The sequence below is a fragment of the Herpailurus yagouaroundi genome, unplaced genomic scaffold (assembly GCF_014898765.1).
Source record: "Herpailurus yagouaroundi ecotype Mexico unplaced genomic scaffold, PumYag 162, whole genome shotgun sequence".
Lineage (NCBI taxonomy): Eukaryota > Metazoa > Chordata > Mammalia > Carnivora > Felidae > Herpailurus > Herpailurus yagouaroundi.
Window position 1 is genome coordinate 48072847 of NW_024412403.1, and position 247939 is coordinate 48320785.

The 247939-nt window shown below is 38.8% G+C and overlaps 3 protein-coding genes across 8 annotated transcripts in view; 2 read left to right on the top strand and 1 right to left on the bottom strand.

The window, feature by feature from the left end:
- The first annotated feature begins 10717 nt into the window (after positions 1-10717).
- On the top strand, positions 10718-164871 carry COL8A1 (collagen type VIII alpha 1 chain). Of its 3 annotated transcripts, none has more exons than XM_040484296.1 (4): positions 10720-10917; positions 108527-108646; positions 157110-157440; positions 160220-164871. In XM_040484296.1, exons 3-4 carry the CDS (start codon positions 157113-157115, stop codon positions 162124-162126), a joined length of 2235 nt encoding a protein of 744 aa, XP_040340230.1. In that variant the 5' UTR covers positions 10720-10917; positions 108527-108646; positions 157110-157112; the 3' UTR covers positions 162127-164871. The 3 variants fall into 3 exon arrangements, with proteins under 3 accessions (XP_040340232.1, XP_040340230.1, XP_040340231.1); XM_040484297.1 differs by lacking the exon at positions 10720-10917 and adding an exon at positions 53689-53794; XM_040484298.1 differs by lacking the exon at positions 108527-108646 and having other exon boundaries at positions 10718-10917.
- Positions 164872-184118: 19247 nt separating this feature from the next.
- CMSS1 (cms1 ribosomal small subunit homolog) overlaps positions 184119-247939 on the top strand; it is a 383830-nt gene continuing 320009 nt past the window's right edge. For all 3 annotated transcript variants that reach the window (XM_040484304.1, XM_040484305.1, XM_040484306.1), the window contains exon 1: positions 184119-184316. In XM_040484304.1, coding sequence (XP_040340238.1) covers positions 184253-184316 — 64 coding nt within the window. In that variant the 5' untranslated portion in view covers positions 184119-184252. The remainder of the gene's footprint in view (positions 184317-247939) is intronic.
- The window catches only part of FILIP1L (filamin A interacting protein 1 like), a 302611-nt gene continuing 247878 nt past the window's right edge, over positions 193207-247939 (bottom strand). The window contains exons 1-3 of one of the 2 annotated variants that reach the window (XM_040484301.1): positions 243792-243917; positions 212374-215149; positions 193209-194738 (exon numbers count right to left, since the gene is read on the bottom strand). In XM_040484301.1, the coding sequence (XP_040340235.1) occupies positions 194547-194738; positions 212374-215034 (2853 nt within the window). In that variant the 5' untranslated portion in view covers positions 215035-215149; positions 243792-243917 and the 3' untranslated portion in view covers positions 193209-194546. Of the gene's footprint in view, positions 194739-212373; positions 215150-243791; positions 243918-247939 lie in introns of those variants that run through there. The other variant, XM_040484300.1, reaches the window with a different exon arrangement.

Genomic DNA, 247939 nt, shown 5'->3' on the forward strand with positions numbered 1-247939 from the left:
GCAAGCATACCAACCAAGCTGCCCCTGAGCCTTCAATGGGGGCATAGAGAAAATCTATACAATGTTAGACCTCTGCCCTATGTTGGCACTTCAACGTCCCATGCTATATTGTCTCTTTTTGGTGCCAAGGCAGATGCTACAAAGCATTTGTAGTCACTCACCCTGCAATTTCTCAAAGGTCAATGCCTAAACTATGTTGAAGAACTCCATTGCACTTACTTATTTTTTACATTAGTTATTTTTAAATTTCTGTCTTTAGTAGCTTTGCGTAAATCTGTGCTATTCTGGGGTATCAGGCGATGAATCTCTTTGGTACTACTCACTCCCTTTACACAATACCACTGCCTTCTGTTTCTGGGATGTACATGGAAAAAATGGATTAGGTGGGTAGAAAGGAATGTATTTTTAGATAAATGCTGTCTAGAAGACTCGCAAGCCGTTTCCTCGCTGTCTTTACAAATGTCCCTTCAAGAGGAAACAAAAACAAAAACTCTGGTTACTAAACTAAGTATACAGATAGATAATTGCTGTTTAACTTTTGCTTGCCCACAACATGTTATTTATACCCACCCAGAGAAAGTAGCCTCATGTTAGTATTAAATGAAAAACAAATCATAAACATTAATGGAAATTTAGCACAAACTATACACATCAAAAATATATGGATATCCAAATACAAATTAGGGACAGAGGGAAGTTTCTAAACCATCCCAATGAGTTGTCTATGTTAAGAATTTCTAACAAATCTGCACAAAATTTCCTGTCATAAATAAAATGCTTTTGTCAAATTTCAAACTTTTTCTCCAATTTTCTCCCAATTATATTATGGTCTAATATTGAATCAGTCTGTTTTACACAGACAAATGGATTTGGCATATTGACACTGAGTCATATCTCCCTCCACATGGGACAGTATCTGAAATTATGCATCACCACACACAGTAGAACAGTTTTCTCTAGGAATAGTGTTTAAAGGGAACAAAATGTTTGCAAAATAAAAAAAGAGAAAACTCTATCCTTTACAATTCCAAGAATTCTCTAGCCATGGACCTGTGTTCTCTTTACTTCTACCCAACTCAATAATTTTCTGACACACTAACGCAACAACTATTAGAATAATGTCTCTCTTTTCTCATCTACTAAGGTGCCCTACATTAATCACAGCTAATGAAAATGAAATGAGATTATATATGTGGAAATGTTTCGAAAAGCTTCCAGTGCCATCCATACTTATGAGGGAGGAGTGACAGTGGTGGTCCCAGTGGTGGGGATGTGGCAATTTCTTTGACAGTGTTTCCCCATTTAGGGCATACAGAGAACTAGTTCTGTGAAAAGTCCCTTGAAGAGTCAACTCAGTGTGGGCTTGGCTCTGTAACTCGAATAATCTTAGAAAACACTATGTATAATACGTCTACCTTTCAGAATTTGAAAGAGCACATTAGCCACTGAAGGCTTAGAATAGCCCTACAATGAGGAAATTTTATTAATAATAAAATAATTAATTTTAATAATCCAGAATTTCTGAAACATAAATGCTTTGAACATATCCTTTCTATACAACAGCTATTAATATTCCTAGGCACTGGAGTCCCACAGAGTGTTGTTGTTATTGTTATTATTATTATTATTATTCAGAAGGAACTTCTGAACAGCCAATTTCTTTCCCTCGTGAGACCCCAACCTCTTGCCTATACTAACAACATGACAGGTGAAATTCTTAATTTATAAGTAAAACTAGTGATATGGACATCCCCTTCAAAAATTAAGCCCCAGATTGGAACCTAAAAAGGATGTTCCAAATACCCATAATTTATCATTTTTTATGTGTATGCCTATACATACTTTTGTCATAAAGAGGAATATTCAGATGAAAATATATCCATAGATTTTAAAGATGGCAGTCTTCATAGTCTCAAAATGGAGATAAAGCAACAAGAGTTTACTAGTGCAGTCAGGCCTACACCAGTGCTTTGAGCAACATGACTTCCTGCTTTGAAGGAGCTTGCAGTCTTTTTGACTTCTCAATTTGAGGAGTTTATAATCCAGAAGGCAGAAGTTAGCACAAGATAACACAAATTAAAATAGCAAATAATATTCATTTGTGTTGCTACAAACACGCATTATCATCAGAAATGTCCAGTAAGAAATAGTCTTGGTTTAGTTGTTGAAAGTGGGAAAGGAGGAAATCCATCTGATCCTGAGCAACGCTCTTCCTTGCCACATAGCCAGATGCGATACCAGTATCCCCCTGGAACTCTCTGACAGTAGGTCTAACACAGAAAGTCTGATAAAAACCAAGGTTCCAGAAAGGATGCAACATATACACAAGATAAAAGTAAATTTAAAAACTAAGAGAATAAAGAATTAGAACACGGGAGAAATGAGGATGTGAAAAACAATATGAGACTAAAAGAGGGTGGCACAGACTCTTCTCTAAAGTCCAATGGAAACAAAGCCATAAGTAACAACTTACAAGAGTTTCAAGAGATCTGGCCACTTTTTGTATAGAAATTTAAGTCTCACTTCTTAACAGGTCATTTCTCTTCCTACCCCCTTATATAGTAATCTAAAGCCCATTTAACCACATGTCGATAGCAGTGATGTTTTTAAGGTTTCTTGCAGATAGACTTAACTATTCCCTTATGCATGGAGTGAAACTCCAGGACTGTGACTCTCCTTCTAGGAAAACAAGTAGGCTGCCAGAGATGAAAAGATCTGGTATTGGCACACTGAGTATATTCACAAAACCATATGGCGGCTCTAAGCAGAAGTGACAAGGGCTAACCATTATACATCCACATTTAAGAAAGAAATTCATGAATAACATAGAAGCCAAGGTATGTAGAACTCTAAATTGTTCCCCTTTTTGTCATGGAAGCTCTATAAGGACATCTTGTAAAATGTTTCCCTTAAAAGGAAATAGATGGGAACGAGACACCATGAGATGGTATCCAGCCATCACGGAGGGTCCAAAAATAAGTGGCCACAGTTCTTAAGGGCATTCAGCATTAGCTGCAGACTGTTGTTTACTCATTCAGTCAATCAAAAGTCTTAGATTGTGAGGGTGTATACCAGGAGAGTGCACTGGGACCCTTTTTATTTCAAAGCAATATTGAAACACATCTGCTCAAATAACCTTTGTACTTCAGCGGACTTACTTACCAAGCAGGAAGACTCGGTTTGCAGGCCAAATGCAGACTGACCCTCCTGATCCCCAACCAAAAACCATAAAGTATATTATTATATTTTCACCCAAACAAATACCAAGAACTAAGCTCTTCTTTTTTGTATGTTTCTTGATTCCATCTTCTGACTTACATTTAGCATTCTGAGTAACCATTTCAAAACTCTCCTAAATGAGCAAAGGCCTCCTCTGAGCCCTGTCATAGACCCCAGTACTTATTTCACCCGTAGAATTGGCCCTGTTGAATAAAAATGGTGTATTTATCTGTATCCCCTACAAGACTGTTTAAATCCTCAAAAATGGGAACCAAACCATATTGGTCTCTGGAACTTCAGCTTCTATAATGCTGCCAGAAATATACCAGCAGCTCTAAATGTTTTGTTGTTGTTGTTGTTGTTGTTGTTGTTGGTTGGTTGGTTGGTTGGTTTTTGAGCTAAATGTAAGGGGTACAAATAGAGAAAGATAGGGAAGATTTAATTTTTTTTATAGTTCTACAATCCACAATACATATTGACCACCTATTCTATGCTGGGCCTAGCTTCAAGAAAAGGGGTTAAACCTTCAGGGAGAAAGCAGTGAAGTTAAGGAGAAAAGAGGTGAGCATATGTATAAACCAGTAGATAGTGGAAAATGTCATAAGAGATGTACCAACCTCCCTTGGAGCTTCAGTAAAAGAGAAAACATTTCCTGAAGAAGGTGGTATTGAAGTAAATGGATAAAGGAGGTGAGCACGTGTTCATGGGCGAATCTGGCTATAGGAGCTACCACCATATAAAAGATGAAGAGTCGACGGCACAGACATTGTAAAAAGCAAATGGTCTCCTCTGACAGAATCACAGGGTATGTGAGTGAGATTAGAAATGAAAACTGGGCTTGAATCATGGAGGAGAGACTTAAATACTAGAATACGAATTCAGATTTTTTTTTTTTTTTTTTTTTTTTACAAATCGGGTAATGTGCTGCCATCAAAGGTGTCTGCAAGAAAAAAAGAAAAAAGAAAAAAAATATTTTTAAAAAGGTTGGGGGGGCACCTGGGTGGCTCAGTTGGTTAAACATCTGACTTCGGCTCAGGTCACGACCTCATGGTTTATGAGTTCAAGCCCCACATCGGGCTCTGTGCTGACAACTCAGAGCCTGGAGCCTGCTTCGGATTCTGTGTCTCCCTCTCTCTCTGCCCCTCCCCAACTTGCACTCTGTCTCTCAAAAATAAATAAACACTAAAAAATTTTTTTTAAAAAAAAAGGTGTCTGCAAGAAGGCATGATGTAATCACTGCTGGACGTAGGGAGACTCCTTTTGGGGCAACATGCAAGGTGATCTGTGGATAGGATGTGGTAGTCTAAGGTCAGGACAAGTGTTAGATCTCTCATCTCAGATAAATATTTTTGTCGGTCAAACTAGAGTTTCTCATGAAAATCTTAAGTTGTGTAAGACATAACTCAGAGCAGGAAATATAGGATTTATTGCAACTGAACAGGAGGTAAATATTAACAAGGACCTAAGAGAGTAAACCACAATGAGAAAGAACGGAGGGTAGAAGACAAAGCAGAGTTAAGAATTATTTAGTGAGGGAATCCTGGGATCAAGACAATTCCCAGACTGTAGACAGAGTCTAAGGTGCATAAGTAAGGGTGAACTATATTTTACTAGCATCCTGGAAGGCCTTTACTTTTCCACTCCTGAGTAAGAAAAAAGTCCCTTGACTATATTACCCCTTCTTCATTGCACTGCCCCTATGAGAGAATTCCTACAGTGGATTTTTTTTTAATTTTTCAATTTTTATTTATTTTTGAGAGAGGGAGAGAGTCACAAGCTGATGTCAGACGCTTAACCAACTGAACCACCCAGGTGCCCCCAAATTTTTTAAAGTATAAAAAAAGAACAGAATGGGCCGTCTGGGTGCTCAGTCTGTTAAGCGCCTGACTCTTGATTTCGGCTCAGGTCATGATCTCCTGGTTTGTGGGTTTGAGCCCCTCATCGGGCTTGCTACTGTCAGCGCGGAGCCTGCTTCTGATCCTCTGTCTCCCTCTCCCTCTGTCCCTCCCCTGCTTGCTCTCTCTCTCTCTCTCTCTCTTTCTCCCTTTCTCAAAAATAAACACTTAAAAATTAATAATTTAAAAGAGCAGACTCTAGTTGTCACTGGTTATGGGGAAGGTGAGGGTCAGAAAAAGGCTCAGAGATGCTAGAAAAATCTAATAGTTTGGGAAACTAAAGGAGCTATAACAATTTAGACTATATTGAAAAGGGCATTCAAACTTTTCCTCATTAAAGTAATAAAGGGGTGAGACACTGGGGAGATGAAGGAATTTACAATGGGAGAAGATAGAGAGCCTCTTAGGAAATGAAATTGATCAATTTGGATATCAAGTAAATCTGGCACCATGGGTAGAATTCTCAGAAGCTAGGAATAGGTGTGGTGTGGTCCCACTTCCACCAGGCAAAACGAGGATTCCTACTCGATTCAGAGAAAGAGAGTTAAAAGGCTTCCAGGTTTAGACGCTGACAGCTAAACCCAGGGGACTTCTGGGTGACTTAAGGTCACTGTAAGTAGTGCTTATAGTTAAGAGCCAGCTGAGTGACAGAAGTACACCCCACTTCAGGATTCTATACCTAGAACACAGACAAGGTTTGATATTGGGGTGTAATCCCCTTGTAGCAAACACTGGACTAATGCGTTCTGAGCTCTTAGTCCCATGCCCAAAGTTGAGCATGTGCATCTCTGAATGTTGAGTTGACATCATGGGGGAAGAGTAGGAGAATCATCTACTGACTGGCACAAAGTAGACATCGGAAGGGTAGAAAGAAGTTTAGAGAATGTCTGGTTAAGCCTTCTTATTTTATGCACGGACACTAAATCCTAAAAGGATAAAACATCAGCCCCGAGTCTTCACAGGTAGTTAGTGACCTAGCTGGGACTAAACCCCAGATTTCCTGACTCTCTGTGCAGTGCTCTTTATAAAGCCAGCGGGAGCTATGAGGCAGTTGTCTGTAGGATCACCCAAGTCAGCTCTCTACCATCTGGGCCAACAAGGAAAACGGTGACTCACAGAATCCAGCCTTCCTTTGGAATGCAGGAGAGGTGTGCCTTTCTCCTGTGCTATAAGCCTTTTCAATTTTTGTAAATAAAACCCTATTTTAAATTCCCTGGGAGAGCTGGCAATTGTGAGTGCCTTGCAGCCCAAGATCATATCTAGTGATACTTAGAACAAGCTTAGGCTGACTGACCGATGGATCATTTGGTAGATAGAGAGCAAACGTCTATACATCAAACTTACTTCGTGTTGTCAATGATTATTGCTTAGACTAAAAGTCATGTTCATTTGCATTCTAAAGTACTTGGGAGTGTCAGAAAGAATCAGGCTGAAATTTGCCACGGGTAACACATATAAAACAATTGAAAGTTAGCTGTTTAAAAGCATACATGTGAAGGTACAGCTTTTAATGCCAGGTTCCATCGCTTTCTAATCCAGGAGCCCTTGAAAACTCAGTGATCTCGTTCACCAGACCTACTCAATCTGGGAGTAGATACTTTTTGAGAACCTCAAAGCTACCACAGGGAAAGAAGAGTCAGGCTTCCTTGACACAGAGCAGACACCACCCTTCACATGAATCCCATCTGTCATCTGGGCCATACCCTGGGAGGGCGGGGGGTGGAGGGGTCCTGTCTTTCTCTCTCCTTACAACCACATAGGGCACCGACAGAGACAATGTCACCACTCTTTCTGCCACCTCGCAAAGACAGGCCTCCAAGTCCGCAGGACAAAGACACTCCCTTTTCTCTAAGTATGCTAATGGCCTTAGACATACCATACACATTTATCTGCAAAGCTACCAGAAAGATCCTTTTCAAAGAAAAGTGAAATCTTAGTAATATGCCATTTCCATCATGCCATTGTACTGCTCAGAAGTGTTCAATGACTTCTCACGGCCCACAGCTATGACAACAACAACGACGACTGCTATTACTATTACTACAGTTCAGACTACTGAGGTGATGTAGAAGGCCTTCCATAGGCAGGTCTCACCTCTCCTGCCCTGTTTCTTAGCCTCATTATTTTCCTACATAGACCCTTCCCTTTAGTCATGCTGGCCAATTCACTATCCTCCAAATATCCCTGTGTCTTCCTCAGCTGAACACATTCCCTTCCTTGCCCTCCTGTTCATCACGCATGTATCCAAACACTACTTTCCATGGCCGAGCTCAATGCCAGCTCCTCCTCAAAGTCTCTCTGCTACCCAGCTAACAGGATTTCATGCTTTTTTTTTTCCTTCTATGAGAACAGATCTACATTCTTATTTTCCTCTGCTTTGAATACTCAACACTGTCTGGTATCCATTCTTAATAAATATTTGTTAATTATTATTTCTAAATGAGCAAAAAGAAAAAGGGGGGCGTTCCATATTCAAAGCTGTTTAAAATAAGGTAATAATCTGGAGCTGTTATTGTATTATCCCCACAATGGAAACTTCAGAGCATCTAGTGTGTTGTCATTGGATTCCTTTCTTTCCACAGAAGACCAAACTAGGTCATTTCAAACCTCAGTCACCTTCAGAGAGATTCTAGAAGGGCACACTAAGAACCAGCAAAGGAATCACATTCCTGGATTCCTTACTTGTTGTCCAGATCTGCTACTGAATCAGATTCAGGCAAGTGTGAACTAGAGAAATGAACTAACCATTAGCACCATCCAAACAAAATGAAAGAAGCTCTTTTGTTATCTTGGCTGCATATTCAGGTTTGAAAGGAGGGAGGAAAGGAAGAGAAAGGAGAAGAAAAATACAACCATCAGTTGCCTTCCCTTCCAACGTGCTTTTCTTGCCTTTTGTTTCTATTTTTCACAACTCTGTGATGAAACTGGAATATTTGGAAGGCATAAAATTGGGACTGAAAGGATGATTTGCTGTAACCTAATGAGGATGTTTACTAATGTGTTAACCACACAGATGCTCCTCTAACTGGGTCCTGTGCAGTTTGTGCAGAAAACATTTCTTTCCTAAGTTAGAAAGTGCCAGAAGTGGTACCCTGCCTATAAAATCACATCTGATTTCAGGGGTCTGCCCAGCAGCATCAGGCAGTTCTCTTTCTAGGACCAGTAACAAGGGTTATTCATTTCATAGACTTAATTTAATGGGTTTGGCCACATCCTCAAAAGACAAACGTACTCTTTGGAAAGAGGAAAACTGAATTATGGAGGATGAGAAAACAGTAAAACCAAACAGCAAGTGGGCATGAAAGTTAATGTGAAAATTCTACCTTTCTAAGTATTCATTCTTTTTTTCAATCATTAAGCCAATAAATATTGTCCACTCTCTATGGGTCAGTGCTCCATAGTGTCATTTATTCAATTACATGATATGTATCCAGTGAGTACTTATTTTCTGCTAGCTAGTTAACCACTAGATACAATTTCTTTGCAGCCAAAAATTTACTGACTATAATGTAAAATAGCAGGGATACACAGATATGAAAAATTATAAATATTAAAACAAATAAGCAATGCCTAAAAAATCATAATATTTGGAATAATTATTCCAATGTCAAATTTGTTTATGATAAACTTTAAATTTTTCATCTAATCCTCCAGGCACATGGCGTTCTACTTTGTTGATTTTCACATGTATCCAACGGAGAATAAGCTTCGTTACAAATAAAGCAATCAAAGCTTTGGGCTCTAGAGACAGACAGATGGGAGTATGAATATGTAAAAAAACTAAGTCTAGTATAAACTTAAGACATGTGACAACTAGTATTATTGTTACCCAAATGCCACTATTGGGTATTTTCCTAATGGATTTCTTTCAATCCTTTTTTATAGGTGTGACCTTTAGACCAATGTTTCTTACAGGGAGGAGAGAATTTTGCACAAACACACACCCCCCACCACCACCACAGGGACATTTAACTAAGTATAGGGATATTTTTGGTATTCACCCCTTAGGAAGGAGAGTGATACTGGCATCTGGTGGGTAGAGACCAGAGAGGCTGCTCAATATTGTGCAGTGCACAGAAGAGGTCCCCACCACAAAGAATTACCCTGCCTGAGATGTCATAGAACCTAGTTTAAGAAACCCAGCTCTTGGCCGTATTTTTCCTTCTCTCAGAGCCTGGGAATCCACAGACATCAGGATCTAATCTGAGACCAGGCTAGGTGTTTTACAGGACAGCCTCCTGCACAGAGTGCACGAGTTTTGCAAGCTCACTAGCTGTGACTCTCCATTCATCTTGTTGGTTTGAGCTAATTCCTTCACCCCTGTAAGATTAACTTCTTTAAAAACAAACAAACAACCAAAACTACACAATACTTAACTTCATAAGGTTGTGGTGAACCTTGAATCACATTGTATCTCTCTCTCTCTATATAGATACATTCATGTAGAGAGCTGTTCAGTGAAAGTCCTTTTATTCTTCCCAGCCCACTTACCCCACTCCTCCCTTTTTCCCCTCAGTGACCCCCCCCCCCCCGCCCATTCTTCAGGTTCAGGTTCTCTCTTTTTAAATGTTTTAGTTCCTTTGGTGCAAAAATCGAGCTTGGACTGGGAAGTGAGTCACCACTCAGCAGCTAAAGGAGCTTGTTTTTCTTTCTCTGAATGTATTTCTTAAGAATTTCAGCCTGATCCTTCTGCCGTTTGCTGGTTGAATCCTCTCTGAATGTTTAAGACACACAGAGAGTGAGCTGTGGCACCAAGACGTTTTCCAATTGTTAGGAATGAGAGTTTTTTAAATACCGAAAATAACCAGAGGGCAGAGTCCTGAAATCCTGTTACATAAGCAGATGTTGGAGGACCGAGGCTGGGTTTGAGGTTCCTTTCCCCATAAGCCAATCTCAGCTGATCCTCCCGAACCTTTGCTGGATTTACCTTAATGCTGCAGAAGTCTCAAGAGGGGCCTCGGGATGCTGCACAGTACCGGCAGCACAGGGAGACCTTTCTTGTCAAATAAGCACTGGTGGGAGTGAGGAGTGGAGGGCGGGTTTCACCCGCGGGCAGACGGGACGCACGGGGGCTGCGGGCGCCGGGGGCGCGGGGGGCGCCTGCTGCGCGCACTGCGCTCCGCTCCGCGCCCGCCGCTGCCGGGTGGGTGTCCGCCAGCGCTCGGGCCGTGCTCCTCGGACGCCCCGCTTCCCCTCCGTGGCTCGCTCAGGAACCCTTCCGTTTCCCTGAACCGTTATTTAGTGTTTCAAATTCACAGAAAACACCTTTAGTCATCACAGTCACCTACAACTCCCCTCTCAAAAAAAAAAAAAAAAAAAAAAAAAGGCATACAAAAACAAAATAATTCAATTCCCTCTTCCTTCCAGATCTTGCTGGTCTCTCTGTCTTCTGTTCATTTTCTCCCCAACCTTTTGTCCCTCTGTGATCTACATCCTTTCTCTATTTCTCTTCGTTCTCTCTCTCTCTCTCTCTCTCTCTCTCTCTCTCTCTTTCTTTCTGTTTCTCCCTCCCTCTCCCGTTTCCATTCCTTCCACCGCTTCTACACACCCCCCCCCCCCCTCCGTCTCTCCTCCCTCCTTCGGGCTCCTGCTCTGCCCTCTCCGCCCCTCCCCAGAGAAGAGTGTCCAGCTCCACCCAGGGCTGCCCGCCCGCCGCTCCTTTCCTGCCCACCTACTATGAGGAGCAGCCCCTCCCACCTGCCCATAAAAGCCAAGTGCATGTTACCAGCCGAGGATCAGAGCACTCTCCCGGTCCTCTCCTGTGGGAGCCCCCAGCCTCTCTCCCGGATCTTACGTGCTCAAGGTAAGAGAACACTTCTGCAGGCATCTGACCTAATGGGGGTTGCTGCGGGGGTGGGAAATACGTCTCCTCTGGTCAACATGCTTACCGTTGGGTTCGACCTGATTCTTATGGATGCCAGATCAGCTGCTCCTTTAACTAGCAACTGGTTGGAAAACAAACTTCTGTTTGAACGGTAAAATAAAAGTTCATTTTGGGCAAGAAACAGCAGCATAAATACTGCAAAAAAGCTTCTCTCTTTTTAAATCACTTTTCCCCATTTGCTGACTGTTGCTGAAGTTAAAATGTATCTGTTTGGGGTGTTTTACGCTTTTCATTGTAACTATCTCATATATCAGTGGGGGCAAGGAAAACTTTGTCCCATTGTCAAAAACGTACTTTAGAAGAACACAATTAGTTTCCTAAAAATAGCAGTCAAAAGGTCTGCTAACAATTTTGCGATGTTTTCCAAACCCCCTAAGACAGCTTCTGTGAGTCCTTTAAAAAGTATCTTTCCAGGTTTAAGTGCTTGGAAAAAATGATGTGAACGGGTGCCCTTTGCACAGGGACAGTAATCAGGTGGCTGGTAGATAGGAAAGAACAAACCCAAATTTACAAGCTGGGGCAAAATGTGCTCTCACAAAGCTATCTTTTCAAGACTTTCTAAAATGAGAACGGTGTCAGAACCCAGAAAGTGTATAAAGGAACTTCATGAATTTCTATACATACACCTAAACATAAAGCGTTTCAATATGTTTCACAGCAAGAGAAAAATACAGGCCAGATTATACAATTCTTCTGTGTACACCAGACGGTTGTAAAAAAAAAAAAAAAAAAGAAAAAGAAAAAGATCAGCTTGAAGGCTTTGGAAGTTTGAACCCTGCTTGCCACCCTCCTTTCCCTCATCTAGTAATTAACATCGACCTGATTAGGACTGGATTCTAGAGCTACGCAGTAGTTAAGCTACCATCATATTTAAAGACTGCCATACCTTCCTGTTTCTGAGGTCGGAGAATGAGTACCGTGCACCTGTGAGAGCTTCTGTGAGTAGCTCCACGGCTACTCCTGTAAAACCAGACGCTTGGTCCATGAAGTTTGCCATCAAAATCTGTGGGCTGTGTGGGATGAAACTCTCTCATGTGGGAGAAAAACCCTCTTCAAATATTTCCTCTGGGGAATTAATTGCACAAGACTGCTTAGAGACGGCAAACCAAAGGTTTGGTCAGGAAACCAACCCACTATTTCAGCCCTTAAGATTCTTAAAGTAAAAGAGGAAAAGCTTCATTTTTTTTCTTTTTTGGTTTGTGTATATTGTTTCACTTAAAAAGGGAAAAGTCACCAGAGCTGTAAATAATTCTTCACTATTAAAGAAAGTAGAATCAACAGAAGTTTAACTGAGGGTCTTTCAAAGCTTTTCTCCGTATCATTTGCATATCAAAGGAAATAATAAAGATGTATTAAAACTCTGCTTGGCAGGGAAGGAATTCAATGCTGTGATTCAAATGAAAGAGTTACATATAAAGGTTTCTGTCATGTAAAATTTTGCTTCATTGGAAAAAATTATTGCAAGGAGTGTGGTTTCCTTTAAGAAAATGATATAAAATTACTATTGGCTGAGATAGTATGTGACCTGAGCATATTAAAATACCTTTCATCTTCAGCCACAGTGCAGTCTGCTTGCTTCGTATCTGATGTAAGTGGGTAATCAACCATGACAAGAGCACAGGTATGGGACAAGGCCAAACCAAGTGTGTGGTATGTCCAAGTTAATTCTTTTTTATGGTTATGCCGGACTCAAACCCATCATCGCAAGAGTGAAAATGCACTTCATTCACCAGATTTCCCTTGAGGGAAGTTATCTTTTCTGGGAGAAGAAAAAAAAAAAGTGTTTCCAATGTAAAAGAGCTCCTGTTATTCCTAAATTTGGGGATGAAAAGTGTTCTCCCAGAGTTTGCTTCTGCTTTTCCTGGCAGCTAATCCACTCTACCAGCTACGAACCATTTAATAGTAACTGCCTTCCCCCTGTGCCATCAAGTTCAACACCCTAAATAACTGGGTGAGATCATGTAGATGGCTCATGACCTAACTTTCCCAGGGCCCTTTACTGGACTCCTAAAGTGAGTCTTTCCCTAGAGGGCACATATCAGGCAAGACGAGACTTCTTAAGTCTTTAGAAAAATCAGTGCTGGGTTTCACGTAGTAGCCATCCCAATGTCTCTCCTTTGCACACAATGTGGAGACTTCACATGAGTCTTTGCTCTCTGCCGTTATATAGCTGCCCCTGAATTGGGTTCATGACCATACCTATCTAACACCAATCGAGCTGGCTTGACCAACTCCTTTAATGTTTCTCAAAAAAGAAAAAATGGGCAGCTTCCTTTCACTAGAGACACAGAGAAGGTGTTCTGCTCACTTCAAGGGCCTGCTAAACCTAGGGAAACACACATTTGGATTGTTTTCCTATTGTCACAGTTACAAAACAGTATTAGTCTTCCAATGACCAGAAAGTGTATCCCACTTTATGTCCATTGATACCCATGAAAATCAAAGAGGAGAATGGGGATGAAACCAAGTGGGAAGCCGAGAGGAATGTCTCCTAGGAAGTGCCCCGGGAGAAGAGAAAGAGCAGAATCTGTTACAAAAGCAACTTCTTTTTGCCTTTATTTGTATGAAATATGAAGAGGTGCAGAAGAGCAAATAGTCATATCTGCTCTTGGTTTTTGTCTTAAATCAATAAGAATAGTTCCACCAATACGCTAAGGTCCATCTCTTCTGTGCCCTACTCTAACAGAGGATAGCCCAGTTCTAAAGACCAAAACGATTTCAGGTCTACCTCACATTAAAACCCCTAGGACTTTGCCACTTACAGCTTTTTTAAAACTATATTATGAGTATAAAAACCCTCAGAACATTAATGGGTGGTTCACATCAACAAACCCACCCCTAACCTTCCGAAAGGGCCCAAAGTTGGGTGATTATTTGCAAGTGAGAAGTTAGAAGCAGCAAATTACTCCTTCTTATCTATGGTCACCCTCTTTGGTATGGCAACTTGCAGAGTGATTGAGATAAACACTTATTTCCCAACCTCTGGTCCTCCCAGTAATCCTCTGAAAACCAAGCCTTTTTTCATGCCTTGACTTCCTTCTCATCCATCAAGTCTTCATAAACACACATATGCATAATTTAAAGAAGGTACAGATCTTGAGACTAGAATCCAGTCTTCTGAGAGGTGCCTTGTTCTAATTATGAGTGAAAAGAAAAAAAAAAAAAAAAAAGGAGAGGAGAGGAGAGGAGAAGGTTAAGGGGAGAATGAATGCTCTTTGGAATTTAGAGAATGTTTTACTTTAGCATTTTGTGAAATGGACCTTTTGCTACCCAAAGCATGTAGAACTTAAAAAATAATAATAATAAAAAGATCAGCTCACAAATGGTTACAAAATGCTAAGGATATAATGAAAAAGATCTTCCAATGACCTGGCAGTCATTAACACCAGTTTATACCCCACAATACTAAATGAGAGCTCTGCTAAACTTGCCCTTTCCAGAGAGGCAAGGAGTGAAGAGTGGGAGAGAAAATTAACCACACTTCAGCACCAACCAACAGAGAAGGCACTAATCAGACATTCCACTATCACTTTGGCAACGGTGTTCCCCGTTTGAGGAAGGAGGTTCTTTAGAATCTATCCTTAAGCAAATAGATTTGTGGGAGGGGGGTTAAAGGGAGTCACACAAGGTCAGAATGTCTATAATCTGGGGGCCCTGTGTATGCAAATCCACAAAGCCATTGAAATTGCATGGAATCAAACTGAGGTGACTGAAACAAAAATGTTTCCCAAAACTGATTATAGAGTAATCAGCTAAAATAATAATGAATTCTAACTGCTCAGTGTAGCATAATGGCAAAAGCAACTCACAGCACCTATAGCTGATTATATAAAATATTTAAAGACATCTGATGGTTCACCTTCAATCTCCCCTATTAATTTTGGGTCCACTTCCATGGTTCTTCCTAGAAAACGAAAACTGCCCTTTACTCCTTCATCATGGGATTTGCAAATGCATACGTGTCCCCTCCCCACCCCCACCCGCCCCGTGCTACCCCATTTTTCTTTCAGTGGAAGAAATCTCTTTTCAATGATTACAGATCAAGTTTCTAGAGTACCACTCATATTTGTGGCTTTTCTCATTACCCAAAGTCTCATACTTCTCTTAAACAGACTGTAAATTTTTACTCCGACAAATAAAAAGGCTTTACATTTTTGTCAATCTTCATTCATCTATCTAGAAGAAATCTAATTTAAAATTGCTACTTGCCTCCAACAGGCCCTCTGCAGTGACGTTTCTAAACACTTTATCTAGTCCTTATTCCCCTTTCTTGGGTATTAAACTTATTGAGAGAAACACAGAATATAAATGCTGGAAGGATCTTTGGGGCTAATTTTAACTAATGTTAATTTTACAGCAAAAGTCAGAGAGGTCGATGTCATGCCCAGGGTCACCCAGACGTGTGTAGCAGAAACCAGGAATACATTTTGTGCAGTCAAACTCTTCAAACAATGGTCTGTCTTAGATAACTATAGTGTGTCTTTCCCACACAGTATGTATCTAAGATGTCTTAAAATCTGGTTCCAACATTTATGTGACAGAACAAATGTTTTCTTGTATAATAACCTTCTTCTTCTCCCACTCAATAGACAATGTGTTGCCAATATAACCACCTTACACCTTCCCAGGTCTTTAATGAGAAAAAAGACAAAATATGCGTAAAGAACAATCAGAGGAGACTTTGAGGGACATATGGTTGGAGGGGTATAGGCATGAAATGTGTCACGTCAGAGGAGAGGCATTAAGGGGCCAAGAGTGTAGAGACAGGATGCTGTAGCTAAGAGGGCTCATTCCCTTAGACAGAGGAGAGAGAAACTCCATAGAGTTGAGGTGCTAAAGAAGCGATTTTTAATGTGTCTGATCCAAGAGCCTGTCAAATGTTTGGGAGATAAAATCCTATTTGGGTCAGCCTCCTTTCAGTATAACGCCAGTTGAGGACTGACTCACATGGGTAAAAGCTTTACAAGTATTACATCTTATTAAAACTCTTCTGAACCCTTGACTGAACTTCTGCTGGGAAAAAGAGCCTTATCTGACCCCTGACTTGACTGACCCAGCACTACTAACTCCATGGAAGTCATGCCATCACAATGCTCTCTGCTAAGATACAAATACAGTTTTTGGTGATACACAAAGTTAATCCAACATAGAAAATGATGAAGGTAAAAGGAATATTCTTGTATCATTTCTGGAAACAATTTGCCCTGAATAAGTAGACAGATGTTACCCCAGATGCTTCTTCACTTTCCCCTAAAGCCTGACAATTGTTTGCGTATCTTTGAAATAGTACTTTTGTTTCTGAAATTGATTTATTGTATGTTAAAATTTACATAGTCTATGACTAAGCATCATCGTGAAAACATTCTTTTAAGTAAATTTCTTGAAGAATGCGTCTCTTAAGCTCTCTATTGATGTGTTTACATCACAGGATATTTAGGCATTGGCATCACTTGATGTGCTGAGATTAAAGACAGTCACTTCATGTGCTACTTTTCCAACTCAAACTGAATAGGCCTGGGTGTGGGTGTCAGCTGTTGGCTTCTCTGGGAAATAAAATGTGTCCAGCCTGTTGGGGCGCCTCTCCAGTCCTCTCTGTTAGCTAGATAAAGCAGCTGTTTTTCTGAAAGACTGAGCCAATGACCTCCGTAATTCAGGTTTCATGTACTAGGGCAACTATGGCTGGCTTATGCAGAAATTATGCTACCCTGCAGCCGAGTGGGTAAGTCACAACTGCCTTCAGTTCCATAGGAGGACACTGAATCCTAAAATCTGGCTCAAGAGCATTGTCCTGGGGCAGCAGGAAGACAGCTTGGCAGCAGCTGATCCACTTCATATGTGCCTCCAACTATCATGCCATGTGAACTCTAAAAAGATAAATCTAAACTTGGTTCATAAATTGAAAGTGATGACTGTACACCATTATATTTCTTTAATGATCTTTACTTAGCGATTAACTAGTCTTCAAATCCAGAGGTCATGGTGTTCATCAGTGCTATGAATCCAAACAAGCGGCCTCTTGTTAAAAGGCAGATGAAAGATAAGGCCAAGACCTACATGAAGGGAGATGCTAGGTAGAGCTAAGACTTTGTGGCTTAGGTGGCCAAAATTGAGGTTGGAAGAAGAAGAGATAAAAGGAGATCTTTAGCAAAAATATGCTATTGGATCCATAATTCCTAATTTAACGACATGTCTAGTTCCCTTCTAGCTCCCAGTTTATTCCAATCCCCTCAGGTTCGAAAGAGTGGGGAGAGAAGTCATTGACGAGTAGAGGGAGCCACGGGGCTGAGTGTCTCAAAATAAAAACTGACTTGTTCCTAGAGGGGGCCTTTTAGATTTGAATTCTTCTGATAAAAGACAGAGCCAGGTGTCCTTTGTTACCAGTGGCTAAAGTGTACAATAGGAGCATATCACATTGTTGGTTTTCTTTTTGAAAAAAAAAAAAAATACCAATTTAAGCCTCTAGGAATAAATCACCTGCGCTTCAACAATGCCAGAAATGTCCAGGCTTGTAGAGGTTTATTTGAAAGAAAACCAAAGCAATCTTAGAAAATGTTCTTTCCAAGGCCACCACCAGCCAAGACTAAATGCTCCAGAATAAATGCTCAACTCAATGAGAAAGAAACTCTGGAAGCTGGGGGTGGGGTCAGGGAGAGAAGAGCAGAGAGGCTCAAGCACTGAGAAGATTTCATGAGTTTTAAAGGGGAAGTCCTGGTGTCCTGCCATGACCAGACCCTCCTGTCAACAAGAGCAGGAAGGGAGCCTAGAGAAAGAAGGAGCCAGAAATGGGCCCAACGGATTTCTCTGAGATGGCCCAGAATCTGCACTCCTGGATCCGGGTCTCTCCAGGGAGCAGCCAGAGCCTTGCCTAGACTGAAGTGAATACCTTTCCGTTGAACATTTCCATTGCACAGCTGTGTTGGGGATGGCTTGTTAAGACTTGAGACACTTGCATAATTCAGAACCCTTTGGGGGATAGAGATCAATTAGGACCATAAAAGAAAAATCCCTGGCACACCAGAGAAGGGCTGCTTGCTTTTTAAAACTTATGACATCCACAGGAATACAGAGCAGTCCTCTTTCTATTTCTGAGGTCAGTGGAGACGAACCTATAAAGTTTGTGTGCACGTAGCCTAAGAAGTCCCCATTTGAGAAAATCTTGCGTTTTAATCTCAGAAACACCTTGACTCTTTCTGGGATCTTTGGAAAGCCACTGATCATCTCTGTGCCTTTTTTATTTTATTTATTTTATTTATCTTAAATAGAAGAGCAATTTTCAAATAACCACTGTCTTTGTCATTTAGAGACACTTGAGGTGTTACCAATTATTTTGCAGACTGATACTCCTTAAACATACATGGTTGCTGTTACTTATATAGTGAATGGATTATACTCACAACACCTGGTAATGGCTCATGGTATTTATGCAGAATCAGGTCAAAATGGAATAAAATTCCAAATAAGCACATAACCTTCCAAGATGTAGCAAGAGCATTTTTGTTTCTTAAAGTACGAAAGACAATTCCTCATGTGTCCAGAATCCAGACAAGGTCAAGGGTAAGTAGAAGAGGGAAAAGAAACAATTTATGGCTTAAGAATCTCAAAAGGCCTATATGTTCACTTGTCCATATTTTGACATCAATTAAAAGCTAATTCCCCACACACGGAAGAGTTTTTGTGGTTTTAAAATTCTACTTTAGCTAAAGAAAGATGATATTTTCAATAATGATGTTATATTATGTAAAACCCAAATGTTACTTCTTCAACATTTTCCAAAGTGTGCTTCAGAAACAGTAGTACCTGAGATATTACTATGTGTTTATACAGAAAAAGCTTCTATGGTCTATTACATTTCAGAAACACTCAGTAAAACAACGTGATCAGTTTTGTTCACTGCTAGACTTCACAAAGACCTTAATATGCTAATTATATTTTCATTTTTCGAAAATGTTACAGTCAGTAGTGTGCCCTAAACTTATTTGCTGACACCTTCCCACCCTGAGAGCATCTCTTGGAACCAGTATTCTATGGAAAAATTTGGGAACAGTTTAGGAATCACTGTCCCACGTCATTGTTTCAAGATCTACTGGGACATAGTAAAGTCAGTATTGCTAGTCATTATGTAATACACATTGAGTATCACAGATATAACACAAATTATGTGCTATGTCAAACCATAAAGTAAGAAACAATCCCAGTGTAATTTCCAAGCCCAGCTGAAAAAGGAACAAAAGAAGATGATGAACCTGTCTTGGTTCAATGGCTCAGTTCTTCGTAGTAAAAGCAATAGCAGAAATGCCAGAATAATTTAAGATTTTGAAAAGCTAGGAAGATAGATGATGGGAAGGAAGGCAGGAAGGGAGGGAGTGAGGGAGGGAGGAAGACTGGACAGATTGAAATGATCTCTTCCTTCCTTCTTCTTTCTCATTGTCTAGATATTGTAATGATCATCAATAAGCAACAAGTTTGGTAAACAAGGAGCCTACGTAATTTCATGAATTAGCTCAATAGTCTCTGATCTGATCATTGTTTCACCTTAACTACTATTAATGACCAAGATCATTAGCCAAACTTCTTCCTTGAGCATTTACTTTCTCACTATAAATAGGGAGCTAACTCCTATAATAAGATCACACTTACTGATATTCTAGTATATCATGCTATATCAGGGATTCTTTGGTTTATTGATAACACTCAGACCTCCGACCCCTATCAAATTCCCTGTTTCTCTTAGAGCCTTACTCTAGTAATTCTCTTTCCCCTTCACAAAGATTATACCTGGAGGCCAGTGTCCTAAAAGTGTCAGAATGGAGCATCCTCTCCTTTAAGAATATGAGTAGTTCACAGTCACTCAAAGGAGAACTGAAGTTCATCATTTGTAGTTACAGTAATAGATACTATTTATTAAGTGTCTAATAGGATCAGACCTTGTACTGGTATCTTTATCTCTATTCCTTAAATCAACCCTACAAGAGCAATATTATCATTCTCAATTTAAAGAGGAAAGAAACGGAGCCTCTACTTGGTCAAGCAACTTGCCCAGGGTCACACAGCTAGGAAGTGGCATAGCCATCAAGGTCACATTCCAAACTTCAGCCTTCCTGCTCCTCTACACTGCCTTTCATGGTGTCTTCTAGTGTTAATAAAAGGGAGAAAAAACATCAATTCCCTGTGACAATGCTTCTGACTCATAAAGAAAGTGAGAGAATTCCAGTGGCTCTGTTCCTAGACACTGCCGACTGGCTCTGTTTCTTGTTTAATACTGTGATTTTAATTTCTTTTTCTTTTCTGTATTTTTTCCTAAAAGCATGCTGTCATTTTGGAGCCAAAAAAGTAAGGGCTGTGTAACTAGAAAAACCAAAAAAAAAAAAAAAAAAAAAAAAAAAAAGCTATCATTTCTCCCTAGAGTAATTTTTAAGGGCTAAAGTTTCTCCATAAATTCTCCCCAAGTGATCCCAAGTTGCTTGGCATCAGTCTGGGAGAGAGAGTGACAACCTAGCATGTCATTCCTAAGGCAGTAGAAATTCCCATGATTATATGAGAAACAGACAGAACAAAGACATTACAGCACGTTAAACAAACTTGAATCTGGCTCATCAGATCATTCTCTTTGGCGTTACTTTTATTAGCATCCATAGCCAGCTGACGAGAGTCAAGACAACTTAAATGATTCCCTCAGCCATGTGAGTCACCTAGAAAAGTGTCTATATTGTCTACACCTGCTCCTTAACCTGCTGTGAGGGTCTATATAGAAATAAGTATACCTCAAGCCCTTCCTTTGTGTTATGCCAAAGACAAAAGAAGAAACAAGGGCTGGTTCTTTCCATATGATCACATTCTGCATACTTTTTTGCTTTTGTCCTTGATCTTCCCTCTCTGCATGTAGTATTTCCCACTAAATCTATGGAATTAATTTGTACTCCTCCTCCAAGGTTCAGATCAGGTATCTTCTACTTGGAGAAGACATGCCTACAACCTGCCTTCCCCAGGCTGCATTGCACACCTCCACCACGCTCCCTAGTACTATGTGCACAGTCCAGTCATGGCCGTGTCCACTCTGTAATAGCACGGGCTTGTTCTCTGTGCAGAGCTGTGAGCTCCTTGAAAAAGGATTCAGGTCTCATTTACCTCTGCACCCTCAATACTTAACACATAATAGGAGCATAATAAATATGAACAAGAGGAAAGAAAAAAGGGACGGGGGAATAAAATACAGTGATGGTGAATGAGAAGCCTCTTACTTTGCTTTTCTCTATCCCTGTAGATGGTTCCAAGAAAACATAGTTTTACCGAAGTTCATTAACACCAGTGCACACACATATAGTGTTACTAGTGTTACACATTGACGTACAGTGTTACTCCACCGGAGCTAACCATGGGGCACAAGATGAAGTCCCATTTGTAAGCTACTATTAAATATTGGCCTTCCGTATACAAAATTATGTAAGGAAAAATTACTTGTTAGGTGGTGCCACTGTCCCAAGACTGTCAGTACTCTGCTCAAAAATATGAGTGACATTATGAAACATAGAACAAAAACCTTAATTTGCCAGTCAAGTATCTCAGTCTCTCTCAACCTAACCCATGCTTCCATCTTCACCTGTCTCCAGTCTACAGCAGGAATTTGACCTAAGCCACAAGGGCTATTATTCGCCCAGACATTCTCTTTCCTTTTCTCTACTAAGTGTCCCCCACTTGCCCAAGGAACCATAAACTCAAGGTCTTCTTAAAGTCATCCCAAATGTTGCAGTCTGCATTGATCCTTCTCACTTCTCAACTGACAAGCACTTACTATAAATGTCACTTAATGTGTTGCCTGTACACTGTATTGAAGACATCAGAGCTGTCTGCTAGAATTTTCTGTAGTGATGAAAAAGTGCGATATCTGAGCCACCCAACACGATAGCCACCAACCACATAATGGCAACTGAGCACGTGAAGTGTGCCTAGTGGAACTGACGTACAAAATTTTAAATTTTTATTTTATTATAATCTATTTTTTTAACTTTATTTATTTTGAGAGAGAGAAAGAGCATGTGTGTGTGTGTGTGTGTGTGTACACACACACGTGGAGGATGGGCAGAGAGGGAGAGAGAGAATCCCAAGCAGGCTCCATGCTGTCAGTGCAGAGCCCAACGGGGGGCTCAGACTCACAAACTCTGAGATCATGAGCTGAGCTGAAATCAAGAATTGGACACTTAACTGATTGAGCCATCCAGGTGCCCCTTATTATAATCTCTTTAAATTTAAAATCAAATAGCCACATGTGGATAGTGCCTACTGTATTGGGCAACACAGAATATTTACATTTTGATGTGCTATGTCTTGTATCCCTTGATGAGCATATAAGCTACCAAAAAAATTGAATAAGAAGCTTTTATGTATCCCAGGGGAATGCCATGACCACAGCAGTGCTCTTTAAATTTCGTGTTCAGTGCATTGCTTGACTACATGCCTGCCTCTAATTGTTCTATTATCTTAAAGAAGTCCTCTTCCCTACATATATAATTTTAACAAAATACTACAGATGGTATTTCCTTTTTTTTTAGTGGCTTAAACTCACACAGAATGGCAGTGTACTGCTATCTGGGTCCTTTATCACTAGACAAATAAAATGAAATATAGACTGATTTCAACTGAATCTCTCCAAGAGAAATCTCCATTATTCATTTCCACCTCTTCTCTTTTCCCTTTTGTTGGAAAAACATGTTTTAAATACCTGCACGTAGAAATGCTTCAATTTTATGTGTGACTGTTCTACAGAGAAAGACTATCTCAGGTTATCTGAAACAAGTTCAGTAATAGATTTTTCTTTTATCTCCCCCCTGAAACCCCAAGACCTTCTGAAGGAAGGTAGTTCTATATTGTAGATTTTCCCAGAGAATTTTTGTCTCTATTTCTAGTGAACACCCTGAGGTTCTTTGAAGAAGGCTCAACCCTCTACTAGAAGGTCAAGGGAGGTCACATGTCTTTGGAATTTAACAATGATGTGCCCCTGGCACTTGCTGGCTTACCAATGGCCCTTCAGGAATCATCATGCCAACAGGCCAACCATGCAATAAAATCCTGTGGCTGGCAAAGCCAAGAGCAAAGTGATCAAACAGTCTGGCTGCAGATTAGATTCTAACTTATTAATAAGGCTTCAGAAAATAAACCAGATTGAGTCTTTAACAGCAACAGTTTACAGGAGATGTTTAATGATTTCGGAGGTCGGCCACACCGCATGCCTTCCTTCTGACTCAGTGAAGAGTGGGACAAGGGCAGAAGACACGCTCAAGAAGCCAGAGCAATCAGCTGTATCTTTTCCATTTACAGCTAAGTTTATTTGGAGTGACTGGAAAAACTTTCAATGAAATCTTTTTTTAAAAATAATAAAATAAAAGAATTTACCCAACTATCATGAGCCAGACAACATCGAGAAATAATTATGGGTGTGTATTTTCCCCTGCCTTGTAAAGTATTTACAAATTGTAGCATGAGCAAGCTCTAAAGTAAATGGTAAAGATAGCAATAACATTTAACTTGTAAATTTTTTATATTTAGCCATAAAAGAATCACCATGTGTTTAAATCACATTTGAATACATATAAATAAAATTCTCATCTGCAGACGTGAGCCAGTGGCTAAAGAAAGAATCCGTGACTCCTTCTCAACAGAGCAAAAACACTGGAGAGGCTTAGTACCTTGTTTCTATAAAATGGAATTCATTGTCACCACATCAGCAAAAGTGTTAGTATCTTAATTTGGGAACTTATAAAAATGAAGACATTGATAGTGACAATAATAAACTTTGTAGAGAAATTTACAGTTTATGGTGTGTTTTATATACCTTCCTTCATTTGTATTAGATAGAGGATGACTTTATCTACATTTACACATGAGACAGTGGAAGCTTAGAAAGATTAAGTAAATTTCCCATCATTCAGATAGTGAATGTTGGAGCTAGAATATGAACCTGGCTCATCCCACTCCTGAAGTCCTCTTCATTCTACTAATTCAGGCTGAGCCTTAACAGTATCACATCCAGATCATCCTGGCAGCATAAAGCAGAAACTGCAGCAAAGGAAAGCAGAATGATCTGAAAGAGTTAGTTAGCAAAAAGGATTCAATGACTGAGAATGTGCTTTTCAAGAAGATAGAATTCAAATAAGATATTATTCAACAGTAATAGCATTAATGTGTATTGAAGATTTACTCCATGCCAAACAGAATGCTAAAGCTTTATATATATATATATATATATATATATATATAGTATTGCATTTTATCCTAATCATTTTCCTTATAGACAAGAAACTATGTAGGAGAGTTAACTAATTTCCTCAAAGTCATATAGCTGTGGGTAAAGGACCAAGAATGTAAAACCAGTAGATGAGATTCCTGAGTTCTCCTCTTTAACTGCTACATCAGTGACATTTTGTCCCCAGAGAATCACTCATAGCATCCCATTACTAATCTCTAGCAAACAGATTTGCAGTGGTGATAGGACAAGGGACATAAGAAACGCCACTGATAATCAACAGGAATCATTTTATAGGTTGTCTTCTGTACAGTTTATGATTTTAAAGGACACACAATCCACTTTAAATCTGACTCTAATTTTTAAAGGGTATTTTTTAAACCCCCTTTTGATTAATACCAAAATGCGTGTCATTTATGGGGGCAAAAAACCAAAAGATCTTAAATCATCTATGAGAAGCCATTGTAGTGTCATGTATAAAAGCACTGAGTTAGGCGTAAGAAGTCATGGGGTCAAGTCCCATGATTTCTGAGGGAATTACTGAATCATGGCTGAATGTAATTATTGACATATTTAGTGGTGTCTTTTAAGAATTAAAGAAATTTCATATTTTAAGTAGATGTTATCAAAACAAACATATTTTGATCCTCACAGTTGTAAAATATCAGCTTTGGGAAATTTTTAATTAACATGTCTCATTCTCTAAAAGATTTGGGAAGGTTGAAGCTATTCTAATATATATGAGTGTGTAAACACACGCACACTTATGCATATAAATTATATGAAGTAGAATTTATGTTAAGCTAGAAAATCTCATGTCCCTAACATGCAGTATAACGGATTATTAACTTTTTGGTTGTCAGCTTCCAATAAAAGCATGATCAAAGTAGTTACCTGGGGGGCGCCTGGGTGGCTCAGTCGGTTGGGCGTCCGACTTCAGCTCAGGTCACCATCTCGCGGTTCGCGAGTTCAAGCCCCGCATCCGGCTCTGAGCTGATGGCTCAGAGCCTGGAGCCTGCTTCCGATTCTGTGTCTCCCTCTCTCTCTGCCCCTCCCCCGTTCATGCTGTGTTTCTCTCTATCTCAAAAATAAATAAACGTTAAAAAAAATTAAAATTAAAATTAAAAAAAAAAAACAACAAAGTAGTTACCTGGAATCCAAAACCTTGAGTTCATGCTTTCTTTTCATCTAATGCAGCCGAGATCAGGGAAATTACCTCACTGCTCAGTGACTCAATTTATCTATTTGTGTAATGAGAAAAACAAAGGGTCTGGGGGACTTTGTTCCTGTTTCAAAATTTGAAAATGCTTAATGTAAGTCCCAATAATAGTCTGATTTGGGGTTATTATTTTTTAAGCAAACATCCCTCAAGGAAAAGATGCAAACTAGTCTTTCCCTGCTTTTCTTTCCTTACAATCTTTCCTTTCCAAAGATCACCACAAAGAAACAAAGAGCCAAACACACTGACTCACGTCTTTTTCTAATAGTGTTGTGGTCAATTTGCTCCCGCATAAAAAAGTAGTAGTGAAGCTTTGAACTCTGGGTTTTGGAAGGCCAAGAGTGGAAAAACGTCTTTAGCAGAAAGAACAGCACATTCCAAATCTGTCCAAATCTGTCCAGTGTTAGAAAAGTCTGCTTAGGCATGCAGTTCCCATTGAAGCCCTTTTCTGTTATCAACTTTCTGACAGAAGAAGAGGCTGAACTTTGCCCCTTTCAATGATATCTTGAGTTTGCAGGGGGTTTTTTGTTGTTTTTTATTTTGCTTTGTTTTGTTGTTTGTTTTGTCAGACCTTACTCATACAAGCCTTAAGATGGTTTCTCAGTTTGAACTTGCCTTTAGGACAAATGGGAAAATGGTGTAGCTTTGCTCCTAGAAAAGCTGGTTCCATCCTTTTTTTGGGAGGAAAAGTTGTACATGGTACAGAAAGTTGAAGATACACTGAGAGTCTTCACTGAGAGATTTCTGATACTGAAGTTGGTTATTACATTCTATCATTGATCAGATGTCATGATTTTTGTTTTCTTAGATGCTGCTTTCTCAAAGTCTGTTGCTATCTAATATAGTCATACAACTTTGTAGTGTACAAAAGTACTTTCACAATCTGAAATATATATGTATGTAAGTCTTGGTACATTTCTAAGTCACTAGTGTCATTCTTTGACTACTAAGATTGAGCAGCTGGCTTATCCTACATATCACCCAATTGAAGAAATTATCTCAGTACTAAAACCCTATCACCTAAAGTGCTGGAAGGATGTTTCAAAGGTCTTCACTCTTTTCTCCCTGGGAGGAAGTTTCCATAAAACCACTCTCACCATACTGTTACTCATCACACATCTTACCTGCAGGCCATCCTGGCCTTGGCTTCTTCCCTCCTGTCAGTGGAAGAGACATTTCTCACATATTTTCTGGGTGCACCTCTCCACCCCTCCTGCCTTCTGGGGCCTTGACTCTGAATCATCTGCACCATTGGTCTATTGCAGCTGTAGTGTTCTGCAGTGCAGCCCAGGTTGTGACTCACCCCTGTTGAAAATTTTTCAGAGCTATTACTTGGCCCTCAAATTAGAGTCCAAACTCTATCACGAGATTTGTAAGGCCTCTCGTGGTCTGGGCCTGCCCAACTTTGCAGATGCCTTCCTTGTTATACCTCCTGCTGTCACCAGGCCCACTCTATAGTCACAGTTCTCTCTCTCTCTCTCTCTCTCTCTCTCTCTCTTTATATATACATCTCTTTTTTTTTAATTAATTTTTTTTAGAGAAAGAGCAGGAGCAGAGGAGGGACAGAGAAAGAGGGAAAGAGAGAATCTTAAGCAGCCCAGTGTGGAGCACCATGCGGGGGGCTTGGTCTCACAACAGTGAGATTATGACCTGAGTGGAAACCAAGAGTGGGACACTTAACCGATTGAGCCAACCAGGTGCCCCCACAGTTTTCTCTTAAAGTGTCATAGCTCTCATCTTTTAGGGCTTTTATCCACACTGTTCTTTCTCCCTGGAATACTCTACCTTCTCATCACCTCTCAGCTCCCTAATCATTCCCAGAAGCCTTCTGTGTGGCCAGGACTGGATTAGCTGACCCTGCTGTTTGCTCCTACATTGCCCCAACCTCTCTCTATGGCATCTAACACTCTCACTATGCCTATTTCATTAACTGACTGTCTCTTCTGCTGGTCTATAAATACCATTATGGCCTGAATTGAGTCTGCCTTACTAAGCAGTGTGTCCCCAGCACAGGCTCTGAAACTGGTATATATATATATATATATATATATATATATATACCCACCCAATATTTGTTGAGTGAAGGAATAAATGAAGGATACCTGAATGATAATTAGAGAAACACAGATAAGAGACAAAGCAGCAGATTCAAGGATCAACCAGAGTTTTAGAAAAGGAGAGTGGTGAAAGTCTGGCCAAAGAAGTCAGAAATCAAGAAGTCTTTAGCAACCAACAGGGTAAGGTACGAATAAAAGGTGTCTAAGACAGGCCCATAGACATAATATATTGTTTAACCGACTGAGCCACCCAGGCGCCCCTAACCATAATATATTGTAAGCAAAAACTGATCATCACAATCCCCAGCCAATCTCTCTCGTCATCATCTTGGACACAGTTTCCCAAGAGTATATCATAGCATAGACCAAGGAACACCTGCTTCATGATTGCACACCCCCCCCCCCAACCAGCCTTACTGACTCAGGATCTCATGGGCTGGGGCAGAAATGAGCATTTTTAACCAAAATCCCAGTTATACAACTTACAGCTCTAGGTGTGAAGTGGGGACAACTACAATAGCTGACCGAGTAGGGAGAACAAGAAGAGGAAGCAAGTACCCTTCCCCAGTGGTGGCCAACTCAGTATTGTGAGACCCAGTTGCTTTACGTGTGATAAATGACTCATGTAGAAGGACTACTTTGGCCTGGTTTATCCATAATGAGCTAATGCATAGCTGTCCATGGTTGGCCCTTAGACTCCCAATGGGAGTCTTATGTCTGGGGGGAGGGGTGCTTTCACACCACTTTAATCATAATTCCCACTTAACTTGTCACTGTGACCTCCATTCTCCTGTTTGAGGCATAGCCCAGCATAATCCATCTATGCCTTCTGTCTGGACTAATGCATATTTAATCAACATTCAATAAAACGATATTCCCTTATCCGTGACCTGCGCAAAGGGCTAATAATAAATAACTATGAAAAATTCATTGTAAGCTATTACTCCTGTGAGAAAAACAAAAATGTCCCCTTTATCCCCACTGAGCCTGTGGTTTTAAAGCCCTTTCCAATTTTGTGTTATTGTCAAAGAAAAATAATTAGATATGGCTGACTGGAAAAAAAAAAAAAAACATCTCGAAAGTTCTATCTGAGGAAAAGAGGCTCACCTCAAACCAACATTTCCTGTTTTGATCTTATGTTCCAAGCAGTCTCATTTTTTCCTTTGGGTTTTACATATAGTTTTGTCGTTTATGGGCATGCCTGTAATCTGTCATGCTCACAATGAGTCCAGAATAAACACTGATTTTTGTTACTGTTATATTATTTATAGCTTAAGCTTGCTCTTCACCTTTCTCCCAAGACTCTGCTCTATCACTAGCCATTTGACGTCAGTACACTGCACCTTAAGTCCATGATAAACCAGAACGTATGTGATGTGGGCAGAAAAAAATACTACATCTTGACTTTACCAAAATCGTTTGAATCAAATGTTTTAAATGTAATTGAAAACATATTTTTACAAGCAAATAGAGCCAATAAACTAGAAAAGCCGTATGGAAGCACCAGTCCCTGCTTCTCTGGTTTTTAATAAACTGCAGTAGAGGACCTTGGGAACAGTGGGACGCTTGTGTTGCATCACAGACTCATACAGGAGGACAAGTGCTCCCCCACAAGTATGGCTCATCTGTCACATATGCTCTGTAAGAAAAGTGTAGTAGGGAAAGAAGAGGAATACGTAAGGGCACCACAGCTCTCTATAACCTTCCTAATGTCAGTGTGGGAATCTCATATGGTCTTACACAGGTAGTATGATTAAAGGGGGAGAACCTCACTGCCTTTGTCCCCCTCTGATCCCTGGATGGAAAACCATTATTATCTTCCTATAATTATTATTTTTAAAAACATATCTACAAAGGAAATATCCTTCTGGGCCAGGTCCTCATCTCCATAGCAGTGACACAGCTCTCACCAAATCTATGGGACACTGTTGCCCTTCATCCCAGTGTCAGATATTTCTGTTGGCTTGGCCTTTCCAGACCCTGAAACTGGAAGTCTATGGTGCTGCAGTGGGGCTGGCAAGCAGGAAAGGATTCTGGGCTAAGAGATTAAATCCTTGGCATACACTGAATCATCTGGCATACTGGCTTCTCCTATAATTTCTCTAGCTATGAACTGGAGTGGGTTTATTTACTCAATTTTTAAATGGCACCATTCATTGAGGTAAATCACTTGACGTAAAAGAACTAATTATAGAGCTTTTAGTAAAAGGAAAGTAAAAACTTTTCAATCTAGGTTTAGGGGCAGAACAAATTTCTGAGTTTAGGTTTTTCCTGTATGTATGTGTTAAAGTTCCAAGGGACATGATTTGACCCAAATTTGTTGAATTGCTAACCATGATGCGAGCAGAGTAGCTATGTATAAAAATAAACTTTTCAATGTGTATGCCAATTTTTAAACTCTATCTCTTATACATGCTGACAAGGGAATGGATATGGGGGAATGATTCTACATTTATTGGTAAGAGTCTAACTTGGTACAACTTTTAAAAGTTGAAATAGTAATTACACCCAAGAGTCTATCCTATAGAAATATTCACATGTTTGTCTTAGGACATAAGGATGATGATGTTCACCAAAAGATGAAATCTACAGAGTGAAAAGGCAACCTGTAGAATGGGAGAAAATATTTGTAAATCGTATATTTGATGAAGGCTTAATTGCCAGAGAACTACTACACCTGAACAGCAACAAACATTTTAATGGGCAAGAGACTTGAACAGACATTTCCCTAAAGAAGATACACAAATAGGCAACAAGCACATGCATGACAAGAAGCTCAACATTACTAATCATCAAGGAAATGCAAATCAAAACCACAGTGAGATACCAGCTCACACCCATTAGCATATCTAGTTCCAAAATTGTTGGAATGCTTTTCAGATATCAGTGTGCAGAGCACGATATTTTATATGTTCACCAAGAAAAGGGCTTGTGAGTCAGTGGCAGGGTGGTCATAGCAGTGCACTAGAGGTCCAGAGAGCCAGATGGAGTTCCGTGTCAGGCACTAGCTGGCCGTGTGACCTTAGGTTCTTTGCCACACCAGCATTTGCATTTTTATCTTTAAATATCTATGTACATTTCAGATATGCAGTACCTTGTTCTGTGTTTCTTGAGATCTGGCTGATACATGTATGTTGTATACCCCTACAAAATTTGACTGGGCCTGAAAACAGCCAACCCATCACTTTTCCTAGGCAGTGATCTGAACTCGGGAGGCCATGCGTGCTTAAAGGACCGCATTTAGATGTTACATGATCAGGCATTCTGATTCTTCCACTCAGTCTCCACTGTCGCTAAAGAAAGGGCAAGTGCCACCACAGACTCATAGGACACGCAGAGCTGAACTCTTCAAACCCATGGCAGCCCTTCAGAGCTTCTCTTCATTCCTCCGTTCAATCAAGAAATAATTATTCAGTGCCTACTATAATAAGCCAGGGCTCTACCAAGCCCTGGATATTCAATGATCAGAAAAATAAACAAGGCCCTTATTCAGTTCAATTAAGGTCAAGAAAACAATGTGAAATGTGTTGTTGGTAATGGAATTACAGCGTTCCAGGTGGGGGCGGGGGGACATGGGGTGGGCAGCACTCTGAATTAGGGCTTCCTAACGCAGACTTCAAAGGTTTCCTAAAGGCTTCTCATCACAGAATGGCATCAACTCAGCTTTGAAATCATGAGTTAGGTCATTTTGCCTACTAGCCATTAGCTTTCCAAGAAGTCTGTCTTCCAGTCGTCTCTGGCTGCTGGAGAAGGGCATGCATGGCTCAGGCAGGAAGTAACCAAGCCACTGTGGTTCAGCTGCTCAAAGAGAAACAATGGCATCTCCGACTGATGTGTTGTAGCTGACTTTCACTCTAGGTAGGAGAATCCACTCTGCCGAATCCAGGTGTGAAGGGCTTCAGATATAAAACCACCAGAGCTGAGAATAATGAGGAATACTGATTCTTTCCTCACCGAAGGCAATATCTACCATAGATCACTCGTCATTTTTACTAACCATCCCATCAAGCACAGAGCATCCGTTTAAAAGTCTTCAGAGTGCATGTGTATCCATTTCTTCAGGCATAGCACAGGCCAAGCCGATAGGGCTCACATCCCTCTTCTGTTTTCTCCAAGTCCCCTCAGAATTCTTGTTTCCTGTCCTCTAATGTTTTTTTAACATTGGGTTGCAGAGCTCAAGTAAATACACAATTGTTGTTGTTTGTTGATTTTTAAAGGAGTCCTGATCAAACAGGTGGTGGCAGTATTGTGTTTTGCCTTTTCGCTGCAATAGGCTCTACAAATTTATCAAATCCCAATTAAGCCGAGTCTGAGTCTTTGACCTATAATTCTTACTTTCCAGCAATGACCATTGTTATTTTGTTTTCTATAACTGATTTCTAAACTCATGAAAAACTTATACTAGAGGAAACAAGCTTGATGAGAAAGAGATGAAGATCATTAAGATTGTTTTTTCCCACAGAAAGGGATATACCTGGATCCGTCACAGGAGCCAGGTTTCTTTGGAACTTTTAAAAATTTAGAATATGTTCAAAATTTGCCCCACACACATTTAAAAAAAATAATTAGTTTCAGCTTTTTCCTAATCTTCCTTCCATTCCGTAAATTTTTCTACCTCTGTTTTCTGCATACAGTGGAAATTACATCACAAGTCATTGATTTGGAGCCTGCACGCCCCCCTTTCTGCAGGAATTCTCAACCTTCCTATGAGGTTCTTGGAGCCCCTCACTCTCTGGCACCCACTCTGGACTTTGGGGAGTGGAAAGCATCCACCATCTCCCTCCCTGTCATAGGAAAAGCTTCTCACCAGAAACACTGACTCCCCCACAATTGATGTTCTCAGTTCCTAACTCTCCCCATCTCACACTTCCTCAGACAGAAGGGGATTAGGGCAAGGGATAATGGAGACCAGAAGAAACATTAAGTTTGATTATCCCACAGCTGGTCCTTCTGGGATCTCCTTAGTAAGGCCACATTGGGGTATGAGGAACAATTGGGGAATCTTTTTAGATTTACCACTTCTCTGTTTTCAACTGGGACCCTACACATCAATTTCAGTGCCAGAGGACAAGTTCCATCAACATCTTGTTATTTGTTATTTACAAAAAAGATTTTCTGTCTCTTACTCACATCTCTCCGGGCCTACCATAGTGGTTTTTTTTGGTTTTTTTTTTTTGTTTTTTGTTTTTTTTGTAAGCAGTGATGGAAACACTCACTAAGTACTTATTAAATTCTTAATATAGAATTAGGTACTTGAGATAGTGATCAGAAACTCTAGATTTCAATCTGAAACCTGCTGAAATAAGCTTGTGGGTATCACGTCACAAATCCTGATGAAATCATAGAGACCTCACACCCAGAATTCCTAAACTCCACTCTGAACCTTCACAGCATTCTCTAAATGCTCCAATCATCAGAAAATCTACCATATGGGCAAAGAGCAGGGACAGTGTTTTAAAAATGACATGCATTCCTGGTGAGAAATTAAAAACAGAAACATTTGATGAGACCATCTTTTATGTCTGTTTGAGAAAGCTCCTTGGGCTTCAACATGTTTCATTAGCTCCTGGAGTCTAATGTCACCAGAATCCCAAATTGGAAACATTTTGCCACAACTCACAATTCACAAGTAAGAATCCTGCTTGGGATTTGATTCATTTTGTGGGCCTCCTCACTGGGTTTTCTCCCCTTCACAACTCAGATAAATAAAGTGTGGCAGTCCATGTGGTTTTGCTTTCACATCCATAGCTTCAACTAACTTTTTTGGATCCTCACATTAGATACATCCCTCTGTAATATATGCATTCAGAGAACAAAAATTCAGATTAGTGTGGAAGGTTTGGGGGAGGCATGGCTTCATTTAATTTTGTTGGTTTCAGTTTTCTGTTGAAACTTGTTTCACATCCTTATATAAACCAGTTTCCCTCTCTGTATTTCCCTCACACTCTCACAAATAAGGGACATGTCTACTTTTCTCAAACAAGTGCTACAGCAATTGAAAAGAAAAATAGTTTTAAAACAAAACTTTGAGTTTATGGAAGAAATCCCCTTTGTGCCATCAAAAATTTTGTAATTAACCACATGTCCCTGGCATGCCTTAACCTCCAGTCTTCATTTCCCTCATCTGACAACGTAAGGCCAGGCTAATGTATTGTCCATTCATTGCTTATGCTGTACCATGTACCGTGGAGAGCATTTATCATATGTGATGATTTTGTTTTGTATTCATGATCATGCTATACAAAAGGAATCCTAATCTGCATTTTGTAGATGAAGGAAAAGATGCAGGAATGTTAGGTAACTTGCACAGCACGTGCTGTGGCTAGTCAGTGACAGAACCTGAACTCAAGCCCTCCTTCACTTAATTCCAAAGCCCTAGTTCTACCTGCTGTAATATGCTGTCACCTAGGGGCGCCTGGGTGGCGCAGTCGGTTGAGCGTCCGACTTCAGCCAGGTCACGATCTCGCGGTCCGGGAGTTCGAGCCCCGCGTCGGGCTCTGGGCTGATGGCTCAGAGCCTGGAGCCTGTTTCCGATTCTGTGTCTCCCTCTCTCTCTGCCCCTCCCCCGTTCATGCTCTGTCTCTCTCTGTCCCAAAAATAAATAAACGTTGAAAATATGCTGTCACCTAATGGAGCTCTGTACTCCCTAAACTCTTCCTTTAGGTTCCGTTCTGAGCTCATTTCATTGCAAGAGACATCATTGGTAAACTATTATTGCTGGTTTTATGCATAATAAAAATCATATACCCGATGTTGTGAATAGTGGAGAAAACAGAAATATCAGGAAGCTTCATCTCCTTTGACCTTTTCTTCCAAAACTATTCTACCTAAACGAATGGTTTTCTTCTTATTTTGTAGGTACCCCCAAATAGTGTGCAGCCTCCCTTCAGAAGACCATCCCTACTGTTGGGAGGAAGAATTTTTCTCTGTCTGTGGCTCCCTTCTATTCTAATTTACTGCCAGTACTTTAGGGTGAATTTGATCATTGTTTCCTGTCCCTCTCTTATGACAGGAAATAATGGAACAGGATGCTCTTAAGGGAAGATATAAAAATATTGTATTGGGACACCATGAGGAATGTTAATTCCTTCTTTCAATCAGTGTTTCAGGGGTTGTCTGTAAAGATTAAAAACAGAAGGAATGAAATGTCCATAGATGGACATATGAGGAACCCAAGTCTTGTATAAAAGTGTTCTTCACCATCTACTCTTCTAGTTTTTTTTTTTTTTCAATTTTTTTCTTGTAATGAGGGCTTGTGACATCAACTCTTTTTAACAACTTTCAAATATGCAGTATGGTATTAGTAATTATAGTCACCCTGATATACATTACATCCCATGACATATTTATTTTATAACTTGAAGTTTGTACCTTTCAACCTATTTAGCCCACCTCCACCTCCCACCCCCGCCTCTGGAAACCACCAATCTGTTCTCTGTAGCTTTGTCTTCTCTTCTTGTAAATAACAAAAATTCAGTATCACCTGTGCCTGCTTGGTTGTCCTTGGGAAAATAACACTTAAGGAAGAGGGTGGAGAGGAAGGAAAGGTAGCTCCAACTGAAAATTAACTGATTTAATCACAAATTATCTAATGTGTTTAATAAGAATTATCTTCTCCGTATGTGCTGGCCCAGAAAATGAAAAATGTCTTGCCCATCAGGCTTAAGGAGTGAATCATGATTTTCCTATCAGCTAAACACTCAGTGAAAGGGAAGAAACATTTGAAAAGATAATGCAGCAGCAATTTTTTAAAAAATTAAAAATGAATGAGAATTTGTAGACCTCTTTTTTAACTTTGGCAAAGCTATTATAAATAGCATTTTTTAAAACAGTCTCGCTAAAACAAAACAAATGTTTCCTGTCAGTATGGAAAAAGAAATTCCTGTCTAAAATTGTGTTATCATGTTATCTGGTTTTTAGCCCACTTAATTAAGAAAGCTGTTGAATGTTATGCTACATGTCATCAAATGCCATTTTTAAAACTGATTTCGATTTTTCATGAGTTATTTCCAGTTTTGTGTTTTCACTATTTAATCCTTTAGGTTTTTTTTTTTTTGTTTTTGTTTTTAAGTAGAGTCATCGTTTTTCAAAGTCAAAGATACACTATTCTTGGTGTCATTCAGTTTAAAAGATACCCTAATATAGAAATGCATTGAAAGCCAAGTCATCTACTAAAATATAACACAGCCTCACACACATCATTAATACTTAATTTTAAACCAAAAAACTGAGCTATGGAAAATGCTTAAACTGAGTTGAGGTACATTAAGTCTAATATACTTATAATTTTTCACATAAAAAAAAAACATGAGGCTCAGAACTTGAATGAAATGAAGTTATAAAGTTGGTGGCAGAAAGCTGAGTTCCTTTCTACAAAGTCAGTGTACTTGTTTCACAACCGCACTCTTCAAAAAATATTTATTAAGCAGCTACTATGTGCCAGGTATTGTGTTAGGGTATGAGGATACAAAAGTAAATAACACAGGGCATCCATTCTGAAGAATCTTATAATCCAATGGAAAAGTAATAAATAAATTGGTGATGTGCAAGTTTTTATGTAACAAGCAACTTACAACCTTAGCAGCTTAATACAATCTACAATATACATTTATTATCTTATAGCTCTAGTGGATCAGGGATGGGCATGGTTTGGCTAGTCCTCTGGTCCAGTATTTCTCTCACAAGGCTGCAATCAAGGTGTCAGCCAGGGCTGAGTTCTCATCTGAAAGCTCAACTGGGGAAGGATTCACTTTCAATCTCATGTGGTTGTTGGCAGGATTCAGTTCCTATGGCCTACTATACTGAGGTCCTCAGTTTCTTACTGGCTATTATCCAAAGGCTACTTTAAAAAATCTTGCTACACGCATCTCCCCAACATGGCTGCTTCTTTTATCAAAGCATTCAAGTAAAAAAGGCAATAGGGAAATTTCTGCTAACAGGATGGATTCAGGGATTATTAGGGACCATTTTAAAGTTTATCTGCTGCAGAATTCTATAGTAAAACATAATAAATGCTGTGAAAGAGAAAGGAAAGGGAGCAGTAGGAGCACAGGGGATAGGCTCTGCACCAGATTAAGGAGGCTGGGCTACCATTTGAGTTGAATTTAAAGGATGAGGAATTATCAGATCAATGAAAAAGGAATGAAAGTGATTCTGAGCAGGAGCAAGGTCTGTTAAAGCATAGTATAGACTCCAGATGGAGACTATCTTAAGGCTAGCATATGTTGAATGAATGAATAATATGCCTTTGTAGCACTAAAAGTGGGATTCCACTCTGATATGCCACATAATAACCATGTAAGTCATTCTCCATCTCTTTAAGGAAGGTAGGAGAGAGAAAATTACAAGTGTTCGGAGTTAGAAGGAAGATGTGTTTTATAATAAGAATTCTAGAGAAAGCCAGAAACGTCACTCCATTCCAAGAGGAAAAAAAGTTTCCCAGAGCCTTTTTGAGTTCACCAAAATCCTCTACAATGTCTGACTTGAAAACATATGTAATATATCACCTCTAGGACCCAAGACAAAAGATGGTTTATAGTTCACATGTTTATTTCAGACTTGGCATTTTTGCCTTGATTTGCGATATATACATATTTTGTACTTCAGCTGAAGACCTCATTTTTCAAATAAGGTAAAATAATAAAAAGTGATATCACTTGCATTAGCAGTAATTGCATAAAAGACAAATATTTTTAAGTTCTAACCATTATAGGAAGTTTGTGCCAAAAATTGAGTAATAATGACCATATCTCCTCTTGCATATCAAATATGATTATATGAAATATATTGAATGGGACTACACATTTATTACTCTTCCATTCATAGAAAGTCAGACCTAATATTAGTCAGAGTTAGTCATCCTGCTATCCAATGGTGATAGGTAATCACATTTGGTGCCAGCTTTCAGAAAGAAAGCAGAGGATTCTCACAGTCTATTAGTAAAGGCACCCTCTTTTTACTGCCTCTTGGGATGCTGGATTGTTTGTCTTCTTTCCTTCACCAGTTGTGACATATGCAATTTCTTCTGGGGTGGGTGTATGTGTATGTGGAAGAGAGAGAGGGAGGAAAGAAGAGGGAGAGAGAGAAGGAGAAATACTGTGTAAAGAGGTGTAGAGAGAAGTTTCAAAAGTATAATTCCTTTGTAACAACTTTCTACAAATCTACAACAGAACCAAAATCCTTGAAGAAAAAAATATGTTTAAGAATAGGAACATGGACCAGTGGAAAGGAAAATAATTTCAAAGGAATAGGAAAAACATTTTTTTAAATATAAAAAAGTAAAGGTAATAATTAAGATACATGTAATATCAAAACATTCTTTGAGAGTATTGTAGAAAAAGCAATTCTCCAGGGGCTCCTGGGTGGCTGAGTCTGTTAAGTGTCTGACTTCAGCTCAGGTCATGATCTCCCAGTCCGTGGGTTCGAGACTCACCTTGTTGGGGTCTGTCCTGACAACTCATAGCCTGGAGCCTGCTTCTGATTCTGTGTCTCCCTTTCTCTCTGCACCCTCCCCCACTCCCACTCACACCCTGTCTCTCTCAAATATGAATAAACATTTTTTATAATTTTTAATAAAAAAAGAAAAGACAATTCTTCAGATGATTTAAGGAACATAAACATTTTTAAATTTCATTGATGAGAGGATGTTCCAAAGTAGAAAACTTAAAGCTCTTAATTATGTACACCCAAGTTTGAAATAACTAAGTATTCAATTATCTAGACTGTCTCTCCTAAACCTGCTACAAAAGAAAGAAGCAGGACTTTGGGAACTTAGTTATTCAGTTGATTATCTATAGAACACACTAATTGAATTATATGGAACTTACCCACTTTAGAGCCTTACAACTTTTAACAGAGAAAAGACACAAGTAATCTAGAAATGGTAAAACCTAGAAGGCTCTGGATATCCCAACACAAAACTAACAAATCCACAGGGAGTCTCCACAGCTCAGAGCAGTAAAATTTAATTAGTAACTTCTGCATTTTCAAAGCTATTGAAAACCTCTTCACTATGTTAGTATCTAAATTTCCTAGACGACATCACTTGTTTCATGGAAAAATAACCATTACTTTGATTCATAAGGCAGATTTTGGTACTTCCATTAAATGTGTATGGAAACTACTCATCCCTGACTTCTATGCTTTCTTAACTTCTATTTTCCATCTCTTTATGTCTTCAGATTGCATTTTTGAGTGCTTTCCTCATGCCTTCAGTTTATCCAGTGCTTTATTTAACTCATCTCTTGGGGTCTTATTTTAATAACGTATATTCATTTTTAATGAACATGTCTTTTCTATAATTAGTATTTGATTCTTTTTTTAAAAATCTGTCCTTTTGTTCAATATGCCCTTCATTTTTCCCATGAATTTATTCAATCTTTTATCATTAATCATTTTTTACGTAGTATATGTGCTTTTTTTGTTTTAAAATGTTACTTTTAATGTTTCTGCTGCTGTGCATTCATCATTTACAATATTACCTGTGTTTTTTAAGGCTTTAATTTTATTATTTTTTTATTGGGTGCTAAATATACTTTAAAAAGCTATAACATGTGTAAGGTTTAAAGAATAACAATACCATGAACATTCATATATTAGTTTTATATCTAGTTTTAACATCTAGTTTTAACATGGACTGTTACCAGTGCACGTAACACTGCCCTGGGAAGATCTGGAGCCAAATCCATGCTGTGTGCCTCTTTGGTCTCTTCCCTCTCTTCTTCCCAAAAGTAACTGTGATCCTGAATTTTATGTTTATCATTTTCTTTTTCTTTATGATTTTATCACTCCTAATACACTTATTTTTACACTTATTTAAGCCTCTTTTAGATAGTTATACCATCAATAATTTAATTTATCTAATAGAATTCTTGCATTCGTTGCATCAACTAACTCTCTCTTAATCAATAAGTTCCTGCTTGTGCTTTGTAATTTCCAACTGCAAGCTCAACCTCAGAGAAAACTGCCTCTCACCTCCATACTGATTACACACTGATGTGTGGAGCTTCCTCTAGGAATAGCTTTGCATTTCTTCTGCTGTAGCTCTACAAGTTTCACCAGTTTTACTCCAGCTTTACCTTAAACTCTGAAGTTTTGTTTCTACGCTACTTGGGTTATTCAAATTCAGGTCTCACAGCGAGTGTAGATTGGACTTTCAGTTTCCACAAATCTCTCCACCCATGACTCAGAGCAGACGATGTTTCCATGCCACATCCCCATACCAGGCCTGTCTCTGGAGCAGAGTTTCCTAGTTCCCTTCATGAATTGGACAAACTATTCTGGATATATTTATCCATTGCACAAAGAGCTCTAGATATTAGCTTCTAAGGCCTATATCCATTCTACTACCTTTAACCTGCTTGGCATCAACCACTGCTCATTACAATGATTTAAGTTCTCTCCATTTCCTGCTACTCAGAGATTTCCCTTTCTGGCATTTGAACTCATCTATGTAGCTAATATTTTTAAATCTATTTTATAGCTGGCATTACTATGAATTTCAAGTTAGAAGATACATTTCTTACATCTACTTATCTAACCAACCTTTCCAGAAATCAATATTATAGCTGAAAAAGTAAATCTGGGGATTTTTATAGGATTTTGTTCAATGCCTTATTGAAGTAATGCTTTGTGAGTAAGACATAGACTTATTTCTTTGAAATATCAAACTTTCTCTTGACTCTTCCATTATTTGTGAAATTTTTTAACATTTAAGAAACACTTTGTTGTGAAAAATGGTACAAAATCATAAGTCTACAATACTACATGTAATTAGTAAATGGGCAACACATAGTTTAGTATCACTTTGGCAGACAAGTATGAGAGAGAAAGGCTTGGTTGCCCTCCTTGATTAAGAGTTAAAATCTTTACATTTTCTACTAAAAAGGAATCAGAGTGAGTTTTCAGACTCAGATATTAGGGACATCTTTCTTCCTTTCAAAAGCCATTGTGGAACTACCACCCATGAATTTGTCTAAATCATTTGATAGATCCTTATATATTAAAACAGTTCTTGCCTTTGGTGTGACTAACATGTTTTTCATTCACTATATTGATCAATTTCCCTATTATTAGTTCTTAACATAAATATGTGAAAGTAAATCTTGATGAACAATATTTGGAAAGAATTTTTTTCCTGTTTTTTTATTATTATTTTATTTTCCCACCTTTGTTTCACTCTGATTTTGAGGTAATTGTTGATTTGGGGGTATTTTTTCAAACCTCATTTTATAAGCCATTTTTAAAGAAGTAGCAGAACATATATGCTAAGATTCCCAGTTCTGGAGTCAGACTGCCTAAGTTTCAAATCAGACTTCACCACTTACTATGAATCATGTTACCACAGGCAAGTTTTTTACCCTCGATGTACCTCAGTTTCTACATCTGAACAATAGGGATGCTGCTGCTGACAATGGTGCCTACCACACAGGGCTGTCATAAGGACTGAATGAATTAATATATATAAAGCACTTACAAGAGCCCTTAATATATGTTATTATTATTATATTTAAATTTTCCATGAGAATTTTACACAGGCATCTCTAACAAAGCGTTCCTAGCCATAACCTAGCCTAATGATTTCATGGTTTTATGGAAAAATCTCAGGGCACAATATCTTGAAGCATATAGAAATAATCTTGTGCTATCACTTTTCATGATCTCTTGCTTTTTTCATGAATGGACATCCTAAAAGTAATGAATCCAAATAAGCCTTATTTTTTTCAATCAAAACCCTTTGTTGGGACTGTTTACAGGAAATCTCTTGGGAACTGAGGGAGTTGAGGCAACAGAAGAACCCTTCAGCTCTGTGGCCCGAGAGGGCCCTCACCCCCACTCCTGCTGGTCCTGTGGGCCAAGATAAACATGTTTGGCAAGGAGTGCCTCTCTCACTCCACCCTGTCAACTCAGAGGTGAAGGTTTTGGACTGTGGTATTGCCACTCCACCCAACTCTGTTCTATTTTTAATATACCTTTGTGATAAAATGTATTGTGTCCATTTAAAAAGAAAAGTCTGGAAGGTGTGGCTGACAAGAAGGAAAGCAATATCCTGCTACTGCCTCAGACATGAAAGCCTCAGCTCATGGCCCACCCTCTCTGTACAGCTCAGGCTCCACATTTTGTTCAATAAAAGCAACAACATTCACATACCTCACCACCAGGGAAAATGCCATAAATTGTCCCAGTCATGTGTGTCCTGGTAAACACCCAAGTATATGACTGAGCTCTCAATAGCCAATCACATAAAGAATATCGGCACACCTTGCTTTCCTTAGAAAATGTGTTGCTAAAACTGCATGAAAATAAAATGTAAGTTAAATCAATTCTTAAATGCATTAAGAATGTGCTGCTTAATAAATACTGGAGGACTGAATAATGAAATCCCTTTGTAAAGTAATAATGACCCTAGTTTATCTGTTTTCATGTCTATAATTTTGGAATCTGATTTTCCTTAAAGAATGACATACCAATAACATTAGTTTCTCCACTAAAGGTGTTGCTTAAACTTTGGGCACTCAGTTTTCTTTAGGGTAATACTAGGGCACAAGATTCAGTGACCTCTGCAAGTCCTTTCAAGCTCAAAATTCACTGTCTTCTTAGGGAAGTCTAGTAGTAATTAGAGGAATGTCCTCTTGTTTGGTTGTTCTTTCTACTTATCATTCCCTCTGTAGTCTGGGGGAATATGTACTTTCCACTATCAGTTTCTCAGATAGCCCCATGACACTTCACGAGAGGGCTGGACTGAATGCCTTGCAGATGTAGCAGAAAGAGCCAGAACTATGGTACACTGAGGTTCTGAAGCTCCCCCTGAAATCTCTTTCTATGATGATCTTTCCTGCTTTGTTTTTGACCCAGAGTGGGGGGGAAAAAAATCAAGAGTGCCTCTAACAATTTCGTGGATTAGGACCTTCTTTCTGGATGACCCCAAGAACAAAAGATACTACATACAATATTCCATTATTTGCCATGAGCACCAGAGATGCACAAAGGGAAAATTATATTAACTCCCCATCAAATACTGGGAAAAAGTACCATAAGGTAGTTAGGTTATTCGCCCAAGTTACCCATGGGTTACTAATAAAGCTAAAGATGCTGAATTCTGTGACAGAATTACTAAGTTATGCTGTTTGATGTTGAAATATCTGACACCAGAAGTATTTTAGTAAATAACATTGCCTAGCATCCTCACTGAACATCACATTCTTCATCCAGGGTGTTCATACGTTTACCAACTCACCCTTGGAATAATCTCAAGAACAAAAGGCAGCTGGAAGGTAATATTTTAAACATTAATGAGATATTGGTGGTGTACCTCAGTTCACCCAACCCCCAAGCCTCCAAACACAAACATAACTAGTTTTTGACTCCCCCTGTGGCTAAAGAAATACTTCCATTAGTGGAAATACTTGAAATCACAGAGATAAAAAGAATGTGTGATTCACATCAGTGTTATTTCGTCTCATCTAATGACATAAATAAATGTGATAATCAATATGAAATGGCTTGGCAAGCTGCAAAGAATGAAGAATCATTTTTGGCGTTACTACTGGTTGTAAGAATAATAGCATTGTAAACTATCAGCTGACATTAAAAAGATCATTAGAAGATATTACAAAACACTTTATGCCAGTAAATATGACAACTTATATGAAAGTGTTGCCAAACGGACACAGAAAAAGACAGGAAAACTGAATGGCTTAATATCATTAAAGAAATTGGACCTATTTTTATAACCTTTCCACAAAGAAAACTACATCCAGGTAGTTCACCTATAAATTACCACAGAACTTAAAGAATAAATAACTCCAATCTAATACAAACACTTCCAGGGATAGGAAAAAAAGAATAAGAGACACTTCTGTATTATTTATCAGCCCAGCATAATCTTGATGCCAAAACCTGAAAGGGATGTTACAAAAAAGAAAAATAGCAGACACATAGGTACAGAAATCATAAACAATATTAGCCTGACCTAATTGGCTTTATTTCAGAAAAGCAAGGTGGTTTCTGATTCAGAAACCAATCAATGTAATTTACCACATTACCATTAAAAAAAAGAAAGCTACATAATAAATTCAATAAATTTAGAAAAAAAGCATTTGGTAAAATTCAACACCCATTGATGATAAAAGTGCCCAGCAAACTATCTTAAGCTGATAGCATACTTAGCAAAAAGTTCTACAAATATTAACAGTACTTGTGACTTTTGGGACAAAACAAGAATGCCTACTTTCACCATTTTTTGTTCAAATTATATTGGAGGGGCGCCTGGGTGGCTCAGTCAGTAGAGCCTCCAACTTCAGCTCAGGTCATGATCTCGCTGTATGTGAGTTTGAGCCCCGCCTGGGGCTCACTGCTGTCAGCACAGAGCCTGCTTCAGGTCTTTTGTCCCTCTCTCTCTCTCTCTGCCCCTCCCCAGCTTGTTCTCTCTCCCTCAAAAATAAAGAAAACATTTAAAAATAAATAAATAAATTATATTAGGGGTCCCAGTCAGTACAATACATCAAGAAATAGGACTAAAAGGTATAATCATTGCCAAGTAAAAAGATACTATTTTCATTAGTTATTATTGGAATGAAGAGGTGCATTTATCAAACCCATTAGATGCAAGGTCTCATATTCAAAAAGCAATTCGCTTCTGTATACTATAAACATGAAACAAATAGAAAATAAAACCTTTTAAAAGATACCATTACAATAGCATTGGAAACATCAGTTTGGCAGCTATGTGCAAAGGAATTTAAGGAGTAAGCATCAAGAAATGACTATTCTAAGAGTAACAATAATGTGATCAGATTGTGCTTCAAAATAGATCCAAAATTCATGTAAACATAACCAATTTTTAATAATTATTTTCTAAAATCCATACCCAAATCTTTCCTCCTTCTCCTCCATTTTGTTATCTGCTATATTTCTTAAAAACAAGATATCACAATTATTTAGAAATTCACCAGCATTCCCTAATGACAGCAGAAAATAGAAATGTGCTTCAGGAAACTTTTCATGGAAGCCACTGGTTTTAAATTGGCTTCATGTCTTACAGGGAGAGTACCAAAAAGGACTGAATTAATACATGACAGTCACAGGTCACTGTGGATCTCTTAGAAGTATAATCCTCCATTTACTCAGATAGCTTCTTCATATAGGACATCTTATAGTATATCTCATGAAAGTATACAAGGTATCTAAAAGCAATTTTGAACTAATAAATACCTAGTAGTGCAACTGTTTGTTCATAGGGTAGGTCTATTTTTAATTTTTTGAGGAACCTCCATACTGTTTTCCAGAGTGGCTGCACCATTTCGCATTGTTCACCAACAGTGCAAAAGGGTTCCCCTTTCTGCACATGCTCGCCAACATCTGTTGTTGGCTGAGTTGTTAATTTTAGCCATTCTGACAGGTGCGAGGTGGTATCTCATTGTGGTTTTGATTTGTATTTCCCTGATGATGATGAGTGATATTGAGCATCTTTTCATGTTTCTGTTAGCTATCTGGATGTCTTCTTTGGAAAAGTGTCTGTTCATGTCTTCTGCCCATTTATTTCTTCACTGGATTATTTGCTTTTTTGGATGTTGAGTTTGACAAGTTCTTTACAGATTTTGGATACTAACGCTTTATCTGATATGTCATTTGCAAATATCTTCTCCCCCTCCATGGGTTGCCTTTTAGTTTTGCTGATTGTTTCCTTCACTGTGCAGAAGCTTTTTATTTTGATGAGGTCCAAATGGTTCATTTTTGCTTGTGTTTCCCTTGCCTCTGGAGACATGTCTAGTAAGAAGTTGCTGCAGCGGAGGTCTAAGAGGTTGTTGCCTGTTTCCTCCTCTAGGATTTTGATGGTTTCCTGTCTTACATTTAGGTCTTTCATCCATTTTGAGTGTATTTTTGTGTATGGTGTAAGGAAGTGGTCCATGTCACTGATCTATTACTTTGGCTATTCAAGGTCTTTTCTGGTTCCATACAAATTTAAATTTTTTTCTATCTCTGTGAGGAATGTTAATGTTATTTTCATAGGAATTGCATTGAATGTGTAGATTGCTTTGGGTAGTACAGACATTTTAACAATGTTTGTTCTTCCAATCCATGGGCTTGGAATGTTTTTCCATTTCTTTGTCTTTTTCAATTTCTTTCATAAGCTTTTTATAGTTTTCAGCATACAGATCTTATACCTCTTTGGTTAGGTTTATTCCTGGGTATTTTATGGTGTTGGTGCAATTGTAAATAGGATCAATTCCTTGCTTTCTCTGTTTGCTGTTTCATTATTGGTGTATAGAAATACAACTGATTTCTATACATTGATTTTATATCCTGCGACTTTGCTGAATTCATGTATCAGTTCTAGCAGTTTTTTGGTGGAGTCTTTCAGGTTTTCCACATAGAGTATCGTGTGGTCTGCGAAGAGCAGAAGTTTGACTTCTTTCTTGCCAATTTGTATGCTTTTTATTTCTTTTTGTTGTCTGATTACTGAGGCTAAGACTTCCAGTACTATGTTGAGCTAATAGAGAGCTTCTGAATACCATCCCAGGCAAGCTGTAGAGTACCCAAATATTATGTGACTTTAGGATGAATATGCTAGACACTGGGGCCCTCTGTACTTTTCCATACAGTTCCGCACTCAGAACAGCTCCAGCTGTCTATGGGAAGGTTCTGAAAGACAAAGAGCTAGGGTTTGGCTATTTACACACAGACCATAAATGAATTACCACAAGTGTGTTGGCAGAGAGATTTGAACCTAAGGACATGGGACAATCTGCACAGGTTGCCAATGGTTTGTGACTTGTGAGAAAAGAAAGGGGAAATTAAAAAAAAAAAATCTTGCTGGCATAATTTACATTGGACCACATGAGCACATTCCAATCAATCCACTTCATAGACATGATCTCACTGGTCTCCCCAACATCCCTACAAGGAAATGAGGGGGACAAATGTGACTCCACCCTTTAAGCCAAAAGCCCCATCCTTCACTCCCACTTGTGGCTAGGAGTGGGTGGAACATATTTATACAGAGGAACAAATTACCATCTTCCTTGCTTTCTGGCCCCTCAACATGTGGGTGAACAAGTTTGCCTTTCGGTGCTTGAGGCCATACAATTCCCAAAACAACCAGTCTGAAATGTTGGGGACTGAGTCACTGGCCAGTGATAATTCTCAAACAAGTGCTGGTTTGTTTCTCAATCATTGTTTGGCCTTGCTAACTTGGACTCAATAACACCATGGAATATAAGCGGCTGGGATGAAATTTTCCTCATTGGCCTTGAGGAGGCTTTTTTCCTGAAAAGTAGCTTCTTAATGGTGTTGTTGTTGTTGTTGTTGTTGTTGTTTGAGTATAGTTGATGCACAATGATACATTAGTTTCAGATATACAACATAGAGATTCAAGATCTCTATACATTATGCTATGCTCACCACAAGTGTAGCCATCATCTGTCACCATGTAAAGCTATTACAATATCATTGACTATATTCCCTGTGCTGCACCTTTTATTCCCATGACTTATTCATTCCATGGAAAAGGAAGACAATAGTGAATATGGAAGCTAAAGCATTTTACACCTTTGCACTAGAGGATATGTTGATAGGACTATGCTCTTCTAGAAGATAAGATTTGAAACCAGGAAAGTAAATACTTTGGGCATCCAGAAGTTCTCCCAAATAGTAAACTAGATCATCGTTTTTCTATTGTTGTTGTGGGGTGTTTTTGGTAATTATATTGCCATTCCAAACTTCACTCCTCCCTATGTGTGATTAAAAAAACAAAATCTGTGGCAGAATTTTTCAAATTCTCCATCAAAATAGTTACTAGTACGTATAATGTTGTTGAAAGGTCATTTAGAAAAATAACAGTATACCAACAAAAATTTATTGGATGGTATTTTTCACATTAGGAAATACAAAATAATTTATTCATAAACCTACTCCTCAGGATTCATGTTTGATTCTCCTATACTGAAAGACATGTCTGGATTTTCTTTCTCCCACTACAAATAAAAATGTCCCAAATATTGAGAGATGAAAAGCACAGAAGATCATTCTCCATATAAATGTTGACACACATACATATTCACTCTACCAGCATATGGATACATACTACAGATACAGAACTCAGCAGCTTACAGCAGTATTCTGAGATGAGCACCATATGTGACATAATAATGCATTATTTCACTAAAGCTTTCAGAGCTTAAGAAAATAGCCTGAGGAATAAGACTGCTCTTTTCTGAGCCAAGGTTGCAATCTTCTAAGTCCAAGACGTGCTTGAAAACAGTCATTAGGTAATTGTAAAAGCCAAGGGAAATCAGTTTAAGAATATTAAATAATATTACTACTGACTGCCCTTTTCCATGTTCAATCCAGATGGAAGCTGGACACATGGGAAGTGACATTTTATAATAGCAAAGAAAAGGAGAAGGAGCGAGCAACCTTCCTGCCTATGTTCTCTCTGCAGGATTTTATAACTATCTGCTTTTTCTAGTCCCCAGAAAATGGGGATATTACATCTGTTCAATATTTTATGGAAAGTCTCCCCTTGTCTTTTTATAACATAGTTTCATTTTATTGTTAGGCAATTTCATTTCATATGTCAATAATAGCCTATTAATTTATTCAAATCAACAACATGAAAAGCAGTTCTTGATATCAAATAAATATCCTTAAGGGCAGTCAGAATATTTCACTGTCGCGAACTTGGTGTATGATCTGGAGGAAGTTACTTAACCTCTCTAAGCCTTGCTTGACTGTCCGTCAAATGAGAAAGAGGAGATAAATTATCTTCGTAAGTCTTTCCAGAATTCTTCTATTCTTTTTGCAAATTGGTTTCTGCTTGCAGAAAAGGTTCAATCTGTTTCTGGCATGGCAGTGACCAAGTCACAGTCTCTATTTGGGATAATGAGAAAAATAGGCCAACACATTTACAAGATGAATTACTGTGGCCAAAAGATACATAAATATGGATTGAGTGTATTTTTAATATTCAGAGAAGTTTCCATCTCTGAGTTACTTCATTAGCAACTGTTACTTCACCTACCCCTGGCTGAGATTTTCCAGTAACACTAGGTCAGCAATTGTAGACTCCATTTTCTAAGAAAAATCTCTGTATTTTCCATCTGCAAAATTTTCACACCCAACGGCCATGTTCCTTAAGGGTCCAATGGAGACTGGAAGATTAGAGGGAAGGAAAAAAAGGTTTATGTAGAAAGAGTTTCTGACTTGGGAGTACATTTAGTTCAGAAACAAAAACTCTGAAGTGTGGCTGGCTTAATAAAAGCCATCAAGAATATAAAGGACCAGCTGCTCCATATTTCCTCAGAGACTAGAACCTGAGGAAACTGCTTTCAATTATAGCAGAAGGCGGCACTTTGAGTTAGACCCAAAGAATTTCCTGGTTAGGTCTCTGAAACAAGTCACTGAGGGAGATTTTCGCCACCCTCAAGGGTATCTTGAGACTTGGGACAGCTACAATCGAATATTAGCCCATGTGTGTTCAGGGCTTCTATATTCAGACTCTACACTAAAGACATTGCATGTGCTACCTATTTTTATCAGCAGAACAGCCCCATGAGAGAAGTGTTATTGTTATTGTCACTTTATTGATGAGAAGACTACAGGGTTTGTTTTTGTTTTCATTTTTGCTTTGGTAGCTAGCAAGCAGAGGAGCTTGGATTTGAACCCAGAGCCAGTTCTCTTCATCATTAGGCTCTAAGGCCTCTCTGCAATGGATTGACTGTCAACTAGTTAATTGCAGTTTTATAGGGAATAACACAAGGAAGCTACTGGATTTGACCAAGTGTAGGAGGACCTTTTATACAAAGAAATATAATCTGATGTTCATCTCCACCAAAGCATTGGAAAAGCATTGGAAAAGGCTTTAGTGGCTTAGAGTTGTGTAAAGACCACAGAATATATGAGAATTTACTAGCTTTGTGACCTCAGATATGTCACTTAACCTCTCTGATGTTCAGTTTCCTCTTTGACCCATTCAGCACTATTCACTGAGTACCTCCTTACATCAGAAATTCAATGGTGAATAAAATCTGGAAGATGAGAAAAATAATACCTATCTCACAACATTTTTGTGCTTACCACTCAGTCAGTGTGAGTTCCCTTCCCACTTTCCCTCCTGCACAAGGGACTTGTGTTACAGAAGGAAGAACTTTCTGACTTTAAGGGTTGTGATATATGCTTCTAAGTACATAAAGGAGAATAAAGAATTGTTATCTTCCGAATGAAAGATGCTTTTTCCAGAAAAAATCCAGAGAGAAAAGCACCAGCAAGTTTGTCACTTCCTTTCTCCTTTGTACTCTCAGAGAATTTTTTCATACCTCTATTATAATGTTTATCATATTTAAGTTATTCTTTTACATATCTTTCCCCCCATGAGACTCTGGATTAGAAGACAATGTGTATCCTTTTCTCCTTTCTGTATTGCCAAAATCATACCAAGCCCTAGGCCTGGTGCATCGTGGACACTCATAATTTGTTGAATGAATGAATGGGTAGGTAGGTTAGGTATGTGGGTGGATGGGTAGGTGGATAGATAGGTAGATAGATAGATAGAGGTTCCTGGTTGGAAAAATTAGAATAAAATCACAAGAGAGAAAACACAAATTGAAACTTACTTCACGTACTAAGACAAGTAGACCATTCAGTTTTTGCTTTATTTTGATGTAGGAAGAGCTGTAACTAGGAACAATATGTACGTATCTTTCATGAGTGTTTGAAACTTCCAGAAGTTCCTTCTCAGCAGCAGCACTTGGGGGGACAGGATAAATTCTAGTTTGTGAAAGGAGTGGGTGGTCCTGCCAGGAAGCAGGTGGATAGGACTACATGATTTCTTCCAGCCTGAGCTTCAGTGACTCAGTAATTCCAAATGAACCCTCGGGAATCCTTCCAATCGAATGATTCTTTCCAGTTACTCGGACTGGGCCTCAAACAGGCTCACATTAAAAGAACCCAAATATTTAACCCAATATTGTCATGTTGCAAAGATTATTTTCACATCAGTGAATGCCCTCAGCCAAGCAAAAGTACTGTGTATGTGGGCGGGGAGAGACTGTAACGTGGTCTCTATCAGACCAAAACAGGCTGAAAACTCAAACGTTTCATGAAAGCAGGTTTGGGGGCTTCATCTGAAATGAGCTAATTTTTTTAAGTGAATTGATGAAGTAAACTCTTCAGGAAAGTCAACTAGGTTGGGGTCCTGGGACTGCACCTCAGTGACATCAGATCTGAAATCCTACGGTGCTCCTGCATTCACGCAGGCCTTTCAGTAGCAGATGGTGCAAGCCAGCCACACCACAGGGACCACACGCAGAGTGTGAATTTATAAGAACTCTCTTCTCGAGTTGGATCACTGGGTATCGAGAGCCTCCATGGTGCCTGGAACTGTACTAGACATTTTACATCTATTGTCTATAACCCTAAAAACAGGTCTATAATCCTAGAAAACAGGGGTCATTATTCTCATTTTGTGTCTGGAGAAATGGGGCTTCAGAGAGGTTGTACAAACTGCCCAATGCTGTCCAACTACTAAGTAGAGTCAGGATTCAGATCCAATGTATCTCTCGGCTTCCCTTCCTAAAGTAAGAGGGTCAGAAGATTGCTGGATTATTTACAAGCATTTGAGCCTAAATGCTGTGACCAGGAGACACAAAGCCTTATTTCATGAGAAGTTGCTATTCTTTAATAAGAGTTTGTCATTTGGTTCAAACCAGTTGCCCATCTTTTTCCTACTGAAATGGAGAATTGTCAAACCTCAAGAACCCATTTCCTGTTGCTATTTGCAAATTGTCAGTATTATTTTATGATAGAATCATTTCTTAAGGTAGAGTTGTATGTTTGCTTTATAATGTCTGAGTTTGGCACCTTGTAGAATAATTTTCTGAACGGGAATTGTGCTTCCATTACCTAATTGCAAAAAGCTGCCAAAATTTTAAAAGGCTCTGGGAAGGGGAGGCAGTACAAGAATTCAAGTGACCTCAAGGTCTCACTCTTAAAAGAAATGGAAATATTCTTGGACTGGATCGTCATCCTATTTGTTGGTGTAACTACAGCTGGAAGGGGAGAATAAAAGGCAACACTTTACTCCCCACTTTCTCCAGTAACACATGCAACTGAATTATGCTCTTCATGAAGAAAATATTTCCGAGCAATTTGCAAGTTTTACCATCGTCTAAAAAAAATGTGCATGTACCAGTTTAATGCCTCACTCTGAGGAAAAAAGTAAATTTATTTTTAATATAACAAAGACTCTAAGGGAAAATGTCAATCTACTAAAGTGAAAGCTCAGGCAGTGAGAAGACAAATGTGAATAATGCAGAGAATGGCATCAAAAGCTGATGGAAAGGGATACTGTTTAACACAGTCGTACCATTATCCAAAGTGCTGAGAGGAAAGAATAAGAATTTGCATATTCCTGGTGTGTTCAAAACATGAATATCTTCCAACTGCCACACCTTTCAGTCTTTTATTTTGGATTTTATTTTATACATAGAGCATAACCATGAAGTAATATTAATTTAATCACACTCTAATAAAAGTTACTCTGCCGTTATTTCCATCCTTGCTTATCTTTCTTTCTCAGTTTCCTCATGAACTTAAAGCTTTGCCAAATACAAACGTATCAGTGTGAAGAAAGGATATGAAGCTAACCCTTCCCTACATGTTCTACACCACACCTTATGCCAATATTACATTTTTCTCCCCCTTTCCTCTGTGTTGTAGAATTTGAGTCTTCTTAAAAATTCCCCTACATTGGTTTTCTATTTCTAATTCTTCTGATGGCTTCCCACCTGGAATAAAAGATTTTACTTTCAATTCAAACATGGAGAATTTACCTCTGGATATGAAAAACCTATGGCCACGTCATGTTGATTTTGCTTATTTAAGTCGGCAGTATGGTAATAAATTGAATAGGTTCTGAGAGCGCTAATTCATCTACCATGGCAGTTTTCTGTGATTAAAAAAAATATGGCTCTAATAGTCAGTCTACCTTACCCACGTGAGGTACTCAACTGGGGACTTAGCAACCTTTACAACGATACAAGTGTTTTTATTTTTGTCTTTTTTGTTTTTAATATTACATAAAAGAATTTTGCCTCTAATAAACACCCTAATATCCTTCTTTATCAAATGCTGGAATGGAAATCTCCAAAAGGTAGCTACTTTTAAAAACTTCACAACCTCGCTTTATTGGAACTAACCATGTAGCCCTAAATTGATCGTACAAATTCCCAGAAAAGGCAAAATGAATTTAAAGAACATGTTGCATCTTTAAAACAATAGTAGAATGAAGGGTTACGTTTTTTTACCAAAGACCTGCATTGAGCTTTTTGTAGAATTTACCACAATACCATATAATTTTAGTGATACATATTTAGCATTTAGTATAAACCTTTTTACAATATATGAAAATGAAGCAAGAGAACAATTAAGTAGCTAATCACTTATTTCACTTCATATTGGCTTATTTAATAGATTTCAGAGAGCGTAAGTTCATAAAAGGGTCCATAAAGTAAGAACCAGAGGACCCTGGGGAGAGGGCTGTATACTAAAGCCAGAAACCAGAGAAATAACTTACTTTCCCAAGACTAAGAACTGTGAAGATCTCCAAGAGGAGATCTCCCAAGGTCCAGAGGCAGAGACAGAAAGTCTTAAAAGCAGGAGAACATTAGAGGGCAGCTGACAGGGCCACATGGTAAAACTTCCCTGCTCTAAGTTCTCAGTGTGATCACCACGATGACTGTGGCTGAGCTCTACACCTGTCACGTGTCTCAAAGTCCACATGCAGTGGGGCCACCTAACAGCAGGTGGACCCGTGATTGCTAAGTCAGAGAAAGAAAATTCAAGGCCCGCCTGCCTCCACTGCCTTTTTGACATTAGACATATCACCGGGGTTCTTTTAGTCCCATTTCCTGATCTGTGAAATATGGGTAACAACAATGTGCTAAGGATTGTAGAATGGAGGTGAAGAGCCCTTGGTGGGCTATTAGGCACTATGCAAATGTTAGTTATGCTCTAAACTGTGACATTTCACAAATGGGGAGAGGTAGATGAGGCAGTTGCACTCCATGAGCTGAGGGGTGTGGGGAGCTGTGACTGGGCAGGAGGCTGCTGCCGTGCATGCTGGCACACCAATGAATACATATACTGTGTGTTACAGTTGTAAGACTCCATGCTGCACTCTGGATGCCATCTAATTGCTTACAGACATACTTGATATGGACCAGAAAAAACCTGATACCATCATTATTCGGGATTCAAATTGAAAAGCAGCACTACAGTGAGGCTTCGGTAAGAAACTTATAATAATCATCTTAACAAGTAACTTAATATGGTTGTTGTAAAAATTAATGAAATCGTTTTAAGTGAGAGCACAGCAAAGGTTTGTCATTTTGGAGATTTCATGAATAACTGTACAGCCGCTGCCACAATAGTTCCTTGTGTTCTGCATTTTCTGACATACCTGATGAATTCTTTTGCCCAAAAACTGCCTGTGAAAGTGGCACAGAGAAAGTTAGCTTGAGTCTCTCAACCAGCCGCTAGGCCCACCGGCATCTTCATCAGTATGATCATCGATGTTCATGCAAAACCCCAAAGTGCCTACCATGCCCTTAGAGAAAAATGTTCCAAATAACTATAGGTTTAACTGCATATTGTGTTCTCATACACTAAAAATCTGAAATCTGACCTTCCCGCTTTCCTCTTATAAGAATGTTTGTAATTAATTGGGCCCATCCAGACTATCCAAGATAATCTTCCCATCTCAAGATCCTTAACTTAATCACATCTGCACAATCCTCTTTGCTATGTGAAGTAATATATTCACAGGCCCCAAGGATTAAGTCATGGACATTTTGGGGGTCCAGTATCCAGCATACCACAGATGGTTTATTGTGTTATCATTACTTTTTCTCTGAAGGAAAATAATGCATTGGGAGCATAAAGAATTTGGACAAATACATCCAAAGAGCCTGTGATGGAGTTCTGCAATCATTATGTCCAATTCTTCCTGCCCACATCAGTCTGGCATAAGGTTTCTCACCCTTGGCACTGTTGACATTTAGGGCCAGATATGTCTTTATTGTGGGTGCTGTCTTGTACATTGTGGGAATTTTAGAAACACCCATGGCCTTTTCCCACTAGATGCCAATAGCACTGCCCCCACAGTTGTGACAACCAAAAATGTGTCCATACCTAGCGATGTGTACCCTGGGTGGAAAAAAATCAACCTCAGGAGAGGAGTATTCATCTAACAGAAAGCAACCAGATTATTGTAATTAGCTCCTTAAAGGCAATAACACACAGAATGCAAAAGATCTAGTGGTATTAACCGATGGCTAATCTTAAGTGGGCCCTGATAGTCTAAAAACCTTTACTAGAGCTGATCTCCTGAAGTGCATTAACAGACAGCTGTCAAAATTCATGGAATCAGAAAACAGGCATTGTCCTTAGTGGACTCTTACTTTCTCTCCATGCACAGAACATAAACCTCCAAGGCTCGTTCTATCCGAGATTAAGGCAATGAATTGAAAATTAGTTAATCTGTCAAATTTAGTTTTTCTAGCAACTACTGCATATGATTTGACATAAAACTGTGAGAGTGAATGAGATAGTATGGCCAAAATACTGAGTCCAGAGTGGCTCCAGAGAAATGTGAAGCCACAAAATATTATCACCCAAAGTTTTAGCATTGGAAAGGATAGAAGAGACGTAGAAAGTGACATTGTCATCAAACTGCTAGTGATAATACCAGAAATTCTTATATGGGGTGAACCACTCGATTATTGTCTAAGTTTGGGAAAATCACTTTGCCTGTGTAGGACCCACTTTCATCTGTTGAATGAGAAGGCTGGGGGGTGGTGCGGGGAGAAAATCACCTAGCTCCTCACTACCGAAAGTGTGGCACATGGACCAGTAGCATCAGTATTACCTGGGATCTTATTGGAAATGTAGAAACTTGGGCCTCACCCTAGAACTACTGAGTCAGAATCTGCATTTTAACAAGATGCCCAGAGGAACTAATGCACTGGTTTTCTAAGTTTGTTCTGAGTACTTCAAACCACCTCCCTACATTCCCTTACGGCCACCCAACCACCCTTGTGGACAGGGAACCTAAGGGCAGAATTAGCAGTAAGGATTAATTTTTTAAAAGCTCTGGTAATCCAACCTTTCCTTTGACAGATAAGGAAACAAACGCCCAAAGAAGTAAAGCAGGTTTCCTGAAGCCACCCAGCCAATTAGTAGCAGAACACAGATTTTATTATTAGCTTTTCCAGTGTAGTTGACGGTACTGTTTCAGAAAAATGTTACCAAAATGGTGGGCTTAAATTGCCAAGTGTTACTCTTACAACTAATGAACAGGAATGCTTTTTGTGTCTCGGAAAAAAAAGGCTTTTTCCCCCCAAGTTTAAAAATGACTGCTTTTTAATGAAATTATGTTATTCCTGGAGGTACTTAGAGAAGAATCAAGTTACAGGGTGTCTCGCTCCTGATCCAGGCAGTAGGAAGGCCTCTATACTCAGGCCAGACACTTCCTCTCCCCTTTCCTCCCTCTCTCAACACCCACTCACTCCTCCCGCACACGCACGCTCACTCCTCCATGATGGTGTGTAATTCAATTACAAATAACTGTAGAAACCACATAAGTCCGTGATCAAGGATACTCACAAGTCCAGTTTTAGCCAATAACCCCTTTGCAAACAGCAGCCTTGACTGAGACAACGGAAGCCTTCTGTGGCTTGAAAATCAAATATATCTCAAATAACCACAAAGAAACGGATGGATGTACAGGTTAAGAGAATATTGTGGTTTACATTTAAACAAATTTCACTAATCCAACACTGGGTGTACAGTGGTCCCTCCTTACCCATGAGGGATATGTTCCAAGACCCTCAGTGCCTGCCTGAAACCACAGATAGGACTGACTCCTATATATATACTATGTTTCTACTTATACATACGCACCTATGATGAAGTCAAATCTATTAATTAGGCATAGAAAGAGATTAGCAATAATAACTAATAATAAAATAGAACAGTCATAACAATACACTATAAGAAAAGCTATGTGAATGTGGTTTCTCTCTCAAAATAGTTTATTGTACTGTCTTCCCCCTTCTTGTGAGGACATGAGATGGTAAAATGCCCATGCGATGAGATGAACGGAGGTGAATGACATAGGCATTGTGACAGAGTGTTAGGCTACTACTAATTTCTGATGACATGTCAAAAGGAGGATCATTTGCTTATGGAGGGTGGATAACTCAAAGTGCCAGAAGAGAAACCTTGGACAGGGGGGTAAGGGACTACTGTAATGGGCATTTGTATGTTCCCCAGTGACAAGTGTCTCTGCCTTGGGGCAATCTTTTCCATTTTGTTTCTACTCTTCTCCTCCCTGTTGTTATTGAGTAATGACCTAGAAACAAGAGATCTCAGTATGACCATAGCCAGGAAGAATAACAAACTATTTGAATAATTGAGCATACTGTATTTGGCCTCAGTAATACTGTCAGATACTTTCTTTAATTTGCCTCCAGACTACTCTGGGTTTTGCCTGCAATAAAAGTCCCAAGGACTATATTTAAAACAAAGGGAAAGAAATAATTGCATGGTGCCATGTTTACTCTTTGAAAATGATCTTTTTATCTCCTTCTTCCTCAAACCTTTATATCACCTGAGAAATGTCAAACCAAATGTGTCAAACCAGAAGTGCATTTCACATTTCTTTTATGCTTGATAAATCTAAACTATCTTTCTCATTCTTCAACTCTTTCCTATCTACAAATCTTTGTAAATATGGGGGGTTCTTAATCTTTTTCTCTTATACAAAATTGTGAGGCTTCTTGATAGACCAGCAGGATTGTGACAAGATTAGCTAATTTATAACATTTAGCCAAATAATACAACTGTCTAGCATATGGATAGGAAGCAAAGAATAGATCAAAATGCATACCCCCTTTTTTGAAGACATTTTTGACTACTGGCAGAAGTAAACACTGCAGTGGATTTTTATAAAAAGATGTTGGGATATAATTAACATCCTTTCCAGCCAAATTATACATTTTCTCTTTTTTTAGTAATAATTATCAAGGGTGTACATCTTAAACTACAATCCATCCAAATAATGAACAGATTTTCATACGAAGATTCTATAGCAGCCAACTCAGTAGAAATATACTGAGTCACATTTAAATTTTTCTGGCAGTCACATTTAAAAAGTCAAGTGAGGGGCGCCTGGGTGGCTCAGTCAGTTAAGCGTCTGGCTTCGGCTCAGGTCATGATCTCACAGTTCATGAGTTTGAGCTCCACATTGGGCTCTGTGCTAACAGCTCAGAGCCTGGAACTTTCTACGGATTCTGTGTCCCTGGCCCTCCCCTGCTCGTGCTCTGTCTCTCTCTCTCTCTCTCTCAGAAATAAACCTATATTAAAAAAATTTAAAAAGTCAAGTGAAACAGGTAAAATTAATTTCAGCAATATTTTATATAACCCAATATGTCTAAGATATTATCATTTAAACATGTAATCTAAATTAAAAATGACTGGGGCACCTGAGTGGCTCAGTCAGTTAGGCATCCGACTCTTGATTTTAACTCAGGTCATGATCTTATGGTTTGTGAGATCAAGTCCTGCGTCAGGCTTTGCACTGGGAATGCAGAGCCTGCTTGGAATTTTTTTTCTCACTCGCTCTCTCTGCCCGCCCCCCCCCCCCCCCCGCTCATGCTGGTACACACACACACTCTCTCTCAAAATAAATAAATAAACATTTTTTAAAAATTAAAAGTTACTAATGAGGTATTTCACATTAGTGATGGTAGCCTCCACAAAGTATATTAGTCTTAAAAGATTAGGAGGAGAAAATGGTTATAATTCAGAGAAAAGTATGAATTATTTTTAAGCAATTGAAAAAAACATTCTCAATAATAAACTAGCATAAGCCCTAAGATAATTGAATTGTAATGACCTCTTGTTTGTTTTGGGGGTTTTTGTATCGATTTCTCAAAACAAACAAACGAACAAAAAACTACTTATTCTATAAATGAGACTTGCAGTTAGTTGTCAGGTCCTCCATTAAAAAAATTAAAAATAAAACATAATTTACAATCATAAGACAACTTGGATGTTCTCTCTCTTCCTCCTTCCCCCATCTTCTCATTCTTGTGTTTGTTCCCATCAGAGCAAGACCACAATTATTAATCATTTCATGTATTCTTCGGTTTCCTTTCTCAACTGTGTCCCATAGAACGCTTTGTTAGGGTACCTGCCCTCCTGCCTGGCACATGAGAATCACTCAATATTTGTTAAAAGAATTTAAATAACAAATTAGGGAGCATCAGCTAGGTCAGTAAAAGGCAAAGGTTTTTGTTTTTTTTTTTTTTATTAATAACATACCTAGAATTCTAAATATTACTTATTCTAACACTTGAATTGAAAAAAAGCAGAGAGTCAATTTGGTATCACAATTTTCAACTTCTGTAACACATTCCTGGATATTTAAAAATAACTTCTTCCTCCAAATGTCAAGATTAATGAGAGTTAAAGCTTGTCTAGGTCTCATCCCCAGGGTTAGGAAGGATCTGCTAGGAACACCTATATGAAAAGCCTGGACCAAGGAGTAAGGTTCTGAGGGTTCAGATACTTTCACCCAGAGCAGCCAACAGCAGCCAGTCAGGGGGAAACCTTGAAACAAGGTCAAAGGTGGAACCAGAGCAGGGCTGAGTGACCCTCCGAATATCCATCTGAGGGGACAGGCAGAGGGCAGTGTCTGGAAGGACTGGGGTCCTGTTTGCATGTGGCCAGGGGCTCACCAGAGACTAGACCTGCCAGGCCCCTCTGCAGGGACACCCAGAAGTCTCCTCAGGCCCTGCACCATCATACCAGAATCTAACACCAGTCATGGTCTCCCCAGATTATGACTATCAGACCTTCAGGTGGTAACTCAGGTAGAAACAGGGGTATTTATTTTGGAATTCATGTGATGGATTTCAGCATAACACATTCAGATCTCTTTTGCCTTACTTTCCAAACCATCCTCCTCTCTGACCCACTTTCTTAAGTTGGTTTTGTGTTTTTTTTTTAATTTAAAAAACTTTCTGTGCAGTAATTTAGTCAGTTTGCTATAATCCTCCACCCAAAAAATATGAAAATGTGAAATCACACACAAAAATCTACAGGCTTATTTGAGGTATGAAATGTTTCCTGTCAACTCCATGAGAAATTAAAAGAGTAGCTGCTCTAAAAAAACTTTTGGGATGATTAGATCTGCTAATAAACTTTATAGGTTTATGACTCAGAATTAAATTCATCAGATTAGAAAGTTAAAAGGGAAGCAACCAAATTGTTTAAAATGCTGGCATTACCTAAAAAGAGCAAGGAAGCTGAGATAAAAGCATGTTTCAGGGAGTTAACTGGAAATACTTTGGCACAAGAGAAGTAGTTTGAGAATCTTTCAGCACCTAGGAGTGACTCTAGCTTGAAAAATACACAATTTTAACAATGAGGGTTATAAATTCTCACTGACAACAGACAAAGGAGCCTTGAGATACTCAAGAGTCATGCAGCTGTTTACATCTAGAAGACCAATTCCTTTGGGAAGATTTGTGAAGACACATCTGTGCATTTCTTCTTCACTTCCTAACACATGACCCTCTTCATACCAAACCTTATTTTTCCTCCATACTGATAGCACTACTGCTATCTGGCCAGCAAAGAACACAGATATTGTATAAAGGAAATACCTGAGTCGATGATAGAAAAGGATCTAGAGTAAAGCATTCAACACTCATTTATTTACTCAAAAAAGAAATTTCATAAGCTCTTACTCTGTCATCAGTAGGCTGCTCTGTGTTATGAAGGATGCCAAAGTAACATAAAACTGGCCTACCCTTGAGGAACTTACGGTCTAGTTGGATAGAGAAATAGTTATAAGCTACAGCAGTCCATTAAAAAAAATTCAGCAGTGGGGCGCCTGGGTGGCTCAGTCGGTTGAGCGTCCGACTTCAGCTCAGGTCACGATCTCACGGTCCGTGAGTTCGAGCCCCGCGTCGGGCTCTGGGATGATGGCTCAGAGCCTGGAGCCTGTTTCCGATTCTGTGTCTCCCTCTCTCTCTGCCCCTCCCCCGTTCATGCTCTGTCTCTCTCTGTCTCAAAAATTAAAAAAAAAAAAATTCAGCAGTATCTCCCAGTCTCTATCATCACTCTGTTTTATTGTCACTATCTGAAATTGCTTTGTATGTTTATTTATTGTATCTTTATTTGTCACTTATGATGTGTCTCTCCCATCAGAATCTAAGCTTCATGTAGAGAGGGATTCAGTCTGTCCTCCCAGAACCTAGAAACACAACATTAGTTGAATGAGTATATCAATAATGAATAAAACAGATCACTTGCAGCTGTATATCATCAAGGACTTGATGAGTGATAAGTGATAAGGACAGTAAGAGCTCCAAGCATTCAGTGGAAGAGCAGAGTGAGATTTTATTGTCAAGGAAAGCTCCATAAAAGAGGGAAAGCCACTGAAGATGAGTCAGATTTGAAGTAGTGGAGGACCATTGCCAAAGTGAGGTAGGAAGTTAAAGTTAAAAACAAGTACCACTTGTAGGATAGTTACAGGTAAGCTCCCAAATTTTTCCATGGGATCAGTGTTCAGTGCTAAAACTTCCCCTTGCCACATTCCTCTGATCTTTAAAAATGCTTTTCTTTCCATCACTTATGCTCACAACTCTATGGCCACCTACAACTCCTGTCCACCCTTTACTACTGTCCTAAAGGCAAGGAGTGTCCAACCTCTAAAGACTGTACTCAAGCTATTTCTCTTTCATCTCTACCCTGTCCTCCACTCACACTGCCAACATCTTGACCAAGCCCTTGTTAGCGTTTTTTGAACTAATCTTCAAAGCCCCCAATCTACTTTCCAAGATCTGATTTTTTTTTTTTGTCCTAGCTCTGCTTTTAGGTTACCTGTGTGACATTGGGAAGAGATCACAAATCTGTCTATGCCTTAGTCTTTTTATCTGTACAGAGAGGACCTGAGATGGACTAGACCATCCCCACAGTCCTTTCCTATCCTCAGACCTTAGAATCTTACAATCCTTGGATATCTGTCCTCTACAGACCTCGCACTGTACTTTGGACAGAGGGAATGTACAAAGCTTATTTAACTTAATGTAATTGTGTTGTATTTTCAAATACTGTTGAAAAATTATCTTAGAATTTCAAATAAAAAATCCTTTAAACATTTCTTTCCTAGGCTTTATTTTACGTTCTCAAATACATTTTTACTCTAAGCGTAGAACTATCTTCATTCTAAGAAAAACATAGTTAATTTTCCATTCTAAGCAAAAAAGTCAAGTTAAGTTTAAAAATCTCATTTTTGGGGCGCCTGGGTGGCTCAGTCAGTTGCGCGTCCGGCTTTGGCTCAGGTCATGATCTCGCAGTCTGTGAGTTCGAGCCCTGCGTCGGGCTCTGTGCTGACAGCTCAGAGCCTGAAGCCTGCTTCAGAGTCTGTGTCCCCGTCTCTCTCTGCCCCTCCCCCACTCATGCTCTGTCTCTCTCTGTCTCAGAAATAAACATTAAAAAAAAAAGTCTTTAAAAAATCTCATTTTTAAAAACCTGGTTAATTCTCCATTCTACCCAAAAATCTCTCCCCCATTCCATGTTACACACATATACAAACACACATTGTTTCTTACTCATTTTAAGTGTAGATTAAATACTCTAGTCATGATCAGTATGAGTCATGTTTATAATGTGTTGAAATTAATGATTGTTGGGGCACCTGGGTGGCTTGGTCAGTTAAGCATCCGACTTCGGCTCAGGTCATGATCTCCTGGTTCTTGAGTTCAAGCCCTGCATCAGGCTCTGTGCTGACAGCTCAGAGCCTGGAGCCTGCTTTAGATTTTGTGTCTCCCTCTCTCTGCCCCTCCCCGACTCATGCTGTGACTCTCTTTCTCTCAAAAATAAACATTAAGAAAACTTTTTTAAAGAAATTGATTGTTGATGAAATAATTATATGAATAAAAAAGAACATTTGAGCAATCAATGCATTTTAAACATTAAGGTGCACATGAACCATCTAGGGGTGTTGTAAAAAGACAAATTCTGATGTACTTAGTCTGCGGTGAGGCCCCAAATGGCATTTCTTTTTTTTTTTAATTTTTTAAAGTGCTTATTTTTGAGAGAGAGAGAGAGAGAGAGAGACAGAGCATGAGCAGGGGAGGGGCAGAGAGAGACAAAGACAGAATCCAAAGCAGGCTCCAGGTTACAAGCTGTCAGCACAGAGCCCCACACAGTGCTCAAACTCATGAACCACTAGACCATGACCTAAGCCAAACTCAGTCACTTAACCGACTGAGCCACCCAGCTGCCCCTCAAATCGCTCTTCTAATAAGCTCCCAAGTGATGTAGATGCTGCTGCTCTAAGAACCAAGGTGGCAGTGACAAGGTGTGAGAACACAAGGGAACCTGAGAGATTGTCATATTAAGCTTCCTCATGTCCACAGGAAAATTGAGGCCTAGATTGGGAACTAACTGTGCCCCAGTCCCTCCAACTAGTACTGGCAGAAGTGAGACCAGCACAGATGCACAGACCTCTCACTAGGGCTGGCAGTCTGCCCGGTGCCATGCTGTTGGTGCAGGGTGCAGCCCTACACCCTTCTCCCATGTGACCTACATGGTGTGAGAGGTCACACTTTTGCAAGAGCAACATGTTTCTTATCACCTTCTACTGTGAGAGGAGCTTAAGTCCTCAAATCTCATCTTCGTCACTTATTATTGTTAACCTCCAACCCACCAATGACAGAATCAGGAGGAATATTCTTAGTTCTGCCAAATCAGCTGGGCTCCCTTTTCTCTATTTTTGCCACAACATTACCAAAACCTTGAGAGAAAATATGATTTTTCATTAAACCAGTTGATTGTAAAATCTGAGAGGCCCAGACTTAGACACACTGTCACTACCAAGACGCATTGCTGAGGCATCCTTTGAGTTGTGTGTACATGTGCCTGAATACACACACACACACACACACACACACACACACACCCCTATGCACCCCTGGAAGTGTGTGTACTTGACCACATTTGGTTTACTTGGTGGAAGCTCCATGTTTACAGACAGGCAGGTTGTCTGACTTACACTTAGAAAGTTCTAACAGTTTCCCATGCATAGGCCCCCACTCTTCTCACCATAGATTCCTTTTTTTTTTTTTTTTTAAATGATTTTTTTTTTCAACGTTTATTTATTTTTGGGACAGAGAGAGACAGAGCATGAACGGGGGAGGGGCAGAGAGAGAGGGAGACACAGAATCGGAAACAGGCTCCAGGCTCCGAGCCATCAGCCCAGAGCCTGACGCGGGGCTCGAACTCACAGACCGTGAGATCGTGACCTGGCTGAAGTCGGACGCTTAACCGACTGCGCCACCCAGGCGCCCCCATAGATTCCTAATTTTGTATCTGGTTCCTAAGTGCAGAAAGAGCTTTATTATACAAAGAAAAACAAGAGGAATGTTCAGACAATAGTATAAGTTTCTTTTCCTGTGATAAGGACCAGTGGACAAGCTCACTGGAGAGGACCAGTGAGGACCTGGGTGAGGGGTCTGGGAAACAGAGTGCTCATTTTCAGTTAGTCTGGTAAGCAAAATATCAGCTTTGAATTCATTTGGTTTCAATTTACTTTCACAAAACACATATAGAGTGAAAGATCTTGTTATTTCTGCTTTCCTTTCTCCTTGCAGATTTTACCTCATTTAAAACATAAAAGGAGAAAAATAAAGGTGCTGACCAAAGCCAAACATAACATGATATGGGTGGACACACTACAAATTCTCCCTTAGAAACTTTTACCCCCAGACTTCCCGGGTAAGACTTTTTCCTAATGGGAAAAGAAAAGTATGTCCTCTGGCAGTGGAATGTTTCAGTGTCTATAGGATACAACATATACCTGAAAGGATCTTCATTCTCCTTCACTGTTGGGAACCCCATCCTCTATTGTACAGAAAAGAAAATTAGGTACACTGAAGAAGCAGTTTCACTAAGTGAGACATATCATTCTCCTAAATTTGTCCTCTTGAAAATAGAAGTTTAATGATTTTTCTTGAATTGCCAGATTCCTTCTAAGGCTGCTTCTGAATCCCCCCATGGCATTTACAAAAACTTATGCCCACTCTCTCTTACCCTCCCATTAAAAAAAATCAGCTATCCTTACCCATTTAGCCCATCCCCCCTCCCACAACCCCTCCAGAAACCCTCAGTTTGTTCTCCATATTTCTGAGTCTCTTCTGTTTTGTCCCCCTCCCTGTTTTTATATTATTTTTGTTTCCCTTCCCTTATATTCATCTGTTTTGTCTCTTAAAGTCCTCATATGAGTGAAGTCATATGATTTTTGTCTTTCTCTGACTAATTTCACTTAGCATAATACCCTCCAGTTCCATCCATGTAGTTGTAAATGGCAAGATTTCATTCTTTTTGATTGCCGAGTAATACTCCATTGTATCTACTCCTGAAATCATTGTTTCACTATATGCTAACTAATTTGGATGTAAATTTTAAAAAATAAAAAATAAAAAAATCAGCTTGTACTTAATTGCACTTAATTATGGAATTCTAGAAATCATTAATTTTAGATCTTATCTGGAAGATCATCAGCCACCATATCCCATGCATGTGTGACTGAGGCCCTTAGCAGTGAAATATTAACATTTCTTTTTTTAATTTTTTTACATTTATTTATTTATTTATTTTGAGAGAGACAGAGACAGTGCAAGTGAGGGAGGGGAAGAGAGAGAGAGGGAGAGAGAGAATCTCAAGAAGGCTCTGGGCTGCTAGCACAGAGCCTGACATGAGGCTTGAACTCACGAAACTGTGAGATCATGACCTGAGCCAAAACCAAGAGTCAGATGCTGAACTGACTGAGCCACCTAGGCACCCCAGAAATATTAATATTTATCAAGTAGACGCAGGGCCAGAACTTCTAACTCACAATTTTATGCTTTTTTCACCACATCAGTTTCAAAACAGAAAATGAAAGCATTCACTGGAGAGTTCTTAGGTGTTATTGGAGTCCATTTTTGTCCTCTGCCCTCCCATACCTGTTATTCAGAAGGAGTAAGCTTGTAAGTGAAGAATAAAGTAATCAAGGCCACCAACTATGCATAAGCCAAAGAAATCTCCCTGATTATGTCACTTAAATTGCAGTGGGAAGATTTTCCTGTCTGCCTCGCAATTCCACCATACTTCAATAGCTTCCACCATTAGGGATTCTGAGCATCAGGGTACATATTACCTTATCCCTACTGTCCTATCTTAAAACTCAAAAATTCTGAGAGAGATGATATTTTAAATCACTAACAGCTAACTTTGAAATTTGTTTATAAGACAACTTCTCTCCAGGATAGGAGAAATAACCATTGACCTAAGTGACAGAAAACTCAGAAAAGAGAGAAAAATTCAGAAAGCAGAGATGAAATATGCCAAACTTAATCTGCTTCCATCTTGCATAAGCCAGGCCTTGGCCATATTAAAAACATTGTTGACATGTCATAATATACAAGGCACAAAATCCACAGAGCTTCTATTTGTCTCTATAACTGTAGCTAAGGATTGACTAGTGCCCAAAGAGAATATAAAGACCTGTTGTCATTTCCAATTGAATCAAGATATTTTTTTTGGCAACTAACATTCCAGAGAAAATCCAGGGGTGATTGCAGCTCATGTGAGATAGAAATAAAGATGATGAGGACAACAGGCAACATCAGGTGTGGCAGATACTATTCTGAGTGTATTTATTCATGCATTCATTCATCAATAAATGCTCACTCAGTACTACTTCCTATGTGTAAGAATGCTGGGGATTCAGTGGCAAAAGAAAAAGAAAGCTGTCACCTTGATTAAACTTGCATTCTAGTGGGGAGGCAGATAACAAGTTAGCAAGTAGATGCCTAACATGTCAGGTGGTATAAAGTCCTATGGAGAAAGGAAAGGTAACAAGTGTTGTCAGGTAGAATTGCTTTATCTTTCTTTTTTAATTAATTTGTTGGATAGCTATGGGAAAGGAATTGACAAAGGGCACATATCCCAAGATCCCTAAATTTGGTTAGGTGCTCTTTTTTGGATATTTTTTACTATCAAAAAAATTTTTTATTCGACTTATTTAAACATAAGAAATTCACCCATTTCTCCCACCCCCACCTCTTACAAACCACAGTCTGTTCTCTGTATCTATGAGCTCGGTTTTTGCTTGGTTTCTGGATTCCACATTTAAGAGAGATAATATGGTATTTGTCTTTCTCTGACTTACTTCACTTAGCATAATGCCCTCAAGGTCCAATTGTGTTGTCACAAATGGATTTGTGACATTTCAACATTTTTTCACATGTATATATATGCATATGTGTATGTGTATCTATATACATGTATATAAAAATATATATGACAGGGGCGCCTGGGTGGCGCAGTCGGTTAAGCGTCCGACTTCAGCCAGGTCACGATCTCACGGTCCGTGAGTTCGAGCCCCGCGTCAGGCTCTGGGCTGATGGCTCAGAGCCTGATGGCTCAGAGCCTGGAGCCTGTTTCCGATTCTGTGTCTCCCTCTCTCTCTGCCCCTCCCCCGTTCATGCTCTGTCTCTCTCTGTCCCAAAAATAAATAAAAACGTTGAAAAATATATATATATATGACATACATACACACACACACACACACACACACACACACACCACAATTTCTTTATCCATTCATTGATGAACACTAATATTAGTTCCATATCTTGGCTATTATAAGTAATGCTGCAACAAACATGGGAGTGCACATATCTTTTTGAATTAGTGTTTTCATTTTCTTCAATAAATACTCAAAAGTGAAATTGCTGAATCATATGGTAGTTCTATTTTAAACTTTTTGTAGAAACTCCATACTCTTTTGCATAGTGATTTTACTAATTTACATTCCCATCAATAATGCAAAAATTCCCTTTCTCCACATCCTCACCAACACTTGTTATTTATTGTCTTTCCAATTATAGCCATTCTAACAGGTATGAGATGATATCACATTGTGGTTTTGATTTGCATTTCTCTGATGATTAATGATGTTGAGTGTCTTTTCATGTACTTGTTGGCCATTTGTATGTCTTGGAAAAATGTTTATTCAAATCTTCTGCCCATTTTTAAATCATATTGTTTTCTGGCTATTAAGTTATATGAATTTTTAAAATATATTTTGGATATTAGCCCCTTATCAGATATATGATTTGCAAATATTTTCTCCTGTTCAGTAGGTTGCCTTTTCATTTTATTGATGGTTTCCTTTGCTATGGAGAAGCTTTTTAGTTTGATATCCCACTTGTTAGTTTTTGCTTTTGTTCCTTTTGCTTTTTGTGTGAGATTAAAAAAATCATCACCAAGATCTGTGTCAAGGAACTTACTGCCTATGTTTTCTTCTAGGAGTTTGATGGTTTCAAGTCTTACTTTCAACTTTTTAATTTTTGTGTATGGGGTCAGATAGTGGTCCAATTTTCCCATTTATTGAAGAGACTGTCCTGTCACTATTGTGTATGCTTGGCTTTTTTTCTCATAAATTAATTGACAACATACGTGTGGGTTCATTTCTGGTCTCTCCGTTCTATTCCATCAATCTATGTCTATTTTTATACCAATACCATACTGTTTTAATTACTAGCTTTGTTAATATAGTTTGAAATCAGTGAGATGCCTCTAGTTTTGTTATTCTCTCTAAAGTTTGCTTTGGCTGTGCAGGATCTTTTGTGATTTCACACAAATTTTAGGATTGTTTGTTTTATTTCTGTGAAAAATACTGTTGGAATTTTGATAGGCATTGCATTGAATCTCTAAATTACTTTGGTAGTACAGATATTTTGACAGTGTTAATTCTTCCAGTCCATGAACACAGAATATCTTCTCATTTATGTGTGTCGTCTTCAATTTCTTTCATCAATATCTTGTAGTTTTCAATATACAGATCTTTCACATTCTTGGTTAAATTTATTCCTCAGTCTTTTGTTCATTTTGATGCAGTTGTGAATGAGATTACTTTATTAATTTCTTTTTCAAATTTCTAGTTTGTTATTAACATAAAGAACAAATTTTTGTGTACTGATTTTGTATTTTGCAACTTTACTGAATTTATTAGTTGTAATGGTTTTTTGATGGAGTCTTTAGGGTTTTCTATATATAATATCATGTCATCTGCAAATAGTGACAGTTTTACAGCTTCCTTTTCAATTTGGATGCCTTTTCTTTTTCTTGCTTAATTGATCTGGCTAGGACTTTCAATACTATGTTGAATAAAAGTGATGAGAGTGGACTTGTTCCTAATTTTAGAAGTAAAGCTTTCAGGTTTTCACCACTGAGTGTCATGTTAACTCTAGGCTTGTCATATATGGCCTTTATTATGTTGAGGTACATTCACTCTATACCCTCTTTGTTGAGAGTTTTTATCCTAAATGGACATGGAATATTGTCAAATGCTTTTTCTGCACCTATTGAGATGATCACATGATTTTTATCCTCCATTTCATTAATATGGTGTAACACATTTACTGGTTTATAGATGTTCAACCATCCTTGCATCCCTGAAATAAATTTTACTTGATTATGGTGTATGATCCTTTTAATATATTGGTGAATTGGGGTTGCTGATATTTTGTTGAAGATTTTTGCATCTATGTTCATCAGACATACTGGCTTGTAATTTCTGTGTGTATGTGTGTGTGTGATCTGTGTCTGATTTTGGTATCAGGATAATGCTAGCTTCATAAAATGTGTTTGGAAGAGTCCCCACCCCACTTTGTTCTATTTGGAAGACATTAAAAAGGATTGGTATTAATTTATTGAATGTTTGATAGAATTCACCTTTGAAGCTGTCTGGTTCTGCTCCTGTACTTTTGTTTATTGGGAAGTTTTTGATTACTGATTCAATCTCCCTGCTAGTTCAGATTTTCTGTTCATCATGACTCAGTCTTGGTAGGTTGTATGTTTCTAGAAATTTATCCATTTCTTCTAGGTTGTCCAATGTGTTGGCATACAAATGTTTATAGTAGTCTCCTGATCCTTTGTATTTGGGGGAATATCAGTTGTAATGTCTCCCTTTTTTTTATGATTTTATTTGAGTCCTCTATTTTTCTTGATGAGTCTAGCTAAGGGTTTATCAGTTGTATTTATCTTTTCAAAGAAACAGTTCTTAGTTTTATCGATATTTTCTACTGTCTTTTAGAATTTATTTCATTTATTTCTGCTCTAATCATTATTTCCTTCCTTCCAACCTTGGGCTTTGTTCTTTTTTTTAGTTCCTTGAGGTATAAAGTTTGTTAGTTTATTTGAGATTTTTCTTATATCTTGAGTTAGGCATTTGTCACTATGAACTTCCCTCTTAAAACTGCTTTTGTTACATCACATAAGTTTTGATATGTTACATTTCTATTTTTGTTTGTCTTAAGGTATTTTCTGATTTTGCCTTTGATTTCTTCTTTGACCCACTGGTTGTTTTTAGCATGTGGTTTAATCTCCACGTATTTGTGAACTTCCCTGTTTTCTCCATTTAATTAATTTCTAATTTCATAACACTGTGGTTGGAAAGATGCATAGTATGATTCCAGCCCTCTTAAATTTATTTAGACTTAATTTTGTGACCTAACATATGACCTATCTTGGAAAATGTTCCTTGTGCGCTTGAGGAAGATGTGTATTCTGTTGCTTTGGGATGGAATGTTCTGTAAATATATGTTAAGCCCATCTGGTCCAACATGGCATTTAAAGCTAATGTTTCCTTATTAATTTCTGTCTGATCTATCCATTGATATAAATGGGATATTGAAGTCCCCTACTAATATTATATTTCTGTGTATTTTTCTCTTCAGGTCTGTTAATATTTGCTTTATATATTTAGGTGGTCCTATATTAGGTGTATAAAAACTTACAAATGTTATATCCTTTTCTTGGATTGACCCCATTATCATTATGTAAAGTCCCTCTTTGTCTATTACACAGTTTTTGTCTTAAAGTCTATTTTGTCTGACATAAGTATAGCTATTCCAGCTTTATTTTTGTTTCATTTGCATGGAATATCTTTTTCCATACCTTCACTTTCCGTCTGTGCATGTCTTTACATCTAAATTGTGTTTCTTCTGGGCAGCATATAGATGGGTCTTGTTTTTTTAACCCACTCATCCATTTTATGTCTTTTGATTGGAGAATTTAGTCCATTTACATTTAAAGTAATTATTGATAGGTATGTGCTTACTTCCATTTTGTTAACTATTTTCTGGCTGTTTTTGTAGTTCCTCTGTACCTTTCTTCTTTTGCTCTTTTCCTTTGTGGTTTGATAATTTGTATTCCTTTCTCTTTCTCTTTTGTGCATTTGCTATAGGTTTCACTTTGTGGTTACCATAAGGCTTATATGTAACAACTTATATTTATAGCAATCTATTTTAAGTTGATAACAACATAAGTCTGATCCCATTCTATAATTCAGTATTTTTATTCTCCTCCACTTTCTTGTTTTATGTTTATGTTGTCACATTTACATCTTTTTATCTTGTGCATTCTGTAACTAATTATTGTAGTTATAGTTATTTTTACTATTTTTGTCTTTTAACCTTCATACTAGTTTAATAAGTAATTTTACTTATAAGTATATTTACTTTTCTATTGAGATTTACTCTTTCATCTGTATTCTTGTTACTAATTAGCACCCTTTCCTATCAGATTATTTCTTATAAGCCCAGTTTAGTGATGATAAACTCCTTTAGCTTTTGTTTGTCTGGAAAACTCTCTCTCTCCTGTAATTCTGAATGTAAACTTTTCCAGGTAGAGCATTGTTGGTTGGAAGTTTTTTCTTTTAGCACTTTGAATATATTGTACCACTCCCTTGTGACCTACAAAATTTCTGCCAAAAAAATGCTGATCATCTTATGGGAGTTCCGTTGTATGTAACAAGTTGTTTTTTTCTTGCTGCTTTTAAGTTTCTCTCCTTGTCATTAACTTTTGACATTTTACTTATAATTTGTCTTGGTATGGTTCATCTTATTTGGTTGGAACACTAACAGGATTCCTGGATCTGGATGCCTGTTTCCTTCCCCAAGTTAGATAGTTTCAACCATTATTTTTTCAAATAAGATCTCCACTGCTCTCTCTCTTCTCCTTTTGGGGGTCCTATAATGCAAACGTCAGTCTATTTGATGTTATCCCATGACTCCTTAATCTATCTTCACTTTTTTTTCTTTTTGATACTCTGATTAAGTTCTACTGCTCCGTCTTTAAGTTTACTAATTCTTTCTTTTGTTTTTCCTAAGCTGCTGTTAAAACCCTCTAGTGTATTTTTCAGTTCAGTTGTTGTGTTCTTTCCCTCTGTGACTTCTGTTTGGTACTTTCTTACGTCTTCCACCTCTTTGTTGAAGTTCTCACCATATTCAGCCATTCTTTTCCCTAGTTCTGTGATCATTTTTGTGGTGATTTTTTTCATTCAATCATTCCATTTCATTAAGATTTTTTTTCTGAAGTTTTATCTTGTTCTTTCATTTGGAACATATTCCTGTTTCTTCATTGTGCTTAATGCTCTGTTGTGTTTTTTACACACTAGATGAAACAACTTCTCTCAGTCTTGAAGGAGTGACCTCATGTAGGAGATGAACCTTTTGTTGAGCCCTGCTCCAACCTTGGTCATTTCTGAAACCTTTGTACTTTTTTAAGCAACCTAATAAATTTTTAATAGTTGCTAGTGGTTGAGAATGTGCCAAGACCTACCTATCAGGGTCCTAAAGGAGACAGGCTCAGCACATAGGTTCAGGCTGACTGGAAGCCAGACCTGCAGACAGCAGGTTTAAAGTATGCAAATATATAGTCGTGAGGGGCTGCAAGCATAAGCCCTGGCAATCTGGAGGTCTTCTGTGAGCAACATCCACAAATATTTGGAGTCTAGGTGAGTATATAAGCTCCTTTATGGGAGATACTAGAGAACTAGAGCAAAGCAGAGGGAGAGTGCCAAGGTGGCATCCACAGCCTACATTTCTTGAAAGTAACTCCACTAAATGTGTGCCAAATCTGAAGCCTGCCTCTCAATCCAAAGCCCCAGGATAAAGCCACCTCTTTCACAGAAAGACTGGAAGGTGTGCCTCAGTCCACTATCAGTGCAGTGCCCTGGAAGTGGTAGCCTGCCCTGCCAAGAACTGTCCCTCTGATTGCCACAGACTTTTGGGACCCAGGAACACAAGCCCTTCTGGTCACCAGAGCCACGTGATTAAGGAGCATCCCCCTAGGTATCAGCCACAAAAAAAAAAAAAAAAAAAAAAAAAAAGGTACCATATGCATGTAAAGATCCCTCCAGGAGACAGTGGTGCTCTGGAGCATGGTAGAGAGTGAGCATGAAGCTATCACTCACCCTTAAAGGTCTCCGGAAAGGACTGCTGTCAGCCTCTCTGTGTGTGTTTAATTAGAAGCCTGCCCCTTATCTACCACTTATCAAGAAAGATGTCAAAGGCTGAGGCAGGGAAAATTTATGCAAATATCATTGGATGGAGACCACTAGGGGTAGTCCTAAATGACAGAAAAGCTTCCTTTTGCCTCATTCCACTTCCATTATTTTATGGACTGTATTGCACTTTCTAGGCAATGAGTCAGAAATACATGCCTGTGTCACATTGTCTTTTTACAAAAAAAGTCTATTACACGTTGGGAATATAGGTGTTATTAGCAGAACCTAATAATAATTTTGTAGCAGGTACCTAACCCGTCAACTGCAAGAGTGGAAGGGGACCTTGTACATTTCTTTGCCTGCTCAGTGCAAAGTTAAGGGAAACATAGAAAGGGCTGAAATTCCTTTTCAGTGATCATTCTGTTGATATTACTCATTAGTGACTCTCAGCCCTTATTCCCAGATAACTCAGATTTCTCCAACTATTTAAAACTTACAAAGAAATTCTTTACAAAATTTGTATTGTAGCCATGTCAAGTCTCCCCTTCAATTCTTTTATTTATTTTTAAAAGGGCATTTTGTTTTAATGTTTATTTATTTTGAGAGACAGAGCACACACATGCATGTGTGCAAGGGAGAGGCAGAGAAGGAGAGAGAATCCCAAGCAGGCTCCACTGCTGTCAGCACAGAGCTGGATGCAGGGCTCAATCCCACGAACTGTGAGATCATGACCTGAGCCAAAATCAAAAGTTGGCTGATTAACCCACTGAGCCACCCAGCCACCCCTCCCCTATAATTCTTTTAAAGATTAAACACCTGATTGTCAAAAGTTTGAAGAGAAAGTTATCTGCATTAAATCTTTTAACCACCATCTTTGAACACAAAGAAACATAACTTAAATAACTCTTTCTATGATATGCCAGAATTTTAGATCTCTCAAAATTAGAATTCATAATATTAGTAAAATGCCATCTTTTTTACATAAATAATTATGTAAAAATGTTTACCTGAATAATTAGGTGGCATATAACATTAATAATTATGTAATAAATATTGTACTTCAAGAATGGTGGGGATTTTTTTCTCCTTTTTTAGACATTGCCAAGTCAATTAAATGAATTCCACCAGAGAACCGAAACTCAATTCAACTCAAAGAGAATCTGTTGAATGCCTTAACACTTTGAAGGGGAAGCTAAACAAATATTACACATGGGTTTTTTTTTTTATACTCAAGGAATTTACAACCTGGTAACAACAAAACGTTTATATATCTTATATCCAAAGGAGGGGGAAAATGCAAAGAAAGCAGTTAATAATAGTGCTGCATATGTAGGGCATCTGCCTCTGTTCTTCAGCCTCCAGGCAGTTCTGACCTGCCTCAGTATTCACTTCTTCCTTCCAGTTAGGTAATTTCCACTCTCTCCCCAAACTCTCCAGACTGCAAACAATCTGGGTCATTTTACATTGTATTATTACACTTCTGCACTACTCTCCTGAATCTTGTAAATTACTTATGCACACCTCTAGGAGTATGAAGGGGCTTTCCTCCTCTTATAGTCAGAAGGCCCCTCCACTGATAGAGTAAGAGTTTTGATTGACTTGAGAGAAGAAAGACTGAGCCAGGCAATTTTGAACATGGACACCATAAATAGGTATCCATGACGGTCTGAGACAAGGTACCCAGGAGACAGCTTAGGACAACAAGAAGGTAGGTACTAGGCATCAGGAGTTTGGGAAAGAAGATGTTAAATGGTGGAAAAGTTGCCCAGTAACCCATGTAGGGGGTTCTCTTTCAGATTTGACAGGCAGGACCATATACCTAGGAAACGTATGACAACTTTACATGTTATTCTGCTCCTGGCCCCCATAAAATAAGCTAATGATAAGAGTTATTTGATTCCCAAACCTCATTTCCTACTATAATCCTCAGGTAGTTCTAATGTACTGACTCACTGTGAGAGTTTATTTATTCATTTAACAAATTTATGGAGCCTCTGTTATGAATTAAGTGTGCCTCTGAGAACCAGATTGGAGCCCAACCTCCATCGTTTCTATAGGCAATCTATGTTCTGAATTCCCAACTACTGATTTACACCTTTGGGAGCTCTTCTCAGTAGTAAATAGAAGGTTATTTATATTCTTTCTCTATTAGAATTTGCATGCTGACTGCTCCTTAGTTTAAAAACAGTATGAAAGTCCAGAAGAAGGATACACACCACTTTATTTTATTTATTTCTCTCCCTTTCTTTGTATTTGAATTATTTGCATGCTGGGAGAAGCTCATGTGACAGCATTTTTTTAAAGTTCCCAAGAGACATATCTATCACAGTGGGGGTTGAGAAAACTATAATACAAGACAGAATATTTGATTTCTATAACAGTCTGCACATAATAAATATGGTTTATTTTTCAAAAATTGGAAGAAGTCAAAAGTTCACTTTTTCTTAAGAAGTAGGGGGACTTCATTCTGATTTGCAGGGTTGAATAAACTCCTCCCCCAGGTATATTCCTTTTAATAATTTTTATTTATTCATTTCACCCAATTTTAGCATCTTTCCAGCATAGAACAAATATTATGATAACTAAATACTTATTTAAAAATGTCAATATATTTTTTTACAGTACACATTATATTTTTGTACCTCTTTCTGTGTTTTTAGAAACATCTTAGGCATTTTAGGAAAAAGTCCAAGTTGTATGGTTCTTAATCATAATTACATTGAACTGAGTAACAGGTAAGTAAATTATTATTAGGTCAGGAAAAATCTGTGGCTGTGTACACATTGCAGAAGAGCAAAGGGCAACCTAGTCTGTCCTCTCTACAACTCCCCCCCCCCCCCCGCCAAAAACCACAAAGACATTTATGTTTGCAGTTGCAAACTGGAAAAATAGAAAATAGTGACAGCATGAACTCTTGACAGAAACATCAGAAAAGATGTTAATCTCCAGTTCAAGTCTTCTATTTTCCTGACACAATCTTATTTGGAAGAGCAAGGGAATTTTTCTCAATGAAAACAAGCTTTGTTTCCAAAGTGGTTTTCCTCTCTTCTTCTTTTTTTTTTTTTTTTCCTCCTTAGTTAGAACCCAGCTAACGAGAGTTGCAAGTTCAGGGTCATTTTCTAAAACATAGGAGCTCAACCATACTTGATATGGTCATTCTCCCAAGGAAACATGGAGAAAAATTTCTGAACTCTGGACGGAATTCCAGAGTTAGAATTGCAAAACTCTAAACACATTTTCAGACTGATGGCCTTGTGTTCTTACCAAATGACCTTTCTGTTTGATCTTGATGAACAGTTCTGACTCCTTGGCTGGTTAAGGCAGTTAAGTTTGGAATTTGTCAGCAGTCTTCTCAATAGAACACAAGTTACATCAATTCAGTCACCTAAATGTTCATATTCTCATGTCATATCTAAATAATTAACTCAGACCTAACCTTTACATCTCTGCAGTAGTAGATTCAGTAACTACTTAAGAAAAGTATATAAACTTGGCTGTTCATGAGTAATACCTGGGCTTTCTTGGAATCACTGCAAAAGGGACAAACCATATATAGGCAAACCATAAGAGACACTTAACCATAGAGAACAAACTGAGGGTAGCTGGAGGGGAGGTGGGTGCAGGACAGGCTAAATGGGGTGATGGGGATTAAGGAAGGCACTTATGATGAGAACTGGGTGTTATTTGTAAGTGATGAATCATTAAATTCTAATCCTGAAATCATTATTTCACTAACTTGACTCCAAATTTAAAAAAACTAATTGAAGTAATAAAACATAATTATAGGAAAATATATATACATAAATAAATAAATAATAGAAAAAGTTAAAAAATAAAGTGTCAAGAAAGAGAATGAAATGTATGTAAGGGAGTTACCAGGATCTGCACCAATTTCATTGAATGACCAATGCCTTGGATTGATGTACAGAATATGTGTTTTTTAAATGTTTAACTTTCCTTGCTCCTTGGGTCAGCTTATAATGATGCAGACAATGCAGTATGATTAGATTACAGATAAGTGAAAAAGATGGATCAAAGAGGAACTAAAGGTAGAAAAGTAAAATAGAGTATGGAGAAAGAAGGGACATCTAACGTGCATCGTGACAGGCTGTACAGTTGCAAGAGGCAGGCCACCTATTGGGCCCGGATCTTTCTAGCAGGCCATATGTAAATGGCAAACAGGATTGGTTATGAAAATTTACACACATGAAATTAACCCTCTGCTCACACCATGGCTGCCATGAAGGGGTAGAGCTGTGCTGGTCTGATGAGAAGGGTTACAGCACACCAGTCTGGATGGGATAACCAGGCCCTCATGCCCTGAGATGATGTCAGGTACTAGTTCAATTTCACATGCAACAGAGGGGCACCTTCCTCTTCATACTACAGGTGAAACCGAAAATCTTCAAACTTTCAGGGAGCTGAACATTATCCTCCTTATCTATCCTATAATGACCCGTTATTTCTTAGGGAGGGCAGGGGCATAACTACCTCCCCAATAAGCAAGTGTGTTCAAGAAGAGGTCACTGCCCTATCCCGTGCTTCCATTTTATTTTGGTCCTGATGCATTAGACTTGGGTGTAGGAAAGTCAGACTCTGAACTACAGGATTCAGCCCAGGCCCTGACTAACTTGGGGCACTATTCTGAGAGAGAAATTTGAAGAAAGTGCCATCAAGTAAGAAAAATATAAAATAGGGGCACCCGGGTGGCTCAGTCAGTTGAGGATCTGACTCTTGATTTCAGCTCAGGTCATGATTCCAGGGTCATGGGATTGAGCCCCATGTCAGGCTCTAACTCAGTGTGGAGCCTGCTTAAGTTTCTCTCTATCTTTCCCTCTTCCCCTCTTTTCCGCTTGTGTTCTCTCTCTCTAAAATAGAAAGAAAGAAAAATATAAAATAAATAAAAACATAATTAAATTAAATGCCTGCTAGTCTACATCAATGTATATATGTTTAATAAGTTTATAGTTAGCATCTATTAAGCACTTACTATGTGCAGATACTTGTCTAAGATCTTTACATTCATTCATTTAATCTTCCCAACAACCCTGTGAGGTGGATACTATTGCATGTATTGTAGATGTAGAAACTGAAGCACAGAGAGGTTAGGCCATCTCCACAAATCACATAGCTGGAAAGAGATGCAGTCAGGATTGGAACCCTAAGGGTCTCACTCCAGAGCTGTTCTCCCACCTGTGAACTCCAAAATCCACTTGTCATTCTTCACCCTTTAACACACATTTCTGGGACTACCACTTTGGACTTCCTTTCTCCTTGGATTAGCCTCCTGATTCCCCCTCCATTTAAAAAAGGGGGAGGGGGGTGTTAAGAGAAACCCTGGAGTATTCTCTGTGCTGCCCATACATTATCCCCATATCTCACAGATATGGCTGCTGGTGATATGTGGTGAGCAGGCATCTGAGGAAGCACTGAGCAAGTTCTGTTCTAGAATTGGAAACTGAAAAAGATGCCAGAGGCCTCAAGACAGTCTGTGGTCAGGGATATAACTCAGGATGAGTGACTATGCCTAATTCCTCATTTCTCCTTCATCCCTAGGTCTCCGTTCCTCTTTGCCTCACATCAGAAACTTAGGATATTCACTTCTCTCTTGGCCCAATGACTTACCTTGCCAGAAACTCACCAGCCTGAATTATTCTGATGATAAAACCTTCCTCCTCAGGCTAGAGCCCACTTCTTCCACCCTTCTTTGATCTCTGTAGAATTTTTCTTTTTTGGAAAAACCATGCTGGCAAACACACCAAACTCCTTCCACATACTTGAGATTTTACAGTGGCTTTTTTGGAACTCCACTGTATTTTACATGTCAGTCGATCTCTGCTGGAGAGAGACCCACAAAGACCTGTTGACACCTCGCGGCAGAATTTCACAGAATGTTCTAGGAAGAGATAATTTTCTAATTATACCACCAAATTCTGCTTATGAAGGCATTTTCCAACCACTCCATTTCCAGTGGTGGGAATGTCTGAGGGTGAGGGTGAAATTAGACCCCGGGTGCATACTTTCCTTTCCTTTCTCCCTATTTTTCCTTTTTCTTTCTTTCTTTCTTTCTTTCTTTCTTTCTTTCTTTCTTTCTTTCTTTCCTTTTCTTTTTCTTTTTTTTTTTTTCTTAGCATTTTGGTGTTAGGAAGTATTGTCTGAAAAAGTAGGCCTTGCTTTCCAAGTGCTCACCTAAGAAGGCAACCCTACAAAAATGCTTGTTTTCCTCAGACTAACACCTAGAAGCAATGGAACTGGACACACTGGGTTTAGGGTCCTCCAGGAAGGAAGCCCATCATTCTGTGTCCCTCTTTCCCATCTCTAACACATTTCTTTCTGCTCTTGTCTAACAGAATAGCTCTTCTCCAGCCACCAGTTAGAGACCATTCTTTCTCATCCTTTAGATCTTAGCTGAGCTTCAATTCTCAAAGCAGCCTTTCCTGAGCCACTTTACCAGTGTTCCCAAAGTGTGGCCCATGGACCACTACATCAGAATGACCAGGTCCCAGAAAACCAAATTGTAACAAATTCCAAAGAGATTCATATGCACATGAAAGTTTAAGAATCTCTGCTCTACCTGGAGCCTGCTTCAGATTCTGTGTCTCCCCTCTCTGTCCCTTCCATGCTCACTCTCTGTCTGTCTCTGTCTCTCAATAATAAATAAATGTTAAAAAAAAAATTTTTTTAAGAAGAATCTCTGCTCTAAACTGGGTGCATTCCTATGCTCTACCCTCCCATAATCCTTATCTACTCCCTTATCATACTAGTAATTGACTTGTTTAGCATCTGTATTTTTTTACATCAGACCATAAGTTCCATCAGGACAGGGAACACTCCTGAATTTTAATACTTGTCACTTTGTGGCTTATAGTAGATGCTTAATAAATACTTGTAGAGCTAAATTGAAGCAAATCACTTTCTTAGAACTGTTTTTTTTTTAACTAATCCTCAATTTCAGGAATTAATCTTTCATTTTTAACAAAAGTCATAAAATAAATAAAACAACTTAATAAGAATAATTTAGTCAGACACCAGAACCCACAGAGTGATCATGAATCTTTCTGTATTGAATCAAACCTCATATCCATTCTGTTTGACCTGTGCAGTCACCACCAATGTTCTGAATAGCAACAGGGGTATTATCTGGTGATTAAAAAATAACTTTTGCCCAGAAGATGAGCCTTTTGTTGTAATGTCTTTTAAAAGATATTCAAGGACAAAGCTTTAAAAAAGTATTTTTAAAATCAAAATCCAGTTAGAGAATGACAATGATACATAAGGAAATTCCTGTTGATCACACACTCAAATCCCTTCTCTTGTGTGAGGAGAGCCTGGCTATTTAACTCACTAAAAATGTATACCCAAGAAATTCTGGGTTATATGTTAAACTAGAGAGAGATGACTGAGGAATCCTGGAGCAAAGCACTGTCATCGATGAATCTGGGGTATTTCCCACATCTTGACCAGGCTACTCCGCAATTCTCTCTCCTTATCCCTCCCAAAAGAGAAATGGCATCCATGGAGGAAGAGCAGGTGGTGACAGATGGAAAGCCACACTACATATAAAATAAACCAGCTCTGTTATCTCCATATATTCTCCAAGTACCACACACTTTAATACAGATGATTATAAAATTATAACTATTTTTTAAATGCCAGTTATGTCCAAATGCAAGGGACATTGTCAAACTAAGTTTCCAGTGCCCCATAAACAAAATTCCAAAAAGCACACTGAATGAGCCAAAGTTGAAGAAATGCAAGCATAGAGGAAGAGGTTTCCACTGATCTTCCAAGAGGTTAATCCACTTGGTAGCTAATGTCAGGAAGGAATGACCAGTCTGCTGACTTATAATGCTTGTACTAGGCACAAGTATTATTATTATCATCACCATCATTATTACCATTACTATTACAATTATTATTTTATAGGTGAATTACAAATGCTAAGTAACTAGCCCACGGTCACACAAATGGAAAGTACTAAAGTTAACATCCTGGCTATATGAGTCCAGGGCCCCTGCTGCCTGCACTGTTAAAGATTTGGGAAACCTCTGCTGTTAAATCATAATTTTTTGATGAACTGGGGAAACGTGAAGTAGAAAAAAAATACAATATTCTATTGTATGATGTCTGGCCCCACTCCAAGGCCTCACTTATAGAATTCCATTCCATATAGAAATTTTATTTTGGAATTCTATCTGAGTACTAACAGGCAAACCTGTCCTCAAATCAGAAATGGGGAAGGAAGGGTCCTGAGAAACTTTGGTTGCCCAGGCAATTTATTATGACAATTCTAAGAATCTTTTCTAGACTTTTTTTTTCTAATTGCAGATCTTTGCAGGGGCTCAGGCCTTGATTGAACACTGCTTTTTCACTTCATTATTTCACATATGAAATCACTTCCTTTTCTGGTTCAGGATTAAGAAGGCAATTTGAAACTCTTCTTTCTTTTTGACTTTGAGAAACAACAACAATAAAAGAGAGAAACAAAGAAAAGAATTGTGATAGTCATTCAGTAGTTACATAAAAATAGAATTGAAGTTTTGTCTAAAAATGCAGAGAAAGTGAGTCACCTTAATAGAAACAAGGGTAATAGTCACCATATGATTAATTGTTTTGTTTTTAGCCCTCTAAAAACCCTTTGTCTTGTCTTCTCAAAAACCCTTTCCCCTTTCTTTCTTTTTTTCAAAACTCCTGGGAATTTTTTGCACATCTGCAAAACCAATGTCAGTTCCAGGTTCCTATTCTGGTGATGAACCAATCTGGCTTCCAGCCTCAGAAAAGGAAGCCAGTTCTCACCAGACAAACAAATGGAGGTGACCTAATACCTGAGGGAGGTGAGGGTGGGGCCCCTTATTGATAAATGGCAAAGTATTTAAGGCCTGTCTGGTCCTCAGACTAGTGACAAACTGAACCACACTAGGGCTTAGAGACAGTTTATGGAGTCATGTAAAAACAGGTGAATTTTATTTTCAAAGTAAAGGGAGAGAATATGGGCTAGAGAGAATTAGAAGATTAAGCTAAGGAGAATGGTTCCCTTTTTTTTCAAGTTTTTATTTAAATTCCAGTTAATTACCATACAATGTAATATTAGTTTCAGGTGTACAATATAGTGATTTAATGCTTCCAAACATCACCCAGTGCTTATCACAACAAGTGTACTCCTTAATCCCCATCACCTATTTAACCCATCCGTCCACCTGCTGCCCCTCCAGTCAGTTTGTTCTCTATAGTTAAGAGTCTGTTTTCTGGTTTGCCTCTCCTCCTCCCTCCCGCTCCCACTCTATGTTCATTGATTTTGTAAGAATCAATCTTTTTTAACAGAATTTTTTTAGGAAAAAATAAGCAAAATAGGAATAACATTTTCTATACATCTTTCTCTCTAATAATGATTTATGCCTTGAAACTAAGTCTGGCTTTAAAAAAATTAACAAAAACAGCATTTGATTCTATCAATACATAGAAGTAATGTTCTTGGTTTGTGACTTCTTTTTCCACTAATAAAAATACTTGAGCCTGTCAGGTTTTTGTTGACCTCTATTAAATTCAGGTAACTTGGAAGTGAACAAGACAGAAAATCTGTACTCTCTGGAAGGGGACAAAGTTATACTTTGGAATAAGAAATTTTAAAAGGTTAGGAGAGAATGCTCTTAGGACCATTTGGGGCAGAAACCAAAATGAGATTTTATTATCCCCACCAAGAACCATGAAGAAATACTGAGTTATTTGTGACTATTGGAGTGGTACTTTCTTTGAGGAAAAAGATTCCAAACAATTCCTGGAAACTCTACCTCTCTAAGAAGATGGCATTTTTGTGAATTGAGGGAAAAGGCGTGAGCAACATATGGAGTACATTTCCCCTTATAACACTGATCTGTTTAAAATTGAGGGAAAAACCTCTTGGCAAGGTGTACTGGCCAAGCCAATGGCAAAAGTCATTTCAGTTTATCCTGATCCCTTTCCATGGTCCACCTCCCAGCCTGCCGGACGTCCGGGCCCATGATTTATAAGCCCTGAATTGAAAAACAAGCTGCTGAAGATGCCTAGAGAACCCCGCTTTCCTTTGGCGTGTGAAACACAGCACTGTCTTTTGCCCCATGTCTGCAGAGATGATGTAAGGGAAAGATCTAAAGATTTTCCAGAAACAAGGTAGATTTCAAAGAGCATCAGAAGTGACTATTTCTTGAAGGATTGCCTAGCCTAAGGAAGACCTCACAGAACTGGGAATCTGGCATGGGACCTTTCCAAAGGTAGAGTGACTGCCCAGCCCAGTTTGCCCTGGTCTCTCCTGGTTTTGGCACTAAAGGTCTGGTGTCCATAGGAACCTCTCAGTCCCAGGCAAACTGGGACCATCAGTCACCCCAGCAGGAGACTCTGGATGACTTTGTGTCTCAGGTGTTGAGAAAGAAATTCATAGCAATACTGAGAACAACTTGTCCAACCTGAGCAAGGGAGGAAATAGAAATAAAAACTCTGATAATAGCAGTTAACATTTATAGAGTCCTTGTTTTGTGCTAGGCTTCTGCCATGTGCTTTGCAAATGTTATTTCAGTTAGTTCTGATTACATCCTTGAGAGTTACTTGTTACTATACCCATGTTGCAGATTAAGAAAACTGAGGAACAGAGAAATTCAATTAACATACCCAAGTTAACACAAACGGTAAGGATAGAGCCAGAATGAATATCATGAAGTACATTGAACTTAATAACCAAGAGTTATCCCTCCCACCTTCCAAGACTCAAAATCTCCTCACACCCACATGCAACCTGTTTAAGCTTTGAGATGGAATTAGAACAGACATTTTTTTTTTTTTTTTTTTTTTTTTTTGCTATCCCAGGAACTTGCTAAATGCCAGATGCTCCCTCAGGAACAGAATCCACAAGTTTTTATGGAAGAAAGCGGTAAACTCTTACAACAAGGTTACTTGGGTCCTGAATTAGTCAAGACCTCCAGTAACTTCTCTCTAAAGCATTCTTTCAGTCGTTGATCCTGGGCACTGGGCAACCTCTCTGAGAGCTAAGTACCCTGTCAGACAGCTGCCTGGGGGCCCTATTTAATCTCTCTTTCAAGGAGCAGTAGTATTGTTTGAATTAAGTTGCCACTATAATCCCTTGGCTTACCTTTTAAGAGTATTACAGACTCTTGGAATAGATTTGTGGAGAAAATACAATTAAAAGAAATGTTAACAGTGTTCTATTCAAATACAGAGTGTGTAGTTCCACAGGAGGAGACAGCTTGCCCCAGACTGGCCACCAGAGCATTTGTCTTATGGAGAGAAGCCGTTTTACTTAACCTGGTTTCCTGTATAAAAACAGAATGCCAAGAGCCTGTGTCTTTGATAGGAGGGAGGAGAAAAGGCAGTCTGGACGTCTTTCCAGGTTAACACTTAGAATCCAGCAAATGGAAAACACATCCAATTGGGAGTCTAACCATAGACATGTTTGAATGACAAATTCAGACTTTCACATTTTAAATGAGAGACCTTGACATATCTCTGTCTCATCGAGTCTAAAAACACATGCATTTATGACTAGTGGACTAGAGACCACCACCACACAATTATGGCTGTAATACAAGTAGCTATATTCCTTTTTGTATCCAGACCATCTGTTTTTGACTTAGTGCTCTACTTCCTAAAACTTGACCCACCTCAACGTCATGACATTCTATTTTCCCCAAGGGTACCCTCCGCTGTGAAAGTAAAGCACAAGCATTAGGACCCGCTGGCTAGAAGGAAGCACTTTCTAAAGCCAATCTCATAAAGTTTCCAGGTTCTCAAGGAAACAAATGACTCATGGAGCTCTTGGTGTAAGTATCTAGTGCTTCCCAAAGTTTCCACAGACGTAATGATGAAATGGAATCTATCTGAGGAACTGACCTTTGTTCTGGGGCTATTACAACTTAAATACACTTCTGCATCCTACTGACCACCTGTGAGCAGCTCCCTTTATGTTTGTTGGCCATAGTCCCAGGGATCTATTTCCATCCATCTGTCCATCATTCATCTCTCCATCCATCTACCCATTCATTCATTCAACAAATATTTCAGGAATGATTTTAGGCTCTGGGAGTACAACAAAGACCCAGACAGACAAAGTTTGTTCTTTAAAGTAGCTCATAGTCTAGTAGAGAGACAATAAATAAGAAGAAAACAATTAAATAAGCAAAATATCTTCAGATAACAAGTGCCATAAAGAATATATAGGTGAATGCTATAGAGAATTATGTGGGGGAGAAGGAGCCTCTTTACGTAGGGGATGCCCTTTAAGGCAGTGACATTTGGGTTCAGACCTGCATCATTTAAAATTTTGAAAGAAGAATATTCCAGGCCAAAGGAATTACAAATTCAAAGTTCTTGGGGACAGTAATAAGCTTGGTGAGTTACAGGAATAGCAAGAAAGTCGCTGTGGTTATAGGTAAATGAGCACAGTTGAGTAGGGTATAAGAAAGAGTTGGAGGTTCATATAGGGCTTTTTCAGCTAAGGGGAGTTGGTTTTTCATTCTAAGTGCATCAAAATGCCATTGGAAGGTTTGAGGGTAGAGGAGTGATATTGTCTGACTTATCATTTTAATGAATCTATACAGCTGCCAAGTGGAGAATGAGTTGTCAGGTGGGATGGGGATGAGAGAATGGTCTCAGGCAGAATATTTAAGAGACTCTTAGAGTAAACAAATAAGAAATGATAGCGGTTTGGACTACAAGTAGAGACAGTGAGAGGTGAATATATTAGTGATGTATATAAAGATAGAGCTGACAGGTCTTACCATGGTTTAGATATGGGAGATGAGGCAAGAAAGAGAATCAAGAATGACTCTGAAGTACTGAGATTATGCCATTGGGGAGGGGGTAATGCCATTTCATGGCTCTCCATGAAAAATTCTACACCAGGTAGAGATAATGAATCCTGTTAACTTTTCTCCACTTTATTCCATGTTTTCTTGAGATGCAAGAGGCTATTTATGCTTCCAGAAGTTAGTATCTGTAATGAAAGACTTCCAGTGCAACCCTTTTTCTGCGTGTGTTTCAGAACAAGCAAAAAGTTGTTGGAGCCAGGGCTGCATAAATGGTCAGCAAAAAGAAAATTCTTTCTCTTAGGATCTGAAAAAAAATGAAGGAATAAACAAAGGCAAGCATTCTGATTTTGCAGTCTCCTTTGCTCCCTGAAAGGGGCAATTTGATTGAGTCATTAGTCAGTGGGAATGCAAAAAGTGGCACTGGGTGAGGATTTGAAATGTTTACTCTCTAGAACGATCTGCAAAGCCTAAGGGACTCCTAGAGATTGTTTCTCTGAACAGTGTCTTCTTTTTCCATATTTCATGTAGTCTAAGACAGAATATAAAAGGTCTTATGTATTCACTCTGGGGCACTTCTCAGATTGCCTTATTAATATAATGACCCTTTACAGTAGTATAACCCCTTTCTTCTAAAGGCAGAAGAAGTTGTACTCAGCAAACTCCTTACTATGTGGTACCCATTTGAATCTAAATTAAAACCTAGTGTGCCACCACTCAGTTTACATACTCTGCCATACAGAGTATGTATGTCTCTACAACATAGGTTGGTGACTACAGGGCCAGAAGTAACCTGGTACAGAGTAGGGCGATAGTTCTGTTAGTAGACATAAACTGCAACCATTTGACACATGAACATATGCAAAAGACTTCTCTGAGAATTCTCATGTTGGTTGGGAGCACCCTGTTTATCTGAATTCCTTCAGCCAGCAAAAGTTCATCCATCAGACCAGCATCTTAAATAAGCACCCAGGGAGTTGCACTGGAAAAAATTACTTCTAAGACAAACATTCCATCAGAATGATTAGAACCAAAATGCAAAATCATTCACTCTATGAAGATAATACCTAGATTCATTGAATAATACTGACAGTAAAATTTTTCTATGCACACTCGAAAATGTGCCACAAAAAGAAAGCTTATTAAATAGAATTTAAATAAGCATACCTTTTCAACAATTTTGGAAAAAATAGAAACCCATATAGAAAAATGTAGTAGGTAGCCTTTCTGTCATATCAGACAATTCATGACTCCCCTCCTCAGAAGACTTCTCAATAGTGTAAGCCATAATTATAGTCAGTCCTCAGCATTGCTTTGCACGACATTTGAATTTAGGAAAAAGAGTATTTTGCTAACCCCTTAGTGCTGAGTGTTTGACCTTAAAGCTTGCTGTTGCTCCTTTTTTGTCTCAATCCTCGTGACTACAAATGCTATTAGTCATAAGATTGTTCAGTCACTTTTAAATTCCAGCCATGGTATTTGACTCTCTGGCCTAAATATAAAGGGAATTCAAACTCCTAATGATTTCTGAAAGGCCTAATTCTTTCATCTTTCCTACATACTTTGAATTTTCCCAGCTCCACGTGGAACCAGGACCTGTGTTAGCTTTTAGCAATGTATGCCCCTTAATCCTTCGCCAAGAAAAGAGACATTTCCTAGTGAAAAATGCAGAGGTTTGTGTGTGGACATCCCCGGAAATGAATCTCAGCATTGCTACTGATGAGTTAAGTTACTTTGGGAGAGTCGTCAAACCTCTACATAGTGTAATAAATAGATCATATTTATATGAAGGGATATTATATAAATGATATATATTACATGTAAAATGCTTGGCACAAAATAAGCATTCAGTATATAGAATATATTATTCATTATCACAACATCACTCCGTTTATATAAAGGTAAGAGCTGACTGAACATGGTTTTCCATTTCAACCTATGCCTGGCAAGGCTTACTTTAGCCTTAAAATCTTTGATACTATGATTTTATTTTTCACGGCCACACACAGTCCTAACACATCCAATATGTTACCTGGAACAATCAATTTAAGAGAAATTCAAGCTAGTTTTTTCATGTTTATTTATTTTGAGAGAGAGAAAGAACATAAGCAGGGGAGGGTCAGAGAGGGAGAGAGAGAATCCCAAGCAGGCTCGACGCTGTCAGCACAAAGCGTGGTGCGGGGCTTGATCTCATGAACCGTGAGATCATGACCTGAGCTGAAATCAAGAGTCAGCCACTTAACTGACTAGGCCACCCAGGTGCTCCAAGAAACTAGAGCTATTAATTGAGTTTAGTCTGAAAATCTATCCCAGTACATCCATTGTAAGTGCAAAAATGCAAAAGGAATCATAAAGTCCAAAATCTTAGAGTTCAAAGTGTCATTAGAAATAAATGCAGCAACATGGATGGAACTGGATGGAAGGTATTAAGCTGAGTGAAATAAGTCAGTCAGAGAAAGACAGATATCATGTTTTCACTCATATGTGGATCTTGAGAAACTTAACAGAAGACCACGGGGGAAGGGAAAGGGAAAAAAATAGTTACAAGCAGAGAAGGAGGGAGGCAAACCATAAGAGACTCTAAAATACAGAGAACAAACTGAGGGTAGATGGGGGGGTTGGGCGGAGGAGAAAATGGGGGATGGGCATTGAGGAGGACACTTGTTGGGATGAGCACTGGGTGTTGTGTATAAGCGATGAACCACGGAAATCTACCCCAAAAACCAAGAGCACACTTTACACACTATATGTTAGCCAATTTGACAATAAATTATATTATAAAAAAAAAGAAATCAAATGGTTCAACAACTACTATTTACAGATGTAGAAACTGAGGCCCCACTTAAATAAGTAACTTTAACAAGATCATACAACTTAGTGGTGAGCTAATATCAGAAGACCAAGTCGCAGTTAGCTTTGTAACTCAAAAACCTCTCCTAATCTTTTTTTTTTTTTACCATTTTACTTAATTTATTTTTTTTATTTTACATCCAAGTTAGTTAGCATGTAATGCAACGATGATTTCAGGAGTGGATTCCTTAATGCCCCTTACCCATTTAGTCCATCCCCCTCCCACAACCCCTCCAGTAACCCTCTGTTTGTTCTCCGTATTTAAGAGCCTCTTAGGTTTTCCTCTTCCCTGTTTTTATATTATTTTTGCTTCCTTCCCTTATGTTCATCTGTTTTGTATCTTAAAGTCCTCATATGAGTGAAGTCATGATATTTGTCTTTCTCTAATTTCACTTAGCATAATACCTTCTAGTTCCATCCTACTCTTTTAAACTAATGGTAATCTACTCTGGAAAACAGTAGGGAGGTTCATTAAAAAGTTAAAAATAAAACTACCCTACAACCAAGAAATTGTACTACTAAGTATTTATCCAAAGGATACAAAAATTCAAAGGGGAACATGCACCCCAATGTTTATAGCAGCACTATCAACAATAACCAAATTATGGAAAGAGCCCAAATGTCCATCAACTGATGGATGAAGAAGATGAAATGGAATATTACTCAGCCATTAAAAAAATGAAATTTTGCCATTTGCAACAATGTGGTTGGACCTAGAGGGTATTATGCTAAGCAAAATATATCAGTTAGACAGAGACAAATACCATATGATTTCACTCATGGGGAAGGGAAAGAAAAATAAGATAACAGAGAGGAGAGCAAACCATAAGAGACTCTTAACTATAGAGAACAAGCTGAGGATTGCTGGAGGGTTGGGCTAAATGGGTGATTGGCATTAAGAAGGGCATTTATTGTGATGAGCACAGGGTGTTATATGTAAGTAATGAATCACTGGGTTCTACTCCTGAAACCAATACTACACTATATGTTAACTAACTTGAATTTAAATAAAATATTGGGAAAAAAATAAACTAGTGGTAATCTTTCAGAGAACTTGACTTTCCCAGTATTACAAATCAATAATAAATTTGGGGCTAGATCATCTGTTATCAGTGGGATTGCCCAATTCAGATACTCTCCAAGGACTCACCTAGCTCTAAATATTTTATTTTTCATCTTCTTGTTATTCAAGGATACCCTTCACTACATGGACACATGTTGTTCATCAATCTCCAAAATATTTCTTCTCTTCTAGCCAGACCACTGTGTTTATTATCCTACAAATTTTTATTCCATTGCCAAATATTTCCCCATATGCACAATCTCCCCTTTCTTCTGTGTTTATACAACTCCTATTCACTCTACAAGACCCAATTTCCACCTCCTCCCCAATAGCTTTCCTCATTTCTGTGGCTTTCATGAATCTTCCTCTCTTCCGAGCTCCTACAGTGTTCAAGGTGAGTCCGCACAACTGAGAACACACTTATCTGCTGTGTATGATGTTCTCCCTCATTGTTTCTTGTGCACATCTTATCTTCCCAATTACATTGACAGCCCCTTGAAGACCAGCACCAGAGCTTAGACTTCTCTAAGTGCAGTGGGACAGAACACTGTGATGAATGCTCATCGTAGGTACTCAGTTAATATTCAGTGGATTGGACAAGAGGGCAGAGAGGAGAACAAACATTTTCTTGATTCTGTAACCACTCTTGATTAACTTCTGAAAATCCACAAAAGTGAATACAAAAACTTAAAACTGCTAAAGTTGATTGAGGTTTTGAAGTAATTACAATCAATGAGGGAGGACAGGGGAAGAAAGGAGATAGGCTAATTGTAATCCAATCCTACAATCTTTTCTTCGAAATGTAGAGAAAATCCCACTTGAGACTGTGCAGGAGATTTACAGTTGTATCTAAATGAGGTGTCTACTTCTGTATCATCAGTTTCTGGAAATAAGTCTTGTCTTTAGAAGTGTACTTTTTTGTGTGGGGTAAGAAAATATTTATTGAATCCATGTGATGAAAGACGAATAATATAGAGCTCTATGAGCCAAAATTAGTAAAAAAAGAAAAAATTCATACTTATTCATACCAGAATGCCACAGTTTCTTCATTATATAAGCATGAAGTAGCATCAGGCACATTTTAGGAAAAGGTTTCTTATTCCAGCTTCTTTTTATTTGGTATGTATTTATTTAGTGGCTTGTGATAATGATAATGATACTAATAGTAGAATATTAAGTATTAAATAAATATAATTAAAAATTAAGAGCCAAAGTGCAAGAATCAAACAGTCTAAGTTTGAATTTGGTTCTGTAACTCGGTAACTGTGTGGGCATGTTACTTAACATCTCTCTGTTTCATTTTCCTCACCTATTAGGTGGGGATAATAGTGGTAGCTCAGAGATTTGCTGTAAGGATTAAAGTGAGATAATACATGAAAAAAAAAAACACTTGAGTAAGTGTATAATACATAGCAAGTACTCAGTAAATTTTATTTATTATTAGTGTTAAATACACTATCAGACACTGTGCTGAGCAGCTTCTGTATACTTTAGCAGATATAAAGTTTATAAAAGTTTACCAGTGTGTTCATTGTTATATTTCAGACATCAAGAGGACTTCCTTGCTCATGGTAGGCACTGAGTAAATAATCCCTAAACGGATGAGTGGTTTCATTTACTCCTTATAACAGCCTTACAATGTGGTGGTCTCTCAAAATATAATATTGAGCAAGACAGAGTTCTAACCTTCAGGTCTTGTGCAGAGAAAGGGGGGACATGCAAGGAAGGCAGAGAAGTCAACAGACAATCCCAATACAGTATGATTGTTCTGATAAGGTAATAAAGGGCATTTGGTTGAAGGTATAAGGAATACCACACTTAAACTCAAGGGAACATACAAGGTTTTCTGGAGGAAATGACATCAATACTGATGACTAAGAGTTAGTCTGATAAATTAGAAGTTCAGTAGTGGCCCCTTATCCAAGGCGGATATGTTCCAAGACCCTCAGTGGACACCTGAAACCGCAGATAGTATTGAATCCATGTTCTTCCTACACATACATATCTATGATAAAGTTTAATGAATACATTAGGCACAGCAAGAGATTAACAATAATAGCTAATCATAAAATAGAGCAATTATAACAATATACTAAAATCAAGTACATGAATGTGGTGTATCTCTCTCAAAATAGCATATTGTATTGTACTCACCCTTCTTCTTGTGATGATGTGAGATGATGAAATGCCTGCATGATAAAACGAAGGGAGGTGAGTGATGCAGGCATTGTGACGTAGGGTTAGGCTACTCTTGACCTTCTGACAATATACGTCAGGAGGATCATCTCCTTCTGTGCCACAGTTGACCTTGGGTAAACTGAAACTGAGGCAAGTAAAACCACCGAGGGGAGGGAAACTACTGCAGCTGCGTATGGTATACCCAGAAGGTGAGAGTATGTTACTTTCTTTAACTGTATGTAGTTCAGTGTGGACAAAGTGGTAAAGAAGAGAGTAGAAATGATGCTGCAGAGGCCAGCAGAGCTCTGAGCACAGTACCAGGGACGTGGACTTGGTTCTAATGGCAATGGGCCAGTTAAATGGACTTCAGAATGGTCACCACTGATGGCTTCCTCCATCTCTCTGGGTTTTCAGAGTTCTAACAGTTGCTTTGAACTAGATTAATTGTGGTATTCCTTTACATGTTTTCACATGTGTGAGTTCATATTGCTAGAATTATAATCATTTATGGTTTTCAGATCCAGGCCTGTATTTTACCATCTTTGTGACAGAGGTCTCTAAGACCAGCACTGTCTTGAGTCTTATGGAGGTTGGCAGTTCTTGATATATCAAGAGTAGATCCAACTGTGTCACAGAACTTGTCACTTGGCTAACTCACTATTACCATGTTATGATTCAGTCAGTTGATCTTACTCTGCTAAAGTTACAGCAAGGGTGGCAAGCTAAGTTATTGTTCGTGACTGGCCGAGCCTCAGAACGAGCATGTTTTATATTATTTTGTAGTATTAAATGACAGGTGGAGAAATATCAGAGAAGACAGTGAGTGGCAAGATGTGGAACAAAAAAGCTCCAGAATCCTATATACCTTTCATTTAATGTGTTCTTGATGCCAAGTTTTAATGGGCACAAATACTATATTATTCTGGATGACTTCTCCAGCCAACCTGAATTTCTCTTTATCAACATTCAAGTAGACAACATTACACAAGGAAAACAATGATATATAGATCTTCAGCGTGGGATTTCAAGGGAATTATATTCACCTCAAAGCAGCCTTTCATGTAAATGCATCATGGAAATTAGCATAAATATCTAAGAGAACCTAAATTAAAACAATCTTTTCCATCACCCTGAGGTATGTGTCAATTGGCTTATCACTGAAGAACGAGCTGCTTACTGGTTAGTGTCTCAGGAAAATTAAAGAACAGGCCATGTGTTCAAAACTGGAAACTAGTACTAGACTATGAGCTAAGAAAAGGTAAGCTTTGTTTCTGGAATTAAAATCCGGGTGGAGGGAACATCATTTAAGTCATGACCTTAGAAGGACAATGAGGAGCTTCAGAGAAGCAAAACAAATGAGGGAAAAGACCTGCTGACGATTGTCTCCCCATTTCCCCCTCACTGCTTCATTTTGATTCCAGTGTGGGGAGAAGAATGACCGGTGGGAGATACAGGAAACAAAGGGCAGGAGAGGAGGAGTGGGGAACTGGAGGTAAAGAAAAGGATGACAAGATTAAAGGACTAGTGGAGAGCATTCTCTAAACCATCCATAATTTAAGGGGTAGTGCTGAAGATAGGGGAATGCAATATGCCATCCCCCTTGCTCACCACCAACACCAACACCAAGCCAGGAGGCATGCCTATTGGTCAAAAGTCCAAATGTCACTCGGGGCATATGCACCCCAATGTTTATAGCAGTGCTATCAACAATAGCCAAAATTTGAAAACAGCCCACATGTCCACCGACGGATGAATGGATAAAGAAAATGTACATATATACAATGGAATATTATTCAGTGATCAAAAAGAATGAAATCTTGACATTTGCAATGTGGATGGAGCTAGAATGTATTATGTGAAGCAAAATAAGTCAGTCAGAGAAAGATAAATATATGATTTCACACATAATGTGGAATTTAAGAAACAAAGCAGATGAACATAGGGAAAGGGAAGGAAAAATAAGATAAAAACAGAGAGGGAGGCAAACCATGAGAGATGATTAAATACAGAGAACAAATTGAGCGTTGCTGGAGGGGAGGTGGGGGAGATGGGCTAAATGGGTGATAAGCATTAAGGGGGGCACTTGTTGGGACGAGTAATGGGTGTTATATGTAAGTGATGAATCACTGGGTTCTACTCCTGAAACCATTATTACTCTAGATGTTAACTAACTTGGATTTAAATAAAAACTTTTTGGGGCGCCTGGGTGGTTCAGTCGGTTAAGCGTCCAACTTCAACTCAGGTCAGGATCTCGCGGTCTGTGAGTTCGAGCCCCGCGTCAGGCTCTGGGCTGATGGCTCAGAGCCTGAAACCTGCTTCTGATTCTGTGTCTCCCTCTCTCTCTGCCCCTCCCCCGTTCATGCTCTGTCTCTCTCTCTGTCTCAAAAATAAATAAACGTTAAAAAAAATTTTTTTAATAATAAATAAAAAATAAATAAATAAATAAAAACTTTTTTTAACTGTCACTCAGGGACAAGTAGCGTGACCTGTGGGGTACAAGACATGAAAAAATGTGAAAAGTACCATGAGAAATGTCAGTTGATTGCTAAGCAGACCGGTCAGCCAGCCAGTGATTCCAGAGCACTTACTTTGTGCTCAGTTGCTACAAAAGCCACCAGGCCTGAGAGAGGCCCGAGGAGAGGAGCATGGTGGCCACAGGGTGGGTGAAGGCAGTGGCTTAAACCTCAGGTAGATGTGTTGTTTGAGGCAGACAATAGAGTGTTGGCAACCTTGTAATAGAAAGAGTGGCTCAGATTCATACAATTTGATTTGATATCTGGAATATGATTAAATTCAGACTTCCCCTGTTGAATTAGCCATTAGATTTGACGAAGAACATTTTTCAAGTCACATAGAAAATGATGTGAAATAAGGTATACCTGCCAGAGAAGGGACAAGGGAAGGCCAGGCTATGCATGAAAAGACAAAAAAGCAGAAGAAAATATCCACCTTTAGTATAAAATCCCTGAGCACATTTCAGCAGACACTGGGTTCTTTAACTGAGGGAGGTGGTGTGGCTAACCTGATGTGCCTGTTGATGTTTAATTCAAAGTTCAGTAAAAGTTTAAAAGGAAATGAAGTGAAAATTGATCACTCAATATATTATAACTGGAGAAAGAGATCCACCCCGAAAATATTTCTGCCATGGAATTTTTTCAATGTCCTACTTTTGAGAATTCTTTCAATAATATAATTTTTTTAATTCCATACTACTGAAGCATTTGAAATAAATGAATTATCTTTTAAAGGGAACTCTATGTGTCATCACATTCTCAAAATGCTCATTTTGGACTTTAAAAGACCACAGGGCATACAATGTGGGGAATATAACCAGGTGGATAAAGATAGAGACAGACTCCTTTCCAGTGGACTAAAAGCTATTTAAAAAAACAAAACAAAACAAAACAAAAAAACATTCATCTATAGTATCAATGATGTTGTAAAAAATATTTAGGTCATAATAAACTGAAAAATGGTTTATCATAAGCAGAAACTTGTATCCTTTGACATTAGTGTATCATATAAGCAGAAGTAGGTACCCAAGAAGGCTTGTATTAAGATATGTAAGTAATACCTTAATCAAATTTTTTTGAATAGAACTTAGAGGTCGTTACTTGAGAGATCCATAAGAGGATGACACACACTGGCCATTGTGAGTAAAAAGAATGGTAGTTAAGAGGAAATAGCATTCTTTGTTGACAAAAGAACTACTTAGAATGTACTCAGAATTTTTTAACATTAAAAGTGATTAAAACTTTGAAATTATCTTGTTCCTGTCCTCACTTTATAGTTGTGAAAAGCAAGGGATTTCCACATTGTGATATCTAGCCGTAAATTGCTTGCCTGAGGTGGGAAGGGCTAAGACATGGCCATTAATACATTGAGACTATCATCTCACCCTTTCCAAGAAAGCATGCAACATAAATTCCAATGTTCTTTTAGATTTTTATGACCTAATACATAAGATCTTATTGGAACTTCAGAAATGAGACACCTTAACACGTCAGTACTTGTAGAACGAACCTTGCAAAATCAACAATGGAAATTCACAATGTTAAGGGATCATAGCAGATTATCTTACCTTGAGAAAAAGGCAGTAACCAATGTAAAAAAAAAAGTTATAGGTAGATGACATCTGGGACAGAACTCCTTTGTGTCCAGGAAGGAAGCCTGAGGTGTGTGTTTAACAGCTGTATTTGGAGGAATGGCTATGGGCGGGTGGGGTGGGGGTTGGGAGAGAGGTGGTACTCTCCTCCCTAATGAGGAAAGAAGAGGAGGAAATGAATTTAAATTACAACCAAAGGAACTTAAGTTAGATGGAAAGATCTTATTGGCATTGACAGTTTTATGAACCCTGGAAAAGATTCCAAGGGAAGTTTTCAAATTCCCTGTCTGGATATATTTAAGAGACGAGAGATACCTATCAGCCCAGGGTGGTTGAGGTAGAAACCTGCCTGGAATTCGCTTTCAGCTGAATTCAGTTAAGTCCAGATAAACTCCTGACAATGTTTAAGGGTTGATGGGAGGTGGGAGGGAGGGGAAAGTGAGTGATGGGCATTGAGGAGGGCACCTGTTGGGATGAGCACTGGGTGTTGTATGGAAACCAATTTGCCAATCAATTTCATATTAAAAAAAAAAAGATGTAAAAGACAGTAAATGCTAGACAATGGTAAGAAATGTGGTTCCTTAGAAAACAAAAAACTCACCCAAAGTAATCATTTCCTCAGAAAATCAATTGGCGTATGATAGTTGGTTATAAGTGGAATGTAGAATTATAATACATTCTGGCTTTTGTTTTCTTTTTGATCTGGTTTCCAGGGAAGAGAAGGCTTATGAAATCTCTCTGGCAGTCCATGCCCTGCTTAATAGATTTTTATTTTTCTTCTTTACGCTGGTCACAACCAAATCTCTTAGAAGAAACTAGGCTTAAGTAGCAATACATGTGCCCTCAGAGTAAACACCTCTGCAGGAGAAAACCTTTCCCCACACTCCAAAAGAAAACTTCTTTGCCTCCTAACTGAAAGAAACAGATGATTCTGTTCCAGATGAACAGATGATTCCATCACTGTCACCCTCTCCTTCCTTGCCCTCCCGCGGACTCCAGCACTCTCTCAGCCATTTGCAGTACTTATTTCCAGCTCACGAACAGCACTTGCACTCACAATTCATACCCAAATTCTCTAATTTTTTGTACTTCTCTGTTTATACAGCTGTGCATCTGTTTGCCCCATTGTGTTAACCACATCTATTGTCTGGTTTTTATTGTGAGCTCCTGGAGGCAAGGAATGAAGTCTGTTTAATTTGCTTCGCACAATGCTGCGTATACACACGCAGGTGGACACCGTGTGACTGTGCTTGACAGTGATGGCTCCTGGCATGACTAGACGCTCCAAAAAAAAATAATATATTTAAAACTTCATGGATTAATCGAAGTTGGAGAGAGAGGACTCAATTCAAAGAGGCTGTGTAGAGTCACCTGGGTGTCTCAGTCAGCGAAGCTCTGACTTCAGCTCAGGTCGTGATCTCAGTTTGTGAGTTCGAGGCTGGCATCAGACTCTGTGCAGACAGCTCAGAGCCTGGAGCCTGCTTTGGATTTTGTGTCTCCCTCTCTCTCTTCCTCTCTCTCTCTCTCTCTCTCTCTCTCTCTCTCTCTCTCAGAAATAAATACACATTAAAAAATAAAAATAAAGTATATTCTGTTGCTTTGGGATGCAGAGTTCTAAATATATCTGTCCAGTCCATCTGACACAATGTGTCATTCAGGGCCCTTGTTTCTTTATTGATCCTGTGTCTAGATGATCTATCCATTGTTGTAGATGGGGTATTAAAGTCCCCTGCAATTACCACATTCTTATCAATAAGGTTGCTTATGTTTGTGATTGTTTTATATATTTGGGGGCTCCCATATTCGGCACATAGACATTTATAATTGTTAGCTCTTCCTGATGGATAGACACTGTAATTATTATATAATGCCCTTCTTCATCTTCAGCCTTTAATTTAAAGTCTAGTTTGTCTGATATAAGTATGGCTACTCCAACTTTCTTTTGACTTCCAGTAGCATGATAGATAGTTCTCCATCCCCTCACTTTCAATCTGAAGGTGTCCTCAGGTCTAAAATGAGTCTCTTGTAGACAGCAAATAGATGGGTCTTGTTTTTTTATCATTCTGATACCCTATGTCTTTTGGTTGGAGCATTTAGTCCATTTATATTCAGTGTTATTATTGAAAGATATGGGTTTAGACAACAAATAGATGGGTCCTGTTTTTTTTTATCATTCTGATACCCTATGTCTTTTGGTTGGAGCATTTAGTCCATTTATATTCAGTGTTATTACTGAAAGATATGGGTTTAGAGTCATTGTGATGTCTGTAGGTTTCATGCTTGTAGTGATGTCTCTGGTACTTTGTGGTCCTTGCAACATTTCACTCATAGAATCCCCCTTAGGATCTCTTGTTTGGGAAAACTTTTAAAAATAAAAAAAAAATTCTGTGTCATCCCAATGTCCTCCCATATGCAGCACCCTAAAGTCATAATGGGTGCCAGGAACCATTAGAAACTGAGCAGTGTGGACAAAGGTCCAGTCAACAACTGGAAAATCTGATAATTCACTGTCTGAAAGGCACAGAAAGCAAGATAGCAATTATTTGGGAGATTGTCCTCCACTATGGCCTTCTTTTCTCTTGGTGTATAAGCCCAACTTTGCTGGGGCTCTCAACTCAGAGCATCATCTGTCAGTGCCCGCCGCCCCAGGAGGTTGTTATGTTTGACACTCCATGCAAGACTATCAAGTTCGTAGTGTCTTTGCCTTATTTCTTTGTTTACAGCCCAGAAAGAACCAAAGTCATATTCACCAGAATTAATAATTGTTCCTTCTTACCAATCCCTGCACAGCACCCCCAACCTTTTTTTTAAATCAGTCTTCCTTACTGACCCAAGAGGACAGAGATGAGTCAATCCACGTTTCTTAGTATTGGGTTAAAATTTTCCAATGTCTAGGGGTGGCTCAGTCAGTTAAGTGTTCGACTTTGGCTCAGGTCATTAACTCACGGTTTGTGGGTTCGAGCCCCGCATTGGGCTCTGTGCTGACAGCTCAGATTCTGGAGCCTGTTTCAGATTCTGTGTCTCCTTCTCTGTCTGTTCCTCCCTTGCTCACACTCTGTCTCTCTCTCTCTCTCAAAAATAAATACACATTAAAATTTTTTTTTTCCAATGTCTATTCATTCCTAAGAGTCTCAAAGTTACATCAAAGGACAAAATGATTGATGAAAATCCTTCCCTCAGGGGAAGCACAGGAAATGACATCTCATTTAATTCAACAAATATTTTCTAGGCACCAATTATTTTTAGACATACTTGTTGTGGGCTAGGGAGGGAGAAGAGAGCAAAACATAATCTATCTTCAAAATGTGTGTGTATGTGTGTGTGTGTGTGTGTGTGTGTAATGAGTTCATTTAAAGTTTGAACAATCTTAAATATAAGAAGATTGCTTTAATCTAGGCTCATGGTGAAGATTAAATGATGTAATATATAAGTAAAATATACTTAGCACAGAGCCTGACTCATAAGACATCCTCAATAATTAATAGCTATTACTATACTTACTGAGTTATGGCTTACTTTAGAGCAAGTTTTTGAGAGCCTCCCCCCTTGGAAACCAAATTTGACCTTAGATTATGAACAATATAGTTTGATTGTCATAGGGTTAAGGGAACCATCACATTCAAGTGCAAAAATAACCTATCATCTAGAACATTGAAGTAAGTAGCTTTCCACCAGAAATGGAGCTCAGCCATGTCCTGATGTCCTGAGAGAGTCTGGTTCTCATCCTGCTTTTCCTATGAAGGTTCTGGAGTGTTTCAGAACCTTGATCATATCCCAAACACACACAGCATGTATTTTTCCTTCCTGCTTCCTCCTACCATGATTTGGGTCATAGTTATTCCATAAGACAAGTGACTAAAAAGATACACTTGAGTTTTTTCACATATACTTAAAAGGTACATCAAATGATTATTTTAAGGCATCATTTTAATTAGTTGGCTGCTACTGAATTAGTATCATCCATTAGTCTTACATAAGAATAAATCACCTTTTAACTGGAGGTAAAGCCAAGTCAAATTTTACTCACCCAAGGCATTAAAAAAAAAAACAAACAAAAAAAAAAAAACAAAAAACTTGCCCAAAACAAATAGCTTTGTAGGTCATCTTAGATGAGGTATATTTAATTTATCAATTACTCAATTAATTGCATAGATAAGTATATGAATACATTATAATGCAAATGGAAATATGATTAAATCCAATGATGTCATAATAAAGTTAGCCCAAAGGAATCCATTTACTTTGCATTTTTTGGTTCAGTTTAAGTAGTGCTCCACAATGCCAAATATTTGAAGAGAGCTATAATCTCTGGGCAAAGATGAGGAACTTCTGGGAAATATTTGATATATTTCTATCTGTTGCAAAAGTATCAGCAAGATGCACCTAGAATGAAAATATCAGACTATTTTCTGTCAGTTATCACCTCTTAAGTTGCACGATGAGGGCCTAATTTTAGGTTTCAACGCATGAAACTTCAGCTCTCCAGTTCTCTGAACTAAAGTCACTATTTCTCAAATTTTTCACACCTTAAAGTGTTAATTTCTCACTTCTACTTTCCTGATTCCAAACTAACGGAATCCAAAGATTTCAGATATACTTTAGCTGTTTAGATCTTTCCAGTCTTTTCCTCTACCAGATCATTTAGATTTAGCATTTTTGAACTGTGTGACATAATGTGTATCTTAAAATAAAGGAAAATTAATGTCTCTACAACCATAATGTACTTAAAAGAAGGCCAGTGATCCAGCAGGCCAGACCTTTAATACTGACTTAGAACAACCTCAAGGAGATTGTATTTTCTCTCTTCTAATTTATCAGGACTTTGTTGATAATTAAGAATTGATCCTGTTTTAGGGGCCCCTGGGTGGCTCCATTGGTTAAATTTCTGACTCTTACTTTCGGCTCAGGCACGATTCCAGGGTCTTGGGATCAAGCCCTGAGTCAGGCTCAGTATGGAGCCTGCTTGGGGTTCTGTCTCTCCCTCTCTCTCTCTCTGCCCCTCCCCCACTCACGCCCTCTCTCTCAAAAAAAAAAAAAAAAAAAGAATTGATCCTGTTTTAGTAGAAATAGAATTCTCAATCCTAGTTTTATCTTAAGTTTTTGTAAAAATCAACTGAAGGATAAAGTCGTTCTTTGGATGGGGAGAGAAAAGGAAATGGGTCCTTCAGTTCTCCAAACATTATTAATGAAACCAAATCAGATGTACCACTCTGTGAGAAGATAAAAACAGCTTCCAGAAACCTCAGCTTGCCTCACCCAATTGTCTTTTTCAAAATCCCACCATTTTTAAATGACTCAGATGCTCAATTTAATAGTATTATTAATCAGTGAACATTTACCATGCTCCGTACAACTGCCTAAATGAGTAAAGTGGAATATTGTGTTGAAAAACTTGAAACTAAACCCTGGGATAATGTCAATGGGATAAGAATAGGTTGTTCCTTCATCTTGCTGATTCCTGATTCACCAATTTTGTTCCCCATTGTGTGAAAGAATAGATTCTGTCTTCTTCTTGCCTTTACTCATTTGTTACACAGTCATAAGGATTAAGTGAAACTGTACAGATAACACAATTAGCAAGACTAGCCCAAAGGACATGTTTAATAAACATGTATTTCCTTTCTCTTCAAGAATCATAAGAATGTGGCCAGCCTGCTTTGTGGAGGAAATTCAAAACTGGTGAGGACAGACTATGTTGAAACACTTCTCCAAACTTGCGCCTGAGTGTCTGAATGTTATATAATTTCTGAAATGGTATGGTGTATCTATAAATAGCAATTTAGATTTTTCTCATGGATTTTATAGAAATGGATCTCACTACTATAGAGTCTTGTGATCATCCCTGGACATTGAGGCCCAACTGCTAAGGGCTTGCAATCCCCAGAGTGACTGACAAGAGGAACAGCTTTAACTCCCATCCACCCAGCGGGGTAATTAGGACATGTCCTCATTCTAGAAGCTTGTGTTAAACCAGCCTCAAAACAGAAATCCTGTTTTCAACACTTTCAGTGCCGAAAGGGGAGTCTTTTACTAATACTTGTTCCCTATCCAATAAATAAATCACATGTTCTGCAGCAGGAAAAATACTGGTGGGAGGTGTGTATTTTTCATTTCAAAGCAAGGAGCCTGTTGAGTGGTGGTATACTTTGAAAAGCATCTGGTTTGACAGGGGAGCTCTCATCACACTCCTGAAATAATTTTACACTGTTATGATTTTATTTGTGGTTTTTTTCTTTATTCAAAATTGGAGCAATGTACTTAACTTTAATCAGAACCATCAAAGCTTTAAAAAATGCCCATATAATTTAAAATTTCTGCGTTTTTTTTAAGTGTCAAATGCTGTTTCTGTTGCACTGCTAAGCTATGTTTCAGAAGTACAGGAAGTATTTCCAGTGCATCCAATGTATGGAACACCTACCATGTGTCAGACCAGTTCTCATTGCAAGGGATGCTACAGTAAACAAATGAAACAAGTTCCCTGCTCTCAAGGAGGGGTGGGGGGAGAGGAAGCATTGGTGTGGAGGCAGATTATAAATGAATAAAATATATAATTAAGTCAGGAAGATATAGCTGCTACTGTGCAATTAAAGAGGATTAGATTAGGGATACATGAAGATGAGTGACTGACTTTGGACTGGATGGTCAAGAAAAACCTCTCTGAGGAAATGATATTCACACTGAGATTTAAATGGTGAAAACCTCAACCATGCACTATTCTTGAGAAGAGCATTCCAGGCAGAACAGAAAAGGCCTGAAGGTGGGGATCAGCATGGTGTTTTCCATTGGGGGAAGGCCAGTGTGGCTGGAGAATAAGGGGCAAGGGGAAGAAGGGGTAGAATCGGGGGAGGGAGGGTAGGCAAAGTAGGAATCATATGGGGCACAGAAACCAAAGAACAAGGTTAGGTCTGTTCTAAGTACTATGAAGAGCTATCAAGTACAAGGGATGGGGGTGGGGGGGGGGGGGGAAGGCGGGAGCATACCACAATCTGATTCACTGTTTCAAAGTTCACCCAGCTGCTGTGTGGAGAGTGGGGCAAGAGTAGATACACTTTTTTAATGTTTATTTTTGAGAGAGACAGAGCTTGAGCGGGGGAGGGGCAGATGGAGTGGGAGACACAGAATCCTAAACAGGCTCCAGGCTCTGAGCTGTCAGCACAGAGCCCAACTGGAACTCACAAACTGCCAGATCATGACCTGAGCCGAAGTCAGACGCTTAACCGACTGAGCCACCAGGTGCCCCAAAAGTAGATAGATTTTTAATGCAGTTGGAACCATTGAAGAATTGTATGCAAGAAAATGGACTCATTTGTGTTTGCTTTTGTGTTTGAGATATCTCTAAGGTGTAAGGATTGGACGATGGTACAAAGGGAAATATAGAGGGAGCTAGAGTGGAAGAGATTTCAGTGACTTTGGAAAATGATGTGAATTTGGATATGGAGCTCAGATAGTGTCCTTGGATTATAAGAAAAGTAACAACACTTATTGAGACACTATTATGCTTATTTTTATATATGTAATCTCTTTTAATTATCACTACCACCAATGGAATAGTTACTTAGCCCCATTTTTCATATATGAAAATGGAAACTCAGAGAGATAAGTAAAATTTCCAAATATCCAGCAAAAGTAAATGGCAAATCCAGGATTCAAAGCTTGGTCTATGTGACTTAAAGCCCTGGTTTTTCCTATTATACTATGGTTTCCCTATGGAAACAGAATTAACAAATTACCTTTGAAATTGTATTCTAAATTTTAAATAACATTCTGTAATATAAAATATGCATGTAGTTTATTTTATGGTACTGATTGACACTTAGCTTGTTTCTATTTTTACTCCTAAAAAATAAAACTGTGATAAACATTTTATATATTATTATACCTCATTTCTCATTACTTTGTCACCTGAATTCCTAGATTCTTAGCTGTATCAAAGAATATGATTTTTTAAATATTTGTTTATTTATTTTTAGAGAGAAAGAGTGTGTATGGGGGAGGGGCAGAGAGAGAGAGAGAGAGAGAGAGAGAGAGAGAATCCCAAGCAGGCTCTGGGCTGTCAGTGCAGATCCCAACACAGGACTCCATCTCATGAACCATGAGATCATGGAGCTAAAGAGTCAGACACTTAACCAACTGAGCTACTCAGGCACTCCAAATAATAGGATATTTTCAAAACCCTACTCTTGTAATATCAATTTATTTTCCAAAAGATTTGTGCCATCTGTACCCTCACTTAACCCAAACCAACATTAAATATAATTTTTTACCTTTGCCAATTTGATAACCAAACTTTTAACTCTATTGTTTAATTCACATTTCCTTTACTTACGAATGAGATTGAACATTTTTTGCATATGTTTTAGTCTTTTCATTTTTCTTTTGTGAATTTTATGTTCACTTAATCGCCCATTTTCCTACATGGTGTTACTACGTTTTTCTTGGTGATTTTTGAAAATTTTTTTAATGTTTATTTTTGAGAGAGAGAGGCAGGGCGTGAGTGGAGGAGGGACAAAGAGAGAGGGAGACATAGACTCCAAAGCAGGCTCCAGGCTCTGAGCTGTCAGCACAGAGCCTGACACAGGGTTTGAATCCTTGAACCATGAGATCATGAGCTGAGCCAAAGTCGGCCACTTAACTGACTGAGTCACCCAGCCACCCCTTTCTTGGTGATTTGTAAGAGCTCTGTATATAAGACAACTATTAACATGGTCTTAAAAAAAAAAAAAAGACTGTCTTTATCAATTTTTGCAAATAACTTTCCAGAATGTATTTCACTTTCAAATTTTAAATTTTCATTGTAAAAACATCATACATTCAGGAAGGTATGCTCCACTCATCTGTTGCTGCATAACAAGCCACCTCATAATGTAGTGGCTTAAAACAACAAACATTTTATTTTATCACATAATTGTATGGGTCTGGGCTGGTTGCTTTTTCTGCTCTTACTCCTCACTTGCCTGGCAGATTGGCTGCTCTAAAGGACCCCAAAAGGCTTTACTCACATGTTTAGTGAGCTGGCAAGAATAGAAGAAAGTCTAAGCTCTGCCAACATTGCCACCTGGCCCACCAACATGTGTCTGCTCCTGCACAGTGGTCTCAGGGTAATCTCACTTCTTACTTGGAGGCTCAGGACTCTAGAAGGCAGTATTTTAGAAACAAGGAAGCAACTTTGTGGCCTTTTTATGACCCAAGCTCAGAAGTTACATAGTGACATCTCTACTGTGCACCATTGGTCAAAGCAGACACAAATCCTCCCAGATTCAATGGGAGGAAACACAGAAGAGGATCAAAGAACTTGTGGCCATGTTTTCAATCCTCCATAAAGGCTGGAACTGTTCAAAGAATAAAGCAAACTCCGCTTTACCTTTTAATTTTGTTCATGATTTTTAATATGCAACTGGTTTTTCAGTATTTATATAACTTTATCTCTTTTTTTTTCTTTGTGAGTTTTGCATTGTTTTGTGAGCCATTTTTTTTAAATTATTTTCAACGTGCCTGTCCACAAAATCAGGGACATTATCAAATAATATATTTGGAGAAATGATTTTAAGGTTTTTAGATACTTTGAGTATTATGTATTGTAGTCAAATTCACTTAATTTTTTAATCCTTTTCATCCTTAAATTTCCATCAGTGACACATTTGAAAATTCATCTAAAAATGCAGGTTGAACCATACATTTAATTACATAATTGCTGTAGAGGCAAAAGAAAAAAAGAGAAGTCTAACTAAATTGTTCTCGCTTAATACTTTGCCACATTTCTGGCTCAGTTTTTCAAAATGAACAAAAATACAATGATCTACTTTAGGCCTATGGAGCTAATCGTCCTTTTCAGGTCTTGCAATCATGTTTAAATATTGAATAATTTCATTCATTTTTATTTATTATTATTTTTTTTAATGTATATTTATTTTTGAAAGAGAGAGAGAGTGCAAGCAGGGGAGGGGCAAAGAGAGAAGGAAACACAGAATCTGAAGCAGGCTCCAGGCTCCGAGCTGTCAGCACAGAGCCTGACATGGGGCTTGAACCCACAAACTGTGAGATCATGACCTGAGCTGAAGTCGGATGCTTAACCAACTGAGCCCCCAGGTCCCCCAGAATTTGATTCATTTTTAAATGGTAATTGTAGCACTCTTTCTTACAGTGTTTCAACTGGCAAAGAAAAAAGTGTCATCCCATAACAGCAACAAAAAACTAGTAAAGGACATTCTTCTGGCTAATAGGAAAGAACTCATATTAAACATATGTTGTAAACACTCAGTAAATGCTAAACGACAATACTCATCTCACGTTCTAAAAATGCCATTGAGGGGGCGCCTGGGTGGCGCAGTCGGTTGGGTGTCCGACTTCAGCCAGGTCGCGATCTTGTGGTCCGTGAGTTCGAGCCCCGCGTCAGGCTCTGGGCTGATGGCTCGGAGACTGGAGCCTGTTTCTGATTCTGTGTCTCCCTCTCTCTCTGCCCCTCCCCCGTTCATGCTCTGTCTCTCTCTGTTCCAAAAATAAATAAACGTTGAAAAAAAAAATTAAAATAATTTAAAAAAAAAATGCCATTGAGGTCTTTTGGGTTATTTTCTCTGCCTCCAGTATTGCATTTCAAAAACTGATTTTGTCATCTCACTGGGTGCAGGGCTGTGAAAGCTGCAGAGAGAAATAAAACGAGTAAGATGTATGATACACATGTAACAGTGATCAGCATTTCTATCTCTTCTGTGTATCTGTCTCCTATTTTATTTTCACCATATCCTGGAAAAAAAAATGAATTTTGGAAGAAGACCTTGGAAGAAATCTTATTATCTAATACAGTTAGCCACCATGAGGGGAGGGGGCTATGTTTTATTTTATTTTTTTCAACATTTTGTTTCCAACACAAAGCACTGTGCCCTGCACATAGCAGTGCTCAATGAATATGTATTAAAGAATACTTTGGGCAAAGGTGCAGAAGTGTGTATCAGCCTTTTCCTCCTACCCAATCTGATTGTGAAGAGTTTCATTTTCATGGAAGCCGCTGTTTGTGCAGAATCCCCCTCATATTTCTCTTTATTAACTGCCAATCACACCATACAAGGAATGAACTAGAAAAGTCAAGCCCTTGAGTCCATTTACCATCATTGAACTTTATTATTAGAGATAATTTGAGATCCCATGGCCTTCTAGAGACAAAGCATTCTCAAATCACATATGGCTAACCCAGCCTTTATTTATGTCTGAATATCCACCAGTTGAACCAAAGTTCAGAATGTTGTTATATCCAGCCATCAGGCCTATGCGCATACATCAGAGCCCAAGACTTGTGTTTTGGGGACATATGTTTTATAGACATTCAACAGCTAGAAGACACTCAGGTACTTCTTCATTTCATGTTAAATAGAGAATACAGAAAAACTCTAGATCTATATTCTTCACTAGCCACAAGTACACATTTAAATAATATTAAAGTGAAATAAAACTAAACATTCAGTTCCTCAATCATACTAGCCACGTTTCAAGAACTCAACAGCCATATGTGCCTAGTGGCTACCATCTTGAGTAGTGAAATATGTAACATTTCCATTATCACAGAAAGTTTTACTGAATATTACTACTCCAGAATATATCATTTATATCACATTGCAGAAATTTTGAATTGGATACCCAGTTCTGCTCTTATTTCTTGACGAACCAATCTTATTACTGATCTAAATGTCTGAAGTTGCTCCTGTTTAAATCTTATTTGAGCAACAAGTGTAGAGAATATTTCCTAACCAAGTCCTTATGAAATATACCAAAATAAAATAAAGAGTACCTATTATCCAAAACACAGAGTTAAATATCTGAAAATTGATTTTAAGTGGAGAGAAGTCCCACATGATTTGAAAAGTTGAAATTACAGATGATTTCTAAAGTATATTCAGCTAATTAAATTACAGCAAAAGGTCAGATGGAAACCCAAAAGTGTTGCCAAATTAAAGCTCTATCAGATCTGACTTGATAAATAACAAAGAATAATTTCTTTTTTTTTATGTTTCTTTTTTTTATTTTTATTTATATATGAAATTTATTGTCAAATTGGTTTCCATACAACACCCAGTGCTCATCCCAACAAAGAATAATTTCTAACTCAAATACTGTTCTATGCAAATTAGATAGAAATGTGTTGCTGGAAAAGTTTAATTTTCTTAAGTAAATCTAACTTTTCTCCCTCAGGCATTACTTCCTCATAAATTTTCTTCCTCTATAGCAAATGCCAAATCCTTTCTAAATTATCTCAAATGTGTATCAATGGGAATTAAATTAATGAGAACTTAACACATAATATAACCATGAAAAACAATAAAAATATACAATAGATTGCTTATCTGGACAAAAATTCTATATACTATATGTGTTAAAATAAATAAGTGCATATTTGCATACATAGAAACACAAAAAATTATTCTCTTCTAGTCTGTATACAAGGATCCCTAATATCTCCTAACAGTTCACTTACATTCTGGTAAATAACAGCAATTTTTTATTGAAGTGTGTATTTATACATCCCTATTATATAATTTCACCTTTGATCCCAAAACAATATACTTTGATAATGATTCAGCTTCTTGTTGTCTCCCATTTGAGTAAAAGCATCCTCTTTTCTCTACCTCAGAAGCTGTTCAGGAAGTGAAGCAGCATCTAGTAAAGAGACAGAAATCAGCCCCAGGAGTGCCACAGGAAGGCACAAGAAAGGACACTGGTTCTCGGTTCCTCAGGCCGGCCAAGTCTCAATGTAAGTGTGAGAAGCAATGGAGGGCAGTGCAGTGGCCCGTCCCTGGGTGGTCCATGGGCCAAGTGCAGACGGAAGGATGTTGCTGTCCGGGAACACAGGGGCGGTTGGCATAACTGGGGTGTATCCGGCCTGCCTGCAGGTCCTGTGTCCCATCCCCGTCTTCACTGCTGCAAGAGCCTTGAGACCACGGCTACTAATGCCAGCCTTTAAAATCCCCCAGGGTAAAATACATGTGCAGAGTCTGATTCTAGCTGATTTTTAAGCCCAGGCATGTTGAATACAGTCTTAAAATAATTATTTCCATAGGACCTGACTGGGTATCCAAGTGTTCACCAGATGCTAGCAGCTAGATTTTGCAGAGGAAAATTGCTAACTTAAGCTTCTTTTCATGATTCAGCAGAGGGTTTTAAGTAATAAAAGATCTGGAGATTTGTAAAATAAATAATTCCAGTGCAAATGGGAAAATTAAAATAATCTTATCATCTCCCATCATGTCTGTATGTGCTTTCCTACCATTATCGAATTACTCTTAATTGGGCCAAGTTTGTTTTTGTGTTTTTTTTTTCTGGCTGATACTTTATAGTTTTAAGTTATGAGCTGTAATGAATAAATGATTCCTTTCAGATGACTGAAGTGACATATACTAAATTTTCCTAACAACAATCTAGGATCTATGAAACAGAGCGTGATATATCAAGTACAGTTTTATTCATATTCAGTATTGATATATCCACAATTTAAAAACAACAGCATGCCAGTACTTCTTATCCCTTAATTCATCACTTAGTAGAAGCAATTAAAATATAAAGCACATCATTAGCTTTTGAACTTCAGTTGGAAAGAAAAATACCATTCATTTCTGAAGAGTAGACATTATCTCATAGTATCCCCAGCCATCCTATGCTTATTACCATTGCCTGGTCTTAAGTGTGACTTTTGGACACCCAACTCATTATTTCCTAATATTCAATAGTACAATGACTTTTCATAGTCTATTTAATTTTATTTAGTCATTTAAAGAGTAAATAGTTGAGATTCCTCAGATTCTTACATTGTGCTCAAGGTGTACTTGAACAAAAAGAAAAATCACAGCATCTGGCCTTAATGCCACATGACCACATCCTGTCTAGAATGAATTCATTCAGAATTTTTGAAGAAATGCAAGTACATTAATGATTTTCCTTAGGTATCATATTTTTACTACAGGTACCTCTAATTATTTTGGCTGGATTCCATCAAAGCCAGATGTTAATCAAATGAAATATTTATAATGCAAAACCATTGAATAAAAAATATATGTTCGTTTAAGCAACAGCTTATAGGACTGAAACCAATCGTGTATTTTGGAAAAGCTGATGAAGGAGGTATGACTCTGTTACATTCATAATGTCAGGGTAAGGCTCTGAACTCAATCCAGAGAAATTTTATAATTGTTGCAATCAACTACAGTCTCAGCTTCTGGATTTCTTGTAACAAAATCTTGCTGCCAAGGACATTGATGGGCTCACCCAGTAAAAAATTACAATAATAATGTAAAACTAAACCATAAAAATGCAGGAGGTGGTTATTATAGGGCAAAAGAGAGGAATTGCTTGTAAAGTTATAGTGGAAATATCAAAAATACACTTTATTGAACTTTTTAAAAATTAAGCTTTGTTTTTAAACTAGGGTGCAAAAGCAATAAAATGTAAAGGTTACGCAAAAAATGATTTCATTCAATCGTCAACAGCAATGATTCAGCAAATGAAAATAGAAACTACATTTATTCAGCACAGTCATCAAGTCAGCAGACTTGAAGCTTATATATGATAGTTTTCTAATAAAAATAACCAGTTGAAACTCTTTTTAAGAAGGAATTTTGACAGAAAAAACAATAAAGAACTTTGTGTCTCTTCTTAGTGAAAATGAACTTGGTTTGCGCCTAATTTCACATAGTATAAAGCTCTAAATATTTTGTGTGGTTTTAAAGTTCTATGAAGAAATTCATTTGAAAGGAATGTAGAAAATAACCAAAAAAGTGTAAATATGAAAACCACAATTGACTTCCAGTTAGAAAAATGGAAATCGTGAGAGCTAATCTGCTGTGTGCCCTTCAAAGGTAAAGAATGTCACTTTTAAAAATATTTTTGTGTCTGTTTTTTTTTTAATTTGTTTAAGTTTGCTTATTTTGAGAGAGACAGAGAGAGCACGAGCAGGGGAGGGGCGCAGAGAGAAAGAGAGAGAGTCCCAAGCAGGCTCTGCAGGGTCAGCTCAGAGCCCAGTAGAAACTGTGAGATTATGACCTGAACCAAAATCACGTTGGACGCCTAACCGACTAAGCCATCCAGGCACCCCTTAAAATTATTTTTAAGTAATCAGGATTTATCCTTCAGATCATCTTTTCACTTTCTGAAAATATAGATTACTGAATCATATGTCATAGACATTTTGGTAGGTAATTTCCATATTTTCTTCAAGTTAAATAATAAATATCTCTAAGTGACAATTATCATAGAAATAAACTCCTTTCACTCATTGAAATACCTGATGTGCCTTACACACAGTAAGCACTTTAATAGTATGAAGTGAACTGAATTATTCACACTTTTGTTTAGAGATTAATGTGTCTCTTGGATTCACACTAGCAAGGTGTCTCACACATGAGAATTAATGAGCTACATCTGTAACCAAAAATATCCATGGAAAACGTGCTGAATTGATCCATATCTGTTTTATTAATCAGGCCCACTACAGAAGGGCTTTCTTGTGGTTGTACTATATTTGGGAGATAAATCGAGTGGGGAAACCACAGTTCAATTTAGAAGTTGTTTGAAACATTGAAGAATGTGGGGGTTTATGTTATATGACAGCAATAAAGTCCAATCCTTAACGGTCGTAATTTTGATTTATAAGTATATAAATATCCTGTATGTTTAATTTTAACTTCAGAGCATTATAACAGTAGTCAATAAGACCCTATTTAATATGGATTTACTTCTTACTGACACCCTCTTCCTTTTTTTTTTTTTTTTTTTTAATAAAAAAGGCTTGGGGTTTGTTTTGTTTTGTTTTGTTTCTTAAAGTTAGCTTGGTACAAACAGCCTTTAGTTGAAGCAGATGGCTGGAAATCAGAAGCCCCAGATTCTATCCTTGATTCTCCTACCAACTGGGAATGTGGCCTTGGGCAAGTCATGAGAGTAAATCTACAATAACAGGAATAATAATGCCTTACATATGTATGGTGCTTTATGATCTAACAGAGCACTTTCACATACAATATCTTATTTAATCTCCACCCAGCCTCCTATGAGGAGTATGGCAATTATTAACAACCTCCATTACAGAAAGTAGAAATTTGAGACCCAGAGACACTAAATCACTTGTTCACAGTCACTTCAATATCCAATGTCACAGCCAGGAACAGGCACACGATTCCAAGCTGGTCTTTGTCTTTTTACCTCTGCACCACACTGCCGCCCTCTGGTGCCTCCAAAGCTGAAATTACAGGAGCAGCACTGCCCACTATGGTAGCCATGAGCCACAGGTGGTGATTGAGTGCTTGAAATGTGGCTAATCCCAGTTGGGATGTATTATGAGTGTAAGATACATGTGGGATTTCTAAGACTTTGAATGAAAAAAGAAAAAAAGAATGGAAAATCTCAATACTCTTTATATTGAGTGCACATTAAAATGATAATATTTGGGATATCTTGAGTTAAATAAAACATTAAATTAATCTCACCTGTTTCTTTTAAAATTTTTTAATGTGGCTACTAGAAAATGTGAAGTAATACATGTTTCTCATTGTTTCTGATGTTTGAATGGCTCGCATTGTTTCTGTTGGACAGAGCTGGACTAGAGAATTCCATTGTTCAGAGTTTTCACAGTACTAGGCTTGTTTTTGCACCTGTCTTGTTGTGGTTGAGACAAATTTCCAAATATTCTGCCAGAGTTAGAGCAATGCAGATTCACATCAATGATTTGATCATTTTCATATATCTTCCACATACAGGGGAAAAACCAGACTTCATTAGTTGATGCCTCAAATTGCTCATTCATTGAAAAGGGTCATGTTAGACTTGCTGGATGCTTAAAAGGCTTGGAGTAAAAGTACCATGGAAAGAACTATAAATTATATTTATGACTCTGTAACACACTTTATTTTAAAATATGTTCCCATTAAATATTATGAGTGAATGAGACATTGGAGTATTAGGTGATATAGGCAATGTAAAATAGTAATTATATATACATTTAGTATAAAATATAGTATATTTTATTCCCCCTACCAACTCTTTAAGACATTTTATATATAATCCCTAAAGAAGTAGCTTATTCCCATTTTGAAAAATCTAACAGAAAGTCCTCAGGAAAAAACGGGTTCTTATTAGGGAGAAAAGTATATATTACAGTAAAAAAATAGCCCAAATCACTGAAAGTTAACATCTACTTGGCATTGATTATGTGCACTCAGCACAATGCTGAGAGTGAAACCAAGATTATCTCATTTGGTGATTTGAAAATTAGCAAAAGGGAGCAGAAGCTAAACTCTTAACCATTGCTGCTTTTTACTGCAATGCTATTTGAAATCACAATGCAACCTATCACAAAAGTATTAAAATATTTGGAATTGATTCCATTTAATTCATTTCAACCCCACAAATGTTTATCCAGCAAACACAATGGATCAGGAACAGTTTTAGACATTGAAGGCGTATCGGATAATAAGACCAGAGCTCTGCCCTCAAAGAGTACACAAGTTGGTAGGCTTGTGAACATGTTTTTGAAAAATACATACTTATAAATAAGATGATATGAAGGAGGAGTTACTGTTCACTTTCTAAAGGCAGCAATAAAATTGTTACCTTACTTATGTTACGATATGTTCCTAACAGAAATGTTTATGGCTCTGTGGGCAGGTATTGAAGCTTGTCTATTGTTTATAATGCAAAGGTTTCATGTTAGAAACAAAAAACAGGGGCGCCTGAGTGGCTCAGTCAGTTAACGAGTTCATGAGTTCATGAGTTCATGCAGAGTCAGTCTCCACGATGGCAATGAGGAGCCTGCTTGGGATTCTCTTTCTCTCCCTCTCTCTCTCTGCCCCTCCCCCACCTGCGCTCACTCTCTTGTGCTCTCTCTCTCAAAATACATACATGCATACATACAAACATACATACATACATAAACTTTAAAAACAAAACAAAAAATAACAAAGCCTCCAAAACAATGTGATATGAATTTCAGAGGTATGCTTTCTTCTATATATTATACCCATTTAGAGGAACGTGGGTTGAAACTATCTTAAATACATTCTAGAAAAAGGAGGATGAAAACAAACAGAAAGGGATTGAAATCAAAATGGCACTGAAAATGACAAAACTGAAAACTAAAGAATTTTATAACTTTTAATACAAAGATAGTAATATGTTACCTTTGAAGGTAGAGATTAAAAATTGTGTAACTTAGCTAATTATATATTAATTTTTAAAAGAAGGTTTCAAAATATAATGTAGAACTTGTTGCCAATTTCTTAATGTTCTTGCTTATCTAGAAGAAAAGAAAAAGAAAAAAGAAATAGCCAACTGTGTGTGGCAGAATTTTAGGTGTCTCTATGTCTTTATTTACACTTTTCTGTAATAATTCCAGAATAAACACGCATTGCTTTTATAATAAGTAAAAAGAAAAACTTTTGTAATCCACTCCAAAATTGACTGCAATCAAAGACAGGCAAAAATCGTATCAGAGGAGTGAAATGCAAATTTTCTTCTCAATCACAAAATTTCAAAATAATAACACATTTCATAGGTTCTCCTTTCAGGGATTATTGCACTTCCTTTGATTCAAGGTAAAGCAAACTGTGGACTATTCAAGTTCTCTAGACAAGAAGGGTGAAAACTGAGTTAGGTTTTCTCGATTTTCTTGAGACAGTGGTTTAGCCTCCACTGTGAACGTAACTGTAAAGATCAAGGTTATAAAATGAACTCTAAGTTGTTATTGCAGCAATCAGAAAAGCAGAGCATCATATAAGATGCACCTCTTCCACCTTGAAACAAATTGGCCATCCATCATTTTCAGTGGCATCTGCTTCAAACTGGCCTTTAGTTCTTAGCCTGGAGATGTATAAAATGCCATATGGGAATATATCGTATAATCACCTCTTTGAGCTGGATAAGGTCTTAGTGATCCTAAAAAGGGAAATGTAGAGCTATTCTAAGCATCCCAATTAAAAATTCAGGGAGAAATATTTGGTTTGATAACTTCTTTCATGGAAATTTTACTATTTACTACAAAGAAAACTCAGAAATGTGCTTTGTGTGCCATTTAATCATTAAATCATAAATCCACAGACCATTAGAGCTGAAAGGAGACTTCTAGATTATCTCATCCAATACCAATATTTTGTAGATGAGAAAACTAAGGAGCAGAAAAATTAATTTCTCAGGAAAAAAGATGAAATCACTGAAAAATATCACAAAGAATCCAAGAATTTCTGGAAGCTTACCTAGGAACAGCTAGGTATTCCAAATCCTACGAGAACTTTAAAACCTGAGTTTTTGGTTTGGTGGTGGGTACTCGTATACAAGGAAGGAGAGATACTAGTATCGACTAATATCCATATAATATGTGAAAAGCACATTCATAGTGAATGCTTATACAGCAAAAATAAAAAATATAACAAAGCCAATGATAGCAGACCAGATCATTCACTCGTTACTTAGCTTCCTTTCTTCAGTGAGTCAAATAATTGAAATGAGCTTTTCTTTGCCACTTTTCTGATACAAATAATCTATTATCATGAGAAACTGGCTACTTCCACAGTTTCTGATAGACCAGAAAGTAATGTGACATTCAATCCTTGAGTTAAAAAAGACAGGCTGTCAAAAGCCTCCTGATTTTATGCATTTATGAAAAATATGCTTATAATAAAATTTTATTATTAAAAACATATTCCTCTCATCTTCAAATTATATATTTACTATACGTTATATACATTCTGGAACAAATATCAAGGCTCTTTTTCCAAGTTCAATATCTGGCCAAGAAATAGAAATAGTAACCCTTGATTTTAAGGAAAATAGAACAATACATGTGTTTCTATTGTCATCTATAAAATAGGAATAGGAGTAGATTCTCATAAAATTGTTTGATGATTAAATTAATAGTATATGAAAAATTTTTAGTGCAGTACTTGATACACAGTTAATATTCAGTAAATGTCAGCTATTGTTAATAGTAGTAATATTATTATTATTTCTGACATGACAATTCCTCCACATACATACTTCCCTCAATCAGACCAATCTCTTGTGATTCCCCAGTTTCATGGCCCCATGCCCTTGCTTATGCTGATCTCTCTTTTTGAATGTCCTTTCTTTGCTTCTTCTGCTGAACTCCAACCCATCACCCAAAGTTTAGCTCTGGAGGCTCCTCCTCTTAGGTATCTTCCCTAATCGCTTCACCTGTGTTAGTTGCACTCTTCTGATACCCAGGGTACCCTGTACATATGCCTCTCCTGGCCATTGAGAATGTGACTTTTTTTTTACTTGATCCTCCCTCACTTCCAACACACACACACACACACACACACACACACACACACATGCACGCACGCACACACACACATGCATGCACACATACGCACACACTGACACATAGAACTGAAAATGCATCACACTCCATTTTTTTTTATCCCTGTAGACATGTCAATTGAATGAACCCACTCCTGTATAAAAAGATAAGTTAGTTTTCCTTCATGAGTAGGGATTGGTCTAGAATGTGTACCTAGTGACCTTAGTTTTGAGGGGAAAATTGGGTAAGGGTGGGAATAGCTGGGAGATGCACCTTGGAAACCCTGGGACCTGGTTCTGCCACAAACCTAACCCTGTGGTCTTCAGCTCATGTAACTTCTCTGGACTCAGTTACCTTCTCGGCAAAATGAACAGGCTGTGCAAAGTATTCTCTGAGGATCCGCCCAATGCCAACATTTATATGATGATAAACATTGGTTCATCTCAGTTGTTCTCAAGCTTTAGCAGATATCAGAATCATCAGGAGGGGCTTGTTAAAACACTGATTCCTGGTCAGCAGGTCTGAGATGGGGTACTAGTTATTTGCATTTTAACAAGTTCCCAGTTGATGCTGATGCTGCAGGTGGAAGGACCACATTTTGAGAACCACTAATTAAGCTTCTAATCTTGTGACACTGTCCCATAGTCACCTTGGTGAGAGCACTCCTGATAATGCAAATTCACAGTAGGATGGAGGCAAGTGAACCCAGGCTTCTGTGAGGCTACCATCAGGAGGACTGAGAGCCTGTGGGTGAGTCCCAGGAGAGCACTCAGAAGGCAAACGTTGCTGACCGAAACAGTTTTGTTTAAGGCCCATCTTGTGGGGAAGAGGCAGCCTGAGTTCACAGTGCTGCATGCGAGGCACAGAAAATAGATTGTGGGTTTTGACCCATCCACTGAAACCTGCTGCTGCTCAAGTCACAATGGATTACAATTGCCATCTAGTGATGGTTTTGAATTACTGCATCTAGAAACAACAATGAAATGCTGCTTTCATTTGGACACTGCTTTTTTGTTATGAAACTATATTCAAGATGAGAACCCCTAAGAATAAGCTCTAATGTACTCTGGCATCATTTACATTTATATCTAGATACTACGCGAATAAACATGTATACAGCACTTACTGTGTACTAGGCACTGCTCTAATACTTTATATATGTTGTTACACACAGCAACCCAATGAGACAGATACAATTATTATCCCCATTTTTCCAGAAAGGAAATATAACTACAATGTACAAAAAAATTAAGAAACTTGCCTGAAGCTGCCCAACCAGTAACATGTACAGCTGCAATTGAACCTAGACAGCTCCTGGAGAGAGATTACTCTAGCCAGCCTCTCTTATGTTGGCAATTTAAAATAGCTACCAAAACAATTGTTACCTGTAAATAGTTATCAGGCCCAAGCCAATTATCTGGGGAAAAAACTCATAAAATACATACTGAAGCAATGAGTTTTTTCTGATTCTTCCAAATGAAATCAACTGACGTAAATAAAGAAATGCTTCTACCCACCCAAAGACATTGTCATGCAACAAAAAGAGCAACAATTTAGAATCAACTTCCAACTTGTTATGCAACCTTGGACAACTTGCTCAACCTCTCTGGGCTCCACTTTCTTCATCTATAAAGTACAAAAAAAAATGTAGTTTACATTCTTTGGGGGTTCTTTAAAATCAGATTGGATTTTAGAGTTAAGAGTTATCCAGTGTGTGTGATCACAAGAGGAAATGTGGAAGCAATGGGCAGTGATCAGTTTGGTTTTTCTTAAATGGTCCTACATGTGGGAAAGGAGCCAAGACAGAAGATTTGATCTTTTGATCTACTGTCCAGCAGTGCTAGCAGTAAATAATAACACTCATGGCATTTGCAGTGAAGTAGATCAATGCTTCACTTCTCTTCCTGGATGCACTTGCCTGTGTGCCCAAACTCTGCATCCCTGCCTGTTCCAGCCTCCCAAGAGTCCTCACCAAAGGGCAGGAAACTCACATCTTTGCTGGTGGATTGAAGTTCAACCCCCTTCACTTCAAATTCTGTGATCAGAGATTTGCTTGGATTTAAAAACCTGGTCCCTGCTAATCCTTTTAGCTTCTTATCTAACACTTCCATTACTAAACCATTTCTTACCTCAATAGGCCAAACAGTACAGAATGGTTACCAAAACAAAGTACTAACGGTTTCTTTGTATTGTGTATGTATAATATGCTAAGATAGGCTGATATAAAGATTCTTGATCATGAAGGAAAATAAACATGTAGACAGAGCTCAAGGAATAAAGGGTAATAATTAAAATATAGTAAAGTAAAATATCACTATCTCACTGTAATAGATTTTTATCGCATTCCAAGTACAGTAAAACTTGGATTGCGGTAACTTGTTCTGCGAGTGAGTGTTCTGCAAGACAAGCAAACATTTCGAATAAATTTTAACTTGATAAATGAGCAATGTCTTGCAATACAAGTAGTATGTGACGCTGAACACCACATGATCACAACTGAGCCAATGGTTCTGTCTCTCTCTCTCTCTCTCTCTCTTTCTCTCACTGCGGGATTGTGGGTGATTGTCTCCTATGTTCGGATGCTTGGTCTCAGGCCATGGTATTTGGCAGAAATCAGTGATTTTTCAGGAAGTTAGAAGATACCCACAACTAGCACTAGTGTATTTTTCATTGCTTCAAAGCACCTATGGATAGTCCTTTGCTTTTCCATTCAAGGGTAAGCTTAGGAATGCTTGCTTCATTCTAGGTCAGGCTGCCTGCAGATAGAGACCCTTTCCTCTGCTGCCTTATTGTCAGTTACATGAAATACAGTATATGATAACAGTTGTTAATACTGTATTCAACATCCGTGTGAGCATATACAATGGCCCCCATGCAGAAAAAGACTCCTTTGAGCCAATAAATAACAGTGATTCTGTTAGTGATAGTGAAAGTCATCCAACACAATAATCCTCCTCTCTCGTCTCCCTCACACCAGCCATGAAGGTTTTCAAAAGTAAGTGCAGGTTAATTTATTTTTGCTTATATTTTGTATTTTCTTCATTATTTCTATTATATTACAGTATTGTAATCATTTTTATATGAATATTTTTGAGCTGTGGAACAAATCATCTGAGTTTTCATTATTTTTTACGGGGAAATTCGCCTTGATACACAAGTGCTTTGCATTACTAGCATATTTCCGGAACGAATTATGCTTGCAAACCAAGGTTTGCAAATATATTTGCATATATTTAATGATCATAGCAAACTCAGAATTAGGCTAGGTAAGTGTTATTATCAACTTTATTTGAGCAATGAAGGAAATTGAAACAGAAATTTTAAAAAGCTTCAAAAAATAAGTAAATAATTGAGGGTCCATATATCCCAATTTTTAGTCTATGCTTGCTCCATAATTATAGTTTCTTTTAACAATAAAACCTTGACACAAAATGACTACCTTGTGATACTTTGAATTAAAAAGATTAATTAGAAGATTAATTAGATCCTAAGCATAGTAGAAAGTCTACATTAATTCACTCAACGAACATGTGTTGAGAATCTACTGTGTGCCTGGCACTGTTTTAAGTGTAGGGGATTTAAGGGTGAAGGAGGTCAGAAATGACATTCCACCTTCAGAGCTTACATTCTATCTTGTTGAAGAGAAGACAATAAACGAGAAAACAAATAAATATGTAATACTGTGTCTAGTAATAAAGAAAAACCACGACCAAGAGAGTTGAGAGCATTGCTTTAAATCAGATGATCAGGGCAGACCTCTCTGAAGAGGTGACATTTGTTCACACGTCTGAAGGAGGCCAATTCATGTAGAGATCTGAAAGGGAGTTCAAGCAAAGAGAAGTGAGTGGAAAGTCCCAGGGCTGGGAGCCAGTTGGGCTTGTTCCAGAATAGCAAGGGGACCACTGGCCTGAGCACATTGACTAACAAGATGGTGTCTGGGAAGAGGGCAAGGCCATAGTATGCATGCCTTGCAGGCTGTGGAGGCAACTCAGAGTTCATAGGAACTTCAGTAGGGAGGCACAGGAGGGTATTGACAGGATGTCTTTACTGGTCTACATCTTTAAATCATCATTCTGGTTTCTCTGGGCAGATTAGACTCAGGCCAAGAGTGGAGGCAGGAACTCTAGTTAAGCTACTGTAACAACAGTCCGGGCAAAATATGATGGTGCCTTAATAATAGTGGCTCAGGATGTATCTTTATGGAGAGGTCCTAAAATTTGTTGATATATTGGCTAAGTGAGAAAAGGATAAATCAAGAACATCTCCTAGGCATCTTAAATAGTCCAGTTCATAGAAGCAGAAACAGAATGGTGATTGCCAGGTATTGGGGGGAGAAGGAAATGGAAAGTTGCTGTCAAATGCATATAAAGTGTCAGTTATGCAAGATGAATAAATTCTAGAGATCTACTGTATCACATTGTACTCAAAAACTGCAGTAACTCTGAGAAACTATTTTCTAGGGAAATAAAATTAGTTTTCAACATTATCTTGTGAATCATGAAATGTCATTTAATCATTGATTACGTCAAAACTTAAATTTAAAATGTTATGCATTTACCAAAAACAATTTTTTTAATTTAAAAAAGGGCTACATAAACTGTCAGAATTTTTGATGGGGAAAAAAAAAAAGAATATCTCCTAAGCTTTGAGCCTGAGCAACTAGATAAGTAGTAATATCATTTTCCAAAATAGGGGAGCCTGAGGTAGAATTCGTTTCCTAAACCTTGTAACCTTCTAATTACACTAGTTAATCTGATTTCAGAATTTTAAATTCAAGAATCGTTAAGCTACGTTACCACTTTTGAAAGAATGAGCCATGTATAGCAACAATGATACTCTGCTATCACATGGAGTCCCACTCTGAGATAGAATTCTAAACTAGACAAGCAGCCTAAGCTGGTGTGATGTTTCTAAATGTTCTTTTGTAAAAGAGTTTCAAAGACCCATGACTAGAGAATTATGAAATCATGCCTTCTGTTTAGGACATGTTTTATAAATATGAGTAATGGAAGCATAGCTCTCCCCGCTCTCAAGAAGTACAAGGTACAAGTCCACGGTTCATTTCAAAGGAATGTTAAATATCGGCCTGAGATTTATACTCTAGAGAAAGAAATGTTACAGTGGAATCAGGGAAGAAATGTGCTGGGTTTGAGCCAGTGGCTCTTTTGTGGGAACCACAGTCTTGAACACGCAGGCAGCTGTGTTGTACTGAGCCTGGCCTCAAAAGTTTGGGGACAGTGTCATCACATCACCCATGCATGATTGATAAGAGCAAGAAAACACTTTTGGAGTACAAAGACTTAGCCAAAGTCACCAGTAAATCTGAGATGGAGCCAAAACTGAGTAAACAGTAGTTTTTAAATGGACACAGAAATTTTTTGATTCATATGCAGAAAAAACAAAAGGGACACCAAAGTCCAAGGAAATGTAGTTCCTTTATCAGGCCCCACTTATACAGAGAGAACAGCTCCTTTTCAACATTTTGGCTTGTCTGATGGATACTAATGAGCTCTGATCATTTGTGTAGAAGAAGAAGCAACGAAATTTAATAGTGTATAAACTATATAAAGACAGGGGCCCGTCTTCATTATTGTGTGTCCCCAGCAATTGCCACTGTACTTGGCACATACTTAGCACTGAACAAGTCCTCGCTGAATGAATGAATGAATACACAAAAGCCTGAATAAATGATCAAAGCTAAGGAAGGAAAGGAATCTCTTCTTTCTATTTGTATATATATGTATATATTTGTGTATATATATATATTTATATATATACATACATATATACATATATGTATACATATGTATATGTATTTGTATATATGTATGTATGTATATATATATGTGTGTATATATATATATATATATATATATATATATAAAACCATGTTATCAGGTGAAACGTAACCAAAATGACAAGAGGGAACCATTCTTTTTTTTTTTTTAATTTTTTTTAATGTTTATTTATTTTTGAGACAGAGAGAGACAGAGCATGAACGAGGGAGGGTCAGAGAGACAGGGAGACACAGAATCTGAAGCAGTCTCCAGGCTCTGAGCTGTCAGCACAGAGCCCAACACGGGGCTCAAACTCACGGACAGTGAGATCATGACCTGAGCCGAAGTCAGACGCTTAACTGACTGAGCCACCCAGGCACCCCAAGAGGGAACCATTCTTGTCTAACACACTCTTTTCCTCTGATGTAGCAATTCAGTTCTCACTGCTTACATAGTTATATCATTCACTGACATTGACTGAATATTAACAGATCTTTATCTCTATCTTTCAATGGTTTTTATGTGGTCTACATTTCCCACCTATTCTCTGTACTCTTTGGTGAGGGGATTACCAGCCTGAAGAGTTAAACAAAAGGTTGAATAATTGACAGGCTGCAGCTCCAGAACTTGATTTTTGTTTTGACCACCCTCTCAATTCTAAGATTCTTAGCTCCATGTCCAAGACTCAAGTTTGCCTTAAGCTTACATCAGTTTAATCACCCTTACCACTTCTGACCTCCTGCTCAAGGGCAGCCTTTTTTCCATTGTCATCATTCTATCTGGCCATAGCTGTTGAGTAGCTATGGATGGAAATGAGTAAAGGGAGAAAAATAAGAACTTAAAAAGGAATTAAATGGGATTCATCCATTCCCAGACCAAACCCTCTATAGGAGAGTATTGGAAATCTCATCTACAGCATAGACTGGCCTAGGATCCAGTCTGGGTGTTAGAGGCTATTGGCACTCCGCCTTGAGTAAATGAGCATGAACCTGTCCTTGTATCAAATTTTCTTCGAGATCCTTGCACCTAAGCTTTTTTAGAAGTGTATATAAGTCATTCTAAAGTGAGAAAATGAACAGGATACACTCTAGTAGAAATCCAATGACAGATAATAAAATAAGTCTTTCCCATCTCCCTTTTTGATGACATTACACTTTAAAAATAGGTACATGGCGGAGCCCAAGGGAGGAATTTCAGTAAGGCAAATTTACTTACAAGTAGAATTTCTTCCAGAATACAAGAGCCTTTGGCAAACATTGGTTGGCACATTCTTCCTAAAAGGTAAAAGCCATTTTTTTTGGCAGGTTTTAAGTGACACTTAAGAGTGTCAGGCAAACCTTCCAAACCGTAGCCAAAATGTAAGTTTATCCAAAACACACAGCATCCCCAGCCAGCTCAAGATCAACAAAAAAAGTTAGGCCTAACCATTACAGAATGTTAATTGTGAAACATAATTCCTTGATATTTATGGCTCCATAAACTGGGCAAAGCTACTGAGTATTAAGAAGTATTCTGCAGTGGAGCAATTGCTTACCCTTAATGCTATAACATGTGCTATATTAAAGAGAACCACAAGTTGGTCACACTCTATCCATTAGGGCATGGTTCTCTACTTTTAGTGTGCCTAAAAATCAACTGGAAGCAAGCTTGTAGAAAAATGTGGGTTTCTGATCTGGTCCCCAAGTCTATCTAGTTAGACTTTGTTGGGGGAGGGGATTGGGACAAAGGAAGGCCAGTGAGTAAGACGCACATGGTCTGTAAATCATACACGGATTGAGAATCACTCGCACCAGAGTCTGAAGTGAACACCCGAAAGTTGGGAGTCTCCATGCAACTCTTTAATCCTTGCACCCAGCACTGACACTGGAATCTGGGAGATACTCAATGAATTTTTAATGAATGAAAAGCAGTTAACATTTATGAATGCCAGGCACTGTTCTAAGTATTCTACACATATTAACTCATTTAATCCTCACAAGAAGGAACTATTATTAGCCTTGACACTTGCTTGGCACTCTGCCTGCACACTGTCCAGAGTGTCATGTGGCTGGCTCTTTTGTTACATTCAACTGCTGCCTCCTCAGAAGAGTCCCCACCCGGACTGCCTGTCTAAAGTTGTATCAATGCCACTCCCGTCCAGTCACAAGATCCTGTTCCTTTTCTCTATAGCCCTTGCCTCCATCTAAAACTATCTGGTTTGGTTTATTGCATGGGTCCCTCCACTAAGATATAAACACCATGAAAACAAGAGTCTTGCACCATGAAAACAAAATCTGTCACCGTATCTCCAATGCCTAAATCACAGTAGACACCAAAGAAATATCTGTTAAATGAATACATTTGACAAAACCATAATAAATGCAAAGTAAAGGAGTTGTGTTTGCTATATAATTTTTTAGTTCTCTCAGAGCTTCCAGAATTTATTAGGCTACATGTAAAAAGCAAACCCCAAAATGTCCTCAAAATTATTCCCTAATCCACCTTGCCCCAGGTCATAGCATGGACATGAGGGAAAGGGAAAACTAAGTAAAGGTGAAAATGGACAGTCTGGATAGATTTCTCACTCTATAGCTTCAATATTTTTTTTTAATTTTTTAATGTTTATTTCTGAGAGAGAGAGAGACAGAGCATGAGCAGGGGAGGGGCAGAGAGAAAGGGAGACACAGAATCCAAAGCAGCCTCCAGGCTCTGAGCTGTCAGCACAGAGCCTGGCACAAGGCTTGAACTCGTGAACTGTGAGATCATGACCTGAGCCGAAGTAAGATGCCCAACCAACTGAGCCACCCAGGCTCCCCTATGGCTTCAATATTTTGTTTGAAATGAACTCTTAGGACATCACACAGCCCCATTTTCAAACATAAGTAGAAAACACATTCCAAGATCAAATGTACATGATTTTCTTAGATTAATCTGTTTTTCTTGGCCACACAATGACTCTGCTTTACTAGTTCAGAAAGCTGTATCTGCATGACACCAAAAGAGCTAGTTAAATCAATGAAACTCATACCAGTCATCTCAATAGTAAAAAGAATGGATATACCAGTTCACTCCAAGTGGCAAATGTGTCAGAATCATTGATTTTACCCCGTGCCAACAGATCAAAATCAGAAACTGACTGTAGACTAAGGAGAGAGAAAGAAACTCCTTTGAAATGGGTTTCTCATACAGTATGCCTCAAACCCATTGTGCCTTTTAAAGAAGCCACTTGCCAATTGACCTCATATCAATGCTAGCCAATCAATGCAGATTCTGACCATGGAGGAGCTAAATGATCTCCTCTTTGTGTATGGTGTGGGTCTCAGACAAACAAGAGCTAGGACTGAGGGGTAGCTGCTGAATGAAGCGTTTTGTTCCAAGCAATTTTTACCATTTCTACTAAAATGCCAGACAGTGAACGTTGTCGGTAATGTTGTTGGATAGAACATACTCAAAACCAACTACAAACTTAAAAAAAAAAAAAAAGGAAAACTCTTTTTTGGGGAAAGACATTTTAGGAATATCTTTTCACTATGATCATGTACGGAGTTAGCCAGACCTGAGTTGGCTTCATTAGTCATCTCAGAGAATGTGGATAGATCTTGGGGAGATCATTCCATATCTGAAGAATTGCTGATCCCGAATCTCATTCATTTCAGTCAGTCACTGGGGGTTAGTATGAAACTTGGAAGTACCAGAGTAGATGAGGGAAGGGGTGGAGGAAGCGATGCAACCGAGAGTGAGATCCGTTCTTACTACAGGAAGGCCGAGATCCTTTGCAAAGACTTCACCTAGGCAAAGTCTTGCTGCCACAACCCTCCTCCCCCACAATCGACAAAGATTTAATCAGAATATTCTAAAAGATAAAGAGGAATTTCTTTTCATTCTAAAAATTTCCAAGTGCAATCTGGTCAAAAACAAAGATGTTCACTACCCAAGCCCTCAAAACCATCTGGGTTAACTCAAAGCCAGGTTTAGCACTTTTTGTTTTCCATTTTGTGAGGAAAACATGATTTGGATTACAAATTTCTCCGAGGTTCATACATATAGCTGAGAGACTCTGTCATTTCCTTATCAGAAGCAACAGGAGAAATTCCAAGTATGAGGAATCACAGAGATTTATTGCCTCAATTCCCAGCTTGACACTTGGCTCAGCACAAAGTCTAAGCAGCCAAAAAGAAGTCCTTTACTAAGGTACGAAAGGAGCTGGCTGCTTGTGAAGTCCAGACTTGGGAGTGACACAAACGGGGGTTTGGGTTTTTACACAGCCAGCAAAACCTAGTCTGTTTGAAGTCGGATCCATTGATTTCTTGAACATTTCAAATAAGCAAAATTCTGCAGGAAATGGAAGCCAGATGCATTTTTAACTCAGGAGATCCTTGGAAGACAGGCAGAAAATAATCAAACAACATCCTCTAGTTTCATTTTGGCCCTCCTCCTAGACTTACTCTCCAGAACTATACATCCCTACATGATGTAGAGACAATGAATGAATAAACTTGGGGAAGGGGAAGAGTAGAAGTTTACTTTTTAAATAATTTAAATTTATTTAAATAATAATTTTAAATTTAGTCACACGCTTATATTATTAAATTAAAAAAGACACAGTATGTGTTTGATATAAATGTATATCAATTTTAAAGTACTGCGTTATTTGAAAGAAGATCCGAAACATTTTAGGAAGCATCTGTTGTAAAGCAGGCACTGTGCTGGCAACTTTCACAATAACCCTCTGAGGTAAGTTTTTATTCTCACAGTACACACAAAGAAACTGAGGCTTACTGAGATTTACTGATTTGCCAGATGCCACAATGATTGTGAACAGAGAGGCTGAGGTAGATTTTTTTAATGGTTTTTTAAAATCTGTTTATTTGTTTTTGGGAGAGAGAAAGAGACAGAGTGCGAGTGGGAGAGGGGCAGAAAGCGAGGGAGACACAGAATCTGAAGCAGGCTCTGGGCTGGAGCTGTCAGCACAGAGCCCTGTGAGGGGCTTGGGGCTCGAACTCAGGAACCGCAAGATCATGACCTGAGCCGAAGTCGGACGGACGCTTAACTGACTAGCCACTCCCCTAGATGGACTTACCAAAGGAGTCCCCAGCTGATCCTCAGGATTGAAATCCACGTGGAAAGAATCTGATGTCTGAGACTAAGTTTCTTCTACACTAGCTGTTGCTAGTTTCCACCTCCTGGTGCATGGTACAGAAATAAGTTGGCAGCTGGTATTGAAGTTGGATCTGCTAGGTCAGGAGTACTTGGCAGTTGAATGCATGCCAGAAGTACCACCATGCCAAGTAGGCACATGCAACTTTCCCCCAGGAACTCTAAGGGAAGAAGGAAGGGGTACTCTCTTCTCTCCAATAAGCTTTGGCATCGGACATTTAAAGAAAATATAAGAAACAGGAGAAGAAGAAAACAGACTCCTCCTGCCACACCTAGCTGCTACCTTGTTAACACCTTGTTCTTTGTACTTGTGACTTTCACAGAAGATGAAATATTTCTTTCCTCTTGACTTCACATATGCTGTCCAGAAGCCCCCAGGTTTCCTGGAACTTTTGTTAAGAATTCCAGATATCCCAGCAATAATTTTCAGACACCAAGCTTTGGCTGACAGAGAGCAGATACAACCAATGTCTGGGGATTTTCCCCCTGCTTTCCTCTACTTTTTCTTCCAGTGAAACTGTCCCATTATTGGTTTTGATTTATTAATTATGATCATACTTTCCTTTCTAGAAATCTCATTTGCAAAACAAAGAAAGAATAAAAATAGTAATGAATAGTCATCCACGGTATTTTGTTAGTTCTTCTCGGCTCTTCCTTTTGAACTGTCTGCTGTTTCTTGGCCACTTCTTTGTCAGTAAAGAACATCATGGACATAGGATATTTTATGTGTATCTATGTTAATGAGGCCCACCTCTCATATTTGTGATAATTTGGGCAAAAGTACAAATGGAGGCCCACTTTCCATACATTTAAATCTTTAAAAGTTATGAATCAAGCCAACTGCTAGTTTATGTTTTATTCCTCTGCCTTGGCAAATATACATTTCTAATAACCCAGAAGGCCACGTCCAAATTTAGAATTCTCAGACTCCTTGAAGTGCAACACCGGAATGCAGAGGCTTAGGGAGATCAGCCTACCACCAGTTCATTTGTTCCCACCTCCAGCTCCGGTAATAGACTATGGACCATAGGCCATGCAGGTTTCACAACCATGCATGTGAACACCCTATCGTACAGCCAGCTCCATCCACAGTCCCTAACAAAAATCTACTTCCTGGCTTCATGTTGGACCCAGAGGTTGCACACCCAAGGGATAGTCCATCTTAGGAGGGTGAACCCTAAGAAAAAGCCTCTGCAGTCACTGGAAAAAGCTCAAGATCATCTGGGTAGAGAATTCTTAGGTCTTGCATATCCAGAGCAGGTCTAGAAGAGTGTGAGCTCTGGACAGCACAATCCCTTGGCTCCTTACTCGTGGCAGTTGGAGGAGGCACATTTTCAGGAAGGTCAGAGCAGAGGCACCTGTTGGCCCTATCTGATACTTAGTGTCTGCTCATTGTAATGGCTAAGTGAGAATTAACTTCATTTACTGGATGTTTTTCATCCATAGCTTCCAAGTAAGAGTGAAAGGCATCTCAGAAGAAGATTTAGAACTAGATGCTCAAGAGCCATAGTTTCACATATGGCAAAGCATTTGTACCTCAATATCACTGAAGATTATGCAATTTGCTCTTTGAATTGCAAGTGCAGTCATCTGATTTCCTGCTCCAGTTTCCATGGTCCAAGGCCAATGAAGAAACAGAATCTGTTAAATATTTGAAAGGTGACATCATTAACCATGAATTATCATCTAACATGGAAATAACTTCAATTAAGAGGAGGGAGTATACACACATATTTCATATTGTCATACATTTCTTTAGAAGATGAAACAAGCAAGAATCAGAGAAATGTACTCTGGGAAATGGGAGGGAGAGAAGAATGGGTTCCTTGGGTTTACATTTGTTCCAAGTGAGGTAGGCTATGCTCCTCCTGCCCATCTGATCCCCTGGACTGGCTCCTACCTCTATCAGTGATGATAGCAAAATAAAAACAGCTAATACTTACATCCTACTTACCCTGTGCTAGATACCTTTCTAAGCCCCTAATCAGTCTTACTTATTTAACCTGCACAAAAACCCTGTGAGGTTGGCATTTTTATTATTATTCTCACTTTATAGATGAGGAAATTGAGGCATAAGAAGATTAAGAAAAAAACAAAACCTTGCCTAAGGTCTTGCAGGAGGTTCAGAGCTTAGATCTGAACACAGAGGGATCCTAGAGTCTGCATTCAGCAACATGTTCTACTGCTCCTTGAGATGATCTACCATCCAGAGACTCACCAGCTCAGTCACTGGTCACCTTCCACTCTGCCTTGCTTCTCCAAATAAATGTGCTTTTGCCCCTAGTAGCTGAAGGTTTGACCTGGAAGATCAGTTATCTCTTTGGCTGACCTGAACTTTTCATTTCCTGAGGGATAAGGACAGTTTCCCTCTTCTAAGTTCCAATGGGCGTTACCCACCAGAGGCTACAGAAACCATAACATCCCCCAAATTCTCTCAACATCTCACTGGCCTTTTTATTTTTATTTTTTTAAATGTTTATTTATTTGTTTTGAGAGACAGATAGTACAAGTTGGGGAGGGGCAGAGAGAGAGGGAGAATCCCCAGCAGGCTCCCTACTGTCAGCACAGAGCCCCATGATGTGGGGCTCAATACCACAAACTGGGAGATCATCACCTGAGCCGAGATCGTGACCTGAGCAAAAATCAAGAGTCAGATGCTCAGCTGACCAACCCACCCAGGTGCCCCTCTAACTGGACTTTTTAAAGAGGAACTTTAGGGGCGCCTGGATGGCTCAGTCAGTTGAGTGTCTGACTTAGGCTCAGGTCATGATCTCCTGGTTTGTGAGTTCCAGCCCCACATCAGGTTCTGTGCTAACAGCTCAGAGCCTGGAGCCTGCTTCGGATTCTGTGTCTCCCTCTCTCTCGACCCCTCCTCCACTTGTGCTCTGTCTCTCTCTCTCTCTCTCTCTCAAAAATAAATAACATTTAGGGGCGCCTGGGTGGCTCAGTCAGTTGGGCATCCGACTTCAGCTCAGGTCACGATCTCACAGTCTGTGAGTTCGAGCCCCGCGTCGGGCTCTGGGCTGATGGCTCAGAGCCTGGAGCCTGCTTCCAGTTCTGTGTCTCCCTCTCTCTCTGACCCTCCCCCATTCATGCTCTGTCTCTCTCTGTCTCAAAAATAAATAAACGTTAAAAAAAATTTTTTTAAATAAATAACATTTAAAAAATAAAAAAAAATGAAAAGGAACTTATATATGAGAATTTACTTATTCTCTTGCCTTTAAGATTCCCAAATGATTAGGGGTTGTGTCTTATTTTTCTTTATTTCCAGTTCCTATTAGAGTTCTTTACATGAGAGAGGTGTTCAGAAACTTTGGGAAAAAATGAGGTTTTATTCTATTCTTCAATAACCCTGAATTTTAATCTGGCAGGCCAATGAATATATAAAGAGCAGAACAACAATTGTATAAAAATTCCTAATTCAGTCATTGCAGGTGAGAGTGAATATGGAAAGTGTATATATATATGCCAGAATCTATTCTATATTCAAAATTATGATTCAAAGAGGTGATATGGCGTAGTAGTTAAGTGCCTAGACCCTGGAGGCAACCTCCCTGAATTCAAATTCCATTCTTGCTACTTGCTGGCTATGGGACTGTTGACATGTTATTTAAACCCACTGTGCCTCAGTTTCCTCATAGGTAAATAGGAATAATTATGATAACAGCCTCCTTTTCAGGGGGGGGGTTTTCTGAAGATTAAGTAACTCAGTCAACACAAGGTGATTAAATGAATTAATCAATATAATGTGCTTTCAGTACTCCCTGGCATGTGGTAAGTCCTCCATGAATGCTAGCTGTTATACCAAGTCATTCCATAATTTAAACACAAATATATCTTTTAACAAGTAAAATAGTTATATTTTAAAGGGATTGATAAAGCAGTTAATGATATCTTCTCTTTATGGTTATTAGAGAATAGTTATTATTAATAACAATGAATAGAATTCAACCAGGAATAACAGAATCTAATTCCTGCTGCGTTACACCGAGTGTAGGCAAGTAATAAATTATGCCATGAAACTATGGCTCACAGAAGCACCTGGCTCATTATCCTCCTCTCTCCTGTGAGCAGGCTGCACCTTTATGAGAATACAAGGAGCAGGGACGTCAATCTTAGCTTCAGTCAGCTACAGGTGCTCGAACACACACCAACAAACACACTATTGCCAGACCAACATCCCATTTAGCAAAAGGTAGCTAGGGGGACAAACAATGCAATGGGAATCCACAAGCATGTACTGTTTTGTTGACATTCTCCGCAATGAAGCCAGAGGGAATTATAGCAGGGCAGTAATATCCAAGATGTTCCAAAGCATACACACCAGTTTAAATCCTTTTTGGAGCCCAAATTCCTTCCCTCTTAATTTTAACCTTTGCTGTACAAATTCTTCCTAAACTCCTTCCGAGGCCATTATTCAAGATGAAGCTTGAGCACTTATTGTACTACATCTAGTTGTTGTTTACTTCACTGGCATGTGGGTTTCTTTATTAAATAATATCATTAGCATGAGTCAGGGGGTTCCAGCTGACAAGGTAACCAGAGTAATGTACAGTTGATACTTTAAATCCTTTCGGTCATATCTATGTTCTTGGATTCCACTCTAAGAATGTTAACATTTCATAGCTTCCTCCTATTTCGTTGTATATTTCTCCACGTAGTCTCACTGGCCTATTATAGTTTTTCCTAAATTATTAACATTTCATTTTATTTCTACTAGATATCCTCAATACCTTTCTCTTCTCCAACACAACAGATTTCTCTTCTGAAGCCTACTCAAAAGCATCAAGATCAAATGTTTCTTTCAGGAGAGTGTTCCAAACATCATTCGACGCAAGAATTTATATATCAGATGCTAGTTCAGCAAACCCAGATCAGATTATTTCTTTTAAGGATGGTTTTGTTTATGAATATGTCTAAGGTACCAGAATTGGTTGGTAAAAAAATATATTAATATCCTATTGGCTCCTGGAATTATAGTAATAGCAAGAATGTAACTATATAATGTTTATTATAATAGCTACCCTTTATTGAGTTTCTGCTAGTTTTCAGTTAACTATCAGTCATTTGTTATCAAATAATATCCTGATAAAGATGATTAGTCTCATTTTCTAAGCTAGGAAATGGAGGTTCCAAAGGTTACACACCTCATAAATGGCAGAGCCAGGATCCAAATTCGGGTAGCCCGGGCTTCCCAGCCCACAGACTGTCTCTACTTCACAGGCTGCTTGTCAGCACATGTTCCCCAATTAATGCAAGTCATTTAATAAGGAAAAACTGAAACTTAAACAGCTCAACCAGTCCGTGAATTCAAGGCTAGGAAGCAAAGGATCACTAGAATTAACCTAGAAGTGAAAATTAAACTTTTTATATTCCCGGTTCATTGTATAATCCTTCAACAGTATTTCATTTTTCTCTAGTGTTTTTCTTGAGAAAGATAATGAATCTCAAGGGAAAATGTGCTGCTATTAAAATTAATACTCACCATAATAATTGGATTCAACTTTTGGAAGCCAGTGCTACTGATGATTAAAGATGATGTCCTCTAGGGGAGGAAAACCCTCTTATAGCACTGCATTGCATGTTTATGCAAACATTAACTGCTTTGGTGCTTTCAAATATTTGTGTGTGTGTGTGTGTGTGTGTGTGTGCACTAGCTTAACAATAAGTGTAGTACCACGAAGCCCTTAAAGAGATGCTGCATCCTCCAAGCCTAAAACAATCCACGGTCCATCTTTTTCCTGGGAGTTTTATCCCATAGCTCAGGATGTGACACTTAAGATACAACCTCATTCCTTTCGGAGATGTTTTTCTCTGATGATTTGGGAATTTACCTATTTTGCCACAGTTTATTAATCCTGGAGTTGTTCAGACACAAGGTTTTCATTTAATATTTGACTTTGGCACAGAGACATTTTCAAGTTTCTCCAGCCCAAAACTTGGAAAAGAGCTAAGGAAAAGTAGCCAGGAGAACTCTACAACAATATTTTTTAAACCTTCATATGTCCAGATTTAAAAATACATACATTTATCTTTTCTTTAGGAATAGCAATAACTGTGAGCTGACAAGATTTTTAATAATTCTCTTGGTAACAGTTGGTAGACCCAACATGTTTTTTTGAAAGGGAAGAAAAGGGAAAGAAAGAAAGAGAGAGAGAGAAAGAAAGAAAGAAAGAGAAAGAGAAGGAAAGAAAGACGGACCTCAGATACCCCCCACTGACCCATGATGACCTGGCTCAATCCTGGAGAGGATTAGGAGTGTTCCTTTTATAAGGTCACATTTCATTAGGATTAACATTTTGCTCCAGCCCAACTGTATTGCAGCCCATCATTGCCATTTCAGTTGATCATCACAAAGCAAATCAACACATAATGCATTCTGCCACTGGGCCTTAAATCATGATGTGCAAAGTAATAGAGTACATGATCTTTCAAAAGACAAAGGAAATGTCCCAAAATAAAGGAGTGAAAAGTAAAGATAATACTAATGGTAATCATAAGATACATTTCTCAGAATCAGTAAGCATGAGAAACCAACACTACAAAAATGATTTAAATTCTAGGACCTGTGAAAAGAATATTGCCACATTCTTCTTTTGAATGTGATGTAAGGAGATTGTCATAAACTGTAAAATGCTGTGAAACTCATTAGCACATGATGAAAATTTGGTTGAGATGGGCACATAACCAATCTCATTTCAAATGAGATAAACTATTGCAAATAGTTTAAAATCTTACTTTTTTCAAACTAAAAAAATGATTGGTGACATTAAGGTAAATTAATTGAGTTGTAAGAGCAACTTAAAGTTGCTTTTGCAAGGAATTTGAAGTTTCTTTCACCCATGCAAATTGGTGCAGCCGCTCTGGAAAGCAGTGTGGAGGTTCCTCAGAAAATTAAAAATAGACTTACCCTATGACCCAGCAATAGCACTGCTAGGAATTTATCCAAGGGACACAGGAGTACTGATGCATAGGGGCACTTGTACCCCAATGTTCATAGCAGCACTCTCAACAATAGCCAAATTATGGAAAGAGCCTAAATGTCCATCAACTGATGAATGGATAAAGAAATTGTGGTTTATATACACTATGGAATACTACGTGGCAATGAGAAAAAATGAAATATGGCCTTTTGTAGCAATGTGGATGGAACTGGAGAGTGTGATGCTAAGTGAAATAAGCCATACAGAGAAAGACAGATACCATATGGTTTCACTCTTATGTGGATCCTGAGAAACTTAACAGGAACCCATGGGGGAGGGGAAGGAAAAAAAAAAAAAGAGGTTAGAGTGGGAGAGAGCCAAAGCATAAGAGACTGTTGAGAACTGAGAGCAAACTGAGGGTTGATGGGGGGTGGGAGGGAGGAGAGGGTGGGTGATGGGTATTGAGGAGGGCACCTTTTGGGATGAGCACTGGGTGTTGTATGGAAACGAATTTGACAATTAATTTCATATATAAATAAAAAAAAATAGTGATGATGTCTAAAAAAAAAAAAAAAAATGAAGTTTCTTTCACCCAAAAAGTCCTTCAGTCCTGGATATGGGGACCTCACAAACCCAAACTACAAAAGCTGAACTTCAAAAGAGACTTTCTTTTTTTTGTGTGTAACTGTCCCCACAGTCAAGCACCATAACACCTGGTCTGATTCTACATGTTCCTAAGTGACCATATGAGACTCAGTGCTTGTAATCTGCTGATGGCAGAGGGGGACCTTCTGCTGGTTTGGGCAGTCGCTCACCAAGGGCTGACATTTACAGATCACTAGCTACCAGAAAATGCTTAGAGCACTGTACAGAGAAAAATTTCATGTACTCCTCACAACACCCAAGTGTAATACGCAGAGAGAGAAATTAACTTGCCCAAGGTCACACAGACCATGAAAGGCAGATTCTGTACAGGTAACTGCCCTGTTCCCTACCAAGATGCGCCTCACACCATCCCGCCAGTCAGCCTGCCAGTCAGATTTCCCAGTAAACTGCCTTCTGAATATCTGATACGAAATGTTAGTGTAGACCTAGCCTGGTGCAGTCTCCAGACCACTGTCCTTACCTTTCTCATTGCCTAGAGCCTCTTACTGCCCATAGGTGTTCCCCCTGAAGGGCCACACCTTCAGAAACTTTCAATCTTCCCAGCCATCCATTCCTACCCATAGTTTCCTCATGGGATAATAACTTCTTTTAGAGAATATAGCAGCACTGTCAACAATAGCCAAATTATGGAAAGAGCTCAAATGTCCATGAACTGATGAATGGATAAAGAAGATATATATATATAGATAGATAGATAGATAGATATATACACACACACATGTATGTGTGTGTGTGTGTATATATGTGTGTGTGTGTGTGTGTGTGTGTGTGTGTGTGTGTGTGTATTACTCGGCCATCAAAAAAAATGAAATCTTGCCATTTGAAACAACATGGATGAAACTAGAGTGTATTACGCTAAGCAAAATAAGTCATTCAGAGAAAGATAAATATCATATCATTTCAGGTGTATGTGGAATTTAAGAAACAAAACAGATGAACATAGGGGAAGGGAAGCAAAAATAAGATAAAAACAGAGAGGAAGACAAACCATAAAGAGACTCTTACATACAGTGAACAAACACAGGGTTGCTGGAGGGGTGTTGGGTGGGGGGATGGGCTAATAAATGGGTGAGGGTATTAAGGAGGACACTTATTGGGATGAGCACTGGGTGTTATATGTAAGTGATGAATCACTAAATTCTACTCCTGAAATCATTATTACACTATATATTAACTAACTTGGATTTAAATAAAAGTTAAAAATCTTGGGGGCGCCTGGGTGGCTCAGTCAGTTAAGCGTCCAACTTCAGCTCAGGTCATAATCTCACGGCTGGTGATTTCAAGCCCGTCGGGCTCTGTGCTGACAGTTCAGAGCCTGGAGCCTGCTTCAGATTCTGCGTCTCCCTCTCTCTCTGCCCATCTCCTGATCACACTCTCTCTCTCTCCTTCAAAAATAAAGAAGAAAATTTTAAGTTAAAAATTTTTAAAAAGAGAGAATAAATAATTTAATCTTATCAAAATTATTATTTTTTTAAGTTTATTTTGAGAGAGAGGTAGGGAGAGAGAGTAAAGGGGTGAGGGGCAGAGGGAGGGAGAGAGAGAATCCAAAGCAGTCTCTGCACTGTCAGCACAAAGCCTAGCTGGGGGCTCAATCTCATGAACCCTGAGATAATGACCTGCACTTAACCGACTGAGCCACCCAGGTGCCCCTAATCTTACCAAAACTATTAACACTAACATGTGGATGACTTAGAAGGATAACTCTGTTAGAGAGTATTTGCATTTCAGAAGAGGGTTTTATTAACCCAAATGAATCGTACTGGAGGGTATTCCATCATTTGGTTGCTTTATGGTGTCTATGGCATAAAGAACACAGGATTTGGAGTCAGAAAGAAGTTGAAATCCTAGTTCTGCCAATATCAGCTATGTAAAGTTAGGCAAGTAAATCAATCTTCTGAGTCTTTGGTTTCTTATCCACTTAAAAAAAAAAGAGGGCAATAACTCTTTACAGCAATATTGTAACAATTAAATAAGATGCTGTATGTCTAGCACCTAACGTACTACCTAGTACGTAACAGGCATTTAATCAGTGTCAGTCCTTATAATATTCTCCCAGCACTTTACAGAACATTAGAAGTGGGAGGCTAACCCATGCCATAGACTGCCATCATTTTACAGGGGAAACCAGATTAACAAGGCTTCTTGTTGTTGGTACGGGCAGACTTTCTGCTATCCGCCTTGTTGGCAGCCTGCCCTACATTCTTGAGCCTTCTGGAAAAGGAAAATGAGTCAGCAGGGACTTTGGAAGGCTGGTGAGACTACAGCTTTGCTAGAGACCAGTGTTCATGATGTTGGCATTGTGTTGGATTATATGTCAACAGGGCATAACCTGTTTTTTAAAGAGATTCATCAACATTGCCTACAAACTTATCCATGCACTCAACAACATGTGTTCACCAATGACTATGTGCTAAATGTTGTGCTAAGCCCTCAGGAATGCAGAAATAAAAGTGGTCAATGAACTGCCTTGTGCTACCTGATAGCAGAAGTGACAACAGAAGAGAGAACAGAAAAGAAGGACTTCCCTCTAGAGGTGTGTACATGCAGGCACACACACCCACAAAACAATCGTACTCGGAACATGGATTACCATCCACGGAGTCATGCATTCAATTATTCATTCTCCAAATTTTTACTGAGTGCGTACTATGTGCCAGCACCCGTGGAAACACCATGGTGAACAAGACAGGCCAGCCCCCTTCTCTGATAGAGTTTACAGTTGGGGTAACTGATTTGGGGATACTTTTAACTGAGTTGAACTGCCTTCCTTAAGCATTGATGGCATGGATTCTTCTCCTAGCTTTAATCCAGAGTAATCCTAAAGAGTGAAGACACTGAAGCTAGGCCATCAGATTTGAATACTGGTATGCTACCTACTAGCTGTGTGACAATCTCAAGCAAGTTATTTAAACTCTTTGGGTTCTCATTTCCTTGTCTCTAAAATGAATATAATAGTTGTTGGGTTGTATTAAATGATGTCATTTTGGTAAAGCACTTAATACAGTGTCTGGTACTTGTGTACACTTATTCAAAGTTTATTACTCTTAATATTGTTTTTATTAATAGGGTCAAACGGTGCTTAAAACATTCTAAGCCCCCATGGAATATGTGTTCAATGAATTAATAATAACATGACTTCAATTAACCCCCTTCAATTAGCCAGTGGCAGGGGCAAAGGATAATACCTGGTTTCCATGTCCCAGTGAGCAAGCTATTCCAGATGTTAAGGGCAGTGGTAGCCAAGAGTGAGTCAAATCCTCCTTTAACAAGATTCTGCTGCACTTTGCATGATGCTTCTGCTCTCATTGTCATCTATACCTAAATGTTTCATGAACATGACAGGACACAAAATAAATGAAAATCCAGGCTATTATAATCACTATTCACAAAAGATCTTTTTTTGAGGATCTATAAAGTAACTTTGAAGGAACTTGAGCTCCTTGAAGGAAAAGCCTTCTATAAATTGTAACACATAACCATATTTTATGTGTTTAATCCAAAAGATCCTTTAATAGATGCTAGAAATACCCATTTCCATATGCAATCGGAGCTCAGAACCAAGCAAGTAGCCAACCTTTGTGTCTCTCTATCACTATGCCCACATTGATAACTACAGGTAGATGGGAAAGGAAATGATAGACTGGAAGATAAATAGGTGGTGGAATTTTCTTCACAAGTTATGTCATAATTTGATTTTGAAGATAGAATGCGTAAAGTTCAGCAGTATGAATCTAGTATGGTTCTTCTAAAAAAATCCAGAGTGTGATTATATGCTAAATAATGTGTAGGTTTAGTCCTTCCTTGCCTGCCTCAGACTGCTTGTGTATAATTCATGTTTTAATGTGCTTCTGTATAACACCAGATGCTCACAGAGATAATTCCAAAGTTATTTATGTTTGCTATCCGATGTCTTCTATTTGCATTCTTTGCAAGTCTTGTTGAGACTGATATTAAAATAAGTTTGTTTTTTGTGGATACACATCAAGGACTAGAGTGCAGAAAAGGCCTTAATCACATGCTGGAAGATGGAGGGAAGCCAGCTTGAGATTGTAAAAATGCTGGCAATTGTCATGCAAGTGAGTCGGTCAGCCTAACACACATGAACAGGAGTTGAATGTTTCCCTGTGACTAATTTCTCAGAGATGGAAAGGAGTCTGAGCAGTCAGTTCCTCAGCTAGCCAACCCTTCTAGCCTGTAAGTCATTCCAGGACAGGGACCTCATTTTCCACTCATTGTTGTATCTGTAGCACCTGGCATTTGCTAGTACTGAACAATGTTGAGTGAATGGATCAATGAATTAATCAATTAATTGGTGAGAGTATTTCTCTTCATTCTTTATATCTTAGAACTCCAATCTCCCAGTAGAGCACTGGGTTAGGATCTGGAGGTTGTTGTGCAAAGGCAATGGTCAAGCAGTGTTTATCAGGGAAAATTTATAGAGAGAGAAGCAATAGCAGTTATGGGGTTCCCTGTTGTGCTTAGCACATTCCAGGCTAGCACCATGCACAAATATATAGCAGGCCTGGAAGTCAGACTCCAGGAGAAGGAGCTTTCCACTTGGCCTTGAGGCATTTAAACTGTATGACGAAGGAAGCACCAGCCCTTCCCCTGGCATAATCAGAGGCTAAGATAAAGGACAACTATGATATGGCAGAACATTGGCTCCATCCCTCTCCAGGCCACTCATCCATCATGGCTGAAGAGAGTGCCAGCCCTTCTCCTATCTGGGAGAGAGGGTCCAAGCTTTGGAGATGATTATGTTTGTCATCTTAAGCACAAACATAGAGCTAGGCTGCAGCCAGTTTCCATGGAGCTTTTCTGGAGGTGAATTCCTTTCCTGAGAGTCCAACCTGCAGGGGGTCCCTCTTGAATGCATAAACTCTTGCCTCTCAGTGGTAATGTGGTAGGCACAAATCAATCATGCCATCAGGATCAGCCATTCTCTTTAGGAGCTACTAGCCTGGTGACAGGTGATGGCATGGAAGCAGGTGAGGCTTCCTGCTTCCTCCTATGCCTCTGACTTCTCTAAGATACCTGTTACCTTGCATCTCCATGTTACTGTCTACCCATTCCCAGCTAGGCCAACCCACTCAGACCACCTAGACTTCCCCCGGCTGCATTCCCCTAAAATCCCTGAGTCCTAGGTCCTTGGACCCTGTTTCCCATTATCAATCACTCATTTGTCAAAAAAACAAAAAACAAAAATCGAAACAAAAAACAAACAAACAAACATTGGAATGTATTAAATTTCCCAGATTCAGAAACTTTAACAGGAAGTTCAGGCACTTAGCAGAACTGTGAAGGAGATATTTTGGTTCTAGGTAAGGATGGGTGCTTTTTAATGCCACCCTAATGATGCTACATTGACATTTCTTCTTTGCTTATAAGAAGTCTGCCCTTGAATCAAGAGAGGAAGGAAGATGATTTGACCCATGTGCCCCACTGTGGCCTTTGAGGGCATTAGCTTTTATTTGGGCTCAGGTTCAAAATGGGCTGAAGAGGTTGTAAACTCAAAGTGAGATTCAAAAACGTGGAAGAGAGCAAGGGAGTTATGGATAGAGTTGGGAAAGAACAAGGAACAGATATGAAAGAAAAGGAGAAACAAAGCCAGATTAAGAAAGGAAGCAGGACCAATGTGTCTCTTTTTCACACATTTGTCTTTGCCTTGGATTGCAATTGAGGCAGAATTAGCATCTTGAATCCTTCATAGTTGCTAGCATGGGGGTTCAAAAATTGTTTGTGAATGGGATGAATAAGAAAACTGAAGGGGTGCCTGGGTGGCTCAGTGGGTTAAGCGTCCAACTTTGGCTCAGGTCATGATCTCTGGGTTTGTGAGTTCGAGCCCCGTGTTGGGCTCTGTGCTGACAGCTCAGAGCCTGGAGCCTGCTTCAGATTCTGTGTCTCCTTCTGTCTGCCCCTCCCCTGCTCACACTCTATCTCTCTCTCTCTCAAAAAATAAATAAACATTAAAAATATATTAAAAAAAAAGAAAAGAAAACTGAAGTGGTTTGTGATAAGGAGCTCAGTGGAATCAGTAGAATGGGTCACAGTGACACTACCCCAATCCTCACTGAGTGTCATCTGGTTAGCTTCACCTTTTAAGCAAACAAAAGAGAGAACAAATGAAAATAGCTCATTCTAGTGGTAATCTCCATGACAGTAGCCGAACACTGCTCCCCCCACCCCCCCAGTCTCTGGGAATTTTTTTTTTCCCTCAATATCCAGATTCTATTGCTCTTACAGCAGAGAAGCCTGAAGCCTGGAGAAGTTGAGTGGCTTATCCAAGGCCACACAAAGGCAAGTGTCAAGCTCAGGACAGACACTCATATTTTCCAGCTCTCAGGGCTAGGACTGTGAGAAGAGAAAACTGAACCTCTTAGGATGTTCTGCTCAGAGCAGACACAGATTAAATATAAGATTCAGATGAATTAATAAAATATAAAATGTGGTGAAATTAAAAATAAATTGTAGACTACACAAAGTTGAAATGGGATCATGACACCCGATCCTTAATCTGTTTGCTATTAGGGTGGAGAACAAGATCATGTTCTGCTCTTCTGGAATTCAGACACATTTTTTATTTATTATTTATAAATTTAAAGATTTAAAGGAATACGAGGAAAGCTCACACAGGCTGGGCAGGGCCTCTTTATAATGTAAATACCTTTCCAATGGGGGAAAAATACTGAAAGATGGTAGTTTGTCTTCAGACAACATTTCCCAGACATTTTTTTATTGTTAGCAAAGCTCTCTTGGAGCGTAACTAAGAGTTTCTGAGGAATGGTAACTTTAAAGCAAAGGGAAGGAAAATTTCAATAAGAACCAAGCTGCCCAACTCCCCCTTTATTTTTAAACAGAACCATCAAAGGGCAGCTAACGGAAATATACTTAAGTGGCATTAATTCATCCCTAAGAGGACTCTCCAAGAGTTTTATTGCTGCATAAGGGAAAGCCATAAACCAGCAGGAGGAGAAAGCAAAGAAAATAAGTCTGGGGAGTCGTCTTGTGTAAGAAAGTGAGCAGGTGGTCAATAATGTGTCCTTGGCTGGCTTCCACAGCCAGGAGACAGAAACTCATGGCAAGGATGTGGCCCACAAAACAGGCAGTCACAGGGAAAGGAACCGTCGAACTTCACAAAGTGTTAATGAAGAGTTCACATGAACGTGAAATAGTACAATGCCCATCTCTCCTCCCCCTCTCCCTGCCCATCCAATTTTATGTTATACTTGACTTCAGAACCTATTGTCTGCCTCTTTCCAGTCTCTCATATGATTAGGACAGAGCAAGAAAGGACTAGGTTGGATACGCACCAGGAGAGTGAGTTTTTAGACTGAAAAGTAATATTAATGAACATTTAGTCCAACACTCTCAGTTTTACAAACAAGGAAATGGATTCTTAGAGATTGCTTTCATGGATGGATTTTTGCTTGAGGTCTATGGTCCTCAGTGTTAAGACTGGGGATTTAGAAAACACTTCCACAATGTAGCCGTTCAGCTCAAGCCAAATCTAAGACCTTCCGAGTAGCAGCAGAGAGGCTGACAAGCATCTTGCAATGAGTGAAAATTATCACCAATCTCAAGGTTATTTTACCTTCAACCAACCCTTCCTTGTTCTTGACTAGGTTGTGGGGTTTTTAAATCAAGAAGAGCATTCTTTATTAATTTCCAAAGAAGAATGGCTATTATGTAGGATTCTCTATTCTTGTGAGCTGGCAGTGGACACCAGAACACACAATCAGGAGCGTGAGAACGAAAATAGTAGACAGAGAGGAGAGTCACATTGATTTGGTGTTTGGAAACCGTGATGTTTTTCTCTCAACCTTCCCATCACCCAAGATCTAATTGCATTAGAAAAGAGGGGAGGGGGGCGCCTGGGTGGCTCAGTCGGTTGAGCGTCCAACTTCAGCTCAGGTCACGATCTCGCAGTCCGTGAGTTCGAGCCCCGCGTCAGGCTCTGGGCTGATGGCTCAGAGCCTGGAGCCTGTTTCCGATTCTGTGTCTCCCTCTGTCTCTGCCCCTCCCCCGTTCATGCTCTGTCTGTCTCTGTCTCAATAAGTAAATAAAAACGTCAAAAAAAATTTTTTAAAAAAAGAAAAGAGGGGAGGGACAGGATGGAAATATGGTACCATTCATATATTCATTTGACAAGCATTTATAAAGCCTACTTTGTACACAGTTATGAACTGGGTGCAGAAAGAATTTGCAGAGATAAGTCTGATTGGAGTTCTCCGGACCCTTGAGAGAGCTTTTATATGGAGCTTTCTTCCTCATAACCAGCTCCCAGAATTTATGACCAAAATTCATTGTTCAAAATAAAATACATTAGAGATTTGCTGCATTATCTGGTAATATTTTCTATTCTAAATAATAGAAATATTTTCTATTTCAGTAAGTTCTTGCTGCTAAACATGGTTTGGGATTTATTTGGTAGTTTGGTTTGAGGTTACCTTTGCACTAACAATAAATGAAGTGTATGTTAAACCGAATCTGTAGTCTTTTAGATACAAAACTCAATGTAGTTTTGAATTAAGCTAAGGTCTGTGGCTAACTGGGTCTCCGGTGAGGGGCTGAGTGCTCAAATCTTTCAGACACAAGTCTTGGAATATGGTAAACACTAAATAAGTGTTAACTATAGCAGTATTGTTATTATCATCATTTGAGTCTCCAAAAATACCATGGAAAAGCTTCTAAAAAAGTGATCATAAAGGGCGCCTGGGTGGCTTAGTTGGTTAAGCGTCTGACTTCAGCTCAGGTCATGATCTCACGGCTTGTGAGTTCGAGCCCCGTGTGGGGCTCTGTGCTGACAGCTCAGAGCCTGGAGCCTGCTTTGGATTCTGTGTCTGCCCCTCTCCTGCTCATGCTCTATCTCTCTCTCTCTCAAAAATAAATAAACATTAAAAAAATAGAAAAATGATCATAAGCTGCCAATTTTCTGACCTAAAAGTCCATAACAATTACACTTGCAAATTTTACTTCCTTCAGCAATAAAATATAGCTTGGTCCTGAAGCCACTTCCACAAGGCCAACCTGCAAGAAATGTCTTAGGCTCTCTGAATTTCAAAGCTAAAGCCTTTTGAGCTGCTCAGTAGTCAGTTCACTGAAAGAAGGGAAGTGGGAAGGCATCCAACATTTGAACTAGTGCCCTCATATGGGGGTGGGCAGGCTGTACTAACAGGTGGGAACGCAGACACAATACTTATTACCCACTTATGCGGAACTGTCTTTAAGTGTCTTCAGAATCTCAACTGATTTTCATAATAAGTCTGGAGAAGAATGAGGACAAAAATCATCACCTTTCAAATTCTTCAAAAACGGGACAGCAGTAAAGCAGTGTTGTGGGATATGTGCTCATGACGCCCTCTGCTATTACTACTTTTCCTCCTCCTTCTCCATTAAGTAATATCTAACACATACAAAGTGCATATAGACCTAGGCACTCTCCTAAGCATTTTATGTTAGTCCTTCCCTTAATGTCCTTAACAACCTCAGGAAACAGGTAATGTTATCAACCTCCCCAATTTAGTGTGAGGAAATAGACGCACAGAGTATTTAAGTAAAATTCCCTAACATCACAGTGCTAGGAAGTAATAGAATCTGGATTTAATTCAGACAGATTAGCTCAGAGTTGCTACTCAAGCATTTCCCCTGACAGCTGCTCTTTAACTGTTTCAGTAGCCATTGTGTATTTTTAGATAATTTTGAGGAAGGGGCACAAAATGGCCTCCACTTGTCTCCTTCCTCTGCTGGACAATTCCCATTTATTCTTCAACCCTTAGCTCTAGACAGTGTCCCTCAAGGATCCTGTGTCTGACCAACACTACCCATCCAACCACCCCATTTAGGTTAAGGTCTGTTTTGTCTTTAGTGGGACACTTATACTAGATCAAGATTTAATTTTCAACGATAGAGTAGAAACTTCTTGAGGATAGATCCTTGTTTTACTTTCACTTATGTTTATATATTTCCAGCTTCTGACACAGTAGCTTACAATTTCAATATATGTTGAATTTAAGGTGCCTGGCTGGCATAGTTGGTTAAGCGTCTGACTCTTGATTTCAGCTCAGGTCATGATTTTATGGTTGTTGGATCAAGCCCTGCTTGGAATTCTCTCTCTCTCCTTCTCTGTCTCCTGGGATCAAGTCCCATGTCAGGCTCCAAGCTGAGTGGAGCCTGCTTGAGATTCTCTCTCTCCCTCTGCCCCTCTCCCTCTCTTCTGTATGCTCTCTCTCTAAAATAAAATACAATACAATACAATAAAATTAAATTAAATTAAAAATAAATTCAAAAATAAAAACAAAAGAAAAGAAAGAATTGGGCCCAAATTTTTAAACAAAGAGGTTTTTTCCCAATGTGTGGCTTCTCCTGAAAAATTTGAAGACCTGCCCAAACTAGGTACACAATGAGTAGTTCAAAAGCTGGATGGAGCAGTGCTCCCTAGTTCACCATGAACTCTGCCCAGCCAACTCCCTCACTCCCCTATCTCCCTGCTTCTCCAGGTACTTGGGCTTCCCCCACTCCTTCTGATTCATCTTCCTCATTTTATAGTTTAGGAAGAGGAGGCCCTGAAGAGGAGGCCACACACAAGGGTATCGTGTTGGAGAAGTGACTACACCCCAAGCCTCTCATCTCCCATTCAGTTTCCTATTCACACTCTAGGCCCTCAAAAGAACATTTGTGAAACATGTTTATCAGTGAATTTCCATGTTTCTGTGAATTCTTGTGCCTTGTAGTGAATTTTGGTCATAAAAAGAAAAGTCTCTTACCCACTCTAAGCCTCCTTACCAGATGTATCTTCAGGAACTGGCGTTGATTACATAATTCTTTGTCCTTTCCTCTCTCCACTGCCATTTTCTCTGAAAAATGTTTAGTGAATTAACTGTGAAAACCTTATGATTTTTCCTCCCAGACAGCACATCCATCTCTCTCTCCTTCAAAATAAATTCCACCCTTAGAAAAAATGGAACTTTCAATACCAAGATAGCTGTGGTTTGGTTGCTTTCAGTGCTTTGCCTGTGTTCAAAGGGCAGGATGTTACCACGTGGGCTAATTACTTAGATGGAGCTGTGGTAGAAAAGTAGTGGATTTCAGAGACGGCCCTCTCTGTGGCTGACAATTTATCACAACTTGATGTTTTAGGCTGAGCCCCAGCTTGAGAACTAAAATTTTTTTTTAATTTAAATTCACTTTTGGGAACAGTCTTGTGGAATTATCTCTGCTACTCTTGAAATGTGTAACAGAGAAAGAACAAATTCACATTTACTGACCAAGAAATTGTCGAGATTTTTTTTAGTTCTTTTATAATTCGGAAATTTTCAGGGCTAAAAAGCACAACTCCAGTAGGGTTACTGTTTTGACTAGAGATTAGCTTGGAGTGGGGGCTGGAGGGGCAATTTTGGAAGAAACTGATTAATTATTTTTATTTCCAAGTGCTGTTGATTTGATTTAATGTTTTGACCATGTGGGATAGAAATTCTAGGGCTTGACTTTTAATATTAAGTCATTCAAGGTTACGTGGCTCAGAGTAATTTTAGTTAAATAAAACTTCGATAATTGAACCCCAAAAATAACCATATCAAAAGTGAAAAAAAGGTCAACAATTTGGGGCCTCATGCCCTGTACCTGTCATCTTTAAACCCACAAAGACATATATGCACCATACAGTAATTTAATTAATAAATATTTTAGTATTAATGAAATATGGGAAAGGCTTGGATGTGTTCCTTGGTTCAAGGAATTTTGTTTGTTTCACAGTTTCTTATAAAAATACCAAAATGAGCAATCTATTGCTGTAATAGCCTGCTAATAAAAAGAAAATGCTAACATGGGAAGTTCACTTCATCTTCTGGATATACTGATAGAGAAGTACTAAGTACCAATCAGAGTGGGGCAGAAAAAAAAAAGATCTTCTCATGCTTTTCAGTCCTTGCTTGCCACCATCCTAGGAAAGTATTGGGAGAAACATCTATAGTGGTTAAGGGCTCTCTCTCCTGCTTCCAGGAAATGCCCATGCTCGCTAGGAACTGAGCACAGTGTTCTTTATATTTCAATCTTCTCAATTTTCAAAACTTTCCCCAGAACTTTTAATTGTAAGAACAACCACTAACTCATTTGAGTTTCACCTGATCTCTCAATCTTTCTTGAGTAAGATGCTGGCCGATAATGAAGCATCTAAAAGGTCAGAATTGCAGAAAAGGAGAAAAGGCAAGAGCTTCTAATATGACAGACTTCCTCAGAAAGTTGGAGTCCGTAAACAAGCTATCTTCTCCTCTCTGTCTCTCCCTCCCACATCTAGAGGTTGCCCTAGAACCCTGACTTCTTAAACTTCAGGACCTAGATGAAGGCCATTCAGGGAACATGGTTACGTGCTCTTGTCTTTTTACCTAATTTGGTTTAAACTTTTTATTCTCTGTGACCTTAGATATTTTGGGAATTAGTATAATTTTATCACTTTATTCATTTGTTACTTACAAAGGACTACTTCAAACACAACTAGTGAGTTTTAACTGTCTGTGTGACAAGGATACTGCTGAATTCTGTTGGTTGAAATTCACTTGTAATCCCATTGGTCTGAATAAGAGTTCAGGGTGAGATAAAAGTGTTTACAGTAAGCAAATGTTCCATGAAATTTATATTTTACAGAACAGATTATGGCTATTTGCTCTAAATAAGTGATTTTACAACAACCAGTTCATTGGATTACATTAAATGAAACTTCTCCACACATTCTCCCTTGCAAAGGTCTAAAAACAGCTTTAGTTCACATTGTATAACTTACATTAATTGTATTAGTGAAGAGAAGGAGAAAGATGCTCTCCAGAGGACTTTCCAGTCCTTCTCTGGACACACCAGGAAATAATTGACCTTGCTACACGTCACCAGACCCATAGAACTGGGAGGACCTTACTCTTGGGATGCTCACATCAAAGTATACTTTACTATAGAACTGCCTTTAAATTTTGGATCTTTAATTTTTCTTACAAAATGAACATTATTCTTTCTAAAAAACACGACTATGTCACACCTATTCACTACCCACTTCTCCTTCCTGAGAGCCATACTCTGTATTCATTTGTCATTTCCCTGCAAGGAAGTATACATCAATACTTGCTAAATGACTCTGAGGGAATTTTTGAGCTTACATATTATGAGAAGTTTTCTTTTAATCATTTGTAGCCACTTCTTAAAGATTTCTCTAAGTACGCTTCAATTTTTATTTAATCTTTCAATATGATTTTAAAAATTATAAATGGCAATTTTTTTTTGTCCCTAAACTTTGTTTTATTATTTAGGTTCTTCCTTTTGTTTCTGGTCAGGTGCAGCTTATTTCATCAGAGGAATACTTAGGGGGAGGGAGGAGCTATTCAAACTCTTCCTGTTCCATCTCCAGCTGTAAGAAGGAAGATGTGAGATTAATTTAACTTGATGACATCCAAAAGGCTTGAACATGTACATTCATGAAATGATGTATCTATGAAGTGTGGGTATGTTATTCATGTTCACAGCTACCATAGAATTTTAGAACTGGAGGGGACCTTTGAGTCACCTAGTCAATGTCCTCATTCTGCCAATGAGAAAACTGTTGCCTTGGCAGGATAGGAGACCTGCTTAGGTCAGAACTAGAATTTAGGTGCTCTATGCTCTGAGAACAATGTGTTCATGTTATGGGGAGAAATCAAAACAAAGCAAAAACAGGATTCCACTTTAGAACTTTCTCTTTTAAGGGTCCTTTCAAGTATTTTTTTTGGGGGGGGGTCCTCTCAAGTATTTGATAAACTATTTCACAGCTGACATGCTTCTATTTATTTAAAAAAAAATTTTTTTTCAACGTTTATTTATTTTTGGGACAGAGAGAGACAGAGCATGAACGGGGGAGGGGCAGAGAGAGAGGGAGACACAGAATCAGAAACAGGCTCCAGGCTCTGAGCCATCAGCCCAGAGACCGACGCGGGGCTCGAACTCACGGACCGCGAGATCGTGACCTGGCTGAAGTCGGACGCTTAACCGACTGTGCCACCCAGGCGCCCCGACATGCTTCTATTTAGAGAGACAAAAGGAGCTAATTGTAGACCTCAAGTATGTGAACTATCATTTTAAGAAAAATATTCTCCAGATGTTTCCCACCTCCTTTGAGAATGGAAAAGGGGAAATGAGTTTAAAGTTCAGCAGGAAAGATCCAGATTAGATATTAAGAAATGTAGGTCTGTGAAATCCTGCAGTTGATTACTGGAGAATATTGTGAAATCTCCTCTTTTGGAGAACTTGTGGAATGTGGGGGTTGGTCATTTGCTTCAGAGGGGTTATGTGGGTGGCCCATTTCTAGACCTGGGGACACAACCTAATTGAGATCTCAAGTTCTGTAGGACCCGTGAGGTCATGCTCTGCTGATAGCTATTAGTGAGGTTGTTTGCTGCTCTTGGTTATAGCAGATTCATCTATGAAACATATAATTTTCAAGCTGCTTTGTACTTATATCAGTCTTGGTAGATGTAAATAAGCAGATTGATTAAAACTAATGAGTACTTATGATGATCTTGCCCACTGCCTTCATTGAAGTGATTGACCAACATCTGATAGGTTTTTTTCTTTGGGCTTCATCTCAGCATATTCACCTTGCCAGTGGCTATCTGACTTCATGAATGCCTCCCAGCTTGTGTCCCTAGTCCAAAAAGCAGAAAGTAAGGGATCCAGTCCAAGATCTCATCCTAAATAACAGAGAATTTCTTTTCTTTCAGCTAAAAAGGCAGCCTTGGTATTTGGAGGACAAGATGGAGAAAAGTGACAGTATAGTTAGATCTGTGCCTTGTAAAACAAAGTAGAAAGATTTGTTAGCTAATGTATTGGAGGTCAGCTCCTAAAAGTAATCAAAGAATAATTTAAAGATTTTAAGTTGGAATCTAAGAGTCTTGAATTTCAGTAAAATAATCAATTTTATAAATATAGGATGGGGAGATCCCATTTGAGTTTAACATTAAGTAAAACTTAGTAAGTAGATATAAGATTAATGATATAATGTATTTGAAGTATGTTCATGGTGGTGGCATAAAGTAAGTGCTCAAAAACATAGCTAATATTATTATAACTTTTATGTTCATTGCCTCTCCTTCCCCAGCCATCCTCTAGTTCTGGTTTTCTCATATACAGTCACCAATTTTGCCCCTTGCCACCCTGGAGCATTGAACCATTCTTCCATCTAACTCCCTCAAAATCAGTTCTGACAGAAGAATTAGGTTTTCTTCGGAAGGATTAGGATTTCTTCCTCTCTGAGGAGATGAAAAAGGGGATTTATAATACATTCTATAATAAACTTAAAAAGCCCATCTGAAATGAGTTTTTTTCTTTTCTTGAGTGTTCCTCCACTGGAGGTCTCCTTTTCTGGGACTCTCCTCCATGCAGCAATCAACTCTGCTCACACTTAATCTCCTCCAGAATCCCCCAGAATTTCTCTATCCTCTGATTTAGAGTTGCTTCTCTTTTCCTTTAAACCCTAGGTGCCAGCCCATCCAAGCACAGAAGGCTCAATTTTTTTTAGTAAAAGGTTTCAGAGAACATCATCTCCACAAATGATAACCATCTATCTCCTTACCTACCCTCTCCTGCTTGGTTTTTCTCCATGTTTTCCAGAACTGCCTATATTTATGTATTTGGCTATTTTTTTGTGTGTGTGTCCCCATCAAAGCATAATTCTCAAAATGCTAAAACCACAATCCTCATTCATAAGTGAACATGCCAAAGTTTTATTTAACATGGTGACAAAGTTGGTTTGAAACAAAATATTAAAAACTTGGGGCTTTAGGGATGCCTGGGTGGCTCATTCGGTTAAGTGGCTGACTTTGGCTCAGGTCATGATCTCACGGTCTGTGGGTTCAGGCCCCGCATTGGGCTCTGTGCTGACAGCTCGGAGCCTGGAGCCTGCTTCAGATTCTGTGTCTCCTTCTCTCTCTGACCCTTCCCCACACATGCTCTCTCTCTCTCTCTCTCTCTCTCTCTCTCTCTCTCTCTCTTTCTCTCAAATAAAAAAAACATTTAAAAAATTAAAAAAAAATAAACCTTGGGGTTTTTATTATAATGAGCTGATAGAAAAAAAATCCTGAGTTACATACAGTTACATACAAAACTGGTTAACATAGCAAAGAGCAATAAAACCATATCCTTTTCAACATAGTTGACTTGTTATATCTGTAAAACTAATCAATTATGCAATAAAGTTACATATCCCTAGTTAGATGATCCTAAGGTAGTTTTATTTGCATCACAGTAAAAGATCATGTAACCATCTATCTTTTGCCTTATGCAATTTTGTGATATATTTTTAATGTCCACTTCCCACCTCCCGCTAAAAGTAAGCTACATGTACCCTGCCATATGAATCAAAAAAGGTGGTCTCTCCTACTAGCTGCTCCTACCAGGTAATAAAAATAAGAATAGTTGTACAACAAGATAATAGGTTGCTTTATGAATGTTTCCATCATGATTAATATTCAAATAGGAAATATGAAGGCTTTCATATTTCAACGGGTGTAGGTAGGATTCTAAATGCAGAGTGAGGCTGAAATAGATATTTTCTAAAGCCCCATCAGCACTAAGAGTTTTGACTGTGAAGATCTATCTAGAAATAGATATTGAGAAAATGGAAAGAATATCACATAGTTGCCTTGTCCTCAGCTTACAATCATGTTGAAGTACAATGGACCAAACTAAAAACAAAAAACAAAAAAACAAAAAGCAATAGGAAAAAACATAAGGTTGATGAGCTGCATTTAACTTTGTGTTAAACTTTCAATAGGAAGAGGAAGATAATGATGGCTGAAAAGGTAGGGAAGACTGCAGAAGTAGGAATTGAGTTGGTCTAGAGGAATTGTCTAGGTGATATGAGCTGAGTTGTATCCACCAAAATTCCTGTGTTGAAGTCCTAATCCCTAGTACCTCCAAATGTGACTGTATTTGGAAAGGGTTTTTAAAAATTTTTTTTTCAACGTTTTTTTATTTATTTATGGGACAGACAGAGAAAGAGCATGAACGGGGGAGGGGCAGAGAGAGAGGGAGACACAGAATCGGAAACAGGCTCCAGGCTCCGAGCCATCAGCCCAGAGCCTGACGCGGGGCTCGAACTCATGGACCCTGAGATCGTGACCTGGCTGAAGCCGGACGCTTAACCGACTGCGCCACCCAGGCGCCCCGGAAAGGGTTTTTTAAAGAGGAAATCAAGTTAAAATGAGGTTAGTAGGATAGGCCCTTATCTAATATGACTAGCATCCTTATAAAGGACACAAACACACAGAGGAAAGCCATATGAAGACATAGAGAAAGGATGGCCTCTACAAGCCAAGGAGAGAGGTCTCAGAAGAAACCCACTGTGCCAACATCTCAATCTCTAACTTCTGGTCTTCACGATTGGGAGAAAATAAGTTTCTGTTGGTTAAACCACTTGGTCTAAGATACTTGGTTATGGCAGCCCTAGCAAACTAATACAGTAGGGTTAAAATGTGGAGGATCAAAAAGAAGAAACCCTTAGAATAAAAAGAATACAATGAAGATGTGAAAATGAAGATAGACACAGATGAGGAGTAAAGTTCTGAAACAATGGTTTACATTAGTGAAAGGCACCTATAACTACCAGTGTGATAAGAAAGACTGTGTGTGTGTGTGTGTGTGTGTGTGTGTGTATGTTGTGTCTTAAGAGAGACAAGTAAGCCTTTCAACTTTCACATCTCTATCCAAAATTTATTTCCCCAGAGATGTTTTACCCACCACTCTTTCCAGAACAGTGTCTTCTACCCCAAGGCATTCTCAAGCTCTTCACCCTGTTTGGTTTTCTTCATGGTACTCAAATCTGAAATTATAAAATTTATTTTTAACTTGTTTATTATTGCCTGCCTCCCACACTAGAAAGTGGTTCAATAAGATCTAGAACCTCATTTGTTTCACTCCTCTCACCAGTACCCAGTTTGTAACATTTAGTAGGCACTCCTTAAATAACTATACCTAATGAATGAATTTCTCTGAGAAATGTAATCAGAAGAGAACCTTCTTCGAGAGGCATGGGAAAGCCAAGAAGACAATTCTGGTAAATATCACAGGAGTAGGATTCTGCCTGACTTCCCCTTGCTTCAGGGGTGATATATCTGAGGCCTTGAGAAACTATAGCTCCTGTGGGAGGGACTACCCAGGAGCAGATGAAAGAGGCTTGACCACCACCACCACCACCACCACCACCACACACACACACACACTTGCGTGTGTTGTGTTAGCCTCATGTGAAAGTGAAAGTTGGATTTAGGGCAAGGACTGAAGGTTTAAATACTTAAACATTCTTTTGCACAGCAAGCCAAAATCTCACGGGGATAAATACAAAGAGAAAATGCTGAGGGGCATTTAAAATAATATATATCACATTATTCTGTTATATACATCACAGGTCACATGAGGAAACTGAAATTCTCTGCAGCCCTTCCCAAATATAGGGAAACATTTAGAACTATACAAAATGATTAGGATTGGCAACTCTGACACCAGAATGAATAACTGCCTTGGTTCAGCTGTTCTTTCCTTTTCTTTTTTTTTTTTTTTTTTGCCCTTTTTTAACAAGTATATTTTAATGGCCATTATTGTTTTATTCATGTTAGGTTTATCATTACTGCAGTTAACCTCACATTTATTTTGGCTAGTATCTTTCTTTGAAACTCTTTGACATTTCAGTTGGTTTTGATTTGTCTTTTTGGTCACACTCCATTAATAATAACTTAAATTTGAATGGTGCTTTTCAGCTTACAAAAAAATTCCTACTATCATTTGTGCCCTCAAACAGCTCTGTGGGAGAGGCCAAGATTATAATTTATTTTTTATAGTTGCTGTTTTATAGGTAAGGAAACTAAGACCTAGTGAAGATAAGGCACTTACCCAAAGTCATAGACATGGGGAATGGTATAGCTACAACTCAACTTGGTCTTCTACAGGGCATGAAACCCATCACTAAGTTGGTCTGACTGGCAAAGATCCACTGTCTGCACACATTATATACGTTGGTGTTCACGTATACTCGTGCACACGTGCACACACACGAACACACACATACCAGTTATCAAGTATAAATCTAAGAAAACATCAACTAGAATTCACAACATTATTGTATCTTGCGTCCTCGGTGGGGGGGGGGGGTAAAAAAAAAAGGGGGGCAAGAAAATCCATTACCACCATTTTTTTCCCAGTAGAAATTCCAAGGCTCCTTCCTCCCACCAGGTGTTTGTATAGTGTTACACAAATCTGATGTTCTTTTGAGTGATTTGGGGAGAACCACCACACCACTTTGACCACCAAAACTATCCTCAGGGACAAGAGGGAAATCAGTAAGGGTAAGTCAAGCGGTAAATTCTAACCAGGGCCCCTACATAAATATTCAAGTTAAAACTGAACAAAGTTTATTTAAAAAAAGAGCCAGAGAAATGGCAGATGGCAGACCTAAGGAGGTGGTTTTCAGGAAAGGCCAAGACTACAAGAGGAAATAATTGTAGTAAAGTAGGATCCCACTGGGCCTTTGGTATTCAACTGGTCTTCTTCCAGGCATTTTGCTTCCTTCCAGTTTTCCAATGTTTCGTTAGATTGTCCTGGTTTAAAAATTATTAAGTATAATCCAACACATTCACTGAATTGATGGAAGGGTGAAGGGCCAAGTATGCTAGCTTATTATTAAAGATATCACCACAAGTTTAGGGTTTAGTAATTAAATTCATTCATCCCCAAAGATAGAATTCAGTCCCAGCTCATACATTACCAGGTATTACCATGTATTTCTGGTATAGATTAACACTTCCAGCTCTCTGGTGACTGCCTTAAACCCTGAATGTTAAGGACTCTAGAGAACAATTGAGTCTTATTTTTAACAAATAAAGAAGCTGAAGAGATCTGTTCAGATACACAAAACTAAAATGAGAAATAAGGTCTTAAGCTCTGGTCTTCTGAGTGAACAAAGTAAGGAATGGTGGTTTGTATAGTATGTTGTAATTTGTGTCTTAAAGGAATATGTATTATATGTGCATATTCTTAGAATACCTCTGGAAACATATGAGGAAAATGGGAAAAGTTGTTGCTTCAAGGGGAAAGGATTAAAGATACTGGAGAACAGAAGAGGATGGGAAATTCACTTTTTTCTGCTGTCAATCCCTACTAAAAAAAGTATAAGCTCTGTGGGGGCAGGGCCCATTGACCATATTATATTTATCTTTATAATCCCTAGCTGGGTCTAGCATTGTGTTTGATGAGTAGTCAATAAATTATCATTGAGTACTTACAACAGATGTTCTTTTCCCGTCTAAGATAAAAATGGACCATAGGGGCACGTGGGTGGCTCAGTTAAGTGTCCCAACTCCTGATTTTGGCTCAGGTAATGATCTCACAGTGTGTTTGATCCCACATCAGGCTCTGAGCTGAGATTCTCTCTCCCTCTCTGCCACTCCCCTGTTCATGCGCACTCTCTCAAAATAAACTTTTCAAAAAAATAAATAAAATGGACTACTGGGTATAAATCAATACCAATTTTGTGGCTCTTTCCAAATGGTTTATAATAATCCTTCTTAGGAAGACAGAAAATAACAGCATTCTATCTTCTCCCATTTACCAGCACATGTACTATGTAGAATACACTTGAATCAAATAGTTCTTGAGACTATTCTGATTTATGAAATGGAGAAAGTTTTAAAAATCATTTTACTGACAGATGTTTTGGGGAAAATATGGTTAGTATATTTAGAAAAATTATAAAGCAGTGAATTTTGTGGTAGAGATTCCATTAAATATTTTCTTAGGTGCTTTTTATTAACCAATTCTCCTGTAGCCTGTTCACACTTTTGGCATCCCTCTTGAATAGGATGTCGCAAAGTCAACACATATTTTTTAAGTGGAAAACTGTGATCCAGAATTAAGGCAGAAGCAAAGAAAACAAACTCACAGGAGATTGGAAATTAAATTATTTAGAGATAGTTTATTCAAAGTTCTTCAGAATATTCTGACATTAAAAATTGTGAGAACCTTGCCACTTCTTTCTCCAGCATAATGATGACACTCCACTTAGGATTCAGATTTTCAAGCCCTTTAATAACGTGTGGGGAGCGCCTTATTATGTCCTGTCAGTACCAGGGAGAACAGACTTCAGTGTGTACCACAGTTGTCCTCTAGTGGGCTTTTGTGAGCACTGCAGTTCCCTGGGCTTCTGGGTCTTCAGCCCTGGGCATTTCCAGAGGTCTTTTTGAGTTGGTTTTTATAAACCTATAAGCCCCATTTGCATTTATTCTGTTAAATGTCAAATTGCAAAGGGTACTATTAAAGGGCTTGTACAGTTTAAGGGCTTGTACAGTTTATTCATGTCCGTAGTTACACAACCCTATTTTATGCAACTAATTTGCTTTGTAAACGCCTTTCCTTCATAATAGTACAAGATAAACTTCAATGGACTCCCGGTCCAAATGAGCAGATTCTAAACTAATGACTTTACGGTATTTAAATATTACAATGGCATTTTGGGACTGTCATATTGTACTTTCTTTCCAATTCAGAAGACTTCTGTGGTTTGCATTGTTGTCTGCTTGCTCTTCAACTTTTACATTTATTTGTGACCACACCAAAGCAGCTAAAGGGCAGATGAAAAATCTCAGTCCCTGGCATAAAGCCTATCAATTACTTACCAATTCCACTTAGAATGGAATTTTGGCACATACTAACAAAGCCTGACTGGCCACCAGGTTTGCCTCCTTTTGGACAACCTACTCAATCCATTAGGATTTAGTGCAAATGTGATACTAAAAAGAATAATGATTTAAAGAGGATAAACCTTTAGCTCTTCCTTGTGTAAACAAATTCTAAATTTAAGGATTAATATGGGACCTTCTTGTTCAGCCAAGGCTGAGGTCTGTTCTAGCTTGTTGCTCCACCATGCTCAGTGCACGGATTTCACTTCTGGTCCCAGATGTCTGCTCTGCTTCCAGGCAAATGTATCCACATTTCAGCCAGCAGGAAGGAGGAAGAGGAACAGGGCCACTCTCTTTCAGGGTCCTTCTTGGAACTTGTACCCATTACAACCACATCCATTTGTCACATGGCCACACTTGGCTGAAATGTCTTTATTCTGGGCTGTTTCGTTCCAGCTAAAAATCAAGGGTTCCAGTACCATGGAAGAAGGCAGAATTGATATTTCCCAGAGCTTATAATCCCACCAACTGCCTTCATTTGACAGTTCCTACTCTTTTCTGTTTTTTGCTTGTTTTCTCCTGAAATGGCACCATCTTCTTCCTTTTCATGTATCTTCCACTGGTGATGTTCTGCTGATAAAGACTCTTTCCTTCTTCTCCCCCTTCTTTCTCTAAATAGACGTGTCTATTGGCCTGTAAGGCTTTCACCATGTTGGTGCATTCCTTCCTTCCACAGGTGATGGCTGTGCCACCTGGCCCTCTGCAGCTGCTGGGAGTGCTGCTTACCATTTCCCTGGGCTCCATCAGGTTCATTCAGGCTGGTGCTTACTATGGGATCAAGCCACTGCCACCACAAATTCCTCCTCAGATCCCACCACAAATTCCACAATACCAGCCTCTGGGCCAGCAAGTACCTCACATGCCTTTGGGCAAAGATGGCCTCACCATGGGCAAGGAGCTGCCCCACATGCAGTATGGCAAAGAATATCCACATCTACCCCAATATATGAAGGAAATTCAGCCAGTGCCAAGAATGGGCAAGGAAGCAGCACCTAAGAAAGGCAAAGGTAACATCACATTCCTGTGCTGTTATGAAATGGCAGCTTTCCAAAATCCTCAACTATGAGATCAGGGGAAAAGCTACATTTTATAAATTTTTATTCTTGAATGTATTACTGATATTCATTAAGTGTTCACTGTGTTCTAAACTCTATCCTCAAAAAGTTCAAGACCTAAAAATACAGACAAAATTAGTTTTCTGTTGTGCTTTATTTTAATAGCATTAAATGGCACAAAACATATTTAATAACAAATAATTTATTCTCTTACTCATTATCTGTTCAAACATTTGGCAACTATTTCATGAGCATCTATTTTTGTGTCAGACTCTGGGCCAGATGCTGGGGGGATTAAAGCAATGGGGGAAAAAAAGGTGATAAGTCCAGTCTTCTGAATTGGGACACCAATGTTGTAAGGACCTACTGTGTTAAAAATACATATATTTGAAAGCATTTTGCGATCTAGGAGCTGGATAAATGCCACTGTTTTTAAGAGTGCTTGAATTAAGCTACTACACCTGTTAATAAACTGATAAAAGGAGACTATAAAAGGTAAGGACTGCATGACAGATTAACATTTTTGCCATTGCTTTCCAGCCATATTCATTAGTTATTCAGCACCTACAACATGCTTAGCACGGTGAGAGACACTTTCTTAAAACTTCAGTTGTTTTATCTGGATTCTGAGGAAACCTAGCATTTATAGGAAAGGAACTGCATCGGCATAGCAATTCCCTTTGAGAAAGTGGAGGCCATTCCTACTGGTCCCTGCAAAAGCAGGAAGCTCTACTTCTGGGGTACGACTGGATTTGGTGCTAAGAGGCCTAGAGGCCAGAAATGAGAGACCTGAAAATAATATAATATTGTATGTCAACTATACCTCAATGAAAACAAAAACAAAAACAAAAACAAAAACAAACCTCTCTGAAACTACTTTTCTTCATCTGTAAAGTAAGATTTGTTGAGAAAAATCAGTGGCATAAGGTAAGTAAAATGCTAAGTAAATACCAAAACAACATAGAAACTTCTGACTTGCTACAGTTGGTCATTCAAGAAACTCTAGATAAGAAGAGTATGTTCAGGCACTGTGCTAGACATCAAGGATTCCTGATGAGTAAGACATGACCCTGTCCCAGAAGTTCTTGATATAGTAGCTACACACTGCTTAGAAATAACATGTCTTAATAGCACTAGAATATCTACTTAGCGTATAAGAAGCATTCCCAATTTTCTTCTCTTTAGGAGCTGATAGCCCACTTAAGGGATTATCAGGATTGTTTTCCTTCCTTTCTTGAGTGGCCTGCCTGGCTTGTGGCACTTCCTGTTCTTATTCTGATGGGTACCAGATTGCAATGGGGAATTTGCTAAGAATATAAATTCTATGGTTCTATTTTGTTCCCTGACAGTAGCTCAGTGAAAAATATAATGGTCAGGATTAAGATATGACTATTTGTTAAAATAAAACTTTGAAGCCATAAATTTCATTTCTTTGTGTTTCATTTCAGTAGCATAGAAGATCCAGAGTTGTATTGCCGTGAAAGGCACAGCATAATCATCCTAACAAACATGTGCTTTGTATTTTGATAACAATCTGAGAAAGCATAACATCTTTCATTATCTATTATCTAATGTTGTAGTGTGGCTATATTATCCTTGCTGCAGAGAGGCAAGCAGAGACAGTGAAGGCTTAAATGGCCCAGTCCAGATCTCATTTCAAGTCCAAGAAGAGCTTCCTGCCCCTAATCCCAGCTCAATTCCTTCTCCACACTGCTTGTCAGCCTAAAGTACCTTACTTCTCCTGTTTGAAACCTAATTTGCAAATGAGGAATAATTTATTAAAGAATTCATATTTGAGGTTCAGGAAATCCTATAGCACATTAAAGGAATTAAGCAAATGTATTTGGCTCTAGAGACAGACGTGGAAGATGTTATTAAACCACATACAAGATAAAATGCTTCTATTCTTCCCTGAATCCACAAGATAATTACTTTCATTAAATACATATACTGCTTTTCAGCACAAGAGGAAATATTATTTAGCCACAAAATATGTATTTAATATATAAGATACATTAAAATATTATTTAGCCAAAAATATTATTTAATAGGAAATATTATTTAGCATAAAATATATATTTAAATATATATTAAATACATATAAATATATAATTATATATAAATAAGTATATAAATATATTAATATATATTTAATATATAAAATGTATTAAAAAATCAAGGACATGGAAAAATACATTAGGTAGAATAAATAATAAAAAAAATAAAAACACCAACATTGTTTAACACATACACACACCTAGAATACATGAGATGAAAATACATATAAATGTCAAGTGATTATCTCTTGAGTAGTGGGCTTATAGGCAACTTTGATTTTTCTTCATCCTTCTTTGAATTTTCCAAAATCTTCATAGCAAACACACCATCTCAAAACTTCGGAGTTTTGTACTTGGAAAAATGTTTCCTCATTACTTTTTAGCTTTTTTATATAACCAATGCTGATAAAAGCAGCTACAGATATCAGTTCTCAACAGTATTTCAAACATGACAAAACAGTTATCAGCCTGATTGTCCTTTAAGTACGGATAACACAGTCCCGGAAGATGAGCACATTATTCCTAGTCTCTCCTTTCAGTAAGTAATAGGCTAAGGTGTCAAAATTAAATAATGATCATCATGACTTCCTTAAGTAAGGAATAATAAATACTAATTTTTCTTTCTCTTTTTTTTTCCCTCCTTGTCCCCACTCCCATTCCCTCTCCCCCAATAGAAATACCATTAGCAAGTTTACGAGGGGAGCAAGGTCCGCGTGGAGAGCCTGGCCCAAGAGGACCACCTGGGCCCCCTGGCTTACCAGGTCATGGGATACCTGGAATCAAAGGAAAGCCAGGGCCACAGGGATATCCAGGAATTGGAAAACCAGGTATGCCCGGAATGCCAGGAAAGCCAGGAGCCATGGGAATGCCCGGAGCAAAAGGTGAAATTGGACCCAAAGGGGAGATCGGGCCAATGGGGATCCCAGGACCACAAGGACCTCCAGGGCCCCATGGACTTCCTGGCATTGGAAAACCAGGTGGGCCAGGATTACCAGGGCAACCAGGTGCAAAGGGTGAGCGAGGACCCAAAGGACCACCAGGACCTCCAGGCCTTCAGGGTCCTAAAGGAGAGAAGGGCTTCGGGATGCCAGGTCTGCCAGGCCTGAAGGGTCCTCCAGGGATGCATGGCCCTCCTGGCCCTGTTGGACTTCCAGGAGTCGGCAAACCAGGAGTTACAGGCTTCCCTGGGCCCCAGGGCCCCCTGGGAAAGCCAGGTCCTCCAGGCGAACCTGGTCCACAAGGCCCTATTGGAGTCCCAGGAGTTCAAGGGCCTCCTGGGATGCCTGGAGTTGGGAAACCAGGCCAGGATGGGATCCCTGGCCAGCCAGGATTTCCAGGCGGGAAAGGGGAACAAGGACTGCCAGGGCTGCCAGGACCCCCAGGCATTCCAGGGATTGGGAAACCTGGCTTCCCAGGACCCAAAGGTGACAAGGGCATAGGGGGTCTGCCTGGGGCTCTGGGACCAAGAGGGGAGAAAGGACCAGTAGGAGCCCCAGGAATGGGGGGTCCCCCAGGAGAGCCAGGCCTGCCTGGAATCCCAGGTCCTATGGGCCCTCCAGGTGCTATTGGTTTTCCCGGACCCAAAGGAGAAGGTGGGGTTGTAGGGCCACAGGGGCCACCAGGTCCCAAGGGTGAGCCAGGGCTTCAAGGCTTCCCAGGAAAGCCAGGTTTTCTTGGTGAAGTAGGGCCCCCTGGCATGAGGGGTTTGCCAGGTCCCATAGGGCCCAAGGGGGAAGCTGGGCTCAAAGGTTTACCGGGGCTCCCTGGTGCTCCTGGGCTGCTTGGACCAAAGGGAGAGCCAGGAATCCCAGGAGATCAGGGTTTACAGGGTCCTCCAGGCATCCCAGGGATTGCGGGCCCCAGTGGGCCCATTGGACCACCTGGAATGCCAGGCCCCAAAGGGGAACCAGGCATCCCAGGGCCCCCTGGGTTCCCTGGAGTAGGGAAGCCTGGAGTAGCAGGACTTCATGGCCCCCCAGGGAAGCCTGGTGCCCTTGGTCCTCAAGGGCAGCCGGGCCTTCCAGGGCCCCCAGGCCCTCCAGGACCCCCAGGTCCCCCAGCTGTGATGCCCCCTACACCACCACCCCATGGAGAGTATCTGCCAGACATGGGGCTGGGAATTGATGGAGTGAAACCCCCCCATGCCTATGGGGCTAAGAAAGGCAAGAATGGAGGGCCAGCCTACGAGATGCCTGCCTTTACAGCTGAGCTGACTGCACCCTTCCCACCTGTGGGGGCCCCAGTGAAGTTTGACAAACTGCTCTATAATGGCAGACAGAACTACAACCCACAGACGGGCATCTTCACCTGCGAGGTCCCTGGGGTCTACTACTTTGCATACCATGTTCACTGCAAGGGGGGCAACGTGTGGGTTGCTCTGTTCAAGAACAATGAGCCCATGATGTACACGTATGATGAGTACAAAAAGGGCTTTCTGGACCAGGCATCTGGAAGTGCGGTGCTGCTGCTCAGGCCCGGAGACCGAGTGTTCCTCCAGATGCCCTCAGAACAGGCCGCAGGACTGTATGCTGGGCAGTACGTCCATTCCTCCTTTTCAGGATATTTATTGTATCCCATGTAAAAAAGAAAAGAAAGAGAGATTTAACAGAAGAAAAGAAAATGATGCACCGAAAAAATCCAAATGAAAAATGTAATTGCTTCAAAACATTTATATAGTTGGAAAGTTATATTTCAGTGAAAATTTGAACCATCGTGTACAAATAAAAACTAAGATGCATGTTTAATGCTCTGCACAGCAGCCTATAATTGAAAATGATGGGATAGATTTATGTATCAAGTACTGACACTTGTGTTGTACCCACTGGAATCATATTAGCTGTTGTATTGTTATATGCTTCCATAACCTGCTTACTCAGATCATTCAGAATATTTCAGTATGAAAGATCATAGCTAATGAAAGTCATTTGCTCATACTGTTTAAAGATTTATCAATATGGCTTAAAGAAATGTCATTGATAACAATTACATACCGTATTTACTTGCATAATTTCCTCTGTATTTGTGCAGATATTTTGCCATGGAATGTGGGTGAGGGGTTCTGCTGTGTTACAGCCCCAGCGGGAGGGAATCAGGGGGGACCAGTAGGGTTTTAGTCCAAGGGATATTTCCCTTCTGTCAGAGGCTGTATCTTTTCTCAGCATGAGTCCTACTCAGAATTGTCTATCTTGTCTCTCTAAAAGAACAAGTGAACCAATCGACCACTGTGTAATTTACTCAGTGCCTCCTCTGTGCCTTGCACTGGATGAGACGTTTGAGGGACATGAGACAGTGCCACGAAAGAAGCTAAACAACCAGCTGGGAGACAGGGGCAGTAGTTAATTCACCTTTTTCTCAAGGGTTCTTTTTGTTTTATTTTCTGTAATTTTTTTTTCTTTTTTCTTCCCTCCTTCCACTATGATCCAACCAACATAAGCACGTGGAAGTCATAAGAAAAAAATAATAACTTTCCAGTTTTGTGGAATGTTCATTATCATCAGTTTTCCATTGCTTACATGCCTATAAAAATCCCCCTTCCTTGCCTACCCATACAAATGACTACAATGAGGTTTCACCCATGAAGGAGCTTTAAGTGTTTCTCAGTAGCTGTTGAATTTTGAAGAAATTTCCCAGTGTTGTATATATGCAAATTGGTATGTCTGAGGTTCCAAAATCAATTTCCAAAACCCAAGTCATTTTTTACTTGGGGAGGAAAAGAAGTTTCAGAATTCCATAGGAAAATAATTTTTTTGAAAAATTATTTCTCAAGTTTTAAACTAAAAAAAATGGATTTAGTATTTTCTAGTGTAGATACTAGGAGGAAAAGGAAAGTTGTAGGAAAAAAACTGTTTCTTTAGAAACAACCTGTGGAACAGCTATCTGAAATGTCAAACGGCAAATAAGAGCCCATGCTTCTTTTTCACCTCATACTCAGCACAAGTCAAGGGTCAATACAAGTTTAAAGAGAAAAATAAGTGTCTTTCCAGGTTTTCACTTAGGTACATATTAACTGCTTCGGGCATTCAAATCTGGTCTCAAAACGCAGACAAAATATTTCAGTCAGCTATGAGTCTGCCGCTGACACTATAAGGAATTGGGGATATAATGTGGGGTTATAGTGGTGGACTCTTGTATCTCTTCCTCAAAATTAAAAGTGAGAAGTTGAGGGGAAAGGTACAGATGGAAAAATACACAAATAAATACGGTATAAACACACATGGAAATGTGTCTATGTCAAATCTGAATCATTTTAACCATCAAGAAAATCCTCCCCAACCTAATAGGTGTCTTTTCCCGTATATGGTAAACGAGCACCATTTCTTCTCAATTTCTTAAAAAGAGAAATGAGTTCATTACCAGAGGGTTTCTTATTCACTGCTAATTATATGACAAACTTTTCCCATCGAAAGATATCCAACCCAACTTTCATTTTCAAAGCAGACAGCGTTTCTATGGCCAAATACCCTTCAGGTTGGTCTTGAGGATGCTGGTTTTGGACTGATGACTATGGAGGCAATAAGGACCCACTGGGCTCCTTCAGCTAAACAGATGCATTGAAATGGCTTGGAAGCAAGTCAAATCAGCTGATCTGTAAATCCGTATTTATCTGTACATGTATGGGCTTTTTCTTTCCACCAAGTAAGAAAGTACCTCTTTAGGTAAAACCAAATTTCACATTTTAAAATACCTTCCAACTTATTTATTGGTTGTTACTCAATTGCATATATATATATATATATTATATACGTAATATAATATATATATATATATGAAATGTGTGTGAGTGTGTATATCATCAGGCATATGCTTCTAACTTTTAGATAGGGGAGGAGCAAAATTTATGCCAAATACTGTGTATTCTACAATGGTGCTAATCTCAGAACTAAATGAATTACTCCATTTAATTTAAAAAAGAGTTTTAAATAATTATCTGTGTGTTTGTGTTTCCCTTTTAAGTGTTGCACATCCTGTTAACACATTAGTGTAAAAGCAGATGAAACAAACAACCACATGTTCGAAAATCTAGGGATAGAGCTATAATCCCTATTTAATTCAAATTCAACCAGAACTTTTCCATGTGAAATGAACAAAATTGGCATTGTTATTTAAACACAGAGTTTTAATGCAGTATGACATCCCACAGAGGAAAAGAATGTCTGTAGTGGGTGACTGTTCTCAAATATTTTGCAGAACACCATGAAAGGTGAATAGACTGGTAACTTTTTTGAGTTTCCATGATAGATTTGAGACTTGTCAATAGCAAATCAATTTTGTATTTAAATTTTTGTACTGATTTGAAAAAAAGACTTATTAAATATCTTTAAAAGTATGTTTCTCATCTTGTTCATATCACTCAGCTGACACTGAACCTCATAATTTTTTTTTATCTCCCTATGTACTAATGAGCTGCTGAAACAGAGACCTAAATCATAGCTTAAACAAGACAATTATTTCTCTTTGACACAACAGGTCTGAGCATCAGCAGTCCAGTGCTCATCTGGTAGCTCCAGTCAGGGCCCCAGATCCTTTCTATCTTTCTGCTTTTCCACCCTAAAGTTGTTGCCCTCATCCCCAAGGTCCAGGACAGGTAACCATCACAGCCACATTCCAGGCAGTGGAAAGGTGAAAACATCAGGAACGGGAGAGCATGCTCCCTAATTGCTTACATTACTCCCTCCCACATCCTATTGCTCTGAATTTAGTCACATTGCCCAAAGCTGCCAAGAGAGTGTGGGAAATTGATATTTATTCAGGGTAACCACATGCCCAGCTGAAAATCAGGGATTCTCTTAACATGGAAGAAGGGAGAACAGATATTAGGGGACAATGAATGAGCTGCTGCATCTATCACCTCCATCATAAAAAGAAAAAAAAAAACTGCCACAAACCTCTCTTCCCCCGCAAGAAACCAATCCTCAAATACTCTATTCTATTTTAGCCGGCCACACTAGAGCCAAATATTTTGAGGGGAGATAATGGTGAGTAGAGCTACAGAGCAGAAGCAGACCTGTTTCAAGAATCTAAGCGTCTTAAGTATCACTGATGAAAGAATTCTGCTGTGATGATTTATCAAGCTCAGAATGATTGTAACTTACATCTATGATATTATGAAGAGATCATTTAAACCATTCCATAAACAAGTGTGTATCACCTGTCTATGGGCTGATTAACTCACTTGCTTAAACCATAAGTCTGGAAGCTCAAGACCACAGTTTCCATTCCCAATCAGCCCAATTAGTTCTATTTCATTCCACAGCTCTTCCATAACATGAACACACTGTTGGTCACAAAGGTAAACAGAAGGGCGGATACAGGTGACACAGGCAGGGAGGAATAAATAGTTGGAATTCAGAATGCTGGACAAACAAGGCGAATCCATCATCACAATGGGTCTGTAGCATCCCCTTGCCTTAAAACAAAACACAAAGCAGGCCTACTCTGCACTCAATACTACTAGTACTACGAGGCAATGTGAAGGATACAAAAGCAACAGAAAACATGACCCTTCCCCTTAAAAAAAAAATCATCTTCTGTTTGGAGGAAATTAAGATGTCTGTTAAGCAAAAGATTAGTTTCCAGGTGATATACAAACAAATACAAACAGATGTGGTGTGGTGCTCAGAGGATGCACACTAGTTAGATTCAGGAAGAGAAAGACCATTCCATGCTGCTGCCTTGCTAGAAATGCTCTGACATGTCTCCTGCATAATTCCTCCTCACCCCTCAAAACACAGCTCAAGGATCACCTCCTCTTCTGTACTGCTCAAAGTCAGTCATCTTCTCCCCTGTGACCACCCTGCCTTGTATAGACTTCTGTCCCTTCACTTTCCCTACCTTGTAACTGACCTGTTACTGTCTCCCATATTTGACAAAGAGTAGCTTCTTGAAAGCAGGCACTATTTCATCTTTCATCCATAGCCCAACACAGAGTGCTGGTCCAGTACCAGGTCAGAAGGAAGAATGAAGAATGAATCTCTCAAGGCTGCTGTGGGAGGCAGTGATAAAGTCGGTATGAGTTGCTCTAGGATTCCAAGATTCTACAGAAGGTTATATATTCCAAGATTATTTAGAAGTTTAATGTGGGATGAACCTAATAACAGACAGTGTTTTGGAGATGATTTTTAAAGAAATCACTTTTAATGTGATGGACTTTGAATAGCATAGGGACATCCCAAGAGGAAAAGGTTCTATTCCTCTAATAGAGAGGAGGAAACTGGTATTTTTGTGAGTGAGCGAGTGACTCTGTGCGTGTGTGTGTGTGTGTGTGTGTGTGTGTGTGTGTGTGTGTGTGTTTGGGGGCAGGTGGTGAACAGGGCAATCTGGGATAATGGAAATAGCCTCACTAGATTGGAGGATCTACCCAAGCACTAGTAAAGGAAACTAATAACCAAAGAAGGGTCAAATGATATCAGGCTTTATTATCAAATATGCAGTAAGAATACATTGTAGGTCCTTAAGTGGGAAAATGGTATGAAAATAAGTATTTTAGAAAAGTTACCTTGATGATTCTATGAAGAAGGTGAATTACAAGTAGTAAAACTAATGAGGAAATCAGAACCGCTTCAATCCAGAAATGGGATGGTAGGTTGGTGGTGTATAGTCCCAAACAAGTCTCATGAGTAAAGGTCACATGTCAGGTCAGGTGTCAGGATTTAAGGAATACAAAACAATGGAGCTAGTTCAAGGGTGAGGAAATAAAACAAAGAAGAATTGAAAATTGAAGAAACAGTTGAAAGACTAAGGTGAACTTGGGGACAATCCTAGGATGGCCTTATGAAGGAAAAGGAAGCTTGTCCCAAAGGTGGTTTCTTCTCATCTATACACCTGGAAGACAGGGATGGTGCCCTATCATAGACAGACACAGGTTGTACACTAGCAAAGCCCACTCCAGGCAGGGAAGTGAGAAGACAACTCAGTTTATTTACAGGCTTGTGGGATTTCCCTGATAGTGGGATGAAAATGCACTTAGTAGGAAGATGAAAGGTAGATCCACGAGCCTGGAGAGAGACCTATGGTCTATTGTAATAATGGAGAAAAAGGCCAACTTGAAATTAGTAGCACCGTTTGCAGATTAAAAAAAAACAACAAACATTAAATTGCTTTAAAATATCTTTCTTTACTTATTGCAGGAATTTATTTAACAAATCCTTCATAATAGAGACAGCAAAGATAGATATCATCCCAATCCATATGTAATTACAATGAATTACATAAGTACACAGGGCCAAAAAAGAATGCAAATCAATCATATTTTACTATATTTCAGAAAAGTTTTCTTCTTAATGGTTTGTGACACTAAAAATACAAATGTTCATGTCATTCCCTATCATGAAGAAGAAAAATATCTATGGAGTAAGATTTAGGGTTATCCTTCTTTTAGCAAAGAGTTACACAAAATTTCTGATGGTTTCTTTCACTTTCAAAACCAGTATTTATATCAGGGTAAATTTTATCTTCAAACAAGTTATTTTTTATGATATCAAATAGCTCTTAATGATTTTTATTATCAAAAAAAATTTTTTTTGCTAATTCCTGGAGATAAATGTAATGGAATTTAAATCAAAAGTGGGGTATATCATTCCATTTTAACAAGGTATTCAGAAGTTTCTCATGTGTGTTACTGAAACACAGGACCATCTAATCAAATCTTCCATTGAGGCATCCAGAACCTTTCCAGAGATTTTTTTTTTTCTTTGCTATCTTACTGCAAGTAAAAATAGATTTTTATTAGAATCAAAAGCAGTTCTAAATTAAAGTTTATGAAGTCTGGGAGGCTTACATTTCACATGCCTTGAAAGACCTAAAAGTTAATTTTATAATGAGTATGGCCAAGTCACTTTTCATCTGACAAACTGGCAGCATGTGCACATCTGCACTTTATTCATGGGATGAGAGATACAAGAGGGAAAGCTGATGGAATGCTTACTCTACCAGTCTCCAGTTGTCTACTAGTAATAATAGTTGCCTTTTGACATCAAAGATGAATCTGTCCTTGTCATTTGCTTTACCAAACCAGAGTCATCAATATAGAACATGTTAGGAAAGGTCTCTGGGGTCAGACTCAGAGAACAAATCTCAACTCTTCTATTTACTGGATGGTCATCTTGAGTCAATTATTTAACCTCTCTAAACTTTAGCTTTTGCACCTGTAAAATAGTAAGTAATAATAATAACTATCTTTTACAATAGTTGGAAGAACGGATGAAGTAGTAGGGTATGGTACAGAGAGGTAACAATTGCTATCATTGACTGAGTGCCAAATTATGTACCAAAAACCACTTTGTTTTTATGTATTAACTTAGTTACTCCTCACAGCTAAAGAAATTGTGCCATAGTAACTTGTCTAAGAGCTAATAAATGACAATGCCAGGATTTTAACCCAAGCATCTGGCTTCATAGTCCACATTCTGAGCTATTACACCATATTGCCTCAAGGCAGAAGATAAAACTTCTCAGCTATCTAAGTAACTACCATTGAAGGTTCAGAATAGTAGCTTGCCTCAGAAGAGAAAGAGAGATAACCAAGTTCTGAAGTTATTTCTTAGTTATTGGCATTACCAGAGACAGTAGAAATAGCCAACTACCAGAGGACTATATTGACAGATTCTGGTGAATCTTAGGAGATAAGAGTGCAGATATACATGGCTTTATTTATTTATTTTTAATGTTTATTTATATATTTTGAGAGAGAGAGAGTGAGAGAGAGCACACATGCGAGCAGGGGAGCAGCGGAGAGAGAGAAGAGAAAATCCCAAGCAGGCTCCACGTTGTCAGCACAGAACTGGGCTTGGGGCTCCATCTCATGATTGTGAGATCATGACCTGAGCTGAAATCAAGAGTCAGATGCTTAGCCAACTGAGCCACCCAGGCGCCCCTATATGTGGCTTTAAAAATTAAACCGCTGATGGGAATGTAAAATTAGGCAACCACTATGAAAAACAGTATGGTGGATCCTCAAAAAATAAGTAAAACCACCATATAATTGAGCATTTCCACTTCTGGGTATATACCCGAAAGAATTAAAAGGATTCAACAGATATTTTTCCATTCATGTTCATAGCAACGTTATTCATAATACCTAAAAGGTGGAAGTTATCCAAATGTCCATTAATGGATGAATGGATAAACACAATGTGGTATACATGTGCAATGGAATATTATTCAGCATTATAAAAGAAAAAAGGAGGGGCGCCTGGGTGGCTCAGTCAGCTAAACATCTGACTCTTGCTTTAGGCTAGGTCATGACCTCATGGTTCATCAGTTCGAGCCCTGTGCAGGGCTTTGTGCTGACAGTGCAGAGCCTGCTTGGGATTCTCTTTCTGCCATCCCCCACCCAGCCATGCTCTTTCTCTCTGTCTCTCAAAATTAATAAACTTAAAAAAAAAAAAAAGAAAATAGGAACTGTGACATCTGCCACAACATGGATGAAACTAGAGGTCATTATGCTAAGAGAAATAAGCCAATCACAAAAGGACAAATATTGTATGATTCCACTTATATAAGGTACCTAGTCATATTTATAGACATAAAATAGAAGGATGGTTTCCAGGAACTGGAGGAAGGTGGGAATGGGGAGTTATTGCTTAATTGTTATAGAGATTCAATTTTGCAAGACAGAGTTCTGGTCATCAGTGGTGGTCATGGTTGCCTAACAATGTGTATGTATTTAATGCTACTAAACTGTACACTTTAAAAATGGTAAAGATGGTAAACATTATGTTATGTACATTTTACCACAATTTTAAAAATTAAAAAAAAAAAAAAAACTAGAAGGAAAACTACCTGTTAATAGGAATAGTCCATGATGTAGAAGATAACTGGAAATGACTCCAGCAGCTTCCCTTACCACTCAGTTCACCACAGTGTTTACTAAATGGGTAAGGAATCTAAGCAGCACCACTGTGGTGGTCCAGAAGCTACAAGTCCCACCTCTGCCGTGGCAGGTCTGTAGACCACTATGGGGACTGCCACTCACTGCACCTTCTCTACTTCAATGAATGTTACCTTCCCAGGACCTTCAGACCTGACTGCCAGACAGTCCACCTTCACCCAGTGGCCCCAAAATGCAAACTAGAATTGAGTTTCCTTTCTTCTTCAAGCATAAACATGAAATCTGCATGCCAATTTTATGATACCAAAGGTGAAATTAAAGGTAGGGTTTTTCATCCTATAATAAAGGGATCTTTATAGAGCCTATATATACTCAAGATATGAGAGAAACAAAAGTAAGTTTTGCTTCAGCCACCTGACTTCACCAGAAGAAAGGGAAAACTCACTGCCACCATAGGCAGATACCTGGCCTCAGTTAGAAAGGAAGTGAGCATGGTTGAGCAATTTACAGGTCACCGAGGAACAAGAGCTCCCTCTCATGGCTGAAAGAGGAAACGCAGCTCGACTCGCAGATCTTTTTCTACCATGAATTCAGTGGGTCAGGAATTTGTAGAGAACATAGTGGGGATGGTTTCTCTCTGCTCTGTGATGTCTAGGACTACAGCAGAGGGTGAATCAACAACCAGGGCCTAAAATCACCAAGAGGTACCTTCATTTACAGGTCTGGCTATTGATACTGGTTGTCAGCAGAGACCTCAGCTGCACTATAGACAGGAACCTCCATATGTTATTTTCATGTTGCTTATCTGTGTGGGCTACTTTGGGCTTTCTCAAAGCATGACATCTGGGTTCCAAGTGAACCAAGGTAGGAACCACGGTAGGAGTGTCACATTGTAAGGAAAGGTCACATTGTAAGGAAAGTACACAGGATGGGAAATATTAGTGGCTATCTCTAGAAAATACAATGTGCCATATCTACCTGGTTGTCCAGTGTCTTGACTGTGGTAGATATGCTTTGGTGGACTTATATTGGGACACAAAGACCCACACATTTTTGCCCACTCCCTTAGGTCCCTCCACCTGCCTCTTCCCAGCTCTCTGCTGCTGAACTTCAAATATTGTATATCAGGCCCTTGACCCACTCAACCACACCAATCACTATTGCTCAAGACTGTTCATCCTTGGCGCCCAGGTGGCTCAGTCAGTTGAGCATACAACTCTTGATCTCAGCTCAGGTCATGATTCCAGGGTCATGGGATCAAACCCTGCACTAGGCTCTGCGCTGAGCATGGAGCCTGCTTAAGATTTTCTCTCTCTCTCTCTCTCTCTCTCTCTCTCTCTCCCTCCCCCTCTATCCCCTCCCCATCTCATGCTCTCTCTCTCTAAAAATATAAAAAAAAAAAATAAAGACTGTTTATCCTGATCTCAGACACCTTATTTTTCTATTCAAAGGAAATGATTAAATGTACATCTTGAAGCTCTGTCCATTGTCCTTACCACTGTTCTTTATGGCCCCTCCCCAAGGAGGATGGTAGTACAGTAGCAGTGCATTTTCAGTTCTACCAACATGCCAAGCTTGAACCAGTCTTGAATATTTTCCTCTAACATCAGCTGGTCATAGGGAAAACCCCATGAGGCCATAGGTGTAAGCTGAGGAATACAACTGACATGGAGACCTGGGCCATTTGTTCATGTATTTATTGATGACTTCTGGGCCTGCTTAAATGTGATCTCATGTAAACCATTTCTATTGTTCAATGAATTACTGATGTGTGCACCCGACTTTATCAAACCCAGGTCCTGAAGGGCAGCTCTGTTCATAAAATTATTTATGTTCCATTGTCAAATGTTCAGTTTCTACTAGAGCTTCGTATCATGCCAGTAGTTGCTTTTTGAATGGTCGAGCTATAGAAGGCATGGCCTACTCTAGAACCTTAGGAGTCTGTGCTGTGATTCTCCTTTTAGGTCTAGCCAGATTCTACACAGCATCATTATCTTTCACCTAGCACCTTGGGATCAGCCACATCATTAGGAACTGAGTGGAAAAGCAGTTTGTATCACAGCTTGGAACTGCTGCTGAGCCCTCTCTTCTCAAAACTAGTAGCCTTCAGGGGTGCCTGGGTGGCTCAGTCGGTTAAGCAACCGACTTCGGCTCAGGTCATGATCAGGTCACGATCTCACGTTTGGTGAGTTCAAGCCCCGTGTTGGGCTCTGTGCTGACAGCTTGGAGCTTTGGAGCCTGCTTCAGATTCTGTGTCTCCCTCTCTCTCTACCCTTCCCCCACTCACACTCTGTCTCTCTCTCAAGAATAAATAAACATTAAAAAAAATGTTTAAAAAAACTGGTAGTCTTTTGAGTCAGTTGACTTAACTGGCATCCAATAAATGCCTTTTGAGGTCACTTGATAAATGGGTTAGAGCAGTGTTTATAAGTGGCTACCTATAAAATCCAGAAGTGCATCAAATACCATTTCTATTCTTAGTGGTAGGAGATGAAAGATGCAAGACTTTTCCTTTATCTTGAAGGAGATATCCAGGCATGGATCCAGATATCCAGATATCCATATATCATCCCTCAGGTACCCACACTCCTAAAAATGTGATTGATCAATGTTGCAGGCTCTTAAACATCTGTAACTTATCTCAGCCTTGGGCATACATGTATTTTACTAGGGCACTTAGAATACTTGCCATTTCCTGCTCCCTAGATCCAGCTAATATGATATCATCAATACAATGGATCAATGTGATACACTGAGGAAAAATAAAGTCCTTTTGAATTATATTATGACAAAGAGCAAGAGAGCTGACCAACCTTGGGAGTGTATATAGGAAAGCATTCACAGTTTTGAGTAAATATGAACTCAATCTTCCCAAGTGAATGCAAATTGCTTTTGATTTTCTTTCCTGCTGAGGATTTTTTTTAAATTTTTTAACATTTATTTATTTTTGAGAGAGCGAAAGAGAGAGAGAGAGAGAGCAAGCATGAGTGGGGGAGGGGCAGAGAGTGAGGGAGACACAGAATCAAAGCAGGCTCCAGGCTCTGAGCTAAATCACATAGCAAGTGCTAGAGGCTATGTTGATAGATTCAATCAAAGATAACAACACCTGGTATCGACTCTATGATTACATATACCGTTTAATTTTGATAGCCCATCATTTCTCATGGTCCATCTGGCTTAGGATCACCAACCCCCTGCAGCCTTTAAGTCTTCTAGGCGGACATTAATCTCTGCATTTCCACTGGTGTGAGATAGGGTTTCCAATTTACTATCTTTGCTCAGGAGTCGGGTGGAGGGAGGCAGTTTCAGGGACTTCCACTTGGTTTTTCCTACTCTAATGGTTCTTAATTCATAGATCTGAGAATCAGTGTGATGGTTCTACCAGTTGCTAAATATATCCATTTCACTTATGCACTCAGCAACTGGAGAGATGACCATAAGTTAATTGGAGTCACCATGGCACAGATTTGGGCCAGGATTTTATCACTTTGCAACTATATGCCTACTCTAATGGGAGGTTATAGGATTTCCTGCATCAATGCAGTTCACCCTGTATTCAACAGCCCTTTAAAGAGCTGGGTATTGGGGCTCCTGGGTGGCTCAGTCGGTTAAGCATCCGACTTTGGCTCAGGTCATGATCTCGCGGTCCGTGAGTTCGAGCCCCGTGTCAGGCTCTGTGCTGACAGCTCAGAGCCTGGAGCCTGTTTCAGATTCTGTGTCTCCCTCTCTCTCTGACCCTCCCCCGTTCATGCTGTCTCTCCCTGTCTCAAAAATAAATAAACGTTAAAAAAAAATTTATAAAAAAATAAAGAGCTGGGTATTTTCCATTTTTTCAATGTACCATTACTCTGAAGAAAGGCCACAGGTTACCTTGGAAAACGTATGAGTACGCAGTGCATACACTGGTGGCATTGCAGAGAACTTCTTCAGAAGGACTCATATTTCCTTTAATCAATGGGCTCTGGATTTGAGAACTGGCTCATATCTGGAAACAGGTCCAGAGACCATGTTTTTCCATTTTGGCAGTTCACATCTGCCTTGTGCTCACCAGTTCTTAATTGTGTTGTTTCTGTTGTTGTTACATAGGTCAATCAAGACCCTCATTAACTTCTTTTTTTTTTTTTTTTTTCCAACGTTTATTTATTTTTGGGACAGAGAGAGACAGAGCATGAACGGGGGAGGGGCAGAGAGAGAGGGAGACACAGAATGGGAAACAGGCTCCAGGCTCTGAGCCATCAGCCCAGAGCCTGACGTGGGGCTCGAACTCACGGACCGCGAGATCGTGACCTGGCTGAAGTCGGACGCTTAACCGACTGCGCCACCCAGGCGCCCCGACCCTCATTAACTTCTGATCTATCTTGCCCTTAGGAATATCCATGGTCTATAGAATATCATAGATCCCCTACATTTTAAGGATCCCTGACTGATAATTACATTTGCTTTTGATGGTTAAGTGCTGCCAACTACCTTTGCTGTTCTGAAACTCTATCACTCACTGACATTATGGCATCTCCTACTGTCATCTCTGGCCTGCACAGGACAGTTACCATTGAGCCCATCAACTATGTCAATACCTACTCACTACTGCAATCTTACTGCTTTAATGAAAGGATGTCCTCTAGGCTCTCTCAGGGAACAGTCAGCTGGTAGGTTCTCTGGTCATACAAAATAAAACCATTCTAAGAAGCCCACTACTCTGAGCCTCCTGACCCTATCCTTAATAATCTGCCAAAGTAATTCTGACATCTCCTTTACTATAGATTACCAGCGTGTCTAAGCTTCACGCTGCCATTCTTAAAGGGTGTTAGGACTTACTGAGACATTAAATCATTAGTCACTGCAGAGTGTCCCTATATCAATAACCTCTCTTCTACCCAGCTTTACACACTGCTAGTCTAGTACTCTCAAGATCCATTACCTTATGAAATTCTTGGTTCCTACTGACACATATATTAATCTGTAGCTTTTCTTGTAAATAAATAGAGACTACACTTTTTACTGTCTGTGCTAAAATCTAATTGTAGTTATTGGTGAAGAAGCAATGAGGGGAGGTGAGGGCTCAAACATGATCTTGTGAGGCAACTAAGATGAGACCTTAAATGATCTCTAGGTAATGGAAGGCCACTTTCTTCCAGCAAGGGGGAAAAGACCCTTCTCTGAATTCCCAGAAGGCTCAGAAATTCAGAGGCTCAGAGATCTCAAGCACATCTGCCCAAATGTCCCCATCTCAATCTCAGAGTCTCTCTCCTTCCTTTTTTGGGACTTGACATTAGCACAGGAAACATGTCAACCTGAGCATTCAATCTCTTTATAATTCTGCCACCTTTGAATCAAATTTTTGGCTGAATGGTAAGTACAGTATGGCCTCTAATTACCGGAAGAAGAATTTCTGGCTTTCTTAACATGTTCAGAGTTGATAAGAACCTATCATTCTCTTTCCCCAAAGCTGTTAGAGCAGTTAACAACACCCAGCCAACTCCACAATCTTTATAATTACAATTGCCCCATACCTTTTAAGTTCTGAAGTTATTACACACGACACAAGTTTTCCCTTCAATCTGTACCTCATCGTAATCTGCCACAGGTAAAGTGACTGTGTCTTAGTACATGTGATGCTACAGTACACCAGAGGTTTTTACCACTCTTTTTCACCACTACCAATCACATCTTTGCTGCCATCTAATCAGTGTAGTAAACAGATACCAAAATTTTGTCTTGAGGGTCTGCTTTCTAGGGTATTTCTAATTCTAACTATCTTAGTTTAGGTTGTTTCCAAAGCAGACCCTATGACAGACTTGGGTGCAGCTAGGTTATGTGGGAGATGATCTCAGGAAGCACAAGTAAGAGAGTTGGGAAGAGAGACAGGAAATACAGAAAAGGTGATAAAGTGTCCATCCTGGGACACTTTAAGAAGCTGTGTAAAGTGCATCTCAGAATTGTCCCACTGAAGGACAGAGAACCTGGAGCAATTATCTACTAGTGCCTGTTTCCCTTTAGTTGCCCTTGGGAGCCTTAAGTTCTTTAAATCTTGGGCTCAGCAAGCTCCCATGGTGCCAGAGAAGCAGACAGTAGGGATGCTCAGGGGGAGAAGCTGTCAGCATGATGGAAATGGTCTACCATAATTGCAAGGAAGATTAGACATGGGCCAAGGAAAAATGGAGCAGGGTATTCACAGTATTGCTTCAAAATAATAGTGAATAATAAAAAAAGAGTGTGGTTTGAATAAAAGGACAATGTCTCTGCCCCCCATTCCTGGTACTAACTTCTAAAACCCTAGGAATTTCCTAAGTGATAAGGGTATGAGGAGCATCTTTTGTTCTAAGATTTGGTTTTTGACCCGGGTTCCTGACACACAGAACTTCTAAATTCCTTAGAATTTCCTGCATGATAGGAGAGTCTTTCTTTCTAATAAAATGTCACTTGATGGGCTCCTGGAGTGGGGCTCGTTACCAGAAAGATCAAGTCATAATTCGAAGCTTGTAACTTTCAGCCTCACTCCCCACTCTTCCAGGAAGGGGAAAGGAGCTGGAAATTAAGTTAATGAGTCATGCCTATGTAATAAAGTCTCTGTAAATATCCCAAAAGTATGGCATTCAGAGAGATTCCGGGTTGGCGAACACATTCACACATGTGGAGGGTGGCATATCCCAACTCCTGCACTTGAGACCATTCTGGACCTTATGCATATTTTCATCTTCCTGTTTATCTGTATCCTTTATAGAATAAACTGATAACCATGAGTATTTCTCAGTTCTGTGAGCTGTTCTAGCAAATGATCAAACCCAACAAGGAGGTCATGGGAACCTCTGATTATAGCCAGTATGTCGGAAGCACAGATGACAACCTGACAATATGAGGTGGAAGGTGGGCTGTCTTACTAGACTGAGCTCTTAATCTCTGGGGTCTGTGCTAACTCTGGTTAGTGTCAGAACTGAATTGGATTATAGGATACCTCACTGGTGTGGTGTCAGAGAATTGTTTGATATGTGGAAAACCCACACACCTTGTATCAGATGCCCAGTGAGTGTGATATTAGTGTAAGAGTAAAGGAAAAATACAAGAGTGTTTTTCCCGGAATATATACAATCTATTCTGAATCTACTGGGTTTAGCACTGCATATGTTATAACTGAAGAGACAGTTAGTGAACTAGCAATTTTACCCGGAAGGTAAAAACAAAGAGATAACAGTATGGAAAATATCAAAAGGCTAATGAACACACTGTGGCATCAGAATAGAGATAGAAATGACCAGCAGAGCAGAACATGAGGTCCTAAAACTATCCCACAAACACACGGTCACTTGGGTCTATGACAGAGCTACACTGCAGGTTATGGAAGAAAGGAAAGACAGTTTAAATGAATGGTGCTAGGACTACTGCTTTTCCAGGAGAAAAAGTGAAATTGGATTCAACCCTAATACCATCTACACAAATCAAATCCAAATACCTTGGTAAAGAATAAATTTCAAGGGAACCCCTGGTTTCACACAGATGTCAAAGATGGTGTGTGGTGGGGAAGAGAGAGGGTGTGTCAGTGGTTATTTATTGTGGACAAAATCACTGTAAAGGGTCACTTGATAAGAAAAACACACTAGCAGAAAGATATCATGGCAACCTACCTGATTCATTTCTCCCCTATCATTTTTGCCATTAAAATGTCACTTAATGCCAGAGATCTGTCATTCCCCAAACTGGCAGCACATCAGATCTCCAGAGCATTCTTAAACTGAATTCTCAGGTCCCAACTAGGACTTATTCAATCAGAACCTCTGGGAGGCAGTACCTAGGAGTCTGAATTTTTAATAAATCTTTCCAGGAAATTCCACCATAGAGCCAGAATTGGGAACCACTGTCCCAGATCATTATTAGATCTCAGAATTCATTGAGAAAATAGAAGCTACAAGACAGGAATGCCATTGGGGCGCCTGGGTGGCTCAGTAGGTTAAGCATCCAACTCTTGATCTCTGCTCAGGTCATCATGATCTCATGGTCTGTGACTTTAAGTCCCAAGTCGGACTCTGAGTGGCAGTGCGGAGCCTGCTCAGGATTCTCTCTCCCATTCTCTCTAACCCTCCCCCACTCATGCTCTTGCACGCTCTCTCTCAAAATAAAAAATAAAATTACAAAAAATAAAAAACAAGACAGGAATGCCATCAAATCTGGTTGCAATCAAGTGGCCCTGCTCCCATCACATTGTATCTCTCCATTGGCTCTGGATCTCCAACTGTTTCTCTCTGTAAGAACCTGATTCCTATAATTATCCCCTCTCTTTCTGGACTCTTAGAAGCACACGTTTGTTTGGGGACCACTCTTCTTCCTTGCTTCCATGACATCACATCTGCCTGGTTCTTCTCTTCCCTCTCTAGCCATTCCCCCCTGGGCTCTTAGGTTTCCTCTATCTGATGTCAGAATAGTGGACGCTCAGTATCTTAGTCATTTCAGGCTGCCATACGCTTTACCATTGACTGGCTAGCTTTCTCACAATTCAGGAGGCTGGAAGTCCCAAGTTCCTGGTGCTGGCATGGTCAGGTTCTTGGTGAGGGCCCTCTTCCTGATTTAGAGAGGGCCATTTTCTTGCTGTCCACACATGCTAGAAAAGAACTAGCTAGCTCCCTGGCCTCTTATAAGGGCACTAAATCCACTCACGAGGGCTCCACCCTCATCATCTAACTACCTCCTAAAGGCTCCATCTCCAAATACCATCACACTAGCATTAGGATTTCAACATGAATTTGGGGGTGGGGTAGGAGGTGGGATATAGTCAGTACACTGCACGCAGGAACCCTTTCCTCTTCTCTGCATTGTCTAAGTGATTTCATCCAGTCTCACTTCTCTTCCATTCTACATCTACCATCATATTGCAAGTAACTGCTCTCTTACTTGGGTAACTGCCACAGTCTCCAACCTGGTCTTCTTGCTTCTACTGTTTCTGCACACTAGGCAGCTTTGAAAATTCAAGCACATCTCCCAGCCTAAAAGTCTCCCATGGCCTCCTCATTGAAATCCTTACCATGGCTAAGAAGCCTTTCCAGGTCTGGCCCTGCCTCCCTTTCCATCCTCCTGTCTTGCCATGTTCCTCCACTAACCTTTCCACCCAGGTCACAAGTGTAGCTTATTTCCCTTACAGTACTTCTATCATTTGAAATTTTCTATTGATTTGTTTGTTGTCTGTTTCCACGCCCTCTAAGAGCAAATTCATCATTTCACCCCTAAAATGTTCCCTCATTTTTGTTGTGCTAGTTTCATCAAAGATGATATCATACTTTCAGTTTTTAGGACTTGAAATGATTTCTCGGTTCTCTTTTCCTCACCATTTTATTTCCAAACCATAGTAACAAACTGACGGTGATGATCTTCAATTCAGTTCTTCCTTTTTTCTATACTGTTTTTTCCCTATTCCAGTGGACGCAGGTCATTTTTGTTATGAAAGCCATAGGCAGATGGGAAACCACCTACTGGATGGGTGACTAGAGCAAGTTACTTAATTCCTTGTGCCTTAGTTTCACCATCTATAAAATAGAGAGATTAACAATACAAACATGGAGCAGATGCTTTTTGTGCCCCTCAGCCCACTTTGAAATCAGCCCAGCAATGGGAGAAAGTTCTGGGAAGTTGCTAGCATTCCACCTCAAGCATGATGAGCTACGTAATTCTGCTCTTCTGCCTCAGGGCTTTCTCCAGTGGCAGCATAGCCTGGGAAGTATCTGGAAATTCAAATTCCTGGTGACAACCCTTAACCAATGGTGGATGGCAGTCAGTGGATAAAAGCCCTAGACTTCACCTTCCTGAAGATAATTCTGAGGCAGAGTCTACATTGTTTCTCAGAGGATTCTCAAGAGGATAAAAAACCAGTTATATAACCAGTTTAATATTCATCCTTCCTTCCTTATCTCCTTCTCCCTGCCTTTATTCCTGCCCCCTCCCTCCCCCTCACCCGATCACATCCCAAATAAACTACTTATATCCATGCCTGTTTTTAAGAGACCCTAAAGTAAAGTAGTAAATCTATCAGTTAGGGTCCAGGCAGGGAAAAAACAAAGGAACAAAGAAACAAGCAAAAACAAGCCCTTTAAGTTGTACAATTTTAAAAAATTTAGTAAAAGTATTTATGAAGATGAGGTAGGGTTAGGTAAACAACAGATGGCATAGAACCCAAGAACTAGTAAGAGTGGGAACTTGTTACTACCCCTAAGTCTGAGGGAGCCTTGGCCTCCAGTGGAAAGATAAGTGCCAGGACGAATATGAGGCAAGCAGGTACCTCCAGAAGAACGTTTAGGAGGCACTTGCTCTCACATTTATTCAAGTGCCAGCCTGTGAGTGAGTGCCCCTTTACATTTTGCATATTAGGCCTCTGCTTGCGGCACCCTAGTCCCAGCCTTGAAAAGAGGACAACATAGGGTGTCATTTTTCTCTCATCCTTTGATTTCTTCCTGATGCCTCCAACTTGCTGAACCTAAATCTGAAATCAGAGCTTAGGGGAGATTTACATCAGCCTTCTAGGAAATGGAAATGTAGAGAATGGTAAATGGAAAATATCCAGTCCAGCATAGTATCTCATGGAGTTAAGATGATTAGATGATTAAGATATAAAGTACTTAGAAAAGTACCTGAAACATGCTGTTGTTGCTGTTATTATCATCCATATGATGCAAAAGTTTAAATACATTATGAGGGGTTCATGGACTCCCTAAAGTACATGTATAGACTGGGTTCAAGAACAAAGAACCTCAGCCTTCAATTAAGCTCTTTTCATCATATCGTAGGCCTTCACAAGCCAGTCTTTAAACTTTTTTCTTCCCTTCTAACTCAGTCTTTCCCAGCCTTTTTACATCATGGCACCCACAGAAAGTGGCAATATTTTAAAAAAGAAGAAGAAAAGAAAAGAAAACGGCTATATTCAACACTGGAATGAAGAGATGAGCTACCCTCAACCTGAAGCAAATGGATCAGAAAGCTGACTTGGGAAACAAACTTATCAGGTTGTTTGGTAAATAAAACAGAGTAAAGGAAGTTCAAATTCAGTGAGGCAGTCTGTAGATTTTGAGTATCTATTAATGCCAGGTACTGTAGTGGTCCTAGGGCCACAGTGGTGAATAGGAGAGATGAAATTCTAATCCAGGGAGGTCATAGGGGAGTGGGTGTGTGGTAAGAGGTAACTAAGGCATTTAAGAGGAGTGAGATAATGATTCCACTCCTTTTGTGTGGAAGCAAGACTGAGGAAAGAGAAAAGGCAGGGGAATTGGTTACAAGACTATTACAGTGGCTCAGACCAAGGTTGAGTGGTGGAAGTGATGAGAAGGTTAGTTAAAGGGTTTGATTTGGGATATATTTTGAAGATTGATCCCAACAAACTTACCAATGAATCAGATGACAAAGCAACCAAGAGGGCGATGCTGCCACTTATTGAAGTGGAAAAGGTTAGGTGAAAGGGATTGGAATCCAGGGCACAAGAGGAAGACTGATCGTGGGAAAAGATCAGGGACAGTGGGAAAGTGAACTCACATGGGAAAGGCAGCAGAACTGTCTGGAAGCTGTGAGTGTCGTTTGAGATTTGGGGTCGTGAATTGGAATTCTTAGTGAGTTCTTAAATAGCACCTAATTTAACTCTACTGAAAATACCTATTTTGTATAAGTGGATTTTTCCCTTATCTTTTACCTGTGCCAATAACTTACATTTACTTTTGTTCTTCTTAATCCTATCTCCTGGCCACTCCACATTCTAAATTTTGTGTTTACCAGTTCCTTAAAATCACATATGTATTTTTTGGTCTCAACAGTTTTTGGTTTTCCCTGTATTTGAATGGCAAAATGTCATCTGAAACTTGGCATTTAACTCAGCATTATATTTCCAAAAATATATCCATATAGTTATGTGTGTTAATTCATTTCCTATGCTTAACTGAATGATGATGCTATAATATAGCTATCCATTTTCCTATAGAAACACATTTGGGTTGTTTCTGCTTTTTTGCTATTACTAACAGTGCTGCTGTGAACATTCTATAGCGTTCAAAAGTTTCCCAAGTATATCTATTTAGGAGTGGAAACTGCTGGACCATCAGGTATGTAGGTTTACCTTTACAGGGTTGTGCCTAATTGCTTTTCCAAGTGGTTATTACCAATTCACACTCACAACAGTCAGGTCTAAGAATTCCCACTGATGCACGTGCTCTCTAGAATTTGGTAATGTCTGATTTTTAAAAGAAATTTTAATGTTTATTTTGGAGAGAGAGAGAGGGACAGAGCATGAATGGGGGAGGGGCAGAGACAGAGGGAGACACAGAATGGGAAGCAGGCTCCAGGCTCTGAGCTGTCAGCAGAGAGCCAGAGGCAGAGCTCCAACCGAGGAACGCCCAGATCATGAACTGAGCTGAAGTCAGGTGCTTAACCCACTGAGTCACCCAGGAGCCCCAGTGTCTGACTTTTTAATTTTGTCAATTTCTGCATAAAAAAAAGTATCCTATTGTGGTCTCTTTTTTATTTCCCAGTGTCATTTCATAAGTTTATTGGTCACCACACTTCCTCTTCCACACTAGTATTTCTTATTTAACTTTCCTTTTCAATAACCCATCAATCATCGAAATCTTCTGCCATCTACATTTTCTCATGAAAGGCACATTACTTTTGATGATTACAGATTATTTTGTATTCCCCACATTTATACCTAGTATCTTCCCTTTCAGGGCATTTAAGGCATACTTAAGGCATACTGATAAAGTCTAATCAGTAACGCATTTATAAGCCACCTATTAGGTGGATTTGGGGTAATTTTTTCACGTATGGCTAATCCTATCCTCATGATTAAGATCCTCTGTCCTTGTCATTTCCAAGGATCTATCCAATCATTCCTTTAGATCTTTATTCTTACAAATTCTATCTCCTGTACTCTTGTTGGTGACATCTGGAAGGGGGCTCATAGCCTACTCATCTTTAAACCATTTATTCCAAGCCCTGTGCGTGTATTTCACACAATTTCGAATGATTTTTGTGTACGCAGACCATTCTGAAAAAATATTGTCCACACTTACTTTACAGGAGGCCTCAGCACTCAGCAGCTATTTCCTGCCCATCTCTGCCAGTTCACATCGGAGGTGAGTTAAGAAGTACTAGTCTCTTACCTGCAGTTAAACAGTAACGGACTCCCTTCTTTTGTTTCACAAAACGCGGTAACAAACTTAATGGAACAGGGCGTAAGGGAGACGGACGACTCAACTCTCCGGACCATTTGTGTCTTTTCGTGGGTGAGCCCTTCCGGACCAGTCAATATTTTCTTAACTCATATAGTAAAAAAAGAGCAGTACACCAATCTACAGCAAAGGCCCAACATTCATGGTCATGAATGCTTGTGCACGTTTCCTAAGAGCAAACTATACAAACACAGGCGCCCAAACACAGACACACAAACGAAAACATACCCACGTGCTGAATTTTTTTCCCGCTGCACAAGTTCTTTGAAACGGAACAGGGAAAAATTGTCTTAGCATCCTGTTTCACACTTTCGTCAATAGCTTTTCAAGAGGGGAAAAAAAAAAAAAGAAAGAAAAAAAAAACTAAGAAAGTTTTTTTTTAAGTTATTTAAAAAGATAATAATCTTTTTTGGAGTTATGTGCTTTCTTGTCTTTATGCTTTTCTGAGGGTGAGTTACCAGACAGATCTTGCCCATCAGTACTTGTGTGGAAACTGCGACAAGATGGGCGGGGAGGCCTGCCCTGGGGAGGCGGGGCGGTGTGTGACGTCATCGCCACGGGGCGGAGGCGACGGTGTCTGAAGAGACTCGGCGCGTGCTGCCAACGCTGGCCTCCCGGCTTGGAAGCTGCTAGAAAACCAGACGCTGTCCGCTTTCCCTTGGTGGTCCACCCACACCTAGTCCCGCCTGGAGATGGCAGACGATCTTGGAGACGAGTGGTGGGAGAACCAGCCTGCAGGAGCAGCCAGCAGCCCAGGTACCCGCTCTGCCCACCCTGCTGCGGGGCCTCCTCTGAGCTCCCTCCGCCCCACCCCAAGTATTTCGATAAGCCTGTGCCCCTGTCCGCTTCTGGCGGTCAAAGCGTTTGTCCCCGCGGTGAGGTGCCTACCTGTGGGAGTGCAGGAGCACCGCAGAAGAAGTGGTGCGAGAGCTTTATTACAACGTGAAACCGTGTGACATTAACTCAGTTCTGCCCGCCAGTCAGGAAGGATCCTTTTCCCAAGCTCTTCCTTTTACATATTTAACACATAAGAGATTTTTCGTGAATACAGGGAGTTTGGGCGTATTGGTTAAGGGTAACTCCTAGATTCAGACTGCTTCTGTTCAAATCGCAACTCTAGCTCTCTTAGACTGTTTTGTCTCCTTTTCCTCATCTGTACGTGAAGGATAATAATGCTAATTGCAAAGATTGTTGTGAAGATTAAATAAAGATAATACAAATGGTGCACTTTAGCGCAGTACTTGGCACCTAATATGTGCGAGGTAAATATATACTGTGTTTTTTCTTGCTATCATCATCATGTTACTTGGACTGTTAGACCCTTAAGGAGGTTTAGATAGAGATCATCCTGTGAACTCAACCATTTTATAGAAGAGGAACATGAGACCTAAAGATGTCAGGTTACTGACTTCGAACTTTTCAGATTCCATAAGGGTTAATATACAGTTACCTTTTTAAATCATTCTCCAAAGTCTGCCTCTCTTCTCTACTAGATCCTAAGATTTTTTAGGACAAAACCAAAATCTGATTCATGTGTACAGTCCACTGGGCGGTGTACATGATTGACACTTGATCCATATATGCTGCAAATATTAATTTTGAAATTATGTGTTGCGAAATATCCATTAAAAAATGCAAAGTTCTACAGCATTGTTTCCAGAAGGGCATCCCTCAGGTACAGACTGAGCAGATGTCATTCTTAAAAAGGTAGCCAGTGTAATACTTCATTAAACTTTCTCTTTTGCAACCTGTTTCTAGGAAATATTGTTCTGTGCTTAAAGGTACAAACACTCCTCTTTGCAGGCTGTAGTGTTCCATATTTACTTTAATAACCCTTCCCCCCACCCCCTCAACTGAGGTGTTTAAAGCTATATTTTATGGTGTGATTTAAGTATAGAAGTCTGTTAAGAAATTGAATTCCTTTTGAGTGGTGAAGGGGATCCTATTTCTTGGTTCTAGCCTTGCCTCTTGCCCCTTACCAGCTGTATGTCTCTCAACTTAGTCACCCTTTAGAAGGAAAGAAATTAATGTGTATTGAGTGTCTATTATGTGCCAGATATTTTCATAAATACAAATTAATTTAATCTTCATAATATGCTTAAAAGATAAGTGTTACTTTCAATTTTATGGATAAGAATCTAAGAAAAGATCAGTAATGTTCTTGGAAACATACAGCGAGGAAGAGGTCTGGGATGAAGTTATGCCAGTGTGCCTGAGTTTCCAAGTCACACTTTATCCCCTATTACTGTGTGGCTTTGCCGAGCCTCAGTATCATGATATGTAAATTGAGGGGTCCTTACAGATCACGTTTTTAAGGGTTTTAATCAACCAACAGTTGTAAACATTGGATCTAGTTAGAATTTTTAAAGTGCTGCAGCCTCCGTCATCTAGGTTGCCAGAATTCCCATCAAGGTAGTAAAGTTAGAATCACCCTGCACTTCATATTCCTTCTAGTTGTATGATTAAGGTTGGAAAATTGTTGACTTGAAGCGTTTCAGGGGCGTATGCTTAACTGCTTTTAAGCATAGTGAGCATTTAAGCTTCCTTGAGATCTGCTTGATTTTCTATTGGTGATTTGCCTAAGTAATCTGTATTGTATTTCTAAATCAGAAGAAATCACAACTGAACCAACTCAGATTTCCTTATTCTACTACATTAACGGGGTCATCCTAAAATGTGTGAACTGTATTTTGTTTTGAAGGTCAAAGGGGAAATAGTGCCTTAAGTCAGAGAAAGGAAAGATAGTTGCAATGATGCCTTTATTCCGTTGTGTGCTCTGCTACTTGCTTATGAAAGTAAACCTATTTCCTTATGATCTGTTTTCCATTCACACTTATGGTAGCAAGAAGCATTTAGTCATTCACTCAATAATCTACATCTAGAACAAAAGCTCAACGTTCGCAGACATGAATTCTTATGCATGTTTTCCAAGAGCCAACTATGCAAATATACAGATTCCCAAACACTGACACACACTGTGGATGACATCTGTCTAACATATCCAGTTATCTACTTATTGTCTAAGGAAATCTACTATTTTTGCTGGTCTCATGTCTTCTTAGATGTGGTAAGTAACTGAGAGGCTTTTACTAAAGCTCTCGATCTGTTTATCATCCTTTTTGCATACATCTTAAGGCCTATTCAGGACTTACCATTTTTGTGCTAGAATCCTGCATTGCACTGGAGACCAGCATGGGACCTAGCACCTGGTGTTAGAGAGATGGTAGCTGAATAAGTGCACACATGCCTGCTGGATGCTATAGAGTTCTTAGTGATCATGTATATAGATAGACGTATAGTTTCTCACCCAGTTAAACATTTTTGAGAACAACAGGCCATGCTATTAGAATTTTGTTGGGACTGCCCTAGTCCACCTGGGATGTCATCCTTTTGACATTATTGTTGGTGGTTGGAGTCATGGCCCAGAATAAGACAACCGAGAATTGCCTCTGCTGCAGAGTGTGCAGCCAGTCTGCTTCACACAACAGAACCTAAGAGTCATCTAATGGCATCTGACATTTCATTTTATTTCATTGTACTTATTTCCTTCCTTCCTGCCCACCTTAAGAAATTATTTGAAGTGATTTATAGTATACAGTACATGTATTAGAATCATAATTTCCAAACATTAATGCTAAAGTGAACAGATAAAACGCCTGAGGTTTCATGTAGTTGACCAAACTGCACTTTCTCAGTATGAAGCTGAAAACTGAGAATGTCATTCCCAGCATGGATCTGGGACTCAAGGAGCAGAGCCAAGAGTTTCTGCAGTTGGAATTGGTCATGTGATCGTTCAGTTACTGAAGAGAACATTGATCGTTTTCCCTTTTTATCCCCAAAACTTGCCTATTAAATTACCAAGTCAAGTGTCCAGCAGGCATCTCAGTATACGAGTCTGGAGCTCCTGGGTTGGGTCAGGTCTAGAGTTAGAGATTTAGGAATGACTGGCACATGTATAGCTACTTTTAAAGAGGATATTTTAGCAATTTTCCAAATTCTCAGCCCCTATTTTTTTGAGGAGTGCTTTTCATATGCTTCCCTAGCTCATTCTGAATCTTCAGTGCTACTTCTTACCAAGCATCTAACTAGAAAACTCAAGTGTAAACACACTTCTATATACAGTATAGGGAGACTATAGATAATAATACTAACTTACATTTGTTGAGTGGTTTTTATGTGCCAGATACTGTGTTGACTGCTTTATGTGTACTAGCTCATTTAATCTTCACATGTATACCATGATATAGTTACTATTATCCCTGTTTTATAGGTGAGGAAATTGAGGCACTAGGTGGTTAAGTGGTTTCTCCAATGTTGTTTAGTTGGTTAAGTTGGAAGGCTGTGATTCATAGGCAGGCAATCTGAAACCAGTCTGTGCACTTAAATTTCTTATAATTATTCTAATTATCAGTGGTAAGAATCTCATCTCTAAAATAACAATCCTTTATCAATTACAAGAGGCTCATAGTTTACAAACCCTTTTGTTTATATGCATTGTTATCAAATTGTGTCTATTAACTCCTATTCTCCCAAAGTTTATTCTTTTAAAGAACATTGACTACTCAGAGATACAGATAAGTAGGTTGTATCATTGGGCTTTGAGAACAATCTTTGCCAGGAAGTCTAACTTGATCCTAGAGCTCAAGACTCACACACCTGGCTGTCTTCTTCAAGTCTTTGCTTATTTAATAGCAATGTCAAATGAAAATGAGAGCCATCTATTGAATTAGTTGCTTTTTCTTCAGACTTCTCTCTCAGTAAATTAAATTACCAATTACCCAATTTCACAAACAAAAGCCTAGAATATCCTGATTTATTCATTTATTTTTTTTCTTTCACCCCTCATGTCTGATCTATCAAGTCTTGTCTTTGCCTCTAAGACATCATAAATCCCTTTTTTTCCATTTTTCTCCTAACTCCCTCAGAATACATGTTATCTATCGTCATCATGCGCCTTAACCACTGCAATAAACTAATAGGACTCCCAGTTTCTGTCTTGTCCTTCTATGGACTGTTCTGTAATTAGCAGCCAGAGTGACCAGAGTGATCAGATCTCATTCCTGCCTAAACCCTCCAGTGGCTTCCCTCTGACCCACACAATACAACCCAGGTTACTTACATGACTGGTATCTGCCAAGATATTCTACTACTTACTCCCCTCTAGTTTGTGCTCTTCTACTCACACCAGCCTTTATTTTGTGCCTCAGTAGGCCAAGCTCATTCTGTGTTGGCTCTTTGCAATAGCTATTCCTTTTTCTTTCTTCCTGCATTTCTGATGACTGGCCTTTTCTTAGAACATTAAGACCTCAGTTCAGACATCACCAAAAGAGAAACATTTCCTGGTCAGCCAATCTGAAGTAGCCATCTGGTTGTTCTATTACATTATCATGTTATGGTAATTCTCAGCAGAGCACTTACCACCAACTATTATTTTCCTTGTTAAATTATTACATTTGTTAGTATATTACATTTTCTTGTTAAATTATTACATTCTGGTGTGATCCCACACTAGAATATGAGCTCCCTGTGAGCAGGGATTTGTTTACCTTGTTCTTTGCTGTATCCTCAGTGCCTACGTTAGTATCTGGGTCCTAGAGTAGTATCTGGGTCCTGGTACCAGTAGTGTCTGGTGCCTAGAGTAGCACTCATTTCATAGCCACATCTTGAAGACCTCAGCACGGAGTTCCACATCTAAAGAAATTTAATCCACTGGAAGAATTATCAAAATCTTGCCCAGGTGTTTGACAGATTTGGTAGATTCTAGTTCTCTCTGAAAATACATTGAAAATCCTTGTGTATAACCATGTCTACTAACCTTTTATTCTAATCATATTTGTATTTAGTTTTATAAATTTTGTTTTGAAAGGAGAAAACAGAATTTTGCTTTATAATCTGATAATTTCAGGGCACTTGGGTGGCTCAGTCAATTAAGTCTGACCCTTGATTTTGGCTCAGGTCATGATCTCATGGTTTTGTGAGTTCGAGCCCCATGTCAAGCTCTGTGCACTGACAGCGTGGAGACTGCTTGAGATTCACCCTTTCTCTCTGCCACTCCCCCTCTCATGCTCTGTCTCTCTCAAAATAAATAAATAAAATTAAAAAGTAATAATAAACTGATAATTCCTTTTGTTACCTAGAATCAATGTGACTGTTCATTTTGTTTGAGAATGCTGAAACGAGCATTGTAATTTTTGTTGTTGTATTACCATTTTATAGCATTGCCTTCAAATCATTGCTTTATCTGTGAATTCCTCCGAGAGATGAAGTAGGGGAACACCTTGGATCTTTTAAACCTGAATATTTCAAGTGTTTGATTTTTTTTTTCTTCTTCTCACACTGAGGTTAGACCTTTACAGTATTAATTTTATCTATAAGCAGCCATGCAGAGTAGATGTTGTAAAACATTGCTTCCACATGTGGAATTTAGACTTGGAATAATTGCAGTAGATTTTGATAACACACAACAGAGAATCAATGTCAAAATCATTTATTGAGCTTTCATGCTTGGCCCTATTTTAGACACTGTGGTGGAATTAGAGGGTAAAATATCTGCTTACATTATGGAATTTATACATTGATATGGTTTGACCAAAATACAAGTGTTATTATTTTAAGACAAATGTTCAAGGGCAAAAAACAGGGACAGGATACATTTTAAAAACTGAGAGGAAGGAAAGAGAAGAGAGCATGTGCTACATTAACAATCAATGTTCTGTACTTAAAGATTATATAACAAATGGACCCACAGAAAACCTTCATGGGCTAGTTTTACTTTACTATACAATTTCCATGGTTCTTACAAGTGATTAAACAAGTGGTTCTTGACAACAATTGTGAGCATTTAAAGATACAAATTTATACGTCTTTCTCCAATTACATGCATAGTAGTTCTATAATTTTGCAAACTATCTCTGAATCTCTTGAAAAATACCAGGAATTTGGAAGGCCTAGAAATACTTCCATTTCCCCTCTCAGATTCAAAACAACACCTTAAAGTATTTTGTGGCACAAATCCTTTGACCTGTTCTTATCTTATGTTCTTTAGTTGAACACTTTAATGCATTCATAGATTTTATACATTTTACTAAATATCACAAACAGTTTGAAATATAGTTTCCCTATTTTCATCAGCTCTCACAGAATTCTTAATTGAATTCTTAAATTACTAGTATTTCTTTTAAAAATTAGTTGATTAAATTATTTAAGCTCTTATTGAGTTCCTTGCTAGTCTAAATCACACTAGACCAGAGGTCAGAAACCCTCTTTGTAAAAAGCCAGATTGTAAATATTTTAGGCTTTGCTGTGCAGTCACTGTCACAACTACTCAACTCTGCCATTGTAGCATAAAAGCAGTCATACATAATAAATATATAAACAGATGAGTGTGGCTGTGTTCCAGTAAAACTTTATCTATGGACAATGAAATTTGAATTTCACATAATTTTCACATCTTGTAAAATATTCATCTTCTTCTTCTTTTTTTTTTTTTTTTACTATTTGAAAATGTAAAAACTATTCTTAACTTGCAGGGCATACATAAACAGATGTTTATGACCACATTTGACTTGTGGGCTGCAGTTTGCATACCCCTGCCCCAGATTCAGTGTCAGAACCTGAGTTGTATGTCACATGTTCCTTAAAATAGGAATTTGAAACATATTCCAGAGAGGATTGCATTTTACATCAGTTACTCCATTACTTAGTCCATTATTATCAGTCATATATTAGATTAGTCACATTCTTATTAAAACAGATACTATATTCCAAATAGTTAAAAGGGAATTAGTTCAGAAATCACTGAAGCTAAACAAATGAAGGGCTGAGGAAGGACTCCAGCACAAAAGTTTCAGGTTATTAAAATTCTTGTTACAAATTGGATTTGTTTTTATTCACTTGGGTTTTTATCTGCTTTCTTTTAAAAATTTAACTTAAAATTTATATTAGGATAGATTCTTTTATTTTTATTGTTTTCAGAGGGTCCACATTTCTGCAGAAATAGGATTATGTTCAGGAGACAAGATTCTTCATGTTTCAGTTGTGTTACAGATCAAACACCATTTTGTTGAACTCCAAATAGTATTCCCAGTTGTAAGCTGCTTATGCGTTTTTATTGTGTCACGTATTGCTGTAAAATAAGCACGGTTTAGGGTGCCTGGGTGGCTCAGTCAGTTAGTGTCTGACTTCAGCTCAGGTCATGATCTTGCATTTCATGAGTTCAAGCCCTGCATCAGGCTCTGTGCTGACAGCTTGGAGCCTGGAGCCTGCTTCGGATTCTGTGTCTCCCTCTCCCTCTCTCTCTGCCTCTCCATCATTCACGCTCTGTCCCTCGCTCTCTCAAAAATAAATAAACATTAAAAAAAATTTAAAAAAATTAGCTTGGTTTTTGGTTTGTGATCCTTTTGTTGAAACAGACTTTGTTATTTTAAAGACTTTTGTCTTAATCGGATTAGAACTGTTACCATTTAAATACAGTATTTTAGTGCTTGCCATAGAAGTGTCACTATTTTCCAACTCTTTTTTAGTACTTTGTACAGTATCTTGTCTTTCTTTTCTTGCTTCTCTTTAATTTATGGCAGGTTGGCATGGCACTTTAAGGAGTCTCCTGACCTAGGAGAAAACCATTTAGAAATATCCAACATGCAACATATTTTGTGCTCCCCTACAAGGTAAAAACGTTCCCAGGGTCTTTTGCTTTTCTGGGAATATTTCTGGTGCTTGTTTTTCCTGTTTTATGCTTCTTTTCAATCTGTTCAGTTTCAATCTGTTTTTTTTATCTCCTTTAGCATAATTATCAGTATTGAATGTCACCTGGCATAATTGCTTTTCCAGACCCTATCATATACCATTATCATCTCTTAGCACATTTTCTCACTTATATGTTGACTGAATGGCCCTTCTCTCCTTCATTCATTCATTCTCTGTTCACTTAACATTACTTGCATAATGCAGGCTTGGCACTAAGCACTCTACACATTTTCCCATTGCAACATCCACCTGTTATTACTCTGCACTTCCTTTTGAACTGTTTCTCTCTTATTTTTATGTTAGAGCTTCATCACCTTCTTTTGTAGTCTACTCCCTTCCACTAGTCTCTTACTGCTTTTCAACTTAGGCTTTTCTGCTTTAGGCTTTTAATTCACCTGACCTCCTCTGCATTCTCCCTCTGCCACTTGCCTGCTGGGACTGCTGCACATCATCTCTCTCTTTAGCTTTCATAGCTCAATGCTACCCAAATTTCCTGTTCCTCCTCATTGAAATTGGAGTGGGCCAGGGGTGTTTGTACAGTGACATGAGCACATTGAACCAGGCTTGGCTGGATGAGTGTGGAGAGTGGTATTCCTGGCTCCATCCCAGGATAGAAGGTTAAAGCACTGTCCTTCAGTATTTCTTCCAGGATCATGTCTCCAGTTCTTGGTGCAGAATCACAGAGATCCTTGCATCATGCTCTTCATAGAATTTTTTTTCCTGACTGCCGCTTAGTGCAATATACCTCTGTCTCTCATGTCAAAAATGCCTTATTTGTCTGGGCACCTGGGGGCTCAGTCGGTTGAGCTTCCAACTTCGGCTCAGTTCATGATCTTGTGGTTCCTGAGTTCGAGCCCCACATCAGCCTCTGCTGTCAGTGCAGAGCCTCCTTCGGATCCTCTGTCTCCCTCTCTCTCTGCCCCTTCCCTCTCATTCTAGCTCCCTCTCTGTCTCTCTCAAAAATAAATATTTTTTAAAATGCCTTGTCTTGTAACATTATTGTGTTGCTCTGTCCACACTGAATTATACACACCTTTCTCTTAATTGAGTAAGAGAGTTTTAAATGTGATGAAAGAATTACTTTAGCTTACTACTGCCAGGGGAGTGAGTCTCGCCTTGTAGATGACTGGTGGAATTCAACATTCTTAGTTGGACGTATTCATGGGTTATCAGAACTGCAAGGTACCTAAAGAATTATTCAGCTCTTTTGTTTTACATACAAGAAACTCAAGGCCTACAACGATGAATGCCAAGCCCATTGTCAAATGAGTAAAAAATTACGATTGGAATTTGAGTCTTGCTGAGTTGACTGTATTTTTCTATAGCACTGATTTGGGGAAGTGATGTGATTGAAGAATGTCTGATGGGATGATAAATTGTTGCCTTTTTTTAAACACCCAGGACAGTGATTTGTATCTCCCTAAAAGATCTCAGTTTGGTGACCTTTGACTCTTAAATGTCCTGATTGCTTTAGAAAGCAGAAATGCCGATTTAAAATGGTTTTCCTTATAAGTCTAGCAAAGTGATTCCATGGCCAGGCATATATAGAAAGGGCAACTTACTAGAAAAAATGGACAGAAGACTAACTGCCGGTAGTCAAGTGTGTATATTACACCAGTGATTATCAAGTCCGACACAAAGGATGTATTCAATAGTTACTCATTTTTGTTGTTCCTTTCTTCTTTGTAACTAAGAATTACCACTTTTTTTTCTCCTCCTGGTTGTAAAGAAATCATAGTTCTAGACCTTAAAGTATGATTTTAATTGTGCTGCCATTTTGATGGAAATAATCTGACTTAGTTGAAGCAGATTAGGAATTCTTGCTAGCATATCCTCTTAGCAAAATATCCAGTAAAGTTCTGTGAAATGAAAGAGTTACTTCTGAGTTCACCAGAAAACTTTTGAACCATTCTAATGAATTCAGTCATACCCCATGGTAATGATAAAAGGTCCAACTTTGGAGTGGATTACAAATAGAATGAGGAATTGGAAGAATTTGGGCTATGTACTCCTGTTTGTGTGTATATAAAAATACACACTACAGGTAAAACAATCGTAGATGCGCTGCTCTTTTAGGATCCTGTTTACCGGGTCCAGCAACCTGTGAATGCATTATTTGTCATTTTGCCACTTCACCATTTCTTAGAGAGATGGCCTTTCCTCTTTGGCCTTCATACTGGTAATTTTAGCTTTCCAGATATTTCTGTAGATGGATGTATCCAGACAGTGCATTGGTATGACTTACCTTTTCCCTCCCATGTGGAGGAAAGTGTTAGAGGTGACAGTCCTTATGATGTGTAGCTTCCCACAGCCAGTGTGGTGAATGGACTTATCCATAGGCCCTGGGGGAGCTTTAGGGGAAAGCTTAGTGTTGCCTGTAGATTTTGGTTTGGGGATCCGTGTTGGGATTCTCTGCTTGCATACCTCCTTGATCTTGAATTAAACAGAAGAACAAAAGGTAGTTAATGGTACAGCTGGTGGAGAACCAGACATTGTACAGGACATAGAGTCAGCCTGGGATTTGACTTCTTTGGAAACACTAGATTCTGGGGACACATCAGATTAAAGACTGTCAAGTTGAAGAAAAATATTTACTAAAGCAATTCTGCCAGCATGTGTTGAGTGTGCTGTGTGCAAGGCCCTCAATAGTAGACGGTACTAAATATAGAGATAAATTGATTGTTTCTTGCTTTTTGGCAATCGTAGTATAGTGGGAGATAAGCAAGAGTAGTGCCCAAATTAATCTCAAAGGGTCATGAGATTGTCAGGGAAATATTAATTTCAACCGAGGGGTCTAAGAGAGCTTCATGAAGAAAGTAGCATTTGACTTGAGTCTCTAAAAGCAGGAATGGGAGGGTAATTTTAATAGCAGGAATTTTTAATAGCAGGAATGGGAGGGTATTCTAGAGTAAAGGAATACTTTTGGCACCGGGATGAGAGAATATTTTCGGCAGTGTCACTGAGGTAGGAAATTGGGCCCAGTTGATAAGTGGAGTGACTTCAAATTAGGTTGTATTCCACAGGCAAAATCGGACCATAGACTGGGCCTAGATAGGGAAAATTGTATGTGATTCTACAAACTCTATGTATTGGGGGAGGGGGGTGGTATGGAGTAAATAGGAAGGACAAAGTCTGGGGGAAGACACATTGTGGAGGTAGAATTGTATTAATATTTGTTCTCTGTTAATATATAAGGAGTGAGGGAAGAGTCACAGATATGTTGAATGATCTTGAGTGGGAGAGTGAGTTGTGGAGTGTGAAAGAGTAAAGGCTTGATTGAGTTCATACTCAGAGATATACTCTTATTTTCATCTATTAGGGAAAAATACTCTTGGATAAAAATACTTGTGAAAAAGATGGGAAAAATATCTCAGCTAACTGTAGTTCTCCCATTGTAATCCATATTTGGTGATGATGATTATTTTTTCCCTCTTTGGTTACATCATCCTTTCTTTACTATGAGCTGAAAAATATAAATCTTTTAGGGATGCCTGGGTGGCTCAGTTGGTTAAGCGTACGACTTCGCTCAGGTCATGATCGCATGGTTTGTGAGTTCAAACACCGCATCAGGCTTTCTGCTGTCAGCACAAACCTCACTTCAGATCCCCTGTCCCAGTCTCTCTCTGCCCCTTACTTGCTCATACACACTGTCTCTCTCTCTCTGTCTCTCTCAAAATAAATAAATATTTTTAAAAGTTAAAAAATATATAAATCTTTTAAAAGGCATTGCGGTTTCATCATAGATTTCTAATACTGATTTTATGGGAATCCTTCTTATATTGTTTTCCATTCTATAGAAATTTGTTTCCATGTTTTTATTATACTGGTAAAGTACAGTAAAGTCTTTGTTTTGTATAAACATTTACTTACTTGAAATGCCGTCTAACTTTTATAGCAACCATATTTAGATTTTCAAATAAACATTACATGGACTTAGCTAAAAATATGAACCTTCAATTAAGGATAACTATATGGTGCATATGCTTCATATGCTTTCTTTTGGTACATTTAGTCAATCTTCTGTATGCCTAGCTGCTAGAAGAGTTTTTGCACCTTAGTGTTCTTACTAACATTTAAAAAAAAATTACTTTTATGTTTTTTTAAGTTTATATATTTATTTTGAGAGAGACAGAGAGCACACGAGAGAGTGCACAAGAAGTGGTGGAGCAGAAAGAGAAGGAGAGAATCCCAAGCAGGCTCTGCTCTGTCATTGTAGAGGCCGATGCCAGCCTTGATCCCATAAACCGGGAGATCATGACTTAAGCTGAAGTCAAGAGTCAGACACTTAAGCAACTTTGCCACCCAGGTGCCCCATCTTATTGACATTTTTTTGATACTTAATCCTAAACATAGCAAAGATATGCTAATACTCTGATATCACTCTCCTCATTTTGTAAATGGTATTCGTATTCCTTCCTTTCATCCTGTCCTCATGGTCTCCGGTGCCAGAATACTCACTCAATATTTTTACCTCTCAAATAGGCAGAATCTTGTTTGTTTGTTTGTTTGTTTGTTTTTTAAATAATAAAACTCAGTGCCCAGTAAGGATTTGGTGAGATGGGTGGCCTCAGCAATGACTGGGATAGTAGTTTGGTAGCATGTATCAAGATCCCTAAAACTGACATCCTGTGACTCACTCATTTTATTGCTAGGAATCTTTTTTAGGAAATAATCAGAGATGAATTACAGATGCATTATAAATAGCAAGGCTATTCATTTGTGCATTATTTATAACAAAAGTTTACACTATTTATTACATTATAATCACGTGAAAGTATTATACTATCTTTAAATAATGATGGTGCTTTTGAAGATATAGGAAAATGTTTATTCAGAAATGTTAAAAACAGGATTAATGTGGGGGAATAGGTTCTACTTACATACATAAGTAGAACTTTTCTAATCCAGATAAAAGGCTTAGAAAAAAGCTTAGGGCGGAAAGCTGCCACCAAGGGGCAAAAGCTCTTGGGGTTAGCTAGCGAATTATTGTAATGGGATCACAAGTAACTTGTTATATCACCTGCAGGAAATTACTTTCCATCTGATGCCGTTATACTATTGTACTTAGATCACAACCTCCACTTGCCCCCTAGACCCTTTGCTTATTACGCAAGTTAATGAGTACTGTCTGATTGTTTTCTCCATGTTCACATGTGTAAGATCTTGTTTTCTTTATGTTCACCACATAGGTAATATCTTTTGAGCTCAATAAATAAGGACATGAAAAACCCTTGTTCGTGGCTCTTATCTCCTCCCAGACATTAGCCTCTCTCGTCTTCAATTCTGCATCCACTGTCTTGCTAGACAAGAGAGAACTCCAGACTCATAGTTTGCGACAGATTAAAAACTATATACATGTTTGAACTCTGTATGTTTGAAGAGAAAATACTAGGAGAAAATATACCAGTGCTGTTAGGGGGTAATTCTGGTTAGTGGAGTTATAGGTGCTTTTTATTTTTCTTCTATTTTCTGTATTCTCTACATTTTCTATAATAAGTGTACAACTAGGAAAAAACAACACCAAGTTATATTAAGAGATAAAAAAGGAAGGAAACACTTCAGAAATCAGAATACTATGTGAACATCAACCATATTGTCCAAACCATGAACAAGCAGTGGCAGCTGCAACTGAAATGAGTGATGGACTAATTCAAGTTGGCTGATCTTGTTGCCATAGCATTAATAGTCTTTCCAAGATAGGTTTCTGTGATATCCTTTAGCTTTATCAAGATTTAGATTGGTTCTCCTACTTAGTGTACAAAAATCTATGTTGGAATCCCATTTAAATTGTTGATTCCTGGGCCTTACCCCTAGAAATTGTAATTCATTTGTCTGTTGATGTGCCCAGACATCCACATTTTTAAAAATTATTTATTTATTTTGAGAGAATGAGAGAGTGTGTGCTTTTGTGCACGTGCATGCAGGCACATGAATAGGGGGAGGGGCAAAGAGGGAGAGAGAGAATCCCAAGCAGGCTTTGCATTGTGAGCTCAGAGCCCCATGCGGGGCTGCATCTGATGAACTGTGAGATCATGACCTGAGCCAAAATCAAGAGTTGGATGCTTAACCAACTGAGCCACCCAGGTGCCCCCGGACATCCACATTTTTAGTACACTCTCAGTGATTCATCTGATGCAGGTGGTCATCCTGCCACACTTTGAAAGACACTGCCATAGTTGAACCTCCTTTAGAAGTAAGCTTTAAGTTTTGGGGTGCCTTGCTGGCTTGCTCAGTGGAGCATGTGACTCTTGATCTCAGGGTTGTAAGTTTGAGCCTCTCATTGGGTATCGATAGAGATTACTTAAAAATAAAAAAAGAAGTTTTTTTTTTCACTGGAACCCTGTCTTGCCTGGGTGTGGGAAGTCCAACACTGTGAAGGGCCAGGGCTTCATGGCCCCAGCATTTTCTAGGTGTTCATCAAAACCACCTGTAGGGGTTTTTTAAAACACTGCAGATGTCTGCATCCCATTTTAGAACCTCCTGACTCCGATTGTCTAGAAGTAGGGTATGGGCATGTGAATTTTTAATGAGCACCACAGATTACTTAGAACTTAAATGTACCTGATAAACCAATTGGTATGGAACACAATATGGTACAGCTTCTTTTAAGCTATACTGGTATGCTTTGGTGAAGACAATGTGGCTTGGGATGATGGTCATTGTAGGCTTAGTTGCTGGAAAGTTACTGGGTTCCCATTGTTTCTAGGCCATGAATAGTGCAAGTTAATTTTGTTTTCTTAATAACTTAAATAACTCTTATTTTCACTACATAGTTTTTACCTCTAGGTGGCAGCAAAGGATAGTTATTAGAACAGTCCTAGATGTAATAACCAAACCTTTAAAAAATGATGCTGTGGGTTTTTTTCCCTCCATATGAATTTTATTCTTGGATGTATTTCAGTAAATGAGGTATGGAACTTCAAAATGTGTCATCTCTTGGATAATTTTTACAGAACATTATGTCAAATAGTTCCAAGAAAGTTTTATCCAAATTTGGAGTGCATATTGCAAGAGGAATCCATGCATATGTCTGTTTTAGGACCACACAGTGAACATTCTACTCAGAGTTGTAGGCTCCTGGGTTTCATCAGAAAGCAGATGTCTTGGAGGAGATTAAGCAAGTTGGAAAACTCATTCACAGAAGAAAAGATGTTTTAATGTTTTAACTCAGTTCAACATGGAGATTGAGATTTGGAATGGATTACAGGTCTGAAGGATGCCAAGTTCAGTAAGGCAGCGGCATTGGTTTTATCTAGGGAGCAGTAGAAAGAAAAGGAGTATATGTGTGGAATGTATTCACTAAATTCTTAAAATGTTGGCTTATTTGGTCCATGATTTCTTAAAAGAAACCAAGTGGTCTACAAGACACCCTAGTTACAGTAAGTCATCAAATGGCAGTGAGACTTTGTGACCAAAGGAAGTACAGAAAGGTGAAAATATTTTCTTTTATTTGAAGTCATAATTCAATAGCCCAATTTCTACCTGATCCTTGTGCTTTTTCATATTATCATAGAGGACAAGCATCTGAAAGTATACCAGGTCAGAATCAGCATTTATGGGGGAGCTATTAGATCCTTGTTAGGCAGCTGGAGTCAGGATGTTTCCCTTTCTCTAAATGAAATTCTTTTGTAAGTGCTTTGAACTTTTTGGTGTTGCATTGGCAACATATTGTCTAAGAAAGCAGTGTTGTCTCAGGAGTGTTCCTGACTACAAGGACTGCAGCAGACCCCTCATTACACCTTTAGCTGTGGAGGTTGAAAGGATGAAGGTTCCCAGAGACTTCCTATCATTTGTGGTTTTTGGGGTGACGCAGTGAGGGGCAGATTCAGGGCTACCTGACTCCCTCGGGGACCCAGCTGTGTTATCAGAACGACAATATTTAGTATTTTGGTTTTTATCTCTTTTTAATGGGAAAGGACACAAGTATTTATGATATATGTGGTGATGAAAGGGAGGAAATGATAAACTAGAAAAAACATCTTTGAAATATTATTGCCTTTGTGTGTGTGTGTGTGTGTGTTTTGTATTGTTTGGTAAATCACTACTAATTTGTATAAAGAAAAAAAGTGGAAATAATAGATAATGAATATGGCAGATAGCCCAGAGTTTCATATGCTGCTTTGGCTTTTTTTTTTTTTTTTCTTGACTTTCTCCGAACTTCCTCATTATGCAATAAAACTTTATCACTAAACATTTTACAGTTTTATATGGTAAGAGGTCTTTCAAAAGGAAATTCTGCAGTTGGATTAGCTCATTCCTGTTAACCTCCTGCAAGAGAACATTTGGTTTTAAATAGAGTTGCAGCACTATGATTTATGTTAAAGTTGTCCGATTTCTGGGGAAGTTAGAGGAAATTGATGCCTTTATTTTATAATGTAACATGGTTTGTGGTTGTACCTAGTCACATCCCAATCTCTCTGTGGTAATTACACCATGGGCAGTGAGGGAGTCTGAGAATAAACATTGAAATAGAGTTTTCAAAAATCCTTCCTAATCCAGTTGCTTCCATTTGGTGCCCAGACACATAGCATCTCATGTAGAAATAGTATGCTAAAATAAATACACTAACCTTGAACTTTTGTCTTCTTTGTTTGTCCCCTTTGTTGTTGTTGTTGTTGTTGTTGTTGTTTTAAGATTTTATTTTTAAGTAACCTCTATACCCAACATGGGGCTTGAACTTAGAGCCCCAAGATCAAGAGTTGCACACTCCACCAACTGATCCAGCCAGGCACACGTCCCCTTTCTTGTTATTCATTGTCAGATTTTTTACCTCAGATATTTTTTTCTTTTTTGGTATTCTTCCCACTCTTTCCTCCCCATATCTTCATTTGCAACCATTTAAGGGTTTTTTTGATCGTTCACAGGCTGACAGTTTACAACAGCCTTGGGTTAGTGGCTAGAGCAGAGGCTCTGGTGCCAGATAGACTTGGGATTGCATTCTGTTTCTGGCATCAACTAGCTGTGTGTCCTCAGGCAAGACTTCAGACTTGCAGACTTCAGGTTCCTCATCTGTAATCCTTATCTGGAGATTGGAGTACCTACTTCTTGGTACCTACATTCTTGGGGGTGGGGGGGGGGGGGAGTAGGAGAGACCCATGGCACATCAAAGTTCCAGATAAGTGTTTGCTGTTAACAATGTTAATGTTATGAAGTTTGTCTTTTTCCTTATATCTCTTAAGATGCCTATTTCTTGATAATAATCATAACTTATTTTCTTTGGTTATTTTAACTTTCTTATTTTTCTGCTTTACCCCTTGTTTTCCCCCTCTCTAATTAATTATTGGAGACATGTTACCAAGCATAGGAGTTGAGGCAGCTGACAAGCAATGATGTTTACTGGGCCATGTTTCTAACCAATCTGACCCACAATTGTCCCTTCACACAATCTGCCCCTTCACACATTCTTTTCCTTCTTTATCCTACTTGGTCTGATTGTTATGAGTCTTTCTTTTTTAGAGTTTACCTGAAAAGATACTATTTTCTACTCTTTCTTCTTTTCTTATCTCTTAATTGAAAAAATGAAGCAGTTATAGCACCTATAAAGTCCTTTGGCCCTGACATTCTGTGAGTCTATGAAAAGAACAAATGCAAGCCAGCTGTGCCCACCAGGTATGTTGTTAGCCACATGAGCCTTTGTTGAATACCTACCACCAGCAGTATTTACATTCTGGGTAATGTAGTACAGTGGCTTTTAAACTTTATAAGCCCAAGAATGAAGCAGGCAGGTTGTTTAAATGCAGATTTCCAGCATTGGTTTCCAGAGGTCTAGGCACATGGAAATCTGTGGAGTCCTGAGTGATTCTTATAAGGGCGATCAGTGACTGCATTTGAGAAACATTGATATAAGAGTTTTAAAAATAAATGATCGCAGATTCTTCCTCTCGAGATTATGGTATAGGAGGGATAACAAATAAGCATAAAAAGAGGCAAAACGAAGTGCTATAATAGAGGTACAAACAGAAGCATTTTGGAAACTTGGAGGAAGACTGTGAAGAATAGGAAGGTTTTCCAGAGGTATTGGCCTTGAGATAGGAGTAAGATTTCAATAGGACGAACAAAGAGACAAGAGTATTCTATCCTTAGGAACAGCGTGAACAAGGTGTGAGGTAAGAAAGCTCAGTTGTATGTGGGAGGATGGTCAGTACTGTGTTCTGGTGAGGAGGATACACGGTTCGTCCAGTTTCAAAAGGAGATGAGGCAAGAGATGGAGGACTAATCTAGAAGGTTTGGACTTTGTGATATACTCAGTGATATAAGTGTGAAGTAAGTGCTCTTTTGGGTGGGTTGGGGGTGGAGAGGACTGGAGAATTGCCATGATCAGGACAGTATTGTAGAAAGATCACTAGCAACATGAGCACAGGTTGGATTAGAGAGGTAAGGGGTTAAATGTAATAGATTAATTATTTTACAGTACCATCTGTACTGAGGTCTGGATGTGGGGAGTAGTAGCACAAATAAAAGAGGGAGGGAGAGTAGCACAAATAACAGAGAAAGAAATACCAGGGCAGAGTGGCTGACTAAATCTGGGGCATGAACAGAAAAGTGGAGAATGGCTCCCAGATATTGAACCCTGGCAACAAGGAAGGTGGTGGACCATCACCAGAAGTGAGACAAAAAGGAACCCAAAAGCAGCAGTGCACTGGGGTGTGGGCACATGCCAAGTATGAAGTATAACTGGACCTTCCATGTGGAACTGTTTGGTAGGCATTGAAAACTTGGAGATCTGGCTTTGAGAATCATCATAGAGAAATAGTTGATACCATTCAAGTGACTGAGAGCACAAGGGGAAAATATAGTTGCTCTTCATCTTCCACTCTCTTCTTCTATGATAGATACTTCTAGATTCCTTTCCCATAGTTTGAGAGGTGAGTTTTGTTGGGCCCTATTCTTTGCCCACATGCACCTCTCCATCCCCCACACCCACCCTGCCACAAGTCCACCAATCTTACTGATAAGAGTGTAACTAGTTCTGAAAGGAGCCCCCAAGGAGATATTTCTTCCCAGTATTTGAACAATGCTTAGTGATTGAATCATTATCCAAGCACTGATTGGCTAGCAGAGAGTAAAGGAAATCCTGCCCCTCTCCTCCAGTGACCACACTGGCCCCTCTACCATTGTGTCTGGGCTGAGCAGACAGATTACATAAACTTGTACTCTGTGGGGGGGGGTCTGCCACTCCTTGGCACAGGGGCATTCGGTAATTACAGGGTGTGCCCCCCCCCCCCCCCCCGAGCACATTTCCTTCCACATTGGCAGTCTGAGAAAACCTGGAATAGGGCCATAGTTGATAAGTTGGCCTAAAAAAATAGTAATAATTGTCCATTGTTCTCCCTAGTCCTCTCATTACTCTTCATAGAAGCTAAAGTCAGTGGCTCTGGCATTTGTATCTTCCAAAATTTGTGTTACAAATAGGTATTATTCTTATAATCAGAAAAAAGTTTTATATAGAAAAAAAACTGTGCTGCTTATGCCTGTCACTGTGAGAGATGCCATCCTTCTTCACTGAGATCCCTACCCATTTACCCCCTCCTTGTTGCCCTGAAGTTGTTTAAATTTTTCTAATGTTTTATGGACCTTTTGGGGATTGTTGAAATTTTTAGTTAACCCCTCTCTCTATAAACTAATTTTCTGCAGCCTCAAAACTAATATCCATGAATTCAGTCAAGAACACCATTAAAAGGCAAAGAATGGAAAAGGAATAGCTCTTTTCTTTCTTTTTTTTTTTTTTTTTTTTTTTAAGAGAAGAAGGAGAAAAGCAGCCAACTTACTAATAGTGAATGATAGCAATTTACTCTTGAGGAATTGCTGTGAATTGTTTGAAGAGTGGCTGCAATGAAGCAAGTTTTTTTATGCATTTAATTGTTTCTGAGAGATATATTGGAGACCAACTTAAAGACTTTCCTCTGAAGTGTCAGTTTTATTTGTGATGCTTAATTCTGAATTGGAAGCAGAATTTAGAGACTGACAAAGCTGAACACTAACACTTTCCCCCTGAGCTGGGAAAATACACAACACTTTTTTTTTTTTTTCTTTCTTTCTTTTTCTTTTTCTTTAAGGTGATTTTGGGACCATCATTCTTTCCTAATAAGTTATGGTGTTGCTTGAGAAATGGAAACTCTAAATTAGGGTATATCATCCAGGAAGATTTTCTAGTCTTCTGCAAAGGCCGAAGTGCCACTACCCATGGGCTAAGTTGGTGGTTTTTGTCTTTATGGTGGCTACACCTTGATCCTTTGATTGCCTTTTCTGGAGGTGTCGGGTCACTATCAGGACTGTCAAGGCAGCTGCTATGTATAAGTTTTGATGTGCATGGTCATGATGTTCTTTTTGTGGATCATTTTTACTCACTTCTGATGCCTTTCCTCCAACCACCTCTGAGGCCCATCAGATACCTCCTCCAAGCTCATTCTGCATGCCCTGCATTTGTGCCTTTGCTTATTGAACCCTGCTTTAGGATAGAGTGGACTTTAACCACCACCCCAGTGCTCCCTGAGAACAGTCTCCTGATGATGAGGAATTGTGCTTCTCCTTGGTCTTGGTTTCTCCCATGTCCTAGCCACAGCACCATCCTGTCAGTCTTCCCCATGCCTCCCCATTTATGTGAGGCTCAGCCTCTCACATTCATAAACCTTTGTTCCCCAAACAATAACCTCAGGGAGATGGGAGGAGTTGGAAGGGGAGCCAGATCACTCTGGACTGTGGTGATCATGGAAGTTTTCCGAAAGGGTAAGGTTTGAGCCAGATCTTTCAGTGTGGATCACGTGATGAGAGAAGAGAAAATTATCCATGTGGAACAGCTGGGAGGGGGTAGGAGAAAGCCCTGTGTATCTTTAGGGGAATTCTGAGTGTTCTGGATAAAGTGGCAGACTTGTGAGACAGAGTGCAAGAATGTAATGTTAGACATCCCGTCTATGCTCTTAAGTAATGGAGAGGATCAAAGGCAATTTATTATGCTTCCCACTTGCACTGAGGTAGCTTCTCAGTATGTTGCCATGGAAAGAGAATGGGACAACAGAATTAAATTTGTGTTATATCTTTCTCATGTCACATACTAATAGAACAACCTGAAGCAATTTTCCTTGCATCTCAGAATTAAACATTTTTTATCTTTAAAATTGTGGTGATATATAGGGTTGTTGTGAAATGAAATGATAGTGTATAAAGGATTAGTTATTCCCATTATCTCACTACCCAGAAGTCTTCACTGAAGACACAGAGTGCTCCCTGCCATTGTATTCAAGGCACAGTCTGACAGGACCAGGCCCTTCAAGCCTACCCCTACCCCAACCATCTGAGCTGAAGCCACACTACCCTGCTCATTGTTCCTTGAACTCTGGTTTTCTCCTGTCTTGCTTGGCCTCACATCTCTGCTTTTGTCTCATTCTTGTCTCATTGGTGTCACTTGACAGTACCCTGGAACACCTTTTGTCCTCTGTTTATCTTAGTCTTCCTCATCTCCCAGCCCCTGCTCAAATCTCATCTATGTCTGAAACCTAACCCCTGAATCTTGTCCCTGGAGTAACCTGCTCCTCTTCCAAATTCCTGTAGTATTTACTCTCTGTAGAATTCCTTCTCTGTGTTGTGCTCTTAATTACCTTTCAAGGTAGTCCTCAAGTCCCACCCTAGATTCTAAATCTTACACTTCCATAACTGCCTCACATAGCACTGGGTAAAATTAGGTGCTTCATAAATATATTTGTTGGTTCATTCTTATAGGTGATTTGTTGAAGAATGAAGAAAGCTTGTATTCTAATAGACATTTGTGCCTCTGGTGGTTATAAGCTACTACAGAAGGAGTTGAAATTTCTGAAAGAGGACTCTTTGGAAAGGTCTAAACAGTACTGGGTTATCTCTTAAGTTCTTAGGAATCCTCCTGAAACCCATTTTTTCCCACTAAGGCAAATGTGGTTGGTTGTCTAGACTTTTATTTCTCCTGAAGGCATGTGAGAAATGGAAGCTTATCTGAAAACATTAGTTTATATCTGGTATTGAAACAAAGGTACAGGGTATTAACACAAATACAAATATTCAAATACACATATGCCTTGAGCCAATCTGTCAGGTTAGTGGAAACAATCCTTATGCAACTAAACTCTTCAGTGCAGATTTTTAAAGTTGCTTTGAGGCTTATATTTAGTCAGATTCAAGATTTTCATCTCTACATACCAGACACAAGAGTTTTCAAATGAGCTGTCAGATTTTTCCCACAGCAAGTCATGTAAAAGAGGAACTGGCTTATAGAGGTAGTCCATCTCTCTCATGCAGTGGTTCTCAAATGGAGGTGATTTTACACTGCAGAGAACATTTAGCCATGTCAGGAGCCATTTTTGTTTGTCACAGTTGGGAGATGCTACTTGGCATCTAGTGGAAGCCAGGAATGCTCCTAGACGTCCTACAGTGCACAGGACATCCTTCCACAACAAAGAATCACCAGACCCATACGGTTAATAGTCCTGAGGTTGCAAAACTTTGCTCTAATGAGAAAAGAGCTGATATGTTGAGGATTAAAAGGCTAATTCATAGAATCTTAAAGAAGAAAACAAATCTTTAAAGATCATCTAGTAGTTAGGACACCTATAAGTGGGAAAATGAGGAAGGAGAAATATAATGGCTGAAAGGAAACTCATGTAGATAATTGGTTTGTTTATTTATGCTCAAACGTATTTCTCAAAGGAATTTTAAGTGATTAAAAGAGGGTGTTGAGACTTGGAAAGAATTCAGAAATCATTGGAAGTTAGAACTAGATATGATCATAGAGATCACCAAGTCCAGTTGTCTTTATTTCACAAAAACTAAATGACTTTTTTAGAGCTGCATTGCTGACTGGGAAAGGCATGAACTAACCTGATCTTCTGTTTGCCAGCCTCAAATGCTCCCTCCCAACCAGTTACTCCCCTTATCTAAATCTTTCCTTGATCAGTTTCAAGTCTCATTTGCTCTGTGAAGCCTTGTCTACTGTAGTCCTGCTTAATCTCTAGTTTATTGTGTGAATTTAGTTTGCCACTTGATTAAATGTTGTCTCATACTCTTGTTTCTTGTCTCCTTTCCTTGCTCAGAATAATAAGCTCTTCAGGGACAGTGAATCTTTTGTCTCCATATCTGCCCCAATGTTGGATAGAAGGTAGGTAGTTCAGTGTGTCATGATCAGTGTATTCACCAGTTGTATCCATGTGGTGCTTTGAAGAGAAGATATCCTGCATGTCACTGAGACATATGAGTGGTTTGTCAGTGAACCCATTCCACCTTTCCAGAGTCCTAAGGGATGGCACAGAGTGAGACACTCTTTGTAGGTCTAGGGCCTGTATACATTGTTAGTTATGCAAAGATGACAAGGCTTTCAAAAGCAAAACAAAACTCAGAGGCAAAAAAAGAAAAAAAATCCTAGGTAATGTTACAGAAATACCATATAGGACCATTTGGCTATAAGGGAGAAAGGAACTTACTAAAATAAAAGTAAAAAAGCTTTCAAAAACTTCCTCAATTAATCAGACAAATTTTATTTCTCTGATAATAATTTCATTAAAAAATAAGTGAAATTTTAAAATGAAGCCACAAGTAAAGAAAAGAAGATTATCCCTAGGATAGCTGATTGCTATGCCAAAGGTTAGCCCAGAGTACATTTACAGCACCATTTTAAGTATAAAAACTGGTATCCTGATAGAATGTTGACAGATTTAAATGTGCTGCCATATGAACGGTGTTAATTCATTATCAAATGATAAAGTACTTAGAAATGTTGGCCAGTTAACTGGCTAGACTCCCCAAGGATTCCTTACCCCTAGTGTGTTGCCCTTGGGGGATATATTTCACTGCACAGTGGAAGTTCCATCAGTTGGAAAGGAAAGGATTTGGAGTGTAATCTAAATGAAAATGAATTTAAGGCAGTTTAGGGTTGGGGACTTTATTGAACCACTTATCTTCCTTGCTCTTTCTTGGCATTTGCCTCACTGTGCTCTAAGGTGAATGGAGTCCTTTGTTTTGGTTCATCCAAACAGCTCTCTTTAATGTGTGTTCTGGACAATTCCCAAGAAATGCTGTAGGGTTATTGAGGGCCTGGGATCTCAGGGAGAAACAGCTTGTAGGTGTCAGACAGCCTGCTACTGCTCAACTGAAGATTCAGGCATCTATGCTGTGCTACAGTTATAAACCTAAGAACCTTCCCACCTTATAAAATGGTAGTTTTTATTAAGCTTTTTTCTGAATAAAAAGAAAACCTGAGGAATGAGCTGTTTGTCATGCTAGCCACCAGAGGGCGGAACAGTCACACTTCCTTGGACAGGGGTAATTTATTTTGACTGAACAGGACTATAGTCAGAACACATTTGCTAATGTCTATCAATATAGGAATTTCTAAAATAATGAAATTACTACTTTAGGGTGCATACTAATCAGCAGAGTAATTTGTTAAAAGTGTAGCTTCCTGGGCCATACCCTCACAGATTCCAATTTGAATCTGGGTGGGACATTGGGAGTCTCAAACATGTATCTTGTATTTTACTTTGAGAAACACAGATCTTAATGTTTTGGGCATGCATTTTTGCCTGATTATGTTTTCTCTTAGGATTATAAAGCAAAATGATTTTTGGCGAAAAAACAATAATAGAAACCAGGTATAGGTAAACTAGAATGTTGTTACAGATCTTTTCTTGCTTTGTCAAACAAGTTTCAAAAGAAACTCACTTTATAAAGATTCAGAATCAAAGAAGCTACCAAAACCATGCTTTTGTCTGGAGTTCTACCTCAGTCAATAAAGATCATCAAATCCTTAGGCTTCAAGCCTAATAATTTTTAATGAAATATCCCCTTTATGACCATCTTACAATGCAACATAATTTTATCCTTTGAGTGTCATGAAGACCTCTGCCTGATGTCTTGGCAATGTGAGATGTAATTGCAGAGACCTCCTGAGTAGATTTATGTAATCCTTTCATCATCTTGAACGTATAGAGAGAGATCTTCCTTTATATGTAAAGATCCAATTACAGTGATGCACATTGTCCTAGTACGGGTGATGATTTTATTTTTGCCAGTGCCCCAGAGAATGGAGGCATCCTAAAGGAAACTTTTGCCTCTGTTCTTAAAAGGACAGAAGAATATGGTGAAGTCTTAAATCTATGATAGGATGCTGCAGCTTAAAAAGTTAAAGAATTGGAGGTACTGAGTAAAATGAAAATTGGTTCTGAAGCTGGGACTTTAGATGAAATGAAATGAAAGGAAATTATGATTTTATCAGGTGTTTATAAAAACTATCTTCTGTGAGATTCCCATGGACCTATTCTAAGAATACAAACCTTCACTCTCACATATTTCATATGAAGATTTTCCAATGTCACTTCCTTTCTCCTACTTTTCAAGGTTCTTCTGTGAGTATATATGAGTTAAAAAGAAAGTTCTGTAACCTTTCACACACACACATGGATAGAAAATTTTAATTTTGAAATTAAGGACAAAAGATCTAGAACGTATGAATGGGAAGATGCTTTTTTTAAATGTGAGATTTTATGGAAAAAGGAAGATGTTTTCTATCAGAAATGATGCTGTCCTTACCATAAATTTTAATTAGTAACACTTTTAATAATCTATATATGTTATGAGTATGAAAGTATTTCTAAATTTTGATGCTGATATGAATTATTATACTAAAATAATCCTCCCAGTAGAGGAACCTCTAAGAGAAGTTCGGTTCCTTGAGGTCCAGTAAACTTCTGGTAATGTTACATTTCAGATGCCTATTAATAGTTAATATGTAGAGCATGTGATGAAATGAGAATTTGTTCATTATAATCATGAAGCACAGATCCTGTGGTGTTAACATTATTGTAGAGAATTGTTCTGGCTCACATAAGAAATTGAATCCTTACCAAATGGATGAACTATTGAATAGCCCAGAGTTTTCAAACTCTGTTAGTTATAGGTGTGCCAGAAATGGATCTTCCCCCTCAGCACTTGGGGCAGCCAACAGGAACCTATCGGTTGCTCATTTCTACCTCTCCATTGTATCCAGTGCTGCGGAAGGATATTTTCTTTTTGTGCCATTATCTGACAAAGGTTGGGAAGTACTGCAAAGACTTTGTTCTTTGATTCTTCCTAGTTTTTGTCACCCTCCAAAATGTTACGTGTACCCTCTCTTCATTATTATCTAGAAAAACATCTTATGCAGCAGGATTATCAGTGTCTACTTTGAAAGATGTAAAATTAAGTATGCCATTCCTTCTAAAGTTCTAGCCCAAGGTGACTTAAAAATAAAAGTAGTTTTGAAAACCATTTAGACCATCATGTATTTTGTAATACAGTTGGGTCACTGCCGATTCCCAAGATAAATGTGTTTAAACAGAAGCTTTCTCATTCATCACCAGCCTCAGCTTTCATCCAAATTTATTTAATGATGATGCAAGCCCACAGCATTGGTGTTGCAGTTCATCACCATGGAAGTGTTTCTGTCAACAAATCCTTGCTTTGCTATCATGAAATTGATTTTGCAGGGAAACGGATGATAATCATGGAAGATTTCTTTTACTTCTAAAGAACTTCACAGTTTGCCTGGGTGTCTAAATGGATTGTGTTTAAAATCAGTAACTGGCAATAAAATTGACCAAAGTAAATTAGACCGTTAAGAGGCTGGAAAAGGGAAAATGTTAACGAGCTACCTTGTCTGAAACCTTTTTTTTTTTTTTTGGAATGTGACATGGAGACCAGATTTATAATTTAAAACATTCCTCTGAAAACTGTTGTTCTCTAACTATGGAAATACAGAACATGCTCAAAGAGTCCTATAAGGTAGGTATCAGAATTCTTAGGATGCTTTGGCTGAGTTTTTCTCACTTACCTTGTGAATGGCATAACAATAATCATAGAGGAAACTTTCCTTAACTAACATAATGTATGATTTTTTTAAAAATATGCCTTTTCTATAACTTGTGTTTGTAGCTATCTTTGGCTTTTATTTGCTTGTTTAGAGGTTGGGGAGAAATGCAATTACATTGTAAGCTTCTGAGTATAGCTGACTTACAAACAAGGTAGGAAGCACATATCTTAAATAAACCAAACTATTTTAGGAATAGAAAGATGGGAAAAGATGGGATGGGAAAGAAGGACAAGAATGACACTTTTGCTTTGAAGCAGTGTTCAAGAGTATATATCATAGTCGCTGATTTCAGATGTGGATGCAAATATATATATATATATATATATGTTTTATGGGGGTTTTCATATGTAGAAGAAATACAGTCAACTCTTGATTGTCAAGGTAACTTGTATTCTCAAATGTGCTTTTTCTGGTTTTCTGTCACATTTCAAAGCTTTTTTACTTTCACTATCAGCTCATATGTGCTTATAAAAGCAAATTAATATTATATAATTCACTTACTGTCAGTAAACATTTATCAAGTTCTTAATATGTGCTAAGCACTTTACTGGTCATCATGGATATTGAGATACATCTCAAGAAGGAAGTTAAGTTTGCTCCTGAGAGATCTTATAGTTCACTTTTCAAAGAAAGAGACATAAACTTTATTTATTTGAACCACTTCCTCTTCCTCTAATAACATGTGATCAGAAGTTGACTGTAAATGGGAAGTAGGTGCTGTTTGTTTTTAAGGAAGAATGAATAAACCTTTTGAACAGAAAATAAAATACTATACATGCAAAAATATAACACAAAATGACCAAAAAAAAAAAAAAATTCAGCAAGCAATGGTAAAAATAACAAATTATTTACTGCTTTAAAATGTTAAAGTATTTCATCAAGACAAGTTGCAGTCAAATTAATGTGAGTTATGGAAAATGAAATACATAAAGATGTATTTATACAAGTGCAGAGTAAATATTTTCCATACAGGTATGTAAATGAAAAGATATACAGTAAGTGCACACTTGATAGGACTATGCAGGCAACACTTAGTTAGTTTCAGATACTCTTGGATAGTTCATGCACAAACCTTCCCAAAGTACAAGTTCAGTCAGTCTTTTGGGGGATGTGGAGGGATAATTAAAAAGGACTGAGTTCCTTGCAATAATATCACTATGGACTGGATGAGGGTGAGAGTCGTCAGTTATATATATTACTTACTGTAATTTGTGATTGTCGAGGAAGAGTTGTGGCTGTTGGTGTGATAGTAATACTGCTGGTGACTTTATTGGTTGTTTTGTTTAGTGCCCCATTAGTTAAGCCTTGAGTTCGGTTATCCTGTGGTGGTGTTGAAGGGCTGGCAGGTCTCACGGGGCTGGCCACAGCTTGCATGTAAGGACTTCCTAAGTGAATGTGGATTTTATTATCCTCAGTAGTTATCACACTTGAACTGTTGCTGTTTGAACGTTGAAACTGCCATGATGACTGCCGGTCAGGAGAGACTCTGAAAATCGCATGCTTGGCACTGATTTCTATCGGCTCTGGGGAACGTCCCTGCTCAGGAGAGCCTGCTGAACCAGTCACGGCCAAAACCTGAATAGGTGACATTGTCCTTTCTGGAGTTATAGAACCACAAGACTCTGGGGTCTGTGCTCTGGCAAAGGTTGCCATGGTAATTGGGGACATGCTTTGCTCTAAGTTCATGAGGCCTTCAGCAGAAGTTTTGGATTTCACCGGTGTTATGGAGGCATTTTGGAGGATGGTTATCCTTTGCTTTGGGGTGCCACAGTTTGGAATCACTGCAGTGCTTGTGTAAGAGTGAGGACTCTCTGTGGTTGGACTTGTGATTTCAAGAGTGGCTGTGTTTTGGACATGGTCTGGAGTAACCTTTATATGAAGTGGCTGCCCAGGTGTGTGGCTTAGGACTAGATCTCCAGGTTGCATGAAGTTGCCATTGGGTTTAGTTTGTATTTTTCCATTCTGAGGATGGCCCTCCTTAGATTTCATCCAAGGAATCCATAGTTTCCTGTTAACAGGACAGGGGGTAGATGAGTTGCATTTGAAGGACAGCACTGATTCCTCATCATTAGGGTCCTCATCCTGGTCCTCACTCTCCTCATATAACTGACCATTGATGACTGCTCGTTCCAGAGGAATGAGACTCTTGTAATCTGGTGGCTCATTGTCTACTACTTCTGTCTGAACTTCTTTAGAAAATACTTGAGGGTCAGAGATGATTCTTCCATTGAGGCTAGGCCGGAGGCTCTTACTGAAATGCCGATACCTCTCTAACTCTTTAGTGAGGTTTTCAATCTCTCTTCCCAAATCTCTGTTCCTGTTTTCTTGTTGATGGAGTTTCTTTTGCAGAACTGAATGATCTCCCTGGAGATGACATATCAGGTCCTCAGTTGCCATGTATTCATGAATTTTCTCTTTCAATGCATCTACTTCTCTTGAGAGGTGTCCCGACTTAGCTTCTTCTTCTTGAAGCCTTTTGAAAAGCCATTGTTCATGGCTGGACTCTGTCTTTTCTGCTAACTTGTACTTGTCAAGTTCCATTTTAACTCGTTCCAGCTCTTCAGATAAAAATTGAGCCTTATCTCGTTCAGTAGCATACCTACGTTCTAGAGTCTCGTACTCATCTTCTGTTTTCATAAGGTCATCCTCAATGGCTTTCATATCCTTTAACTTCAGTCTCAGTCTTTCCACTTCTTGAGAGAGCTCTTTAATCTTATTGTTTTCTTGGTGTAATGCTGTGGTGGACTTACTAGAATCTTGATTTAATTTGTTTTTTAGGAAATCTTTCTCAATTGCTTCCAATGATTGAAGCCTATTTTTCAACATATTAACTTTGGACAGGAGATCATTTCCTTTCTCTTCTTCTGCTTTCAGTTTGTTTTTCAGATCATCTCTCTCCTTGGTGACACTGTACATTTTTTCTTCCACGTCAGTTTTGGACTTTAGTGCCCTTTTTGTTTCCTCAATTAACTTCTCGGTAACCGTCGTCACTTTATTTTGCTCCATTTGAAGCTGAGAAGAAGCGGCTTGCAACTTATCTTCAGTTTGCTTTAATTTTTCACTCATTGTTTTTCTTTCATCTACCAGCATCACAGTTAACGTTTTCAATTTAGTTAAGTCCTCTTTTAGGGTAAATTCTGTCTTTTCCAGCCGACTTTCAATGACTTCTAGCTCTTTGATCCTTACTTTTAAACTCTCCAGTTCTTGTGACAACTGCTTTGTGGTCATCCTTTCTTTTTCTAAATTGCATTTCAGGGAATAACATTCTTGTTTGCTCTTGTTGAAGGCATCTTCTAATCTTTCCAAAGCCATAATCCTTTTATTGAGTTTTTCAACCTCAAGTTTAAAGTCTTTACTCTGTGATGTTTCCTTTTCGAGCCTCTTATTGAGATCTCTGCACTGCTCCTCCATTTTTATGAGTTCTTCATCCTTCCCTTCCATTTCTAGCACACGTTTTCTGAGCTCCTCTACCTCAGCCATGATACCACAGTTTCCATATTCTCCCTTGTTAATTTTTTCTTTTATATCTTGTAGCTCCTCTTCTGCTTTTCGTAAAGACCTGTTTGTCTCCTCTAATTCATCGATTTGCCGGCTGAGTGCTGCCAATTTTTGTCGAAGCTGGCGATTTTGGCTGTCCTCATTGGTGAGCTTTGCCATAATTGTTTCTTGGTTCTGGTGAAACCTTGTGGTTTGTGTTTGCAGTTCTTTCTCTAGTCTGTTCGCCTTCTGCTCTTCTTCCTGAACTCTGGTTTCAGTGAGGGCTAGTTTAGCATGTGTTTCCTTCGCACTTGTGGTTAGGTCTTGGATTTTCTGTCTTTGAAGGGCAAGCTGTGCCGTCAGCCTTTGTTGTTCGTCCACCACCATCAAAGCAAAAGACTTCAGTTTGGTCAGCTCCACTTTCAGGGCGGTGACCTTCTTTTCCTTTTCTTGCTCCTTCTTCTCCTGGGACTCAGTTTTTTGGTCAATTAGCTTCTTTAATCTGCAAAATACAAGAGTGCGTTCTGTTGTGTGATTGGTACTTCAGCAACTTCCCAGCTGTGACTAAACATTTATGTAATTTAGAAAGATTTATCAACTATACAGAATATGGAAAGGAATTCCTGTACTTGACTGGCAAGGAGAATCTTGATAAACAGCTCTGTTTTGCTTTTACAAGGTGGTTTGCCCCCACCCCCTTGCTGATTGGTAACAGTTGTAGCTCACCAGGAGCCTTAGTGGAAGAGTAAAGGCAAAAATAGTTGGTTTAAATTGCTAGTGTAAGGAGCACCTGGGTGGCTCAGTCACTTAAGCATCAGACTTCGGCTCACGTCATGATCTCACGGTTCATGCACCTGCATGGGGCTCTGTGCTGACAGTGCAGAGACTGCTTGGGAACTCCTCTCTCTCTCTCTCTCTCTCTCTCTCTCTCTCTCTCTCTCTCTCTCACTCAAAATAAACATACATACATATATAGCTAGCTAGCTTGTGGAACAGAACTAGTAGACTGTCTAGCCTGAAAGCTGTAAAAATAGATACAAGTTTGAGGTTCAAGTTGACCTGGCTTCAATATTGGCCCTCCTCTACCAGCTAATTAACCTGAGCTGTTATTTAGCATCCTTCAGCATCAGTTTCCCCGTCTGGAAAATGGAGGCAATGATTGTATTATCTCAGCAGCCATTTGTGAAAATTTAATGAGATAATTGATCTAAGAGTCTCATAGTGCTGGTGCATAATAATAAGCATTTGGTAGGGTTATTGATGTTCTTTTTTATTAATGTGGTTATTGTTATATTGATAAAATGATTTGCTTGAACCATTATAATATGTATACATTATATTTGGTGTTCAATTTCTTGATAAAGAGAGATAAAATTGAGATAAAATTTTATTCACATTGCCTAGAAGTTATGTGCTTCACTGATGGACCTCTCTGCCAATTAAAACTTGGTTTACACTAGCATGACATTTTGCCAGGAATCACCCACTTCATATATATCTTTATCCCCATAGTGACTGTAGTTGAATGAGGGGAATTGAGAGGCATCTGAAGGGGTTTAGAATTTTTGTAACGTGGGAAGAACATACAGTTTGATAGGAAAGAGTTTATCAATTAGAGTCAGATGGTAGAAATGACGGAGGAAAAACTCTACGATCAGGAACATAATAACTCCCTCTTAAATGATGACTATTATAATGTTACTTTTTTCTTTTACTTTTTAAATTTGTTGGCATAACAGGATGTCATTTTACATGCAATATAAATTATCTCTTCCACACCTCTCTCCTCAGCAGTGAGGTCACAGTTTTAAATCTGTGGCACTCTTAATTACATTGGGAATGGGATGATTATAGAGGATGTCATTACAGCTTTGCAGTATTGTTATACAGAAGCTAATACAGAATGGAATCCCTGAAGTATTGAACTAAAGGACTTGTCGTGGATGAAAAGTTATAAATATTTGTTTTCTGATCAAGCATAAAGAGTTCATAATTTACTATTTCTTTTCTGTTAAGAATGAGTTAATTATCCAATGCAGGTCTTTAATCCTTGCCATAAAACTTTCTTTTTTAAAGCTGTGTAAGGGTTTGAAAGGACATTTTAAAAGGAAATTAATTTGGAAGAGTCTTTGTGGAAAAGTCTTTCTTAAGATCCTAATCTACTCTTTAATTAAACTACACAAGAAAAACATGTTTAAAGTAATTGTATAATGTAAGGATTCCCAACTGTTTTGTGGGGAGGATCTACTTTTATTTTTTCTGTTTTGAGAACCTAACAGGAGGCTGGCTCGAGGGCTGTAGCCTGTGAAATTCTGAAGAAGCTGAGCTGGATGCTGGGGTGGAGTTGATGATGATTTCATCCACAGTCTTGGCAAGGAGGCTTGCCCATGGCTTCTCGCCCTTTCCCACTCTCTATTTGAGACACCTGGGAGCCTGAGAAACATGGCGTCTCTTTCCTGAATGGTCATGGTACTTCACAACCCGGTAGTAAAGTCCATGGGCAAACCGCTTTGGTGGTGAAACAGTTACAGAAACTTTGGCAAAGCACTTCTTCCTCCCACCCTTAGCATTAGAATCATATTTAACAATGCTCTGAGCATAATTGCAGTGAAGTATTTTCCCCTCTTTACATCACAATTCTTAGAGTTTTATTAAAGAATAGTTTCACAAAAAAAACTTTTCAGGATTTGTTTTAACTTATTAAATAATACCATGTGTGATATAATTTTCATGAGAAGGGCATGTATTTTCTTAGTATATAAAAGAGGGAAGATTATTTTGCAGTGCAGTGAAAAAAATCATTAAAACTGGTGATTAGTGAATCTTGGCAGAGCTGTAACTGGCAAAAAAAAGATTTTGAAGAAATTTAAATTGTTTCCATTGTGTTCATTGTTTTTGACAGTAAGCATGATGCATCTTTTTCATCATGGTTGCAAGGTCATGTATCTTTTTCATGCTTTCTGGAAATCAGTTGGCATCCCCTTATGTTCCCAAGCCTCACCTTACAAGGTAGGCACATAAAACTGATAATTTGAATACATTTGCTTTCAGTAATTCCTTACTACTTGTTTCCTAACAACCTGCTATTTCCCTGGGCCAATCCCATGAGCACATCATATGACAGTCAACAGGCTGGTCAGGTAAGACCTGTCAGGGAGAGAAATAGGAGTTTATATGCAGAAGGAATTGTACCCCCAACCATCAACTCAGGCAGGAGTGTAGGGCCAGCAACCAGTGAGAATTGAGGATAGAAGAGAGGCCCTGATGCAACCTTCTCAGAGCCAGTTGGGTGCCAGTACTGCTATTGCACATTGTGTGTGTGTGTGTGTGTGTGTGTGTGTGTGTGTGTGTGTGTGTGAGAGAGAGAGAGAGAGAGAGAGAGAGAGTGTGTGAAAGAGAGAGAGAGATTGAGAGATTGAGAGAGGTTGATTATACTACTGAATTGGAATTAGCACTTTTGGTAGAGTGAAAGGGCTTACCCTAAATCATTCACTATTTCTTGTCGTATATCCAGAAGTATTTGAAGGTTGAGATTGAGGTTAGTTTATGGACTTGAAGAAAGATGTTTCTGTGCAAAGTTAGCAAGTCCTTATAAGATTTGAAGCTGCAAGTCCGGCTGGTTGTACACAGTGCCCGAAATAAGAAAGCTAATTTTTATACTGCTAATTACTAATGCAGGTGTGTGTGTGTGTGTGTGTATCTTTTTTCTTTCAAATATATATGAAAACTTTTAGCAAATATTTGCTATTGACTGTAGTTTAGTCATTTGAGAGGTCTACAATTACATATCCAAAACTTTTGAAGCCAAATGTTTTCGAAGTTGTAGTTTTTCAAATTTTAGAAAGGCACTAAAGAACATCTGTCATATAGAACAGCTCCCACCAAGCCTGTGGCACCACCTCCTAATACTTCTGCGGTGAACCATGCGATAACTGAGATAATAAATAGCCTTACATCTCTTCAGGCTTCGCTGCCAGAGGTGTTCAGATAAGAAATTCTGCCACAATTTGGGGGAAAAAAAAAGTGTTCTTATATTTTTAAAATTGCAGACAAGGGATTGTGGATGTTTGAAAATGAAGGTATAGACTGTTAGTGTCTTTGGATTAAGGAAGGTGTGGAGTTGAGGGTCCTCAAGAAAGTTGAGCCTGCTTTCTTCTTCAGTTGGATTGGGTTTGAAATGAAATAGTACCTTAATTTTCTATTTCCATTATTTTTCTTTGCTTCATAATGGGTTTTAGGCATTGATGCTGACTGATGTTATATGCTGATCCAGATTATCACTGACTCTGGGTTTGCTGGCAAAAGCAGATAAATGATTTTGAGAGCTTTTAACCAGGGTACTCACAGTGTTAAAAGCAGCACAGACTTTGTGATGCAGAATGCCCAGATCCAAAATTCACACCCTCAGAGCTGTGTAGTCAAATTATTGCTCCTTTTTTCATGAATAGTTCCAATTAAGACACCTGTATGCAGGGATGTTTGTATAATCTATGCTAGGGTTTCTCTAACCTCAGAACTATTGGCATTTTGAGCCAAATTATTCTTTGTTGTGGGGGGCTGTGCCGTGCATTGTAAGATGTTAGCAGCATCTGTGGTCTTGAATCGCTAGATGCCAGTAGCAGCCCTTCCCAGTTGTGACAACAAAAAATATCTCTAGACATTATTTGCCCAGTGTCTCCTGGCAGGGTGGGGGGTGCAGGGCACAAAATCACCCCTAGATGAGAACCAGTTATCCGTGAATGTGTGTCCTTATGGGCATTTATATATGTCAGTCTGTCATTAGAGTTAGACTCGCCATCATTCCACCTTACTCAGCTTTAATTAAGCAGGTGCAACAGAAAGTTCCCACCTGAGATATATATATACCTGGTGATTATATCTTCCCTGCAAATGGCCTGTTCTTTACCAGTGCTTGTCATAGTTTAAGATGCATATGAATCACCTAAGAATTTTGTTAAATTGCAGCTTCCCATTTAGTAGATGGGGATAGGCCTCAAATTTTGCATTATATGAAGCTCCCAGGTGATGCCAGGATTGACTATGGGTAGGAAGGCTTTACTATTTACACGTTAGATGTTTTGCAGAAATGGTACTCTGATGAATATTAACTCAGCCAGTTGTTTCTAATTGATCATACCCCAATCTGTGAACATTGCCTGTATTCCTGACCTACAAGGCCATCCATTTTTTTCACAGAGAACACCAGGTAGGAGACCATGTCTAAAATCGCTGAATATCATCCAAACTACTAGAAAAAATGACTCAATATACATATCATAGGTGGTGGTTCAGTAGCTCAGTTTTCACCTAAAGAAGGAAGTAAATAATTTCAGTTCCAATTTGTGATTCTCCTCACCCAGCCCAAAGACTTAAAAAACAGGAGACTGTATAGTAGCTACCATTCTTTATTTAGTGCCAATGAGGTTCTGCCAAGCACTGAAATAAGTCTATGCATCTGTTGGTTCTAATTCTCATGGTAAGCTTATAGGGTTTGGGATTATTATCTCTGTTTCACAGCAATGAAAATTTAAGCTGAGATAGGTCAGGAAGGTGCAAAGCCCAGTATCACATTGCCTCTCCAACAAAGAACACAGACTTATTACCTCAACCTGCTCCACATACAGTGTCTTTCCCAAAAAAATTCTGTGTGTTGGAGAAACTATTAACCTAAGGAAAAATTCTCTTTGTTATTGTGCTTGTATTCTTTTTAGTTCATATCTCATAGAGCAGTGGTTTTTAAATGTTTACTCTTCTGTCTCCTAAAATAATTTTTTATTATGTACAACTAGTTTGTTATATAAAGAATAGTCATAGCACTTCCCTTAGCAAATATCATCTACCTTTTTTCAGCTTGTTTTGAGGTATAATTAACAAATAAAACTGTAAGATATATAAACTATATGACCTGATGATTTGGTATATATACATTGTGAAAGGACTCCCACCAAGTTAACATGTCCATCACCTCACATATTCACCTTTTGTGTGTGTGAGAATGCTGAAGTTCTACTTGCTTAGCAAATATACAGTATTATCAATTGTAGTCACCATGGTATATATTAGATCCACAGACCTTATTTCATCCTTATAACTAAAAATTTGTACCCTTTTACTTCTTCCTGTTTCCTGCTCCCACCTCCCACTCCCAACCCCTAGCAGTCTCCACTCTACTTTCTGTTTATAAAATTCAACTTTTTATTTTTTTAAGACTCCACATATAAATGGTCTGGCTTATTTCATTTACTGTAATGCCCTCCAGGTTCATCTATGTTTTTGCAAACACCAGGATTTCCTTCTTTTTTAAGGCTGAATAATATTCCATCATATATATCACATCACATTTTCTTTATCCATTCATCTGTTGTCAGACACTTAGGTTGTTTCCATACCTTGACTATTGTGAATAACGCTGCAGTGAATATGAGAGTTCAGATATCTCTTCAAGATAGTGATTTCATTACCTTTGGGCATATACCCAGAAATGGGATTGCTAGATCATATGGTAGTTTTTTAAAAATTTTCTGAAGAACCTCTATATTATGTTGCATAGTGACTACCCGTTTACATTCCCACCAACAGTGTACAGGAGTTCCCTTTTCTTCACGTTTGCTAGCATTTGTTATCGCTTGTCTTTTTGATAGTAGACATCCTAACAGGTGTGAGATTTCATCGTGGTTTTCCTTTGCATTTCATTTTCCTGATGACTAGCAATATCAAGTACCTTTTTCATGTACCCATTAGCCATATGTGTGTCTTCTTTGTTTTTGTTTAAGATATTTTTAATGTTTATTTTTTATTTTTAAGAGAGAGAGAGACAGAGCACAAGCAGGGGAGGGACAGAGAGGGAGGGACAGAAAGAGAGGGACATATGGAATCCAAAGCAGGCTTCAGGCTCTGAGCTGTGAGCACAGTGCCCAATGTGGGGCTTAAAACCACAAACTGTGGAGATCATGACCTGAGCTGAAGTCAGATGCTTAAGTGACTGAGCCAACCAGACGCCCCTATGTATGTCTTCTTTGGAAAAATGTCTATTCAGTTTCCTTGTACATTTTTTAATTTATTTGTTTTTTTGCTTTTTTGGGTTTTTTTTGCTATTGAGTTATAGAAGTTCCTTATATATTTTGGATATTAATCCCTTATTGAATGTATATATCATTTGCAAGTCTCTTCTCCCATTCCATAGATTACCTTTTCATTTTGTTGATAGTTTCCTTGCTATGTAGAAAAAAGGTTTTCAGTTTGATGGAGTTTCATTGTTTATTTTTGCTTTTGTTTCCCTTGCCTGTGGAGACTATCTAGAAAAATGTTTCATGGCTGATGTTAAAGAAATTACTGCCTATGTTTTCTTCTAGGAGTTTTATGGTTTCATGGCTTACATTTAGGTCTTTAATCCATTTTGTTTATTTTTGTGTATGGTATAAGAAAGCAGTCCAGTTTCATTCTTTTGCATGTAGCTATCCAGTTTTCCTAGCACCATTTATTGAAGAAACTGTCTTTCCCCCATTGTATATTGTTGCTTCTTTTGTCACAGATTAATTGACCATATAAACCTGGATTTATTTCTGGTCTATTCTGTTCCACTGATCTGCATGTCTATTTTTGTGTCTGTATCATACTGTTTTGATTACTACAGGTTTGTAGTATATCTTGGAATCTGGGATTGTGATACCTCCAGCTCTGTTGTTCTTTCTCAAGACTGCTTTGGCTTTTCAGGGCCTTTTGTGGTTCCATACAAATTTTAGTATTATTTGTTCTAGTTCTGTGAAAAATGTTGTTTGATAGGTATTGCATTAAATCTGTAGATTGCTTTGGGTAGTATGGACATTTTAACAATATTTGTTCTTCTAATCCATAAGCATGAAATATCTTTCCATTTTTTGTATCATCTTCTATTTCTTTCATTAATGTTATATAATTTTGGAGTACAGATCTTTCGACTCCTTTGCTATTGACATAAAATCCAAAAAGACATTGTTAAGACAAATACTGAGGAGCTTAGCCCCTATATTTTCTTCTAGGAGTTTTGTAGTTTCAGGTCTTATGTTCAAATCTTTAATCCATTCCCAGTTGATTTTTGTGTGTAAAATAGTGATCCAGTTTATTCTTTTTCATGTGTATATTCAGTTTTCCCAGAACCATTTACTGAAGAGACTATCCTTTCCTACTGTATATTCTTGGCTCCTTTGTTGAAAATTAATTGGACATATTAGGATATCCACCCCCACCCACCCCCCGCTGGGCTCTCTTTTTTGTTCCACTGGTCTATGTGTCTGTTTTTTATGCAAATACCATACTGTTTTGACTACTACAGCTTTGTAATATAGTGTGAAATCAAGGATCATGATGCCCCCCCGCTTTGTTCTTTCTCAAGATTGTTTTGGATAGTCAGGGGTTTTTGTGCTTACATATACATTTTAGGACTGCTTTTTGTATTTCTATGAAAAATGCCATTAGGATTTTGATAGGGATTACATTGAATTTATAGGTTGTTTTGAAAAGTAATATTGTTACAATCTGAACATTGAATATCTTTCCATTTATTTGTGTCTTCCTCAGTTTATTTCATTAGTGTTTCACAGTTTTCACTATGTAGATCTTCCTTGGTTAAATTTATTTCTAAGTATTTTATTCATTTTCTTGCTATTATAAATGGGATTATTTCCTAGTTCATCTTTCTAATCCAATAATCTAATAGTTCAAAAAGGATTTTTAGAAACACCTGGGTGGCTCAGTCAGTTAAGTGTCTGAGTCTTGATTCCAGCTCAGGTCATGATCTTGTGGTTCGTGAGATCAAGCCCCATGCTGGGCTCTGTGCTGACAGTGCAGTGCGGAGCCTGCTTGGGATTCTCTCTCTCTCCTCACTCTGTGACCCTCCCGTGCTTCTGCATTCTCTCAAAATGAATAAACTTAAAAAAACAAAAACAAAAACAGGGGCGCCTGGGTGGCTCAGTCAGTTAAGTGTCTGACTCTTGGTTTTAGCTCAGGTCATGGTCTCACAGCTGCATGGGTTCGAGCCTTGCATTGGGCTCTGTGCTGGCAGTGCAGAGTTTGCTTGGGACTCTCTTTCTCCCTCTCCCATTCGCACTATCTCTGTCTTTCTCAAAAAAAATAAATAAACTTTAAAAAATAAAAAAAAAAAGGATTTTTAAAAACTAAGTACCTCTTCACACATTTTAAAGCTGCCATCCAAAAATTCTTACTCAAGGTTTAAATAACCGCAAACGATATATTATTAACATTTGCCATATAATCTAAAAGTCCCCATTGGCAAACCAGTCACCCAAATCAGACATTCAAGAAAATTCTGACTTCATTTTTCAACTTAGGTAAATGTGTAAATATCCATCTCTTTGGCAACCATTTCACTTCTAAAAGAGATGAGGCATAGCAGCTTGCCCCGAGTTGTTCCCAGATGAAGACACAAGCACTGCTTCCGCCAGTGGTTCTGAAGTTCTTGCTGCTCTGCGCTCATAGGACTCTCCCGGGTGTCTTTCTATAGTTGTACCTTTGTTCTGTATCCCAGAGAATTTTCCAGCCCAGGAAGATGCATTTGGTAAAATTTTGTTAAATTAGAAGACTGTTTTGAAAGGATTGCTGGGGAATTCAGTGCAAGCCCTTTTTCTGGTAGATCGGTTTTAGAAAGCATATGTGTGTGGATTGCGGATGTAGACATTGATTCCTTTAATGTTTTCCATGCTTATAACTCTGGAAAGTTTTTGTGTACCCTCAGGGGTATGTGTACCCCAGTCTGAAGACTGCCATCTTGGAGAATACTCATATTCATGTTCAAGTACTGATAGCACAGGATTATAGGATTATACACTGAATCCTGTCCAATAAAAACAGGTTGTGGAAGCTGGTTTCATGGACACAAACTGAGGTAGTTAAATCCAAACTGGCTTAAAGGAGTGTCTTGTTACAGCTTTTTATTTAGAGTTTCTATTATGGCTTAGAATTGTTGTAACTTACTGTGGTTTATCACTATTATGTGCAATACTAATTCCTTGTTTTTTCAAAAATATCACATCTGTCATCGTGAACGTTCTTTGGTACTAATCATGAAGCTGGTTCTTTACTACAAATTATACATTCAGAGGGTCTTTTTAGTTTTTCTTTACACATACATATGTCAGCACACATGTGTGACTATATTTTATCTCCTCTTTGTGAGACAGTTAGTAATATTCATCATATAACACATATGAAACAGATGGTTTGTCTAAATGTTCTAATGCCAGTCATACCCATAGTAATTCATAATTTTCACCACTTTTGATTATGTCTTATTTATGTGCATTACAATCAACCCCACTAAAATACAAGCTTCTTAAGAATCGGGCACATGTCTGACTCATTTGTTTCTTCTACAAATATGTCTACTACATACCCTTACATGTGGAGAGTATCAAATGTTTTTTTATTTGTTTACCAAAATGAATGTTTTTTGAAGGAATGAACAAATATGCCTTCCTGTGGAAAATACTGTAGCACTGACCTGAATAATTTTATTCAGCTTTAAAAGAAGATGCTCTCATGTTTACTATGTACACAGTTTTAAGTATTTTTAAAAAATGAGGTGTAAATGGCTTTCCCATTGGTGTTCTCCAAGTACATTGTTGGATTTTTGAAAGAATCAAGACTGTTGCAATATTTCTTTTTCCTTCTTCAGATTCCTGCATTAAATTATATGTGCTTGCTTGTTTGAGAAGGGAGATTGGTGGTAAATGTCCACATCCTAGGCCCTTACTCTCTTTTGGTTATTTCATCTCTGCAAACAAAGGAGTGATTCTTTTATTTTTTTCCTTACAGTCCAGAGCTCTATTGGACAAATATGTTCATTACACAAGTAACATTAATCAACAGCAAATGAAATTGAAAAGGAATATTCATCTATAATCTGACAACCCTAATACATCAATTGTGTTTCTACTTTTCCAGATTTTTTTCCACTTTTTTTGACACCTAGCCCATATAAATAAATGTAGGGTGATTATCAAGCAGTAAAACCAATTCCACAAACCATTAATGGCACTGTGTTGTTTCTCTTAGCTGTAGAAATCAATCTGTATGTAGGGAACTTCAGAGTCAGCTTACCTTCTCATCTGTCATTTTTAGGAGACACCTACTCCATTGTATCTATTATATGGATCCTGAATCTAAGTTTTTGTTGTTATGAATATGGCAAGACTTGTTCATTTAATTTGCAAACAACAAAAGAATTACTTAGTACTGGGGCTATACTGAGATGAGCAGGGGGAGCGTTCCTGTTCTCAAAGCATCCATAGGCTTTTGGGAAAGAATGAGCAGATAGTTCCAATGCAATTCAGTGAAGATTCTAGAGCACTGATGCTCAGACTTTTTGGTCTGATGACTCATTTATACTCTTAAAAATTATTGAGGATTCTAAAGAGCTTTTTGTTATATTTATATCTATCAGTATTTACCATATTAGAATCTCAAGACAAAAATTTTTAAATGTTTATGTATTTATTAAAAATAATAAGCCATTGTATATCAACACATTGTATGAAAAATAACTTTTTCAAACCAAAAAACTAACTGGAAAGATTTGCATTGTTTCCTGTTTCTGCAAATTCCAATGTCTGGCTTTGTCAGAGCAGTGACATCACAACACCTCATGTAGCCTCTGGAAAACTCCATGTATAGTTTTAAGAGAATGAGAGTGAAAAAGATAGTGTGACTATGAAAATAACTTTGAACTTGCAGAGCTCTTGAAAGGGACTACACTTTGAGAACCACTTCTCTCAAGGATAGACAGTCTGAAGCATAAATGACAAATATGTCCTTCTCTGAAAAAGCCTTTAGTTTGGGCTATCACCTTCTGCACGCTATCACTGAGTGAGCCCTTTGCTTCATCCAAAGCAGCTTCATCCACTGACCTAGTCACTGCTCCAGTGTTTCCATCATTAATAAAACTAGTTTTTTGTTCCCTATCTCAGAAAGGTGGAAGATTCTCTGCCTTTAATACCTGTCTTCCAGTTCTCAGAAAAATCCTAAGTGACAAAACTGTCTCCATTAGACACTGTGTTTTATTTGAAAGCATATTTTGAAATAAAGTCATGGAAACCACAAAGCTGCCTCATTTTTAAAATGCATCCATCCACAGTGCTGTGCATATCAGCTGACATTTGATTCATTTCATATTTTTTTGAAGCAGTTACAGCGAACACCTACCATGTACAAGATACTGTGCTTGTTATTTGTCAGTTTACCTTTTTCTGTCAAAACCAGCCTATATACTTGCATAGCTCTGATCATAACTTATAATAGTTTCCCATCAACAAGTACATAGTGTGATCATACCAAATTGTTTGTTCTTAAGATACATGAAATATTATATTTCTCATTCTAAGTGTGAAACTTCATTTTGAAGGGCCTCAATTTCTACATTTGCTTTTATTCTTACAGAGCTAGTTAATACATTACTTTTTCTTCCTCATTTAAAATGTTAATCACTAAGCAGAAACTACATACATCACACTGCTTTATTCATTTTCATATCTCTTCTCATGGCTAGACTTTGATAGTGTGGTTATTATATTCCACCATATCTTTTAGCAATTCTTATCTAATATATAATTCTAATTGTTGCACTGCATTGATAGCAGCTACATTCATAGTTAAATAACCACAGAACTCTAAGCAGTTTGCAGAGTAATTACAAGCAATTTTTGGAAAGTTTCCTTAGTTTGAGATAGTTCTTGATGATCAGGCCTATAATTAGTGTTTTTTTGCTCTACTCCCTTATTCAATGGGACTTTTCACTGTTTAGTCTGATTTTTAGGAGCACTCATAAAAATAGCTATGACCAGTCTTTTTTATTCAATGTGTGCTGCTTCCTTTTATTTCTCTCACAAGTCAAAGGTTTTTTAAAATTACAGCTACAGCATACCATAGTCATAATGTAATGCTCAATTCATTTGACTTGGTCAGCAAGATCTAGAAGAACAGTAACACTTTTTTTGGCATCTGCTAGATGAATATGAGTGTACATCTGTGTCTGCTTTATGCCCTTGTTATTGAAGATCCTGTCATCATCACTGAGATCATTTAGACACACCATAAATGGGTCCATATCCGGCAAGCTGAGTTACTACTTTTCCTTCACTGTGAAACAGGAATTGGGGCATGAAGTGACAGAGGAGGTTTTGGTTGGTGTCAGAAGGAATATATTATAAAAATGGGGCACCTTGAGTTAGGACTTTTCATTATCTGAACAATTTTGTTTGGGTCCCCAGGGATTAGGGGAAGTGAAATTATAAGATACGCAAATAGTCAATGACCTATTAATTTTAAGGAGCTTGGAAACTTTTAGCATAAAAATAGGATCCTTACAGGAGCCTATAAAAACCCTCAAATTGAACAGAGGGACAGGGGTTGGGGGCAAATCTCTTTCTTAAAAGCAAAACAAAAAAACAACTGAATGGAAAAAAAGAAAACAAACTGACTGAGACTAAGGGTCTCCTGGGAAGAAAAACTGCTGAAAAGTGTGGTTTTAGAACCAGAAAAAGACCACTCTGAGAGCTCACAGGCACAGAGTTTGGGGAGTAAGGCTACAAGGAGAATATTTTCATTATAAGACCATGGAATCTGGGCTAGAAGAGACTCTCCATTACTGATCAAAGGGCTAAGTGGAAACTGGAAAAGGTGCACAGTTAAGGCCTAGGAAAGGAAACAGGAACTGATACAGAAGTGACAAGAATAGTACATGTAAATCTAGGATAATTACTTAAAGCTTGAATTATGTGTTATCTCTTCAGTGCTATAGTCAGTTAAGGAGCTTTCTAGAAAGAACCATAGGATGATGGATGTTCATTACCACTAAGCTTATGCCTCTCCATCCCCCATTTTAATTATTCATGTTAAAAAATATCTACTCAAATAGATTTTTTCCCCATTTACTCAGATGGGGTTTTTTTTTTTTTGGCTTGTTTTGAATATATTATAGCTACAAAGGAGGAGTTAAAAAAAATTACTGTGAATACACTGCTATGCTAAAGAGCCTACTCTTCTTTTGTGTTTTTAGCCTCTCACATACTCTGAATGAGGTTTTTAATTATTTGAAAAAGATCTTTCATATGAACATTTTAACGTTTTCTCTTTTCTAGACTTTCTTTTTGAATGCTACTATGCCAAAAACAAAACAAAACAAAACAAAAAAACCCTAGCCTGTCTTTCATCAGATTGAGGCTTCAGGTCCTTGGCTGACTGGGAGTTTTAGGTGGACATCTCCCTGATTTTTTAAGGTCTACTTGGGCCAATCACAGTTATGATGCCTTTCTTTCCCTTACTGCCTTGTCTCTCTCTAGGGAGAAGCATTCAGAAAGCTACCCAGCATGTGATGTCTTGGATTGTCAGTGTGCTCCTGTATTCATTCCTGAGAGCGCCTTGCCTTGGGACAGAGCATGCGGAGCTGTCTTTGAGTTGTTGATGGTGGTGGTAATGGGCTTGTCCCCAGGTTCCCAACACTTTAATAGTTTATCATTCTTTCCATTCCTTCCTCCTCCCTTCTCTAGTTGATTTTGTACTCTGTAATTTGTGGATTTGTGTTCTTCTGTATCTTATCCATTTGCCCCAAGGTAGCTTCTTAGGGAAAGGGCTGATGTTCTCCCTACTGCCCATCCCGTACTGACTCAGCAGTAGATGGCAGAAAACACTGCAGGCATATGAGTGGCAAGGGGCAGGCAGGATAAATGGACAGGATGTAAGTACACTCACTGCAGCACCAATGGAAAAAAGGCAATAAAACACTATAGGAGGTAGGGTAGTGCTAGGGGAGAAATTCAGATCCTGGATATCAATTTTCAGAGTTGAGTCATGGCTTCCCCACTTCCACCTAGTGTGACTGAGCGAGCAGTTTTAACCTCTATGGGTCTCACTATCTTCATTTGTAGACTGGGGATAATACTGGCGACTCCCTTATAATAGGGCTGTTCTAAGGATTAGGCCAAACAATCCACATTAAAGCTCCTAACATATTTATTACCTGGCACAGGACGTATCAATTACTATTAGAAGTGGGAAACTGAAGGTGAAGCAACACAGAAGAGCACCTCAGCCACAATGGGCTGGCCTAAAGTAGGGGTCACCTATGAGACAGAGTCAGAGTGAACACTAGAAGGAAAGATATAATTACATAATCTGTTTACTGTTTCAGGCCATTCATGCATCTTTTCAGCCGTGCACATGGTTAGCCATGTTGATTGTCATTTTAGGCCAGAGATTCTCAGCCTTGACACCATTGACGTTTGGTGCTGAATAATTCTTTGTTTTGGGGCTGTCCTGTACATTGTAGGATGTTTAGCAGCATCCCTGGCCTCTTCCTAGTGAATGCCAGAAGTAACCCAGGGACCCCCAATTCCGGTGTCACAACCAAACTATCTCCCAACATTGCAAAAATCCTGGGGACAAAAATCATCTTTAGGGAGAACCACCATTTTAGGGCATAGGTAATTTTTTGGAAAACTTCTATTAGACCTCTTTGTGTTAGTTGTCTCTAATATTCATAGCTCTTTTTCATTATCTGCTGCTCCACTGTATTTGGGATTAGCCATTATTTTCCATTTCTCTTTGATTTATAGATCTATACCACAGCTCTTCTCCCTTTCTGGAAAAGAATAATGTTGTAAATGTGCATTATTCAGTGAAATGCCAGCATATCCCAATGGATGCTAATAGTGACCTTCCCAAAGCCTCTCCAGTGATCTGCTCATCTTACCCCTATTCTTCATTCCTTGAGTGTGAACATGTATTTTCTTTGCTGGGATCAGATGCTCTTAGACTTGTCTACTTGGGTATTCAGAGGCAGCATGGGCTGACTGATTTGGTGTAGACCTGGAGGGAACAGTCTTTTTCTGTATATGCTGCTTACTGCCACGTGTGGTTTCCCCAGTGAAAAATATGGAGAAGACTACTGAGGATGTTTTAGAATGTTTTTCACTGAGCACTTCAGAAAAAAATATAACGTAACAGGTTGAAGAATACCCACATTGTCTGATAAACCAGTCATTTGAGGTTTTCATATTGCTGTGTAATTAATTTTGTAATTATTTTGCTCAATTTTAACTCTTCAAGTCAGTTTTGGATTGTAGATTAGCATTCCTTTTTTGGGGCGGGGGGATTCATGACATCTTTATTTGAAAAGCAAAAGATGTTACAAAGTAGAAAAAGCAGAAAAGGCAATCAGATGTCATTGATGTGCTTTGATGGCTGGGGGCTCCCTCAGGTACCAGGTTCCTGGGTGTCCGCGGTCAGGCTCCTGACTTAGCCCTCATCTGTGGCTAGAGCGATTAGCATTCCTAAATATATAATACATGTTTCAAAATATGTATATTAAAAGGTAAACTGTGAGTGTCTTTCTCCCACCTCATCCTTCATCTACCCATTCTCCTTTCCGAACCAGTAACCACTGTACATATTATTTCATATATACACTTCTAGAATGTCTTAATGAGTAAGTAAGCAAATACAAATAAAGATTCTTATTATCTCCCTTCTTTATGTAAAATATAGCTTACTGTAACTATTCATCTGTCACCTTGATTTTTGCAGTTAAACATTGTCTTGGAGATCTTTCCAAGCAGGGGTAGGAAAAAGGAATAAAAATCAGCATGACTGCTAAATAAAATCTTTACAACTTCATGCTAAAGAAATTAAAATTTGTAGGACTTTTTTAATCAATATAGAGGAAGCATATACTTTTGCTGTTTTAAAACTTTTAAGATAAATTTTACATAAAAGACAATTTTAAGTTGTAATAGTAATATTATTTGATTATAATTTTTATAACAGCACCATGATTATTGTATAACTGTCTTTAAAATGTCTGCGTGTAGCATCTGCAATTTCTTACTTGAGAAACTGAAGCCCAGGCAGATTAAATAACATGCAAAGCCACTGTTACAGTAACCCTGGATTTGGAACAGACTCCAGTTCCCAGCTATGATCCAGTGCAGGATTTAGCTTATAGAAAGAGACAAGCATATTGAAGGTCTACTCTTTGCCACTTGATCTAATTTAATCCTTATAACAATGTTATGAGGTATTATTTCCATTTTATAGATGAGGGTAAGAATCAAAAAAACTAAAATATAGACAGGTTAAATAATTACCAAACAGCACAAATAACCGAACCAGAATAAAAATTCACTGACTGCCAAGTGTGTGTTCTTCCCACTTAACCAGAGTACATGCTAGAAAGCCCAGAGTACTGACCTCAAAAGAATTTCCTCTTTCTCCCATCCCATGTTTTTAGTGTTCATTTGTTTATTTCTATACTCTCCGCCCCCACCCCCTTGACTCCCTGATTCCTTCTACCTTTGCTCATTCTGCCAGCCATACCACCTTCCTTGTTTTTCTCTGACCACAACAGGGTCTGTGTCTTTTGTACTGGTTCCCTTCCTAGGGAGCCCCTCATCCCCTCATGTCATAGTACCATCTGGTATACTGTATTTTACTTATTTGATCATTGTCTTTCCTACTAGAACATAAACTTAATGCGAGTGGGTAGGGGTGTGTGTGTGTATTTTATTTACTGAATGGTCAATTACTGGCCAGTTTTATTCCATGCTGTATTTTTAGCTTGGTACTTAATTGGTATTCAATAAATATTTGAACAAACACCTATTCTACTTTTGAACTACGTTATTCTACTTAAGTACTATGTTAAGGATTAAGGGTGTAACTGTAAGCAGTAGACACATAAGTAGTTCGTTCCTTCCCTCTATAGTCTGTGAATAACAGTTAACATTTACTAAGCAATTATTATATGCCATGTACCATGATAGTCCTGGAAACATTCATTGGAGGCAAGTAGTGTCCTCATTTCACAAAAAAAGCAACTGAGGCTCAGAGAAGTTAGATTATTTGCCAAAGTTTCTACTGGTTAATGGACAGAACCAGAATGCCAATACAGTTTTTACTCCAAATCCTGTTTCTCACCACTATGACATACATCCACACCTCCTATCTTATGTATCTCATGTACCAGGCTCTCCAGTGAATAAATGTGTTGTAATATTCTGCCTGTCAAAGGCACAGAAATCACTACCACTTACAATCCTCTGTTTTGTCATAGTATTTTTTTGTAGGTTTGTGATTACTTTGAGCCTTGATGATGAGACATTAACAGATATTCTCTTCTCTTAATCACTGTAATAATAAAGCAAGTTTAGTCATTTGGCATAAATTCATAAACATTTTTAGATGGTTTAAAAAACTGACTTTGCCAGTAATAACATCTCATGTTCCCCAGAGGAGGTGGGTTTGTCATAAATACCATTTCCGTTGAACATTTCAAGGAACTTAAAGTTCTCGGAAAATATTTTTAACAGGCAGCCTTTTCTCAGGCAGACTTCAAGGGCATAATACTACATGCCCTTAAGAGTGTGGGTGCATGTGCTTTATCATGTTAAGAATATTTATATGTATTTCTCTTATTGCTCAAAATCCGTTTATATTTAGATGCTTTCTTTTTTTCAACGTTTATTTATTTTTGGGACAGAGAGATACAGAGCATGAACGGGGGAGGGGCAGAGAGAGAGGGAGACACAGAATCAGAAACAGGCTCCAGGCTCTGAGCCATCAGCCCAGAGCCCAACGCAGGGCTCGAACTCACGGACCTGGCTGAAGTCAGACGCTTAACCGACTGCGCCACCCAGGCGCCCCAGATGCTTCTTTATTTAGATGCTTCTATATTTAGAATGCTTTTAGAGCATTCTAAGGTAGCTGCAGAATTTTCTTTGTTTTTAATCTCCATTAGTCCCTTTTTTCTCTTCCCAGATCACAGGTTATTTTCATTCAGATATTGTAAATAGGTATTTTGGAGGATTAGTTTAATTCCTTTCTCTTAACACTCTTTGGTAGGTCACTTTTCTTTCTTGTATTTTCTCCTCTTTAAAAAGTTACAAAGAGTATATCCTCTTCCAAATCTTATTCTGAGCCCTCCCCCCCCCAAAAAATTTTTTAAGCCCCTAGTTCCTGTTAAGTCTTAAAGAAAGAAGAAAAAAAAGCCTTTCCTCTTTTATTTGGCTTTCTTAACGTTAATTCACTGGTTTTCAGTTTGTCAGATTTAACATAAAAGGCCAAAGCAGGGAGCAGTCATGCGCCAGAGTGGGTAAGTTCACTGGTTTTCACCTCCTTGTATTCTGGCTGCCTTTACAGAGGCAGTGGCTACCGTGGTATGCTTGGGAAACCAAACGTTTCCTAACTTGTTAGTGGGAAATTAAAACTTCAGAAATTTAGAAACCACAACAACAGAGGCTTATGTTTTATCGTGACTCTTGAAGTCACACAGTTTGCCACGAGAAACAGGCTAAATAGGAGCCATCAGAATGTAAATTGTGAAACATTTTGATCTCTAGAGAATCCTCCTCCCCCCTCCATTTTAGCTATAGTAAATCAGTAAAAAAGAGGCAAAGGAACTAGTAACATTTAATAGCACTGAATAGGATTCACACACAGGTCAGGGCAATTGCAGGATGAAGGTTGTTGCTTGGCTTGGCTTCCTGCTGATTAACAATCAGATCATGAACCACTGTGAACATCTTCCATCTACCCTTATCCACTTTTCCTAGTTCCTGAGGATGACTGGTTTCTGTCTTCCTCCAGGATGTTTTAGAGAGCTGGAGTATGGGCCTTATGTAAAGTTTAATTAGGTGGGAATGTTTTAATCTAGAATCCCTTAGAATGTGAGTGACCATTTTTCTTGTAGTCTGTATTTGTGTCCCCTTGTGTGCATTATAAAAATTAAAATTTTGGGGCGCCTGGGTGGCTCAGTCGGTTAAGCGGCCGACTTCGGCTCAGGTCGTGATCTCACAGTCCGTGAGTTCGAGCCCCGCGTCGGGCTCTGTGCTGACAGCTCAGAGCCTGGAGCCTGTTTCAGATTCTGTGTCTCCCTCTCTCTGACCCTCCCCTGTTCGTGCTGTGTCTCTCTCTGTCTCAAAAATAAATAAACGTTTAAAAAAATTTTTTTTATTTTAAATTTTGTTTAATTTTTCCCTGACAGTTCAGAGCATTTGGATTAGATTTTCCTTTTCTTCTGAGCACTGAGAAGACAGAATACATGAACACACAGTTTGATCCTATTTTCTCTTCCCCAGGTTGGGTTCTTTTCAGATGAATGTGTTCTAGAGAATATTAACCTTACGTTGTAAGGAGCAGTTCAATCAAGATGTTACGGTGGTTAGCAATGAATGGATCTGCTAGAGGTGAAAGTAGTGACATTATACTCTACTTCCCTTGGCTCTGGGTCTGCTGCTGATTTTGTCCCTGAGCAAGGTTCAGGCTCATCCATTTAGTTGTTTATCTCTGTGATAAATCTGTGTGGCAGAGTTAAAGAATATATATGTACCTTGTGTATATACTGTATGAATACCCATCCATTTCTGCTCTGACCATATCTTACCTCATGATTTGAATTTTTTAAGAGAGGGCAAACTATTTCAGATTTGCAGTAGTTGAAAGAAGTGTTTTTGAAGAAAGCACTGACTTCGCTATTCTTCACTTTTTTTTTTTTAAATGTTTGTTTATTTTGGAGAGAGACAGGGACAGAGTACGAGCTGGGGGGGGGGGCAAAGAGAGAGGGAGACACAGAATCTGAAGCAGGCTTCAGGCTCCGAGCTGTCAGCACAGAACCCGATGTGGGGCTTGAACTCAAGGGGCTTGAACTCAAGAAACATGAGATCATGACCTGAGGCGAAGTCAGATGCTTAACTGACAAAGCCACCCAGGCGCCTCTCTATTCTTCACTTTTAAAGTTCACTCACTCATTCACAGTTAAAAACAGAAAAAAAGCAAAACCCCATTTCTCAAACAACAGCCGTGTATCTAATGGTCAGGGAATGCTGGACCACTGTGCTACTGACTTAGCTCTCTGACTGCACCTCATCTGCCTGTCGCCTCAGCTGCAAAACGGGGAAGCTGTAGGATTTCATCTCTAGGGTTTACAAAGCCTTTGATGATCCTCAAATCTCAGTTCCACAGAATAAAAATTCCACCAACCTTTAGACTCCTTCCCTCCCTTCTTTTTTGTATAGCATTTTGTACAAATTCACACGTCAAAAAATGTACATTTTGTTCATCAGAACAAATTTTGTGACTCGTCAAGGTCTCAGTGGTTCATAACTACACGGGGCATTAATGGGACCTTAACTACATGGGACCTTAATACATGGTATTTCATGGGATTCAACTTTATTTTTGGTTCTTTATACATCAAGTATTGTATTTCAAGAAATCTTTTCAGTGTCTGACACTTAAAATGTTACACTAAATAGAAAGTACACTGAAACTGTAAAATTAACACCTAGGAAGAAGTGTTTAGACTGTAAGTTTCTGAAAAGAATTCTTTATTGTCTGTGGGTAGGATGTGATATAAGCTCTTTAGCCCATGTGGTAAGATTTGTCTTACCTATTTGTTTTGTGTGCCTCCCAGGCATGGTAGGACTTTCAAGGTAAAACAGGGAGATTCCAGGCCAGCTTTTAAGCCTTTTGCTCTTTGGTCCTTTAACTACTCAGTAACTTGTTTCTTATTTCAGGTGACTAAAAAACCCATTAGAAAGCCCATGTTCTCATAAGAGGGATTCCCTTCTAGCAGGGAACTCAGGATAAAAGATAACATCACTTTTCAGAGTAGCTGAATTTAGGCACTAGACACATGGATTTTCTCCAGAAGGCTTAATCCTTTACTTCACTTTAGGGCTGGGTGTTAAGAACATGAGCTCTTCCAGACTGCATCCTTACAAAGCAAGCACCTCCTCTTTGGTGCTGAGGCAACTCCTTGTGCCTCAGCCTGGTGGAACCCTATATATAGCCCTTAACATAACTAAGAAGAATAATATATTTACTGAGTGCCTGCTATGGGTCCAGCACTGTGCCAACTGTTTTTGTGACATTTAATCTTCACTTTAAGGATTGAAATCTGTTCTACAGAAGTCCAAATAATGGGTTTAAAAATCATAGTTTGGGTGTTCAGATGCTGTTTCAAGCCTTCTCTTTTAACCTCAGATTCCCTTTTCATAGTAAACTTCCAAGGGATGCATCTGCCATCATTTTTTTAACACTCCATTCAATAGCTTCCATTTACACTTCAGTTCCCATCTTTTCTATGAATGTTTGTTCCCTACCTTGTCTGGCTGGGCCTCCCTTTGTGAGTCCGCACAGCCCTTACAGTTTTGTGACACAAATACTTTATAATGTTGTTTTATACCACTTTCTAACTTGGTGTGTAATAGTTTTGCTCTTGAACAAACTCGAAGTTCCATGAAGAATTCGATACCTCTGTATCCCCCACATGGGTTTGAACTTAGTTGTACTTGACTGACTGAGACATGAGAAGAGCCATTTCTTAGGGGAGCATAACTCCCTCCTGGGCTGAATACCTAAAGATCTCAGGATTTGCTCTTATTATTAAAGCAGAAGAAGAAGTAAAGTTTTGTTCCTCTTGTTTCTGTCATTTCTGAGGAGGGACAAACCTTTAGTGAAATGAGGAATGCACCTGAAGACAAATTTAAATAAAGTCCAGATGAGGGAAGTTCCGCCATAGAATCTTAACCTTGCCTCTGATTCTTTGCATCTTTACCAGCCCAGTGAATTTTATGGAATTTTAAGAAGAATCTTGCAAGGCATAATTTTAGTGGAGATGAGTGGAATACCAAATCACTTAACAAAATTGTTCTCACCTTTATCTGAAAGATCTGCCTGCCCCATGTATCCAGTTGTATGAAAACCTGAAGGATAATATGCAACTTCAAACATAATGTATTTCTTGTAATAATATCAGAGTCTAACTATCTTGATAGTAAGTGAATCAACATTATTTTTAAACAATAGGTAATCTTTCCTTTAGCAGCAAAGGATTACTTTTCACAAGACTCCAGAGTGATTTACCTCCTCTGCCATTTCAAATTGACAGACTAACAAACTAAGGCTAAGGGACTTGCTTAGCATCTCACTGCGTGGCCCTTTGTCTTTAGCAAGAAGGAACTTTTTCCTGCTCTTCTCAAGCTTCTAGGCTAAGCAGCTCCTTCCTTTTCTTCAAATGTAACAGCAGCAGTCACTTAAGTCTTGTCAACCCAAATGTGATGAATGTTTCACATTCCTTTTATGATTTCTGCTCAGAGATTTGTTTTCTGTTTTGGTTCACTTAAAAAAGAATTTTTAAAAGAGGGAGAAGAACTTAGTTCACCTTTAAACTTTTGTTCCAACCCTGGTGGGCCATGAGATACAGTAAATCTGGCAGATTTGCTTCTGTCTGCGCCGCCCATCTTGAAGGGCTGACCTCATCTTTGAGGCTGTACTTGGTACAGTGATCTGGAGCTCTCACAGGCTCCAGTACTATAGTTGTTAATCTTTTCTCTGTGCTTAAGAGTAGACTTTTTCCTCACATCCATTTCATTTTCTTAAGCTAATTTTTCTGTAATGATATGATCAGTAGCTTTTATTTTTATATAGTCTTCAGTTCTGCTTGATCGGTGTACCTACCCTCAAGGGTTACTGCTCATTATTCTGTCCTTCCCCAGTATTGAAAGATGCTTATGGTGGATGACAGTGTTTCTTTTTTTTGTTGTTTTTTTTTTTTTTTTTTTTTTTTGTTAGGTATGTGGAAGCCAAGGCTTTAGGAGGCTTACCCAGGGAATAGATGGTAGAGACAAGAAGAATGGAACTTGGATTTATGAACCTTTATTCCTACTAATTAGTTGTACTGTTGAGATAAACACTATTTGTCCATGCCAACTTAGTGTCATTAGTAAGTAAGCAAGGAAGCTTGGAGATTATAACTATATTCTGGTTAGTTGGGTTTTTTTGTTAAACAGCCCCACACTGTTTACCTTCACTTAATTTTTATGTACGCTGACCTGTTTTACCTATATTGCTTTATCAGTCCATTAAAAAAAGAGCAGAGACAGGGCCATTGTGCAAGAGCTGTTGGTGATCTTAGTCATTGTCACCAATATGGTGCCAATCAGTTTTAGTAGGTGTAGCTGGGTTAATGACATGGTGTAGTGTGTAGAGAACTTAGTTGCTGGCCTGCCTGGTGCTTAGCACAGTGCCTGGGAGATATTAAGTAAATGTTTGCTGCTGAGTTACAAGCCCTAGGCTGGCTTCAATGATTGACATTGGAATTACCTAACTGAAACTATAGAAAATTCACTCCTTTTCTGTAAAACCTGGCAGATGCACTGAATGACCCATAGAAACTTGAGAGTCAAAGTGTATGCTTGGGAAAAGGCAATCTGCTGGTTTCTCTTAATGGCAAGGACAAACTGTTTGGGTCTAATGACTGCATCTTCTAGGTCTTCATATGAGGCACAGAGATTAGGAAAAACAAAGGTACCTACACTTCCTTAAAGACAAAAACCACTACATTCTGCTCATCCATATTTTGTTTCCCACCCATTCCATGCCCCATACTGTATAGTACGAAGTACATTTTACTGCATTGATTTCATCTGAGCCTGATTTGTTTTCTGGTTTTTGTGCTTGTAGTCAGTTCACTGTGGTTACTTCAGATAGTGGCAGAGATTTGTTTTGGGCCCCTGAACAGAATCTCAAAGAAGGGGCCTTTCCTAGCCCATAGTTTTCTTACCAGGTAAGGAGCTTCTAGGTTGTAATTTATTTGTTGGTACATTTATTCAGCACCTTCTTGTCCCAGGGACATGCTTACTAACTATAGCGAGGTACTTTGCCAGGCACTAGGAATAAAGTTGGTTGCAAAATTGACCCTCAGGGAGTTTACAGTCCAGGAGAAAGACAATAAACAAATAAGCAGCTAATGTGTAATTTAGTGTCATGTAGCAGTGCACTGTGTGAAGGAAAGTAAAGCAGGGTAAGTATCACCAGGAGCTCACAGCCTTCATTAGTTACTTCCTCTGTAGTTTTCAGGGAAGTTCTCAGTTGTTTTAAAGATATTGGGTCATTGTGAGTTTTGAATGGGACCCTGCTAGCTAGGGAGGTCTGGAGAGTGTAGAATGCTTAGTTGGAAGATGCTGAGAAGAGGTCAGTTGTCAAATTAGTGGTTTGGACCTAAATGTCTTTGACATAGAGCATATATACATTCTTCCTAGGGAACCACTCAACTTTTAAGCAGAGTGAGCTTTGCCACCCAGAGGACCTTTAAGTACAGTTATTATTTGTTTCCTTTGTCTTTCTTTTATCACCCCCCTCCATTGTAGTAGCCTGGTTTAACTCTATTGGTTTTTACCTCCCTCCTTTGCCTTGCCTTCTTACTACTTATACTCATTAACAAGAACTTTGAACCTTTCTGCTTTCTTTTTTAATGGATTTTGTATCCAAATTAACACCTCTAGTGCCAGGGCTTCTTCTGGGGCTTCTGCCTTCATCTCTTCCTAGCACTAATTTAAGGGGAAACCAAAAGCTATAGCACAAGAATGCAGGGGGCCCTGGCTCTGCCTCTGAGTAATTTTGTGTCTCTGAGCCAAGTCATGCTGTGAACATCAGTTTCTTCTGTAAGGGGAGGCATTTGGATCAGATGGCCTCCAAGGCCTCTTCTAGCTATAAAGCTCTGTGGATATTCCTTGCCAGAGAGAGAGAGAGAGAGAGCGAGAGCGCTTCTCTGGGGCCTAGGGCATCCCATTGTTCATATGAAAAAACTTATGACCAAGTTTCTTCTCAAATTCCCATCTATGGAGTTGTGTGTTTGCTATTCTGATGTAAGATGTGATCTCTTTTACTGATAAAACTGTCCTTTAGGCTAGAATCAGTAGTTACAGACAAACACAAGAAGGTGAGTGTATGTCTGGCTACACCTTTACCTGCCTTAATGGTACACTTACATACCTATGGCTCTTTCTACATACCTTCTTATCCACATACCCCCCCCCCCCCCCCCCACCCCCCGCACCCCCCCACACAATTCCTCAAGCTTGTCGTTAAAAAATAATAGTGTCTTTAAGAGTTAATCTTATTTTGGAACCAATAGGGAATAGGAATGTGAGGATGGTCTAAATGGAGAAAGAACACTGCTAATGTGTTATTCTGTTCTTGGGCTCAGAATTAAAATTGCTGCTGTCGTATTTTAATGTGCTCAAGCTTCTGAGAGAAAAAGCATGAAAAGGGAATGCTTCTCCATATCTGAAAAAGAACCAAGGGACTTTCCTTGGAGAGCCTTCCCACTTTTGTTTTTCTCAGCTTTTCCAGTCAGAGGTAATGTCAGAATAGAAGAAAGCCAGGGGAGAGATAATTTTAACTCTGCTTTTTAAGAAAAAGAAGGATGCAGGAGGGCTTACAACAGTGTTGGTGATGATCTGCTAGGAATTAGTGCATCTAACATTCAAAGTAGAAACTGACCCAGCACATATTAAACATAAGTGATGGGGTTGGTGGGCCCATAAATACTGTAGTGGTGGCAGAAGCAGCCACAGAAAAATTTCTTTGAAAGTGTGTGATGCTGGCTGCATATGCAGTGTCCCTTCATCTTTAAATCCTTATTTAAAACATAATTTACAGAAACTAAACAATCAGATTAAATTGAAGCTACATCCATAGTCAAAAACAAATTAAATAAACTTAAAAAAAAAGTTAATGATACGCCCAAGAGGATAAGGTAGGATGTGTTAAATTTTTCAGAGATAATGACTGGCTGTGTGAACAACAGATTTCAGTACATGAAGCAGGTTGAGACCAATATTGGTTTACATCACATATTATGCCACAATATCCAGTCTTTTATAAACAGTCCTCTTCCTGCTCCCGCCTTCCTTTTCCCCTCAAATAGGGGGCTGTATTTTTTTCTCTGTTCACCTTGTAAAAGCATTCACTTTGCTCTGAAGCATTAGATATGGACAGAACATGACTTAAGAAGAAAATGGAATTTTATTCTTGGTGCTCCATTTTCACTTTTTACCTCAAAATCCATTTATTACCAAAGTCATTTTGTGGGGGAGGAAGGCGAGACAGAGAAACCTAAAACAAAGTTCACAGCCTTTTGAGAAGGCAAATTTATGGGAATTGCAAGTAGACTTGAAAATAAAGTTCAAAGCTTGGTTTGTGTTTTCATATTGCCACTTTCTATAGATCTATAGAGGGAACTATAGATTCCCTCACAGCATTAGGAAAATATAACAAAAATACAAGTGCTTCACATTTAAGGTCAATTGCCATAAAAGGCAAATGAATTTATTAAGCATAAAATTTGTATGTGCTTTATTTGGAAATGTAAAAATTTATATTCCATCTATCTAAAACATTTTTTCCATCATATAGATTGTCCCTAGGGCTAATAAATGCTCATTCAGAGAGTCCACTGTGTGATAATGTATCCACAACAAATCTTGTTTAACTTTCAGTTTTAAAAGGGGTCTCAATGGATGATTTGTTTTTGAACCATGCTTTATAGTTAGTAAATGGAAAAAAAGTGTGGTATATTGGAGTGTGTCATTTACAGAGTAAAAAGTGGTGCTTGCCTTTTGTAAAAAAATAATAATAATAATAATAAAATAAAATGCAGACCCTGGGAAACACAGCTGTTAGAGATTTAATAGAGGTTATGATTTTCAACAGATGAGCTATAGTTTATGGTACAGATGGCACTTTGGGTATAGCTGAAACAGTAATTGATGGTTTCTGTTTCCCTCCTCCTCTATCAGATTCAAAAGAGTGGAATACCTTTTTACCAAAGGAAGAATTTTTCCGTTTCCAATTACAGCCTATATGAAATAAACAACTTTTCTGTGCATATTTTGTACTTCTCCACAATGACCTGGGTGTTGTCCCCTCTTTCTTATGGTAGGCTTCCCTAGATTTAAAATAATAGTTTTGGAGAAATCCTACTTTTCAGTACTAACCTGCAGTTCATATAGCCTATCTTCAAACCAAATAACATATAATTTTTCTTTTAGAATACTAAAACCAAAATCTTGCATTGCTGCAAACAAAATTAGCAAACTAAACAGAACTAGGAAGCAAAAGTAGTAGGCACCAATATTATATGCTTTAAAATACTCAACCACAGGAATTGCTAGAAACAAAGATAAATCCCCAATCTGGGGCATATTAAACAAATGCTGTTTCAAATGATAAATAAAATATAGATGCTATTTCAAAAGAAAAATAATTGTCAGACATTTCTTAAGTTTTATTTTAAAATGTATGTTCAGACCAAATACAGTTTGAGTGATACATGATTTTTTAATTTCCTATTCCAGTGTTTTAAATGTGACATAGTGTATTTTATTTAATTCTTCTGCTAATTTTTATTCTGAAATGTGAAAACATGTAAATTTTCATCCAGGTGTTCAATTATCAGATGGTAAAAGTTCATTTATAGCAATAACCTATTCAGGGTTCAGATGTAAGTTCAAAATGCCACTGATTAACAAAATTCTTCTATAGGCTTTACCTTTTAAATTAGTGTTTCTACATAACACAACAAACTGTGTCCAAAAATATTACTCTAGAGAAGCTAGCGTTATCTTTTTCAGTTTGTCATTTATCCATTTACTGGAGTTGAAGTAAAAAGTTGGAACTCAAAATCATGAGTTACGTCTGACACAGACTGCCATATGCTTTTGCTTGTAAGATTTTTTTGAAGCTTAAAAAGCTCAACTTTTTAAGTTAGCGTCCTCCTAATTACAAGCTATATTTCTAACAGGGATTTTCTGGTGTTTTGTATGAAGATTCACAAAGGGGAGGGGGTGAGAAACGGCACTAATAAATCCACTACCATGTGGCAGTGTTTCGCACTCTGCTCTTGTCAGACATAAGGGAATTTAAGTCCGAGGAGAGAGAAGATCAGGAGATAGAGTTGTGGTATTACAATGTACTCCCTCCCCCCTCCCGCCACCGCCCCCGCCCCCGCCCCCATTCCCAAAGATTTCTCCATACAGGCAGGATTCGGTGTGCGGCTCGCTTGGAGAATGTAATATATAGTCTTTCCCCAGCTCTCCTCATTTAAAATCAAATCTGAAATCCGTTTTCTCGGTGTGAGTAAACTTTCTAAGTTTTGTGTGAGTTTTAAAAGGTTTTGAACCCAGAGTTCATTGGACGCGCTTTTCGAAACCTGTCTGCAGTTCGTGATGCTGGTAACTTTAAAAGCCACCTACAGTCAGCCTGGCTGTCTGACAGCAGTGCCCCTTGCTGGAGCGGAGCGGCTCTCCCGGGCTTACCTGAGCTGCCTGCGCCGGGGCCGGGCGGGGGGCCGGGAGGGGGCCGCTGTCTGGCGGCGCTGCGAGCGGGCTGTGCGCGCTCCGGGAGTCGCCCGAACAATGCGAGCGGGGCGCCGAGCGCGCCCGGCCTAAGGGCGTTACGTCACTGCGCTGCCTTATAAGGCGCTTCGCATGTGCGGCGCGGGCGGCGGGGGCGCCGGTGACAACCAGATCCGCAGCGGCGGCGGCGGCGGCGCGGCAGCAATGCGCCTCAGCTCCGCTGACGCTCCGACCGTGTGAACGGACTGTCGGTCCCCGGCTCCCCGAGGAGGGGAGTGGGCGGCGGGCCCGGGACGCCGGCGCCCTCCTGCCTGGCTAACCAAGTCATTGGGGGTCATGGTGGATCCGCTAGTAACTTTTCTCCCTCCGGGGCTCTAAAGCTTCTGTTATTGCCTCAGATTCTTAAATGCACATCCTGTTATTCTTATTTAAACTTTTGTAAATACATTTTTGTTACATTTGTTTTTTGGTTGCTGGGGGGAGGTAGGAGAGGGAGCCAGAAGTTTTGTTGGTTTTTTGTTTTTTGGTTTTTTTTTTTGAGACATCTCGAGGTGATTTAGACTTCAAACCTTCTCCTTCCTTTTTGTAAAGAGTAGGGGTCCTCAGAGGATAGTATTTTATTTCCTGATGATGTAACTACCAAACAATTCTTGAAGTGATGATGGGAAGGCCAGATGAAATCTTTTTCTTTTTTCAGTGTTTTTCCTGAAAGAACCTCCTAGTTCCTCATTTCTGCATGCCTGTGTTTAACGAAAGTAGTTAAAACTAATCAGTTTATTTGGCAGAGAAAAATATTTATTAAAAGTAAAGATAAATGTGTTGTGCTGTACTTTCAAGACAAAGTATAAAAATAGAACTTTAGAACAAGTTTTCAGCCATTTGTTCCCTGCCACCAGCAAACAAAATAAAGACAAGAGAAGAAAAAAGAAACTGACCAAATATGACCGAATTAAGCATGTTACCTAGTGTGGGGCAGATTTTACTTTTATAAATTCTTTTTCTGGGAAATGAGAATTATGTTCCCAATTATTTTGCACATCAATAAGAGAAGTAATCTCTGAAAGCCCTAGCCAATTATATGAATCTGCTAAGTAAATTAGGGATGTGGCTGTCTTATTTGCAAGCTTCAAATGAATTGAGTAAAATTTTGAGTCTATTTAACTCTTTTTAAATAAACAGTAAAATAGGATTGTTTCCTGTTATGACATACATATGTCTATAGAATTATTTGTCAAACAGGAGTAATGAAAATAGCTTGTATCTTTTCCTTAGTTTGGAGTAGAGAATGCCTGGTTGCATAGAATGTATAGTTAGTGAAAACGGTGAAAAAAGATACAGGGCACAGAATGTGTGTCATCTTTGTTAAACTGTGGGCTCACTTTAATAGTTCTTCTAGATCACTCTGCCTACAGAGAAGCCTGTGAAACTACTCCTGCTTTTTATATATACTGTTTTGAGAAGCTAATGACCATGCCCTTCAGCTGAGCTTAAAATTCAATATTTGATTCGTATTTTCATATTAACATTTTAGATACTGGTTTGTGAGTTTTGTTACTCGACCTTATAGTTGTGAAGTGTATTTGAATCTTTTTAGTCTCCTGTGCTTGCCTTGTACTTATTAACCATGTTTTTGAGACTTTTATGCTAGATTTGATTTATTTCAAATGAGATAAAATGACTGCTGTGAAAGTCGCATAAACACCTGAATCTCAGTTGCAGACTACTAACATAAAAGATCTTTACCCAAAGCCAGCATTTTTGTAACCGGTTTTGCCCCCTTTCCCCTCATAGGTACAGAGGTTTCCTAACATTGGACACCATCTTTTATTTCTTTCCCACATTTTTTATACTCATGTTTTGCATTTATTTTCATATTTTTGACTTCCCACTTCCCCTATAAAATCTGTCAGCATTATTTCCTCCTTTTCTTTAGCTGCAGTAGCTGAAGAACAGAGAAGTTAAGTGGATATAAGACTTGCCTCTGGTTATGAAGCCAGAGAAGAGAGGATCAGGACTTCTCCTCTTTGTGTGCCTTGCATGGTGCCCTGTTACTTTCTGAAGCAGTGATCTCTGACCCAGCTATGACTCAGCATTCCGGCTGAGATGATGGTATAGACCCATTCTCTTCAGGAACCAATAATAACATTTGTTGAGCTTTTAGTTCATGCTAGTCACCATGCTTAGTGTTCTACATACACTCCATCATTTAATTTGCATAACACATCGTAAGGTGGTATTATTCATACTTTTCAGATGAAGAAACACATTTGGAAGAGTAAAATGGCTTGACCAAAGTCAGAAGGCTGTTAAAGTAACAAATGCAGAGATTTGAACCAGTGTTTATATATACAGCCTTAGTCTCCTCTTAATGGTTTGCTCAGAATCTCTCAGAAGTGTTGGTAAAGTGTTCAGATTTAACTGAGAAGTTTCTATGTTTCCAGACTGAATGTTAAACTAGGAAAACCAAAACTGACCTTTGCAGCCCGCCCCCCACCCCACCAGAACCACCCTAATTATGCACTGAATAACCCTAGGGAAGTCATTCACATTGGAAACATCATGGATTTGCATATTTATTAAGACAACATTTTCGAGGATGTTGACAAGTCTTGTTCTAATAAAATCAGAATATTATGACATTTTTGCTACAGATGAAAGTCCAGGGTCTTGAGTAGGAGGGTATCTTTATCAAACTGATTCGAGAACCCTAGGTCTTGTATTGCTAACTCCAGCCAGCCATTAGTAATGTACTCCACTGGCCACATGAATCGACAAATAGACTTTTATTTCCCTCTCCTTTCCTATGAACATTCTCTTTGAGATGTAGTTTTTGTTTTCTTGGCTTCTGACGTGTATTCATTATCAAAAGAATAGTGTTGTGAGCACAGTGCCTCAGTCTTGGCTAAGAAAACTTTTACTTTTTTTACTGAAAAATTTCCTGCCCAGTTGCTGTGTGACCCTTCTCATTTTATAAGGCAGAATTTCCTACAAATAAGTATAGCTACAAATTAAAGTCATTTCTATAATAAGTAATTTAAATTTATGATCTAAATCAGCAGTAGCTTTAAGTTGTGATTTGGAAAGGGTAGAAAGGAATTTTTCTACCGATCTAATTGCTTTCTAATGAGGAAGAGGGGTTTGTAGGCAGCAAGGGTGGAAACTAGGATGATGTATCAATTCAGTTGAACTGTATGAATCACCTTGTTAGATAGTCAAAAACAGTTCAGTATCAGCAATTTCCCCTGGTTCAAGCTAATGCCAGGAGTTTAATACAGTGACCACGGCAACCGATGTTATTAGCAATGTCCACAAATGTTTAAAAATACCATTAATGTGTTACTAAGCATGTCAAGTCCAGTTTCTCTTTGTGAAATCACTACTCTTACTTTCTTTCATGTCTTGTCTCCCTGCCTTTGTTTCTACTTGTGACTGGTGAAGTCTTCTAGTCATCCAAATGAGTGCAAGAGAAGCAGTATTCATAATGCACCTTTCTTACAGCTGCCGACAATTTTCATTACTGCTTCTTTCATCAGTTAAGGGGTCACTGCACTGTTGGAATCTGTGGGATGGTAACATTAACTTTGAATGTGATATGTTTGCTCTTTTGCCTCCTCTATAAAATAGTATACATGGAAACATTGTAACATACAAAGAAAAACAACAATTCTTATCACAGGCATTGTTCTGTACCAGAAGCTGAGTATAGTGGAGACAGATCCAGGATGGCATGAGATGGAGGCAGAGTTCTGTGGTTTTACATTGCATTAGGCTGCAGTTGGATTGGCCAGAGTGTGACCCTTTTGCACTAAAGTATTTCTGTCTCAGGGAACATTCTGACACCTCACTGGCAGGCTTCCTGCAAAGCAGCTTTGTCTCTGAGCATTGGGCTAGCCTGCCATGTATCTGGTGCTGATCTCTCCTCTGCTGCTGTATAACCTCAGAGGAATGGATTGAGCACCACAAGTGGGCAGCTGTAGAATGTAAAGCCAAAAGGGAAGTTTGAGGGCAAAAGCACCTTCTCGCCATGCCAAGAGCAATCAGTTTTCTTTCTTCTTCTTCTTCTTCTTCTTCTTCTTCTTCTTCTTCTTCTTCTTCTTCTTCTTCTTCTT

Excerpts from the sequence above, each read along its gene's own strand:
- COL8A1 (XM_040484298.1), top strand. The coding sequence starts at position 157,113 with ATGGCTGTGCCACCTGGCCCTCTGCAGCTGCTGGGAGTGCTGCTTACC. Across the intron at positions 157,441-160,219 it reads AGCACCTAAGAAAGGCAAAG|AAATACCATTAGCAAGTTTA; the intron begins GTAACATCACAT and ends CTCCCCCAATAG.